The 288,358-nt window shown below is 40.1% G+C and overlaps 2 protein-coding genes and 1 pseudogene across 3 annotated transcripts; 2 read left to right on the top strand and 1 right to left on the bottom strand.

Moving 5' to 3' along the window:
• The first annotated feature begins 4,876 nt into the window (after window positions 1-4,876).
• On the top strand, window positions 4,877-13,180 carry LOC118782892 (transmembrane protein 178A). Its single transcript, XM_036536516.1, has 4 exons — window positions 4,877-5,811; window positions 7,979-8,092; window positions 11,470-11,607; window positions 11,798-13,180. Exons 1-4 carry the CDS (start codon window positions 5,400-5,402, stop codon window positions 12,037-12,039), a joined length of 906 nt encoding a protein of 301 aa, XP_036392409.1. The 5' UTR covers window positions 4,877-5,399; the 3' UTR covers window positions 12,040-13,180.
• A 52,604-nt stretch (window positions 13,181-65,784) lies between these two features.
• LOC118780218 (sodium/calcium exchanger 1-like) lies at window positions 65,785-208,529 on the bottom strand. Of its 2 annotated transcripts, XM_036532635.1 has the most exons (10): window positions 206,687-208,529; window positions 101,403-101,509; window positions 98,213-98,233; window positions 97,586-97,593; window positions 95,772-95,868; window positions 95,135-95,149; window positions 90,889-91,004; window positions 89,195-89,294; window positions 73,607-73,882; window positions 65,785-66,623 (listed from the first exon to the last, which is right to left on the bottom strand). In XM_036532635.1, the coding sequence occupies exons 1-10, from the start codon at window positions 208,501-208,503 to the stop codon at window positions 66,247-66,249; spliced, it is 2,934 nt and encodes a 977-aa protein (XP_036388528.1). In that variant the 5' UTR covers window positions 208,504-208,529; the 3' UTR covers window positions 65,785-66,246. The 2 variants fall into 2 exon arrangements, with proteins under 2 accessions (XP_036388528.1, XP_036388521.1); XM_036532628.1 differs by lacking the exons at window positions 95,135-95,149; window positions 95,772-95,868; window positions 97,586-97,593; window positions 98,213-98,233 and having other exon boundaries at window positions 90,889-91,010.
• Window positions 208,530-282,493: 73,964 nt separating this feature from the next.
• The window catches only part of LOC118794917, a 17,672-nt pseudogene continuing 11,807 nt past the window's right edge, over window positions 282,494-288,358 (top strand).

Here is a 288,358-nt window from a genome sequence, read left to right on the forward strand (position 1 = left end):
GTATGATTGTGGAAACAGAAGTTGGGAGGTCTCGTCGATGCTACATTTGTCAAGTTTCATCACTTCTTCTGTATTAGGTTAAATTTGCTATAGCCTGAAATATATACGCTTTGCATTAGCTCCCTCATAGTATTTGCCGTCTAAAAATCTTACTGCCACAAGACATAACCTCTTAAAAGCAATGATGTTCTCCCACCAACTGCTGAAAACAACGTAACATCTTCCCAAAAAAATTACTGACAACCGAGTAGAAGAGCACAAAATAGTTGTTTCCGATTGGCTCTAACTGTAAACCGCTATAGATACAGCGATGACTGTTTTGATTGGATACTAACCAAGGTCCTCCTTCTTACCAACGCTAAAGCATGTTTACTATCTGAGGATGTCTAACCGGAAGGATGAGTAACAGCATACTCCAGCCCAGCCCTTTCGCTGAGGATCATTCAGTTCTTTGATTAGCGGTAAGGAACAACAGCCGCCCAAATCCTATTAAGTGTGCAATGATACTGTGTCACTGGGTCGGCCAGACATGGCGGGGTCATCTGGTTGCATGGGGCCAATCCTTGGTCCCCTGCGGAGGAAAATCCTTTTAAAACTACACATACTGTGTGTACTGCTGTCCCTTGCAAAGATGTAGCTAAGAGAAAATATGTGGGCCTGGCCAGTGCACCCTTTATTTAATTAAGTGCAAGCTCTACTTTCATACCTGTATTGGTGTTGCTCACCTGTTAGGTAACTAGACAGCTGCTTTTAATACATTAGAGTACTCACATTTGTACATATACATGCATATAGATTTAAAATACATTCATATATGTTAAAAATTTTAGTGTCACGTGAAACGTAGATGCTAATTCTGGAATAACATTAAGGGGCAGAATGTATCAACGCAATACTCTTCTAAGCCGTGTGAATGTGGCACCAGTTTACACAAAACAACGCCTACTTGTGCCGTAAAACGAGGGCAATATTTATGACGAACCTCAAGGATTACATCACGCATCTCAAGCCTGTATTTCAAGACTGGCAGAGTGCCATGCCATGTCTCAACATTATCTGCATGCCTTTCGTATGAAGAAAGAGAATTTAAAGATTTAACTTTGTTGCTATCACTTTAGTGTGCACAATAAAAAGACTAATCCCAGACTTATATACATGCAAATATAAACATGATATGTGGTACCTTTGATTGCTTTTTTAAACTGCAACCAGACTGCTTTAAAAACACCCTCAAAACCATATGGTTTGGAGATGCCCCTCACTGGCCTGCAGTGTATTCATTGTCTTTCAATCTGGTATGAGCAATCCCAATGTGGCTAATTGGTTTAGGAAGTGAGACAGTTCACTAATAAATCTGGCATGGTTAAGGTGTTGAATAGGGTTAATTGAACCACGCAACTGACTCACACAAAACAGTGTTTGTGTTATCCCTTTGAAATTCAAAAAAATCATTTTCCTGCACGCAGTCAACATAAAGGACCATGATTTCCAAAACCTATCAGTACTATACCTTACAGTTACCAAAGTTTGAAAGTCCTCCTGTCGGTGTATTAAGTGTGGAGTACTGCTCAAAACATCAGGTTGAATAGTATTTGTAACTTCAATGAGTGAGAGTCCGTGTTGTAAAACAGGGAATGATCTAACAATTCCCTCATGATTGGTGGTGAACCTGCAATGCCGTATTTCAAACAATTGGACAGAGGTCCAAAGTGAGACTCTACATGGCTGTCAAGGGAGCTTGCTGCCAAGATACATTCCATAATTGCTTCACAGTTTCAAATTAAAATCCTTTATTATGTATTAATTCAAATTCATAAGTAATTAGAAGTGTGAGTATATGTAAGGGCTACCCCACTGAATGAAAACACCATTTAATTTATGCCACCATCTTATATTTTATTTACATTTTTCATTTGGCAGACGCTTTTGTCCAAAGCAACTTACGTAGGTTACAGTTCTTTACAATGTTATCAATTTATACAGCTGGATATTTACTGAGGCAGTTGTGGGTTAAGTACCATGCCCAAGGGTACAGCAGCAGTGTCCCAGCGGGGATCGAACCGGCAACCTTTCGGTTACAAGTCCTGCTCCTTAACCAGTATGCTACCCTGTATCTTTTATATGTTGGGCATGCATCCAGGATTCAGTTTAAATGAATTATTATATTATTATTAGAGTAGACACCTATACAGATTGACAAGCCTCCATCACCATCCACCAAAAAAATGTCCTAGCACAGCTCATTATCTAGTGACATGTCTAGAGCAGCATGCATTATACTATATTATTTGTTTGCTTAGCCAATGCCCTTATTCATCACTTATAATTCTTATGTTTATACATCATAGACATTCAACACCGTATTTATTCGAATTTATTTCTACTTGGGAAATTATTAAATTAAATTAAAGTTCTTAGCTCAAGAGTGAAATAAGTCCAGTCAGAGTCCAGTGTGTTAGCAATTGACATTTCTGCTGAAATATCCTGAAAAAAAAAACACAATGGTACATTAACTGTGTCATACAGGCAGAGCAATCTTCATGCACATCAAATACTAAATACTATAGTGTCCCTCAAAGAATGTAAACTGAAAGAATGCCAACTGTCCTTGAGTGGTGGAAAGAGGAAAGATTGACTATAAAGACTTATAGCCTTGCTCAGAGCACTCTGTGATTCAGCACTGCATCATGCTGTACACAAAGCCTCTGTCTAACGATTAAACTGAGCTGCATTACCTGCTGTGAGAGAGACAGAAAGTGAAGGAGATCCCTCCTATTGTGGCTTTGTGTGTCGTAATGCACAGACTTAGTCTTAACCTGTGTGATCACAGACCAGATCTTCTCATGCTTCAAAAGGAAATAGTGTAAGGTGGTGATTATTAGCACCTACAGAGGGTCCACTAAATTAGCTCCATTACCCTTGGCGTGTCTGTTGTATCACTGATGTTAGTATTGGTAGCACATAAGGCAGCCTGTGACCCCAGGAACCCCTCTGCTGACCACATTCATCAAACACAATGGTTGTCAGATCCATCGGAAGATGTTGTTCATCACCCCACTGTCAGAGGGATCCCCAATAAGGAATGCCCAACAGCAAGCACAGGAGGGTGCATTGACTAGGCAGAAATGGGCTGTCACCTTGCCTCTGCCTGAATTAGGAAGAGAAGCAAAATTCAAAGGATCTTATCTAGACTTTGATATATACTTTGAGAGGTAACAACAAACAAAAAATCTTATGTTCAGTTTCGCTGGGTCACATTATGAATTAGTGCCTAGAATCTGACATAGGAGGACTAAGAAGGACTCACCACCTTCTTAAAGATACATTACCCTTTAAGGGTTTTTTTTTATAACTCTTCAGACTGTTCAGACAAAACCAGGTGGTAATTTCCCCTCTCAAACACCGAACCTTGGAGCTTGAGAATGTGGGGCTTCCTTGTACCATCGGCATTGGGCCATCTTTAGGGAGACTCTGCACTAGTAGGAACTTAAGTCTCCAGTGTGAAATGAGGGGAGGACTGTAGCTGCATGGGGACACCCCGTCTGTGCGGCTACATCACTGCAGACGGTCTGTGCAGAAGGTGCAGACATTAATTGCTCTTTATGTGTTTGTGTTGCCTTATCCGGTGCTACCCACAACGCAACTGGACCGTGATTCACAATGATCCTGATCCTGTGCACCTGCTACACAGCACACCTATCCATAAAACACTGGTTTTATCATGCGAAGATGGCAGTTAATCAAACACTGATTTGGGCTGTACATCTATTGGCAGCTAGATGCTCTAAATGTTTTGTTAAATTAAAGTGTGAATGGAAGCATGTTTATATACATAAAAGATAAAAGTGTTGGCCCCCCCATTAACCTTAACCGGTTCTTCAGTTACTGTGCCAAGCAAAATGTTATTCATGGATTAAAATTCTAATCTGAATTACCAATTTATTGAAGATGCAAAAATAAGATGAAAAATACCTTTATTCATCTTTAAATGTACATCATACCATTTATTAATAAATAATGTACACCAAATAACTGTGTCAGGTGTCAAATCCGGATCAGTATTCAATTCAACAGTTTGATAAAACCTAATTATCTGAGTTTTGTTGAAGTGAAAAGCATGCAGTGGGTCCACTAGATCAGAATAAGTAATTGCTAAATTGGAAGGTACAGATTTAGAGTACAAACAGAAGATGAGCAAGTGTTGTGCAAGTACTGGCATAACATGCAATTTACTCCCAATGGACTGCCAAGCTGTCAATGCAGATTTAAACAAAAATTCCTATGAGCAGCAAATCCACCATGAGCCATGACCTCCTGCTGCCGACTCTCCTTTTTCCGTATGGAACATTAATACAGCAGTCAAAGTGTGCTTCAAAGGTTCAGTCTCAGAATAACATATGCGCATATTGTGTGTGTGTGTGTGTGTGTGTGTTCTATAACAACCAAATTACCATTTTAAAAAGGTTGGAGGTTATTTGCTACTGTTATACAGTGAATGTTACTAATAAAAATGATAATAGAAGCAGCACCATTTCATTTTGGGATTGTGCGGACATTCTTGCGTTTGTGCATCTTGTTGCCTTGTTTGTATGTTTTATATATGTATTCTGTCTGAAAGGAGAACCATAACAGAACTAAATTGTTGTTCTACATTAAACGTGAAACCAGTACTCGAGTTCATTCTAATATATATTGCGAAAATAATCTTTATTATTAATTATTTATCTTTATTATTAATCTTTATTATCTTTATTTATCTAATTTTAGTTTGTGAATGGGAGATATTTGTCCCACCAAAGTCACATACGCATTAAAGAATTTAATCAAGGGTATACATTTTAATGCTTCAGTAACGTTCAGTTTACCCACGCAGGAAAGTATTGTCGCGCCTCTGTCCACGACACACCCATCGCTATTGTTGATGCTGACTGAGTCTGACAGCCTCAACCTTCCTTAGCGTGCGCTGAGAGCCGCTCGCGGTACAATATTTATCACGGAGCGACTGAAGAAGCAGGCTGCTGTTTCCACGGACACAGGCGGACTGGACAGCAACGGATACAGTTTTTTTTTTACATAGAAAGCAAAAGTAACCACGGAATCAAGACGATGGAGAGAGCAGGTTAACCCATGTTAACGTTTACCAGGTCAGAGTTCCATGCGGAAAGCAATCCACATGGAAGCATAGTTCCGTCCACAAATGATATCCACCTGCGCTGTCTCCGGCTTCTGCACCACATAGGTCAGCTTTGGGCAAATGACAGAGGCGGTCGCGTCGTTGGAGTGTTTTCTTCGGAGCATCGCTGTCAATGAGCAGGAATGGTTAGTTACCGGAGAAACCGATGTTGAAAAGACGTTCTGTTCCCCCGACTGTGCGCAAATACAGCTCGAATGATTGAAACATGGAGAAACAGGCTCTTGTAACAGCGGTCAGCCTGTCCATGAGCCTTTTGTCGTTAATGCTTCTCATTACAGCGATCTTCACTGACCATTGGTACGAGACCGACACCAGGAGGCACAAGGAGAACTGCGACCTGTATGGGACGGATTCCAATGGTCAGAAAAACAGGGAGATGCCGATTTATCACCTGCCTCTCGTGGACAACAACAATCCACGACGGAGCCTTGCTCTGATGAAGCCAATACACGTCGGGAGTAGGGAAGAGGAACTCCTGGAGAACTGGAGGTCAATTTTAGGGATGGGAATTTTGGAGACGGAATGTGGGCGTCCACTTTTCTCCACCTATTCAGGACTCTGGAGAAAATGCTATTTCCTCGGCATGGATGAGGATATTGATAAACTCATTTTGAAGGGTAAGATTTCTGAGCCCAACGAATGAGACACCTCTGAGTCTGTTCCCTCGAAACAGTCAGCCGCATCTTTGACAAGTCAGGAACACTGTCCCAAGGAAATACTGCTTTCCGCGAAATCATGTTCGTCTCAATGTCTGCACAGCTACATCTATGTAACACAGAATCACAGAAGTGATTTCTTTTGCTCGGATATATGTAATTTATGGGTAAACCCACCTTTTTATGCTGCAATGAAGAGCAAGGGATGTATTATTATACAAGGCATGCACTATTATTTCCAGGAAAACGATATTGATCTGTCGCGCTATTTTTAAACCTTTCCGACCTTACTGAATGTAACTCCAGTGGTAATCGTATGCATGCTAGAGGGGCTGAAGAAGCTATAGACACTAAGACGATTTTATGAACTTGTCGATAGCAACAATTAAATTTTATCTGGCTGGTTTATAGCTAAATGTTACGTGCCAAAACGCACGGAGTTCTATTACCTTCCCTCATTCGATATCTAAACACAGAATTTGCAATTTGGGGAAAAAATGGCACCCCCGGTTACGGTAGTCATTTCTGGCCAAAGTGTAATTTCCTTCTTCAGCAGATCGTTTTATTACGTCTCGTCTAAATTCATCCCTAGCTTTACAGACACGGGTGCGAGCACATAACCTCCGCTCCACCTACTGGTGGTTAAGGCACCAAATAATCATTCACGATTGAATCAAATTATGTTGTTGTTGTCATTGAAAGCCTATTCCAGACAAAGTTCTACCAAGTAGATAAACGTTTCACCTGGGGAAGGACAATGCCTTGTGGGTGCGAGCCAAATATACAAAAATGAAGTCAGGGTCAAATATTGAAAGCCACCAATTCTCACATGTCAAGTGACGCTGTCTGACCTTCAGCACTTCCCGTTTAGTTGCCTCGTAAATTAAACAAGATATATAAATCAGTACTGTTAGGGATGTTTGATTTATGTCACACTTGGTGGAAACGGAGCAATCGTGTGAGGTAGCACGCCTTCGCCCGAGACTCCTCTTTTTGATTTGGCTGCACACTGAAGCATTCACCGAAAGTTAAAATAAATTTGGAATAGTTCATGGCTCGAAACATTGAACCCTGTATACGCGTGAGAAATAACTTTTTAATGGCAATAATGACGCGCATGTCAGTGCATTTAAAATACTACTTTATTAAACACTAAGATTTCAAAAGACATGTCAAAATATGAAAATAGGCCTACATGGCTGCTACATTAGTGATGATGATGTATCAGATTCGGGTTGGACAAATGCAGTATGCAAAACTGAGATGTTAAGCGTTTATTCTTCACAGTAAGAAACGCTCATGCATTTAGAATTCCTTTGTGCAAAGGCAGCAAGTTATCTAGAACACTGATTCTAGTCGACGATTCAATGAAAACGTTACGTTTTCGCTTGATACCCATCGTTAATGTGTCTAATCTCAAAATTAAAAATCTAAATAAAATTTAAATTATATGACATATAAGTTATGAAAAGATAATCTGCTTTGAATTCATTACTGGCGGTCAGGGCCAATTTATTGGACTTTGATCAACCCCCCCAAATATGTTTATTTTTAAACAGCGTTTAAAAATAAACAGTAGACCTACATTGATTGTTAAATTTATTGCGCATTTGGATTATAACGGGGGTGTTATCCAGAACTACTTAACCAATGTAAGGAATAGGACTGTAAGGGCTATGCCCCCATAAATTTGTAGACAATCGGACATTCCTGGCAGATGTTCCATTTAATACATTACTTTATTAGAACCACAAATCATTTAGCCACGGAACACAAGCGATTTTACGCCATCCCTGACAGGGTCACAATTTGCAATTGGAGTTCAACAAAATGTTTACTGAGCGCCATCTTGTGGCGAATGTCGTCCTGAAAACAGTGCTCGTTGTCGCTGCGTTCAATTAGGAATCGGAAAACGCACTCACTCAGAAAGAACATAACGTAGGCTAATAATATAAATTAGACTTATGTTTTAACATTTGTTACTTAGATTTTCGCAGATTTAAATTTTATTGCTTTAGGGTTTTTTTTTTTTTGGTATTTTATTTGTCAATTAATACTGTTTTGGTGACCCGAGATGATGATGATGATGATGATGATGATGATGATGACGATAATGATATCCACACAGGTATTGCGCAGAGATGCACTACTGTGAAGTATCATTTCTCCCAGCCTATTCGGCTCAGGAACATCCCACTCAACCTGACCAGGACAATTCAGCAGGATGAATGGCACCTTTTGCGTGAGTACAACTAGTTCTGGTGTTTTTCTCTCATTCATATCTACTGCAATACATCTTCCACAGCATTAATCAGGGGTTAAGGCGCCTAGTAAAGATATCTGTCCAGCCCATTCCAGTTCACTCCAATTGAAAAGCACCCTCTCAGCATTCATTTGTTGTGTTACAATTAACATGTTGATTTTTTTTTGCCTTATACTTTGGCTGGTATTCCCAGATATGACCATGTTCATGTCTATGCGTACCTGGCCTTGAATGGAAAGTATTTTGTATGATACCCTGTCTATATGACTGACAGTGCGTTAGGGCCAGGGGAACAGCTGTTGCCAGTCAGTAGAGGTAGGGCTATGTAGGAAAGAGATGTAGGTGCTTTGATTTTTTTTTCTCCCCATAATGATCTATTAAGTGGTGTAAGGCCTTGAAAGTAAGACTTTGAAAATGTCCCTGCATGTGAAAACAGATCAGGCTAATGATCTAAGAGCATCTGACATTGATTAATGGAGCCGCAAGGGTAGCAGACCATATCTCAGCCAGCGGTCTCTGCAGGTGCTCTTGCTCTGTCCAGCTCTAACATTCAATTTACAAGTTGGGCCGCACTTTGAAAAACTCGCTAATCATAAGTTACTGAACACACTTTTCACAAAATTCAATGCAGCAGACACATCTGCTGAGAATAACAGAGCTAGGCATATGGGAGCTAGCTGCAATAACCCTAAAAGACCTAGCAGAGTCACAGAAAGCATGCATTATATGTGATGCTAATGCTAAGCATTTAAGAGAGGCTTTGAAGTGAAGATGTCAACAATTATCCAATCGACCACTGAGATTACACAAGATAAAATCTGAATGTTTCGAAAGCTGCTGATCAGTGACACTGAAGACTATTCCAGATTTTCCCTTGCTGAATCTGCTCCACACCACAACCATGCATGTTTGTTTTTTAGAGATAAATACTGCAGCTGATTGCTGTTGTAGGTTAGCCAGTACTGAAAATGACACATGTGATTTTGATTGGGTGAGCGAAATCCAAATAATACGTTGGTGTTGTGCTCTAGTTAGACACAATCAAGTCACAAACTGATTTATACTGAAGATACAATGACATCTGAGAGATGATGCTGTTTTTCCTATCATGATACACAACAGTGTGGTGTGGAGCTAGGCTTGTAACTCAAAGGTTGCCCATTAGATTCCCAGGTGGTTCACTTCTGATGTACTCTTGGATAAGGTACTTAGCCCCAGTTGCTTCAATGAATGTCTGGCTGGATAAATGGATAACATTTATTTATAAAGAATCATAAGAGTGTCGGCTAAGCAAACACAATGTAATAATGTACAACCCCTTTGTATATTTCTGTTCTGCTTCAAGCTGGAAAAATACTGGTAACTATGCTATGTATGTGATTATATAGCGGCTCACCCTTATTGAGAAATTAGTGTAATCACAACAACAGAATACCACAGAGATGTTTCAGAGAACTGTTTTGATGGATATGTGACTAGTTTCACTGTCAGAGGTCAATAGATCATGCAGGTCAAGCACAGACATGTTTTTAAGGTGGTACAGGAAATAAGTATATCTCTAAGACCATGGTCAGTACATGGCTGTGATTAATTGGCTGGATAATGACAACTGAAAAGGGTTTACCAGTTATATTTTCAAATGTTATTTACATCTCATCATTTACATATAGATAGCTGCATTCTTTTCCCACAACTAGATGAAACAACCTTACATTAGAATGATGTTATTCTATTTTCAGGGGAATGAATGTTGGTCAATTAACACGAGCCAACACCTGCTGGTGTCAGAGGATTTATCAGTGTGTTAAACGGGCCGCTGTTTCTCCGACTAACACCCACAAGACTAATGTTAATGAGAACATGAGAGGATGACATCATACACATCCAGCCTGTGTTTCCAAGCTGACAGAATGCGAAGCCTTCTGCTGCGTTGAATACTGAGAGATGAATAACTACATACATCATTTTGGTCCAGTTCCAATAACAATACTTCATGATGAGAAACATATCATTGCACTAGGTCTGTAACCAGCCCCAAGGACTATGGTTAATAACATTTACCTTGATGCTATAATTAGGCCCACATGTAATGTGGAATGTAACCCCAACCACAAACAATGGACACAGCTCCTCTCCTCCAGCCCGGGAGAATGGGTACAGTATTAGCACAATGATTGTGATGGTGATCCACATATGCCACATAAGGAGAAAACAAACCGGACAGTTTCATGTCACAGCTATATTGTTTTGAGAGGGGCATACAATTGCTTTGTATGCCCCTCTGCATCTTACAGTTTTTTTTCAAAGAAAAATCATCATGAAAATATAGATGTCAAAATATAAGATCCAAAATCTAAAGATATATTTTGATATGTATTAAAATGTAGTACATACATAAGAAAAATAGATGTAAATGTAATTTTCTGCATGTATTTTATATTTTTCATTCTACATTTTTACCACACAGTGACATAATGCTGTTTATTTTTACAGGGAAAATTACTATTATATTATTCTGGGAAGGGAATATTGATGTCCTAGTAAATTTTATACAGTGTTATTTCTGTTTCAAAGACAAGTCCTATGCACGTACATTTCAAATGTGTGTTCATCTTCTTTTCTTATTTAAAATGATCTGAAAATAATGGGGTCCAAATATATCTATGTACCAATTTGCTGTGAGATATTGAAGTCACACTTATTTGTACCTTTATCGAGGTGTATTTTAAATGTATTATTAGTTAGAGTTACAGTATATGCTGTGATTAGAACACCAGTTGTGTAGTGTTTGCAACACCAGACTCTGGAGCTTAGGAGTGTGGGCTGAAATGGAGGTCTGAACAAACTCGTGGGTTAAGGTTTTACAAAATACCAGCCCAGGTTATTTTTTATATGAAAAATGTACCATAGACATTTAAATTACAATGTAAAAACAAAACAGGGCCACAGGAACGAGTCCTCTGAATCTATTATTACACGACACCCTACCCTAGGGGAAGATGGGCCACAGAAAATAAATGTTCTACTAGTGTGCCTTTGGCCTTTGAGAGTACAGATGCTTATTTTTAGTCATGTTGTGTAGAAATGGGCAACTCTAGTACCTTTGAATGCAGGGTCTTCCTGTCTGTGCTCTTTGTCATCATCTCTTTACTGTTCAATTTATTGTTAAGACAGTGGGATGACACCTCCCCTGGTGTGAATCTTCTACTAAATGAATACCTGCAAGGCTGAACTCCTATAGGACTTTAACTGTTAGAGTGACTAAACTTACTAATGACAAGAGAGAACTTCCAATTCTTTACCATTGACTGCGTGAGCGTGGTCGTTGGTGTCAAGTGCTGGTCTGGTCCCCTCAGATCTGCGCAGAATCACAGCTGGGTTCCTGGGAATGGCAGCCGCGGTCCTGTTGTGCGGTTCCATCGTGGCCACTGTCAGCTTCTTTTGGGAGGAGAACCTGACCCAGCATGTGTCTGGCCTGCTCTTTCTCATGGCAGGTATGTGGACGGCCCCCACCCACAACAAACTCCTCTCTCTTTCATACACACAAAAACACCCCCCGCCCCACACACACACACACACACACACACACACACACATAACAAAACAATCCCTGACAATACAACTTTCCCTGGCTCACACAGAGAACTCACTCACTCACCCTTGCCCCCTCCAATATTTTCACAGGGATCTTTTGCACCATCTCCCTGTGTACCTATGCGGCCAGCGTTTCCTATGACCTGTCCAGGAACCCACCCTTCATCTACGGGCTGCCCAGTGACGTGGAGCATGGATATAGCTGGTCCATGTTCTGCGCCTGGGTGAGCCTGGGGCTGACGGTGGCGTCTGGCTGCCTGTGCACCACCTACCCCTTCATCAGCCGGGCCAAAGCCCTGCAGTCCAAGACGGCCCCCGACTCCTCGGTGTGAGCAGGAGCCCCTGGACTGGACCCCCTCCTCGGGGGCTGACGCGGGCGACTGGCTGGCAGGCACGAGAGTGCCAGAAGCTCAGTTCATCCGTAGTGTTCGTTTTCTCTTTTGGTTTTTCAATCCGGTTGGATTTGTGGTGCTTCACTGAGAAGCTGGACGCCACGCTCTGAGTCGTCACCCTGCAGGTATTTGTAGCCTCTCATCTGTGTTGCGGCGTCGTGCAACGTGCCGGTGTGACTATGTACAGTTCGTTCTTTATGCATTTAGTGTATATACACACAGGCACATATATACATATATATAGCATCTGCATAATATGACCGTTTATATAAAAAAAACAAAACAAAACAGAGATCAAAACGGTGTATGTGAATATTTGTGACTGTTACCTCTTTTTATCCCCATGTGCATCCTCTGGGCCGTGACGATGCTCTGAGGAGAAGCGATCTTTTAAATTTCTTTCTTTATCATCGAACACACGTTTAAACCTGGCATGACCATGAACACCCCTGGTGGAATCATAGCTGTTGTGCGAGAGAGTGATCTCTTCTTTAAGTGCATCAAGCAAATGGTGTGGAATGAAGTGGTAGTTGCTGTTTGAGATTCTCAATTCTCTCTCCTCACTCTGTTCTAAAGGGCTCGGTTAGTCATTGCTAGGGCACATGGTGAAGGCAGGGCTGAGACTGGAGACAGCCTTCCTGAAATGGAAATTATAGCCATGCCCTGTATCTGCTGAAATGACAGCCACCAGTTGTATTCATAAACGGAGCCCTAATGGCATATCGTGCCACCTGTTTTGAATGGGCAAGAAGCAGAACACAGAGGAGACGGGGATACTGCGAGTTCGAGATGCAGAAGTGAATGAATGTCATGAATGCCCTCAAGTATAAGTGATGCTTGGTGTGTGGAGCACATTAGTGGCAATGGTGGGAAATACCAGGATGTCAGGCATTGCTCAACACGCCTGCATCAGTGATGTCCACTCTGAGGAGCAGTGTGTATGTACACACTGGTCTCAGCTGATCCCCTGTAGCTGCAACTTTTGCTGAGGCTGTGCTCTTGGGTGGATCACTCCCAGTGGCGCTACGGTGACAAGGACACAAGGATATGGGAGAGGTGCAGTTTCTTCTCTTCGCTGACCTGATGAAGCAACATTTCTGAGCCAGTACTGTGAGCCTTACCGTGCCTGTGTTCTGGTCCTAAAATGTATGTGAAAATAAAATGATAAACAACATGTGCTCTGATGGGCTTCACTGTTCTTTATTTATATTTTTAACAGCAGGGATTGTTATGGATCAATGTAGAGTTTGGTGGCCGGGCTTATCTTGTTCTATAGGTGATCACTCTCAGCTTTTATTTACCGAGCTGAAAGTACAGTGCTATTCAAACTGCACAGTACATCCCCACACACACATGGATGGGGACGGTGAAGAATGCAGAGGGGTCATTGTGGCCAGTGAATTCTGTGAATGGGTTTGCAATAATACACAAAAATAGTGTCAAAGGATGTAACACGACTCGTATCGAAATGTATGTGTGTTTTCATAAGTAGAATGCCCTTGTGGAGTAGCAAACTGCCGTTTTAAAAGGGGTGGGCAGTTTTTAAGTGCTGCTAACAAAGGAACATGTCAATGGTTTCAGCAACCAAAGACAACACAGAAACCTTGAGATTCAAAGCGACTGCAAAAGTTAGGCTGTTTTGCGCCATCTACTGTTAAACATTTTATTGACAATGGGAAAGGCATCTCATAACACAGGGAAAAGATAGCGATTGAGACAGCCTGAAATAGAGTGATGATCTATGAATTTTGGAGCACAAAGCCTGCAATGTTTGGCTCTGGTAAAAAATCTTAAACTGACACAAAGGGCAGAAGTTTAGACAATTTAATAAATACTCTAATGATTAGCTGGAACTCATGCCCTTAATATGTACTCATGTACTGCCGCTGTGCAAAAGTGAATTCTATCAATATATGTTACAAAATAATATATTATATTAATAATGTATACAGCATAATAAATGTTATTACCAGGTCCGTTCTCACTTCAGTAGATTGCATCTTTTCTGTGGAGAGCACTACCAGTTCTTTCATTTCAATAGTAGCCAGCTGACAAGTACAATAAATGATGCATCTCCCCCATCCAGCCAAAGAGTGAGATATATGATAAAATAAATATAATAACATAAACAAACAATCAAACAAGCACAAAATTATTTGGCAAATTTACAAGTAAGTTGCAATGTGAAGTTGCATCTGTCATTGTCATCTTGTCATTTTGTTGAATGGTAGTTGCAGAAAGGACCCATTATGAAACAACCAGAAAGACAACATATGGTCATGTTTGGAAAATTGTGTATATCTAAGACATATTAAGTACATACATGTCAAAATATATGGACATATATACATCAGTTATTGACACTTTCATATGAATTCAGTTGCATGCATATGCACTTACACTACACAGTATACATACAGTGGCTTCGGAAAGTATTCAGACCTATTCAGGTTTTGCACACGTTGTTGTGTTATAGACGAAATCTGAAATGGATTAAATGTATTCTTTTGGCTGTCAATCTACACACAATTACCCATAATGACAAAGGAAAAACATTTTTTTAGAAATCTTTGCAAATTTAATAAAAAATAAAAAACTGAAATTTCTCATTTACATATGTATTCAAACTCTTTGCTATGACATTCCAAATTGATTTTGTTTTGCTTTGATTATCCTTGAGATATCTCTAGAACTCGATTGGAGGCCACCTGTGACAAACTGAATTGACTGGACATGAATTAGAAAGGTACACGCCTATGTATATAAGATCTCACAATTCGCAGTGCATATCAGACCAAAAACAAAGCCATGAAGTCCAGGGACCTCTCTGTAGACCTCTGCAGTCAAATTATGTCGAGGCATAGATCTGGGCAAAGGTGTAAAACCATTTCTGAAGCTCTGAATGTTCCCAGGAGCACAGTGGGCTCCATCATTGTGTAACACAAGAAGTTTGGAACCACCAGGACTTTTCCTAGAGCTGGCCATCTGGCCAAACTCAGTAACCAGGCAAGAAAGGCCTTGGTCCAGGAGGTGACCAAGAACCCAGTGGCCACTATAACAGAGCTTCAGAAGTCCTCTGCGAAGATGGGAGAAGCTGCCGGAAGGACAATCACCTCAGGCGCACTCCATTAATCAGGTCTTTATGGTAGAATGGCTAAACAGAAGCCACTGCAATGCATATGACAGCCTGCCTGGAGTTTGCACTTAAAGGACTCTGAGGGCATGAGGTGAAAGATTATCTGGTCTGATGAGACAAAAATTGAACTCTTTGGGCTGAACTCAAAACACTATGTCTGGCAAAAACCAGGCACTCTCATCACCTGGCCAATACCATCCCTAAGGTGAAGCACAGTGGTGGCAGCCTCATGCCATGGGGGTGCTTCTTGGCAGCAGAGATTGGGAGACTGGTCAGAATTGATGGAAGCATGAATTCAGCCAAAAACACAGATGTGTTTTAAGAAAACCTGCTCCAGAGTGCACACATTCTTAGACTGGGGAGAAGGTTCACCTTTCACCTTTCAGCAAGACAACGACCCAATGCATACAGCCAAGACAAAGCCAGAACGGCCTTGGGAGAAGTGAATGTCCTTGAGCTTCCCAGGCAATGTATGAACTTTAACCCCATGGAACATCTGTGGAGAGACCTGAAGGCGGCAGTTCACAGATGCTCTCCATCCAATCTGACTGAGCCTGAGAGGATCTGCCCAAATCAAGGTGCATAAAGCTTGTAGAAACTTACCCAAGAAGGCTCGAAGCTGTGATTGCTGCCAAAGGTGCTTCTACAAAGTACTGAATAAAGGGTCTGAATACTTATGTAAACGAGATATTTCAGTTTTAGATTTTTCATAAATTTGCAAAAATCTCAAAAGAATGTTTTTGCTTTGTCATTGGGAGTAATTGTGTATAGAATAATGGCCAAAAGAGTACCTTTAATCCATTTTTGATTAAGTCTATGACAAATTGTGCAAAACGTGAAGGGGTCTAAATACTTTCCAAAGCCACTGTATAATTGTATTGAGCTGAAGCTTTCAGATGAATGAATTTACCAAGTTGCCCACAATATCAATGCTAACCATAATTTGCATTGTGGACACTGTGAGCAGTGGCTCTCTAATTATGCATGAGATCAGCATGCCATAATCTGAAAGATGTGAGTGTTAGGACTGTTCTTTGTATTCAAAGCTTTTGTAGAAACTAGAATTAGAACGCCTTGTTTTTTTTTGTCATTTATGACTGAAAATGCATGTCACGAGACCCAATGTAAGCTTTGGTGACAGAAGTGAAATGGAGACGTTGAAACTTAATTTCAGCTTTGGAAAGATGTCAGCAGTCAAAGATTTCAGCAGAGAGTTGTATTTCAGAAGATTGAGAGGTAGATTATTTAAGGTAGATTATGTAAGGCACGACCGCTGACAGGCCCTGAGAAGCTATTCAAAAATAGAATGACAAAAACACGGGCACTTCAACCGCCCACAGAGCTTGTAATGAACATCACTTCTTCGCTCAGCTCCAGGCAAGCAGGCAGCCCTGAAAAGCTTTGTTTTCTCAAATGCAAGGAAACTAATTGAACTAGGTTTTCCAAAACAACAAGTCTACAGAAAGCTACAAGGCACCAGAGAAATGCCATATACGCAGACCTTATATGAGTAGAGATGGCATGTTACAGAGAACAACTCATGAGTTTGTGTCTTTATAGATAGCAAATACAGACGGGTGACAAATTAAAGGAAAACCCTGAAATAAATGAGTGGAGAAACATAACGAATGTAGATGCTTCCAGACAGGTGTACTATATGGTACGATTACGCAATTAACATCCAATCATGCTCCGTGGCATGTATAAAAATGCTGAACAGGCCCAGTTGATATCGGTTTTGGATCAAGATGGCAAGAAGAAAAGATCTGACTTTGAAAGAGGGTTCATTGTTGGGGCACGGATGGCAAGAGCTTCAGTCACAAAGACTGCTCAACTGGCTAGCGTTTCAATAGGAACATTGACTAAAGTGACATCTGCATTTAGATCTATGGGAAAGACATCAGTAAATAGGGTCGGAAATTGTGGTCGAATCGTGGTGGCCCAACACCTCACTAAGACACTTTATGTTGGTCTTTCCTTTAATTTGTCACCCGTCCGTATATCCACCTGCCTTAAAACTGTTCCATCAAGAACAGTGTTTTAAAAATTGCAGAAAACAACTGATACCAGGCAGGGTCTAGCAACGTTAGACCAGTAACAGTAACAAGAACAGTCCAGTAAACAGTAAACATTAACAATGAGTCACTAAAGACTGCAGCGCACAAGGCTTTGGTTTTCATTTGCCTGCCTTAAAATAATGAGTCAGCTATGAAATGCGTGACTTCATATTAATCTGTGACAAATTTCGCTCATACAATCTTTTGTTTATAAAGGAAGGTGTGGGGCATGTGACTGAGGGCACGCTCAGTGTAAGGGTCTGGTCTCACACTCTTTCACATCGTAGAATGTAATGTGCTATTAGATGGTCCCCACTTCCAAGCTGTTTGGTGAGGGAGTCAAAGGCTAGAGATTGTATCCACCTGCAATCAGTCATCTGTTACAACAGGTTATGTCTACATTTTGGGTAGCATTTTTTAAGTGAGGAAGCTCAGTCTTTAACAGTCTGCAATAATAACAGTAATTTTGTCGCACCTCTCAGAGATTATAACAGATCAGTGGATATAAGCGACATTCACCATATAACATTAGACCCCAGGACGTTGCTCTTTCCTATCCACCATTCCTACACATTTCTGTTCTGTATGATTCCTATGGGTTTCTGCATAAATATAGCTGAATCCTAGAATTCTGATACAACAAAAAGTTACATGTGTTTCAGCCAAAGTGTCATAATGCATGCGCATATCGTTTATCACCATTACTATAGTACAAATGCACCCGGAGAGCCTGTGTCATTTAAGCAATAAAAAGATTTCATTTGAAATTATTTTGACGCTTTGTTACCAACTCTATGGTAATCAAAGTTTGATTTGAAAAAAACAAGGAATTTCTTATTCAAACAAAGAAAAGAGGGTAAAACTACCATATGATACCGAAAGGTTGCCGGTTCGATCCCCGCTGGGACACTGCTGTTGTACCCTTGGGCAAGGTACTTAACCCACAATTGCCTCAGTAAATATCCAGCTGTATAAATGGATAACATTGTACAGAACTGTAACCTATGTAAGTCGCTTTGGATAAAAGCGTCTGCTAAATGAATAAATGTAAATGTAATGCCTGCTAGGCAGTGAAGGTCCATAGCAGAAATGATGAAGGGATCACAGTCTTGTTTCAACTGAAATATTGACATCCCAAAAAAATGTAAAAGGAGTAATTGGTCCAAGATAACCTCCTAACCTCCCTCAAAATTGACTTGTTGCAGGAAGTCAGAAATCAAATATTTACTTGCTACTCACTTCCTCCTGTGAGGAAATGTCACATGCTGAGTATTCATGTTTGAAATTTGTCTGGCTGACATTTATATAGCATACAGGTTGAAATGAATTAATTTGGTCTGTCATAGTCAAACAGGTCACAATAATAATAATGCAGTCATTTCACTGTAAATGTCCATATGCCAATGTCCACAGTCATGAATTCAGAGTAACTATGAGTGTCATGACTTTAGAAGTATATCTTTTCAAAATATTTAAGTAATTTCAAAAAAAGCATCATCTTTAAGATGTCATTGAATGTTCAGTATAAATCATTTTGTGACTTGATGATGTCTGACTAGAGCCTTATCACAACACCAAAGTGCTATTTGGATGTCAGTCTGTCAGTCCTTCCACGTGATGTCCTGCTTGTGTCATTTTTTTGTCTTCCGGTCTGTCAGTGTGGGTGTGTCATTTGTTTTGTTTTTCTTGTGTGCATGTGCTTTTGTTTTTGTTTTCAGCCATCGCCCCACCTCCTGTCCCGCCTATCTGCCCTGCTGCCACACCCACCACCTGAAGCCCATCCTGCACACCTGGTCCCTGTTGTCTCATCATCAGTCTGTGTATTTATAGCCCTCTATCTGCTCTGGTTCTTTGCCAGTTCGTCACAGTGTTTCAGTCTGTTTTGTGCCTGCCTGCCTGCCTGCCTGCCTGCCTGCCTGCCTGCCTGCCTGCCTGCCTGCCTGCCTGCCTGCCTGTTTGTTGTTTGCTTGCTCTGGGGATTTTTTTTTTTTTCTTTTAATTTATTTATTTTTTTGACTCTCTGCCTGTTTCGTTGGATTGTGTCCCTTACCTAGTGGTTTTGGATTTTCTGCTTGTGGATTCTCTGGTTTCGACTCGGACTGTTCTGTTACTACGATTTTGGATATCCTTCAATAAACACCCGGTTTGTCATCCTGGTCTGTGCCCGGGTCCTTCTACCTGAAAGCCTGACACAATCACCCAATCAAAACAGCACGTGTCATTTTCAGTGCTGGGTAACCTAAAACAGTACTCAGCTGCACTATTTATCTCTACATCCAGCAAATGTAATTACCTGACTATTTATCTCTACATCCAGCAAATGTAATTACCTGACTTTTGATTATTTGAACTTCTGGACTTCACAACTGACACACAAGGGTGAACGGCTTTGTTGTGGATGTTTAAGAACAGAGAACACATAGGGCAGTATGCATTAACAATGGATTACCTAAATAAATACGCCGCATCACTCACCTAAAACAAAATGCCAAAAAGCACCATTTTTCTGCAGAGGTGAATTTAGATACAGTAGCAGTCCTCCTGATGTGCTTTGAATGCACATTTTCAGCAAACTTTGACAAACTATACTCCACACATTTTGGGGTTCGTTTCAACATGCACTACATTTCCGTAACAGAGTCCCGCGTGAAAGCATTGCACTGCGCACCGTACATTCTCACACATAGCCTGACACCATTTTCAGACAGTCAGAATTCCACTAGAGGGAGATGATGTCACACTAAAACCATGTTCTCCATGAATGTCTATCAGGAAGATGGCAGGCTGTTGTGAGCTGCTGAGGCATCTGGAGGGGTGAGGGGTGAGGGGTGGGGGGGGGGGGGAGGGGGGGCATCCAAAAAAGGCACAATAAAGAATATCTCCAGGAATCAGTGTTGCATGCAGTGTCTCACAGTAGGCGAGGCCTTATGGAATGTCAGCTTGCTGCTCAGGGCAACCTCCAGACATGCAGGACCGGAGACGGGCTGCTATTAGTGTCTTGGATCACCCTTCTGCGACACTCTGTCCCTGCATTTCCCCATGAGCTGACCTCCCATTGCACCCTGGTTACTCCTGCCTGCTCATGACTCAGCCCCCATCGCCTGCATTATGAATAATCTCTGAGACTAATTTGATTTCTTTCTGTGTTTTGGCATCCCACAGACAGCCTGTTCAAAAAATGAAACGATGAAGCAATATCTAATAGGTGAAAAACACCAACAAAATCTTTGGTAAAGAGTAATAAATTATTAGCTGGGCCTGACATGATTTACAGTGCACTTTCTGAATGAAACCTGTGTCAAGTGAATTTTACTTTACACTTGTGCTAGCTTTTTCAGTTCAGTTGCACTGTCATCAGCACATCTATGGCCTGTGATTAATGTAATAAATGATGCTAAGGAAAATGTATACAAAGAAGAATAAGTAATGGTGTATATCAGTATGTCATTCATTGTATCTCATGAACCAATGTATCTCCTGGAAATCAACTGTCGGTCATTTTAGTCCTTAAAATATTTCCGACAAACCACTGTACCATTTCCATGAAAAGTCTCGGTTGGCACTGGGTGACACAGGAGTGGTAAGAAGGTTTAGTATTGCAGAGAGTCAATACAATGTTTTGAAATGAATGAAACAATGTTTTTTTTTTTTTTTACATGGACCATAATGGCAGGCAGATGTGAACATTTTTGAAACACCTTTGCTAACACTGGTGCTAAGATTGACCATGGTTTCTGTTCCTGAATGGTTTCAGCTGAATGGTTTGAGACGAACTGGCTCTGTGGGGGCAACAGAAAGTAAAAATGCAGTGGACATCAGGTCAAAGAAGACCTTAAGAGGCTCATATAACAGAGACCCTTAGACTGAGACAATGACATTTACAAGCTAACTTATGAATGTGTCACTTAAATGGAAACGTGTCTTCTCTGGAAGTGTTTGTACTTGTTTAACACACACATATGTGAGCACAGATATAATTAGAAATGTAATATTAATTGACATAATTAAAATGTTGTGAAAAGACAAGCATGGGCCAGTTAAACCCAGCCAAGGTGCCTGGCTTTATTTTCTCACAGAGTGACCCTGTGCTGAGAGTATCTTCAGAGCTAAGAATCACTCCACCCCCATATAATTCTTCAGGAGCTATGGGAAGCTCTCAGAGCAATTACACCCTTATGGTTTAACAACTTGGAACATCTACAATCTCCATCCCACTCAAACTGGTTCACCACTGTGAAATAAATATTTTGCAAAAAGCCCTGAATTCTATTTCACGACTGTAATCGTAAAAGTAAAGCAGTAACGGCAACAAATGCTCAAAGCCCAACAGGTCCATCAATGCCATCGCGAACGCACACAGCAGACATCTACTTTTCTTGCAAAATCTCAGTTGTAATTACAGTCTAACATTTATTCGGCATTGATGATTGTGTGAAGCGCTTGGCATCATTGCATGCACCGACAGTCTAATTTCTTCAATCAGTGCCCGCGTTTCATGCAAAGTCCTTCTGAAGGAGGAAACGCGCGGTGGTAGGTTGGGCATAACAACCGTTCCATTACGGCCGAGTCTTTCGTTGGACAGACGGGTGCAGTAATTTGGTGTCTACAACTATAACTCTGGTGTCTACAGTCTGGGCAGGGTGCTGATTGAAGCACACACGCCAGCTCTGCTGAGGGTGAGACATCTTGGGAGAAGGGTGCTCTTAATGGGCGACAGAGCGGAGACGTGGTAAGGAAACTGGACGTCAAACTGGGAATCTGAAGTTGTACCCTTCAACAAGTACTTAACTTGAATTGCTTCAATAAATACCCTACTGTACAACAAAATATTTAAAATGAAAGCTGTTTACGTTACTCTGCATAACGGGATTGACGGTAGATATAAATCATGTAATTTACTCACCCATTATATGGTCAGTTGTACAGACAAGTTCCGAAAAGGCACGACGATTTTGTACGTTACTCACTGCAAACAGAGCAGACATGATAATGGGGTAAGTAAAAGAGACAGGGACACCATAGACACTGTACAGTATGTCACAGACACAGCCGTTATAGGGTTTCCTGAGCAACACATAGAAAGAAAACCTGCACAAACCAAATGCCAGGAACGTATAAAATATTTGTAGTCAGCAATCAAGTGTAGTCTAATTTAAATAAATAACCCCCCTTACTGGCATCTAACTGGTATTATCAATTTTGGAACTCATTATGAATATTTCACTTCTTATTTTGCCACCTTAACTGATGTTTCATTTATTCTTCTCTGGCATGTGTATTTGGAAATGAAAATCTATTCTCTTCAGACTCTTGCATGTGAGAGTTTTTTTTCTGTTTTCACTTCCAAACACATTGTAAGCAGAAAACAATTGTTGCCTTTGCCCTTGTTTCTAGCATTTAGAATTCCAGTTCACATAATAAAAGGCCAGCTGTCTAACAATGTATCTATTTGTTAACCACTTACCCTAGCAACATTTATCGAGCAAGTCACAAACCTTAGAACGCCAGTGAGATTTATCTAGCTTTTCACATCGCCATTTGCCATCTGAATCCAAAGGGATCAACAAGCTAAAATACTAATTCTAGCACTTACTATACTCTAAGCTAATTAGGGATGGGACAATAAATCGAAATTCGCTATATCCTGATCCAAAAATATTACGATCCATTTTGTAAATCAGAAAATGATATCGCGATATTTGCTACTTCGTATTGTACCCTAATCTTGCCCAATGATGCGCTAGTAACGAGTTAGTGCAAGAACTTTACCTGCATATGTCAAGTTCACTTGTGTCTCGTTGCCCATTCACAAAGAAGTATCTTTTCATTGTTGCTTCTGCTCCGAGCTTACTTTAGCCAAGATAGTCTTTGCGTTACCTATTATACTGGACCGTATCTCCATCACGCCCTTGGCAACGTATTTACGAGTAGCAAATGAAGTTGTGTAGAAGACACTCATTGTACATGTACCTACAACGCCTCGACTAGTAGGCCTAGGTAGCTTGTTTATTTCTAGCGCCGATTTGCCGATCGCAAAGATATTGTATGTCCTTCTAGCCATAAATGAACTTTAGGTTGACGCTTGATTGAATTAAACAAAACTAATTTATTCCCGTTAATGTAAAAACAAATAGAGTACGTAGTAGAAATAGATATAATACATTTATACTTTGTTACTTTTTTCTTCCTTAAACTTGTAATTCGACAGGGGTAAGAAAACCGTGCAGCTCCACTGTAAACAAAGCAGAAAATACTGGCAAATTTGCTACATTGCATTACCACGTCAACCAACATCCACATCTTTCTCTTTAAGTGACATGCGCCAATCATGTAAACATATAAGGATATTGCAAAAAGCACTGTTACTTCGGAAAACTATATTCAAATTACATGTAAGTACTTATTTTAATAAATGTGTCTATTCTGATATCAAACAACATGAATTTGGCGCTTGCAGAGACTGATCGCAAGGGTGCAAGTGGATCAATATTTAATTTCGCACGAAATAATTTTTAATCGCAAATGCGAGCAAAACTGTCGCACTGTACAGCCCTGATATGCATGCACATACAGTGTGTGAGTGTGAGCTTCCAATTGAACATACAAAATTCAGGCTCTGTGGGACTGCTGGACCCCTGGTGTGAATTCTAACCTTAGGCTTCTTCTGCTCTTGCATCTCCTCTCCTGTCTGTTGCCTTTTCTGTGCTGTTTTCTGTATTTTGTCACGTTTCCATATTGTTTACACATTATGTAACAACCAAAGCTGCCAAGTGTGTTATAGCAGAGGTCTCTGCAAGTTTATATTTTTGAGGACAATTTTATCTTTGTGGATAGTTGAGAGATACTGGTTTCCATCCACTGGATCAGCCTAAATGTAGACAACTATTATTGAATGTTTATTTTACTTGTAATTTTTTTGTTGTATAAATTCATTTATTTGTTGTATTTATGACACTTCTGTTGTATTTCTGATCTTTATTTCTGTTGTTACTTTGATCTCTTTATGCGTTGTCTAGTAGAGAACTTTATTCAAATGAAAATTTGTTTGTTTATTTATTACTGTGATCAATTTAAATCCAAATTGTCAATAGTTTTGATATAACAGCCAAAAGCTGAGAAATCCACCTTAGTTACTAACAAACTGATCACTACACAGAGTGTTCACAAAACAACTTCTCTCTTCTTTTCACTGGGAGGGGCTTTTTTTATCACTGTCACCCAATGGTGTGAAGGGAACTGCTGTGTAGGCTGTGCATTTGGTGAAAAATTTGAGAGGTACATTTTAATATACATGTCGACTTGCAGACATGTAGATATGGACTGTGTGACTCTTCTCTCATCTGGGAATCAATGACTGCATGCAGCATATCTGTGCTTAGTATGTGCTGATTCTCTTCTCCATTTTTTAGAGTCTCCACCAGGTTGTGTAGGCCTACTGTGCCATCAGCCTGAGGACAATTTCCCTTCTGAGGATATCAATCAAAATTCAGTCTGGTCTCCAGTTGGATGCACATGACTGGATCACATATTGCTAGGGAGCACTAAACGTTTTCATTCGTGTCTATACTACTGGAAAGATTGAACTTTCTGCTGAAGATCTCATGCTAAATGTGACCAGTCCGTCAGTCTGTTTATGCTGCATCATATTGATCGTATTCAGAGGAGAATTCTCTGTGCAATCCCCTCCAAATGTTATGCACTATCACAGCCACTTCACAGACTTGTTCTATAAGTACTTCCCTGAATTGCTTATCAATCAATTAAATTACACGTAGCACATTTAAATATCGCGGCTCCGTCAGCAGTGATGGCGATGGGAAATAACTCAAGCCAGCGGCGATCGCCTCGTTCCTACTTTAGGACTCGAAAAGACGGCGTAATTTTTCTGTTTGTACACTTATACCTGACAGGCGAATAAAGTTTTCTTTAACTTTGTTGTGTCTCTGTGCCTTCAAAATAAATACGGCGGCTCCGTCAGCAGAGACGGCGATGGGAAATAAAATGAAGCCTGTGATCACCAAGCTTGTGCTTTGGGACTCAGAGGGCCTAACGGTTTCGATGGACACCTAGCTAAGTTTCTCAACCTGGCAGCATGCTGGCTGTGTGATGCTAAGCTTTTGTCTGCTTCCTGAACGATGTGAGGCCATTTTTAAATACCACGGCTCCGTCAGCAGTGAGGGCGATGGGAACAAAAAGTAGCCAGGGTGATCGCCTAGTTTCTAATTTGGGACTGAACAGATGGCGTAAATTTTCTGTTTTTACACTTACACAAGGGTAGACCTACCTGACAGCGAAAAAAGTTTTCTTCAACTTTATTGTGTCTCTGTGCATTCAAAATAAATATGGCGGCTCCGTTAGCAGAGACGGCGATGGGAAATAAAATGAAGCCTGCGATCGCCAAGCTCGTTTTTTGGGACTCAAACAGAGGGCCTAATGGTTTTGATGGACACCTAGCTAAGTTTCTCACCCTGGGAGCATGATAGCTTCAGCGATGCCATGCTTTTCGCCTGCTTTCTGAGTGGTGTGTGGCCATTTTTAACAAAGGCTTCGTAGAATGCAGCACAACGAAGCCAAGGAAAATAGCACAGCATAGAATAGAAAAAATTAGACAGCGATACAGTGACAAAAGGAGAGGGTTTACAGTAAAATGCAACATGGTTTGACAACACCCGTCTTCATCCAGGAAGCAGCTAGAAAGCCATTGAATTTGTGCTGTCATCCTTGTTAGAGTGCTGTTTGGGCAATGTGTTCTTGACCTTGCACCTTGATACGTCAATAAACTCCAAGTCTGCTTTGTTAAAAGAAAAGACTGCTCTCTTTTTCTGACTGTTGTATATCTGGCCTTTTTCAGCAGCCCACACTTTCAACTCTGTGTATTTTCATTAAAAGTACTCCTGCTCTGTATTAATGTAATATGTATCACACAATGTATTGAGCATTTATGTTGAGTTGCATGGTAAGCCTTAATGATTTAGTCGTGAACAATATTGGTTCAGGTCATATTGAATGGTTACATGGTGACCTTAAACAAATTAGGACTTATGATACTGCAGGACAGTTCATCTTAGCAAAGCCTAAATTGATGCTGCAATGTCACTCAGAAGGAGTGAGTAAGAATTGTGTAGATGCCAGGGGCAGGGGAGGAGTATGTCATTGAAGTAATCTAATATCATAGGTCCAGGCAGAGTATGCTAATGTGTGTGATGACCAATCATAAAAATGAAATTTAATATATATATACATGTAATACCAGAGCAACACCATTTCAGTTTTTCCATGAAACGTCCTTGCCAAAGCTGCAGGGCAATGTACTCCCTTGCCCCAGCCCCTGACAGCCCACACTTTGTCAACCATGACCATGAGAGACAAAGGCTGGACCAATAAAATGAGGTTAATACCCTTTGTGCTCCGGTACTTGGCTTATGTAACAATTAATGACTTACCATGTGGCATGGGCTGGGTAATTTAGCAGCTATTAGCATGCAATTAAATGGTAATTTAATACAGATTAATACATATTAGAGGTCTGCTGCACAGAATTGAGTAACAATTTAAGAAATAAAAACATTATCAGTAATGATGACCTTGGAAACATAATGATAAGGTGCTTTGTAATAAAAAAAGAAAAAACATGTTTTTAAGTCAGATAAATCTTCTAATATCTCTATGCTAAAACAAAAAAAAAACTTTGTCAAATCTGATTCAAGAGGCCACTTACTCTGGGAAATCCTTTTCATTCAACCTGTTGTGGAGATTTCTACATTATGCAAATAGCATTTGTGCTCTGTAACCAATCAATTGATCAATCAGTCTGACCAAAAAAAAAGACATCCAGGTCATTTTATTGATATTTATTTTGATTAAACATTTTCATGTTGACTTTAAAAAGTTATAAAAGCTGGATGTTACTCCTTAAAAATACACTGGTGGAAATTGACAAGACAGTTATTAGAAAGTCAGATGGACTGATTCATGATGACTACTGTACAAAGGAGAGTCTGAGTATCTCCCTAATAATGCCTGGAGAACAGAAATTTGCATTAGCAGACAAATAGCGTAATTAAATGACAATAAAAAACTAAAAGCTATCTGACCTCAAGGGAAATACAGTTGTGAGGTTCTTCTAACAGTTATCAGAATTTCTTCAAATTCTGTGAATGCGTATAGTTGGGGGGGAGGCATGGACCATCACCGCAAAAGGTTTCTAGAGGATGATGATTGTTTTATTGAATTGATTGTTTCAGCATTCCTTAACAGGAAATGACATACAGTGCCTTGAAAAAGTATTCAGTCACAATCCTTTTTTTCACACAAATGATTTCCACAACCTGAGAGTTTGACTAATTAGACTGAGATTTTTTTATTTGTGAATCACTCAACTCTGACAGTGCAGCCCAAAAAATAAAATTATAAACCATTAAAGAATAAACAGTCAAGAACTGAAACATCAACAATTAATAAGTATTCACCCCCCTTCTTTAGTATGTGGATGAACCACCTTTCCCAGCTATTATAGCCATCAGTCTTTTGGATAAGTTTCTATTAATTTTGCACAATGTGATGGAGCAATATTAGTCCATTCCTCCTTGAAAAATTGTGCAAGCTGTACCAGGTTAGTTGGGGAGCGGTGGTGGACAGCAATTTTGAGGTCTTTCCACAGATGTTCAATGGGGTTAAGGTCAGGACTCTGAGTGGGCCACTCAAGAACGTCAATTTTCTTCATTCTAAGACAATCCAGTGTTGCTCTGGCAGTGTGCTTAGGGTCATTGTCCTGCTGAAACACAAACTTCCTCCCTAGTTTACACTTTCTGGCAGAGAGGAGTAGGTTTTTATCTCCATGCATTGTGCAGCATTCATCTTCCCATCAATCTTGTCCAGATTGCCAGTCCCTGCTGCTGAAAAGCACCCCCATAACATGATGCTGCCACCAGCGCATTTCACTGTGGGGGTGGTGTTTCCTGGTTGATGTGCCGTGTTAGATTTACACCACACATACTGCTTACTGTTTGTGCCAAAAAGTTCCACTTCAGTCTCATCAGACCACAAGACCTTCTGCCATATCTTTGTATTACCTTCCAGGTAGCATCTTGCAAAGTCTTTACAGGCAAGCATGTCCATTGTTTTTTCAGCAAGGGCTTCTTACTTGCCACTCTTCCATAAAAGCCCTTTTTGTTCAATAGCGTGGAGATTGTTAATCCATGGACATTATTGTCAGTTGCAGCCACTGACTTCTGTAGCTCAGTTAGAGTGACAGTTGGCATCACAGTAGCCTCTCTGACAAGTATCATTCTTGCTTGGCAACAAGATTTTGGGGGGGTGGCCTGACCTAGGCAGTAGTTCCATGTTTCTTCCACTTCTGTATGATGGACTGCACTGAGCTCCAAGCAGGCCTGGCGCTATGGAGGTGCTTAGGGGTGCATTGTTGGTACCCTCAGCAGACCTCAGCACATCCCCAGTTGTCTCCTTATATCCTGATATCCACATACCATTTGTAATGGCTCAGGCAAGGACTCAGTCGCAGACCAAGAGAGCTTCAGATTCCAGGCGGGTTTATTAATACCGACAGGCAAGTTGCAAAACAAAAAGCAGGCAGGGTCGAAAACCGGAAGGCAGTCCGTGGGCAAAAACAGGGTCGGGAACCGGAGCAGGCAGGGTCAGGAACCGGGCAGGCAAATGATCAGGCAACGGGACAAGACGGCAGGCAGAAAACGAAGACGAAGGGCAGGCAGAGTCAAACACGGCGAAATCAGAAATCAAGAAAAACTGTAGGAACAAAACAGGTACAAAAAACGCTGAGATGAACCGGCAAACAAGACAGGAACAAGCAGGGTAGAAATAGGGCTGGGCTGATGAGGAGATGGGATGCAGGTGGGCAGGCAGGCAGGAGAAGGTAATGGGGCAATCAGGTGGGCGGGGACCAGGCGGGGAGCGGGGCGGGGCTGGAACACAAGGAAAACAAAAAGCACATGGACAGGGAAAAAACAAAAACACCACAGCTAGGGGGGCGGAGCCCTGACAGCATTAATGACTTTTTGTCCCTGTGGATTGCAATTTCACCCCTCTGTGTTTTCTACTGGTGCCGAGCCTGGCTCCAAAATGTGCTTGGTACCTTTGAAACTTTCTTGTATCTTTCCCCAGATTTGTGCTTCTCCACAATTATATCCCTCACTTGTTTTGAATGCTCTTTTCTGTTCATTTTGGTTTGTTCAATGGAAAATCCAACCATACTGTTTGACCTTATAGAGAGGGAAGGTATTTATGCTTATGAAGTAATTCAAAACAGGTAATCTAATAATTTCCTACACAGGTGGAGACCCTCAACAATTTGGATGAGTTTATAAGATAATATCTTGCACCTGAGCAAGTTTGGCATTATAATTACGAGGGGTATACTTTTTTGTCTAAACTTCTGAAAGGTTTTGGACATTTCTTTTGATTTGTCATTGATTTAGAATAGAATACTGAGGAATACTGTAGAATACTGTGTAAACCAGCTGTATGTGTTCACTGTGTAACACATGTATAACATGTTGAATGCCATTAATGTTACTGAGCACTACTCATATTGTATATTAAAAATTTCCACACCCTGGTCAATGCGTAAACATCCATAATGGAGGCTGTGTGCCTGGATTAACATTAGAGGCCATTAGTGAGTACATTCTATTTCTAGAATGTACTCACTAATGCCATGGTGTTCCAATGCAATGGCATGCCCCTCACTGTTGTAGGGGTTTTAGACATTCTCAGAGAGGGCACCAGTAATGTAGGGAACATGCCTATGCTCAGACAGGGCTCCAGTTATGTGGGGAATATCGCTATCCCTATAGAGGCGCCAGTCGTTTGGCAAGGGTAGCTAACATTCTTCAGCGGATACAAAAATGAATAACATGAGGTCTTTTAAGCCCGGTTTGTCAATACAAAACACAGACAAAGCCACAATGTAATTAGTAAAACAATTGTATTATCACAATGCAAACAAACACTGATGAAATGAAATGAAATAAACTAGAATATCTAAACAAACAGATAACAATGATGAACAAGAGTTGAGTTAATTAATAAATGATGGAAAAGGTTATTGCCGGACAAACAACTGCAAAAAGGGGAATGTAAATGTAACGCTGAGTGTGAGCGTTGGATTGGGCTTTCAGCAGCTGAGTAAGAGACCATGAAGTGATAACCGTAGATTGATGCGCGCTGACAAAACATACAAGTTATCTTATTTTGACATAAGCTTAACTAAACTATCTGTAAGTAATCTACTCAGTCTCATAAGGTTATTGCAACAGGGAAAAAAAATATTGTTGTACGAATCACAGATGTGTCTAAACACATCTTATTCGAGATCAAATCAGCTGAGCTACTCACAATGCTAGTATTAAACAATAACAGTCATCGAGTTATTGAGGAGATCCAGTCCACTAGATTTGAGGGGATGGCAGCTCATTTGAAGTAGGCCTACTGGAAAGACCACAGTTCATTTTCCACCAGAGGCTTCTGGGCTTGTCGCAGGAGACAGGTAGATGTGCAGGGGGAGATCCGTTGCCTGGCTTCCTTGCTAGGCACACAACATCATTGTCGGGTGACACAGGAATGATGAAGAGACATGGTTGTCTTTGCATTCAAAGACAGAGCTGTTTTTACTGACAGCCTCCAACTTCACGGGGGCATTTCGGTCTCCAAGTACACATTGTTTATTGTCAAGGGTCATATGTCCAGAGTGGGTTGTGAGTGTATTGGAAAGAGCTTGGCTGTGCAGAGCTGGAGATGAGTTCAGGTGGTCAGGGGGTCTTCCCCTTCCAGAGCTAGCTGAGTAAAAAAAAATATGTGCATCTGTTTTGGGGTGAAAGAGCAGGGAAGGGTACCTTAAGAGGGCTAGCTGAGGTGCAATGCCAATCAAAGAGCGGCAGAGAGGAAGAGAGGAATCATGGATATTGTTCTTGCTGCTCTTATATAGGGCCACTTCAAAAGGTTCCTCCACATGCTTGCAAAGTTCGGTTACTGGTAGAAAACTTGTGCGTCCAACTGCCACGCGATCTGATTTGGACGATGGGAGCCCATGCAGATGCTGCATGATTAAGACCAAAGAATGTCCGGTAGACTCTGAGTGACCCCTATTGGAGCTCACCTTGAAGTGCCAAGTACCTCAGAGGAGTTACCCACCACATACGCAGGGCTGCACCAGGATGTTTGTGTTTGTCTTAAATCAAGAGAAGTTTCACAAAGTCCATTAACAAATGGGACAGTGTGGTTAAGGCCTGAAAAGGGTGAGCAGGCATGCAGAGGATAATCCTCTCCTTACCAGAAGGCCATATATCAGACATATTGAGAATGCCAAAAGAAAGCATTATAATAAACTTGGTTACAGTTGCAAATTTGTGTCCATATCCCCTACACTGTACATCTGCAACTTTATCAAAAATCCTTTGTAAATCTTTCACTTTGAAAGCCCTTTCTGTTAATGACTGCCCATGGGGCTTTAAGGGGGTTCCAGAGTTCCAGTTTTACTGACTTGTAAGACTGGCAGGCATGTTGAATGCATCCTCTGGTAAAGGCCTTTTCTACCGACCAATAGCAATATGAGAGGAAAAAAAAACTGGATAGGACCATAGATAAGCCAGATGGAACCAATGTCTACTGGCAGCCAGACATCTTTGTTCCTGTCCTTGGGCACCAAAGCGACCTTAATCTCTGGTTGAGGGAGAGATAGCCTAAGGTATGGAGGATGAGCATCAGGGCTGGGATGGTGGGCCAGGCCCCGTGGCCACTGTGCAGAAAGGAGAGTGGCACCAGTGAAGTGATCTGCCTTCCTCTGCTCTCAGCCAGAAGAGGTGGCACTCTGCCTCCAGTAAAGCCTATCCTCCTGGAACAAAAATAAAACGACAATAATGAAAAACAACAACAACTCAGTGCTCATTGAAATGGCTCCATTTCTGAAATGCCATGGCAACTGTAATGTACCAATTGTCAGACAAAAGTCAGCAGAACTTTCACAGTATTTCTGAACATTACCATTACAGTTATTCTAACCCTCACTTTTGGTCAATTAGTGATATATGTTCACAGGTTCATTGTGGTAGGAGAAAATGGAACTTAGGCCAGATGACAACTGATTGTACTTGTTTATTAGCTGCCAAGCACCGAAGGTGCAAGGCACCTGTTGTAATTGTTAAAATCTTTCACTGTTGTTATTATACTTTCTCCCATGTGAGTCTATGGCAGCCCATAGAACCCCTTGGTGGATTTTGATGAAATCTGGCACATTGATAGAGGGCAGTCCAAAGTATCCAGGCATCAAATTTCAATCCATCCATCTCTGTAGTCCCACCAACAGGCTAAATTTCAGAGTACATTTTTGCTTATAACTTGAACTGTTTGTCCTAGAGTTGTGATCCTTACTTCCCCTGAATCCCTGGGTCACAATGTATCGAATAGACTCATCCGCTGTACTGGATTTTCAAAAAAAAATCATATTTTGAATTTTTAGAAAAACTTTTGCAACTTTTGCAAACTAGTCCTAGACCGTATAACCATTAGATTTGGCAAGAATCATCAAGAGAGGGTTCTGACCAAAAGTTGTCAAAAGAATTGTGATGGGTCAACTGATATAGCCACAGTCATCAAATGAAATTTGATGGTAAAACAGGAAGTGAGTCATATCTCAGCAGTGCTTTGTTGGAGTGAGGCCAAACTTGGTACACTGTGTTGGTATTAGGAATACTGGATATGCACCAAGTTTCATGAAATTAACTCTGGCATGAAAGCAGATATTTCAACTAAATTTCTTGTGCTTCATCAAAGTTAAGGATCCTAACTGGGAATTTATGAAACCTCCACGTCAGCCATTTTGTGTTTCATCCATCTTTGATTTTGTCAAAAACACATTTAACCATCTCCTCCTGGAGTTATGGCACAATGAGCTTTTGTGTATTACCTGTGTATTGCCAGGTTGAACAATATGGCCGCGGTGTACCCACAAATTTGCCCGTGAAGGCGCCATAAAGGAAGAGTTGCCATATCTCTGCAATGCCTTTGTTCATTGGCATAAAATTCGGTACACATGCTTACCATGAGGCCTGGGTGGCACACACTAAGTTGTGAAATTTGGCCACTTTGGGGTGCTATACTGAAAAACAGGTTTAAACACCCATGTGTCCATGTACTTAGATGTTAATGACATTTTGTTCCAATGGACATCACAAGGCACAGACCACACAAAGAAAAGCAGATATTGAAACCAATTTTTTATAGATCATTACATCATTACATGTCAGGTACTAACTGGGAAATGAACACATAGTTCAATGTCCAAATGGAATGGCTGCTAAGATACAATCAGTTTGTAGCTCTTAAAATAGGCACATCTCCTGCTCCTTTTGATCTACTGGCACAACGAACACACTAAACAGTGTTGAAGAAAGAACAACTTACCGTATTGGCCTGAATATAAGACAGCATTTTTTTTTCAGAAATTGCATCTGAAAAGTGGGGTTGTCTTACATGGGAGGGCTAGATTTTTAAATGTCATTATACATTAACAACAACACATGGCGCCATTTATCTGTAAAATGGTTGCTTTTCACAAGGAGATGGTTCAATTAGGGATGCACGATATTCGACATGCCGATATTTTCAAACTCATTTTGGCCGGTTGCTGATGCCAATGCCAATATATACACATCTTTTTTTTAATTTCATTGAATAGAACATCAAGTCTCTCCTGTACTAGAATTAACGTATTACTCTTACTGTGATGGCCTTCTTGTTGTAGATACAGACATAAAACATTTCCTTTGATTCTACCCTAAATGTATCCTTTTACAAATGCAGACATTCACTCGTGAAAAATAAGGAAATCATTTCAACTTGGACTAGATGTAAAATATGCCACATTTATTTTTAAGTAATATTTTCAAATAAAAGTATAAATTTCATCCTACTTGAACAGGCTTGTATGGTGCTTCCCTGAGACAATCCTGACAAAGTAGTTGACATAGTACAGAAAAACACAAGAAAAACTCAAGTGCACAAAATAAAAGCAGCTGTGGTCCCGTAGACCTAAAATGTCAGTCCTTAGGACCCTCTTTAAAGTATAATGAACGAGGCTGAAAAAAAAAAACTTCAGCTGACTAGTAGGCCTATTGGTTCTACTTAAAACTGTAAAAAAAAGCTCCATATGCCTTTTTCTGTGAGCCACAAATAACACTGTAACAACCCGGTGACAGACAAACAGTGAGCTCTCTTGTGCACAAAATAAAAGATTTAATCCTTAACTTGAATTTTAGTCCTTGCCATCCTTTTGAGTCCAATTAACAAGGTTGACAAAAAAACTTCAGCTGACTGGTAGGCTGGTCTATGGCTATTTTTTAAATAGCAGAGGTAGGTTTTTCTGAACAAAAACGAGCATCTCTGCTTTTTTAAAATCTATTTGATTTCTCTTTTCGTCCATCACGTGAGAGGCAACGCTAAACAACCGTCAACACTTGTGCTGGGCGCACACAGGTATTTGCGTGCCGCATGAGCAAGTGCAGGGAAACGGGCCTAGTTGCATTTCCAGTATTCCAACGGACTGTTTTTCCTGGGAATTGTGGCGTCAGCCAGGTATGTGTGTACCTTCAAAGTAACAGAAATAACAGTTACTTCGAGTTTTTTAAGCAATGACAGTGCAATAACAATTTTTTTCGAAATCAATATATGCGCAAAATAAATCATGAGAAACACTATAGGCTACGCCCCAAACACCTCATTGCGAAAGAAGACAACAGCTCCTTCTGTACACCTTGTAGGAGGCTGCATGCAAGTTGCGAGTGCTTGAAATGCCCCACTATTCTCCTTCCCACGGCCACAACATCTGCGATGCTGCGCTGAGACAGGACACCTTCATGCACAACCAAGTGCAGCGTGCGTGCCTTGCATGGTAGACTTGGCACACTGAACTCCATTATTGCTTTTGCCATGTTGTGCACATTGTCACGTAGCACTACATGCACAAAAATGCTATTTTACATTTCCCAAACATGCTGTCAAAAGTGGATGCAATTGCAGCTGCTGTGTGAGAACGTGAGCACTCTTGAGAGTGTAGGACAGCCTTTTTAAGGATGAATTCCTTGTCAATCCACTGGGCAGTGAGGTTCAACATGCTGACAGATGTCTGTGGTAAAGTTGATATGAATGGCATCAGTGAGGAGCTTCTCTATGTGATTGGAGACAACGCTTTGCAGTTCAGGTAAGGCCACATCTGAAAAGTAACGACGGCTAGGCATAGTGTACCGTGGCTCTAAGTACATCATCAGCCTGCAGAAGCCCACATCTTCCACCATGTTGAAAGGCTGGTTATCAAGAGCAATGAATTCAATGATTTTGTTGCTAAGGGCTTTCACCTTTGGGTGGTCGCTACTATATTTCTTAGCTTTGTCAAAAGACTGAAGTAGAGGCTGCTGACAGGTTTTCGCTGGTGCTGTTTTTTCTTGCCTACTTTTCAGAAACTCTTCGTGGTGTTCAGGATGATGGCTTTTAAGATGCGTAATTAAATTGGTAGTGTTAAATTTCTAAAAAAATTAAAGTTAAGAATTAAAAATTTGATTTTCAAAAAGTCTTTTACCAAAAAGGTGTTGAAAAATGGGGGGTCCTTTTCTAATCAGGAACATGTTATTATATTCAGCTAATATGGAATGTTCTCTGCCATTTTTCCCACGATTTTGGATTTTTTCAAATACCCAAAAATTGCACTCCTCCAACAGCGCTGGAACTTCTTATTACAATATCCCAAGAAGGCGCACTGCATTTTATGGAACTGCTTGTGTTTAAGCTTGACATATATGTAGTGGGCGGCAGTACGGTGGTGCAAATGGGTAGCACTACTGCCTAACAATATAGAGGTTTCAAGGTCGGGGTGCATCTGTGTTCAGTTTGTACCTTGTCCCTGTGTTCATGTGGGTTTCCTCTGGGTATTCTGGTTTTCTACCACCGTCCAAACATGTTCAGGTCATGTCATTTGGACATGCTATATTGCCGATAGGTGTGAGTGTAAGAGTAGGTGTCAATGTGTCTGTTCACCCTGTGATGGACTGGTGTCTTGTTCAAGGATTGTTCTGATTAGCTGTCTACCTGGTGGCCCTGTGGTGCTTGGCCCCTTCATTGCTGCTTGCAGATATATTTGAGCAAACTGCTGAGCAAAACAGGAGGTGCTGCAGACTACATTCAGCGAGTCAATCTGGGTGCTCTGCTCTCAGAGAATTGGGTTCAGGAGACATATCACAATTACCAACCAGAATCTGGTGCTTATGGGTTTTGGGTCATTTAAAATTTCCGTGTGGAGGTTTAATGAGATAAAGTAGAGATTGAATAAGCCCAATAGGCCTGTGGCATTTACATGATGTAATTACACTGTTATGCAGCGCACGGTATCCTCAGAGGAGTCCCAAACAGAACCATACCCTCCCTCCGTTTTTGCATCAGCTGGAGGAGTGGTAGCAACAAGGATGGTATCTGTCTCACATAACCTACAGCACCTTGGAGAGCCCAAACCCTTGTAGCATGTACCTTGACAATAGTGTATTGTAAGGAAGACCAGAGAGAAGGGGCCAGGGTGTCTGAAGGATCCATTCATTTCCAATTCACTGGAGACAGGAAATATGATAACGTCAGAGTGAGTAAAACTTGAGAAATGAAAGAGAGAATTACACGAGATGGATTTACACATTCACCTAGATACCCTCTACATTGGAAGGTAATGAACAACATAAAACTGCATTTGTCTTCCAGTTTAGTGGTACTTTCAAACCACCGTACAACTTGTCCATGCTCTCAAAAAGATTTAAATTCATTTCAGTCTTTGATTAGATATACCGGCCCTATGTCAGATAATAGCCCCAAGAGCCCCTTAAAGAGAACTAAATTATATGATAGTGTATACACTAAGATGCATTGCTACAAACAGGAGACAGAAAGCTCAGAATTTTAAAACTGAATTTACCGTTCAACTCTGAATAGGAAAATAGGTGAAATTGCAAACAGCTCAAGTCAAGGTAAGGTGAGAGTGTGAATGTTGTGCAGCAATGTAGTCATATAGTCCGTGTCATGGACTGTGCCTACAGGGCCATTATTTAGTAATCATGCAAGTGTAAGTGTCACCTGAGGATTTAAATGTGCTAGACATGTCTCTTGCACTGTTGCTCACATAAACAAAAATAGGAAATCAACTCTGTCGCACACTGTAGGATTATGGGTAAGCGTTTAATGTGCAGTGGCGCATTACACTTCAGCTGGAAGTAGCATATGGTGAGAAATTCTGTAGGGCATCTCGTTTTCTAAGCTGATAACTTTTCAAAACCAAGCACAGCCAATTTTTATGTCTGATAGTAATGGATTTTGTGCAGTAATTTGTGCAGATCAACTGAATCTTCAAGTTAGTCAATGCCAAGCATGTTGCAGCTGACTCTCATCTGTTCATGAGCAAACCAATTCCTCCAGTTCCTTGCATGAAACTTGTTCTTTGATCATCGCAATCATTTGTTGGGTGAGGCTGGGGGTGGATCTGTACAGTTTCCACAAGAAACAAGGACGTGCTGTCAAAAAGACGAATGGTTGGATGGGGATTTAAGCCAACGCAACACAATAGGGTAATGTTTTCAGCTGATGAAAAGATTACAGCATTGCATCAATGTCATCACAGCAAAGAAGAAGAAAAAAGACAGATTAGCGCAGTTTCATGGTAACTAAAATAAAACCAGAATATTCGGAGTAAATTGTTCAGCCTCTGGTCCAGGTCTCTGCGTTCAACTCTCTCAAATCTCCCACTTCTTCTGCCAAGGCATTCCTTCGTCCTTTCTCTCCCTGCCATGCCTCTTTCAAATGCCAAGAACCAAGACATGAGGAGGAACATAGCCCATTCAAGGAAGCAGTGCAGACTAGCAGCCAGGAGTCCTGATTCATGTTGATGCACTGTGCTTCACCCCCTTGCAAGTAAACATAGATGCTACTCAAGTAATATACAGCACATTATCTGTCTTTATATTCTACAGTCAGTGTTTGTATATTATATTAATGGTAGAGAGGTAAACTGAATAAACTAAATACTCTGCAAAGGACTGATGTCTGTTTTGATGAAACTTGCATGCTTTCAAAATATGTGGTATTAAACATTATTATGATGACGCCTGCCTCATGATGTCAATATTCTCTTTACCCTTACGGCTATATCATTGTACTAGGGTTACATGAAAGAAATTTCCATGGGTTCTACGATTTACAGTATCCCTATCCCCAGCCTTAGCTATTGCGCTACCAATTGCCTAGTGATTTTAGCACCTTTTGCCACAGATCAGTACTGTCATCCATCAAGAACAGACAAAACAGCTCCCTTAGTAGCACGATAATGCCAAGAGAATAACGGGGGCATTGCAAAGAATTCCATAGCAGAATCGTAGAATATACCTTGTTATACAAAATGCCTTCTAAGTTAATCAAACTGGTTGCCAGCTTGATAGAGCTAGTCTCATTGAGTATGTTCCCCCTCTTCAGGGATCACATGTCTGGCCTCTCCTGCTACATGCAGGAGGATGGGGATGCCATTCATCATCACTATCTTTTCATTTCCCTGCAACAAAACAGAGGAACAGTATCAAGTTGAGAGGTCCCTGGGAGGGCGAATCTGTAGTGAAGGTATGAATTTGTTTCAGCAGCTGAGATGATTGGCGATTACTCAAGGGCTGAACGGCTTTGAATACCAAGAAGGCAACATTCCTTGTCTTTTATGTGCTTTTCTGGCACTGGAGGATTGGCCATCTGGGTAATTGCTGATCAATGAAATATGAGCAGACTATCAGCATCAAGGAAGATATGCAGGGCCAATTTAAAAAAAAAAACCCTCAAAGTGTAGCTGCGTTAATCATTGATCAATGGTCAAAACACCTGCACTGACATGTATTTTTCTATTTTCCTTTTTTCTTGATGGTAAATTATTGTAGCTCTAACTTTTTTAGTAATGGGTATTTTCTTGCATAGCCAGTATTGGTGAATGGGGTTGTTGGAGATGAGACTGATCAAGCTGGCATGAATCTGTGTCACTGAGTAGTCAGCTCTGTTCTTGGGTTGACAGACAAGATAGCCGTGCTTTTGCTGGTGATGACTAAAGATTATGTAATGTGAATGGCTCAGGGTTTTGACAGCTTCATTACACAGCATTAAACCTTGCCGGTCCCCAGTGACCTCATACAAGCGGGAAGGCAACCAACTGAGCAGCGAGTGACTGGCGTGTATCATTGCCGCCAGGTGACTTCTTCCGCTTCCAATAATTTCTAGCTAATCATCTTCATACCATCCAGTGACTACGTGTGGCATCCTGTTTAATATTACCCAAATAGTTCTGAAATGTACTGATTCTGGCTTGTGTATTGTCAACACCCCCCAGTTGTCCTCCCTGCTCTCCATCTGATTTTTAGTACGTGAGAAGGGGAGTGGCAGCTACTTCAACTCCTGTGCCTAGTAGGCTGCCATTCCGGCATGCTGGTTATGTGTGTATTTACTCCTGGGTAAGGATCATCCTGAAGGGTGGATTCCCAGTCAATCAAATCAACCATTGCAAACGCATATTTACTAGTGCAGCAAATGGTTCTTTCAGTAGTCTCAAATGGCATTACATCATTAAAGACGAGGGCATCCTACCCACAGCAAGGATGTTTTCAAATCTGATCCGCAGCTGCTGCGAAGCAAAGATGAAGTGGATGGAACTGCTCCGTTTTCCATCACGTCTTAAATCACTGCTACAGCGTTAGCACCATGTCCCTGCTTCACTTCTACAGGTCTGCAATATAGTGTGCTTCCCATAATGCTGCCCCAAGCCCATCCTTCCTGTGAGTCAGGGAATGAAGATGTTGTGGAAGGAATCTTAGTGAGTCTGGGCAGGCTAGGGACCATGGCTGGCCTGCTTTCCTCATGGAGGGTGGGCTTGTGAGGTAGGACCATTCCATATTGGCTTCTTGTCAGCCTTTCCAGGGAGGGGATGCCTTACGTGGAGGGCATGCCCCTTCTCAACCAGCTACTGTCTTTGACCTCAGGACACACTCAGACACACCCTCCCCTTGGGTGAGGAGGTGCATATGTAAGTGCTAATGAAGAATCACGGCCACAGCAACGGCGATATAGCTTATACATCCGTATCAGCACGCATCCTGTCACATTGTGTGTAAAAAGCAGGAAAGATGGTCAATTCTCCAGAGCTTCTAATGTCACATAATGGGATCATAAGAAACTGCACCGCTCCATACCATGAATTGCCACAATATTAGATAGAACTGGTACATCCAAAACAACATTTTTTTGTGGTCAACCTTTACAGGAATTTAAATATCATAGAAATAAAATCACCAACAGAGTTGGGAATAACACTTAATATGTCATTAGTTCCTATTTTTTATCTTGTATCACTTCCGTGCCCTGACATGTTTTTCATATTAAGCAAAACAATCAGTGGGAGAATGAGATGTAAATGAGTAACATTCCTTCCCCCCCTTCGTTGCTTTCACTATGAACTATTTGTACCATGCAACTCTATAAACTTAGCCATTTTCAAGCTTTAATGATCTTCAATTAGTAAATAGTCAAGCACATGTGCAGCTAGATCATAAACATCTTCATCACCTCACCACTAGAGCACACACCACTATAAAAAGTGTTCAATAATTCATAAACATTAAACAACATTCATTATATTGCAGTCCAAGTCTGAAACAGATGTGCAGCTTATAAAATACAGTATGTAATGTGGAATAGGCTAATGATTGTGCAAGTAATGACAATAATGACACTCTTAAAAAGCAACAAGATTCTATGAAGCAAATAAGGAAAGTGCTTCATCATAATCATTTATAAATCTTCCAACAACTTACTGTGTTCTTGGAACACAGAATGTTGTTATCAACCTTGTCCAGAAAAATGGAAATTAACCCCAGTTAGCCAGATGTAAAAATGAAGTTACAACCTTATGCTAACCAGGTGACAAATGACCCAGGCATCTCTAAATTCATTGTTGAATTTTGCCATTGACATGCCACGCACTCTGAATTCCCTTGGAGGAGTAGCTACTGCTTATTCGTTCAAGGTCGTGTCAGTCCTCGATTCACAGGAACCACGGCAGCTGCAGAAGGCTCGCAGCTGTCAAAGGGGATGTGCAGCTGCTGTGGGGAAATCTTAATCAGACTGGAATGCGCTTCATTTCCCAGGTAGTGCAACAATTAGAATGGGGCTGTCTGTCGCGGGACGCGTCATGCGCAAACCAGAGGTAGCGACTGGACAGCTGTTTATAGATGACACCGGAAATGAGCCTGAAATCGCTTTAGTTATACATGGAAATGAAGGATGTGATATCCATGTCTGAAGTATTGTTTCAGGTTAAACAGTCTTGCTAAACATTGTAAATGTGACCTTGTTGATCCCAAGTCACTGTAGGGGGTTTTTGATTAGAGGCAAAAAATTTTGTACATTCACATAATACTTTTCCATACAGTCGGACATCGAGTTCAGTTGTTCTGACCCTTTCCCCAGCATGACAACATTCCTACAATAAATGTTTTGATGTGAACAAGATATGCTTGATTACCATACCAAGTGGGGTGGTCTTTACTGAATTTGGTGACTAAGTGGATCGAAAATCACAAGATTTATGTCATGCATTGTGAGCCTTTGTCTGTCCTCTTACGCTGTCAGCAAAATGTTCTGTAATAAAAATGGCATAAGTTAATTATATTGCTTGCCACCAATATCTAGAGCCATCATAGTTTTCAGACATACACAGCTAGTTTCAAAAGTTTCAAGGTGCCAAGGTAATTTGTGCATACCACATAGTGTGCTTTAGAAAGTAATACAGATCACCAGATTTTGGAACAAAAATTGTACTGTGCTGTAATTACAGGATGACATCATGACAGAATGTTCTGCAATCAGAGGCATGTCTGGTGCCGTTTTCTTTGTAAAAATGCTAGAAGGATTTAAAGAGCAGAATAACTAACTCTTAAATTCATGAGGCCTTTCTTTAAATGTTACTTTGAGTGCTGAACACCATAATACCACCTCCACTTTGATTTGAATACCATATCATGGTGTCTAGAATTAATTGCTAGACTTCTGTGATGAAAACAAAGAGACCGCTATGCAATATTTACTCAGGTTATAACTACATGCACAAGGCCTGAATTTAGGCAAACCTATATTTTTAAACCCTTAAAAAATACGACTTAATCAAAGTCTGCCTATACAACCAACAATGCCAACATTAATTATAGGAAACAACTTTGTTTTGCTAAACCTCTGGGATCAGGCAGATTAGATTGAAAATATTAAAGTCGAAGATACAGTACAAAACTGCATGTAACGCAGCTGACAAGTTTGGATGTGATATCAAGAGAAAGATCAACAACCACTTATCATACACTAAACAAACCCACCAGCTGCAGAATAGGTTTGGTTTTGAGGCCAAGGTGCATAAGTCAGTCATAATGACAATTATTTGTTTCCTGCTGCCAAGACTATACAATTAGTGTCCAGCAGTCAAGTGTTTATTCTTTCTGGGCAACATCACTGAAAAAAGTTACATAACCTGGAGGACGTTCTGCTTGACCTTGTAATCTACCTGAAATTCCTAATGTTTCACGAGTGTGTTCTCCTTGGGGGAGATGAGCTAACAGCCAGCGAACTGTATGGAGGAATGTGCAGTAAAGGCATATTTTTGGATTCTGTTGCTTCACAGACTGCTATGATCAAAGGGAACTTTTATGAGAAAGCATACATGTTCCCCACAAAAATCACTTCTCTGACTAGAATCACTTCGATTCGTTGATATACGTATGACCAAACAGAGCCTCTGTTTCTTTGGGCTTTGTGAAGTAACAGAGGCTCTTTTGCATTTGCCAACCCATCTTGACTTGCATCCTTTGTATGACACTTTCGGTATTGCTTGGTAATAACCGGGAAAAATAGCGAGCCCAGCACCTCAGGTGGGAAAGAAAAAGTGCATAGCATAAAGAGCACAGTGATGCCAAACACGGTTGCACTGACCTCATGAAGATTCCTGTCGCCAGCACCTTTGTTGAAAAAGCATCAATGACATTTGGACAGACTGGCCACCAGATGTGGCGCAGTGTGGGTGACATCGGCAGTAAATGAATCATGAGTAAAAACTGTTTAAATCTTACTCATGTCATGTCAAAAGAGTCACCAAGTCAAAGTGTGCTACTCTGAAAAAGTGAAACTAAAATGTGTGACTGGCCCTTTTGGAGAATGGAAGAGTATTTGTATGTCATTACATGTCTGCTCTTTACTGGTTCTTGTGCATTAATGTTTAAAGTTTATTTCATGTGAATGTCCCATGAAAAACAAAAATACACAACATTATTACTTTTTACTAGTTGTTATAATGTTTAATCTAATGTGTTTGCTTTGTTGTAGCCATGGGTGTACAGTTACTGAAATACTGAAAAATGGCAATATCTGGAGGAACTTATGAAAATGCACACCAGCCATTATTCCCCTTTAATTGAAATCAACAAGCAAGAAAAAGGAAAGAGGTGTGTCATTTTCAACATCAGTTTGTATGTCTTGTTAGTATACTGTAGGTATACTGTAGGTATACTAGCTAGCTAATTAGGCACTAATTGGGTAACAGCACTGAACAGGAACTGTACTTCTCACAGTTAAATATGTTGTCACAAGTAGCTGTAATTTTCTATGAGGGAAATCTGACCCAGAATAGGAGGCAGAATTTACTAACACCAATGTCAAAGGGCCACGATAAAATTTTTATTTTTTACACCTGATTAATTCATTGTATTACAAACTGTCCAATCAATCCATTTGTTTGTGAAAGTTGTCATATTTTAGAAATGAATGTACATACACATTGTTGCATTTCTCCCAACTTTTAGCCCACAATTTTGCCATACCCATCATTTCATACCGTCTGCTGCCCCTTTGGTAATGGAAGTACAGATCAGGAGATGGGACAATGATCAGTAGATCTTGACTGGGACTTGGCTTCACACCACCGACATCACCCAAGCACACTAACACTATCAGCAATTTCTTGGAAAGAGCATGCATGAAGAGCTCTGCAAGATGGTCAATGGACTGCATGCAAAGCACTGAATCAGTTGTGCACAAAATATTTCTATGCCCATGTTGAAGTCAGTATCCTCTGAGCCAAAGCTGCTGTGATGTTTGTTTTTTCCTTTTCACCTGACTTGGTCGTGTGGTACTTATGGTGAACTTATTGAACCTTGAGGTGTTCAACCTTGAACCTTGTTCAACCAATTTTTGGCCTACAATCTCAGAAAATGGCTTAAAACAATTTGTTCAACATCACTTCTTGCAAAACTGACCTTGAAGTCGCAGCGAGACATCATTCAGGGCTAAACCCTGGCATTGGCATGTTATCTGGGTGGGCTTCTCAAAGCAGGAAATTACTTAGGAAAAGTTAATGTCTGAAGGCACAGCATCCAATATGATATGAATGCATATGCCAGCTGGTCATCAGTGTGTGTCAAGCATATAAAGCTTAGAAGGAGCTGGTAAAAAAAATGAATAATGAAATCTAAAACTTGAACAACACAAACAGGAACAATAGCATCTGTATTGAAATGTGATTATTTAAGGCATAATGAATTATGGATGACTTTTTCAATTTTATTTTAAATGGATGATACCTCAGCAGGGCTGCTGTGTGTCTACATAACATCACTTCAGTAGGTTTCTATATGGTATCAGCCCAGTCTGTTCTGCAAATAATTGCATTCTGTGGCATACTTATTGATATGATCATGAATAATTCATCTGCTGCTGCCAAGGAAAATCACAAATCTTTTTTTCCCCCCACACCTCTCATTCATGACAATCCAACAAAAAAATAAAATCTCCTTTGGTGTTTGACATACAAATGACCCTAAATCAATTTCAGAGAAACACTGTATAGAAACAGACCATGTCATGTGTGTGTTTAGGTCTGTTAGTATGCAATACATGACTAAAGTGAGAAGACAGCCTTATATATAAAGCATAGCACCAGGTGACAGTGGGGGGTCACTTCTGTGGTGCTATTCTGACAGTTTCCACTCTGTCAGAGGTGGGAATCAACCACAGCTGGAGCAAACCTGAGCACCAGAGCTATGCAGCAGGACCACTTCAAAATAGCTGTTTATCACTAGTAGAGTGTTAGTGCAACCTATGGGAGCTGACTGACAAGTTGTGATTGACAAGGCCTTCACAGGTATTGCTATGTGATTTTGGCAGGTGTTTGTTTGACTGAATTGCTTCCCTATGAAAGTGTAACTAAAGTATGTGATTTCTTGATTTGCATCCAGAAAATCATTTGTTTTACAGAAGGGACGTCTCCGGGATTGCCTAGCTGAAAGCACACTTGCCTCTGCAGTGTGTCTCTAATCAGTCTTAGCGGGGGAGATCATACTCTCTCACACTGAGTGCAGAATAACACAGATGAAAGAAAACTTCACAAAGAAAACAGCTGATTTAAGTCACTTCCAAAATATAAATGAATAACACATACATATTGTGTTGCTGCAGGGAGAGCTCACAATATTCTGCTGGAGGGAACAGGTAATAAAAGTTGTGCGCCTCCTTTCAAACACAAGATCACATTAAGGTAAAAAGAATGACAAAAGATTGATGGAACAATCATTTTAAATCAAAAAATAAAATAAGTGTAGTAATATATCAGAGGGAGGCAGTACGATTAAACAGTATCATAACTTCACAAAGAAGGCAAAATATATGCCTCTTGGCCCAGGTTTCCACACTGACAGACATGGTAGGCCCTGCGTCATTACCCGAATATCGTGCAGAATATCGTGTAACCTGTCTCTGCGTTGTGTTGACTGAAGACCACAGGAGTAAAGGATGCCTGTTATGTTTTTATTCTGTATGTAACATAGAAAAGATGTTGTATAAGAGTGCAAACAGCCATGCTGGGTGTGATTATAAGCTGCTACATTACTACATTGAAAAATGAAAAATAAACATGCAATAGAAAAATTAATGCACCTGGAAGAAACACCGGAAAGATACTGCATGAAGGTGAATGAAACAAAAGAAGCCACACTTAACTAGCTATAATGCAAGGCAACACTTAACACTTAGCTGGCTCATGCAAGCTAGCCTGCGATGTTACAACACATCTGTGGCTATATTAGCCAACTAGCAATATATGCATGCTGTCAATGAATATTTTGAAATATGCTAAACTAAATATTTTTTTCTAATGCAAAATCAGACCAATACATTACATGATAATAAGCTTAGATAGGTGGGACAGTGATTTGCAACTTTGACTCGCCGCTAAAGGGATGCTCACAGACTGTGAATGGTTCTAACTTACACACTTGCACCCTATCTGTGAGATGCCCATGGCAGCATATAATCTATAGTGACATGTAGAGCATGACAATAAATGAAACAATAAAGGATCCATTATGTATTTTTTACATTGCAGGTTGAAAATTTAAAATGACCTCTGTTACAGCTGCAGGGGAACAAACAGAATGTGTGATGAAAACTTGGCCTCTTACTGTTCCAGGTTTTGCATGGTATTCTGGGAAACTGGATGATGATTTCCTGGATCCTGAAGAAATCAGATATCCGTGTTACCATCACCTCACTTCAGGAACACCTTCCAGACCTGTTTGATGTCATCAACTATTCTGTGGAGGTGGACTTCAGCTGGACTCAGCTTGCCTTTGTGAGATCCCTGAGATATATCTGATGTAGTCTTCATTGAAGCTAATTACAAATATGAGTCAAATGGCTGTAAATGGACTTACCGGATTAGAGATGTAATACAATATGTATCATTATTTGGAGCAAGCACTTGAATTCCAGAGAATAGCAAATTATAGAGAAAAAGCATTTTTTAGGGAGCAACGAAGTAAATATTTCAGAAACAAATTTACCATGCCAGCGATCACATGGCAGTGGATAGGATGGCAGTAGTATAGTGATTAAGGAACAGGACTTGTGACCAAAAGGTTGCTGGCTTGATTCCCCACTGCTGTTGTACCCTTGGGCAAGGTACTTAACCCCCAATTGCCTCAGTAAACATCCAGCTGTATAAATAGAAAAGATTGTAACTGATATAAATTGCTCTGGGTAAGAGCATCTGCTAAATGCCAATAATGTAATGGATAGGATAGGTTGTGTAGGAAACACTCCCATTTGGATGTAATAGCCCAATATCAATTTACAAATCAACCAGGTTGTATTGGCAACCATGTCTAACAACTCCTTTCCTGATGAATCAGCACTTTTTGCAGCAATTGTGTCGAGTAAATAATTTGTTCTTTAAAGCACTGTGATTATTATCTTTCAGCAATATGCCTCTCCACAAAAGAACCATTGGAGGTACATTGAAACAAGGCCACATGCTCTCATTCTTTTGGATGACACTGCCACAATCCAGGATGGTTATTAATGAACTGATGCACCATTGCCATTTTAAAGTACATTTACATGAGTACCTTGTGTAAGGGCTCAGGCACAGACTCAGACGCAGACCACACGTACTCAGGTTCCAAGCAGTTTATTGGAATCACAGGGCGAGAGCGAAATAGCAGAACAAGCAGGAACAAAACCAGGCAGGCAGGGAAAAAAACAAAAACAGAAACAGGCGGGGTCAAACCAGGTAGGCAGGCTGATCAGGCAATCAAGGCAGGGATGAGGTCAGAGGTCAGAGGTTGGTACCAAAAGCCACAACAAATATTCAGGCAGGCACAAAACAGACAAAAACCAAGACAAACTGGCAACAAGACAGAGACGAGCAGGGAATATAAAGGGCTGGGGCTGACGAGGAGATAGGATGCAGGTGGGCAGGCAGGCAGGTGGAGGTGATCCGGTAATCAGGTGGGTGGAGACAGAGCAGAGAGCGGGGCAGGGCTGGAACACATGGGATCGGTAAACAAAAGCACATGGACGACACTGACAGACAGGGGGAAACACCAAAACAACAGCTAGGGGGCCAAAGTACTGACAACCTTGATTACTCAAAAAATGAAATTGCCTAAGCAGCTTAGGCATGTGTGGAGTAAATCTGGAGTAAATGTGAATTCTCCATGTGGTAACAGGAAGGAAAAGGATCCCTGTTTTTTTTTTTATTGTGTCTGCACAAACACATGTGCTGAAGGCCATGCAAAGGATAACTTTTCATGGTCATGTGGCCCTCAAGCCAAATGCTGCATTACATCCTTGGGGCTTGTGTGTGATACTCAAATTTTTGATGAAGCCATTCTCATTAATTTAATTGATTCTAATTCGGGCTATTGTTGCAGGAGAATTTATGACCCAGGGCTGGAAAAAGACCAGAAAGCAACAGTCATCAGAAACAAGAAGACAAGCAAAGAGAAGCCCTCTTCTCTGTTCCTTCTGCCTCAACATTTTCCCTTGAGTGAGAGGAGGAATTTGCAAGGTGGATTAAAATTGGATTCATATGGGAGTCGGGGGGGGGGGGGGGGTACAAACTATGTACTACACCACAAGGCTTGTAGCTGCTATGTCTCTGTATGGACTCGAGAGAGATGCCACATTATGGATCTCACGTTGCACTATAAATACTATTGTTCTATAACAGTAGAACTCATTGAATTGTATTTGTTGGAATAGTAGTCTTTGAATGATGGCCACTAAAACTGTGGCAGACTGTTTCTTGTGACAGAAACAATTCATGTTTCGTCTGTTAGTAGATTGGTTAGTTAGTAGAACAGATTAATGTCGAAACTCATAACCACCCCCCCACCTGCCCAATACAGCCACACACACACGCACTGACGCACACACACATACACACACACACAAACCACTGCCTGCAGGTTGAAATGACCTACACTTAGTTCACTATTTTGAGTAACAGAATGAATCAAGAACAATGTAACATTCTTTCATAAGTAAATATTTTGATACTAAATACCTGACACCATTGTCTGGAGCTCCCCATTCTTACATATGTTACTTACTAAATTCTTACTTATGTTACAACACATTCCATTATATTTTTTATGTGTAAGACAAGGAGCACTGAGGTTACACTGGATGAATGCCAGACCTAATAGACATCTCATTATTAATACCTCTTCAGAAAAGTCATGGCTACAAAATTAATGTGGCCTAACAGTGTTCTTCAAAAAAAATGGAATCACTACGCGATGCAAATGACCTGTGCAGTGACTGATTATGGCCTTGTTCTGCAAGTAGTGTGTGGAGGTAAACTGTAAATCATCTGGTCTCATTACATTAACATCAACTCTCTTGGCAATTTGTAAAGGAAATTGAAAAGAGAGACAGGCTGTGTCCTTCACAGAACCCATACTATAAGTCGTTCGGGAGCCTCCCTTTGAAATAGCACACTTTAAATCTTCCTTGTTCTAATTGCATGTTTATGATAGAATACCTTTGCCAGGTTCAAAGGCTTTGACATCCTTTTCTCTCATTAAATACAGCATATTTTGACCTAAGCATATTGTGGATGATTTGCCCACAAACTACCGTATTGGCTCTAATGCAGGGAATATAGTGCTTTTTTCACAGACTTGGGCACCATTGGCACCGGTGGAAAGAGCAGTTTCAGGGTTAAGCTAGTACAGAGGTAGGAAAATGGCCTCTGCAGTGACCATGTTAAAAAGTGGATCAAGAGGTGGGGAAGTAGCCAAGAGACTGATAAAAAGTTAGAATTCTAATTAAGTATTCAGTTGCAATTTTATAAATGTACATGTTGTTCCTTGCCTTCATTATTGGAGGTATTCACAGATAAGAGCTGTTACAAAGTGATAAAGCCAGCTAATCTGAATTTCTTTCATGGTTCTACAGCAATGAAAATTTCACAAAAATCTGAGAATGCAGTTTGCCATCTCCCCTGATCTTGCTGTGCATGTTGGAAACTGGAGGCAGACAGATACACTATTAAAGATTCTGATCGGTCATGGGAATGGGAATAACACATCAAACTCTTCTGCTGCAAAAAAATGTCAGTAAAAATAATGTAAAAGGATGGCACGATGTGTAAGAGGCTTCACAGCCCACAGCAGGTTCCGTAGCGCCTTTTTAATCAATAAGGTAAATTACATTTAAGGAGTTTCTGGTGGCATATTGGATTTCAAACCTGGATTACAAACCTAAAATCTACCAGATTGCTGATCACTCCTACAACAAAACAACCATTTTTTTTACCCTCAATGATTGCCAAATTATATACAACTGTACAACTGTATGATTGCATAATGGTTTTTTGTTTGATAAAGCACATATTTTTTTGCTCTTTCCTTTTTTATTATCAGGACCGCCAACGTGGTATGACGACATGACAATGTCCTTATCAGTACACCTTCAGAGTCCTGCAATATGTCAAGCAACTGAGCAAACATTTTGTTTTCCTAACACATTTTATTAATCAGGTACAGAGGAGAGAGACATGCTCCAATGGATAATGACCACACCTTTTCTGCAGTTGTTGCCAGCCATTTCCCTGGTGTGCTCGTCATCGACCTGCAGCACATCAGTAAATTGCTGCTCTGAAAAATAAGAGCCACAATTTCACACTAGACCACCACTGCACTCCGCACAGAGATGCTTAATTAAAAAGTTGAAATGAGGGAGAGTTTTCATAATCTGATGCCTTAATTGAATCAAGTGTCATGCTGTTGGTGCAATCCGTTTATGTACCATGACTCTTTGTCCAATGATCCATAGAATGAGAGGTTCTTACCTGCTTCAAATATGTTTTTGTTCAATATTTATTAAATAACTGATTATACTTGATGCTAAAAAAGTGTTAAGTGGTCAACTGAAAATATTTGCCAAGCTTTCACTGCTTTTGTTGAGCTTGTGGAGACTGAGGGGATTGGTAACAAACAAGAAGAATTTACACACATTCAAACTGATGATTTAACCAATGTAGGCCCAAGACTTTTCAATCACTGTCACTCAAAGCCTATTCACAGTCTATAATTTAGCTACTGAATCCAATGATAAAGTAGGTGACTAGCTCACATGTAAGTCATGTCACAGTCTGAACATAATCAGTGCTTTTATAGAGTCTAAGTCTTAGTCTAACTTTGGAAGATTCAATTTGAAGTTTCAATCAGCTGTGACTGTTCAAAGCTTTACTGAGAGCTGCCAGCTACCGAGTCCAATTCCAAAATGTCAAATGAGGTTTTAATATTTTGCTGAATGTAAGCATCATGAAACTGTATGTAAAATGCTTATTCCTAAATGCAAAAAAATATCAAATTGAAAAGTATTACATGTCTAAGTGCCAGAAATAATTAAACAAAGGAAACTGCTAATAAAAGAAAAAACTGTTAAAACAAAATTTCTGCAGTCAGGTGTTGTAATCTCACCAGTATATTTCCTCCCAAAAAACAGTTTCCCACACAAAATCCAATTGTACTGAAGTTGTACTTCAATAGTTTTTCAGCATCACGAAACCTTCTTTTGTAAGGTTGGTTTTGATTTCATTTTAATAATGCAATATGTAATAAGAAAGGGATTAATTCAATTATTTTTCTTGACACTTTCAGTCAGTGTAGGTGTCCTTTAAAAATTATGTTCAATACAAAGGCACTGGTACTGGGTTGCAAAGAGCGGGAGAGTAAAGTGCACCGGAGAGAAGACTCAGCAGAATGCACAGTGGGCCTGAAGACCCAAACTTTAAGGACAAAAAAACATGAGAATACTGGTGTAACAGTAGTCGACACACAAGAACAGGAAGTACAACTGAATCAATGTTATCTTTCTCCTTTTTGGACTTGGAAGATTTATGCACTTCATGAACTGGAAACTGAGCAATTGAATCCAGTTGTCAGATAAAGTGGAACCTACCGTGATCCGTATCTTGAGGGCCAAATGATCTGGGCATATTACGGGTGTCTCTGAGGCCTGACAGATGAAGCGGCAAAGCATTGCCTGTGTCTTATCGACTAAGCACAGGCAACCTCGAGCCACAGACCTCCAATATATGCCTGTATCTTCTATGCTTATGGATTACAAAGTGGCTGGTAGAAAAAAAAATGACAACCTGTTTAAGGACACCCTGAGCGTTACGAGCCGCCATTACAAGTTCACATTTTTGTACAAAAAAACTCACCATGTTAACTGGCAACCATTTTTATCAAAGTAAAATTAGATATTGTTGCCTTTTCTGATATTTGAAGTACAGTATATGTGCTCTTACTTTCTGCCATTAACAAATGACCTAGGTGATAACCTTAACTACAATGACCTATCAGCTATGTAAAAAAAATACCATGAGCCAGCTGTGTACCAAATGTAATTTTAGCTCCCCTGAGTCCCACAGTACAATCTAGCATTACATCATTCATCTTTAATGGGCTAAAAGTGGCTCAAGGCTCCCCTTCCATCACTAAAAAGTACAGTCATCTACATGAATGTAATACCACTGAATGTCATTATCACTTGAGCTAGCCGGCCACAGTAATGTGGGCAGAAATTTTTTAAAGTAATGGGAAAACAGTGATGTGACAGCCGATCTGTTTCAGAGATAGAGAGGGAAAGAGAGAGAGAGATAGAGACGATTAACCATGGCATTTAAACGGAAGTAGACTGGGGGCAGCAGGTAGGCCTTGAAGCTTGTATGAGGCCCTAAAAAACCTAAAGGTGACCTGGATGTATGATACTTTTCACCCAACTTTCTCAATTTTATTGGGGAAATTACTTTTGCATATGTGTGGCCCAGTGGTGGCTGACAGGCTGTAAACATGAGAATGTTGGGTGGGGTGGGGGGTGCATGGGGGGCTCATTGCTTGCAATTCAAATAAAATTGAATTAATTTACATAAACATTTTGCTAAACATTGTGAAATGCTTAACATCAATGCAAGCAAGACCTGTTTAACAGTGGAAAGGAAAAACACCCTTAGATAACACCCTTAGATATATAAAAAATGTAGGAAAAGGGAGATCTGGGTATGTCAGGCAAAGTCAGGAACACAAAAGGAGCTGAGATAACATTTGTGTCTCTAGCACTGCAGCAAAATGGATGCGAGAGATCATATTGCATTGTTTTTTGACATACCGGAAAACACAGATGCAGATTCAAAATGCCCAGCCAGAATTTCATCATTACTTCAACTTCAACTGAATTGGACTGTAGTTCCCCTGATTGTCAGAATGTTTGCCTAGTAGGCTTAATCAAGTGCTTCCACAGAAGTGCTCTTTCACATTCTAATGCCTTTTGCGATCTCTGTCAAAATTACAGAGGCTATCAAATCCTGTTCTTGGCCTGTCATCAGACTGGGGAAGCAGTGCATTAGTTCAGAGATCATGCTACCAGTAATCCACTCTACCTTCCTATGCCAGTAGGACTGAAAAGATCATTTTCTATATCTTGACATTTGAACCACATAAGAATGAAGATGACTTTTTCTTTACAGACATGTGAGCAACTTCCTGTGCTCTCATGTGTTAACAAATGCACTGCAGGACAACTCTGTACAAGTACATGTTCCAGCTAATGCTTACTTTCTATTCAAAATGGTGAAATCCATTTTTTTTTTTTTTTATAGATCCATTTTCCCTTTCCCGAAGGCAAGCCTTCACGCAATGCTGCTTTATATTTATGCACTTTTCATAATGTAGCAAGAAGAAGCTGGAATATTTAAAAATAGTTTGGATTCAGTCTAGAGGAGGCTTAGCTCTTCCTGCCTCCTCGGAACAGTCACCACAGTTACAGCTTAATTTTAAATTCAAGTTTTAATGCTGCCAGTAAAAATCTGCCCTATGATGCCATTCATAATCATTTTAGTGCTAAAAATTTAATTCCTTCTTCGCTTACTTTCAAATTCTAGCTTACTGTTAGCTAAACACTGCAACTGCAATTGCAAATTCTCCTATGGCCTCTCATAATAAGAATTAATGTATGCTCACATCTGCAGTCTGTATTTGCCACTGGTCTGAACATTTGTCCCTACATGGACCAAACGTGCAATGCTGGGGAATTGTGAAGATGCAGCAAAAATAACACTGCACTGGTAAGTAGTCAGAGCAAACCCAGTTACAGTGTTGAAATAAATACATTTCAATGTTCTTCAAGAAACATTTGAAGACACAGCTCTGATGCGCCCACCTGATCACCTGAAACACTACCACCTAATGCAATTTCTTATGCCTTAAACTTTGTTTTCCTTTACTAAAAAAATCCCAATCTAATGGTTTAATGTACTTGTATCTGTAGCAGCTGACTTGTACCTTTTCTGGCCAACTATTGAAACCTGGTCATGCAGCGCTTCTAATATTGTTAACTCCTTATATGGCTTTTTGCTTGTGTTGTTCTCTGCCTCTGGATAAAAGTGTCTGTCAAATGAATAAATGTAAATGTAACGTAAATGTTAATGTTTTTATTTCAAACAAAAAAAAAAAAATCATCTATCAGCGTAATACTATGAGTGCATTGTTTTTAAATTGCATTTTGAACAGTTAAAACCACCAAAAGTTCCAGGCCAAAATGTCATGCTGTAAAATACCAGCATTGTGAAATACATTCACCGCTTGCTCACCACCTAAGTCATTATTGCCTGAAGTTTGCTAACGCCATAAAAATGTTACTGTATCTCTCTTATATGCTGATAAAGGTGCGCTGGTAACGCTTCCCTTTGATTCAAAGCTTTTGCCCACTTCAATTCATACAAGTTACAACTGCTGTTCTTTTATCTGACTTAATAAATAATATACCTTGTACATATTTCCCAGCACAAAATAATTTCTTAGCAATAGACTGTAAGACTTCACTGATGTTCTTCAGCTTTCATCATGCCTTTGAAAGGTATCTGGAAAATTTTGCTCAGGCAGACATGAGTAAATAATCAATTTGTCTCCTAACTTTGAACCAGGGGAGATCTATGAGTAAGCCTATGCCTACAGGCCTAAAAACGGCTTGAAAGTGGAGTGTGGGTTGGGTGATTGGCTCAACATCCTGACTCACTGCCTTGAGCAAACACCTTCAAAAGGTGGGAAACAGTAGCATTAAGTAGCATTATTAAGAAGGATTTGCACAGCTTACATTTTACATATAATGCATTTACGCAACTGCATATTTGCTGACATAACTATCATAAGTATCATGGTCAATGGTACAGACAGCAGAGACCCGAGCTTGCAACAATCTGGTTACAAGCCCAGTTCCACAACCGCTGTGCCGTACTGTCGTCACACGTCCTTGTGTTCTTTGTGTGAACAATTGTGTTATGATGTTTATATCTACACTTGGAATACTGAATAAGATATTGAATAAGATTCTGTCTGCTACCTGCTTGGTCTTGGAGCGAGAGCAGAAACAAACAGAGAAAGAGGCACTGAAACACAGGGCAAGTTTCCAAAAAAAAATTGAAAAGCCATGGCTGAGCTATGTCACGATCGACTGTCACCCAAATCTAGCCATTTTCCTTTTAAACGCTCATTTTTATTTTGAAAGACTTTATTCTACCAAGCGCCATCAAAGTCTGTCTTTTTGGTTCATAAATGTCTTGGTTGCTTTTGAAGCATCTCAACAGTGGTCTGTCACATCTGACAGCCAAACAAGCTGCTTGCTAACTTCTGCTGAGAGAAAGATGAAGTACAGACAAAAGAACAAAGGAGCAAATCACCATCAAAGACTGAATACTAATTTTTGTCTTTTCAGGCCAGTAATCTGAAATTTGGCTGATGCATCTCATGTTTCCATAAAATTTATGAAATCAATTTTTCATTTCTGTTGCAAAGAGAATGGCTTCAAAAGCTTCAACATAACATTAAGCCTTTAAAAATGTGCATTATTTTTTATTTACAATGTAACTATACATGTAATCACTATGCACTTTATACAGTGTTACAAGCTCATTTTGGCTTTTAAGTGTTTGTTTTCAAAGTCTATACCACATGATTGGAAAATCTGCATTTCCACCAACATTTCTTATGCTTCAGCAAAATTACTATGCAGTAAAATGTACAAATTTCCATTATCTTTCCCAAAACCACAAGTATTTGTTACCAAGTTTCCCTGAAAATAAAATCCTTGCTGACAAAAATGGCTGAACACAGACAACAATTAAGTTCAGGTGCAAAAGGTATTAACCTTGCAAGTCTAGGGTGTTAATATAATGCTTGACAATATAAACAAATTTGTCATCTTGTCAGCAATATTATGTTTTTCTGGGCTGTCTACAAATCAAATCTATCACAGATGTTTGTGCAAATTTCTGGGGTTGCTTTGATTCATCATCTGTTCATCCAAGGCAGTTTTTATTTAAGTTGAGGATGTCATATTAACATGACATGTATGGTTGCCAATGGGGAGGAAGTGCAAAGGAAAGGGCTCACATGCGAATCAAAATGATAAAAACCGAATCATGATTAACCTTTGTTTCAAAGACACGCAGGATGTCTATATTGTGCTTCATTAAAACTTCAAGTATCAATAACACAGGATTCTGCCTTTCAGCTATTTATGTTAATGGCTACTGTATGAGTATGTGCATAACAGCAACTCAATGTTATGTGAAGCTGGAGTGGGAAGATTTCTACATGAAAAATACAGTGTGCAGTTTATCTTAGAGTGTGTAAGACTTATTATTTTCTGACTGACATATAATTTACTACTCCCAACATAGGTACAGATAAAGTGGTCAGTCATATCCAACATCAGAAGTTGTATCAGAAAGTATAACTATTTCTTATATGCCATTCAGTGTTTCATAGCTCATCAGTTGCCTAAATCTAGATTAAGGGTGTCAAACCCATTTACTATTGGACTGAATGAAGGTTACTTTCCCACTTTTTCTATATACTCAATGCTAGGACTGTATTTTTGGGGAATATTTGAAAATAATTGGAAATTAACAGAACCTGCACATGACCCTCAAAGAATAAGTTTGATGCCTCTTTTGTATTAATGGATCCCAGAGTTGCCGACTCTGTTAAAAATACAAGAAGGTTACTTCAATGTAACTCCATGTGAGAAGTACTTTTGAGCGAAATTATATGGCAGTTATCTCCTCCTGTTCACATAACCTTATGTGGAATTGCCTCTGCTATATTAAACCCCCCTCCAAATATTAAATACTTCAGTCAAATCCCACCTCAGCCTCCTATATATGTTAGCTTATGGAACTAACATTTCTGAAAGTGTTGAAGGCAGTGTTACACTTAACATATTGTGGAAGAATAAGCCGTGTCAGCTGCATGAGTAAAAGTGCCCCTGAGGAAAGGTGGGAGGGGAGTGGGGTTCTCCTCACTACAGCCACCGCCTACCTTATCTATCAGTCTGTGACTCCCAATTTCACAGCTGGGTTGGCTAACAACCTTGGCATTGTGTCTCTCCTGATTCCCCCCTCATTAAAAGGGAGGGGGAGCCAAAATAAATGACCACACCATGCACCAGCAAGTGCCTTTGATACCGTTCGCCCAGTCTGGTCAATATTTTAATAAGAAATTATAGTGCATGCAGGCAGCTTTGAAAATGGATGAGGACAGCTGCATCTCCCTGAAACTCAAATCTGAGTTCCCTCTTCAGCTGTAATGTCTAATTACTGTTTCAGTTGAAAGGCTGTGTCTGATGACAATCACAATAGTACATATAATATAAATTATTGAGGTTCCTGTAAAATAAATATATAGTAGATGACATAAACCCAAAGGAGAGAAATACTAAAAGAAAATTTCCAATAGATTAAATTATTTTTGAAATGGCTAAAGAAGACAATACCAAAAGAACTGTCTGAAAAAAGATATCCATTTTTAATTGTTAGGCAACATTTCCTGAAAGATGATTCAAAGTTGTGTAGTCTCTTTTCTTCTGTCAGAGATTGCAGCATGCAATACGGAAAGACGTTAATATAGGGGGTGGCTGTGAAGTATGTTTTCATGTAGGTCAGACATTATTTAAAAAAAAACCTGAAGTATTTTACAAACTGAGGTATTAAAGTCAGACTCAGGCCTCTTGTCAGTACTGCGACCCCCTAGCTGTTGTTTTTGTGTTTCTCCCTGTCTGTCAGTGTCGTCCATGTGCTTTTGTTTACAGATCCCATGTGTTCTTGCCCTGTCCCGCTCTCTGCCCTGTCCCCGCCCACCTGATTTCCTGATCGCCTCTACCTGCCTGCCTGCCCACCTGCACTCCATCTCCTCGTTAGCCCAGCCTTTATATACCCTGCTTGTCTCTGTCTTGTTGCCAGTTTGTCTCAGATATGTCTGTTGTGTACCTGCCTGATTACTTGTTCTGTTGATCCTGTGCTGATTTCTACTTGACATCCGACCTCGTCCCTGCGCGCCACCCTGCCTTGGTTGCCTGTTCTGCCTGTCTGCCCGGTTTGACTTGGCCTGCTCCTGTTTTCGTTCCCTGCTCCTTATTTATTCTGCCTCGGACTGCCTTTCTGGTTTTTTATCCTGCCTGCTCTGCCACTACAACCCTGCCCTGCAATTTCAATAAAGCCTGGTCTGTGTTTGTGTCTGTGCCTGTGCCCTGATACCTCTGTGCATTTTTTTTTTTTTTTTTGTCTTGAGTTAACATTCTAATGGTTATAAGAAGCCCTAGAGACCCACCTCTGCTCACTCACTGCTGTTTTCTGGGTAAGTACTGACCTCAGGTTTTTGAACAGCCAAGCTGAAATGGTACCACCCCATTCCCTTTTTTATTCCATGCTATACTTCACTAGCCATCAGGTCTTCCTCTCTCCCTTCATATTACTGTTTGTTGTATGACTATATTTTGTAGAAATTGTACTCTTTGTCAATATTCAATAATGTTCATATCTGAAGTTAAAAAGTAATGGGTTAAGTAAGAAATTAAAAAAGTAACTAGTCTTAAAGCTAAAGAACTTGAAGCACTAGGAGCTCTACAATATCAATGTATGGAAGGCTTAACACAAAAAATCAGCATGTGTATGACTCACACTACTTTACCATCAAATGTGTTTTAGAACAAAATATATATATGAGGATTCTTCAACAGGTGTGTGTTGTGAGTAATTTATCAAGGAATTGAGAACAATTTGTACAATTTTAGTAATATTACTGGTTGCAACAGTTAAATTCTTGCTTAGAATGTGGTATTGAATGTTGTGTGAAATGTGAAGTTGTTGTACTCTTTGAAATCCAATCCAGTTTGTACAATATCCATTTTATTGCATTTGAAAATATGGGTCTGTTCGATAATAGACCACCAACAATTCCTGTCTAAATACTTTTTGTATTTTTCAACAACACAAGCCAAATATTTGTAAACATAAATGTGAGGGATTATTTTCATATCACATTTACTTTCCAGTCATCAGACCCTGAACTTTTTAAATGTCATTCTTTTTCCTAGTTCATGCGGTATACATTTCAATATGTTCCATCATAAATACAGTTCCAAGGAAATTAGGCACAAGCTACAGGTGCATATGTAGTACTTGGAACTGTAAAATAAAACTTAAGGCTAAAGACGGTGTGGCCAGAATGCTGTGCATAAAATTCAGCCTTGACTGATGCTCAGCCTTGTTTCACTTCATCAATGAGTCTCCCCTGTACAAGGCTTTTTGTGTGATGAAGTCACAGCATTTAACATCTAAGAGCTCAGTTAATCATCGTACTAACATCTCTGCATATGCCTCCCATTGCAAACACAGCAAAAATGTATTTTAAAGCTTTATCCCAGGGTGAAAGTAAGACTGTAAACAATCATAAATGAGGCACAGGTGCATAGATAGGTCCGCACCACAAGACTGGGTCAGGGAATGACATTCCCTGTCAACATGGAGGCAGCTGTAGCCTTCTGAGTCTGTGACCTCCAGATAAAGATGTCACTGGAACAGTAATAATCAACACAGAGTGCCTTGAGCCGGACCACAGGGATGGTTGCTAGGAAAACCACTGCAAGCCCTCCTCCCTATCGGAGGGAATTTCTTTGCACTGTGCCATCTTTGTCAGCAACTCTCTTTGAAGAGCACTTGGGGTTGTTCTCTGAAAAGTGAATGGCTGTTTACCTAACAGGTATCATGTAGCATCCTCATATAATTGAGCCTTAACTTTGACTATACAGTATGTTGTTGGGGAAAATGCACTTAGGAAAATAAGCCCTAATCAGACATCTAACTGAAAACATTCCCTTGGGTTTATTCTCTCATAGAACAATAAATTTTACACAGATTTAAAAAAAAAAAAACTTTTGGTAAATGAATCCATTTTAGTTGTCTAACCACGGCTTAGTTTTGGGAAGTCTTGGAGGATCTACAGGAGCTTCGCAGCACTGGCTTAATTTGACTCTTTTCACTGCTGAGCACTTTCTCCATGTACAGCTAGAAACCCTGAAACCCCCCAAAACATTATTTTCCCACAAAGGGTTTACCGGAACTCCTATAATATAGATTTTTTAATTTATTCTGTATTAGAACAGTTAGAAACCCAGAAATATGTCTGATGTCATAGAGCAGTAGATCTGGAACTTGCTACACAGCAGAAGGGAACAGTTAATTATTCCTCCTGGTGTTACAGTGAGATATAGAAAGAATGGGATATTAAGCAGTCTGCTGATTTATATTTTTCAATAACCTTTATAGGGCCCCTACAGATAGAGACAGTGAAGTTTAATGCATTACTGCTATATATGGTTACATATATATATATATATATATATTATGGTGGTTGCTTTTTACATATTTATGGCAATAGCATTATCATTTTCACTTTCACGCTAAAAGACTCCTCAGGCTCAAAATCATAGCAATTAATTATTTGCAAACAGGCATAGGAAACTGAATAGGCTTTCAGTATTTTGTTCTTTTCATCTAAACCAGAGCAGAAATAATGTCTCAAATTCTTCTCTCAGCAATATCACTGTAGTGCCTGCATTTGTTTTCAACTTAAATTTATTTAAGGACATTGTGGGTAACACTTTAGCTTACATATCATAAAAATGTTACAAAATATCTATAAACGTTTCTACATTACAGATCTGATTTCTAAGTCATGTCACACATTACATTCATAGCATGTTACAGAAGAAAAAGTGCATAATTCATTTCCACTTTGTTCTTGATAAATGTTACTAATGTTTACTTCATACAGTGTTCCCCATTATCATTATTTTCATTGATTTGTTTTCTCCAGGATTCTGCATATTCTTGATATAGACTTAATTTACATGATATACAAATATTTCTGCAAGTATTTTTTTTTAACAATACCATGGAGTAGAGTGTTGTCAAAATATTCCAAATATATTAGTGAGTATGGTACAGTATGGCAATTGAATGCATTAATGAAGATGTTAGCAAGGATACTGTGCTATACATGTACATGATATGATGGTCATTCTGATGTGAGCTCACAAAAAAAGCTGTAGTTAAGGCAGAGAAACCTTAGCCTTCTGCATGATTTTTAGAGGTATGAAACTAAGGTCTTATGATTTTATGATCTATATTCAACTGATTTCCATTATATTCCTGACATATATATTAAACATATCAATTCAAACACTGTGTATTAACTTACTAGTTTTAGCATCAGTGATTATACACTGACACAAAGACCTGTGGGAAAGCATTATAAGGTATTTGTTTATGATGGTGCCATGTGCTGATAAACCATTTGTCGTATTAACCAATTATTATATATTATGTTCATTTTTGATACTTGTGTTCTATTCTTGTGTTCTACATCACATGCTGTGAGTCACTGTCAGTGCCTGTCTACTATTAATGTAAATGATGATGGCAATGATGACAATAATATGAATTACAAAAACAAGAAGAAGAAAACTAATCTTGAATGGGATATTTAAATTATGTTTTTTTTTTGTTCCCACAGCACTTCTCAGATGGATATTTATTATTGTTTATTTATCAAACATAAACAGGGAAAGCATGTGAAAAGAGCATGCAAAAATTCCAGTTTTATGTTCACAGCTAGATTTAGGAAACCAGATTTAAAAATATAGCTTTGGATTTGTGGATAAGTATGTGACAGTACACTTCTGACAGAAGATTTTCTGGATCTTCAATACAAAGCCATATGCCTGTTCTTTTGGTCAACCCTACTGCATACAATCACATTCTCCTTTTTGCTGTTGCCATTCTGAGGTACTCATTAAAACATCTCAGTCTTCACATAAGCATTATTCTGCTCATTTGTCTTTGAAACAGGATGTCACAAACGTTATTTTTTGTATCCCAAACTTTATTTTCTGTGAAGTGTACCATGTATAGCAATCACAGTTTGTGTACTTCCATCATATTTTTGTGTGAAACACAAAGAAAAAAAAAATGATATTCAAACATTTTAAAACAAACAGGACAAAGAATCCCAAACAAACCCTGTAAAAAAACAAAAGCCAAGACAAAATTTTAAGCCTGAAAAACAAAAGTCTTCCTGAGCAGTGGGAAGCTGAGCTAACCTAAAAAAGGATTTGTCAACTGTTATGTTACTGATTAATAGTCATCAAAAACAGGAAATATGGGCAGATTCAGGAGCTTGGCATGCTGGGAATGTCCTGATCACTAACAGGGTACAATATAAGTAGGTATCACTCGTGTAACTTCAGTCAAAGAAATAGTGTCATAAATAAAGCTTCAGCAGGCTTCAAATACACTTGTGTTATTACTTAGTATACTAAGTGTACTAAGTGTTTGGCCCCTGAAATCTATTCAAAACAGCACAGACCTCAGCTGGGTCCTGTATTATCAAGCAGTCTGCTTTCCTATGGTCCTGATGTCTCCTGGTGTACAGGTCATATTGTATTTTAAAACACAAACCCTCCTGTACTGACAAAAGAACAAGAAATGTAAATAAGAAATGTACACTGCTCAGCACACAGAGACCAAAGAGATAAACAAGCTGTGAGCAACAGCTCCTCTAAAAGGCAATATTTGGTAATCTTGTGCCACCAAGGGTTTCAAAATAAATATGTTGAATTCTCCATTTGTAATATTGAGGCCTGTGACCTCAGTGTGGCAACACTGTACACTATATACAAATGAACACTTCAAAGGACAAAATATCCACTTGATGTACACTATTTTCCTCAAACTATCAAGTACATGTAAGTTCTCGAGCAAAGCGGTATGTTTTTTTTGTACAAATACCCATGCACCCCCACCCCCACCCCCCACACACAATCTCTTTTCATTGACCCTCTTATACAAGAGCATCAGATATTGCCTTTTTAGAAGCATCAAATGTGCAAGTAACCAAAGAAAATGGACCTCTTTCAAAAAACACTGGTGCAAAAAAAAACAAAACAAAACAAAACGAACAACAAAAAAAAAAAAATCCAAAAGCAACCAAAATCCACATCTATACAACATTCAAACCTCCCTCCACATTTATCAGTGGGATACTGCTTACTATTTACAGATGTATTCATCCATGCACAGTGTTTACAAGTACCACAGTAACATTCTCAAATATGGACGTGGTGGACGAGCGGAGAGGGGGAACACGAAGAGACGCTGCACCAACGCTGTGCAGGCACACCACAGCAACACAAGGCTGAGCAGAGCAAGTCCTCTTAACACCTTCACTGTGACAGGAACACAGAATGTATGGCTGTACTTCACACATTAGTTTTTTGTTTTGTTTTTCTTCTCTTTTACACGTCATGGTTAATTGGATACAAGGGTGGAGGGTAAGTCGATTTGCTTTTTATTGAGTCTTTCATTGTCCAATATTAACAGTCAGAGGATCCTCGAGATTACCACACTGCAGTGAGTCTTCCCTCACGGAACAGGTGAAAACACGATTGGTTTTCCTCGAGCGGTCACGAGTGCAATGTTTTTCCCTCGTTCTGGGCCAAAAAAAAAGCTGGCTCAGATATTGACTTCGGAAACCGTAAGCCTGACCAGAGAGAGGCCTAGACCTGCCCTGACAGAAAAAAAAAACAAATAAACAAAGTTCTGATGGCAAAGCTAGAAATCTTGTTTTCCCCATCCCACTCAAGCTACAACACTACTATAAACCCCCAGACCCAATTACTAACAATAAAATATCCTATGATAGCTGTTAAATTCAGAAAAAGTGTAAAATTCAAACAGAGAAAGAAAAAATTATGCCTGAACCCCTCTCAGGAAGGTTTGCAGATATCATACAAATGTTCTTAAGAAAGTTTCCACTTAAAATAGGACTTAGCAAGGCTTTTCACACAACAGACAGACTTGTCATTTTTTTGGTGTTATTAAAAATCTTCAATTTTCGGTAAAAACCAACTTTATATCCTGGGCTGTTGTTACTGGGTTGTCTATTATAAATATATCACTTTGGCAAAATGCAGCAAATTGCATTAAGGTGAAAAACTTCAGGACATTATTTTATTTTTAATGCAATTCTTTTACAACAAGAAGGTCAGTCTAATAATTATAGCTGCAAGGACGACATGGAATAAAAGACGTCTGCATTCCAAAACTGATCTGCTAGCAGATACAACCACTCTCTGAATCTGATTTACAACATTGTGTTTTAGAATATAACAAAATCACAACAAAATCACTAATGCACATCTTCTCAGTGCTCAAAGAAAGGTTCAACCAACATCAACATGTAAATACGCAGTAACAATCCAGACTGCTTGTTCTACAGCAAAATTGCCCCAGCATCTTGATAATTACTTTGCTACAACACACAATAGTGGTTTAAATGAATCAGAGTGACTTAAATGTAATGTAAAACAGGAGGAAAAATAATATTTAATCCCAATCCAGATATAACTTCATCACAAACACAAATAAACATTAATTTTGACCTCAAAGGGTGAGAGTTCTTACAATGATATTTTGAGGACTTCCACATTGGATTTATTAAACAGGCCACATAAAGGAACCATTTCACTATTCAAGAAAGCATTTAGTGTGGGTTGTGGTAATTACATAAAACAATGATAATAAAGTTTCAATTTCAAATAGCTATCATTAGGAACCTTTTCACTATCATTTCTCCCTTTTCCATAATGCTTAAAAGCTAAAACATGGATTTCATACAATGAATTGAGTCAAGAGACTTCAAGGTGTCTATAGGCTGCAAATACAAATGAAAATATGATGTGGAATGGTGACATATTTAAGGACAACAACTACCCCTTACAAAAATCATTGAATTTCACTGTGAACCTGGTCAAATTTCTCAAGAAAGAAGTGACAAAATTCATTTTAGAGCTTCATAAGCATTTTCTATGCCATTCCCACTGACAGAATCTTTTTAGTTACAACCTTGAGTAGTTTATGCCTTACAGATCTACTGTGATGCAAGGTCTTTATAAGAGCTATGATACACTTGTACATGATTCACCTTGTAATGTTTTGAATCACAGACCCAGGGATTATTAGCAGCAAGTGCAGTCCCAAATACTGTCTTTGTCCCATCTAAGCACAAACATTAAGCAACAAACATCACTGAAGATTCTTGCAGTGACAAATCTCTTGTAGACTTTAAATCTTTAACAATTATATGTTTGTATATTTTATATATACACACACACACAATTGTTCTGGCCTAATTTATTTTCTTTACAAAATGGTATGCCTATATAAGGTGATATGCTTAATAATTACCTTTTGTGAACTAAATATTACTCAAAAAATATTGACAACTGACAACACAAGAACTCTGTAAAATGCTCCTTTGAGGCTTAGTGCTCAGACTCCGCCCCCCTTTGTAAAGAAACTACATTACATGTAATTTAATACACTGTCAAAGCTGACAGAGTACTCCCCTTTAATTACAAATTTACATCCCTACCTCAGGTAATCAGGTGGTGGGACAAGGGCGTAAGGGTGGAGATGGGGCAGAGGGGAAGAAATTTCAACCAACAAACGAAAAAATACCGAAAGATGTCTAATTGCTGTGGCTTCCTTTTTCTCTTTGACTATTATTATTAACATTATTAGTTATTATTATTCTTATTATTATTGTTATGATAAATTTGCTGCTTGTTCCAGCTCCCCCTTGTGTTCACTTAGAAGCCTTTGACGTGGCAGTAGGCCTCCAGGGACGAGAAGAGAATGTACATGAGCCACAGGCTGAAGAATAGCACGGAGGTCAGGATCTTAGGAGTCCTGGGCCCTCCCAGCTCGCCGCCGATCTCGGGCCGCCGCCGGTACATCAGCACCCCCACGGCGATGAACGCGAAGATGGTGAAGAGGGTGACGGAAAAGGCCAGGGTGCCCGGGTCCACCTCGAACTTCTTGCCGTGGATGTGATGGTAGATGGCGGCGATGGACCAGGCCACCCCGATGCCCAGGAATACGTTGACAGCATTGCTGCCCGTCACGTTCCCAATAGAGGCGTCGGCGTACTGGTCCTGAGTGGCTGCCACCTTGCTGGCAAAGGTATCTTCAGGAGGAGAAGACAGATATGATGGTCAACTCAAACATTAAGGCTTATTAAAACTCTGTTCATATGGATTGAAGTGTTCCTGTGGTGAGGTTTATCTATGACACTGTGCACAAATACAGCTCCTTTGGCAGTATGCCCAGTATGCCCTCATCAGCAGAAAGCTTTCAGTCTCTCTGACTGGGCTGGTTCAAGTGCAGGTGATTCAAAGCAGGGCTGTCTATTTAGGACATAATCCTATACGGCACAAACTCCAGACCACCTTAGTTAACTACTCAGCCAATTAGGTAGTTCACTTTTATTTGCCTCTAGTGATGTTCCGACCTTATCAATGACACACTGACAAAGGCACACTAACTTCATTTTATGTTTCATTTCAAAAATAATGACAAATAATGATAAATCTCTCTTCCATATTTACTCTAGGCTAATTCATCCCTTCTTGTATTTTTCAGAAGATCCATTTTTTGTCATATAATGACAGCTTGGAATGTAGAGGTGTTTCATCACTGCTTTGAAAACATCCTATGAAAGTGTTCCTTAAATATTTGTGATGTTGTTACAGTGTAAGAGTGTTCCTAGTGTTCCTAGTTTATTCTGACATATTTTATTCATGAATTTAATTGTTTATTTTAATCAGCAGATGAAGTAAAATGATTACAACGGGCAGTGAAGATTTAAGACCACCAGAGGGAGCAGTCTGTAACACCAGGACACGCCATTAACAGCGTAGGGCTCTGACTCCTGCTTGTTTTAATTCTGGACATGTAGGCCTTTGGCATGCCAGCTGGAGGGGAGCCCGGGGAAACATTGTCCTCTCTCCCCCTGGTCCCGGGTGAGACACATGGGGGTAAACACTGGAGCCTTTTGTGTAGGCCTACCCAGTGACATGTCTCTGTTCTGGCCAAATGGGCAATAGGGAGGGAGGATGAGAGTGTTAGGTTTCAGTGAGCTGGCGCTGAGTGTTTGCCAGTTTGGGAAGGAAAACTATTGTCTCTGAGTGGGGTCGTCACAACTGCCAAACTGGACTGACAAACCAAGTGAGGAAGTTCCTTGTTTTAAATATGTGAGCAAAATATAGCACCTTTTATTACAATAGGAAAGGTTAAGTGAGCCAGGGAAAACTGAAATGATTGTCCTTGATTCAATTTGTGTGACTTGACTGTAAATAGCACTTTTTCGATAGTACATGGGCAAAGCCTTCGAGTTGAAAAACATAGAGCAATGCGTTTTGTAAGAATCAATATTGCTCTTTGCACATTATAGGTTAATTGTCCCTTTTAATGGCAATAATTGGCTAACAGTCACAACTAATGCCTTTCTGAAAAAGCTTTGTATCCAGCACAAATTTGCTAGGCTGAGGTAGATAAAATCAAGTTTCTCTGCATGAAAACTGGAAAGATGGTGATGCGAGCAATTTTATTCCCCATCATGGTTTACTAAGTATTGTTTGTATCCTTGTACTGTATATTTTGTAAGATGTGTTTAAAACAGAACAGAGCCATCAGTATTTTTGTCTGCGAGGGCTTAATAGTAGCTTTTTAAAAACCAATTTCCACAGTGAAATTGAAGAAGTCCTCTCTTCCTCCCAACCAATTCATTTAATCCAGAGCAGATGAGCCACTGGGGGCTTTTTTGGAGAAGCACAACTAAATGTAGTGTGGTGACTTCTTACAACTGAATCAGCTTAGTGTACAAGGCAAATCAGCATGCCTAGCATAGCCATCTATGTCACACGCTGGTAAAAATCCAAACCAACGTGTTGGGAGGTGGCAAATTAACTACTTTTAGCTACTCGGTAAAGCTACTATTAAACATTTGATGTGAACAAATGTACATGAGAAATGTGACAGTCTTAGATTTGTCTGTGTTATTAACATGTAAAATCAGAAATTACACTAAGAGCAACCTTGCTGTAACCCACACAAGGGTCCATTTTAACAAACAAAATGAGTGGGTTAATTTATTTCTCGTTATACTATTAGGCAATTATGCTTGCCATCCATCACCGTTAACCACACGGCAGTAATTTATATTAGGCAATCTCTGATTCATTTCCCATAACAAACAACACATTTCATCACAAAGGTGAGAACATAACGGTGTCATTGAAGTCAAATGGGAAAATACACATTTTTTTGCTTATGTCTCAATTTATTTGTCCTGCCTGTCCTACACTGATTTACGACACCGACTGAAAAGCCATGCTTGATAGGATAACATACATGTCAGGTAATGTCATAAACCATTAATATGGATAAAATAATAGATGCTGTCACCATTTTAGTTTTGACATTTGAAAACCCCTTGTTCTGAAACAGTTCTAAGAAATTCTGGTACAGTAATGACAGAGAATACCAGTGTGACACTACATATTTGTTAGTACCTAGTGCCATTCAGTCCTTCCATTCCTATTTAAAAGAAATGAGACAGAAAACGAGGATAATCATGTTTCGCTGTTGCAGGCTGTAGGTCATTGTTGGCCAATGACAAAACAAAGACTCAAACTTGTGGCATCTTAGAATTAGTGCCTCGACTGATTAAGCCATTCTTTAGCTCAAAGTAACAATTTTTGAAAAAGTTCCAATTTTTAAATCATCAAAAAGACACAGAATGCAACTCCTTGTCCATTTTTTGTATTTGTATATCTGCCCATTTTGGCTTCCTTTGTGAGACTTGGCCAGTGCTCTTTTCATATAAAATATTTAACTCACCAAGACAATGGCATATGGACAAAAGCAAGTATTTATTATAGTCTGAGGATAAGAACAAGCAGATAAAAAAACAGCAATACAAGAGGCTACAACCTTTGTACTAAAAAAAGAGCCCAATCAGTTTAACAAAAATCCAACACATTAGTGTTATTGTTGTCTTTTCTCCTTGCTTGCTTCTAGTACTCACACACCTGCCAATAATCTGACTAATTATTAAGCCTTAATTGTTACAGATGTACAGCATTCATCATTTATCAGATCAGAGGGAATCTTGCCTGATACATTTGTCACACACTTAAAAACACATTCAACTGTTGAGGTTTGTAAATGACATCATCTCACAACAGCCTGACTTTGAGTTGATCAAAATACATCCTCATATTCACTTTTGAACTCCCTAGCAAAATTTAATATATAATACAATAATATATAATATAATATAATAATATTTTCCATTATTATATTATATATTAAAATTCACTAGGAGTTCAAAAATGAATATGAGGATGCATCTTGATCAATCAAATCTACTCAAGGGCTACTCCTTCACTGGTGATAATATCATTATCAAGATGACTATTATGTTTATGATGTAGAAAGCAAGATGAACAATTACACTATATGCAGGATGATATCAAAATGAAGGGTCGTCTATCTATACATCATTTATCAGGGAAGCTTTTACACACTCATGTTGAAATAAATCAGTCTTGAAGCCCTGTGCTGTTTACGTTCTTCTCTGATATCTGCAACAGTGCATTCTGTATTGGTCCTTTATTCGTACACCTCCTTCATCCAGACTCTGGACAAATCCCTGAGCAAGAGGAGGAGTACACATGTATGGGCTACTTCAGGCTACCCTTTCAAATGTTTTGAACATTGCGTATTACACACAGGCCATGGCCTTGGCTCTACACTCCCCCCATGAAGCTGGATCCACTGAATGAGAGGCAGAGGAGCAAAGCTGCCCTGCTGTTGAGCAAATGCTATCCTGCTCTTGTGTTCTAGCTGGCAGTAGTAACAGCTTATTATACCTACATGAATAACTACATGGGAAACTACACTCAGCTACATATCAATGGCAGACAGTGACATCCTAGCAAATCTCTGAAATGACCATGCATATTTAGGGCTCATTTTCAAAAGGGTGGGATTAAAAATCCCCTATCAGAAGTCTGGGTCAACATATTTGCACATGTAGTGGTCCCAGCAGTTTATGAACACCGGAGCACCAGAGGCTGCAGTGCCTTGAGTTGCCAAATACTAATGGGAAAAAGAAAAAAATAAAAAGTATTCCAGCTTCAGAATGTGGCCCAGTTAACAGTTATAAAGCTGTAAACACTGTGATCTTTCTGTGCAGGTAATACCCTATGCCTGAACTTAGTGCATAGGTGCATAGTGTTGTAATCCTCAGAATTTACAATTATAATATGTATATTTGGTGTGTGGAAGAAGAAAATATATGATTTTACATCCACAACCTTGTCAACAGGTAGGTACACAAACGTGGCAATATGGCAGGGACCATGCCCAGTGGGTACAGAGGAGGTCTGTTAAATCAAAGGCTTCCTTCTTCTTGTCCTCCATTCTCTGTCGCAAACTATTTCAGAAATGCATTGATTAACAGCAGGCACCTTCTAAGAACACCTCTCCTACCTGCCTGTGTAGAGAAAAATTCCCTACCTTTCCTGAACATGTGACCACCCTCGGCAGCAGAGTGACAGTGCCTGGGCTGCATGCCATGTCAACATGGTGTGCTGTGAGCCTCTTCTCTCACAACTATCCTTTCTAGGATCCCTCCTGGCAGGGCTTTACCACACTCCTTTTTCTCCATGTACTCTGTACACTTGGAAGCCCATTTTCATAACAGTCTCGCTGTGCTTGGCTAATGAAAATAAGCAGCTGGAACTATGCAAAGGCAATATCTGCCACACCACTTCCCTTCCCTTCTGGTGAACCTGTAATTTCCCTTCCCTTCTTGTGAATAAGTAACTCCCCTGTAACTTTTGCAATTTATTTGTCTTTTGGTTGGTCACATCATCTTCACAGGAATCAGCGATAAATTAATTGGTATAAAAAAATTCATTGCAATGTCATTTAAGTCTCATCACCAGTTTTCCCTGGCTGTGGCCATACACAGCCCTTTCAACAGCTAAGGCAGCAGCTGCCGTTGTACAAGGCAGCTCATCTGGCAAGGGCTTCTTCTCAGTGTGATAGAAATCAGGCTGCTGCAGAAGAAAAGCGCGGGCCTGTGTTTAGACAAGCAGAATAACCGCTGGTCTTATTGTTTCGAAACACCCGCGCCTGCCGACCCCCTCTGCCAGCACGCGGCCGCCATGCCGGCTCTGGTCGTAATCCGTTCGGTCGTCACGTGCATTGGCCCATTTTGACCGCATTGCTGGTCTGGAAACAAGTCGAGGGTTGACAGCTTGCTGATGAGAACAAGGCGCCGCCTCCCTGCTCGTCCACTGTGCCGGAGCCACAGGGAAGCCCCGGCCATAATGACCCCTCTCCTCCAGGGGCACCCTCGTCGGTGAGGGCTGTTTACATTACGCCTGCTATGTCATTTAAACCGCGGCCATTTGTGGTGGAGAACTCAGCAGGCTCAGTTAAATAAAGCGATGAGAGCCAGCGATAATGTGTGGTTATATACAGCTGCATTCGCAAATGCTCCACTAACTATTCTCAGGAGTCATAAAAGGACGATTACGGAGCCACATTAGTGTAGACATTGGAGGGCAATATCCGCTAAATCGTCAACCAGCTTAATTAACACGATAATGACCAAAAATATAATCCCTGATGGGGAATGTCTTGGCCAACAAATGGGCCACCTGCCATTAAATTAGCTAATACCTATTAAAAGCATGGTACAATTTGACAGTGTGAAATAAAAAAAAAAAAATAGACACCCCTCGATTACACAACTTGAAGCCACTGTTACGCAAAGCAAAAATAGCAGAAATAAAAATCCACTTAGGTTGAAAAAGGTGATGAGGCATTAGCACATCTGGAAAGTGTTAATTGGACAGTGTGGAGGAGGTGACATAGTGCAGTCTTACATTTGGCCAGTCTATGCAAGACAAGGAAAAAATGTAGTCCCTTTCCTTCTATCACCTATTTATTTTCATCACAAACAGGAAAAGGCAACCTGACAATTTTCTAAGCATAACAGCAGCACTTACACATGTGTCTATGTGTGTGTGTGTCTGTGTGTAAACATACTCACTGAGCAGTGTTAACTACTGATTTGTAAAATGAAGCCTTACAACAGAAAGTGTTGTTTATGCTTTTTCATTACTTAACTAAAAATAAGAGGGCCCATTTTACCCACAGAAAATATTTGTTTTAGCCTTGTGCCTACAGTTCCACAGAACTGATTTTGTTACTCTAATGCTACGCAACAGGAGACCATCAAATAACATCAGCAAGGAACAAATGACAAAATTACAATATTGATTGCATGGCCAGAATTGTTATTTGGGGGTATTTTATGTTGTGAATGGCTTGCACACCACAACAAATGTGCCTAATTTGAGTTTTGGCAATGTAGAGGAGATGGTCTCATTTGCTCTTATTACTCTCACAGGAGGTGCGAGACAGAATTAAATCCAGATTGTGTAAGTTTTCTTTCTCTGGTCGGGAAAAAACAATGTCACAACTTTCAGCCTAGCTACACAGACATACAGTAAACCTCTAATCACACACTGTGAAGTAAAAATTAAATTACACCTCAACTGGATATGCAAGTTGATATTTGTGGTATTGGATGGACAGCTTCAAAACCATTGAACAGTGTTGAACTTACAGGGATACATCTTAAAAGTCCACAAAAACAAGATACAAGTATGACATGAGCCTTCATTCAGCTTGTGGCATATTGGTTCAAACCTACTCAGTATATATGGCCCTAAACTTCAGTCTTCCTACTTATGTTTTTTTTTCCCCATAACAGGTTTTTTTTTTCCCCATTCTTTTTCTCAGCTGAAAAACCTGCCTCCAGAAAAGAACTACAGGAAAACAGGAGTGTACTGGTCAAAAATGCAATTAGCAACCATACAAGAAAGCATGCAAAACAATAATAATCTAACTATTATGCCATTTTTATGTGCATTTAGTGAAACTGCCTGCGTGTATGACATGTCTTAACTCCATATTATGTGAAGCCCAATATAAATGAAATGTATGTCCCTACGAATATTGTACACTACAATAAAACAGCTGACAGCAGACAGTGACACTCGGAGAGGAGATCCACGGGAGCTTTACCTGGCACTGAGGTGCCGAGGGCTACGAAGACCACAGCGGTGACAGAGTCCTTCAGGCCAATGGTACAGCCGAAGTGGGACGCCAGGTCGCCGATGAAGGCGGTCAGCAGGCCGATCATGCAGATGGACACCACGAAGCAGGCCCAGCCGTTCCAGTAGTCCGTGGGTGGAACAAACGCAAACAGAACCTTCCAGAACACGGTCAGAAAGTGCATCACGTAGTCGAAGCACGAGGGCAGCTTCTCTTCGCCGCACTCATCATCATCATCATCCTCGCCTGTGGGCCAGAGACAAGCGCAAAGTATTAATGGTGCGTTCAACAGTGCGGAGTTAAAAGGAGCTGGTGATTTTGCAGTGTGAGCCAGTTTAATTATAATTTAGGATGCATTTGCCGCATGTTTTCTTCTCAGAACTGTTCCTCTTTGGTCTGTCAGTTAGGTGGCCTTATGGGTGTTGTCACCACTGACCTACACATATTTGAAATGCCACCTGCCTGTGCAGTTTTGTGAGCAACATTCACAGGATATTAAGGTAGAGAATATAGCATAAAGATTATCCCTGTAGTTGCAAAAGGCAGTTGGAGTTGTAAGCTAAACATAAAAGAATACAGCAGTTATGCATATGAAGTCCTTCCCATCTTTCTGATTCTATTGTATCTTCCTAGTATCCCTTTTCATCAAATGGATATCAAACTTGAAATCTGCATCCAATCACTGCTAACAATGAGACCCTCTTAAATAATCTAAAAACATGTTACTGTTTGTCCCTCAGGCCTATTTGACTCTCATTATTACAGCAGAACGTGCTGTGATGAGACGAGATTGCTTGGATGAGACAGCATGCATGTTTGAGACACTTGATGCAAATTCTCATATGCCTTCTAATCAATCCTGAAGTTCAGTGGCTCACAAACCTGTGGATTTGCAAAACCGTAACATTTAACTAATGTAGCAGGACATTAGTTAGGTGAACTGCAGCTTGTGCATACTGTATCTTCACATCAGTGCTGTAACTGTTTTGTGCACATTGTGTTCCAGGATCGACTACGCAGTTCAAAGGGCTGCACTGAAATGCCATCAGGAACGTAAATACTGGCTTAGGTAAAGCAAACCAACCTGGCACCTGATGAATAAGAAATAAGCAATCTTCACTTCCTTTTTAAATATCAGAAAATAAACGTACTCCAACCTGCTACATTGATTTACGGATATTTCCTTGAAATGTTTAGCTCCAACTCCAAAAGCTCTCCACAAACACGGCAATACCACTACTGCTGCTGCTAGAGATCATTATTAGTTTGTGTGTACACATTGGTATGATGGAGGTACATTGCTCTTAAGGATAAATGTATATATTTGAGAACCACCTATCTTGACACTCAGTCTCTCTGGACAGGGTTTGCCAAATAATCAAATCTGTGCACCACACTGAGTCCCTTTCAATGTAGTCCAAACTACTGCACATACACGCGCAGAAATGTTCAGGACTTTTGATAGGATAAAACCGGGCAGCGCCAGCATACCACTGCAGAGAGTGCAGGAGAGAAAGGCTCGTCTTAGGGGAGACAGGCCTGGTGATCTTTTCTTGATAGAATCCACTGGAATATGGGTTGCAGTTGTAAACTGAAATTGTCATTTCATTCATCTCATCAGCAGGGGCATGAAGACCACACGTAGTTCTTTTACTTTTCCAGTGTAACAATGATGCTGCCAACACCACTAGTGTATTCTACCTTTTCTAGAGTTGTAAGAAGGTTAAAAATATTCTTCTAAAATATATGTCATCTTTTTTACACATTTTTATCAAATCAAGCAATTTTTATATGGGTAATTTGTGCTTGGTAGTTTGACTAGCATACTGATATAATGTGACGGTGAACTTTCTAGAGTGCTTTCTCACTAAGTGTTACAACTGGAAATACATGCATTCTGTGAAATTTTGGCTTTGTTTGTATGACAAAAAATTTTCATTCAAATTCATTCAGACTTTAACAGGCAATTTGTAAAATCTGCCAATTTCTCAGACGCCATATTTGAGCAATACATTCCATAACACTCATTTAGGGAACTTACATTTTACAACGGATTTTCAGATTTTAATGAAAGAGAACCAGATCCACTTCAGTGGAAACAGAGCCATGACAGAAGTGCTTGGATTAGTGTATTAGACAAATGTGTAGAAGTCTGCACCCCAGCAGCTTACGTGAATAAGCTACTCTGTAAATCAAATACAACTGTTGACAGAATTGTACAGGAATGTTGTTCCTAGTAAGATGTTCAACTCTTAAGTGACTGAAACAAAATGTACAATTAACAGACACCAGAGGTTCCTTGTAATGCTTCATTGGCAGGGTGCTGGAAAACAGAGTCAATTATTCCATTCAAAATAAACGGTTTCCCTAAAGGCTGCACACTGCATTGAGTGTAATATCCATGCTATACAAAGTGAAACTGTCTCTGCCATTAGTGCTAGGGGCAACACTGAACAACTAATCCTTTGAAGAACTATTTCTCAATTTGAGACAACATGGAGGTAGGGACAGATTTATTGGATAAGAGGGAAGGGTCTTGTGGTGGTGACAGTTTGCCAGCCTTCGGGGCCATGAGGTTCAATTATGTTGACTGCGTTCAGGAAGTAAAGCCATTCGCTTCTAGTGAGAGGAATAGCTTGCCATGCTGGGTTAGTCTGACTCACCTGAAGCTTAATGGAATGGTGGCCTGGTCTAAACTGGACCTAACTTGTATATGTACCTGGAATCCAACCCTAGACATTGGCCTTACAGCAGTTTAATCTTACAGTGCACCAGTTCCAACATACCAGTAAAGTCTGCACCTTTACCCCCACAGAACATTCATCTGACATGAACCTTGCACAAAAAGACTCGCAGGTGTTTTCACTTCAGGGAATCTCATTTAAGATTCAGTGATGCTGTCTAAATGGACTGTAATCAATTGTCCCAATGGACAATAGTGCGAAATTGGAAAATATTGTCATTCATGATAGTCACTTCTTATCTCCCTTTCCAACTAAAGAAAAAATAAGCTTAGAAATACTGTTTTGTATGTAGGTTTTGATCAGCTAATTGTAATCTTGGTTAATTATTCTTCCCATAAATTGTTATTAAAGGCACATTATTTAGGACAGACATAACTGTGACATTGATATTCTGATATTAATAACAAATGAAGGTTTCTGTTCTCAGACATTCATATTTAATTTCACCAGATTTACTTCTGCCTCCATGGCCCCCAAAGTCCTGACAGATTCAGGCCTTTTGAAAATTCCACCATCCTTCAACGCTGCCTCCAGGTGTGACAGCTCCCTGCTGACACCTGACATTCAACTGAAGCTCTCCAGTTCAGCCGGAACTAGTGCAGTGCTTTGTGTTCTCATGACCATGACAAGACCTGTGTTCAAAGTTCTGACAGAACTCCAATACCATTGACTTTACACGTGCTTTAGAATGTCCTCCCTTAATCTATGCCTTATTGAGAAACTTCACCTTGCACCTGTGAACAAATGTTAACAATTCCCAATTTGTCTGACAACTGTGGAGCCAGCTGAGAAGGGCGGGAGAATCTGGGACAACTTAGCACAGCTTTATGTTAATGCTGTGGTAACAAAGCTTGCAACTGCAGTCTCTGTGAACACACAGCTGACACATTCGTACAGGCCCCACTGGTCAAGGCCTGTGGTTTATAGAAGCAGGCCAACATACGCTTAACACTGGGGGAGGGATTCCAAAGCACACGGAAACCACCTCAGCATCATCATTTTGTTCTCTGAGTTATTAAGAGAGATAAGATAAGATCTCTTAAGATACTTATTCACTTTAGTATTGGCAAGATGAGACTCAATTTGATTTGATTGACATATTTTTATTTTTTTAAAAGGATTAATAAAGGCCCCTATTAACAGGGTGTATTTCAAGATTAGTTCTGCCATTCCCACAGAGAGGCATGAATTGGCTTTACCATCAGGTAGAAGAGGTAGAAGAGACTCTCAAACATTTGACACAGTGGCAGTTACAGTGTTAGGCTATAGGCATTATAACAAATCTAGGTGGGCTGAATGGGTTGTTCTCACCATTAAACTTTGTTGGTTATTATTGCTCCTGCAAGGTCCATGTCCTTTGTTCAAGCCTCTAGATGTGTATTTACAACTGATTAGATTACTGGCTGGCTAGGCTGGTTACTCCAACAATGACCTGGATTTGTACTTCAAACTGACCCTGGGTCTGGTGAATCAGACCAGTTGTTAAAACCACACTTTGAAACACTTTAAACCCAAAAAGCCTGCTCTTAGTAAAGCCCTGAAGATTTCACATTTAATCACAAAAGTAATGTTGGTACCCGAAGTGAACAGTAGTCGTCTTTTATTTATATTTTTTATCCTCACCATATTTACTGCACTCATGGCAAACAGGGAAGAAATCATTTTATTAATCACATTATTTGCACTTGTAACAATAGGTTTTGATCTTTAAATTTTTCACCCCCTTCTCCAGGGCACATGCATCTATCACAGGGTTTCTTCCAAGGGCACAGATGTTTTAGCGCTGCACATTACTCCAATACAAACACACTCCTGAGTAAAAAACTCTTTGTGTTAACTATATAAAAATGTCACCAACTCATTCACCTCAGCTTGAAATTCACCCCTGTTTGTTCACTTAAAACAGAAAACATTTTCAAGACCCAGGTGTAAGCTTCAGTCCAAGAGTTTTCATAATCTTGTTTTCATAGATTTGCCCACTCCTTCGTTCTGCTTTTTTGAGTTTTTTTTTTTGAGCATATTTTTTCATTTCTTATGTGATGTAACAGCAGCACGGGGAAGTAGCACCTACTCTCTATAAACTAAGTATTTGGTGATTGGAGCTTTCTGCAAACATTTTTTTTTTGCCAGCTGTACTAGAACAAGAATTAACTTCACTAGGGCTCTTCTTCCTATCAGCATCTTCTTTCATACGCTGCAGGGCAGAGCGCTGTTGGCGCACGAGAAGCTTATGAAACGCAGTCTGGGTCAACACTAAAAATAAAAACAGTGACCTCTCAGGTCACATGGTTGGACAGATCCTGAATATTTTATGATGAAATATTAAAAATCTGTATTATTACACTGAAGAAGAGTCATGACTGTGTGTATATATATATATATATATATATATATACACACACACATCTAATACTGTATATATATGCACACATCTAATACACTCCGAGTGGCTTGTCATTGCCTGGTACATGACTGATATTGGTTATTTTACCACCGATATTGCTAATCTTTGAGTTGAGCTGAGACTCACTATTGAACTCCCCTGAAAAGGTCAACCTCAATTAAAAATATTTAGTCAAGGTGCAAATGTTAGAAAGTGGGGTCAGTGATATAGCATTTTAAGGAGGAAAAAATGAAAAAAAATATTAAAACAGAAATGCACTATTTTAAATATTTTAAACAGCAATCTTTTAAAAAAATTTATATATCATTAATTGGACAGTACAACTGAATCCATTATTATCATAAGTCAAAGAGATAAAGCATTTTAGTTACAAGAGAATGCATAAAGGACACACTGATGCTGTTTCATGTTCTTTTTATAACAAGACATAAAACACCATGCAAAAACTTTATATAAAATTATGCAAAGTATGTGCTTAGCAGGTAGTGATAATATCTATCGCCATGTATTGGACAGTTTTATACATCATTAAAATGAGCTCTAATATGCATAAAAAACAAATGATACATAATTACAGTATAATTACAATGCGGGAACAGACTCATTAGAGGCAACATGTATAGTCTTTTAACAACTTTATTACTTCTCAGAAGACATTTCTATATACGGGAGGCCCATTATGGTGACAGTTTAATAATGAATTATTCATTTTAAAGCCCTGAGATACCTAATCCTTCAATCATAACGCCAAACTGAAATACAGAAATAATGAACACACCGATCTGAAACACAGAAATAGTGAAATACAAATTCTGTTTCCCTGGCTGCCAGACTCCAGCAGCGATGAAGGAAAGAACAGTAACAGGAGCATCACCCTGATATTGAAAATTAAGTACATGCCACAATCATATCAGATTTGACTGACCTGACTATAACCATAAAGTCTGTGCCCCTTGTTCTTTGCTTTCAGCAACAAAATTTATGCAAGCTGCACTCATCTCTTTATTTTCTTGCACACCGTTTCTAGTTTACTCTAGTGACCAAATTGCTCAATGTGTACAGCCAACTACACACATTTTGACCCCCGCCCTCTTTGCTGTTGTGTGTTTGCCGCGATTTTTGGTGTAAATTTGATCTGTGCAGGCTGAAATGATACCTTGACTCAACGTGGAATTTACTGAGCCGCAGTGAAAGCTAAACGGTTCTTGTAGAGCCACCTACAATGACAAATGACAGGGGCAAGCGGAAAAAAACAGCCAGGCTGCCTGATAGAAGCAGTTGGTGACCTTGTGTGATGTTATGGTGCATGCTTTATAACCATGTTTTATAGAGCAGCATAGGTGACCGGTGGGTGGCAAGAGAAGACTTGAAAGAGAAATTGCGCTGGTTATATAAAACAGCATTCCCTGACTGACAGACTCACTTGGTGGGACAGCCCTGACTCTCTTTCCTGCAAGGTTAACTCACATTGCGCTCACTTCCCACACAACTGTAATACTGTGGTAGGTTTTAGGAGTGAAAAAAGTAGCACTTAAATCCTTTCTAAGGGCAAAGCACGTTGGGGTTAGATTTGAGAATTGAGGCCTAAAATCTGGGCCACAATGTGACTCAGCAAGATGCAGCTATCTTATTTGGAGGGAGGCTGCCTGATGAGACCTGCTCTTCAACCCCACTGCTTATGGGAGCTGAAACCTGAAATGTCTTTGGATTGCATGATGTCCTAGTTCTTAAAGGATAAAGCTTTTCTTAAAAGCTCTGAGGACAAATAATATACTATACAGAAGTAACATCTATTTATATGTACGACCTTAGAAAGATGAAAGGGTTATGACTACTGATTACATTTTTGGTGCTGATTTGCCAAGACTGATTGTTATGTGCTTCAGTGACTTCGACTATTGCATAGTGATACATCACCTCAAAAATCAGAGAAGTGATCAGCACAGCTAACCTGTTAAGCTTCAGAAAAATTGAAAGCATGCCCTATTTGTTAAGGAACAACACCTTTACGGCACTGATGTGATGGAAGCTGGACTAGGTTAGCTCTCTGTCACTTGAATTCACAAACAGGAATTTCAAACCTAGCAAGACATTACACGTCACCTCACCTCAACATTAAAGCAACAAAATGGTGCATAGCAATTACTGGAATGTGACGTGGAGAGAGCAGTTTTTTACTTTGAAAACTGAGGTGGCAAGCCTCTGTAGCTTAAGTTTCAGTCCTGGCATTTACTGGCAGTGTTGTTATCTGACATGCACACCAACACCGTGAAATGGACAGGTGGGAATTTGTCCATGCAAAATGCTCTTGGTTTAAAGGGAGCACTACTGTGAGCTGAGGACTTGAATTAGAAGATATGGGTGGAAACCCACCTTAGGTAAAAGTCAGTGAGCAGAAGACCTTGTTCCTCACCCCTGGAGTTTATTAAACACATTTCAAGCTCAGAATCCTTGTTTTTCCAACCAAGCAGACAGTGGTAGTACGACTCATCTGAGCACTGCCAGAAACTTCAGTGGTAATGTTTGGATGCAGTTGAAAAAACTCTCACCGCAAGACGGTTCACGGTTTGTGTGATTTCTAGACCCCTGCCCTACCTTTTCAAACCTGCTTGACAAACCATCAGCATCCCGCCTGCAAACCCTGTGTTCCATAATTGGCTCCTTCATGAAAGCGTTCAGAAGGACTTACTGCAGGGCTTTTTAAAAAGCCCTCAAGAGCGGTTCATACAACATAAAAGAAAAACCTGGGGAGCATCTGGTTGGTTGTAACAAGCAAGGAGAAAATAAGTAAGAGGAAATTTCTTGTTCTGTGGATGACACATTCAACACAAAACCCTCACAGTGTTTTTTTTTTTCAAGGAAACCAGTGCATTTTACTTTTCCATTTAGGTTCAAATCTACTCATATTTCTGAGAGTAGTCCTCAGTATCCACTAAGATAATGCTCTCTGACTGCCATAACAATCTTCTCTCCCACACATGAGTTGACTGAAATAAGAGAGATGGACCCTGTGTCCACTAGGACTCTGATGAGGTTATCACCAGTCCTCACGAGTCACTACGACAGGAAAGAGAGGGAGGATCCCTCTTTGTTCACACACTCATGTTACGTCCTGCCGACCTGGGCAACTTCTAGCTTTGAAATTAAGTTCCGCACTGAATAAAAAAACAACAAAGCAAAAAGGCCACTTATCATCATCAAGTCACGGCAGAGAGTGATGCCGCTGTTAATTGATGCCATTGTAAAGTTCATTAGGGGTCCTGATGCTATGGCTTAAAATAGCTAATCCATAAATCTGTTTTCATCTGAGTGATTCATTTGCACAGAGGCCGCTGGTGTCTGATTCACTTGGGAGCCTCCCTCACTACGAATCACAGAGGAAACAAACAACACACAGGTGCTATTTACAGAGATTGGTATGGTAACTGAGTGCGCTGTGTGTGTGTAGGGGGGGATCAATACGTAGAGCTTGGTCACGCTCCAAAGGTTATAATACAAATATAATACAAAATACAAATACAAATCCCATTTGTTTAAATGGGCAGGGCAGGGGGAAAAACTGCGGGCAGTCAGTTGCAAGGGCCTTGGTGATTTCTGACAATGCAGCACGTCACTGCGGGGGGCCGCGACAACAGGGAGTGCCGACTACAAGCCGCAAATTCATTTGATGGGCTCCAACTGCCTTATTATTAGCGTCGTGGAGCCGCCTCTACGGTTTAAATAACCCATTCGGTGGTTCTTCATGTGCTAACAGGAACTGTCAGCTTGCATCACATCAGTCAAGTCTCTGAGCCTGACTGTGCATGAACACAGGCAGGGCAGAAAGTTAAGAACTGCTCTTTGACCACTCTCTCAGTTTATGGACATATCACTAGAGACAAAGCAAATGCACCATTGTTTGCTTGCAGGGCTGGTTATTTAGCTGGCTGTACACCATGATCTCTTTCCAAAACTTGGACCGTAATCCTCTGATGCATATGTGCCATATCACAAATTGACCGATCGAAAAGGAGTTGACGGGACAGTCAACATTTCTGCTCTTAGCTTTTCCTTGAAGGTATGCACTTGAAGTTGGCTCGTTGAATTGGCCATTGAATTGTGAATGCATCCACAATGTTTGCGAGTGCAGAGAGGGTAATGATTTGATTCTCAAGTAAATTCAAACGTGATTCTTTTGTAGCAGCTGGGTTTGAGAGTGAGTTGGATGGTGAGAGTGAAGTTTTCCGTGTAAATGACAATACTAAACAGTAAACATTAAAACACAGAATTCTAAACATTCATAAGGGTGTCAATCACACACACACACACACACACACACACACACACACACACACACACACACACACACACACACACACACGTATTGATCAGTCCTCATGCAGGATCACAGCAAACCACAGAAAAACTGAGGGAATAAAGTACAAACAGAAGTAACATCGACAAGCACAATATTCTTTTGAGAAATGAGGCATTGTGATTTTTCAGTGCAATTACTCAACTGAGCAATTACTGTTTCTTTTCAGTCCTGGCATTATGAACATGACAGTTAAATGTCTAAAAGAGAGATGGCTACAAAGAAAAAAACTTATACAGGCTGCACATGTTTATTCTTAATGGTTCAAATCATGTAATGTCAGGGAGATATAAATGGCAAAGAAAGGAATCTAATGAAGGTTATAATTAATTTTTAGACATTTACTTCTATGACTAATGAAAGAGAACAGCCAATAGTTTATTTGGAACATCATAAAATAAAAGGCAACATTTGTTACAATCTGATCAGCTACCTGACTCTAAAAATTACATTTAGATATTATGTACAGTGCTTCTCTTGAATTAAGGGACCTTGATATTTTAGGCTGAGGTTCTGAAAGTGTGATATCTATTCAGCTTATTCCCTGGCCTTCCCTTAAGGGCTCAACAAGAACAAGAAGAATAGAGGCACTCTCATTCAATGACAGACACCCGTGAGAAAACTGACTCTAAACAGCACGGGGAGCTTGTGATGGAAAACTTGTACTGTCGTTGCTGCGAATGTTGGCTGCAATCGGAACAAACTCCCCATGGCGTCACTTTGTCATAGGGTGAGTATACAAGCCCCCCCCCCCTTCCCAACCACTCTCAGCCAGGGACCATTCTCACAGGAGCAGTAATGTATGAACCTCCATTAAAAGTGAAATGGTTGACACACGCCAGAGACTCAAAGTAAACCCTAACATGCCTCTTGGCAAAACCTGGTGGGTCTGTAACCTAAGGAGAAGGAACCAGCAGTGAAAAAAGTAGTTCATGTCAATATATTGTGAAATATGAAGTCTAAAGTACCAGTAACATTTTAATATATTTTAAAATATCGTATTTTATTCGGTAATGCCGTATTTTGTAATGATGCATTTATGTCATGCATTGATTATTGCTGCTTCAAATCATGCATTTTATGCATATTTCACAGGGTACATTTTAAAATATATGAAATAGTTTGTAAAATGTATGCAGAAAATGTCACAAGAACGTGACAATGATGGGTACACTGTCTAACGTGATCACTCACGTGATCAGGTTTTGATTTTTGAACGTTTTTAATGTGGGGCCTGTGACAGTGTTCTGCCCGGGGAAGCCAGCTTGTACAACAAGCTGCTTCACACTTCACAAATCAGGCTCAGCCCTCACCCCCTTGACCCATATAGGCTCTGCCACACCTTCTGCCCTGCATGCAGACCTCTGACAGCCTGCCTCCATGCGGTTGCATTGCCCATTATCAGATGCTTCGATAAACACTTTCAATGCAACCTGCACTCATGATATACAATAATAATTTACAAAAATATTATAATACATGTTTTAATATAGTGTGAAGAATTGAGGGATGTCAAATCATTAAAGTCTGTAGTTGGAGCTGCAGACACCATTTTTCCTTTGATGTCTTCATACCCCCTTCCTGCCCATCCTCACTGAGCCACTATGCCTCAACAGACAGAAAGGGAAATGATCTGAAGAATTCTGTCCACAATACACAAGTACATTATAAAAATGAACCTCAAATAAGAACTGCAAGGGGCCTGAGAGAGAGCCCTGTAAAGTGAAAAGAGCATAAAACATGAATTACAGCCTTTGGGTGCCTTGTTTTATGACAGCCAAGAGTTTTATTCGTTCTTAAATCCCAACCCCGATATTCAGTATTTAACAACCTAACAAGGATTACAAGGTGATATAAGCACTGATGCGGCAACGGTATAATGACAACCCAGGCCTTAATTCCTCATTCATGTTGCTGATCCGAGCCGTTGTCAATCACAGTTACATTTGCCTCATTTGTAATCTGCTGCTATGCCTATGTGATCAACCTTTTGACCGCAATTATGGCATTTAGATGTAAATATTGATCAATAATTGTTCCATTACATCAAGGTTACAACGTAAGACATAAAAGAAAGAACTGGAGCGACCAATACCTTATGGTGCCTCAGCTACAAATGTTATCTAGGTGAAGAGACATGGGCTGGAATGAAGGCAAGCATGACTGGTGACATTTAATTCACTTTCTCCTACTAGGTCTGTGCTTCACGTAAAATATACTGCAACAACCAATAAACTCCCATTACTTTTCTTTAAGTTACACGTTGTCATAACACTTTCATATGCTGTGACAATGAACAGTCTTATTATCTACAGATATTTGCTAAGAAAATGGCTTCGAAACTAACCAATTGTCCCATCAAAGTAATTATTTTAATGATGCACAGTACAGAGGGTGTCAGCATTACTATTCAACAAGGTTTTGGGGTTATTTAACTCTGAGTTCAAGTCTATTTCTGTGGTACCTCCTTGCAGCTACAATGAGTTCAGTGCTTGGGTCGATCACCTGTATTATCTCACTAATTCCTGTCTCTCTCTTTTCCAGAGAAGATGTCTCCCGGAAAACCAGAAAGCTTTGATACAAGTCTTTGATGAAGACCACCACACCAAATCCTTGGAGGATGAGTCGATTGTGAGGATTATCGCATTGAAAGTGCATATTTTAAATGAGGTCCCAGATTTATTTTCAATCCCTGACTTAAACCCAGAGGTGGGCTGCTAACACTGCTGATCTGCATGGGAAAAGATTGTTCTCCAAAATTCTCAGCGACCCCCAGACCTCAGAAGGTACAGATGCAGCCACCAAAGAGGCCTGTAGGGAACCAGGCCATCTGAGACCAGGCCCTTAATTACTGGCATGATTCTCTACACTAGATTCCTGTCACTGCTAAGGCCTTCCAGTCAATACTAAAAGGGCTCTCCTGATTGTGGCTCTCAATGAAAATTAATGGAAAGACAGAACATATTTTGGTGCTCCATTACTGGCTGTTTCTTGACCGATTCCACATACCCATTGCGATTAGAGGCAGAACCAAGCAAGTGAGAGTGTTTCTACAAGAATTCAATGGCTTTCACCTTAACAACAGAGCTCCCGACATCTGCTAAGTACTGATTCAGTATTTATAAAGCTGTGTTTACCCGGACTGTGTCTGGATACAAGCCTGAAAGGTTGCATTTAGTGCAAATAATGTAATCCAAAAACACCTTAGCAGACAATAATACACAGAGATAATGAACACCTTACATTAGGGAAGAGAACTACTGGGAGTCACTAAGTGGCACTATAAACCTGAACTGGTATAGCTCTGTCATTCTGCTTGGACAAGCACAGCCTGTTTTCCAGAAGAACAAGACTCTCAGGTTAGTCAGTGCTGTCTACTAAATGAATGCCGTAAATGCAATACCAATGAGTGTTGAAAAGTATATTGCCAAAAATTCCACACTGAGTCACAAATTCTAAATTAATCAAGGCCTCTTGAAAAGATGCAGTGCTGTTTTTGCTCAAACTGTATTTCAGCCCTCATGCACGTCATGAATAAGAGTGAACTTGTCATGGGAATGCTGCAATCAGATGGAAAGCGGGGTAATGTCTCACTCAATCCCTTTTCACAAATAAAGGAAAATTATCTGCCTTCGATGGTGAGTTCCCTCTGCTCCGTTCTCATCACTGCCTGATGAATTCATGCCTGAGGGGACATGCCGACACCTTGACTTGATAAATAATCAACTCTCCATTTCAAGAGAGTCACAGCTATCTTTGATTTCTCCACACCCCAGTCAACAGTGTGTGCCCAAGTTTGTTGGTTTGTTAGTAATAACTGTCCTCAAACAGACAGTATGACTTGGAGTGAAACAGCACAGGGGATCCAAAAGTTTGACCTCTTTGTTCAAACGCTGTTCTTCATTTCTTAATCAGAGCCATCAACTGTATACTGTATCCATCCCCTTCTGTTCCCTCCTATCTAAATCCCTCCGGGCCACCAATGTCCTCCGGACACACCGGAGCACATCATTTGAATTGTCCAACCTTTCCATTAAGTCTGCCTCTTAGTGCTGATGGCGACCCCAAAAGAGACATGTTTTAACAGTCTGTTCACAGGTGTTCTCGCTCTAAACATCATGAGGCAGTGCACAGAATGACAAGATAATCACTATAACCGGTACACTGGGGCTTTAATCTGTGGACTGAAAGATTCTCATACAAAATTGTATTTTTAACTGAGAATATGCCATTTATCATGGGACAGCACCTGGAAAAAATGATGAACTCTCAATGGAAAGCACAGCTGTAGGTGTAGTCAGTGAAGAAAATGGTCTCAACCCATTCAGCACAATCACGCAGTAGCAACTAAATGAGACTACTACTATAGGTCACTTCACATGTTTGATTGATTCTGTGAATTTATTCTAAGTTTCACACACCTGTCCCCTTACACGACACCAAAAGTTAAATGTTTTAAGATATTTAAGATATTTAATGAGATATTTAACACATTTAACATATTTTGCCCTATGGAGAAAATAAGTCACCCAGATGTATAATATATTTCAGTCATTTATCCAGAAGAAAGTTTTATCCAAAGTGACTTTAAGTTGTCCAAACTTAAAGCTGGGTATTGACTGAGGCGATTGAGGTCAGGTGCCTTGCTCAGATGCATAGTAGTGGTTTGGTCCACCTGAGGCTTGAGACAGCAGCCTTCTGGTTGCTGTCCTTCACCAAAGTTATTGGACTATGCTCTCATCCACCTCCTTATTTTCCCAAAGCAACTTCAGCACAGCTCTGTGGAGCTCTGTATTAACAGGAGTGTGGAAGAACAGGCTGATCCAGGAAGCGAGCCCTTTATTAATCAGCTGTAATGATGTCAAAAGCCTTGCTGCAATCAGCAGTGATGGAAGAACACTAGCTCTTTCCACTGAGGCTGAAACTCAAAAGTCCTGCATCAAAGTGGAAGCGGGCAGCCTCTTTTGATTCAAAAGCAGTGTACGGCACTCCTACCGCAGACCCGTTAGCTGCATTTCATTACCATCACAACAGCTTCTGGATAAAGGGGACAGGCTGGACTTCAGGTTTATGAAACAGCGCCCCCCCCCCCCCCCCCCCCCCCACCACTTTTATTTGGCCTGAAGACTGATGAATGAACCTGAGACAGGAGTTGCAGTGAAGAAGCATGTCGTGAGTGTCGGCATCAGTGTATTCTCTTAAGGCGAGTTCCCTCATCTCGCGCGTAATGGCCATTTACTATAAGAAACAAGCCGGCCCATAGATCACAGCCTATTGATCCCCACTGCACATTTCCTGTACTAAGGCGTTTCAGCAGCATGGGTAAATTACGGTTCCATGCCACCCTTAACGTCTGGCTTCTACTCCGGTGAAACACGATCATTTGCACTATGCTTTTATAGGGCTGCCGAACCTGTGTACTGTTATAAAAATTACATTGCCAATCAGACCGGAGATGAAGACTTATCAAATGTTTATAACACTAGGTGATTTGGTGCCTGTGGGGCAAATTACTTAAGCACCTGTGTTTCTTTTGTCAGATCAAGTGCCTTTCTTGTGGTGTGCCTACACTTGATTTCAAAAGCTTTTTATGGATCAATGAAGTACGGCAGAGGTGTTCTTCTCTGTGTTCTTTGTATTGTATTGGGCAGCTTTGGGGACAATTGCCACATTACAGAATTTGTGAACGGAATGCGATTTTATGCATCTGGTTGTAATGCATGATAAAACCACAAGAGGGAGTTGCGTATGCGACTTGAGTATGCGTTGAATACACTACTATGGTAGTATGGTGGTGAATTCTCCATGAGAATAAAACATACGAGAGCTCTTAGTGAGGATGCTTAAGGTCAATGAGAAAAATCCATGCAGGCTAACTGCCAGCTCATGTACTCACGAAATTTAGGAGCACAATGATTCTGATGCAGTCTTATCAAACCTGGATTTGCCAATGTGCAACAGAAGATAAATAGTTCCCCCCAAGCACAGGCCCTGGATCAGACTTCTATCTACATAAATGAAGACACCAGACAGTCTCTCTAGCTGGCAGTACTTACCAGCGCTGACAGTGATGGCTTCAATAAACTGATCCCTCCAGCTGTTTGTTCCAACCAACAGGGCAAGGTTTGTTTTCTTAATCAGTTTATCCACTGTGTTCTGTGGAGAGAAAAACCAGCACCACTTCAGCGCAGTATGTTAAACCCCATCTTCACACTGAATTTAACAAAGTGAAAGAACACAATCAGCATGGCCGTTCTTTTTTTTTTTTTTTTTTTGCAAAAACCATAGAAATGATATAGCAATTATGTGTACAACATGTTACAAGAATCATGAAGTATGTGTATTGGCTCATTTCAAACAAATTGTTGGAACAGCAAAACCATCTGTAGACCTGAGGAGCCGTCTGCATTTTACATCTAAAATGATTGCAGGTCTGAGATATTCACGACCCATTTCTTCAGAATTGTTGTGAAAAATGCAATCAATCTAGACACTGCACTCAGCCAGCGACAGTACAGCCCCAAGTAAGTGGGAACCAAAGTTCAGGTTTTTATTGAAGAAATCTCAAACGATAAATTGCATGCTACGAGACAGATAGCCGCATGCAGGAAATGGGCATTGCAGAGAGATTAATGACGACGTCGTAGAGCAAACGAAAAAAAAAATCCATGTCGTGAATTTGTCCATCTCCTGACATGGAAACTGGAGTCTTCTCCAGTGATCCTGACATACCTCAAATGATGGAGGCACTGCTCCTTGACCACAGGGGCAAGAGAGTAGCCAAAACATCAAAAATAACAAAAAAAAATCTGCAGTTATGACTTAGATGTTGTGCATATGGAGGTTAAGTCATGGAAACTTTTGAGCCCAGTACTCATGGTGCACTAAATAGGCCCTGGAGCCTCATGTTTTTTTTAAGTGAGCTTGGTAAGACTGGGCATTGAGATCAGCTCCTTAAACATCAGCTGTTCAGTGACCTTCACTAAATGAGGCACCAACATGACGCTTCAATAACTCAAGTGATACGTACATATGTATATATAACCTTGATCAATCTATTAATCTGTGGGGGTAAAGTACACACAAATACAGTATTGCCGATGGCATCGCTCCCCTTTGTTTTGGCCTGCCCTGGAAACTGGAAGAGACAAAAGAAACAGGCACCAACACGCGAAGTTCTGCTTGCTCGCTAGCAACGTTACAGTGTAGGTTCAAATTCACAACAAAGTTAAATATATGCACGGCTAGATTTAACAGCCTAGAGCTACCCTGCACCATTTTTGGCCACCCTAATGGTGATGTTTCTCTGCTAATACATTTTTAAAAACTTTGCGCGTCAGCCTGCAGATTCAGTGTATACAGTACCATTACCAGAAAAAAACATGTAACATCTCACGTATGCGTCCATGTACAATAATAACGTTAAACCGTTGTTTCCGTGTGCTATTCCAATAGAATTTGTTACTTATATTCACAATTCGTATCGGACAGGTAGTTTCATATTTGCCTGTGAGGCACCTGTGAGGCTGAGCCATTGGAAGCTGGGCCTTCTGACTTTCAGACAGAGATGGACGGACCAAACACATTTTCACTTGAAAACCTCTCCTGGCATGTTTGCTTGCCAAGCACCCAGATATGGTCTCTCACCCACAGCTTTGTCCTAATGAGCTGTGGGTTGATACAGTACATCTGGGCAACAACACAGATGAGGAAGGAGAGTGAATGAAAAAGGCAGGGGATGCTGGGATACCTTAAACTCGTAGGACTCCTCGATGACCACTTCGAGCTTTGTGTGCTCTCCCAGCATGGGTCGCCCCATCTCAGCTATACGCCGCTCCTCCTCTTCCTTCATAGAGAGAGGCTCCTCTCCCTCTGCAACACAGAACAGTGCACGAGATCAGCAGCGGCAGCATTAAATTAACCTGCTTTACCTAGTCCCCTGAACCATACACAAGCCATCCGTTTATATTAAGTCACTTAGCAGATGCTGTTGTCCACAGGCAGTCACAAAGCAAAGGTACAGCAGTGCATGTATTTAAACCACATTTGTATCAGGCAAGCACAAAGCAGTGCTAGCAAGTAGGACAGCACATTGATACAGGACACCCACAAAGGGTGAAATCTTTTCAGTCCATAGTTAAAATACCACTTAGGTGTCAGAGAAAATAATCAGACACAACGGAATTCATTAAGCCGTATCTGTTATTACAGGGAGAAACAACTTCTCTAAATAAGTACAATGAAATGAAGCACTAATATGCCCAATTAGTCTGTAGTCTAATATGCCCAATTAGTCTTTTAAAAAGAAATGAAGAAATGCTTCTGTTCTTGCAGACCAAGGGGGGGGGGGGGCAGTAATAAAACCGGGATGGACTTCACAGCACCGTTACCACAAATGGCTCATCTGGAAGGGGCGGGTGGAACTACAAACAACTGTGGAAATCTTTACATTCTAAATGTGTGATTTGTGTGATTTCCTGAAGAAGCCAAGAACAGCAGTTCACCACCAGGTCACGGCAAATGGGGAAGCAGTTAGACAGTCAGCCTGAGAGCTATTTCTTTGTAATGGTCAGACCAACATGGTGTAGGTGGCTACAATGAAGCCGAGTGTGCAGACGCAACGTTGTTCAGTGTTTGTGACGGGGGGGGATTGATGTAGTGCAAATAGTACACCACCTGACCAGTTTAGAAGAAATCCTGTTGCATCACTGACTGGACTCTCAATTACTCCCCTTGTCTCAGCGAGAACTGACTCAGAGTGCATCAGACAGGTCGACACATACTTATGCGACTGATGAACTCACAGAGGGTGAAACAGACAGGCTAGGAGTAGATTCCCAGCAGATGTTGGAGCACAGTCTGAGCGTAGTCCAACTCAGAACACCAAATCTTGCACTTCTTAATGGATTTGAATCTCTACCCTGCACGAGGTCCCTTTCTTTAGCACATTCAAACACATTTATTACCAAGAAGACTCAAATTCAGTGTATGCCTTTTCTCCCACTGGACTGGATTATGTGCAAACTTCATTTATTGGGTGTACCTGTTTTGTATGAAACTTATTCAAGTGTAGTTAAAACCCTAGAAACCATTTAACTGAATGTCAGAGATCATTTAAAATGGAATCAAATACAAGCAAGCCTCAATAAATACAAAACAAAATGTATTGGGGTCTACAAAATATGAAATAATATGTCCAAATCGATGGATGAACTACATACCCAACTTCAAATGAAGTAAAAATAACCGTAATTTCCTTTTTAGGGCACCTTAGATGCCATCTTCTAGGGCAAGAAATTCCTAGCAAATTGGATGCTACATGTAGGAATTTGAAAGACTGCAATATTTTTAAGCACCAGGCACAGCACATGTGATACTCAACGGAGTCATGCATAGTCACTTCTGTCTATGCATACCACATTAATGGCAGGAGGGAGAGAGAAACCACAGCTTGTTGTTCAATGTGTGATGTGACTGGCCAGCTGAATTAACCTATGTTCTCAGGTCTAACGATATCACTCACACCTTACAGTTTGGTATTGCAATGGACCACAGTCGCGGGGAAGCATTTTAGGAAAAGGGGGAAAACATCCAAAAAGGGTCATTAAAAATATGAAATAGAGCTCCTTGTGTTGATCCCTTTTATCAGTAGATATATTCATAATTACTTACAGTAACTTTTATTTTGAGTTGGACTAGCAATAGCCTAGCCTAATGAAATTCATCAGTGGTGCTGTCAAAGCTGAATTAACAACCATTGGTGCAGCCAGCCAAACACTTTCTCCAAGTTTTCTTCTCTCACAGAACCACCTGTGAGAGAAAATTTTGAAAATTTTAGAAAATATTTTTATTTAGATAATTTTCAGACAGTCCAGGCTGGGAGCAGCGGGCTTATGTGAGCCCAATATTGAGATGCTAGAGTGATCTGTCACCATGGAGATCTTTCTGTTCAAGTAATCTTAATTACATGCATTTTTTGAGCACTTAAAATCTGTGAGATGGACCGGTTGCAAACTCCTGTGCATTCCAGCAAGTGGTGCACAAAATGTTATGCAATCGTCCACCTCAGTCCAATTAGTTCCCCTGACCCACTCTATTCTGGACAGGTGCATGGAAAATACCTCAGCACGGAAACATGGATACTCATACCATTTTTAAAATTCTTTTTGCCCCCTTATACAACCCTATTTGGAATGGCCAGTTGTGCATTAGCTTTGACTGACAGCAACAACAACGTCTGCACTCATGCAGGAATGCGGTATTGAGGCAAATACAACCCTCAGGTACACTCGCATGTAGCCAATTTGTTCTGCTACTGTTGGGTCCTGGACATAACTGGCAGATAATGCCACAAGTTTCAAAGACAGGCCGTAGGACTAAACCTGTGCACAAGATGAGCACCTTGCCACTCTGCCACTCAGAAGCTCCAGCTGTTGCATTTTAACAGGCTTGCCACCTGTTAAAATCACCTCCTTGAATTTTAAAGTACAGAATTATAATCGTAACAAGGAGACTGGATTACCATTAAACCAGCTGTTTTTGTTATGACTTAAAAGGAATCAGACACTTCAGGCACAGGACTTGTTTGGACTGGCTTGCTTCTTAATCATGCAAGACAAAGACAAACAGGTCCAGGATAATTATCAAATTAAGGTAACTTCTCTGCCTTCCTTATTTGCGGCTCGCCAGCCACCACTGTGTAAAAACAAGCCAAATTCTCCACCGATCAAATTAAATTTTTTCAAGGTTAAGTCAAGTGTAATGAGCACCAGTGAGTCCAACTTTCATTCAAGGACTGGTGGGTCTTTTGTTGCCTTCAAAAGAGCAGTCTTCTGCATTCCATGGGACATCTTCCTTGTTTCAAAAGGACCGCGTTCAAAGCAGTGCCACTCCCCTGTGCTTTCATGTTGTTGCTCTCAGAATGCCCTGGTTATAGCATCTGTGAACATATACAGTACCTAACACCTGAGGAATGCTCTAGAGAGGAAATTCTGTTCTGGTGTCTTGCAATGACCCAACAGACTTGCTGGTTTTGGATGTATTTGCAAGCCTGTTCTCTCTGATGTGCAAATGTCAATGCTCTGTGCTGAAATGCTCCTTTCTCTCTTCCCTGGGAAGCATTCCTGGCAGGACGCCAGGTTTGGTTGGTATTTAAGGAGAAAGGACTTTGCTTAATGAGTTCAAAAGTATTCAGTTTTTTTTTTTTTTTTTTTTGGGAGAGTAGGGTGCAATTGTGTCCTTTGTTACTTTCCCCCTTTCTTCTCTAACATTGTCTCATAAGTCAAGTGGCCTGTGGTTTTGAAATCCAACCCAGAATTTAACAGTATACGGTTTGTAATGAATTGGTCAGTGGATGTTGAAGCATGTCAGATTTGAAAATGATAGGTTCTTCTAGAAAAGTTTAACTATAAGAAATGTTGTATTACCCTCCCCTCACAATGTATGCATTCAGGTGATAGTGTCATGATGAATGGTTTAAACAAATACCCAAATGGCATTGTTTGTGTTGCACCTACGCAACAGCTGACCAATTCAAGTCAATTTTGGCTTTCAGAACACAGCGGTATACTTTTCATACAACCAAGCATATTACACTTGTCTGTCCAGTCAGAAAACCACTGCTTACATACAAAATCATTATATGCTTTCATGTAATCATGAAGTCTTAAGTGTTTCTACTAATCATATATTTTTGTTCTGGGAATTCTTGTATTATTACAGTCCTTTTAAGGGCACATAAGCCTCACCTCTCTGAATTTATGTTGTAATTTACTTTTCTGAATACATTTTTAATAACTGAACTCCAGGGGAAGTGTCTGGTTGAATGTACCAAGCACTAACCCATTCGCTGGCCCAGTGCTAATTTATAAATGATTGCTATGTCTCTTTCCCAACAACGTTTTTTTTTCACAGCTGTGTCTATAACATCCTGCATAGTTCATATTCATTAACAAAATCTATGAAAGAAGAACCAGACTGAGGCATAGATCAAACACTGCTGGTATACTCTTCTTGTGCACCATAACTGAAAATACAGCCACTCGCTAACGACTTGCTAACACTCAAACATGGAAGGTAAGTCATTTTTACCTGCATCTAGCAATGTTGTGGAATTGAGTCACCTTTAAAAACATGACAGCTGTCAGGACAGAGCCCCCAGGGGCATGCCAGTTTGGGGGGGGGGGGGGGGGGGGGCAGAGGCATGGACACCACATGTGCAACAGCACAGGCTTCAATATCACAAACATTTGAGGGTGCAGAGTGCAAGCTTAAAGCACACAGAGCAGATGATGTGGTCTACAGGTCTACAGACCTCCTCATACTCAAAGCACAAAGATTCTGCCAGAGCGGTCACCAAAAGCAAAGGAGGGAAGATGTGTGGAGTGGTGGGTTTAATTTGGGGCCAGCTCATTCAAAACACACACGGGGGAAGGGGGGGGGGGGGTGGCTGGGGTTCTCATTACATTTGGTAGGAAGATATTCCATTCCAGTCACCCGTGAGCAAATAGCATTGCTAATAGCATTATGCCTCACAGTACCAAAACCGTGGGCACACACAACAGTGCACCTATTATATATTGCTGGCCTTTAATGAAAGTGCAGTGACGGGTGGGATATAAGAGAAAATTGTACCTGCAATGCGGACTACGGTGGAGGGGATGGGATTGTCTCGACCTTGCACTTTCCTGTAGACATCGTGGCCTAATAGGGCAAGAGTTGTTAAGAAAAGCTATCCCATGGTTTCCAGTTGATGGGAGACGGAGGGTGGGAAAGGCTGATTATTTTTGTGCATTAGCTCCGGTGTGCTAACTGTGGGACGTGTTGGTGTCTGCGTGTCTCACAGTGCTCTCCTTAAGCTATGCAGTAACCAGGCAGGAAGGGCAGACCCTGCCTGATTTCTGCGTCGCTCTCTTTCAGGTGAATGTGCCGCACACAAATGTTAATCGTTGGGGAACTGAACACACCGAAAGGATGTCATGACAAGCCTGGAGTAACGGGCCACAGGGACTAAATTTAGGCTTTCAGCTGGAGCAAACACTATTATATGCAGTATATTTTTTTTAAGTAATACATTGTAAATCTTGTTGAAAAATTATGTGGCCAGAAGATCTTAGAATGGCAGTTGTGAGTACAACACTGAGTTGTTATTCTCCAGACATGTCCAAAAATAACTGAATGAAATCTTCCTCTTGAAAGATATACTCTTGATAATTGTCAAATTGGTAATAGAAAAGGAAGAAAATCACGTCTGTGTCCTTGGGTGCTTATTCTTTTCTATTAAATAACATTTTTTCCCTCAAAAATGTAAAAATTGGCTGGTATGCCACACATTTTAAAAATACCTGAGGATTATGACTAAAGGCACTGAGGGGCATCAACTGGTGACATTAATGTATTCAACACATTCATTTTCTACTAAGTCGGACCCTGGCCGTTTCAAATTTGACATCACAAGAACAAGGAACATTTATAAAACTGAAACAAAAAAGTCATAGGACTGTGGTCCTGGGAAAGCAAGAGTGTGTTAATGAAGTGAAAACAGAACCAAAGTCATTTTGGCCTCCTCTGAGAAAAAAAGAAAAAAGAAAAATCAACTCGCACAACTGCAAAACAATATGTTTTCATGGGAAGGAATCGAAGATGATTTTATCTTGAAAGTAGGGCATTAATTAAGCAGACCCATCAATGGAATATGTTGCTTATGGAGTGGATCATGAAAACTATTTTGGAAAGCAATCTGTTCATAACCACATTGTCCTTTCAAAGAATATACCATTAGTGAACCCCAGAGCTGGAGGTACAGTATAGCCAGCCGTGGATTCCTCTCACATATTTTTTCCTGAACCTCTCTGTACCGCTGAACTGAACAGCAAATTCTAAAACGCCTTTATTAAATAAAACCTCTGTTTTTCCACTCCCAACCATTTGCTCCCCTCACTTTTCTGATGTCTACCATCTGTGGTATAAATCGAAACTTCCTACAATGCGTGCTCCATTTGCCACAATCATATTTTGACTTGTAATGCAGTTTAGTTCATGTTTAATCACCCAACAAAATACATTTAGAAATAGTCTCAGAGGGTATTTCTTCAAAATTTGAGAGGTCAAAATAACTTTGGTGATTAGCAGTGCATTTACAAAAAAAACTGTAATATCTGCAGCATTGCATGTTGCTGAAAAGCAACTGCAAATTACTCACTTAAATAACACAGTGCTCATGTGTTACAGTCACTTACTCTACAGTTGATGTGCCTTAAAGTTTAGTGCTCTTTGTGAAAGATTCCAAAACAGAATTATTATCCCTTACCATGAAGTTGTTGTCCTATTAGAAATTAACCAAAGGATGTTAATACGTACATGACATACAAAATTAGGTATTTTTAACTAAGAACATTTCAAAGGGAATGGAGCCATTTTTGTGAATGGACTGTCGTACCTGTCTTCACGAATCCACCTAAAACCACAACACATAAAAGGACACATTGAAAACACTCCCTTTTAGAGTCCCAGTGCAGGAGAAAGGATAAAAGCTCATTGTAATAGCATTGGCCATTAGCATAATGATCTTTTAACTGCATATGTCTGAAACTGTCACACAGCTACGGACATCAGTTTGAATTGGTTCTTTGCCTTTTACAGCAAATAATCAAGCTTTACAAATAGCCTGAAACAAAGAATGCAACACTTCACAAAATATTCAAGAAACAAAAGCATATATTTTCAGGTATAGGATGGCGATACATTGACATCCAATCAAAGTAATTTTGAAATAATGATAACTGGAAATATACGTTCAATCAAATTAGTTTCATGAATTGATATGTTCAGTTACCATCTCTTCCCATTCTATGCCACATGACGTTCCTTCACTTTAAGTTAGAGAAAGAAATACAGTAAAGTATTAATACAATCCAGTTTGAATGGAGGTCGATGTATCTCTTGCAAATGTTTTACTGAATTCCAAATGCCAGCAACATTTCAAGAGCCCAGCAACAGAGAGACCAGGATGAAAAACATCTAGGCATTTCACGCACACAAAAAAGACAAATCAAAAAGAAAGGAAAAAGGCTTACCACATTCATGTAGCAACATGGCTGACAAGCAAACAAACAAAACACAGAGACAATAAACACAGGGAGTACAGGAAATGCAAGGAAGAGAAAGAAAGTCAGAATACACAACAAAGAAAGCACTGTCAGACAAACATCAATCATACAGCAAAGGCAAACGTGCAAAGAAATCAGACAGGAGTACAGTGCTGTCCGGAGGGATGGGTGGTTTCCGGCCTGTTTGTCCTACACATACTGTGTACTCGACAAGTATTGTGTTTAAATATCAAGGCCTGCCACTGGAGCTTTAGGACAAACGTGCTTGCAAGTAATGCCTAATTCTACAAGGGACAAAATAGAATTTAAGGGATGTTATTTTAGGGCGCGTTCCTTGCAAACAGCTGAGGACACGCATTGATTATGACCAACGACTGGATGTTATCACAGCCATCCTAAATGAAATGCTTCTGCCGGTCCACCAGAGCAATGCTAGATTAAGAGAATTGCTCTGTTTTTCCCACTGTTTAATCACAAATTGAAATACGAACATTGAGAAAGAATTTTGAATGATTAGCACAATAAATTCCATATACACAAACATTAAAAGAATGTAAATAAATATTGCGCGTGAATTTATTTTGGTCATGTTTGATGCAAACTAAGATGGTGTTGCCTTAATTAGCAGAAAATGCTTATCAGGGGAAACATGCTACGAGGGATTACACTTGTTTACTGCTTTTCACTCTCAAGCAGACTCAGAAAGTAAAAAAAAAAAATCCACTGCATCTCTGAGCCTCAAAACAAGTGGAAATGAGCAGCGAGTTTAGAGTATAGTTCAAAAGAGAAAATAAGAACGTTTTAATTGGTGCTTGCTCATGCTACTCGGTCATTCACTGAGGATTCTTTGTGATTGTTTCCTCCCGAGGCTTGAAGTAATTTGCTGAGTACATCTGTGGCTTCGCCAGCAGAGACTTCACATTCAAAACGGCGGGCAGCCGAGGGTGCAATAGTGGTTTATGTTCCCTCCTTTTTTCTTCTTTAAAACCTAATTCAGACTTGCTGACTGTAAAATTAGGAATTGATCCAGTGCCTTTCTGCGGTTAAATGCAGTTCAGATGGCTCCATCCATAACCATGCTTGTAAAAGATAATGCAATAATGCAATAATTAGCCCATCAAATGTGAGGCAGTTGTTGTCAACTACCAGGCAGGCCTTTTCTCCCTTATGTAAATCTATTTACTGTTTTAGGGAACACACTAAAGGAAAATGTTTAGTGAAACATTATTTGTGTACTGAGTAATTCTGGATTTCAGTCACGGTAGGGGTGTTAACACATCAGATTTAGAGACAGAAACTGGCATACTGTACAAAGAGCATTACAAAACGTGGTGAAGTTTAAAACCTAGCTGTCTCACTTTATCAATAAAATAGGCAGGGGTTTAAAACAGATGCAGATGCAGTTAAAATCTCTCTTGATAGACATTAACTGCATCTGCATCTAATGTCTAGAAAGACCTGCACAGATCAAGGTTGTGAATACTGCCGTGGGCAGAAAACTAACAGATTTCAATTATTTGGCTACAATGGCAATGCCTGCAATTGGAATGATTTGTTCAGCATTTGTCTTCCTGTAGAACATGTCCTTTGAAGATTGTTCTCCAGGGACAGCGATAAACTAACTTTGTTTCTTCAAAGAAAAAATCTATTTTTCTTCTCTAAATTGTGCCTCAATCAACTATAATGATGTATAATGCGGTACAAAATATCAACAATGCCCTAAATACAAACGCTTACTTTGACTGATTAGGGATTTTGACTTCACAACGTGTATTTTAAGAGTACTGTTCCCCAGTTACATGCAGTGAACTTATTTTGCTGAATAAGTCTTTGGAGCAAAGTTTGTTTGCCTTCTCAACACAGTGTGGAAGTGAATGTCAGCTAGGTTTACACAAAAAAAACATTAGTTTCAAAGGAAGCTGTAAAAAAGGGAACTGTTAGAAAGGGGAGAACTATGGTAGTATGTTATGGGGCTCATAGCATTATATTCACAGGACTGAAGACTGCCAGGGGTGGTGCCCTGTATTGGGCAGCCCATATCTGTCAGTCACCTGTCTGTATACAGGTGAATTTATGACAGCCACACTGACGCCTTCGTAGCTATACCAAGAAACAGCGAGAGTCAGAGGTTGAGAGTCCTCGACTGGGTCGACATGGCAGCTGAAGCACTGACATTTAATACAGGCCGTGTCATTGTCTTGCTTACATGACAGAGCAAGTTCGTCATGTGGAGTATGGGAAGGATTCTCTACCCTTTCCTTCTGAGTGTATTTCCAGCCATGGTAAGTGGCCACAGGAAAACGGGGACATTTGGCAGAGCTGGACGCAGCGTGCAGGAGGGAAGAAGGCAGAGTAGAGTGTGAGAGTAAAGAGAGAGAGCGAGAGAGACAGCGGAGGAGGAACGGAGGGTGAGAGCCCAGGCCGTTGGGGGAAAAAAAAGGCTGATCAGTCTGCTCTTGTGTACTGTACTCTCACACCTGTCCACGGCCTTTTCCATTCGGGCTCCTGCAGCTCTACGTAGAAGTAGGAGTGCTTGTCGTACTCCTCACGGTCAAGTATTCTAATGGATATGGTCTTCCTGCAGGGACACAAGACAGATTCAGACAATGGGGGGGTTTGAATCATGCAGGCTGAGGACACACGCGCATGCGCCGTCGGCCCACCCAGGCAGGGACGCGTGCACTGGAGACGCGGCCCGCAAGGCCACCCGCGCGGCGTTCACACCAGCTCTGAGCTCTTACAAGGAGGGAGCAGGGACCCTGTGCTCACATGAGACTGCACTGTTATGTCTTCAGTGCAGTTACCAAAGAACAAACTGTCTTGAAATTCTGAGATGCGCTGCATTGGCCAGCTATTTGAACTCTGAGCCTATTGTTTGTACTATACGTAATATCATGTCTCACCTGGCGACCATCTAATGCCTGTTGGTGACGCCGTGTGAGTCCCAACAGATAGACTGATGACGTGTGTCTAGAGGTCATTTTGGAGCAGGAAAATGAGCTGGCCCTCCTTGTATATTGCCCCCCAGTGGTGTGAAAGCACACAGAGCTGCTACGCGGAGGTCCCATCAGTGGACACTACTGGAGGAGGGGGGTGAGGGACAGGGGTGGTTAGGGAGTTAAGGCGGATGGCAGGGATCGGGCCTCAGATCGCCCACCTTTCCTCTCACTCATCTCCACCAGGCGAGGCTCCCCAATCTCAACGAAGAAGGTCTTGTTTTTCTCATACTCCTCGTCATCAATTACTTTGATCTTTATAGTTTTGCTGAAACAGAAAGAGAGAATACAGGTTGCAGAAGAAAGTGTGAGGAAACGACAGCCATGAAGAAGAAGAAGAAGAAGAAGAAGAAGAAGAAGAAGAGGCATGCAAGTAGCCATGCTCACACAAATCACAGTAACAGGAGTAGAGACAGTGAGAGATGGCACCTGCAGGGTCTTGCTGAAATGAAAATCACCGCAAATGGTTAGGCTTTTCCTATAACCTTCCACCTGACAAAACAAACCAAGCAGTTCCCCCTTTTCTGATGTATTAACCATGAAGCAACATCATTATAGTCACAGGGAGGAAGGTCAAAGGAGGGTCTTCTGGATTCTTACAATGGGATTCATTACTTTGAATAACAATGCTCATGTATAACACTTTTTCTACCTGACTTGAGTTATATATGAAAAAGTACATACTTTTGTCACACATCTTATATGATATTTTATACTTTATACCCCCTTTAATAATCTACTTTACAAATTGTATGTGCATAAAATTAGGTACATGAAAATGGCAATGGCTGTAAGCAGTAAATTTTGAAATATAATAAGTTATTATTTCAATATGCTTATCATTCACAGGGTTAATGTTCAGGTCTAACAAGCAAATCTTCAATAACTGGCAATCCACTATAATTAAAAAACCTTGAGGAATCAATGCCTTCATGTGCATGCCAATTAGAATAGCCCTTTGCCTGACATCCACAGCAACAAGGACTTGTTGGATGCCTTCACTTCCTGGGGGGCAGAAAGAATGCATTATATTTAAATGAATCATTAACTTTACATCTCTTTTTTCCTAGTGTAATGTAATTGCAGTGAGGAAGTGAAAGAAATCATTACATGAAAAGGAAGTGTACTTGTTAATTAAAAGCCCTGACTCTCTCTCCACTCTTTTACTCTGGAGGAACGGAAGCAGGGGCCTGTTTCTGACAGTACTGACGGATAACCACTGGATCATTCGTTGTTCCTGGGCACAGATGCCCTGTATATGAGAGACCTGTTCTTCTCTCACTGCTCTATTCTGCTCTACCTCTGCTGAACATTGATTTCTAGAATAGACTAACATAAAGTTTTAAAAAGAATAGTAAGAATCCAATAATTGATTTTTGCCTTTACAGGCAAGAATATACTAAGCAGTCTAAAAATATAGACCAGATCCTGTTATTTGACTACTGACTACTGGCACACATAAAGGAGTAAAAAAGGTTGCATTGACAACCTGTGGTCACAGGTTAGTCTGTCTTGTCTGTTCGTCTGTCTGTCTGCAGGCCACAAACCCGGAGAGCAGAGGGAGTGCAGTAGTGATTTTCTTTCCGACATACAGAAGCCAGACAGCCCAGATAGATTATCCATGTGGTGACCCAAGACTCCCGCTGGATCCTTGAGCCCTTACCCCAAGCCCTCTTCCTACTGGTGATAACCCATCAGCACCCACTGCAAACTGCTGAGACTGTCTATTTTACCAACTCAAATTCCAACCACTTAATGATTTAACATTTCCAGTAGGATCTGATTTAATTACAGGATGAAACATGCTGTAATTAAATTGTGCTACAGCGAAACTCGTTCCAAGAATTCAAGAATTAAAAAAGATATACAATGCATGAAAAAAATGGGATGTAACTGATTGTCAGGCCCTGCACAGGTTTTTTTTTACTATTACCATGTTTTACTGTTTGAAGCCTGTTTTGTTTGCAGAGGGAAAATACATTTTTTATAACTGCTTTTTCTGCCATTTAAACTCTCACCCCTCAGATCTACAGACATTGCTCAATGTCCAACATCCTGGTGAAAGAATATTTAACCTAAAATAATTCAGGTTAAAAAAAATAAATTGATAAAATCACTTATTGCTTACACAAGAATTTCAGCAATGTGATTGTGTGTGAGCCATAGGATTTACGTGGTTTGCAGACAATTCCTAATTGCATTGCATTCCCGTCAATCCCCCTCTGCTCTCTGTCTCTCCCTGAACCCGCCAGGCACGCTCACTCATTTTGATGAAGTGCACCAGGGCTCTCATACATGCAGAACTCACTGCACCCCCTCCCCAGCCTCCTGAGAAGGGCAAAGCAGCAGTCTCACAACCGAGACTGTCTCTTTTCACTGCTTTTCCTTTCCAAGCCCACCCTTTATTATAAGGGCATATCAACACCCTGCTTCTTTGGGCCCCGGCTGTCTCTTGAGATGGAGCGCAGGAAATGACATTGCCCGCACCTCCGCAGCGGCATAAATTAGTCACCCGCTTCTGGCCCCATGGCCTTGTTATTTCCTTTCCTCCGCCTGCTTTAACCTCCTGTTCCCCATGGCTGAGTGAACCAAAAGGTTGCCTACCTAGGTGAGAGATTAGAGCATCGGATTAGGCATTTGTGATGGAGGGAACTGCGGAGCGCTGAAGAGGGACGGCTGCTGGGAGCAGATAGGTACATCTGTCCGGGTCCCAGATGGGCATGAGGACCCTTGAAATGGTGAGAACAACACATCATCATCCGTGCATAGTGTTGTCTCAGCCATCCTGACCTTCAGACCGTAAAGATCAGACTTCCGCCACTGCACGGCTTATGCCTTGAGGCAGAGGATAGGTGTCCTCTCCTAAGACAGTCCAGACGGCAGTTCATGTGTAAACAGAAAATGCTTTCTTTGCGAGCCACTAACCGTTGCAAAATGCCTGGTAAGACTACTGAGAATCCCATAACAAACTGGCAAAATTTTATAGCAAATAAAAGACTACAGTTGCCGCATGAACAAATGACCGCAGTGGGAAATATCTTCAGTGTTTGATGGCACACTATTATCTGTGGGTTGTACTCCCTAAATAACCAAGTCTAAATTAGGGTGAATGTCATGTGCTCTTCTGCTATGAATACATCCAGGCTCTGCCATAATTTCTAACCTGCTCTATGCATCACACGTTAGCCAACAAAAACCTTGTAAAAGAACTGAAATGCTAACAGCTGCTTAATGTCCACCAGGTTAAAAGTAACAATCCTCTCTCTCTGGAGTGTCCTGACCAGTTCCGGAGCACACGTATCTGTGAAAGCATCGCTATTTGTTCTTTGTATTTTGTTGACAATGACTTCCAGCTACACCAAAACCAATTCCTGACCAAAGCAAAACATTTCGCCAGACTGTGCGTGCCTACACCACTGGCACTGGCACAGGGATCGAGACAATAATTCACGCCCCTGCTCTGGAACACAGCTTAAAGAACACCCTGATACCACCCAACATGCTTGAATATCCAACACTGTCCAGACAGAGCTCTCAATGCAGCGCACAATGACATCATCATGGGCCTCTGACTATATTACGGAACTTTCCAAAGAATGCCCAGTGGAAAATCTGCTTCTTGGGGGGGGGGGGGGGGGGGGGGGTGAAAAAGTTGAACCCCTTGGTTGTAGACAAAAATGGATACTCACCAGTCACCATAGAGCTCTGGGACTCATATTTGACAGCTCTGCCTGGAGTCAACAGCACTGTCAGCAGGTTGTTAACGCTGACTAAAACTGAGCACCTCTGTGTGATGCTCCACTTTCCTAATTAATTTATTATAATATTTATTAATTTATTAATTAATTTATTTATTATATTATAATAATAATAATAATAATAATTTTCAGAATACTACTCTTACTAGTAAATATGGCTGATTGTCACAGATGACTCACTTATGTAAGATAAGTTGTTGGAATGATTTTCTGTTATGAGCGCTTTTGTATTGATGCTTCTGATTCTGCTGCTGTCTCTCTTGTTGCGACTGTTGTGTGTGACCCCAGCTGTTCCAAGAGACTTAATCACACTACTGACAACAATCCTCCACTGCTTAAAGATTTTTAAAGATTGCAAAGACCGATCTGGCTGTAGATTCAGCAAATTTCCTAAATTAACCCTTTACAAGCACACCATTAAATTTATTTAAGGTCTCCTGTGGAAAAATGACCTGTAGTTCTAACTGGCGCTACTTTAACTAATCTCTGAAGAAAGCCAATGAGTACTCAATGATGGCCAGTATGGACACAGTTGGTAATAGAATACACTAAATAATTAACCCTTAAAAGAAAGATAATAATAAAGATAAATAATAAAGAAAGGTAATAGTCTGCACATTTCAAACATCTTCCATGAGTTTCAGCCTCTCATTGTACAGCCTGGAGTTGTGGGCATTGCTCTGTTGTTTCTCTGTCCTTTGCGAGACCCACTATAGTGTCTCTTGCACATGCTATCCCTCAACTGCTTATGGTAATTCACACTGCTGTTATTCGGAGCATGACTTTGCCGCTGCAAAAGGCTGGAATGCAGCCAGGGCCAACGCATTCATTTTCTGCACTCGCCTCAGCCAGAACTGCACCTCAAGTGACCCTGACCAACATTCAAGGCTTAACGTTTCAATGGAAAGGAAAAATCATCTTACATCAATCTGGCCTTTTCAGGTCAATTTGCCTTACTATAAAACAAGCCCATAAAATGTGAAAATGAACTTAAATCCAGGAGCTTGGAAGTCAATACATATGGAGTCAAATACATAAGTGAGATGACAGCATTTGGTGGTTTCCTCTGCACTGTGGATATGCAATTAAAACCTCATGGTACAAAGTAATGATTGAATTTCAGCAATCTAATACAACCATTTTGTTAAATATTTAAGAGTCTGAATGTGATTACAAACCAAGGATATGAAAGTGCTAAAAGTTTCTGCATTTTTGATGTTGCCTGAGGAGAGCAAAATATTTCACAGGCATTGTATTTAAATTTCAGGTGACAGAGACTGAAGACATGCTTGAGATGAATAAACAAGTGAAGCATTTTTTTTTTCATTTCAGTCACCAAATAATGTACTGTGTTGCCATGGAAACAAACAGACAAACAAACACACACACACACACACACACACACACACACACACACACACACACACGTGGGTGCAGACACACAGATTGGCTGTCCTCGGCTGCTAAAAGATGAGTCAAGATGGTCCTCGACTGCTAAAATTTTCATAAACTGAGCACACCTTAAGGAGATGTTGCAGAAATATTCATATTGAATGTTTCTGTCGGCTCTTTTCAATGTTACGGTTTGAAAGTGGCAAAGGTTACCTGAGAAAGTGCTAGAAATGAAATTGGAGACTCAAGCTGGTGACCCTTGACGTACACTGATCCAGGGTAATGCTGCCACACTTCTTGTCTCATTAGGCATAGTAAAATCCTACAGGGCCTGCTTTGAATAATTGAAACTCGTTTACAAGAGAGGAAAAACATTGGAGGAGAGGGATTTCAGAAGCCAGAAGGCCCTTTGTGTGAATGTGGACGGATTACGCTCTTGCCTTTTGTTGGGCTAGAAAACTTATGGCTGCATAACTTGAAAACAGAAAGGAAAATGCTGGCCACTGAGAGGGCTTGTGCTGTCACATTACTGTTATGCAGAGCTGACAGACACTTACCGAATTCTGGTCATTATGACACATTGTGTACTCGTGAAAATGACAGTGCCTTTAGATCACAGATTTATTCAAGTCAAATATCAAAGAGCAAACTGCTGATGCGCACTGAAGTAATTTGCAGTACACATAAAAGGAGTGTGCTATTCTCTTTCAGATGCCAGCAGATGAACATTACAGACATAACTATAATTCATTGTGATAATTTTTGGCTTTCATATACATGACATTAGGATGACTGTGCCAGAATGACAGCATAAACACAGGAAATCCTCAGTACTAAAAAGAAAAATAAACAGAAAACATGTTTAAGTTTTATTGCTACGTTGTTGTTTTATTTTAAAGCTATGGATATGGAACAGCATTTGTCCTTGTCAGCATTTTAGTGTGACAACCTTGCCTGTGTGCTTGGGACTGCATACAGTGCTTGTGGTGTCCCATTTGGAAGTCACCCTAATGCCACAGCACCCCATGCTGGTCTTATTAACAGGCTGAATGACAGACAGAGAGCGAGAGAGAGCCAGAGTCATTATCACTGGTTACCAAACACGTTCACCCTCACTCGGCCCCATGACCACGTTGGGCTAGTTCTCAGTCACTATGGCTACCAACCCAGGGGAACATTGGTCGACACCATTGAGCTACACTGTTGTGTGGCAAAAGTGGTACTGGAGCTCGGAGAGACCAGTTTAAAGGTGGGGACTGTGAGAACTTAGCTGCTCTGTCTCATACTTACCTTGTCCTTATAATGATTGAATACGTTTCCATTTGTGGAAGGACTGTAGTGGCAAAGTTATTTACAGGAAGCTGGTAAATGGGGTGTTTTTGGATTTATCTTAGAGTTCCTCTTTGTCATTAATGCAGCGTTCTTGTTGTGGTCAGCACTTAAAGAGAAGAATAGTTGTGCTTTGATATTGTTCATATTTACAAATGAATTAGAAAGTCTTAATATTGTTTGGAAAGATGTCCTCTAAATGGCTGAATGACTATTAACTCAAGGTCTACTAGGAGACATTTTTTGCCTTCGGACTGCTCCTCCAACTCGTGGGTTCTACTGTGGCCTCTTCAATTCACCAATATTTTGACACTCCATCCTCTAGTCAAATTTGTCCTCCTACCCCTGCTGCTCTTTCAGAAACTGCCATACTTTCATCCCTCCTAACATTCATGGACCATCCACTCCACAGCTTGCTTTGGTGCTTGTTGTACTCTGTCATCTGTCGGTCTCTCTGTTGTTCTCCACCTGTCCCACAATCACTTGGCCTGGCCTTGGGACTTAAGCATGCATCATGCAAATTAATGTTGACAAGAACAACAAAAAAAAAAAGAACAAAAATAAGCCTCTGCTTTGGTGAGGAGGAATCTTCCCTGCCAGGGTTTCAGCATTTTTCTCTTGGTTTATCAATTCCTACAGATCATTAAAAGCCATATTCACTGATGATTCATGAAAACATGCCACTTGTTATTTCTGAGAATGACTGGAAACATAATGCAAGCCCACAAGATACACAAGATGTAAGCAGGCTCCTCCCAGCACTGTAGCATCATTATCACCAGTTACGTTACATATCTCATTGCTACCTTTTACACAGTGAACGTCTGTCTCTTGGACATACCAGGCCCCATATGCACCTTTTTTGTACAAGCCGTTCCTTAAGTGTACTTTCCCACTGGGCAACAAAGAAAAATCACAGGATTTGTTCAAGCAGGCCATTCCATATTTATGTGGAAAGGACTGGAAAATATACTGATTGCGATAGTGTGCGGGTTTCAATGGACTTGTGCAAGGCTGCAAGCTCTGCTCTGGAGAGACTTTGAGGGTGACATTGAGGCATAGTTGCCTGGGAGGTCAAGCCCAGAGAAGTTCTGGAGGGGACCATGTGCAAACCAGGCAGTCTGGAGAAGCATGGACCACACAGACAGTACTCCTGTAGTCCTGTCCCTTGGGGGAATGAAAACATGGACACACACCAGCCCCGTGGCAGCTCCGCTTTACAACCCCTTCCTTAGCTGACACACCCTCTCTCCTCTAAAAAACTAAAAAATAAGGTTGTCTGTAATAGGTCATGCAGTCACACTCATAGGCACCATTCAAATTTTACCAGTGTGGTCTGGCAGGGCTCATACCCCAAAGGTTGCAGGTGCAGCATGCAAAAAAATTGCAAGCTTCTGGTATTTGACACACATGCAACGAGAACTGTGTCTCCACCAGTAGGAGTGTATTCTTAGAAGTGGTGCAGCACATAACACTAAGACATAAGTTGAAGATGGCGTTCAGTCTGTTAGCAATAAATAATAATGATTAACATTAATTTCAACTAAAACTGCATTACGTCTGAAAGAACAGTTATAAAAAGAACAGTTATTATTGTAGGGAAAGGTGTTCTCTAGCACATATGTGCTGTCAAATATTTGTATTCGAACAGGTTGTGTGTAGGTGGACTTCAGACACAGGCAAAACAAAGAAATGTGTATACGTGTGAAAGCGGGGGTGTGTGGGAGCATGTGTGTTCTAGCATGTTACTGTAGCTTCATAAGTAATGAAATCATAATTTCAACAACACACACACATAAAAACAAGAGGTAGCAGTTAAGTCGTTGCTCACTGAACAATGCAACCTACTCCAGTCAGTGGTCACAATTACCAAGGACAGGATAACATTTCTCTGTGCAAACTGCTTCCTGTTTTTCTGTTTCCCAAAGTTTGCAGGCAACATGTTCTCCTAAAGTGATGTGACTGAAGCAGATGGCACAGCTGTATGCTTGAAATACTCTGGGAGCTGTAGCCTCTCTGCAGTCTCAACAGACACATGTGGAAGGCCCTGGCTGTCAGCGCTGGAGAGGACCCTCTCTCCCAGCTGCCCTGAGAAATCGGTCTGAAGTGTATCAGTACCGCCTTCTGCCCCCAGGCACAAAACGCCAGGGTCCCCCTTATCAGAGCACTCTGTCGACAACTTCTGTTACCCAAAGGTGCCTCACAGATCAGAATATAAATAGGTGTTGGTGGCTCTTGCCTTTATATATAGAGTATATACATATATATTGGATATTGGAGTATATATACAGTGAAATTAATCTCTTTGAAGCCCCTAACTCATTCAAGGCCCAAGACTAATGACCTTCCATTTATAAATCCCGCCCACGGTTTGTCGGTTTCTGTCAGGGCCTTTAGTAGCTTTCTTGAGTCTCCTGGAGTCCCTGTGCTCCATCAACCACTGTCTTGCACTCTCTGTCAAGGAGATGGGGAGTCAGGTGGCTCAGACTCTCATGAAAGTTTAAGAGCTGCTATCTATAGCATGGGTGGATGACATGATTAATTGCCGGTAAATGGTAGGTATGGACCTCATTCCCTCCACTATTAATCTCTCTATTATGAAATAATGGTAGTCATGAATACTGAGTGGTGGCTCAGGAAACCAAATGGATGGCTCTCCCCACAGTCTGTTTGAGCTGGAAGGGTTTGGGTGAGTAAGTGTGTGCTGCACAAGCTGCTTTTTGTCCCTCTCCGTTTGGAATGACGGCCTGTCTCAAGAAGTGTGTGACGGGCTCGCCTCTCTCATACACCAGTATGTGTGGCTTCCTTGTCTGCCATTTTCTCCCTGTGGCTAACCTTGTGAGTATCACCTCACTTTTCGAGATAGCTTCAGTCATTTCTTTCCCATCTTCCATGACAACATTTGCCCAAATATGGAGGTTTATCTAGTACTGAAGCTCATAGACTACCAGTGCCCCAAAAGACTCCTTTCTGCAGACTATTTACATCAACGTGACAAATACAAATGGTAGGCTGAGGAACTCACTGACCTGAACGCTGATCTTCCATACAAAATGTAAATATTTAACGATGTCTATTTCAGCAAGATTAAACACACTTTATTAAGATAATATATTAATCTGAATCTGAATTAATTTGTTACATAACCATCACCTCTCCCTGTTTTCAACTAACAACAAAGAAAAGCATCATCCTCGACAAAGGTATATACTTGATACATCTAAGCGTCTCCAAGTTTTCTGCCACTCAAATGACTTTGTCACCTACATGTGCTTTCTCCTGCTCTACTCTTCAATGAAATGACTCAGTCAGCAAATCCTCTCAGCACACAAACCCCCTGTCTCTATTAGGAGTTACACGTTCATAATCCCCTTTGTGAACTTTTCAATCTATTTATCAGTATGGAGACAAAGGACTTTATTTGTTTAAACAGCCCAGCAGACAAAGTGATTCCATTTTTGAGACACAACACAGCGTTATCGGAAATAACATTCTCGGAAACACAAATCGAAAGCCTGGGGAAGATTAAACACCAAAGGGCGTTCTGCAGATGTAAAGCGGATATTGCCTCCTTGTTAAAGATCCACCATGACAGTGTGGCCTTCATGGGATTAAAACCAAATGAAATAGCAACAATGTGAATATAAACTTCATATTTATACTGATGATCGTGATACCAAGTCTGACATTTCTGACCACTCATAATCCATGCACTTCAATCCTTTTTACGTTTTCCATTTTGGTGAAGTGGCTTAAGACATTACAGTGCCACTCAAAAAGTGTAATCTGTTATCTATGAATTTAGAATCAAGAACCTTTAAATGAATAACCTAAATGACAACTGACATAACTGCAAAATAAGGTAGTTGTGCATTAAATGCATTATTCAGAACAATTAGGCGTGTATCGACTGTCACACTTGGTACGTTTCAAATAACAAAGCTCTTATCAAAATTCAAATTTCTCAGCCCTATGAAAATCGTACATATGGCAGCCATATGGCATTTCAATGTTTATTTGAAATTGCCAAACTGATTTGTTCATCATATCTGTGCTTGTATTAAGGTCCCTGGATATGTATCGCATGCTTTACGCTATCTCTTTAGCTATTTTAAGCATATAACTGCTATGGAATGTGAAAACAAAAACACCATGGAATCTTGCCTCTTGACTTTGTACCGATTCCCTGCACTCTTGTGACTTGAAATGGCAAACATGGATTTGTGACATGACCATAAGGGGAGCAAAAAAGCAAGAATACTGAATGGCAGCATTTGTGAGACACTTTACTAAAAGTTTGATTAAAATTCAAGTCAAAGATGCATCTTTGTGCTGAGCTGAGCAGGGAGCAAAGAAGCCTTTACAGATGTCTGGCTACATCAATAGCAGCCTGCACTCACACATAAGCAAAGGACACCAGCTTCTTGGTAAAATTGTGGGAGAAAAATAGGGGAGGGCTTTGACAGGAAGATTCTTCCTTACCTGTGGTGGATACTTTCAGCCTGAGCGAATGTCTCCTAAAAGCATTTCCAAAGGGGGTGATGTTCCTGCCACTCCACTGCCATTCATTTACTGCACGCACGCAAGCGTGCGTTTCTGGGTCGACAAATGTGATTCCAAGTACTTTTACACAGCCTAGCATTTGCCGGAAATCAAAATGAAGACCAAAACAACGTAGACGGAAAACTTCCAAACGTCATTGAGCTGCGCAGATTCTTAGTTTACTGTGAAGTTGAAGAACTGGAATGTAATCGTCAATTTTCTGTGACTACTTTGGTACATTCCCTTATTGCTGCCTGATTGCCATCTAGTAGTAAACCTGAGATTCTGTCACTGCCTTGGTGGAGCAGCTCACTCGTTCTGACTCAGTAAGTCAGTAAATAAGGGTCACAACTGTTTCTATGGCTACTAAGTCACCAAAAATAAACACCATTGAGGTGGGGTTTATTCCTTGACAAATGTGTGTAACAGCAAACCACTTAAACATCTTATAGCCATTTACTCTTAAACAGAGTAACAATTTCATCAGTCTTTGCTGCTGTCATAAAATACAGTAATACAGCCAAGTCCTGTAAATTATTTACGTGGTATCGAAAGTGTTCAACATGGTCTAAGGCTTGATCGAAATGTTTAGTGACATGAGATGTCTGCGCAGAGGTAGGATCGAATACAATGTGCGATTACTGTGTAATAAAATAAAATACAGTAAAACAGTCTAGTCCTGTAAATTATTTAAGTGGTATCGAAAGTGTTCAACACGGTCTAAGGCTTGATTGAAATGTTTAGTGACATGAGATGTCTGCGCAGAGGTAGGATCGAATACAACGTGCGATTACTGTGTGAAATTGCAAGTGGGGTAGAAAAACAATCAAGCAGTGAAAAATCACTGCCTCCTAACATGTATGTGGGGAATGAATACATTCAAAGGGAAACTGGATGTATTCTGGTGAGCTACCCCTTTAACTGAAGACTGTTTTTACTTCTGTTCAGTGTTGTTTCTGCTTTCCTAATCCAATATCATTCAGTCTACTGCGTCCTCTGTAAATGCTTAACTTAATCGACTGGCAGAAGCTCAGGCTGGACATACAATGTTTCATGAGAACCAATAACTGCATCCTTAATCTAAGAAGAGCCGGAATGGCATAGTACCGGAAAAAAAAACAAAAAAAAAAAAACAAAGTAGTACAAATCAATTGCAATCTTCCTACAAGAAATGTGAAGCACTGCAATGCAATCTTATTACAGGTATTGATTTTGATCTCTTCAAACGAAATTAGAATTTTTATCAAAGAAAAACCTCCTTACAGAAGCAATGTTGTGAATAATTGAGAGAGCAACTGCCGAAAAGTGGAGAGAGCAGATGGCCTTTTCCGTTGGTTTGAGGGGAGGGGGAAAAAATCTAATGACAGGGCGAGAGCATAATTTGCAGGGAACAGGAAAGCATGGCTCTTTGTCTGTGTACAAGCATGTCACTTCAACAACTCTGGCTTTCTGTGTCGCCGTTTCACCGAGGATATAATTACTTACCCTTCTGCATTTTACCACAAAGCAATATTTTGTAGTATTTCATAGTTTTTTGAGGTATTTTGAGTAAACAATTTATTATAATGAGGCCTTGACTACATGTGCCATTTTTTCTGCGGCTAGGTGAGTTTGTTATTGCTGATTGTTTCTGTCCCTTTTCCACAGTGCTTAATCCTGACTCTTCTCTTTGGTAGTGAGAGACCCTCTCAAGTTGTCTCTTCTTTTTTCCCAGGATTTTATATTCATATTATGGAAAGCATAATGGGAAAGCATAAAGCATAATATGCATTTTTCCCCAAACTCAACTACTTGATCCCTCTTTCTGCTTCACCCTCACAGAAGTTTTGAAGCATCACAGATGACACACAGATGCGCGCGCACACACACACACACACACACAAAGTGTCTTTCAAGGTGTGTGTTGGGCAGATTCATTTTTCCTACAAACAGAGAAGATATGGAGATGCATCACACAGTGTGTACAGCACTGATGTCTGCTCACCAGGTGTGTGCGCAGCGGCACAGGCCAATGCTGTCTGATGAACACAGATACGTCAAGACTGTGTGTCTCTGTGCAATCGCTGGCAGGAATCTGGGTCTGAATCAATTCCATTACATGAGGGGCAACATTTACTTTGTTTTCTCTGTTGTGTTCCCTTCTAGTCTATTACCAACTGAATGACTTTGCCAATTCATGAGGGTTGACCACATAGGTTTTTTTTTACCATTTTATGTTTTAGGTGGAATGAAATTTTCAGATTTTCAGCATGAAACTAGTCACGTCACAGCACAGCAATGCACTGCTCCTTTGCAATCTCATTTCCTCGAGCTGTATCTGCATTTGTAGGTTGCAGGTGACAATTCTGAGAGAGAGTGTGTCATCCATTTGAAACTTTGTACATCCTCAGTGACTGAAGAACAAGGATCCATCTGAAACACGCGTTTCCCCAGCGGAGCTCTTCCCTCCTATCGCTTTTGCAAGAGTAGAATAATTAAGGCAGCGATGTCTGTCGGCGCTCCTTGCAGTATTGCGACCATCTGTTCCTCCTCCCAAAAAGAAAAAAAAAACTGCACTCGACAAACGGACGTGTTGTTTCTGATATCTGTGGGCCCAAGTTAAAGCCTGTTCAGGGGTGATCAAAAGGAAGGAGATAATTTGTGTTACTGCACCACGGGGAATGGGAGATGCGACTACAGGCTTTCTATAATATGACCTTCCTTCGGAAATTGTTTCATGCTGCAAACTGACAGAAAGAGCCCCAAGAACAGGACCTGGTGTTCTGTATGCAGGTCAAAGCAGTCAGGATAGTGGGTAAGGCCATGCAACTTTAGAAACCCATAGCCTTGTTCAAAAACCGAACCATTAGGATTAATTATTCAAATTAATCCGACACACTGACACTACCATAGTGCTAACATGCCGAGTGGTTGGGGGAAGGCCCTTTGTTTCATTGTTAAACAAGGTCAATATCGTGTGATAATGTTGTGATATTGCTCTTCACTGACTGTACCCCACGTAAGATGGAAAAAAGCCAAAAGGCTAACAACAATTTTCTGTGAAGTGGTGATACTAGTCTGGAAACAAATGGTGTTTAGTGTCGACCATTCAGAAAAAAGCAAGAAACTGTCCCTGGGGAATATGAAGCAAACCTCAATATCAAAATATTAAATGCTAAAAAAACACAAAGAAAAGTTAAGCATTTACAGCGCACAAGATATGAAGCGATACTGCTGGCATTGAAATTCTGTTCCTCCAATAATTCAGGATTTTTGCGATATTTCTGCACAATGCTGTCAGTCCTGTCAGAGCCCTGTCAAAACTGAAATGGAAAGGGGAGCCATTTCCATTTTGATATTCAGCACTTTTCTATCAGTTTCATGTCACCATAGGAACAGCCCATGAATTATTGACAACTGCTTCAAGATCACATCACAATGATGAACTTTCAACAGAGCCCTCACAAAGCTAACATGAGGTCAACACTGCTAATCCTTTATTATTTTATTCTCACCATCTACTCGGCTCTAAAGCAACACTGAATCATTTAAACCTCTGAAACAAATGGGATTGCAGTTGCTGGAGTCCCGTGAACATAAAAACAGCATGCAGCCCTACAAAACAGCAGCTTTATTAAGTCTCCCTTCAACACGGAAACAGAATTGGAACGCACAAAATCAAGCCACGGGAATTTGAGCATTTCACCACACAGCGGGGTACTTTCTCCTGTGAGGTGTCAGAGGAGGCTCGTGTTTTTTGTCGGTGAAGGTGAGCTGAAAGCAGCCATGTTCGCTCTTCCGTTCAGCTGGGTCCTTCCCCGCAAATGAGCACAAACAAGCGGCGTGGCAGCTGCAACCTCCAACCTGCGCCACTTAAATGCCCGTCCCTGAGGGAGAGCCACGTGATGGGCGTTGCTCCCAGGTCTCTGAGGCGAACACAGGTGCATGCAGACACATCTGTGTGTGTATGTTTTTGTGCATGCCATCCATGCCAGCCTCTACACCTTTCCTCCTGTACCTCAGCTGTACCACCACTGACCGCTTTGAGCTTAGATGTTAATCCACGGTCATTGTGGAAACAGATGTGGAAGCTGCTACTCAATGGTACAAACAAAAAAAACACTATTCATCATACGTAATTCCATACACATATATACATAAGTGCATTATAATGCTATCGTATAATGCTATCATAAACGTCAACAATAAGCTGTGAATAAACTGGAACAGCTTTGAGCCAATTGCAAAACATTCCACCACTACAGCAACAAACAAAACAAACTTGTAATGTTCAGCAGCATTTTTGGGTGAAACAAAATGGGAATTGAACACTCAAGTCCAAAATGCACTGTTCTGCTCAGGGGCCGAGGGCTCTCCTAGCTGAACTAGAAATTAGCACACAAATCCCATACTGGATTAAACCAATTCCAGACAAACCCGTGCTTATAAATAATGTTAATGCCAACATAACAGATTCATTGCAGAGTTCTCATGTGGTTATCTGCAACTAGAAATCCATGCCAATTACAGCAGCAGGATAGGGGAGCAGCCAATTAAAAATAGTTCTGATTTCACTGGTTTGTTTCTCAGTCTCCCATTACATTTTGTTAATCTAGGAGAGCAGGGGCCTTTGAGAGGTGTACCTTAAATAATTGACTTCAAGAAAATACTCCAAACTAGTTCTTGCTCCCCCAGGTCTTTTTGAAAAAAAAAAAAAAAATGCAAGGCCCTTTAAAACTAAAATATGATAACAGCTATCACAGTTTGTCTTGATTATTTTCAATTATTTAGTGCCCTGTACTGCCATGGCTGCTGGTTTTTCTCCAGGAGAAAGGATGAATTTAAAAAACAAAGAACTACAGAGTTCTATGAATTAAACACATCAGGAATAAGGGAGCAGATTTAATATAGGCTATCACATGAAGCTTCATCAAATGTTATAACAAATGTTATATGTTATGCTGGTTTCACTCACATTTCCAGGTGTACTTAAATATGGCAACACTAGAAATTATGTTTCCATTTCTCTCTACCTGAAAACCAAGTACTCAATATAACCAGGGCATGGTTTCATTTGAAAAAGCAGGCATGTTTATGGAAATAGAATAGGAAATAGTCTGTCCAAGGAAACTGTGCAATCTCCTGTAAATAGAACTAACTTTAAGCAATAAACATGTGCATCCAGATGAAGATATTATTTTATGTGTGGGAAAATGAGTGAGAACTTTCAATTTCATTTTAGTCACATTGGAAACTTATCAGCACATACATGTCAGCCAGCTAGCCATGTGAATGACAATAGCAAAATGAAGGAAAAGATAAAAATTATTCTCTAATGTTACATATAAGACGACTAAAATCTGTAATGTCTGACCATTTTCCACCTAGCTAGAGAGGTGCTAATAAGTAACCACGTGTTAATATTAGTTTACTAGTAAGTGGTTGCACTACTTGCTAGTTGTTTAGCACTGTGAGAGAGGTGGGGTGGAGAAGGAGAAGGCATCCGATTCATGCTGTTCCTCCTAAAGCCAACATGGATTTATCCTGTTCAGTGGTATCTGCTGGACTAGTGGCTTATTATAGGGATGCACGCATGGGTGACCAGGCGCCATGGCTAACAGACTTGCAATCTGAAGATTGTAGGTTTGAATCTGGTGAAACATGTCTGTGCTGCCAGGCCAGTTGTACTATTTAAATTCATTACATGTAAATGTTGTGATGTAAAACACCCAAGATACCTGCTTGAGAAGCCCAATTAAGGCTGAGCCCAGACTACTAAGCCTTTTCAAAACACTGTTGCAACGCGAAGCCAATGACACATTGTGCCAGACCTGCTCCCTAACAAGGCACTGTTACTCTAGCATGCACTGGGATCTCTGAAACTGGACTGGACTTCTCTCTGCTCTTCTTTGGGCAAGAGGATGGCTCTTTTAACCCAGTGAGTAACAGTATGTATGCCAAACTGATAAAATGGCTTCTTGTGCCTTTGGAATGCTGCATAAAAAGGTGGCATTGAACAGGACAATGCCTTCAAAACTTGAAGCCCTTGCCACAGAAATCCAAGCCTCCGAAAGTAATTTCAAGAGAGGATGCTCCTTTTTACGGGGAACTGGCTGTCTAACCATGATGAGCTGCCGTCTTACAAACAATGCTGCTTTCAACTATCAGACGTCGGCAAAAGTCCACAATCTTCAAGGACTTATCCATTTAAGTTGCTACTCAATACTTTCAAAGCCATGTACGTGGCTCCCTCCCTAAGCAAACACAGCATGAGTAAAGTCCATCCAGCTGAACTTGAAATTTGTATCTTTTTCATTATTCAAACAATGACAAATGAACAAACTGCCTCTATTATATTTTGAATATATTTTATTCCTTCAATGGAATAGTGATCTCAGCAGGAAACACACCAGCTTCCTCATCTGAAACATACAATAAACAGCAATGCATGAGTGCACTGTAGGCCAAGAACATGCAAAACAAGGATGCGAACAACAGAAAAAAGGATGCTTGTTGTCAATAGCAACACAGTTCCACACATTATTTACACATTCTCACAGTGCACAGATACAGATGCAGATGGAGGCTGACTAGCAGTATGTTCCAGCTGACATAAAACTCCATACCACATTGTGGCAATCAGAAATCATTGCTCTATTTTTTCACAACAATGACATCCTACACTTAACTGCCCTGAATTTGGACAGCTACTCTGTCCCGTTCAGTCGGCTTTTCCCTGTCACTCCACTTACAAATCAAACACTGTAGATCGCATACAACAGTGTGGGTTAGCAACTTGGGAGCTGGACTTGTAACCAGGTTCAAATTCTGAATGATACTTTGTAGTTTTATCCTTGAGCACGATACTGAAACTGATTTGCTTCAGAATATCTAACCGTAAATGGGCAGTTAATCATACAAATAAATCAACAGTTTCAGCAGGACTAGTTTCAGCATTACCAGTGAACACAACTCTTCTCAGAGGAACAGTAGTGAGTCGAGTGAGGAGAGAAAGGACACTTCGTTGGTTGTAATCTGAGCCCATCTGGCTACGTTTATCGACTATTAGAGGTCATACCCATGCACCTGTTTTCAATTTAATCAAGCTGGTGGCATCTGACAGGGGATTACCGGGGGTACCTTGACCTCGAGTGGACATGGTCATTCCATCCTCCCCAGCAGAGCTCTTCACATGCAGTTGGCATGACTGTGTGGCAGTGACAGGGCAGTTTCCTAGGCAGGCCAAGTCAACTTTAAACCGCTAAGGTGATGGGGTCAGTTGTTAAGCCCTGTAACTAAACACTGCTTGGTGCATAAGCCTTTTAGGATGTGGTCGCATATTTGAATGGGACTTTCAAGAGAGCTTACCCTCCAGTTTCCAAATTCTGCTGTATACAGTACTTTATGTTAACATCGAATTGAGGTTTCATACCAATGGAAAAGCGCACAGCACAGTGTCTTCCACTTGGATTCCAGACAAGAGGTGCTCTCCTTATTTTTCAAAACATAAGAGCAATAGACCTGTAAATGGACTCTCTGAGTGAGGTCTGGGAGCTGCCCAGAGTTTGTTCAAATGTTAGTATTTTCACCATTATGAGACAAATCAAAGCAAAGAACTGGCATCACAAGGATTTGTGAAATGATCAGTGAGTTTCTTTGGGAGTAGGTCCTTGTAGTCAACATATCTATCCAAAGGAGTTGTTGGGTTTTTATGGGCACCGATAAACTCCACCGTACTAAGAAAACATTATGTACGTTGTAATACAGAACTCTGTACTGCAGAAAGGAATCTTTGTAATCTTTAAAACTGCAAACTAAATACAACAAAAAACAAGGGTGTAACAACACTGAGGCATATGCATATATTCTATGCCGGCCTTCTCTACTTCTAGGCACAGACTACAGGACGCACAAGTACGAAAACTAGAATAATGTGCCTCCAATAATATCGTACGGCATTAAAATGCTCCTCAATGTGACCTGAAAATGAAATGAAAACACCTGACATGACAAAGGAGACAGCCTTGAGCTAAGGAGAAGATGACCCACTAAACAAAAAAAGGTCTTTCTATTCTACTCTCTGGACAAGCTGTCTTATGTTCTGGACTGTGCATGCAGGTAGTACCGGGGTGGTCTTTGCTAAGACATACAGATGGCAAACAGTGCCATCTTTATTTAGGGCGGCTGTGTGGCATAGTGGTTAAGGAGCAGGACTCTCCTTGCCTCAGTAAATATCTGGCTGTATAAATGGATAACGTTGTAAAGAACTGTAACCTATCTAAGTTGCTTTGGATAAAAGCGTCTGCCAAATGAATAAATGTAAATCTTTAGCCAGGAAAATATTTTTATATTCACCGTTCTACAAGCTACCAAATTACCTCCTTGGAGTGATACTGGAGTATTCCTGTTAAGGACGAGACCAAAGATTCGATTGTTAACCTGTTTGACAAACGTGCCAAGATCTTTGTTATATGTCAAGGTTATTTACGGTTTCATTAAGTGTCTTATTTAAAAAAAAAATCATCCTAAAGCTGCAAAGGTCTAGTTATATTGCTATATTAATTTAAGTCCTTAGGATTTTTCTTTGTGATTTACAGAACTTTACATTTTTTTTAATTTCTTTATTTTCCCCAGTTGTCAACATAAGTGGAACTTTGGAAACCATTCACTCCCTCAGCATCCTAAGAACTACTGCTTTTGCAAAAGGCTGTCAGCTGTAACAGCTGTCTACCAGCGAACTATAAAGTGGTGGCAACTCGTCACTTCAATATACTGCTAACAATCACCACAACACTTAAAGCATATAGAGGAACCACAGAGATTTTTTAAATGAAAAACATTACAGTATATGTGTTGCTTCCTTAGCTGGCTTTTACCACTTTGGCTACCCACAAACTAGATAGCAAACAGCATTGCATTGCTGGTCATAAATAGCTAGCTTGCTTGTAATTTGACTAGTTAAATAGCCAAAACTAGGTTCTTAGTGTCAATATTCTGCATGATATGCACACGATAATTTCTTGAAATTTCTTCCGAATTTTTCCCTCCATTTGATTATTAAGATCATTGACATTACCATTCAATTACCTTGATCAGTATGCACAGTTGATAATTGACAAAAAGTGAGGAATAATGCAGTTTTGTCCCATTTCATCAATATTCATGAATGAAAGCCTGTGAACTGTGCACAAAACAAAATGAATGAGAGAGAATAATCTGACATAATCAAAGTCAATGGCAGTATTAAATTTGAAAGTCATTGAGAATACAGTGAGTGGAGAAAAACGTGAAGTTTGGCTATTTAATTATTTGATCTTGGGAGCAACAGAATATTTTAGCATCATATTCAATTAAGTGCACAACTCAGAAAAGCACACTGGGTAACAAAGCAAACCCAGTGTAAGTGTTTTGTTAAATCAAGATTTCATAAATTAACCTCATAAGAACCCTTTTGGCCTTGAGCTGGTGCACACTCTGTATGTCTAACTTAACTATTCCCTGGGGTTGAATTTCAAATATTTATTTACTTCTTTCAATAAACGCAAAGTCATTCTCAAGCTCCAGCTCAGTATACACAATTGGTGCGGTAGACACAATGAGTGTAAAATAAGCTACTAGTCATTTTTATTGAGAGCAGGCCTAGGTGCAGAAAACAGGCCATAATGTATCCTAATAAATCTTGTGGTGCTTCTCACATGTTTGATAGGAGAAACAGAGGACACTACAGAGCCAAGCACACTGAGCCTTCACCCTCCCTGAGCTGCACAATGAACAGCATGACCTATTTTAAGTCCAAGGGAAGCTGGTGCTGGCCCGCAGGGCAGCAAATGGAAAATGATGAATCTCTAAAAGACTGTTAGGGTGCCCTGCAAGGAGACGATAACTGCCCCCAATCCTGAGTACATAAACATCCAGAAGCTGCATGAAGACATTACATGTCTCCTTGTCTCTCTGGATCTACTGGACTCAGAACCTCGGAACCTTGGATGGTCAAGGCCTGATGTGTGCGTTGCATCGTGCGGCCCCCTTCACACATAGGGCGCTGACTTTTAGAAACAAAACCATCGGCCTAATTGCAAAGAAAATACAGAGCCATTCAGAAAAACAGAGGAAGAAAAACAGGTATTATTTCGAATAGCAGCGAGAGTGATCAGTATGCTACGTTTTTGTTTCTAATGACAACAGCTGCCTTTTTGGCAGGTCCAGCAGTCTGGCCTTTGCTGAACCCCTCCATGGAAGTGAGAAGGATAGAAACAGGCGGAGGCGAGTGTGAGAGAGAGAGAGAGAGAGAGAGAGAGAGAGAGAGAGAGAGAGAGAGAAAGTGCACCTTTAAAAACAGACAGCCATGGGCGGGAGTGATGGAGGATCGTTAACTTTCCTAATGAGACAGAGGAGGGACATTTATTCTCATTACGCTCTTTTTCCATTTCCCATTGTTCTCTGCCGCGTTCCTAATGATCCTTCCAACCTGGCCTGGAGATTTGCAGAGTCGAGCAGATATCCGACAAATGATTCATTCCAATTCCTTCAGCAAGGGAGCAGGGTCCAGCAATAGTGAGCATGAATGGAAATGGGAAAAACCTCCACATTCCAGGCAAGTCCACAAAGGACAAAAGATCGCTTGAGTTCAGCTTCACTTCAACCCTATGTTCCTAAACAAGGACACTGACTGCATACCTTTTCATACAAAAAATTAAATGAATAAAATAAGGCCATCAGATTCGCTGCTGTATCAGGTTTTATCAATGAAGCCTCTCGCAATCTGTGCCCATTGATATTTTGTGTTTGAGCAGAGGCCAATGCTTACAAATCCTGCATGAAAATGTCTTCTGCTGATCAGAGAACATAAAGAGCCACACTTAGTGGATTGCCTTGCTTGTACCTGCTTGCTTTTCTTGTCACAAAAGATATGTTTCTGCATGTCTCCCTCTGACACCCCCACAAGAAAGAAAAAAAAAAAACTGCTGCTTGGGCCATAAATACATAGACTAAAATAAGGCATTCAAGAAAACCTCTGTCATTCACCTGTCAACAGAAACTCCCTCACTACCTGACCCACCAACTCAGCATGTCACTTTTAAAAACAGTGTCCTGGCAGCTTCCAGACAGTTTTGTGCCACAGAAACAGTAGGCACATTACTCAAACCCTACAACAAACATGTACCAGTACAAAACAGATTTATGGAGCAAATATAAGAACATGGTCAGATGAAGCACAATTCTGAATTTTACGCGCTCAACTCCCTTGGCATTAACAACACAATCCGACTTATATAATTTGATAAATTTAAATAATTTTCCATGTAACTGAACATGTCTTATGCTTTGGAAAAGGAGTTTAAGAATTTGATTAGAGACCACAATTCAGTATGACAAAAGCAGTGCTTTTACTTTGTAGATCAGTGATTACACTGTCAAACTACATATGCACAAGAAGTCGATTCATACAGCTTGGTTAGATTTTTTCATTACAGAAGAAGGGATGGCAAACTGTTCCAACTCACAATATGAAGCTTGGTACATTTAGTACAGTATATACTTTTTGTAGTAAGTTGGGTTTCAGCTCTCGTGTCCTGTCACAATGATCAAGTATGCCAGTGTTTCCAAAAATGGCTTTCACGGAGCGGCTTTTTTCCTTTCTTATTTTTTTCTTATTTGCTGATCTTTGCCTTGATGCTGCTCAGTGAAAAGGGGAGAGGTATGATTTATGAGTTGGAATTATTATCACTTAAACCAGCTTGCTTCCTGCTCAGTTCTGACAGTGAATTATATTGCTCCAAAAAAGAATTATTGTTAATTTTAGCTCTATTCATTCAGCTCCCTTACAGTTTCACCTCACACACATTTAAACAAGCCTTGACTCAGCCCCACAAATCTGGTGCAGACTAAATACCAAGCTACAATCTGCAGAATAATGTAAACTTAAGTTCATGGATGTAAAAGAGACATGCAAAATGACATTTCCATCCCTCAGATGGCAAAACTCCACTGTCGTCATTTCCAGTTGGAACAGGCACTTCAGTGGATGAAAACCGACAGGCCCATTAGACCTAGTTGCCTTCATCTTCCATGTCTTTCCAAAGCTAGTGTTATCTTAAAGCACGGCCCATTGCTTAAAAGAAAGCAGTTATATGCTGTCCACAGTGAAAATGTCAATTCTTAACTTCAGTGTTTTACCTCTGAATCTGTTTCCTGTATTTCCTGCTTTTGAATAGTGCCACTCAAGACACCGTTCAACAGGTGGAAACAGAGGCACTGCATGTGGGTGTCAGTGCTCCCGCCCCCTAGCTATTGTGTTTTGTTTTTTCCCCTGTCCATGTGCTTTTGTTTTCCTTGTGTTCTAGCCCTGCCCCACTCTCCGCCCTTTCTCCGCCCACCCGATCATCCCCTCCTGCCTGCTTACACACCTGCTTCCCATCTCCTCATCAGCCCAGCCCTATATCTACCCTGCTTGTCTCTGTCTTGTTGCCAGTTCGTTGCAGTGTGTTTTTGCCTGTCTCGTTCCTGCCGTGTTTTCTGCCTGATCGCTGTTCCCTGAATCGACCCTGCCTGCTCTTCGACCTTGCTCCTGCCTTCTGTCCTGCCTTGTTCACCTGATCTTCCTTGACTACCTGGTTTGACCCTGCCTGTCCCCGGCTTTGATTCCTGACTGTGTTTGGACTGCCTTCCCGGTATTTTGACCCTGCCTGTTTTGGACTGCCTGCCTGTTCTACGACTCTGTTAATAAACGCCTGGATTCTGGAGTTCTCGTGGTCCGCGCCTGAGTCCTTGCCTGTGCCCTGTCAGTGGGACTAGGACTCCATCAGACTTTGGATGCCCTCATCTTCCAAACACCGACAGTGTGCACAGGGGTAATATGGTGGCAGTGTAGCATAGTGGTTAAGGAGCAGGACTTGTAACCGAAAGGTTGCCGGTCCCGCTGGGCCACTGCTGCTGTACCCTTGGGCAAGGTTCTTAACCCACATTTGCCTCAGTAAATATCCAGCTGTATAAATGGATAACATTGTAAAAAACTGTAACCTATGTAAGTTGCTTTAGATAAAAGCGTCTGCCAAATGAATAAATGTAATATCCACAGTTTTGTCTGATGTTTAACATTAAAAGAAGTTGCTATCATGACATAACTTTGACATAACTCTTTCTACCCAAACATCTGAAAGATGGGCATATTGACTGCAAACACAAAAAAAGAACATAAAGAAAACATTATTATTTTATTATTATATCAACATTTCACAGTTGTCTCTAAAGGTGATTCTCAGGTGCAATCACTGTGTCAATGTGTGTTGCCGAGAGCAATGTGCAAGACACCTGTGGCTTTGATGATTTGTTAGTGTGAACACCTGTTTCCCCTCCTGTGCTTTGTGAACATTAAACTATTACAATGAGGAAGGCCTTTAGCCAAAACATTTGCTAAGGGAGATGTACTTGAAAACATCCAAAAGGGTTTGTCGAGCATGGGCCTTGTATGGTTTTTGACCAAGATATTGTATCATTGAGCTCTTTAGACAGTCAGAAAGCAGTTAGGTGGACCTTAGTAGTAAGGTTAAGGTGGACTGAGTAAAAAGCTCAGTGAACCATGCAGTGGGCCTGTCCTTTGGACTAGGCCACATTTTAATACGTTATTCCTGTAGTGCTGTCAAGCTCAATTATGCACTGGCTTCATCAATGATTAATTACCGCACTCCCTCAAGGACAGAGATTTTCAGGTGTTCCACAGTTTTGAAAACAAAACAAGTGGAATGGTACCCTCTGCCAGATCCTGACAGCTGGTGATCAGCATTCAATAAAGTTAACTCCTAAAGATCCTAGCTGTTAGGTCACTTTTGGGCATGTGAAGGAGAGCCTTCACCACCTCTCCCTAAAACCTAATTGTCAACTGTGTAACAATCATTTGTTAATTGGGTGCACATGTTGGCAATTTGTAAGGGAACCAGCTTATTGGCTAACGAGCCACAACTGAGTAATTGAAGTGGACTAAATACAGGTGTGGCAGGGGGAAGGCTCACTTTGCTACTGCTGTTGCTGTATCTTTAGTTGTTTGGATTTTAAGAAAAAATTATTGCCTTTTGATGTTTTGTTCTTTTTTTTTTTTTTTTACTCGTTTATGAGCGAAATATTGGCCAGCTTCTCTACTGGGAAAAAAAAGTAAAGTGGCAAAAGACACAACCCAAATAGCCACAATCCCCTGGCATCAAGCTTGCCAGTTGTAATTCCAGAAATCTCACCAAGATGTGCTTATGCAAGAAATGATTTAAAATCATTGAACAATGTAAGGCACTTAAAGTTTAGTATTTACCATGACAGGATGTCCGGAGATGGCTGAGAGCCAGAGTCACTATTTAGAGAGAGGCTTTTTCTTTTGTTGATTCAAACAGGAGATTGTGTTGAGCTTATAGAAGGCATACTGTTGTAAAACAAATATTTTGAACAATTCCCTTTGATTTTCCTCTTCCTCAATGGAATGGCCATTGACATTTGGACACAACATCCAAATGTGAGACCACAAATGCTGGTGCCATTTCACATTAATAAGCCGCAAACTCCATTCTAATAATATAGTCAAGGTTAAGATTACATGGTGAACAATACAAACAAAAGCAAACATGCTGGCTCAAGATCTTCATACTTGTTTTTTGCAGTGGAGAAATAAGCTGTAAATAGCAGAGAACCTGACATATTGAACACAGGCCATTCCCATCACATAATCAACCCGCACGCAGAATAACTCAATCATACCTCTAAATAAAGGACCCCTGAAGGGACGAGATTCTATTTTGCAAGACTAAATGTGGTGGTTAGTTATTGCTCTTTTTTGAAGTGCTCTTACACTTAGAGGTCTCACTGCCAAAACAACCTATGGAGCATGTTTAATCAATGCCTGGAACGGAGTCACCCGCAACCACACAGGTGCTGAGAGCACAGCCCCGTTGCAGCACTACCGCTTTCTGGTCTCCCCCACAAACGAGCATTCGCCTGCTGTCCGCTGAAGCTGGCGCCGCCCCCACTCATTCTCCCCGACTCCATTTCCAACAGCCATATAAGGGCAGTATCTTTATAACATAACCCGGTGACCCACCTTCCACTGAAGACATAGTATAAATCTGGAGGAGTTGACATGGCAACGGTAGCCCAGCAGACACAACAATGTGGCTCTTTGGAGGCCGAAGCCATTTCCTCCACACAAAGGCCCACAAATAACAGCCATTGCCAGGGACGGGAAAAAGCCCAGGTTGTAAATTCAGATGATTTCATTTCGGCTGAAAGGGAATAGCCAATTGCCACAGAAGGGTGCAGACAAAACATCATTAATAATGTGAGTCAAAGGCTCATGGGTGACATGGTGCATAGGAAAGGGCAATCACTGATTTGCCTAAAAAAACAATAATCAAGTTTTTATGGCAGGGTTTTCAAAGGAAATCTGGCACAGTTGCACCCACAGTTCTGCACTCAGCACAGCGAGTGTGCTCATGTCCAGCAGTAGTGTCTGAAAGGTGTACTGTTCCTGGTTCAGGCTAGTGCAGAAATAACCTATTATAGTGTAACTCTGTAAAATGTGTACAATGCATTAATGAATAAGGCGCTGACACAATAAGGTACAATCCATCCATTTCACTTCAAGAGGCTTGGCACACATACTTTTGCACTATTTCATGCAGTATAGTACAAATGTCCTTTGGAGTAAATGAGATGAGCTTTGTGAAGTGCTATCGCTAAGCATGCACACACACACACACACACACACACACACACACACACACACACACACACACACGCACACACACAAACACACGCAGACACACACACACACACACACACACACACACACACACAGAGCGCACAATCACTCCCATGACTTCATTTACATAGTAATTACCAGCAAACACATATTGTAGGACTGTTCTGCAAATCCCCATTCATGATCACCTTTGCTCCATTGAATCTTCTAGACCTCAGTGAAGAGGGAATTTTATGTCCATGAAATGAGAATGTGTTCACTCTGAATGTACCCCCCTGTACTACAGATTGAATGGATGAACACATAACAAGAAGTATGAAACACAGTGCATGCAGGGACTAACCGAGGGAATCTGAATACTGCCACATTTCAAAAGGACTGAAAATAAGGGGATTTTTCCAATGCAAGAAGTCCGGATGGAAAAATACAAGTGAAAAGCACCGAGCTTTATGTTGGTCAAAATAAAGATGAAGATGAAGTGAATACTCAGATATGGTGTATTAAAGGCTCCTTTCATTATACATACTGCGCAAACGCAAACCTCTGGTAGGCTATTTTTGCAGACACAGAAGGACTTCCCTGTCTGCAGGTCTAACTGTAGAGGCATCGAATCTAAAATGTTCTGCCGTTCGAAGCACAGCTTGTTCATCCAGCCAGTATTGTGTCCTTCTTGTCCCACGGCCTTATGTGAAGGTTACCCTCCCTTTCAACCAGTGGCCCACATTACAGGCGACAAAACTGGGGCTGACTCTTTATCCTCTACTTCTAATTTCCAGTCATTGAAATGTATGTGGGCACATATTCCATGCTATTAAACCTTTCTGTAAAAACCTTGCTCCCCACTCACTCCAGACACATATGGTATACTGCAGAAGCCAATTATTACTGTGTTAGTAAGGAGGGGAGGAGCACGGTGCAGCAGTCCCAAATTTGCTCATGTTTTCCAAACTCCACATGGACATGGTTGTTTCAGTCTGGGGCTTTCCCCAAGGCACTTCAAAATCTGCACTGGCAAGGCATCTGATGGAGGAATTTGGTCAACATGCCTTGTTCACTTCTGCACAAGATCATGTCTTGTTGATATCCTACCTCTTTCCAAGAGGTGACTCCTGTACTGAAATTGGAAACTCACCCAGGATTTCCAAACCTTCCTGTAAACGCATGAGCAAACAGCATCTTAAGGGAAGCTGTGGATGTTGCCCAGCTTTCCAAACAAAACAGGCATTAACTCATACTGCACCATTTATTAAATTCTATTTAAGCAATCAGATAGGGACAATGTTTTGAGTCCAACAACAGCTTGCCTTGAGCTCCCCTGATTAGGACACTGGGTGTCTGCATTTCTGGAAAGAATCCAGAGCTCGAAAGAGAGGACCTATTTATTTCAATGCATCACAAATATGGATGTCTTGGTAAAAACAGTCACAAAACAGTGAACCAAGCAATTCCGACAACAAGCTATTAATCCCTTTCTGTATTCCTGTTCCTTCCTGTTCTTAGTGTAGTTATTAAATGAACAGAAATGCATTTGTAGTAGGCAGCTTTGATCTCCTCATGTTTGGCATTCCATTTTCAAAGCATCTGCTTTTTTTCCCTTACATCAACTTCAGCTATACCGGGTTCTGAAAATAACACTATTGAAACATTTTTTTTGCAGTCCTAGGTTAAAAAAAGGCACACATTACCACGTACAGTAAACAAATAACAGCTTATACACTTCAAGAGACCAACCACACCTGGTAAAAGGTCAGATATCTGGAATGTAAGGGGTTATAGCACTATCTGTGAGACCTGCTCTTTGTTGGCTTGTTCTTATAATGGCACAACGTAATGGGGTTAGGCCACAACAGGCTGCAAGGACAGAGGCTCCAAGGAGGAGAAGAAAATCCATGGCACCAGCCAGTGGAACACACACTCTGGGAAGCCCTGGCACCATCTTCAAGACAGGCTGTAACAAATGAGTGTGCGGCTGCTGGCTGTCCTCGTTTCCAGAACTGCTGCAGCAAGGAGATATAGCAGGAGCGGCTGAGGTGAATGGGATCCATGAGGAGGCTGGGACGGTCAGTCACAGTGGGCACGCCGAGGCCGCCAGGGAAAAGCCTGGACAAGATCCTCGCTACTCCGACCTTGTCCGGACAGCAACCTGCTGCTGCCCACTTTGGCCCTGTGTCCAATGCATGAGTGCTCGGCTTGTGGCACGCAGTCTGCAGACTGAGATGAACCCTCACATACTGGTCACTGGGCCAGCTGTGCTGTTACCACTCCCCCCCCCCCGATGTACTCGACAGGAGTTAATTGAGTTTCAGCTGTGTAAGTATTTGAGTGTATAAAGGAAGAGCCCTGTTCAACTTGTGCTCACGCTTTTGTCGTCACAGTGTGTCATATTGCTTAAGAACATGGAATTGTAATCATGAAGCTGCAGGAAAGAATCCCAGGTAAGACACTGCTGTTGTACCCTTGGACAAAATGCTTGACCCTTCTTCAATAAATATCCAGCTCTACAAATATACAAACATAAACTTTTGTGCTGCCCCACATAAAGGTGTCTGGTACATAAATACAGGTTTGTTACAATATCAGCATCACTTTAAATTGTCAGCAGAGATATGGATTCTCTAAATCCAGCAATTCAAATACCACCAAACCCCCATCACACATAAATTTATAAAACAGTAGTGACTATTCCTCATGAGGGTGTGAAGAGTATAAGATGAGGAAGAGGGGAGAGAACAGCATGGCTAATGTGCAATATTCACGCAACTCACACATGTTTAATAGCGTACTGGGCCTTTGTGTAAATAAAAAGAAAAAGCCAGAATTGGCTATTTTTCATCTGCAAACAGACAAAGCAGTCAAAATCGGCTGTCCCAGTACTTTACCAAAGATCCTAATAGGATATTTCTTACTTGCCTTCTCTGTCTGCATGACAATATATACAGGCGTATATATTTATAGCTCTATGTAGTCCTGTGCAATCTCATTAAAAACATTCAATTCTCAGAGCAGTGGCTGGATGATATGCCATGATACGACACCTCTGCTCTGGGCATGCAGGCTCCATCTAATCTGCTTGGATGGAACTGTGTGTCAGCGACTCTTCTACATTCACAGCAGGCTCAGAGATAAAGTGTCATTTGGCACAGCATCATACAAAAGATAAGAGAAATGAACAAAGACACAGGTTATTGAAAGTTGCCAAAATCCTCCCTAGGTATCTGCAGTGTTTATTAATGGCCGAGGGCTAAGTAATTAAGGTATTGGAATAATTGAAGTTGTGATTAAATGGGGATTTGCAGCACAAGGCACTTAAATTATTACCTAGGGCCGTCTTGTTAAATCAAATCATCTGTTGTTTATCTTAGAATTACCATTTACCATGTACAGTATACGTAACTGGAAATTACTTTGATTTTTTGGGAGAAGCTGGTACGTATTTGAAGATAAATTGAAAAATTGATGATGGTTAGATGTACTGAACATGGACAGAACCAATGGCCCCTGTACTGTACGGCTGATTTACAGATTCTTGGTACATCCACCCAAGCACTTTCTCTGGGATTTATTTTGCTACAGAGCAACCTGAGGAGCTTTAAAAAGGGAGCCAGACGACAAAACAAGAATGTAAACCTCAGAGCATGAACCGTACCACATCGCGACCCACACCAGAAACTCAGTGCTTGTGTTGGTGTACATTCTGTATGAGAGGGAAGCGTCAGGAGGCAGGAGAAGAGAAAGCACTCTCAGACAATCAGTACTGCCACTACAGATATTCTCCCTGGCCTCGATGAAAGGCTGTCAAGTTGTCCACTGATGTTTGCAAACCTAAAATGCCCGCTCCTCACCTCCCACGCGCTTGTTACCGCGGTGCACTACATGATTAGGGGTCTACACTCAAACGCTCTCTGGAGAGCCTCAACATGCGACTGATGGAGGAATATGTGGTCCAGCCCCCATGCCGTCGGACTGTTCTGCATTGTGCAAAACGCGTTCTTTTGCCCATCTTTGTTGCTATAGTAACAGAAAAAGCGAGAAAGAAATGAAAACAGTCAGAGATTGGATGGAAGGGGGGGGGGGAGGGGGGGGGGATGGTGTCAAGATGAGCGCTTTTCAAATGACCTGCCTCATCCTCTGTGGTTCTTGGCTGAATGGCCCAGCCTTGTTGATAGCTGTGAAATATCCAGAGTGGCTGGAGGCGCACCTCTTGCGCTGGACCCCGGCTGGGTGACAGAGGGGAAACGCAGCGAGTCCAGACCAGTTTCACACTCAGGTTTCTGAACCGGTCTGGCTCTGGCTCTTATTAATGGTAGTTTCCCTGCTGCATTCTCTGCACAGTTGCCATTGTAGGGAAAACAACAGTTCTTCCTTGAAACACACTTAGACCATCTTGTAGAAGCCAGCCCCAAAGGAGAAGTTCATCACTGAACTGCTAAACAGAGGGTGAACTCTGAAGGTGATGCATATTTTTACTTTAAAACTATACTGTTTTGATGGGTCCCTTTTTCGAAATCACCGGAGTGGCACAATAATAGAAAAGTCATTATTGTCTATGGTCAACTTTCCATATTCCACATTAAGAAATAACCAATGTTGGTCTATACTGTGTATTTAATAATAAGACAAGCTGAAGGGTGGCTTTGGTAGCCCTAATGCTTGAATGCATGTAGCAAGCTTTTCCTCAGCAGCAGCAGCAAAGGGAGAGGTACTATGGGAGAGAACTCTTGAAAAACCTTAAAAACAATTGGCCTCTCAGAACGAAACTGTGGACAGCCGTTACTCCTGCTCAAATCAATTCTTCACAATTCCCCTGCTGCATCTCTTTTCTTTTACCAACACAACGAACGGCGTTTTTTTTTTTATCGATTCTTGTAGCAGCCAAATGGAGAGCGAACATTATTTTAAATTAACTTTCACGTGGCGCAGCAATAGAGGAGAAAAGGTATTTCCATTAGGAGGAATCACTATCATTACAGAAAAGAAATGTCCTCTCTAGACATACAGAGTCGTCCATTTTGGTTATGAAATCCCGCTGGAAAAGAAATCTGGGCTCAAACTGAAAGGAATAAATATGTGACTGATGTAGACTGTCATTTCATTCCCCCTATGGAGGGAAAGTCAAGACTGAAATTCTTTTTGTTTGACTGTTCCTTTATCACAATTGACTCATCCAGTAGTGAACACTGAACTCATGTGAACCTGGACAGCAGCTAAGAACACTGTTGTGAAATGCTGTAATACACTCAATAAAGGTGAGCTCTTGTTTTTGAATTCAAACTTTATTTTTCATTCATGTCTCCATCATTATGTCACCCTTCATGCATGTTTACCCACTTGCAAATAAAACTTGAATGCTACTTCACTTTGACACATAACCTGTCATGACTATAAACTGCATTCAGCCTCATCACAATGTTCTTTATCCTAAAGTTCAAAAAAAAAAAAAAATGAAGTTCAGTAGCAATCTCACAGCTGCTAATCAGAGTTGCATACTATATGTAATTTTCATAAGATCTTCAGTGGAAAAATTAGCTATGTACCAGGGGAATAACAGGGTGAAAAAGCATATGAAAAAACAGGGTGTCAATTAAAAAAAAAAAAAAAAAAACTACAACTTTACTGTGTATGACACAAATCTATAAAATGTATCACGACATTTAAAGCTTTAACCAACCATTACCAATACCAAAACCAATACCATTATCCACTGTAGCAAAAGAAGTCTTATGTAAAGATTGCACAAGTTGGAATTGAAGCAGGTGGTTGTGGCTTATCAACAATTCATGTGTGATGCTCTGCACTATATGTATTCACTCTAAACAGGATGAAGACCTGGCAGCAAATGTGTAACCAGCAACATCTGGAAAAACAAGCCGGAATGCAATGTAATACAAAGTAGGAAACTGACGTGCAAAATATGCTTGTTTTAACAAAGTTGCCCTCCTGTTTACCAATTCCCTTGACATTATGAAAGGTCATGCATATGATCACCAAGCCCAAGCTGTGAGTCTCTTTTATATAGACCACTAGAACATTCACAATGCGATTATTCAGGAATTAATTATGCCTATTTCCTAGGTCAAAGGTGTTGTTACGACATATAATTGAAGGGATGGAAGACAAGGCTTGTACACCAGGATATTGGACAACTCATCAAAGATGCCTGTCAACAGTTATGTTTTCAAAAATCCAGCATTCAACAAAGAAGACAGCCCATTCTTATCTATAGCGTTTTTGGCAATTTATGACACTAAAAAATTCAAATTCTAGGTGGATGTAATCCTGAGAAAAAACCTGAATAGAATAACAAGTGGTGCATTACAGGAGCCTGGTGAGTGCTGATTAGGACATGGTCTTAAGATCAAACGGTGTTTAGTAAATATGAGTGAGAAATCCAATGTCACGATAGTAATTCTGCAGTTTGACTAAATTAATATATTATGGCTTCAAAGTGAAAGGTTTGTGTGTGACATAATATTCAGATTATGTCTTGTGTGACAAGATCTTCAGATTTCATGTTAATCCATTCACAATGGCTGTGCAGATGTGGCAACACAGGCAACCAGAAATAAGATGGCTAATGCGTGTAACTGCCATGCTATAGGGTCGATCAGATTGAATATAACATTCATGTTCATAGAGATCCTATTATTGAATGTTTCCCCTTGGTTGTGTACTCTTCTCATTTTTATCTTTTCACAACCCATAAATATTCTGCAACATTATTAAGACTGAACATCATCCCCTTCACAAACTGAATAGGATGGTGTGATTCTCATCAGACAGCCAAACACAATCGCTCACTGTAATGCTATTGACTGTAGCAGCACATTGATTTGAACTAAATCTGAGACATAGGACAACTAGGGTTGCCACCTTTTATTTGTGAAAAACTGGGACACTTGGATCATTTTTTTTGGGGGGGGGATTAAACCATATTTGGTTTTTGGTATATCAAATATACTATGTTAACAGTTGTAGTCTGCAGCTGTCCCTTTCTACATTAAATAGATTTTTTACTTTAACATGCAAATATATACTGTCTAATCTACTATAAAATATAATCATATGTCCCAAGGTATACTCCTTTTAGGAATGAAAACATGATTAGATGTGTTATAATAGATTATAAACAACTATTTAACTTAATGAATTTGGGCAAATTAACACTGACATTTCTCACCTCTTTTTCACACTTACTTTATTGGCACAATCCGTAGATAAGTAGCTGTGGCCGTGAAGCATTCCGTGGTATACACCGCTAAGCTTCGCTATTGCTATCCTGTCTTCCTCTGGTGAACCTTTTTTGTCATAAAAGTTAAAATGACTACATTTTTTTGCATTTGCTTAATAAAAAACTCTGGTGCTTCTTTGTTATTGCATGATTTACAGCGCTGTTTTTCCTTCATATTTAACTGAAATTTTGGCTGGACACAAAACACAGGTGGCAGAGAACGGGTCTCCTTGGGCGGACCTTACCCATTCAGAAAAGTTTTCCTTTTCGCCCCGTCTGAGTTGTACCTTGTAAATCGTTTTTTCTTTGACGCTGGTGGCTCGTCCGATTTTTTGTCGTCCTCCTCGTCTGTCTCTCCCCCCATTTCACAAAACCGACAAAATAAATAGAAAGTTAAAAAAAATAATAATAACGTTACCCAATAACGTTAGCTAGCAACTGAACTCATGGTGGGAACGTGGATGTGTATGCGCGCAGCAAACCAACAGCCCGGGCGGTTGCTAGGCAATAAGGTGAGCTTTCGTATTTCCCCTACCAATCAAATAAAAGTATAGACATGGCCAATCGTCGCTGTGTTTTACCCGTTTTACCCGTTTACAGGCACAGGTTTGGATGTATAAACATAACCAGGAAGAAAACAGAATAGCAGTAGAAGGAAACCAAATGAGGTGAATAGCAGTAGAAGGAAACCAAATGAGGTTTTATTTGAAACTATGAAATTCTAAATTAGAAGAACATTTTTGCAAAAAACCGGGACAATTTGTGTCCCGGGAAAGATTATTAATTTTCCGGGACAGTCACTCAAAACAAAGGACAATCCCGGCAAAACTGGGACAGGTGGCAACCCTAAGGACAACAGCTTAAGCTACACTGTCACTGTATCAATACTCTGAATGCCTTGTTTTAGGAGGACAAAGCTAAGAAGTTACGGATTTGCCCTTTAAGTCATTTGACCAATCTCACTGAAAAACTTTGGAAACTTTTACCAAGGTACTGCATAGGCCCCTTGAGAACATACAAGACATTTGGACTACCCTGGGTTGTGCTATCGCAGAGACACCTCCAGACATTGTTCAACAGCATGTCAAGGGTGAATGAGGCCATCATTTAAGACAATGGAGAATTGACAGCTAATGGTCTCCTGCAGGTATGGTATCATGTATGACATCATTACCAAGCTCTCTATCATCGCTGATCTATCTATCTATGCACTGCTGTATTCTTTTACATACTCTTGTATTGCTAAAGTGAAAAAAGGAAATTAGGATACAGATGTGCACAACACAGACAAAAATCATGGAAAATAATTGAGGATTGACAACAAAGAAATCAGGGTTCTCAGCAACAAGACCTACCCACTGCACCTTCCAAAGAGCACACATCTAAGCCTTTAGATTTGAGCAATTTCAAATCTGCAAACAAATAAGCAAGTATAAATTTTACATTTCAAATTCAAAAGGCAAGACAAAACTGAACAAGAAGTTTGCCGTGATCCCCATCATTTGTTTCCATTTATCCATTGAAACAAACACAAAGTCCCTTGAGGACAAGGTGTTTCTTTGAGGAAACAGATGAGGTTACACAGAAAACCACCCAACACATACTAGTGTTGCAATGCAGGATTCTATGTCCAAATTTGTAGCATGCACATTTAAAAAAATGACAGCATCTGTTCAATGTGGCTACGTCATTGCCAATGAAACATCACACGCATTCCAAACAAAGCAAGACCCAAACAAATGGATGAATAAGTTTGCCAGTGAGTAAATGATGTGGGAAAACCTCTTGAGTGGACTCTTCCCATCACAGAGTGATGAACATGGCAGAGGCTGTAATATAAAGACGTAGCATGTGACCAGTCTGAGCTGGTAGATCTTCAGACACACCACGTGGGCTTGTACGATTGCTCATGTAGGCAACACTAATACCTTGATTCTCTGACATTTCACTGTCAAACCACTACTTTATCATGTTGTAGGTCACTGTAATCAAATCATGACTGGGCTATGTTCTGGGTAGGGATTAATGGATTGGTTTAAACCTTTCCTGCTCTCATTAGCCACCATTAGTCTATGTGGATTAGTCACAGCCATGGCAATATTGACATCTTGTGGGATTACAGTACTGATCAAATGATATCATAGCATTTACCCTTAGGGATAATGTAAATACTCTGTATATGCAATTCTGGTTAGGGGCTTATATTCTTGGACAGCATTACCATCCCCTCAGTGCAGGAAGCTCTCATTAAATGCCTACATTTACTTTAATATCTTTCACAACTGGGTACAGGATTTCCCTATGGTGTGGTGTCAAAAGTGCTCTAATGTGTCTTGCTTGTGATGGTTCTCTGTATAGGAGCACAAAAGTGCCTTTGAAAATTGTGTCCAAACACATTTTAATTAAAGTGAATTAAATTAAACTTTTACTAAAAAATTAATTTGTAATGGCATAACCTCAAAAGATGTGGCTCTTCCCATCCTGGGCAAAACAGACTTCCTACATATATAATACTCACGCAGGACAATACACAGGCATTAACTTTTTATAGGCAACGGTCCTTAACACTACCTATCAACTTGCCATACAGATTCAGATACTGGACATATTGCTTTCCCCCATGATCAAAGCCTCTGTCCATATCTGGATATAAAAGGGGTGATGCTGATGAGATAATACCTTATTTAAATTATTTTGATGAACTCTTCTTATTAACAGCACTGTCTCCATGATTAAAGTATACCACATCATTCACCACAGTAAATTCACAGTTTGTTGATTTACAATGTTAGGCAGCATTTGGAAAATGTTTCAGTTTCGGACATGCTACAACATGATCGCTTCACCACTGTTTGGATATTAAGCCACCCATACAGCAGTATATTCCATAATGTATATAACATCCTTCATAGGCCGCTGTGGAACTTTCACAATGGCTGCAAAGAGAAACTGCCTTTTTTTTGTTCACAGTCCAAATCTTCTGTATATTACCTTTTTTTGCATTTTGCATTTTTTGCATCTCCACCGCTTCAAGAGCCAAATGTGGACTGTAGGCTTCCTGAGTCTGACTCAGAGCCTAAAACCTACAAATCTGAGATGGCAGTGCACGTCAAAGGTAGTCATTGCATTCTGTACTTTTTGCATTTTCCCCATGCAGGTCGCATGCAGCAGAAGGGAAGCCCTTAGGTGCTCCTTCACTGTGCTCTGCCTTATTAGGAAATCATATAAGTATATAAGTATAAGGGTATATCAGTATAAGGGATCCTTGCAGCGATCTGAGAAGGCAATCTGAAAGTACTGAAATATAATGTATGCAAACTATGAAGTGAGGCAACTGTACATCCAGGAGTGGAAAAAACACACAAATGACCAGGGCCCATGAGGGAAGGGGGCAATGTGGAAGCAACTAAACCCCCTGAGGAAGAATCACAAAACAGCCACTGTTTATTTATTTCCCAGGAACCTCCATAAACTTCTTTTTTGAACTTGTGAGAAAGTGTAGCTGGGCGCATTGCCCAGGGCTTGGTGATTCCAATATGGAGAAGCTCTAGCCTGGGGCTTGGGGCGGGATTTTCCTTCCCATGGCTACCTCCAAGTAGCCCCAAGCAGGACCCGCGTTTCGATACCTGCCACCGGCCAGCATGCACTGTGTGAGTCTACATAGAGCATGTGCCCTCGGTCAAAGATCCCCCTTACAGGACATGGTAGTAGGACCAGAATGGGCCTGGACAGACTCCCATATTTCCAAGCCGAGCTCAGCTGTCTCCACTCTCCATGAGCACAGGCTTTAGTGTTTTCCCTCCATGAGCAGGAAAACCCTTACTACCCCCTTCATTGGAAGCAAAAGGGCCTGCTTTACAAACAAAAGCATCCCATTCAGTCTTTTCCAAGAGCATTTTGTGGGCAGGACTGGAAGCCAAGAGTTTGTGTACATGCCAGCTGTGCCTTTTTATGTGCCACGTTATTTACACAAAGAATCTACTACTATGTTTAATGCTGCATGAACTGGTAAAATTTGCTAAATACAAAACCCACAACAAAACTAAAACCAAAATCTGAAGCCATCTGTAAACAATGGCACTGCACCACATTATTTTGCTTTCTACTGATTCATGTGAAATGTTACAAGTTTTGCTGATTGCATTAGTCAGAAGTTACATAACAGTATGAAATGTTTTTTTTTTCCCTACATACACCCCTGGATGTCCCTGGAGCTTTTGACAAAAACCTTCAACAAGAAAATGCAGATAACATAAGAGAACATAAGATCTTTCTCCTTTGATTGTAAGCTTCATTTTAATCCATTAAGAAATGGAGCTACAATGAAGATCTTAAAAATAATTGTTCCGTTAATTCTAATCTAATATAAATCTGCTGTGCTTTTCCACTCAAAGTCTCTGAAATCAGAGAGTAAAAGGAAAAATAGATGCAGAGAGAGAACGCTTAAAACACTTTAGGAAGGATATTCGTCACAACTATGAAATGTATAATGTTCAAACACAATGCACAAACAAGTAGTGGCCTGTGCCAAAATGTTATTGTCACGAATGGAAAATGAAAGAATTTATGTATGGAACAGCACTTAATTTAACCACCTTCACAATCCTGGGGGAACATTTCACTAATCCCATCCTCTGCTGTCAGTCCTGCCATTAATTACATTTCAGGTATCAGAGAAATAGCCAAGAGGAGTCGCATTAAACAGTATGCACAATAGTGGACAAAAATTTGTCAGTCTATACCCCTCTAACAAAAAGGGTATACTGTTTACCAGTGATTCAAAATAAAAGATATTCTAATATGTTGCAGTGTGTAGTATTTCTTTCCAAATATATCAAATATAGCCATTTTAAGTGTACACATTCTAGCATACACCTCCCGGTGTATTTAATTTTACAATAATAGAAACAGAAAATGATATGCATAAAAGAGACAGTACCTGACACTGAATTAAAAAAATTACACATTAAATGTAAACTTTATTAATTATTATATATTAATTTAATAATTTTAAAATATTCTTGTTTATATTACTTTTTGTATGGGGGGAAAGATCCCATCTGCTTCAGGCAGAGGATTTTCAGGCAGAGGTTTTGGTAAGTCTCTCAACTGTTTATACTGTCCTGTCAAATGATTCCCTAGCTGGCATTTTCAGGTACTTATAAATATGTATGGAACTTTAACAATGATAAGATTCAAGCCTTTTTACATTTTTATTCTATGGCAGTGTTGCAGGTGCCATCAGCAAATGTTACAAAGTGAGTACAAAAGTGCAGTTCTGATCTCTAGACCACTGCGCCTTGCGTGTTTTGATAGATGCACTGGAAAGGTGCCTTGACACGACGTCAGAATGCAATTTTTCCTGTCGCCCACAATAACCGACGACTGGAGATCCAAGATTGCGCAGCACAGGGCCACCTTTTCTTTCGATTTGCTCAGCCTCTCTTTCTTGGGCACCGGTGACAGGAACAAAAGAACAAAGGCAGGCTAAAACAGCAGAGGAGGTTGCATTGCCCTTGCTACAAACCTCCTGCTGCTACGCCAACATTTGCATTCAATTGATGTGGTGCAAAGAAGCTCAGGCACTGGGGTCAAGCACCTGCTTTTATCTGAGGATGGTGAAAGTAAAAATCCCTCCAGACCTCGGAATACCACCACATGTGTGAAGTTTTTCTAGCCTCACCTTTCAAAGCGTCATCGTGGACTAACCCAAATCTAAACCTAAGCACAAATCCCACCCCCTTTTAAGGAATTCCAGGAAAAGGAAATCTGGATGTTTTACATTCAGTACATCTGCGTTAATTTAATTTAAATTTACTTCAGGAAAGCCGACTGATCTTAATGTCAGAAGTCTATGCAGAGCATAATTTTCTGACAAATGTAAATGTATTTTATTGAGACAAGACTGGATGCATTACAGGATGAAGGTGTTATATAGACAAAGAATCAAGGTTTTAATTTAATGCACATTTTTATGCAGTTTCACTTTCTGTAAACAGCTGTCTGAGACAGAAGAAAAAAACAGACCTATGAAGTACTGTAAAGCTCCATCTCACACTTAAAACAATCATCCATTAAATGTCAATTCCATTTCTGCCACCTTAAAAGCTTCGATTGATGTGACCAAAGGAAAAAAGTCTGAATCAAATCTCACCCTTTTAAAGACGTAATTTAAAATGGTTTGACAATTTCTGCTGTAGCCTTTCAAAGAAAATTAAACTGTGTCCTCAACCCCAGTGGGCTAAATTGTAGATTCCTAGCAATTGTCCCAGTGCTAGTCCATTAAGCTCTGAATGACAGACAGGCAAAATCATAAGAGCATACTAAAAGGAAATCTGATATTTTGCAAAAGAAAATGCTGTTACAATGTAACCACTTAAGGATTTCAGTTTGAAGGCAGTAAGTACCACAGGCACATATCCCGTAACTATTAGAATTTACTGTATACCTAGGACACATTTTCATGTGTTTCTAGAGCAACAGACTGCATATTCTACGCAATATAATTTCTAGAAGCAAAGGTCATCTTGGGCTAGGCAAACACACAGGGAAATATGACCTGGCCTAATCATGTGATCATGTGAATGTAATTGGTCACCAGATGGCCTACAGTATTATGATCGTAATTGTAATCAGTTTTGTCTTTTGTAAACAAGCAAGTCAATGACTAAATCTAAGCATGGCAGAAGGCTTGATATCATTAACCACAACCACACATTAACTACACTCAAATTTTGAATGTTAGGGTAAAATGGAGGGACCTTTACTCTGTCATCACAGGTGCCCTGTGCCAGAGACTCCAAAGACTCTCATATGAACAAAGTGGCAATTCCTATTTGACCTTTTCCCTTATTCCTTAAAGAGTTCAAGTGCAAACCTTCAGCATCATGAAATGTGTGTCATTTAAAGATAAGCCCTACTCCTCCCACTGCTGTCCCAGGTTAGTTGAATCTTGAAAGCATGCATCAATGTGGTGCAGTTTGATGTAATTTGTTGCAGCGATGTAAAATGCAGAAGCTACTGTGAGAGTCAAACACAGCTGTGGCAATATCTCTTGATGATGTGTGGTCTGAGGTCCTGATATGCGCATTTTCTATGTTATGACTGGAGAAGAAGGTTGCTTTTACTAAGTCGTTTCAGCTTTTGAACACATTTTTTCCTAATCAGTTGAAAGAATTTATTGAAATGTCTCTAATCGTTACAAACACATTTTTGGAGAGCCTCACTTCATTGTGAGTCTCTTGAATCAGCATATTAATCGAAACAAGCCAAATGCCAGTCTGGCAAGCACGAGAAACAGCTAGGAGCAGGTCCTTCTTCTCTTTGTCATTTGACGTATTATATGAAGGATCTTATCATGGCATTTATCAAGAAATAAGGGGAAAAATTTGCATGCTGACAATGAGTAATGTTTCCATTGGATGTTCTGTTTTCTGTACATCAGCAACATGTGGTAGGGGAAAATGGAACAATCAGCTACACCCTCTAAAATATGGGATACGTGTACTGAATTTTGCCTCCCCCGTTGACATGCTTGCATCTGTGAATAAAGGCTCGGATAGCATGAGCCAACTCTGGCGAACTAAGCACGCAATTAGGTACAATAACAGAATTTGGAAAAGGCCACTGGCCTGTTATTTGTATAATTGGTTGTGGCTTTACCCTTAGCAGCTTTGTGTAATATTATAATGTGTGTACAAAGATACACATGTGCATATGCATGCACACAAACAGTTAATTACGGCTACAATATGTAGCATCATGGTGACAGGAGAAGCCTGTTTCACAAGACAGCCAACGTGAGATTTCTCTATGCTACAACACTACAGACTACCCCAGAAATATGCAGCTTTTCAGAAGATGTTACAATCATTGACAATTCCACTATTATATTCTGATAAGGGAATGAAACAGATTTTGCAACTACAAGGCTGTAGGACTTATTTCTTGACAAAAATACTTAAATCTATGAAGAGAAGGTACGGTATTTAAAAATGTAAGTTCTCATGAATAAGAGCATTTTCTAAGCAAATTCAAAATGTAATATCCTCAAAATGTCCCTCGAACACTTGTATTCGGTCAATCCTGATTTTTCTGACATTAATTACCAACAGATACTTAAATCAACCTTCCCCATGACTCCTGACAACTCCAGATGCACAAGGCAAACATTATCAATACAAATACATATCCCATGTTCTCTTTTTTCCACTGTACTCTGTGTATTTAAGGAACATGGGTACTTGCTGTTTGTGAGGTGCAACCATCTCTGAGGTGGCTGACCACTTTAGGGGAGCAGCAGGAGGTAATTTCCAGGCAATTGAAAAAAAAAATGTACAAGCATACAATTAAGCCTTTATTTAATTCAGTGACATTTATGCAGTCACTCTCTCGTCAGTGCAAACATCCCTACAGTACCAACAGAATGTCACTCTCTTCAGCTCAATTGGATCCTTGTGGTGTGGTGTTATAGAGCCTATTAGAAATTCAAAAGCTGCATTGCGGGTGGAAAACCTACTCAAGAAAATTAGAAAAACACATGCTCAAGTCTTTATTTAATAAGGCTCTGGCAAACAGAAAATTCAAATCCATGCATTCGAAATTGAGTGGCTCAGAATGTGCATTCAGTAGTATTTAAACTTGTTTCTAGTTTGTCCTCCCCCTCAGTGGTTTCACCGGAGCCACTGATTGGATGGAAACTTAAGTAACCTGTTACTCCAGGTGTCAGTCAGTTTTATGATTTTGAGGGGCCTCTGAACCCAAGGTCACTTTCTAGTTTCTAGCATCTGTGCATCATATTTGCAGATACAGTAATCTGTCAATCATCTGGACAGTTTATTCCTTTACAGACCAGTGGAGTGGGTCAGATGTGACACAGATCATATGTACATGAATGTGACCCAAGATCAGGAGTGGACACATCTTATTTAAACAACTGTCATTTCCACCCACCTCAGAGAGACATCTCAGATGTCTTGGTGTGAGGATTTTTATTGTACATCACCAGGCCATTTGTCACCCACCCAAGGTTTTCTCTGCAAAAGGCAGATGCGCACAGAAAATAAATTGGCGTGCTAGGTTGGTCATTACCATTTTCCACACTTTCCTCTCCAGGAGGATGGTCTGTACCGTCAGAATGGATGTTCGGTTGAGCAAGAAATCTCCACTGTGAGCATGGTTGGCCAAGACAACAGTGGGCGACCAGACACAGGATGCAAAATTAGGAGTGCCAAGCGAAAAAGGGATTAGCCACAGAGGGTGTTACTCTCACAAACAAATTGGTTGCAAAGGCTATTGCTGACCTGGTCTCCCTTCCGGCCTGGTAAAACTGTGTTCTTCTAAGTGGGCTGTGGCATGCCTGTTACCTGGGAAGACAGCAACAGAAGCACTATTCCTGTGTCGGGAGACAGAGGATGACAGACGGGCCAAGGCTGAAACCCTCGTGTTTCAAATTAGAATTGGCTGGGACAATCATATCATCAACCGCAGAGGCAGTTTGTGATTAGTATTGCTCTTTGTCCATTATAATCCACTTATCACACACCATTCCTCTGATCTTTGTTCAATGTGCAAGGCTTTCAACTTCATAATCTCCCCCCCATTATTCCTAATTATATGGAAAAACAGAGGTACGGACCACCCGACTCCTGTCAAAACAGGGGAATCTGCACAAAAACAGAAACCAACATCGACGTAATGGAGGGAAAGAGACAAGCATGCTGTGTTCCTTATCAATAGGAAAATCACTTTTGGAGCCACTGATTAACCCAGCTCTGTCCTTTTTTTGGCATAATGTCTTCCTCTGCAGCGTCTGAGGATTTTGTTATCGACGGATCTTCAGCCCTTCATTTCGCGCCATTGTTGGGTCCTCGAGCTGTTTGTTGTTCCAAACAAATAAATACAAACAACAAAGGACTACAATAACAAAAGGTGCAATTTATGGGCACTGCATTCTCGTCTCCCAAAAGGGAAATATCTCTTCAGATCGTCTCAGTTCAGCTCACACAAACCTGCAAAAACACACACTCTCCCTTACACGCACACGCTCGTGTCCAGATGCACACTAATTGCATTTGACATTAGGCTGAATAAAAACAATGCATATGGCTGTACGTTGAAGTTACTCACACCTGACAGAAAGGGTGAAGACAATAATTTCACTCCAAATACTATTTCTCTAAAGCACAGTAAACTGACTAACAGTTAAATCAAAGAATCCACTGGGAACAGTATGTCTACACTAAGGTACATTAAATAAATCCTCAAGGGTGCAATCCCACACCAGTGACAGACAGTGTACAGTAATTATCCTGAGAAGCCAAACTGGTTATAGGTCTCAATGTACGTGGAAGTAAATCTCTGCCTGTTTAAACAAACATAAATAAACTATTTAATGAATTATTTAATTCGGTGAGCAGCATAACTAAACAGTGTTATAATGTTAATGACTGGTGCATAACACCTGACATTATTAACATACATACAAAAATAATATCAATATCGTTGTGCATATGTACAGAGTCAGGATGTTTCTGTTGTATTAAATGTTCTAAGGTTATCTCCTCTGTCTTTATTTAGAGCATCCTGGTGTCCCATCCAAATATTACTGTATGTAAGTGTCAGCCCTTAAGTCAGTTCAAATTCACATATGAAGCTGTAGGAGTGTTAGGTAACCAAAAATGCTCCTCCACTTTCAGCATAAAAGGAATTGTATTATGTACTCTTTTTACTGTATGACGCAAATAATATATTTATGCTTCACCTAGATTAATGTCTGCTGAATGGTAAATGAGGATTTCACCTTGCCTTGGACTGTGTTACTGAAGTGCAATTCTAAATTTTGAACCAAAGTCAGCTAATAACGATGACGACCTTGTACCAATTTGATGCCCTAAATTGGTGTGTGTCGAAGAGCCCAAGGCCTGCAGTCCTGAATCCAACTAGGGGAAGGGAGGGGGCGGCAGTTTGGCTCCAAAGGATAGGATCCTCACAAGGAGGGGGGGGGGGGGGGGATGGGGCTCTGGGGATGTCTGGGATCAATCAGCCCAGGAGCATTTCAGTGCGGAAAACCTTTTCCTCCAACCCTGACCACTATTGTGCCTTGGCTTAGGTTCTGAGACAAGCCCGGTCAGTTAGGGAAGTAAGTCCCGGACCTGGTCATCCATCTTCCCTTCTGGGTGGCCTGAGGGCTCCCCTGACAGGCCAGGTCTGTTCTCCAGCGGAGAGGGGAAACAGGTAGAGGGCAGGAAGGAACGGACTGGCTCTCTCATTCACTGACTTATTCACTCGCTCTCTGGAAGGTGCTCAGCAGTGGAATATAAGATCAGGTTGAAGGAAAGCACTTGGCTGGATGTGAAACATTTATAAATAGGCTGTGGAAGGACCATTAGTCAGTGTTTGCTTAGTATATCCATGTAACACTTCTACTGGGGTGAATTTTCAAACACTTGAATTCATCCAGAAAACTGACATTTTAATCTCAGACTCTGACTGGATGTATAGATTAAAATGTAACTGACGGGTAAACAACTGACCATTTCTCAGATATCAGTCAACAGTGTCTTTTTAGGCATGGACACACAAGGTAATTCAGTGGTGTAAAGTAGCTCACACTAAATAGTGATACTTGTTTTTTGTTCTAACCCCTTTTCAAAGGCTGAGGCAGGTGTTTTCTGAGTAATGCCACCGTGTAAATATTATGGGAAAACATGGCTTGTGGACTAGTGTACAGCTCATTACAGGGCCAGAATAGTCAGTGCACAACTCTATCAACTCATTTCTGACAAGAGACCTAAAGTATCATACAGTATCACACATCATTCCAGAGTGCACACATCAACAGTATCATATATGATTAAGGCTGTGAAACATACTAGCAGAAAGTATAGTTTATGATACAATGTTGGGGGTTTGTTAAAGAATGCTTTCAATCACAGACCGGATGTCACATTCACACAATCTTAGCTTTCCTTATACAGACTTTGCTTCTTTTAATGAGAGAAAACATTCAACTAAGGTGTAGGCAACCACATCAGCACCATCCTTAAAATAGCTTCATATTCTCAGGCACCAAAACCCTTGCTTTTTAATCAGTTGCCTGCCATTTACTGACTAACATTCATACGCACCTCACTGTGTTTTGCAAATGGAAAAGGAACAGATTCCAGATGCCTCTTGCATTGTTCTCAGCCTATCAGCTGTATTTCCAACAAAGAGAATGGCATTCCTTTTCTGCTTCTTTTATGGTGTGACTACACGCTATAAATAAACATACACACACACATATGGTAATCGTCGATATGTGTGTATAGCGATCATGCCTCCATTCACATTACACTACACTTTCTGCTCGCACCGATGTGTAAACCAATTCCGCATTCACGCCTTCTGACTAAACTGCGGGCTTCTGAAAAGCTTGAAGGGACTCAAGTTGAAATGAGGACATCTAGGACGACCCCTGCCAGAGACAAAGCTGAAGCGCAGCAGAAGCCCTAAAAAAGCTAAACGTGAATTCATCCTACAGGGAACGGTGGTTAAAATTAGACCACGGCAGATCCTCAAGCAGAGGGGTCTATTTTCATTCCGGTAATGCCGATGTGTATCCAACACTTCCTGTGGTCTTTTATATTGAGCCCAGCAGAAGTGACTCCTGCACTAGCAGTAGCTGCTGTTATGGAAAATATAAGTACTGTGCACGTGCCAATATAAAACTATATATAATACGTCAACAATATTTTACTTTCTTAAATGCAGTTCTATGCATGTACCGTTATACAGATTAATGTGTACAAGTTTACAACATACTTTACAATGCATGCTTATTTTGAAAGTGGCAAGGGGTACAATGCCTAATGTATGCAGTGTATGTTGACATGTTATTTCATTTTTATTTTTCCCTCACCTCCATCTTTTATGTTTGTGATGCTGTACTCGATAACAGCACTCGTGTTTAAAGCAGCATGTCGCTATTGAGCAGACCTCTGGAAACAGCCCTGCTCCTTTTTTTCAGTGCTTTTGTTTTTTTCTTTTTGTAAAAGGGACTGAAGGAGAGATATTGATGTGCTTGACTGCTCAAGTTTGCCATTTTGTTTCAGCTGTTTTTTTTTTTTTTTTGGGCAGTATGCTCCGTCCTTCAGTGAGAGAGGTAGCTGCTGTCAGCGTTAACCCACTATGACTGAACTGCCAAGTCCGCTCCACAATGATAAAATAAGCATGTGCATCTACCAGCTCCACTGATTTGACTGACCATTTCTGTTGATTTACTGTCTTTATCTGATGCCCTCATCTAAGGTGCCCTACAATGTTAATAGCATTATACCTAGCAAATTATGTAACCCAGTTAGTTTCTATTGTTTATTGTTTTTTATTGTTTGCAGCAGATGTAAACGTACTTGAAGAGCATGCTCCCCAATGTGTTCTGTCGTTTTCTCCCAAAATGGTGGGGTCAGCATCAACCTCCCATTTCCTTTACTGGGATGGGCTTGCTGACTAGCATACTCCCAATGCAAAAGCCTCAGTGCCCTTATTACAGTGCAAATGCAAGTGAACAGAAGACAGTGACTGGCCAAAGATCTCAAAGTGAAGCAGCCATCAGTCAAAAGATTAAATGCACCGACCCAGATGGGTACCAGAGATTACACAGTTTGCTGAGTATATCTAAACTATAGACCTCTCCGGAGCCCAATACAAATAAATGCTATACATGTAAAACAGAAAATATCAGGCCATTACCCAAATAAATAGCACAAATTAACAACACATAAAAGTGGTTCCTTAAAATCATTGGAGAGAATATACATTTAATAAACATCTAATTATATATTTTAAAAATTGAACTGACAACAAAGCAAAATAATAAAAAACAGCAATTTCCCAAACATATCATTATCATTTTACATTAGATTAAATATGCAGAATAAAGATAGGATTCATAAACAGGGCATATTGAAATGTGGTGGTTTCCCTGCATCTCTGCAGAATAAAGAAGCCATTACTTAACCACCAAAGCACTCTGACAAACCTCATGAAAGAGATACCTAACACCACCTTCAATGTCAGATTGTGACCGATTTACCTTCAATCAATCTTAAAGCCTACCATTATACCTTTCAGACAGGTATATGAAAGAAAATATAAGGAGTATGACATTATAAATAATCTGAGAGAACTCTCTTCAACATTTACACAAATGCTACAGACAGTGTGTTAAAAAGCCTAGACAGATGGCTACCAAAGGGAAAATGTCTGCTGCAAAAATTGAAAAGTGAAAAGGAGCAAATGACATTTGGAGAATGTGACTCTGCAAATATTCCCTCTGAAACTTTCGGCCAACAATTAACCTTTTTAAAAAACATTTAACAGGGAACCGCAGACCAAAGAAAATGATTTTGTTCCTAACAGAACCACTTGTCAGGAATTTTTCACAAGCCTCCCGGCACTGACCTTTTGGAGATTTCATTACCCCCTCGATCTAGTTACATAAAAAGTGGATTATATTTCTCTGTGTGATCAGACCCTCTTCCATCTGGTAGACTACTCAGGGTGCACCAGTGAACTCAAACGGGATTCTTAGCAATCACAACGTACCATTTAACCTCCTGGTTAACAACGTGGTCAATGATGCATGCGCAGTCTGTGGCCAGATTGTCACCTTAAAGTTCAACGCCTAATGTCGCTCAGTGCACCACGGTAAGTCAAAGCTTTCGAGACGGATCCAGCCCTGGATATTAACTCAAGGTTTGTCAGACGACATTAAAATGACTGAGGAAAGAGTGACTCATTGGTAGATCACTGCATGCGTCAGTCTCTGGCCAGCTACACAGCGCTCACTCAGTAGCAAATAGGAACCCAGCGTAAGTCAGATCAGCAGTCCTTTCACCAAATCCCACTGTTTCACTGTCCTGTTGAAATGACACATTAGTGTCCAAGTAAGTGACACAAGCAAGTGCAAAGGTTGTCTAAGCATTGTGTTTTGTGGGATGGCACAGGTGTGACTGTACCATCCAGATGCTCATCCCTGTACAGTGCCATTATCCTGGTGTACCACGTGAGGAACAGCCAGATGGCTTTGTCTTAAAACCAGGTTACTTTTATAATCCCCTTTTATGTGTGATTTTGAAGGACATTCCTATATGCGTCTTGAGCAGCTTAGGGATGACTAACACAATTGGCTGCTAAAATGTGGCAGTGGAAGAAAACCGAGCCCACTGTTTCATTGGTCTTAGTTCAATTTTTAGAGGACAGAGAAAAGCCTGGCACAGAAGATAAAAGGAATTCATTATGACTGGTGAAATACAGCGGTAAGGGTCCTCCAGGATTCTGGCATTGTTTGCTACAGTTACAGCCCTCAAAGATATTTTTTTTGCTGTATTCTGAGAAAACAAATAAGAAAAGCGCACCACAGTCGCAGTGATAGGGATGAAGTACCTCTTTCTGCTGCACCGTGTAACTCAAAGCCCTTGCTTACCCCACATTCAGAGTGGGTTAAGGACAATGAACCTGGACTGAACACTGGTGTCTGAAATGAAGATTGACCATAAACATTTACACAGCTTGTTTTATAAGCAGCCTTTACATTCCATCCTTTCATGCCAAAAGGCTTCCCTTTTCTTTAGATCAGTGCCAATGTTGCAATCAATACTTTCCGCTGCAATAAAAGGCATTCTGTCAGGTGATTTTTTTTTTTTTTACAGGTACAACAGGTTTTCTTGTTTTCGTGCTTTACTCTTCAAAAACAGCTCAGCGGTCCTATGAGAATATTGAGCTCAGGGGAAATGTTACCTTGGGTGTACAAAATGTTCTCTTTGCAGTAGGAGATTTTGTCCACTGTGTAATTTGTGCATCTGATTAAGCACATTTACTGGGGGATAAACTCATACAGATGCTCAAATGCAATTCCAGACTCCAATCAGGCATACGTGTAAAATTGTACATGGGAGGTAAATGGTCATTTTTAGCTGACCAACCAAGAAGCCCTCTAAGGTCAACACTATGTGGGGGTGTGCTTAAAACATGAAAGGAGCGTTAAACTTGGCATTCCCTCACAAGGGAGGGCCTGCAAGAAGGTGTGATTACACAGTCAAATCTGTCCACACCGCTGGCATTACACTGGAATCCAGCTCTCCCTGCAGCTCAGTTCTGTACATCTCAGCCGAATGACTTGTCATCATTCCAGCGCCAGTTAATAATTAAGCAAGAAAGGACCACAGGGAATAAGCATCTGTTGCCCACATTTTCAATTGCGGTGTGATCATTTTCCAACTACAGACAACCTCTTTTCCTTTTTTTTTGCTGGTCCTAAACTGTCTTGTACATAAAATCAAACAATTTAGTACATGGGAGCTCTTGCATTCATTTTTATTTGACATTTCTAACTGGAGTAAAATTAAGTGTACTGTGGGAATGTCATACAATATGATTGGTTGCCTTTAATCTGTGAAGTTTATAGAATTCAGAGCCCAATCCAAGGAAATATTTTCAAATAATAATAATAGCAATTAAAAGGTCACTGAGGGTTGGTCTTTCAGAATGTGACATCTAGTGAAAAAAGTGGCTGGACAACCTGTACCAAACCAAATTCTATCCCTGGGTTTGTCTTCCAACAGAACAATGCCAGGCACCTTTTAAGGCAATAGACGTAAGAGCTCCACCATCCATCCACATGATGTGAAATGTTAACTCCCAAATGAACGCACTGCATTAACCAAGTCCTTGAAGACCTCCTAACATCCCTGCTGCATACATCATACTTACGTTGCCACTGGATTCTGTCATAAGCAATTTTCTCTCTGTGCCAATAGGCAGAGCAGCCCTGCAGTCAGCTCCTATTCAGAATTCATGAGGGTGATTATGTTTCCCAGGTTATTTTTCCATTTCCTGCCTCGGCGTAAATGCATTATTCCAATGTTCTCAAAAATCCCAGGCAGACTTGTGTGTACAACTAACAGAGGTGTAGTATAAAAATGTGAAGCCAAGCAAGTCAGCCAAATCAACTGATCTTTGATTACATTTCCTTTATGCTACAAATTCATTTCATTCAGTCTGTCTGTTGAGAAATATAGTTTTATAACAAATTCTCAATAAGGAATGAAGGTTGAATGACTGAAAAGATAAATAACATTTTGTGTGTGCAGTATATTTCCACAACGTAATGCTATTCAGTTTACTCATAATGAGTACATTACAGAATACAGCAGTACAGTTGAGCTCGGAATGATGAAACTGAAGCTTGAATTCAACAAGGTGATTCTTTAGCAGTGTCCCATTCCCCCAACCTTTGCCAGGGTGACTGGTTCCTGAGACAGCTGTCAATCCCAGAAAGAAGTTGTTTATGAAATTGCTATGGTGATACAGTACTGTATGGTGATGCCTGCTAACTTGCATATGGCAAATTGTTGAACAACTCAGATTCCTGATAGAATTAATTTTGAGTAGTATATTTTTCATGCTGTGCTGATCACACCAGAAATCTGGTGGCTGAAAAAAGCTCAACCTTCTTAAATTTATGATTTACCTCTGTACAGCAAAATTGAAAAAAAAAAAGTTTCTTCTTCTACCATCCTGTACTTTTCACCTGCATGTAGCACAGGGATGGGAAAAGGGAATGATTCAGATCTGTACCAGTATTTAAATGTTGTCGAGAGAGACAATTTTCCTTTAGTGCTCAGTAAATATTTCCATTTCTTGAGACAACACTGCTGTCCCTATCCCTGTACAGTAAGTACGCTGCCTAGCTTAACAATGGAGTCGCCTCTATAGAGCAACCTTTAGAGTGACACCCCAAGTAGGTTAATGCTACAGCCTGTTCAGAAGGAGAGTGGGCTGGGCCTTACACACCCACAGACAAACAAACACGTCACATATTAAATACAGACCTAGAAACAAAAAATAAATAAATAAAATAATAAAAGAGGGCATAACTTAAAAAAGGGATCAAAAAGTTAAAGAGACAGAATCATCATACTCAGCAGGCCGGGATAACACACTTTTCAAAGAATGATGCCATTTCCACAGTTACCGAGAGAAAATTTACGGCGACGGATCCGCACTCTGTGATGCCCCACAGGGAGGAGATATCTCCGTCTCTGCACGCAACAATAAACATTTGCCTTAACTGTGAAATGTGTTATTGGCCTCCTTATTTCATAATGCTGAGTTTGGAAAAAAAAAAAGTTTGGAGTGAATAAATAAGATGAAAGGCTGTGGACGACCTCACCTGAAATCATATTTACAGAGGAGGCAGTCATGTTCATTCCAGCACCACCTGGGTTTGGTCAATCCATTTGGCCAACATGTTGCGTTATCAGCAATGATCTCCTCTTTATATTTCATGTCTGCATTCCATACATGTCTGTTTGCCAGTTTTTAATTACACGAAAAGAATATCTTGCCAACTTAGGGTTAGGGTTATGAAAGCACAAAGTAACTACTTTTCAAAATAAGGGTTTCCTGTTGTAGGAATTGTGAGCACAATCTAATGAAGGTGCCCTGTTATGGGTCTCCTGCAGCTGGTGAGTAACCTGAGAGGTAATATACTACAATAATATGGCCAATCCAAGCAGCACTCTTTATAGGCTCTAAGATTGTAATTTCATTTGCCAAGCAACAGCCATAAAATGTCAATAGTCATTAATGAATGCTGATTCAATTAAAGACACAAAGTGGAAAATCTCAGGAGGATGGGAATAGATGCTCCTCTGTTGCAATACAGCCTTGCAGTTATTTTTTGTTGCTGTAACATAATTAAAAAGTAAATATTTGCCATGTATTCATGGGTGGTGGTTAACGCCCGTGCGGCAACAGGGTGATAAAAGCCTCACACACATTCCAACAGCATATTCCCATTTTAGTGGCTAAGGCATGGAGACCCTTACAGTTGCAAACCTAGTCATCTCCACCACAAATAACCAGAGTCTGTACAATTTCAAGCTTCTACTCCAAATGCATACCTTACCTATTACCCACAATAGCTGAAAATATTCAAGTGGTACAGGGCATGACATCATTCAGAAGGAATTTCTTCCCTGGAACAGACCTGCCTCGTTTTCTTTTGTTTGTTCATCAGTTCACTAAACTCGCATGCGCCAATAAAAAGGTTTCAGAGGAACACAACCCCCATTTAATCTGTTTGTTTCTGATGAATTAGATAATACTCGGGCAATTGCATGAGCTATTAAAAGCAGACAGCACAATTTCCGTGCCTTGAGGGGGACTCTGAGGTAAATAAGAGCATCAGTTGCTGTTTACTGTTACTGTCAACTGCGTCATCCGCCGTTCTCTCGTTTCAAGGTACTTATATGCTTGTGTGTTTTATGTTTCAGAAGCTACAACAAGAAAGGGGCTGCAATCTTCCACTGTGAGAATAGCCCAGACTAAAGGATATCACTGTCATTTCTGGCATAAAATAACTTGTGGGACATTCGGAAAACAGCTTCCCTCAATGTCTTAAATTAACACAATCCCCTTAAGTGCCATTATTATTTGCAGGAAAAAAAAAAACAGTTTCCAGAAATAGATAATAGGAATGTAGATGGTGTACCATTTTCTCCCGCAGTGGAAACTGTGTTAGATACATAAACACTGAGACACCTCCCACTTACCCCTCATTAGTCCACAGTCATTATAATGATTGTATCAGATTCACAGTGCTAAAGTACACCAAGCGGTACAGCTGATACAGAATGTTATGCATGTTCAACATCACAATTGAAGTGCTATGCTTTGGGGCATCTTCAGATTTTGATGTATAAAAGTATTCTATCATGTATTCTACATAAACATGGAGAACAATTTTCTACATTTCACTGAAATATCTATGCTACAAAATTTAATGATGTACATATCTGCAATGGCTCTAAAAGCCTAATTTGTTTCAACACCAAAATGGTTGTCAAGTGCACCCAGAGACGGTTATGCAATAACATTGAGAAGTGTTGGGTTTGGTGAGTAACAATGGCAACACAGTACAGACATGTAAGATAAGGTAAGAGATAAGATAAAACTTTATTGATCCCGAAGGAAATTATTGTGCCGGAAATCACTCACTTACAGTATCAGAAACAATGCAGCATTCTCAGGAACTTGTCCCTATCAGTGTGAGAAATCTGGCTTTCACTGGACTTTCTCACTACTGCGGTGCTACTGGTGACTAGGGTGACCATGTTTGCTGTGCCAGACAAAGAAATCTCAGTACCACTTTACCCCCACCCCCCATACATACATACATACATACATACATACATACACATACACATATACATATATACATAATCTCTCTCTCTCTCTCTCTCTCTCACACACACACACACACACACACACACACACACACACAAAACAGCCAGCACAAACACTTGAGTGCTTGTGCTGTCACGGTCATGATGAATCAAAACTTGTCCCCGAGGGACAGCTGATGGATTTGGTCTCCAGGCCTCAGAAGTGCTTGGAACTTGCAACTGCCAGTTGGCAGTAGTTCCTTCTCCATTATAAGCGTTCTCATGGTGCATCTTTGGTGCATCCAATGATGCATCTACAGCCTGCTCTTGGACATGCATGGTCCTCAGGGGTTTAAAGCTGTCCGTCAAACCAGCAGCTCACTTACAGTAGTAGACTCACATTCCGATTCAATTGACAGCTCAAATTAATTACAACTTGAGATGGTATAAGGACAACAAACAATTTGACTTGCAGGATACCTCTAAAGGATATTAGCCAAGCGGCCACTTCCAGTCCACATTCCTGTTTCATTCTGAAATCCCGATTTCAATTACCAGATGGTCTTATTTCATCACGACACATTCCTGGAGTTGATTGCTGTCATTCTTTCAGTCCTGTAGAAGGACACAATGCTTGCCCATTACCCAATCACCAAAGGTGAGAGAGAGGGGACACAGTGCCCACCCTCCAAGTGTACTTGGCTATCCTGCCCTGGGGCAGCACTTCTCCCTCTCTGCTCTCTGACTGAAATTTGGGTAATGTGGTAAACGGTAACTTGGGGATTACCCGTTGTCTTGTAGATTGGGTAGTCTCAAAGAACAGTTGGAGGTAGGGGAAGATAGAGTGTCAGGGGCTTGATCACAATTCTCAGAGGTCTTGGAAAATGCCGGTCACCTTGGGTTAACCTCTATGCATTTTTTTTCCATTTTGCAACCATGCATGCAAGCTCTTTCCTGGGTATTATTAATATGACCTGATATCATAAGGCAGACAGACAAAGTCAACCATTCTTCCATCCATTTTCGTATTATGCAAAATCTAGGAGCACCTATGTTTCAAATAGTGGATGGAGCACAGCTGGGCCTTCATTTCCTCTCACACCATTTGCCCTTCTGTTGCGCAAAATGACAAAAATATTACATCCCCATGAAAGCCTGCCAATCAGGCACTTGGCTGAGCAAACACAGAAGAAAGCACACTGCAAGTGTGATGCGGGGCTTTGGCAACCATGACAATTCTCCCTCCTTTGCTGCATTTTAGTGTGACTGTGTGTGTGTGTGTGTGTGTGTGTGTGTGTGTGTGTGTGTGTGTGTGTGTGTGTGTGCCACTCAGTCCGTTTCCCCCCTGCCTGCCCTGCTTGACTATTCTCATCACTCCAATGAACCCTCTAAATTATACATCTCCTCGGTGAAGCTGAAGACTCTGGCACATCTCCCGCTCCTGTTTTTTTTTTTTTTTTTCTTTCCTCACTTTCTCCCTCTTCGAAACTGCAGGGATGCTCTGCATTCTCAGATGAATCACAAGTTATTGTTACAAGTTACTGTTGGAGGAACTGTTTTTTATTATGTCAGAGAGGGGTTTCTAAATATGATGCTCCATTCTTCCCCACTGGATTCCTGTCCTTCCTCTCCCGAGTCCACTCCAGATATTTGTTAAGGGGCAGTTCTGTCGCCCATGGCTAAAAACGGCGAAGCCTGCACAGCCTGCCAAACTGGAAGTAAAAGGATTCTGGGAATGTGGGACTGTGAGATGAGGCCGATGATGCAGCATTCAGTCAGCGCTTGGATTTCAACCAAGATTTCCACTCAAAAGAGAACAAACATGAGGGAAATTAATCAAAAAGAAAATCTACTGGGTGAGCGAATTGGTACAGATTTTTAAAACATACAAAAAGACAAAAGAATATTTGGTTCTGTTGCACTGTAGGACAATGGGCTTGTAGCTCGACACAGTGAAGCTTTACTTGTGTTGGCTGATGGTTGTTTTGAGTATATTGATTATGTTGGGGCCAGAGGCTGATAATAGGAAGACAGATTTCATCATACTCAGAGTAAAGATCACTGGTGTGGCATATGCACACTTATAGGAGTCAGCCCACATAAACCCTTTGGCTGCTATCTGTTTCCCCCTGGTGAATTACATTAATTGTGTATGACTTTAGGAAGATAAGAGGGGGTTGCCCAGGAGGGACTTTATTTTGTGTGTGTGTGTGTGTGTGTGTGAGAGAGAGAGAGACAGAGAGCATTTCTTAATAAAATGCCAAATAAAATTCAGACTGCAAAATACTAAATACTGCAGAATTTCAATTTCAGTTCTACAGTTACAATGAATATTACAAAAAGCCCACCTTTTTAGTTTTTGAGAAGACCATAAACAAAATTACAGACATACATAAACTAATAAAATACAAAACAGGTCACAAGTCTGAAAATAAATTAGTGGATGCTCATCACTTCAATAAGGCCCTTTCACTTCAAAAATGACAGACAGCTCTGAACTAACAAACAGAAATTTGTATTAACTTTAATTTTTCAGTTTACCTTTATATTACTTATATTTACATTTACATTACATTTTACAAGGCCTATAGTTTTGTTGCTCATCACACCCCTGGGTGTGGAGTTATTCAGTATTCAGTGTGTAAACCATGTCATGCCCTACTGCTTACACACCGCTTCAAAAAGGTTTTGTCGGTGACCGCTCACAGCTCTCGTTTTCTCTCTCTGTTAACCAGAGGATGTTCTCTATCCTGCTGCTTGAGTAGGAACTCAGTAAGAAAAGCTGTGTGCTGGTTTCTTAAAGGCTTAAGTAATGGAAAATATGTTGGAGTTTATGCTGCTTTTCAAAACAAGGAACAGAGCCAAAGAAACAGGCAGAAAGAGAGAGAGAGAGAGAGAGAGAGAGACAGAGAGGAAGTAAGTTAGTGATAGAACAAGAGAGTAAAGAAAAAGAGAGAGAGGGAGAGGGTGGGAGACTGAGGGTGGGAGAGTGGGGGAAGAATAAATGGAAAATTTAGGCTGTGATACCGCCCCCCCATCCCCCCTGCACACACACACCCTCCCCCCTTGGACATGGCAATTTCCAAAGCTTGAAAACAAAGGAGAGAAAACAGATGAGGTTTACCTTAGTCACTAAGCATCATGCTGTTGATGTTGTACAGATCTACATCAATTAAAATTAGTTGCAAATCTGAGGCAAATTTCAGTTTTCAGTTCCTATTCTGCAACAAGCCCCGGTAAAATTGACCATAGCTCTTCTGACTGAGGCTTACTGTTGATCGGCTTATACCAGTTAATCAGCAGAAGAGATCAGGCTTCTAATCACTAAGGATCACAGCAATCTGCCTTTTTCCTAAACTGTCCCCTATACTGTATGTGCAGTGTGTGGAGAATTTGCAACATACAGTATTGCAAGCAACTGCATACTGCATGTTGATAAGACCGTTATTTCAACGGATTCTCAGCAGACTAAAAACACACACACATAGAACTGATATAAATGCACATAAAAATAGAACTGAGCTCTTTATATTTTGAAATGCTTTCCTAAAGCTGATCTTCACGTGAACGCTTCAGAGAGGACTTGCTGTTCCCACTTCAGAAAGTTTGATGCCTTCTGTTTTTTCCACTACCAAACACACTGAACGACTGGAGGGTAGCTGTAAAAAGAATGAAAAAATGCACTTTTTTGTTCGAGACCTTCAGGGCCATGGGTTTGACTTCACCTCCTTAAAATAAGTTGGTACGTTTATGATTCCCAAGCACATGATGAAGATGGGGAAATGTTTTAGCGTACACCGGGGAATCCCAAACTATTCAGGCCATCCATGCGAGAAACGGGCCAAGAAAACTTCAAAGGAAACACTGCCAGCAACTAAACCGAGCAATAGCACAAATTAATTAAAATCCTGCACTAGCAGAGTGCGAGAATAAGGGCTTTGAAGAGCACATACAACTGACAATTACAATATTACATGACTATGGGGATTTTGTTAGCAAATACATCTCAGACGTTCATTCTGCTGACCTTGTAAACTTCATCAAAAACACAAAGAGTTTGCTCTGTTGCCCAATCCGAACACTGTGCCTCGCTTGTACTGAGCATGCATCAATTGCAACAAATATGACAACGTGTGGACAATTTGTTGCAATTGAACTCGTTTCCTAAATGCTAATAGGCATTTTAATGTTAAAGATGAATCATGGCGATTTGCCTCTTTGCTCCTTTTTTTACGCAGTACAAAAGAGCTGCAGTGTCGCCGACGCAGCCAATGCGAGATTATAACATGTGAGCATCTGACAAATACAAATGCCTGGCTGGCCAGAAAATGAGTCAACAAAGATCAGTCATAAATGTCCATCATAAATAACCGCTTGTGACTTGAAGGCGGCGGTCTTGCTGATTGATGCAGCCCTCAGAGCCAAAAGCCAGGCCTCCCCAGCACTCCCTAGAGTGTACTGTCTCCACAGGAGAACGTATATTTCTTTCAGATCACCTGCACTATATAACATGATTTAGGTAAGACTAATTGACAGGTTTGACATGCTGAAGTTTTCTGTACAACTTAAATCCACTTAAATTTTTGTTTCATCGTTTCAAGGTAGAAAAACGTCAACCACAGATTTTGCAGATTCAGAGACGACTAAATTCTTTCTTTTTATTGTAATGAGATACTAAACAAATTTGGTTTCACTGTTCAGTGTATCAGTTGGAACTTCCTGGATATTAGGTGTCATATTTGATTTTTTTTAGAGGTTTTAGATGTCACATTCACATTCTGTTGCCAATGTTGCAAAGAAAATTTTCTGTAACAAGTGAACAAGCCATTTTACTGAGACAATATTGAGAACCCTGCAGACAAAGTGTCACTTCTGATGTAAGTGCACTGATTTAAAACAGTGCTCTTCGAACAGTGAATATATCAAACAATCAAAGGGACAGCAGCTGTTGTACATAAACAGATATTGATTTCTCTTTGTGAAACCTACTTTGGTCTCTCTTTGTATTGTGTAGGAAGAGTGGTGAAGTGGTTATGGAACCAGAGGCTGACAGGATCAAATCTCAGGTAACATAGCGGTAACCATGAGGCATTTATAGAACACTGCTTAAGGGAATTTCCAGCTGTGCAAGTGGGCAACATGCAAAATGTAGGTAATATAGGTCACCCTTTATTAAGATATTTGTGATGACATTACACAAAAGACAGGGCAGGTCATTTTCATTGTTTAGCAGTTATTAGTGCATCTGTGGAGAGCAATGATGTCCTAGATAATATTTCACTGGAACATACATTCTGCTATTGAAGCTGATTATGTGGTAGGGTGTAAAATCTGTAAAAACCCAAAGTGTCTTATGGCAGGTATTCAAAGAAATAGAATGTAGAGTTTGCCACAAATATGTCCTTGATAAGTTCAAATTCAGGCCCATTACCATTTACTTTGGTAACTATCAAAGAGTACTTATTCCCATTCACCGAAACAACATGTTGTAATGTGTCAATACCGTAAAACTCACTTTATCCTTAACATGTTCCCAAAAATGTGGTGTTGTGCGCCATTCGCATTTTGGCAGCTTTCAAACATCTGATTATGCATTACCAAAGACTTATAGAAATCTTTGAAGTTGGACCCAATGATTTAATTTGTGTGTGAATGTGAATCAAATATTGTCGCTCAGGTGTAACATTTCTGTCTGAATAAAGCTGCTTAAAATCACTGAAATGCTGCTCAGTAAACACCTTCAGTTTTGATATAGTTTGAGAGAAATGTGTGTTTGGTAGTGGAAAGAGAAATTACTGGAGCAAGAAGTCCATCTGCCCTGAGATACTGAAATGTTTCAGCACATATTTTATTTCCATGGGGGCAATACCTTAAAGAACAATATTCTTAATATCTTGAGGTGTTTGTTCTATAAGATTGAAAGCTGGCAATATCTGTGGTGTGTCACCAAATCCCCCATCTGCTCCTCCTGCACTTCCCTGCCTGGTGGAACAATATCACAGCTGATGGGTGGTCGTTGGTGGTTCGGATGTAGTGCAACCAGAAAAAATGGGTGTGTCGAAATGTCAATGTCAAACATCAGACACATCTCTCCTGTGTGCCTTAAATGACCCACCCTTCCACCCAGTCAGACTTCTTGGTGGACATCCTGTTGACAAAAACCAACTCAGCGTTAGTTTAATATGATAGCAAAATCAGTTGAAAATTTGGTATTCTTCTGGGTAGCCAAAAATTCCACAAATAGTGCGGAAACCAGGGCTTTGACAATCAGCTCTATTTATGTGAGGCAAAAGAGATTTTAAAGTCAGAGCTACAATTACAAAACACATCGCACATCGCAAATTCATTACAAGTGTCCAGTGAGTTGGCTTTTAGAACAAAAAATAATCATCAGTACACTCTGGTACAGTGAACAGCAACCACAGTAAAATTTTAGTCCATCTGTTGTGTGCTATATTTCAAAAAGGACAACATCTCATTCCCACTCTGGTGCTGTTTTCTTTCGGTTATACCACAATCCAAAATATTGTTCTCTATTGTTATTTATTGGTGATATATTTATTAATCACTGTACAACTGCACAGTTGCACCCCCCGAGCAGGTCTCTACACTTTCAGTCTGGACTCAAGAGAGGAAATTGAGGTGAAATTGTGTAGTGAAGCGATATGGTTGAAGTTGGATAGTTCACTGAAGCGCTTATGAAAGTTATTATTTTGTCTCTAGTTTTGTATTCATTTACATTTACATTTATTTATTTAGCAGACGGTTTTATCCGAGGCGATGTACAAAAGTGCATAGAGTAAGTATAACGATATTTGAGGACGCAGTACTAGCTAATTTATACAGCTACAGGGTATAGGACAACTAACAAGATCCAATTTCAAACAGTGCAATGAGTGCCAGAGTACAGGTAGTTTGTTTAACTATTAGATGAAATTCTGTCAAAAAATAACTCTTACTCACGTCAGCTAGCTACAGCCAGCAACCAGGTGTAATCTTATTTGGCTAATCTCTGGAAGTTTAGTAACTAGCAAGGTTCTCATCAAATAGTCTAATATAGCTTCAGCTAATAAGATAGATGGTTATCTTCAGCTTGCATGATGTGGGACTCTTTGATCAAGAGTAAAATTATCAACAATTAACTAACATATTTGATACTCACAAGTTTAGGCTGCTACTTGGATTTGTAGAAAGCTAATGGTACATAGCTACCTAAATCAACTTGTCAGGTAGCTGTCTGTCACATGCTTTCACCATTAGCTAACTATCAGGTTTTCTGTTTGAGATTCCTGTTTTGACTAGCTAACTAATGTTAGCTACCTAGATCAACTAATTTGCTAGTGAGCTTGACTGTAGCTAGCTACACTATATGGACAAAAGTATCTGGCCACACCTGTTTTTCAGGGAAAGATTTTACCTGACATGTCAGCAATATAGCATTGGCTGGTGAAGGAGAGACTAATGAATTAGCCAACCTATCATTTTACCATATGATTCAATCACAACTGTAAAGATGTGCCCATAAGGATTTCCTTCCTTCTGAGACATACTGTGTAGACTAATGTCATCACGGTAGTCCTTTACGCAACCTAGCAAGCTGAATGAGCAACCAGGTGCATGGTATCACTTAGCAAAAAGGGGGTACAGCTTTGCTCCAGACGGGAAGAAAATGAGGACCTTCAAGCTGACAGCAACGATAAACACAATCTGCATGATGGGCATGGCGAAAGTGATTGTTCACCTTTTCGTCTGTTCTGGCAACTGTTATCCCTGATCCTCCGCCCCACAGCCAAGCCTGGACAGAATACTAATGCTTCTGCACCCCGTCTGAAGAGCAGCCACTGCTGGGTGAATGCAAAAAACGACAGACTCCCAGGGAAGAAAGTGGGAGAAATCTGTCAGATGGGGTGAGAGGCTAATGATAAATCCAATGCACACTGCATGAATAAACACAAATTGACTATTCAGGAATCTGTCACAGAGAAAATCTTACAACATTCAGTGCATATCCATGTTTAGATGTGTTCAGTCCACAGGTTACCTGAACTATTTGCTGGAATTCATAACAAGCTTATGCTGACAAAAGTGCCATATGACATGATCTAAAGTCAATACCAAAATTTAATTAAGTTCAAAACTGATTTTCAAATATGGAAAAAGCAGAAACTCAGCCACTGGTATGGAGAACACTAATATCCTGTTCAAAATAGATAAGAACCTCTTGCATCACAGTTACTATACGGGACTATGCTAGGCTTACTCAAAACAGGCAAACTGTGAGGTAAGTTCTTTTGTGTCCAAAAGAAAAGAACTCGTGGTTTGTGACAGATCTTACATCCCTTTTATGGTGGACGTGACTACTCAGAAAAACAATACACAACATTCATATTCAAGAGGCATCTTTAATTTACTTGTGAATTGTAAACAGAATTTCATATTCCGATTAATATGGTAATCAGTTCCACTCAGGGTTGTCCTTAATAATTCTTTCCCAGACAGAAAAAATATGACCACTGCTAGACATGCTGGTAGCGTCATTAATACTATCCTTGATGTGAAGTCCACAAAGCTATTTTATGTCAATCTAAAAGTGAAATATACCCAGGTCTCTCTATAGTAATATAAAGTGTCAAAACTACTTCAGGGCTTTATATCCATTGTGGTTACATTTGTGAACAAGAATTTGCACTTTTCTAAAACCTGAATAATCAGATAATGAGCACCATCATTTGTCAGCTTTCACGGCTGACAAATAAATCATGCTCCATCATCAATGCATTCAATCTATTATATCAAATGTTATATCAACGATTTGAAGGTTTCATTTGTGTCATGTTAACACAATTTACATTTTGACTGGTAGATTTTGTATTTTGTTTGCTACCCAGTAAACTTGAATTGGAGTGCTTGGGGAGCTAAGGAAAAAACGCAAACAGACAGCAGTTACACGTGCCAGATCTGAACTCTGCAACTAAAACTGAGCTTGTTCAATTGACTTTAAGAACATGGCTCCTCCATGAATAATGATCAGTATTCTACCTCACCTCGTGTTTTTAGTTGTACATATCAAGCACAAAGAAGTTGATTTATCAAGACTTGTTACATAAAAAGCGAATACTTTCCTTGGAGGTTTTCCTGCTTCATAGAATCACTCTAGGTGCCGTGGGCGCAAGTTGGAACAAAGTGAATAGGGAATACAAAATGAACAGAGTTGTTTCTGTATTGCTTGAAGGATATGTTGGTCCAAAAATAAGAGTGACAGATTTTACAGCCACAGGGTGACATCTGCAACAAAAGGTAGTAACAATTTGACCAGTGACCATTTCTGGAGCATTCTGATGTACCATTAAAATAAAGTCCTACATTTTATTGTCTTATTGTGCCTGGACTGACCTATAAGATGAAAAAAGCCAGTTATGACCAATCACTTTAAAGGTGGTCCCAGGAGGGGGTAGGACTGTTGTTTTTGATTATGTGGTAACCTTGAAAAAGTTATGTGTATACGTATGCCAGCAGCCAAAAATGTGTCAATCAGCCATTGTTTCCCTGACATTAATACCAGACACATGTCCAATATGTTAACCATAGGTCACCTGCAGCCAAGGTTTGTTTCCAGAGGAATCACTTGACACACAAAGTTTTTTGTCAGAAAAAACATAAAAACTGAAAGCAGATGTTACCTACTCTGATTACTTGCCAATAAAAGATGCCACAGCAACATCTGCCCACCAAAGCTATAATTTCTGATCATTCTGAGATGACATTATGAACAAAGGTGATTGTTTTAGTGATGAAAGCGCAGTCATCAGCATAAACATTTAAAAAATGTGAAAGGTTCCCAAGACACATGCACTGCAACCGTCATTATTTAAAATTCAAAATAAAATTTCAAAAGTATTGAAGCCGAGAGCGGCCGTGCTTGCAATTATTTTTTTTAATGCCGTTATCTCGAGATCATGAGTTAATTATTTCATTATGTCGAGATAACAACGCTCATTTTCTCGAGATAACAAGATAATTTCTCACAAGTAGACAACTTTTGTTTTCTCGCGATCACGGGATAATTATGGAGAACTCGAAAATGAGTGTCTGGTTCATTTGATCAGGGTTTCCCAAACCTCTCCCGGAGGACCCCTTGTCCTACATGATTTAGAACTCTCCCTGCTCCAACACAACGCTGATTTAAATGATCAGTTATTAAGCAGTTTCAGGAGTTCATAACAAGTTGATCATTTGAATCAGCTGTGTTGGAGCAGGGAGAGATCTAAATCATGCAGGACAAGGGTTTCTCCAGGAGAGGTTTGGGAAATGCTGCATTTGATTACACCTGATTTCAGCCTTCAAGATTTCTGTCATGACTGTCGGGGAGGATCTGAATGTTATCTCTAACAGAAAGACACAATGCAATTTCTGCCCGTGTAAGACCTTGACTGAAGTACAGTCTGATGCGTTGATCAATAATGGGTGCTCCTTACATTTTCCGCTTAAATCAGTTGCTAGAGTTGTCAAGATGCCATCTATGCATGCTGGCATGGCACTCCTGATCTCTGATAAACATTTTAAGTAATAAGAGGAAACAATCTTTTGTTTTCTTGTGATAACGAAATAATTAACTCGTTATCATGAGAAAACGAGCTCTGTTATCTCAACATAACGGAATAATTAACTCGTGATCTTGAGATAATTGCATTAAAAAATAATAATTTCAAGCATGGCCGTTCTCGGCTTCCGTACAAAAGCAACAAGGGTAAGAACCACATTTTTAGATGCCCCAGCTGGCAGAAAAAAACAAGATACGAGTACAAAATATGTGTCTTACCTTACTTGTCTCTTTCACTTAATTTCTTGATAGACAAAATGCAGTGGACCTCTTTTAGTACACCGGTAAAGCACTCCATCACCAAGTGACTGCAGGTATGTGGTTTTATGCAACCTTTTAGTGTCTGCCAGCAGTATCATCAGTCAGATGATATGTATGATAGACAACAGTTCTGATGCAGGTCGCTTGACCAAAACATTTGCTAATTTGCACTTGAGCATTTCACCTGCATTTACCTTATTTCTTTTGGTGAGATTTTCAGTCCCAGGTAATAACGGCATGCATGTTTGTTTCCCTAAACTGATGCATCTGTAGTAAGTGGTGAGCTCAGCGTTGGCTTATAGGCAAAGAATAAAACTTTCAGCACATCACCTCTATTACCTTGAATACAGACAGTTTCGCAGTTATAATTTGACAGGTTAGTTAATTGCAGGTTAATTGCAAACTGAATTGCTTTTTAAGTATTTCCCCTGCAAATGGTCATTTAGTTCACAAATAAATTTGACATCTATTCTTGCTCAAATTTTTGTGCCTGTGTATGTGGTACGTGTGGTGTGGAACAGATACGTCATTTGTTCGTACGCAGGAACTAATTTCAGGTAAGAAGACATAGATGAATTCCAAAATGTTTATCATTTTGATTGTACTCACAGTATACGCACAAAAATGTATGTGAATGAACAGTGAATCTGGCCCAGTGAGAGGAGGGGACATCCATACACTCAGCAGAATTCCATTAAGCCGAGATGCTCTTCCCTACTGAGGTGAGCACTCCCACTGTCCAGCCACTCCGAATGATGCACAGCCCGTCTAGTCATCTAATCCATCCTCAAAGATGATCGGCTCATCTGAGTTGTTCCAAAGAGGGGCAGGCACGGACCATAGCTTTTAAAAAGCAAACTTGAAAAGTGCAGGAGGAAGAATTGTAAGAAGATGAATGAGTCACTTGTAGTACCAATCATATCAAATAAGACATTTCACTTGCTTCACCAGTTTACAGAAGCAGGGGCACTGGAATTAAGGTGGTTGGAGTGTGGTCTCTCAACAGTAACAATTCTGTCAGAAAACATGTCTTATGGATACATATAAGCCTCTGAGCTACAGTAGTGCAACCTGGAGTGTAGACCGCACTGCAGTGGGTAGTTTATTTTCGCAGTTACACAACACATGGAAATCAGGTTGCAGTGTGTACGCCTCTTTCCATGGGTCTCCACAGAGAGAGTCAGCCTCCCTTCCAAGCATCCCCAACAGAAGCCCCACCCACAATTATACTGGCCTTCCAGTCAGGACTCATTCAGGATTTATGTGATCCCATAGATTTATATCTGTCATTCCACACCAGATCCTCCCACACCTGATACCACCTTCTGGAACTTCCTGAAGGACTTCCACAAATTCCCGTATCATTTCCCCCACAGGAAAAGACACAGAAGATAGCAATGCCACAACAAGAGTAATGAAGACAAAAAAGGAAAAAAACCTTCATCAAAACGGTAATGGTGAACTGGGAGGCCGCCAGGCAGTGTGATTGATTATGCTGAAATAGCAGAAAATGGATTCAGGATGGAAATCCATCTCAGCATTCATCAAAAAGAGTCAAGAGGTGTAATGTTAAAGGACAAAAGTGAACACAATGAGCTGCAGGCAGGGTGTATGAGGTGGAATGTCTCACTGCAGACCTGTAGAAAACCTGAAAAGGTATATGATACTAGTAGCTAGCAAGTGTAAGTGTATGGGACTGTTGGAGTACTCCGGCCTTACCGCTACATTGAACCTGCACTTTTCACTTCACTGACAGCTATTCAATGATTAAGAACAGTCAGAACTCTGAGGAAAACTCTGCTTAGTGGAACCAGACTACTGTCATATGGACAAGCAATACAGCCAGTTATACAGCCTTTTGTTAATAGCTACAGAATGCATTACATCTGGTTGCATATGATCCCATAACTGATTGATTTGATTGTTAAATCTGATAAATTTCTATTCAAAAACTAGTTCCCAACCTAAGCTTTGGTTTGGTTTTTTCCTAATTTATCCACTGATCACCACAGCACTATATGTATATATTTCTTTTAGCCCTAACATTTTACATATTTGTCTCTATCCAAAGTTTATAAAATACTTTCACCAGACCAATTTAGGTTATAGTCTAAACAAAAAAGTAATTAATGTGGCACTGCATCATTTGCCATATCTGCTCCTTAACTGAAGGTGAGCAGAAATGTAATATTCAACCAGATGGAGCTAAAAAAAAAGTCCTATTCCAAAAGTGAACACCGAGAACACCTCTCTGTATAATGTGTCTAATGCATGATGACCCAAACCCTCTTTGGGAAATATTCATTTGGAAGATAAATCATGCTTTTAAGAGGTCCTCCTGGTTGAAAATACCTCAAGGGGTACAATGGCGGTTAAAGTCAAAAGGCTTTTAACTTTCCTGAGAGGCTGTACATCAATGGACAAAAAATTCCATTCGCCTGCTGTAGGCTAGGAATGCCTCTTCTGATAGATTACTTCCTGCACCTCAGAAGTTTTATTTCATTGTATTCCCTCAAACCGCAGCTGCATGTTTCATCCACGCTGGCCGTAATTCACTGGTTTATACCAGTGTTCAGTTAATGGTAATGTTGAAGGTGAAGGTTCAGCCATTAACAGAAGTAAGGAACTAAAGAATCACGCAGCAAACAGGATCACTGTTCTTCCTTGTAATCCATGAAAAAGCAGTTCAACAGAACAATGTAACTGGAAATCAAAAAGCATATTATAGCAATCAACGCTCCACTTTCACACTTTTTCAGGGAGTTATATTCTTTGATGATCCCTAGTGTGTGGAAGGAATCTGTGAAGTCCATAAAAGTCATAAAAAAAGTCAACTGCTCATGTTGAATTGCTAAAAAGCAGCGGACCTGACATGAAAGCTCATCTTTACTCTAAACCCAACTTGTGTAATTTGGTATTTTAGGGAAGGTATGGGGATGCAGTTCAGGTGTGGTGGGGTAAGGTCATTATATTTTCATTTGCTTGATAGCTGCACTGATTTAAGTACAGCTCAGTGTGAAGTACTGCACTGGTATAAAATGCAGGTCAAGTTTAAACCAAAATCAATACCTCAGCCCTATGCCTGAGAGGGAATTCATAGACGTTCTAACACAAACGCAGAAACAGAGTGAATAAAACGCAAGAAACCATTTAAGATTTTAGGAAATTTAGCATTACATGTGCAAAATGCTACCTTGAATTTACTGGTAAATCAAACTGGGTAAAAAAATGGATCGGAGAAAATAATCTTCTCCCTCACATCTGTTCTTAATGTCTCTCCCCTTGTGACTGCAACATTATTTTGCCCTATGTACCGACAAAGGAGAATAAGCTTTTATGTATTACGTAGGAGGCACACAGGCTCTTTCTTCTGAGGCCATATTAGAATGGCACAAGCAGGAGTGCATTTCTGAAGGGTCAGCTGCGCACCCCAGAGTTCAGGTCAGCAACCTAACACCGCCTCTCCTGAGGCAGACCCCCACACATACAAAAAAGCATGAAACAATTCTCAGACTGTAGTAGTACCCGCAGGGAATAAAAAAGGTAAGGAAAGATGCCTGTGTTGTGCTCTCCAGATTTTGCTTGATCGGGAACTTGAATGAAACCTGTCCAGGGCAGCATGAGATAGCTGTGGCTGTAGCCAACATCTATATGAAAACGGCCGCATGGGATGCTGGGACATGTCTTCCACCTCCTACCTGAGCCAATCACAGCACAGCACAGCACAGCACAGACCCAAAACCCAGTGCATTAACAATGCATAGTGCTTATGTGTCAGTTCAGACAATCTTTTGTCAACCAGTACTTCTGCATTTTTCATCTGGTACTGTATGTATCTGTTGTACATATAAACATATAAAAATCCATGAATGCAGCCAACCTGTGTCACTTTTGTCACAATACAACAGCATTCAGAATGAGAAGGGGAAAATATGCCACTGGAGAGATTTATGGTGATACACTTATTATTTTGACATTTTAATGCTCACTTCCCTGAGCCCCAAAGGTCAATTTCAGAGATCAGTTTTCTGCTATAACATGTTTACAGTGAATAGAGAAAAAATGTCTTTCTGAACTCCCTGCTCTCCCCATGGGCATAAAAAATACAGTAATTTAATACACTTGGTCATGACAATTTAAGACATGTCCAACATTATTGGAAAGTAATATCTGTAAATGTATGACAAAATACGGGGTTGAAATATGAGGAATATACTTGTATTCTATGAAAAATATGTGACAAGTGTTCCAACATCAAAAAACTGTTGACTCTTTCATTCATGCAATAACTTCCATGTATCATTTAATGCCATTTATGTACTTTTGCTATATACAACATGCACAATTCTTTATATATGAAAGTGACAATACTTGATATAAATTCTAAATATTCAGTACATAGTCCTATGAAATATGAAAACATATTAAAACAATTTAACAGACTTTTAACATAAACTACCATATTGTAATTTGGAAACAAAACTGAAGCGTGCCCACCGGAACATTTTGACCGTTACCCTCTTTGTTTGAACATCTGTCACAGCATCCCTGGCAGCCAGGACATGATGTGTCACAATCACAAGCACAGGAAATCAAAGAAGCACAGAGCTCCATGTAGCAGTACTCCCGCAAGTGGGTTGGCAGGAGCAGGACAGAAATACAGAAATAATGGAACTGTGGGGAGAGGGGGCTTTGAGGGAATGCTATTGCAGCAGGGGGCACTGTCAGTTCCTACACGGCCACAGCGGGCCAAATGAGAGAGAAGCTCCAGGCCCTGTCAGGTGCTGCTCTTTGTGACGCCAGCAGCAGTCAACACAGGGCTGATGTCCCTTATACCACCGCATATTAAACAGCCGCCTGGGTTTCCCTGCTTCTGACAGAAATGGGGGAAGGGTGTGGACTAAGCACATGAAAAACACACATAAGCTTGAGACCCAGGGAAGAGACCTGGTGTATTAGATTCTGCCTTTACAAATACGCCTGGCAAAGGCCATCTACATCATCCAGGTCAAATCTGTCCCAACATTCAGACCGGCTAACTCCCTTTGCCAGAAGTGCTCCGCCCACCGCCCATGTTGAGTAATTCTTTTTCACTATTTGCCTGGAACTTGGGGACAATGAATTAGCTATAGGAGGACACCAAAGACAGAGGGCACAGTTCCCTTTGCCTGATGTCATGTTTATAAAATAAGATGTGAACCGCATATCACCAGTGAAGAAATTCAGTAACTGTGCCCTGCAATATGCTGCAGACAGTATATCAGTGCAATAACACAGCCTGCTTATAGAAGCCATTAGGACATATGTAATATTAGAACTAATAGTCGACCATATGGATTACATGCTTTTCAGATAAAAGCCTTTTCATATGCACAAATTGCCACGTGTAAGCTCTCCTCTCCCTGTATAAAGTAAAATATCACATGGGCAAAGTAAACAAATAAATACCAATGCGGGGAGAGATCAAGTGATGTGGGGACTGATCTTCAGAGCTGCACAAGCAACTGTCTGTTTACACTGGTACTGCTGGTTCCTTATATGGTAATTTTACTCCTTTGGTGGTAATGTATTTAGTGCTATCTGAAATGCTCGTCAGATGCTGCACCTACACTAGAGAGGCAGACTCAGTTTTGGAAATCCCCCCGGGTGCTGTTAAATGGAAATAGCTGCTTTCTGAAAGCCCTGGAGGAAAAGTGGGCGATTTCTAAAGACAACAGGGGCAAGGAGGCAGGAGACTGAGCGAGAGGCAGATTGAAACTATGGTCAACATGCTGGCTGGGGAGAGGGAAGAAGAGATTGACCTTCATTTCATCTACTTCATCCAAGAAAGACCTTGGAAAAGGGTACTATCTGCATATTGCATCCTTACATATTTTTATAAGTAGGAAAAGTATATTAAGAAAAAAACAAAAACAACTATGAGAGATGAAAAGAGAGATAGTGAGAGAGTTTAACTGCCATTCTCTATCCTCTTAACAAAAACACAAGACAGAGTTGTTCGCAAACTAATCTCACAGTCACTCCTTAGTCAGGAATACACAGAATTACAAACAAATTAAAGTACAAATACGAACGAAATATAAGATGCAGGCAACAAGACTGAGGATTAAACGAACCGCTTCTTACAAATGTCAGAGATATAAATTGAGTTCTTTGCTATGTGTAGTTTCCCACAGGACCCCTCTCACGCCTCACATGGCAGTTATCGCAACTACACTGATCATCAACTGGTAGTACGCAAACTCAATTTCAGTATTGCACCTACCACTCCCTTCAACATTCTTTCTGAATCCACTGATCCTTGTCCTAAGATTTTTTTTTTCAGGTTTTTCAAATAGCCAGTTTGGCTTCACCAGATTCGCGCATTTGATTAAACCAACCCTCTCATGTTAAAACCACATACTTTAGCCAAAACAGAGAGGAAGTGAAGCTAAAAGACAGTGACAGAGAAAGGCAGATGGAAAGTACAGTCAACATGCTGGCTGGTGAAAGAGAGAAAGAGAGAGCCAGAGAGTGAGAGAGAGAGCAGAAGGAGAAGGAGAGACTCAGACTTAAAATGGGTGCATGTGTGTGTACATGCATGCGCGTGTGTGTGTTTGTGTGTGTGTGTTTCAGCTGATGGCATCCTGTTAACTGTTTATCTGAGATTCTGCTTCCATGACACTGTGGGGCTCCACTACAAAACTAAATCTATATATTTGTAAAATTCATCAAAAAATGTAGAAAACAAAAAAGACATCGCAGAAGGGGTTAAGGACCTTTCTCTGATCACGGTATGTAGTTTTAGTAGAGGCTATGCCCAAAATAACAGGGCCCTGAGCTTTGTCCCAAGGTCTCCCAGACGACTCATTCCCCCTAGACTGCCATCTGGGAACTCTCAAATGAAATGTGACAGAAAGCACATACTGTTCATTGATCAGATCCCAGCTCCCGCCCCCCCCCTTCTCCACCTGCCCCATCAGCCCCCCCCACAACAGAACAAGAGTAGAAGGCAATCCTCAACCATTCATTTTGCCATTTTGCTTTTTGCTTTCAGTAACTATTAGAAGTCTAGATAAATGAGCAGGTTCAGGTTATTCAATCAGAGACAGCTTACTGATGCCTTGCCTGATTCAGGACATTCTTTTGCTCCTCTCTGGCCACCTGCATGGCAGATTTGGTACTGTACCTTTTTTTAACAGTGTGCAGTTCAGTACATACAGCATTTACACACCAGGGCCACCTGTGTTTGTGCACTACCGACAACTGTATTTAATTAAAACAAGCAGAATGGCTATTTACTATGCTTCTTTTATTGTTTTTAATAATTTGCTGGATGCTCTTAGTCCAGGGTGTTAAAACACTAGCATAAAACACTAACTGGTGCATATATGTATGCACAATGCCTGCTATTACAGTTTCAGACTTGCATAGACCCAACAGATGGAAGGGAGGGTCAGAGGCGAATGGTAAGGACTTAGAAGGAGTAGTAAGAGACTGAAACAAGACCACATCTACAAAAAAGCCGTCTCATTTGCGTCAGAATGGGGAGCTTCTTCAAATCTAAGCTGACTTCACGTAGCTTACCACCGAGGCCTCCTAATTAATCAGTTACATGGCATTGAACCAGCAGGAAAGACGAGGTCAGAAAGAAAGCACTGTCAAAAAAAAAAAAGCAAATGAGCAAAGCCTTTTCTGAGAACTGAGCTTGCATGCGCAATGCCGGGATGAGCAGCTACGATCACAATAATGAGCTGAGAGTGAGGTCCTTAATCAGATGTGTATCACTACCCAGAAGGGATTAGTGATTAAGCGCTTGCTATTTGTTGGCCGCCTTTTCCACACCACAAGAAATCCACACAAGAGTAATCCCTGTAACCAAATCCATTTCCTACTGGCAAATGACTCTGGTGGCAGAAGGCCTTCATTTTTTTTTTTTTTGCAACAAGCAGAGGATCTAGTGCAAGTAGGGCAAAAAGGAGCCTAAAGCATTCAGTCTTAAATCTAGAGCATGTGCCTGTATGAACCCAAACAGGAGGCTGTAAGGAAACATGCTGAGTGATTAGACAGACAGAAGTGCTCAAATCTTCTTTGATTTAACTATTTTTCCCCACCGCCTAAAATCTTCCTCGGCTCCTACCTCAACGCTCAGATGCAGCAGAGATGGCGGCTCCCGTAACACACAACCCTGGGGAGTGCATCCTCCATAAAAGCCTTGTGATCTCCACACAGTGGCACCACTGGTCACAGGCACACCCGGATATGGCTTTCATGGTTTCCTCATGTTGCATGATTATGTGGCAAAGTTGCTCCATGACAACACCATCTTGGCTCAAGCTGAAAACCATGTCATGGGAAGTGACATTATGGCACACCTACCTCTAAACCTGGACAAAGGCTTTTATACAGCCCTCTGCCATGCCTGGCACATGAAGCGGCTAGGACTTAAATTAAATTAAATTAGTTTTCCCTGGAAAATGATCAGTAGTTTACTAAGAAAGTATAGTTCAAAGCATTTCTCAAACTGCAGTATGAAATTACCTCCAAGACTTTGTATGACTCAATATGTACTTGAAATGAAACTGTTTCTGTGGACATAGCAAGCACACTCAAACTCAATGGCCCTCCAACTGAAATGCTGCTAATTATACATCATTAGTAGTTTGTCCAATCAACCTTGCATGTAGAACAGAAAGAATTTTTTTCTATTGTGAATATATGTTTCACAAGTGATTTATTTCATATTCCTAGGATATGAATCCTGAGGAAATGCAAACAGATTCTTTCTCTTGCACCAAGTGGAGGAGAGTCTATGGAAACTGTGTGCCCTTCACGTCCAGCCATGTCTCCTTGTGTACGCAAGTGCATTTCAGTCCCTCAGGGCCAAGATAAACATGCACTCTCCACATCCAGTTATTTATGGGTCTGTAGGATTTTTTGAACTGAGAGAGTGGATACCAGTTCCCTCACACGCCCTATTCTGGAGATAAACCACAGCAAACACTTGGGAATTCAGCCGGCCATCACAGGCTCCCAAGTAAAAGACCACATTAATGTAAGGGTTTTACATGTTGGCCTGCCAATACAGAGAGTGTTTCACAGGGCACACGCTAACCCTTTATGGCGTTGTTTTTTGCTGTTGCTTAACTGCATAGATGATCGGAGTCACAGAATGTTGGTCCATTGATTTTTCTCATAGGAAAATCACTTAAGTTCCCAAGCACTAAATCCGAGTCTTATATTAGCCTTTGGTTAGCAAGGCAGTTTTACTCCCCAACTGTTCACTGACCTAAGGAGAATTATCTTCTGAATACATTAGCAATACTACTATATCTCCATCAAATGTAATTATAATAGACTGTAACCTGACAGAAGATAGAGTCTGATATTCCTCTTAAATGAGCTGTCTTCCAACACGTCCTGTGCCTCACACACAGAATGAACACTCTCAACTTTGTGAGAGGACTGTAATTAAATCAGCATATTACAGATGACAAATGGGGAGAAAATTCACTTTCTGGCTGTGCCATAAAACATGACAGAAGAGAGTCATATATTTTCCAGGGAAATGCTAACACTGCAGGCAAGGTAAAGTGTTAGATCTGCTTTAGAGCCAAATAATTAGTAATTAATTAATCAATTCTTGACTTCTATTGACATCTCTTATGACAAATTTCATCAGCAGAGGTGACTGGGCACATACTGCTTAATCTATTTTCCATGAGTCATTTCAATAGCTCAGTACTTCATTATGGGCTCATTTCACCCGACCTTTTGAGGACCACATACATTACCTTATATTCGTTTAAGGTGAACCCAGTTTACGCCTTCCCTCCTGCAGTGGTTCTCTGAAAGGTACTCTCCTGAAGACTGGGTAGTGTTGGGGTGGGGGAATGAGGGGATTCTGAGGAATGCATACCCAAAACAATTCCCCCTGTTCTAGACAGACCTCATTGGATCTACTTCATCAAATTCTGACCTGGCTATAGTCACTTCTGCCATACTGTACACCAAGCAGACCTCTCAGGAATCACCTCCTCAGACTGAGAATAATAGTGTTGCTGTTGTTGAATATCCGGTCCTATGTTGCTTTGGCAAATTTAATGCCCCCAACAACCAATCAAATGTGTTGCAATAACATCCAATAGATGTGATCCTAGCACAGATCTTTATTGGCAAAAACACAACTGATGCCCATTTTCAGATAAACTCAAAATTTCATACACAAAGTAGGGTAATGTTGTTTGTAAGCAATGAAAAGAAACTTCTTTAATAATAATAATAATAATAATAATAATATACTTCATAAAAAGCACATTGCTATGGAGCTATTGCATCCACAACTGACTATTCCATCCCGATGTGGTGGCTCCTCTCAGACACAATTCCTGTCTGTACTCGTCCGTCAGTGATGGAATGAACTTCCCATGGGGGTCTGGACTGCAGAATAACTGGCCATTTTCCGATGCAGACCGAAGACCCACCTGCATCCGACTGCATCTTGGTTCCACCTCAATTTCCACCCTCTAACACCTGCCATTTGTATTACTTGCTGTTTATTTTATGTGTAGTATGTGTTTTGGATTCTGTGATCTAGGGACTGTGATGTATGGTAGTACAGTTGGTTCCCTTGTCAAATCAGGCTTCACAAGTTTTGGTAGGGCTTGAATAGTGTTATGCTAACAATCACTGATTTGGGACTGTTGTTAGCCTGGTCTGACACTCAACTGCTCATTCAACCTGAGTGGATACACTTCTTTTGCTCTGGATAAGAGCATATGCTAAATGAATGTAATGTAATGAATATCCCATTTTTAAAATGTTCATCCGATGTTAAAAGTACTTATTAAGATTCAATAATCAACAAAAATGGATGTTGAAATACACAACCAAAACAATCAGAAGAATGTGGATGTGTGTGTGTGTGTGTGTGTGTGTGTGCGTGCACATGTGTGTGAAAATATACCATTCATATAAGAAAAGATATCAGATATATACTGGAAGCCATGATGGGGCCTGGATTGCTTAAAGGGCTGGAGGTTACTCCTTATTTCTGTGACGTAAAGGAGGCTGATGTACAAGTACACCCTCACAACAAGACTATTACAGTGTCATTACCCCAGTCCATCTTTATTAATGCTGAGGGACAAGTATCCTTGTGTGCCACTCTTTAGTATGACTCCAGTCAGTTTAGACCCTAGCCATCTTGGCCACTGTAACAAAATTGTATAAAGTATGCATACTGTATGTTGTAGAATACCACTAAATGACAAATACTTTAAAATATATTGTACAATGTATTAATTTGTATACACATATAAAACAATATATAATCAGTAATTTAGGCCTAATATTATTATATACTACAATATTCTTAAAATTTCAGATTGCTGATTCTCCAGATGTTGGCTGTTCCAAAATGAAATATCTCACTGAATCACGCAAAAGGTCACTATGGCTAGAACATCTATCACTGCTGTTTTAATGAGAAGTCGTATGTGTTCAATTTAGAACTAGTCCGCTTATTTATGGCTAAGCAAAACATCTTGTAGTGGAATGGGCAGCTACTGGAGGGATCTCCAGGCAGATGCTGGATAAACATCTCACTCAAGTAGGTAGAATCAGTTCTATTAGACATCTGCATGGGCTAGAGTTGCACTGTCCCCCAGGAACACACCTATAGCAAGTCAATTTCACTCTAAAATGGCACACCTCATCCAGACCTAGTTAACAGTTTCAGAAATATGCATAACATTGCATTAACCACAAGGGGACAGGTGGCTACACCATGTATTTGAACTGCCCCAATCAATGGATTTCAGCAGAGTGCCTAGCTTTGCAACAATCCATCACTGATCTCACTGTCAGCATATAAACCCCCTTGACAGATCCACAGCATGCGGTGTTTACATCTCAACAGGATCCTGTTGTAGCTCGGACCCTGCCTTCACAGGTGGGAACAGTGGAAGAGGAGCCTGTCACAGCCTAGGGACAGACATTCAAATCATGGGGCAATCGCTGAAAAAAACTTTGCTCTAACAAAGCTCCATACCATCCTCCTTGTGCCTCTAATACTCAGCTGAGATGCAGATTCAATATCAAAAAGGCTCATTTGCTCTGCTCTCTTGCTATGACCTGTAGCAATTCTTCACCTGCAGTGAGGTACTCAGCTTCTGCACATATGTCTAAGCAATAGCATCAGGCTTGCTGCGGCAGCCTGCCAGAGAGTGCAGGAAAAAAAGTTGGAGGGCCAGCGCAACTGGTGTGTTACTTTCAGTAGAACAGCTTACTTTAAGCCATCCATCACTTTCTACCTGAGGGGTAAACATATTTCCTGTGAAATGGGTGCCAAAGTCTTAATGGCAAAATGGGGCAAAATAACTTTTTGGTACACAGCATGGCTGAAATCTGCTCATTAGCATACATGAGGCGGAAAATGCTTAAAAGGCTACTCAATGGTCTGTGCAGTAGGACTGTACAGTCCTGCTGTGTGTTCAAGAATATGGAATTTCAGAAACGTTTGAAGGGCACCGGCCTCAGGGACTCACTGGGTGTTTGAATGTGTGAGAGCAGGACATGGCAGGACCGTCTGTCTCAGGTACGAGAAGCCTGACACTAGCAGGAGCTCCAGATGGAGGTGACAAGCAGGGAGGACGTGGGGGCACATTCTGGCATCCCGGGCACTCTGCCGCAGGTGGGGTGGGGGCGCATTGGGGAATATAACAGGCGCGCGTCCCCTGACCACTGAAGCAGCCTGCGGGGGCCCTGGGTATCAGAGACACCAGGGCCGACAGAATCAAAGGTCAAAGGAAAGCCTGAAGGCCCAATCAGAGTGCGTGGGGGCCTGATGCGGGAGAAACATTCGCAGAACTGTGGTATTAACTGGATTAATGACTATGGGGAACATCAACACATGTAAATACAACTGAAACTGCACCAACCTGGAAAGATGTGATAGTCCAAGGCAGCCCTTTAGTGACAGGCCGCAATGTGGGAGATTATGAGCCATGACATCTCACCAAGATCGGGACCTCTTCATTCTCTTTCTTTGTGGTCATTTTTGCACTGCCAGTTTCACTGCATCAGAAATGGCAGGTCACAACAACTAACACGTCAGCAGTTCAGCTGTGAGTATCAGCAGCACCTCAAGTAAACTCTTCAGGTATGAAGCCAAGTCCTCCTTTGCAAAGAATGAGGTTCTGTGTACTGCAGATACTAGGCTAACGGTTGTGCTCATGTAACCAAATAACAGAGGTCTAACTGTGATGGCATGAACTTGTGTAATGGTGTGAAGGAGTGACATGTATGTGATTGATTTTGTAGTCATTGATGGCAACCTAGCTGTATGGGGGTCCATCAGTGAAGCCCTAGGGCCTTGCATTCTGGCTCATTCCAGCAAGTAAATGGTCCTCATCCTACCTGTATGTACAAGAACAGTTAGCTTTTTATATGGTGTTACAATGCTGGCCACTGCACTAAACATACTACTAGACTCTCCCCAGTTATCCAGCCACACACCTATATTTAATCAGAGGTTGATTAAAAAGGTGTTGCTTGTTAGCCAGTGGCTGCCCTCATAATGGGATGCATTCCCACAGGCCGACAGTTAGCCAGATTGAAATGCAACTGATCAAACAGATCTGTTACTTGTTAATACAGCGAACTAGAATTACTGAAGATCCTCAAAAGAACTTTTGCAAACATTTAGGGGCATATTCACAAACATCATTAAAAATAAATTCAAACTACTGACATCTCAAATGTTTTTTAAGTCATTAGTTTCTCGTGTGAGGTGAAGGCTAATACTTCACAGATGGGTATGTGACAATGTGCCGATAACCCACATGCCAGACAGAGCTTCAGTGAACATTTGCGGGTTGAGCTGAGACAAGGCATGACAGTTTATGATTCAGGGACCAATGAAAATGTTCATACTTGTTCAGGCTTTACAAGAAGGAGTGGAACAGAATCGCATGAAACAGCATCTGAAACCTGGTGCATAGCATACCTCACGGATGTGCTGATATTTCCAGTGTGGCCTCACACTCAAACAGGTTTTTCAGTAGACAAATGCTAACCACCCTACTGAAGTTTCGTACCCTTCAATAAAGTTTTAGTGCTCCGGCAACAAGAGAAGTTTCGTGATTTTCATTACCAGCTTCATACAACTACTTGTAATTCATGTTCATAGACTGCCCTTTAGCTACTCTGACCACAACCTTATGCATGACATAAAAAAGAAATATTCCCTCTCTTTCGTAAAAGGTAAAGAGACCATACACATCATAAGCTCAGGAAAACAGCCCTATCCTACCAGACTCCTATTCTTCCATTACAGCTGATTCTTTCACCTGCTGCACACACTCTGTTGTGTATATAGCCTATCAAACTTCTGTTTAAACCAGACCAGAAACCATAAATCTATATGCAAAGCTTAGCTCTGTGTGCTGAGGCAGAAGCCCTGTCCAGGAGAGCAGATTACAGACTCTGTGATGGTACAGACATACATAAATATTGATGTCTGTATAAACACACATACACACACGCGCGCACACACACACACACACACACACACACACGCACACACACACACACACACACGCACACATCCGGGTGATATAAAAGAGAATCCTATTTGTGTTCCATAGAGGAGAGAAAGACGAAACACATGAGACTGACAAGCAGCGAGCCCACACCGGGGAGCTCCTGGCCAGTTCATTACCTTCCCACTGAGAGGATATTAGCACAGTGGGCCTCTGTGTGGGCCAGGCTGTCTGTGGCAGCTGCTCTTAACTAATTTCAGAGATCGTTCACAACATGTAAGGGAAGGCAACAAAAACCTTGCATCATAGTCCGGCTGTCAAACGTGAGCCATGGGCATGGCCAGGCTTGACAACCATTTGTGCTGAGCACACAACACAAGCATTTGTACTGTTGCGAGAGCTGTATGATGTTTTAACTGTAGTCTTTTAACTGCACTCATGTAAGGTCAATTTGGGCACCTTCTAGAGGCATACTATTCCATTGACCTCTGCAGCCATACAAAAATCCCATCTGACCTGACAGCACCCCTACACCACTTCAAAATCACAGGTTGTCTAAATTGCCTTCCCATTCCCCTACACTGTAGTCCATGCAGGCCAGAAAGCCCCCTAATGGCAGAAGCCTATGCCCTGTCTATATATGGCATTCCAGCTCCCAGCACAGCTAGATGAAACCAATTTACACTACACACTTCAAAGCACCCTGTTGGTCGCGGTGAAATTTGTGGATGCAGTGTCATTAATCAGCTTTAACAACCATGTGCCGCATTTTCCATTTCAAGACGTCTGAGATCCCCCAGGACCCGTGGTGTTTATCTTCTGAAGAGTGAAACTGTTATCGTTATATCCCCATCCGAAGGGCCCGGGCCCCTTTCCGCAGCAGAAGCTTAAAATGCAGTTACACTAGTAACTGGTTAGGGGAGGTCCCACCTGAGGAAGGCGGAAAAAAAGCTGGGTCACTGTTGGTTTTCTGCCTAATTTATTGTCAGAGGCCTCCTCAAATTTGCCCACATACGATAGGAGACAGACCGGGTGGATGTGTCACTGCTCACTGTAGGTAATCCCTGTTGTGTTGCCCAAGGATTGGCAGAACGGGTCCTCATTATGCCCCGATGACTACCGTGAATACACAATCAGTCTCTAAAACACCCAGAATCCTCAATATGAATCAACAGTGTATCAAGTGACAAAGTTTAAGTCTGAGGGGGAAGCAAAATAACCCACAGTTTTTTGGAGCAGGTAAGTGGAAGACTAGGACTCCAACTTTCTGAACAGAATATACAATTTCGACCACACTGCTGCGTGGAGCCGGAATTTCTCTACCAGCACAACCTGAGAAATGGAACGAGGGTCTGGCTGAGGATAACTTACTGTTTATGGCTCTATATTCATATATTCACTTTGAGGTTAGCTTACCGGTTTGAAATACAGCGAATGTATACTATATGGACAAGAGTATTCAGACGCCTGACCATTACACCAACAGGGACATTGTATTCAAATACATATACTTTAATATGGAGTTGGTCCCCCTTTTGCAGCTACAACAGCTTCCACTCTTCTTGGAAGGCTTTCCACAAGATTTTGGAGTGTTTCTGTGGGAATTTGTGCCCATTCATTCTGTAGAGCATTTATGAGGTCAGGCACTGATGTTGGATGAGAAGGCCTGGCTCATAATCTCTGTTCCAGTTCATCCCAGAGGTGCTCGATGGGGTTGAGGTCAGGGCTCTGTGCGGGCCAGTCAAGTTCTTCCACACCGAACTCATCACACCATGGCTTTATAGTCCTTGCTTTGTGCACTCGGGCACAGTCATGTTGGAATAGAAAAGGGCCTTCCTCAAACTGTTGCCACAAAGTTGGAAGGATAGCATTGTCCAAAATGTCTTGGTATGCTGAAGTATTAAGAATTGCCCTTCACTGGAGATAAGGGGCCTAGCCCAAACCCTGAAAAAATACTTTTGTCCATATAGTGTATGAATATAATGTAGCACGTGCACTCTAAGAGGAGCAACCTGCAATGTACTTTTATAATGTAGTACATGCATTCAAAGATGAGGAACCTACCATGTTACTTTAAAAATCTTTATGGGGTGCTTATGTTTTCCACTACAAAAAACATTGCACCTTTATTGCTCTAAGTGCTCTTCCATTTTACTTTCTCCGCTCTTCTTCAAGACAGGGGAATCTCCTTCAAGGATCCCTGCACCACTCATTGTCCTGCTTCACCCAATCTGGATCTCTCCTTAACACCCACTGCTTTAAACCACAAAGTGCGCCACCAACCAAACCTTCTGCCCAGTCAAGCTTGAATTTGTCTTTTGAGCAGAGGTTACCAAGTTACCATTTTTTAAGCTGGCACAGTTAGTCTCTGCAGTGTCCTGGCAAAGCACATCCACCACAGGGAAAGCAAAAGGAACATCCGATCATACAATGCCCAAAAATTCTCAAAGAATGGTCAAGTGCTGTCTGTTGGCAAAATCACCAGATTCAGCGGAATGGAATCATACTGTGAAGGCCTTCCCCTGCCATCATTTTGCGGAGGGCAATCATTCACCATAAAATCACAAAACCATGCCCTGCATCATTTTCACCATAGTAACTGACTGCCTTTCAGCATTGCTTTTAGGCAACACGTGAGCAAACTACCTTGAAAATGAGTCATATTCTCTTTTTTTGCCAAGCCTAACAAAAGGTAATTGCTATGAACAGTCTGAAATAGTCTTGTGTTGTCTGTCTCTTTTGCCCACTTGGGTTTTCCTTTGTCCTTCTGTAACAATGCTCTTCTGTGACTAAGTCCTCAAGCTTCTGCAATGTTTTTATAGTGTATTCTTTTGTCTGTCAAGTCATTTTATTGAAACATGCTTTTAAAAGATTGTAAATCGATCTGTGCTGTTGTTTTTCATGCCATCCAGTAGTTTTCCCTTGTAGATGTGGCTCATCAAAAGTTTTAATATTAACTGGATATGAATTGTTGGATTTTCATTTTATTTTTATTTCACCATCAAATCAGACATTCCATCAACATCAGGTTGTAATTACACTTTCACAGGTCAAATCTCCAATAGCAATAGCATTAGCAAACCTGTGCAGACCTGCGGCTCAGACCCCAGGCATCTTTTCAGGCCCAGCAGAATCTGGAAAAACAGGCAGGAAGCACAGGGACCACAAGATTTCAAAGATAGAATGACAGAAAAATAAACTAATTTCAATCAATGATTTATCACAGTCAGGAGAGGGAGTGGGTTATTTGATTCCTACACAATATTGGACCAGTAAAGGCACTGCCTGTATGGGGTGATTGCCTTTTCACTGGGCATACATAAAACCTTGCGGTCCATCAAGGAAGCAATTTGGGTCTTATCTTATTTTGTTCCTGCTCTTATTCTCTCAGGGCTTGGAGTTGTCAACGGAAATGCTTCCTAGCAATTCGCAGTAGAAATTTGCTCTAATGCAGGGAATACAGAGGCACCATGATTCAGGCCCAGAACAACAGAACATTTCATAACAGGACTGTTCACTGATAATACAGGGCTAATCTTTATATGTTAACTCAGGTTCTTCAGGAGTACCACAGTAGACCTTCAATCACTGGTGCTTTTTGCTAATATTGCTAATATCAAGTAAAACCTGGATGTAAAAATGGGTTTTGATGAGCAGTAGCATTAAGAGTAATTACAGAGTAAACATGTCATGCTAAGAAATTTACAGCTCTGCATCACCATAAATGTTTTTTTTTTTTTTTTAGAAAAAGTAAAAAGCTGTTTAAAATCTTTTAATGAGTGATTAAACTGTAATTTTACAAATGCATGTGTTACTCCACTCCCATTTCTTTAGTGGGAATCTACTCCAAAGACAAAGGCAATGGAAACAACAAAAATTAAATAAATAAATGCAACCTGAATTAACAAAATCCAAACTCTACTACTATATAATTGCGAAATTCCCATTTTATATAAATGTGGTTCAAATCGATTGGACAACTCTTATATTGCATAAATGGGTCTTAAACTAAATACCCAACAGTCATCTAATTTAATGTATAATGTGCAGTAACAAGGACCCAATGCCTCCAGTAACTATTTGTTTCACTGAATGCGTTTCATTCAGTGACATGCTCCTCCACCTAATGACTCACAGCCCCAGTCTATCCTTGAAACAATTTCCACTGTAGCGCGAATGCGAACTGTCCTCCTTGGGATTCTACCTTGCCAGCATGTGAGATTTCCCAGCAGTCCTAGAAGCCCAGGGAGGAGCTGTCAGTTAGAGAGAGTGCTCCACAGGGAGAGTGCAGCTTAACGTCGAAAGCACACTTCCTGTCTTCTTCACATTGTCAGCGTGCTTCAAGCACTCCGCCCCACAGCTCTCTGGGGCCTCTTACCCACAATGCTTTTGACAAGGTGCACCTCTGAAGGCTCAGGCTCTTTTAAAGAAATGTTTAAGCTCTTCAAATGGGAGCCCGCAATTAAACGGAGTGCATGGCATCCGCATATGAAAGTGATTGCGTAAAAGCCAGTTAATCTCCTGTTTACTTGGTTGTCTAAGTATGTAAACGTTGATCCTATTTATATCCAATTGTCTTCTTTTTCCATTTATTTTATTTCTCTTTTCTTATTTTATTGTTGCATTTTCTCATTCTGAGTGATGTATGTTTGTTCTATTACTGCTCTGTAATGTATTCTGTATAAAGCTCTTTTTGGTGATTATTTTGTTAAGGGTGGTACATTACAGTAAAGACAACTGAACTAATTAACTGAATGACTGATCTGCTTTCAGGATTACACATGTATGGGACCTCAATATCCATGAAAACACTGTCAATTGTATGTGTAGTTATACCGTATGGTTGGTTCACATTTATTTTACTTTTTGACAGCACACAGAAATAATGGCCAGTATTACTGTTTGGCATGCACTAAGCTTCCTCTTCTGTCAGGTTTCTGAGCATACGGGGCCATCATATCAAATGTGATAAAATACACTAGTGGGTCTGATTGCATTGGCCTTGCAAAGCTTGCCCAGGGCAAAAAAAAGATTGCAGTGCCAATGAATTGTGGTTAAAGCTGCTAAAAACCACCCTCCCTGAGTTTCTGACAAGAGTCCCCTCACATTAGAAGCCACTAGTTTCAAATGAACGCAGTGAGAAAATGCAGGTTCCTCCATTCAATTCTCACTTTGCCGTGTGCACAGCCTGTAAGCCTGGGCTTTTCCAAACCCACAGCACAGTGAGAAATAAGTGACGGAAGGATGCCTTACCAAAATCGGCCAGCGAAGAGCAAAACAGAGTCCAGCAGTCTCCAAGCACTCTGCATCCCTCTCTATGTGGGCTACACTGGCAGATCTCAGACTTAATGACATCTAATGGTCCCTGACCCTGCTACAGAGTGAAACTAGCCACCCAGTCCCCTGACACCTGCACTCTGGCTCTCAAAACCTAAATCAGGAGAAGTGCCTTCTTTTATCTGTACTTGTCTGTTTGGAGGAGAATGAAATGGGATGGATGCGCTTTACAGCCAGCTGGTCATTAGAGGAGAAAGTCAAAGAGGGAGGCAGGTTGGTGTAGGTTGTGCTGGGAATGTGACAGACTTTCTCTCTAGCTGCACCTGCTGTGTGGGTGGACTGCTTGGTCTGAATAAAGCCTTCTTGCTCTTAACCATTTCGGGTGAGACAGAAAGCCAGTTCTGCAAGGCTTTCAGGGGGCCTCCCTGTAGTGTAGCGGTTAGAGCAAAGGAATCTGGACTGGAGAGTTATGGGTGCAAAACCATATGAGACACTGTTTTGGTGAAACAATCTGGTTCCTAAATCAGCACTCACTGCACAGAGAAGCGGTGAACAATTCACACATTACAGCTAATTAATTTGTACTTCCTCCAAATTGTACATACATGGGAATAAATATTTCACTATTTAAAATAACTGAACAATTCTTCCTATTTAACTTTTATTCCAGCAGTTGCAGTGCAGGCTTCTGAAATGCAAAAATACATTGCTAATCGGGGTCCTACACATGCTGACACTGTTCATCTTTTACAAATGAAGACAGTGGAGGTAGTTGCACCATATGCAAGGAAACATGAGCAACCACTCAAGGTTTACAGTGTGCCCTGAACTGAACCCCAGAAATACACTTCATTTAGGGTATCAAGAAAGTTTCTTTTTTCTTATCCATTGGTTATCAAAATCAAAAGTCACTCTTTAAAAAGAAGTCCTATAGGACAAGCCAATATATTACAGGTTTGTGAACATTTCTACAGGACTTTTGCTGCTTTCATTACAGGTGAATATTCAACCATCTAAATATTCCACCATTACTTGGATTCAAATGTTTGCTTGTGAACAAGAAACAAAAACTCCTATGTTTTATTCTTTCTCACCAACATACAGTAAGTGCGAAGGGAAAGCTCATTCATTCATCTCAATAATCAAAATTCAATTCTGATGGGCCGATTTTTTTGTCCAGACGCTGACACTTCAAGCCATAAGGCAGTTCTTAGAGTACAAACATGAAAGACTAGGATTCTTCCCTGTGGTGCTGGGACAGACACAGCATAATAAGCAGGACCTCAAAAAATTCAGAGGTACATAATTAGACCAAACTCCTTGAGAGGGCACCATCAGCCCTGTATGTTTATGTGCCTGTGCCACTAATCTCAGGCATGCCTTCTCCAACGACCCTCTCATTCATCCAATCAGTAAATAAGCCAAAATAAACACCAGGGAGCATTTATGCTTAGGGCTTAAATGCTGTTCACTGAACCATCCAAGTGTCTTTCATCAATCAAAAAAAGCCAGCTTGTCATGCTCAAACAGATTTTGCAAGGTATCTCTTACTTCATGTAGATTTCAACACCGTAAAGAGCTGGGGGGGGGGGTTGGAGATCTGTTACATAGACAGAAAAACATTGAGACACCAATGTTATGAGTGCTTGTTTGCTCTCAGGACTGAGGTTAATTGTGCGAAATACAACCCTTTCAGACAGAGTCTGAAAGTCTTCATTATTGAGTCTTCAATAAAAATGAACCAGGTAGAGCCAGCATGCTATCATCTTGTATTTCTTTTCAGTTCTCCTAAGGAAAAAATGAGACCCATTTCTGAGGGATTACGCATCTGTGTCTCGCGGACAGATCCTAGCCAGTGTGTCCTCGTTCCTTCAGTCCTCAGTAATGCAATGTAATGTAACGCAAAGTGATGGGGGGACTGGTGTTCCCTCAGCAATGCAAACTAAACAAATGGAGAATCCCATGCTATGTTTGTTTAAGTCAGTTTTGCTTGATTAGAATTTGTTAACGATGATGGGGTCTCTGATTTACCCCATATTTTTTCTGTCTACTTACAACCTCTGTATGAAAACCATGGGCTGATTCTACTAACACGAAAAGGAATTAATGACGCAGTAATTTCTTCTTCCATTAGAATTTGGAGGACATTTAATTAACAAATGAATTTCACTGTCAAGGGAATGTATTTAAGTGGAAAGTTGGCTTTTGGCTCTTGGCCATAGAATGCATTTCTTGCTAAATTCTCTTGCACAGTAGATGGGGCACCTACAACAGAACAGAAATGCTTACATTTAGAGGGTATCAGCCAGCGCTGATTATTTCCCATCTTGTGTTCCCACAACTGTGCAAATACACAAGGGCTATAACGTTAACCTGCTTTCCATCCCCCAACCCCCATTTACTTTGGCAGCTATTTTCTTTTCACATTCCCTTAATATCACCATGGAGATACAATCTGATTTGTATCAGGACCTACCTGGTTAAGGACCCTGTGGAATTCATGTTGTTGAGGAAATTGACAGAGTGAGAGATCACGAGCTCAAAATAGGAGCCCTTTAACCTGATCATTGCTCTCAAATGGTTTACCTTTGTTTAGCAGGCTTGATGATCAAACAATCCCTTCCATTTGGAAGTATATTCACTTTCTTGCATTTATCTTTCAGTAGTGTTATTTTTCTCTACTTGATAAACCAGTCCAGCATTTGCACAAGTCTACATATTTTTGACCATGTGCACCAATGTACTCCTTCCCAGTGCCCATGACTATGGCATGCCAACAATTTAAAGATCAATTGATCCAGGCAGTTTCAAAATCTGCAAATTACATTTCCTGAATGGATTAGTTCATCAGACTTTGTTGTGCTTTATTCTAAAAGCGTTTAAAATGTGCAGATGCATAGGAAATATATTAAATATATATGAACTATTATTATTAGCCTCCTCAAGTTGACAGTATAGTTGTTTATATTACTATTTTATTACTGAACTGAACTCCATCTTACCGTTTAAATTTTATAACATGACAAAAAAACAAACAAACAAAAAACCCCTCCCACATGAGATACAAATTCAGTAAAAGGAATTCACTGCCAGTAGGTACAGAATATTTAGGTAACTGGCACACTTGTTCTTTCAGCAAAACAAATGAAACCAGTGACAGCACTGATCCGTTTAAAAGCAAGCTTTCTGCCCCCTGTACTTCAAACTCATAAGCTGCCACTGTGGATGGAGTCACAGAATGCAAGCAAAAAATGCATTTCTCATCAATACTGTATAATCAGTTTAAATGTTCACTGCTAGTATTAGCTAACAAAATCAGCAAATGAGGAGCTGGCATTTTTAAAACACCCACAAAGCATTCTGGTATGCCAAATTATTGTGGAAACCCTACATTGGCAAAGAAACTGGAATATTAAACTGACAAAAACCAATGTCATTAAAGTAGATCAACTGAAACATTTCCACAGAAATGTGCACACTGAGTGTTTACATAATACGTTTACATACGTAGGCGGCAGTGTAGCATAGTGGTTAAGGAGCAGGACTCGTAACCGAAGGGTTGCCGCTTCGATCCCCGCTAGGACACTGCTGCTGTACCCTTAGGCAAGGTACTTAACCCACAATTGCCTCAGTAAATATCCAGCTGTATAAATGGATAACATTGTAAAGAACTGTAACCTATGCAAGTTGCTTTGGATAAAAGCATCTGCTAAATGAATAACTGTAAATAATATATATTTTTTTGTATCTGGGCCCTTTGAACATTTCATTACAATGTATGATTAAAGCAACAGTTGTTTAACTACATGAATGACAGCATTGTCTCCATGAGTCCAGGAGTGAGCTGGGAACAGGAACTCATATACATATAAGATTCGACCCGATGACCACACTGATTCAGTCATTCCAGTAATTTAATGCACGTTGAAACCCTGAGAAGAAAATGTGAAAAGTGAATTCCAGCTAGCTAGTTAGTTCGACATCTTCTGTCCACAATGTACGTTCACGACCAGTTTAACTCTCGAGAGCAGAGTAATTAAACAAAATGTGTAAAATGTGTATTATGCGAATTATGCATAAAGGAACATTGCCAGTAACTCTGCCAATAAGAAAAGGCAGGAAAACAGATTATATGCATCTTTTGATTGATCTTGAGGTGGCAGTGTAGCACAGGAAGAAGCTAGGAAGGTTAGAATCTGGAGGTTTGCTTATTAAAATTAATTTTACCAGCACTCTCTTGATTAGACACAAAATTATAAGTGTAAAAAAATCAAGAGAAAATGAATACAACTGTTCTGGCAATGGTGTCAGATTGCCTGAAATCATCACATGCCAGATGGGAGTTTGCTGCAGATGATTTTCCATCTGCATAAATGCTTTACATGTTGTAATAGCTAGTGCACTAACTAGTAAAATATTCATGTAGGGATACAGATTACTCAAATATTGAAAAGTAAACTTGACCCTTGTAAGGTAAATGTATATATATAAATGTAAATGTAAGGTAAAGTCAATGTATATTATACAGCAGTGTTTCTCAAACCTGTCCTGGAGGACCACTTGTCCTGCATGTTTTAGATCTCTCCCTGCTCCAACACAGCTGACTCAAATGATCAACTCGTTATGAGCTCCTGAAGCTGCTTAATAACAAACTGATCATTTAAATCAGCAGGTTTGAGAAATGCTGTAATACAGTATATTTAATGTATATTGTATGCTGAATCACTGCATTAGGCAAATAATCTGAAGGCAAAACCTTTTAATGGTAAAATAATAGATTAAGATTACATTTATTTCCTTTATGTATGAGTTTATGTTGCAATGTTCAATTGTATTTTTGTTTATATTTGAAATATTTATTCTGAATGCACTGATTTAAAAGAGTCAAAGTGTTGGCCTTGTCAGATTTGCTCTACATTTTTGGTTTGCTATTTCTGTCAATAAATATGGGTAGTCTAATAAATAATAAATGGAAACAAAGCTGGAAATACTGACAAAAACAGTGGAATCCAAATTCTGAAAATTTTCAAGTGAAAAATATTAGGATCTTTGGTGTTGAGTTTGGGGGTTCAGATGTCCAAGCATTTTTCCAGCCATTGAAAACAACTCTCTCACTTCAAACACGTTTGAATATAAAATATAAATATAAAATTGTAAATTATTATTTTTTTTAATATCCTGCATTGGTTTTCATGAAATATCAGTTTTTGGAAAACTTGCGTAGAGAGACCTCTGTATTTACATGACAACTGCTGTGTTGTGATGACAACATGGAAACAGGAGTAAGTGTCATGCACTCTCCCTCCACAGAAACACATAATTAATTTCTTATTACGTCAGCGTATCAGGAAAAATGCATTGTTATCTGATGTGCCAAGTTCAACACCACAAATTAGAGGAACTTATTTTTTAAATACATGGTCTCATTTTTATTTACTCAGAGGCTGTCAGTCCACAATGTGCAAAAATGGATAACAGTGAGTCTTCTGCAAACTCTTCCACCTCACCCGTATTACCTTCTGAGATTTCAATTTATTCATGTACCTGCTGTCTCAGGGACACGAATGCAAACTCGATTTACAATCCAGCAACAAGTCTCCAGGAAAAATAGGCTCTGTGGAGTAGGGGGAACCTTGCATTAACACAAACCCAGAGGTATAATCACATATGTGTTGATGGGGAGCATGGGAGGAAGGCTTGCTGATGGGCAGAAACTGTGGTCACGCACTCATCCTGTCTACGTGCTGTTTGCTTTCTACAGACCGGCGAAAGCTTCTGCGGTAACGTTTGCCATCACACTTTTCACCAGAGCATTTTTTGCAGTATCACGTGTAAGCTGATGAAATAAAATATTTGCGTTGCAGTGCTCGAGCGGCATTTTTGTTTCCCATTTGCTAAAGCGGTGCATCAAGCACATTCTCAAGCCACAGAATCAATCCAAGCAAAAAGAACACTTGTGCCTTAAAATTAGAAAACGACCTCTTTTTCAATCAAGGCTTTCTCTTGTTTCACACGTGGCCCCTCTCTACTCTCAATTCAAATCACAGGTGCGATTCAATCAGTTGATTTGATCAAGCTGCTGTAATCATCACCAGATCTGTAATCAGAGTAATTGGGTGAAATAAAAAAAAAAATGACTTCACTGGTCAAAATTGACACTGGGAATATTGTCAACTGCACAGGAACTGAACTGTCACTGTGCTGGAAATTAATTCATAAGAAGGACCCCTGCCATACTGCATACTGCTAACTTTACTGAGAGGGAGAAAAGGGCACCAACTACTCTTGCTTCTAGACTATATGCAGAAACAGAAAAAATGAAGATCAGTGAGCAGTGAACTCTGAAAGACATTAAATCATGAAAAACTACAGAACAGAATCCCTTTGATGGCACAACCAGAACATTATTGTACATTAGTAAATAATATGTTCACAATAATTTGATTTAGATGTAAGTTTTACAATAGCATTCGGATTAGTCGTTATATGCAGCAATGAACACATTTTTTATTAGGCACATTTTGCATTATTCATTTTCCAATTAACCAAAACTTTAAACATTTACCTTAAAGTGCTATAAAGTGTGAAGTGCTATTTTGGAAGAAACAAATGACATTAAGGAAACATTCAAAAGTTTGAAAATCTATATCAAAAATATATATATCATATTTCAACTGAAGACACAATGAATTTTGAGGAAAAAAAAGGTTGTGGGAGGCAGATTATTGAAGCCACACTGAGATTCATTTTCTGAAGATATTCATCCAAATAAATACTGTCAATCTGATAGGCTGGTAAACCTCTTTAATCTTGTGTTTGGGGGTATTTATCAAAAGAGAGGCTCACTTCATTGCTGGCAAAATGTATTCTTTCCCCTGAGCAGATTCATGAAAAAGCTTCTTTGTGCTGTCAGGACATGTTTGTCCATGTCCATGTTTGTCCATTTGTCCAAGTTTGGTCTCAAATACAATAATTGTTTAGATGAATGAAATACAGCACCTCTGATCTACATGACCAACATTAGGAAGTTGGTTAGCAGACTACAGAGTGGGAGGAGCTAAGCCCTGTTGGTTGGTTGGGGTTTCTATTCTGTTAACACAGTTCTAAGACTGAAGCCATATTTCCTGCTGCTGTAAAATTCCTTTTGGAACCCTCCTATTTGGAGGAAATCCATCTTCAATCAACAACACTCAGGTTTTTGGTTTTACAAGCTCATACTTCCTGAACTCACATTTGCATTGTGCTGCTTTGTGTCAGGTCAAGTAGAACTCTTCATTCCTGTGAGTCCTTCCCTCCCTTCTCCTTTTTACTCTGCTCTCCTTTCCGGATAGTTCCTGTTTATAGCGTGTCCTCGCAAAACGTAAACGGTTCACGCAAACAGTTGCTGTAAGATGACTAATGAGGTTACCTAAGCCTTCACCCCATGTAAAAACTTCAAGAGCTGTGAATCTTCGGTGTCGGCTCCAGCGGAGTGTGTATGGAAAAGTGGCAGGTTGTTTTAGGGTCATATGACAGTTGCGGGAACAGCAGAGGATGAGAGGGGGAGGTTGTTTAGATACAGGATTATCACCTATCATCTTGGAACCCTATAAAGCCTCCAGCACGAACACCGCTGATTTCCTGAAAACAATATTGGCTGCTAGTATGTGGACACAAATTTGTGGAAGCTGCATAAAATAACAGTGGGGGAAATCGCAGTTACTGTCTACTTCCTCCAAGTGTGATCTGAAAGCAAACTGTTCCTCTTTTATGACACTTCAGCTTTCTGCCTGTCTTAACCTTTATATCAGGCCAACAGACATCAGAAGGTGCTAAAGACACTGAGTGTGACTTGAATGTTTAGTGGCGATATCTACAGTAGATATATGAACGTGAAACCTGTCAAGACTACTGATTAGACAATTGATCCCACCCCAGCACAAGACATCTGCCTCAGGAACTGTGGGTGCACAATTACCAGAAATAGCAGCATACCATTTTAGTGTGACAGGAGTTCAGAGGGCTCTGGAAGACTAAATACGATTTTTTTATACTGATGTGTGGACCTTTGGTATTTTCTTTGCCTTCCAGACTAAAATATTGGAATGAACTGGTTTTGAATAGTAATACATATAGTATTCTGTGGATCTCATAGTTCTATGATACATATCAAGCTTTCTTTTTAAAAGACAATGGTCATCACCGAGCAACACTTTTTACCAGATTGTGTGGATTACATGTTTTGGAGTATGTGAGCACATGTCCTCATATGGAGCTGCTGAATACAGCCAGGGGCTGCATGCTGTTTCTCTCTTACAGCTGCACAAACACTTATGGCATTCCTCATGGCACTGGAACACAGCAGCCCAAGCATTCTGACAAGTGTTTCAACCATCACACACCACCTTTAGACTTAGAGAAGAAAAAAAAAAACACGCTCATGCTTTATTCAAATAAACCCTGCCCATATAAAAACAAAGAAAACAGATCATCTTCCCTCAGGCCCCCACCAGGGATGTGAACTGTGAACTGCTTGTGGGAAAAATATATTTATGCAAGTATGTGCAAAAATTGGCATGAATTGTCCTTGGCAATGAATGATTGAACTATGTATGTAGAATTCAGTGGCGGCTCCTGCCAAATCTCTCAGGGGGGGCAATTGTTGCGATGATGGCTAAGGTGACCCGTTCAATGGGTAAATTAACAGCTAGCTAACTAGACATTGTCACATTGCATTGTGCAAATTAGTCAGCTAGCTAACTTACTGTCACATTGCAAACAAAGCGTTAGCCACTTTGCAGCCTGGTAGCCACGTTTTCCACTCATACCAGCTCCACGAAAATCCCCAGTTATACGATTTCCCCCCCTTTGTAGATACTTGCTTGATTATTTAAATTGATTGCTTGATTGTTTAAATTTGGTCTGGGTGGTCCTAATTCTTTAGCTGCCAATTTATCCTGATTACTACGACGACTGACAGGACTGAGTTGCTCTGAGTTGTGGTAACATTAGCCATGCTGACCTTGAATGTGACAAGATCGCTGGCTGCCCCAGCGATCCCTACACCAGGTTACGTATGACGAAAGCACATTAGTGCAAGCCCACCCGGAACCCATACAGATTGCACTGCAGTGCCTGCAGTTTGAAAAAAATTCTATCAGAGTCTCTCAGAGCGATCTGGGAGATTTTCAACCAGACTGAAATCGCCCGAAAAGGCAGTACTCCACGGAAGACGACTTGACGCTGATTGGACTGTGATATTCAGAGGCAGGACAAACTGTCTAGAACAGTCACAGCTAACGTAACACTGTGGTAGAATGTGATAATAAAATTCCCTCCCTTTCCCCCTTTGGTGGTGCGTCGCCCGACCGCCCTAAGGAACAAACCGCCCCTGGTACAATATTTTGGCAAAACAAAAACAATACAATTTTCGACAAGGAGAGATAGTAGAACGCAGTTATACTAGCGAAATAACCATGTAATATCCTGGTACGTTTCATTACAGTCCCACAACGTATCGAGACATTTTTTTATCGCGATATCGCGATATCGCGAAATTCGTTATATAGTTACATCCCTAATACCTACTCTGAGTAAAATTCACTATTCTCTCCTTTTCAAAGGTAGGACTCTTTCATAAAGGAAACTGAAAAACAGCTGAGTCTCTGTATGGAAGAAGAGAAGGTGTAAAAGGTAATGCCAACCTTCAATTCTTTCTTTCTTTATTTTTTTATCTTTTTATTTTTATGTTTTATCCAAAGATGACATTGTACAGACTTGCTAAATAAACCAGAATGACAGATGCATACATAAATGAATCCATGAACTGATGCAACATAATTAGTCATTTAGACAGTATATGTGGAATTAACTGTAAAACTGCATAAGAGATGTTTCAAACCACCATCTAATGAGTAACTTCACTAGCAACAAACTAGTGGTAGCGATTGTTTATCTATTGCTGCGCATTAATGTGGTAAACATGTTGTTAGTCTGTTCAGCTGTTCACATGTCCCTTATCTGCTTCAGAGCTGATGTCTAAACATGTGTGATTTAGCTGTAACCCCATGCAATTTTCATTGTGTAACAAATTTCAACAGACCTCTCAGATCAAAGGCTTCATTAGAAACATCTGCCTATGGGCGGGTTCTAGTGAGTTGAGAACCCCCAACGCGCACACACACACACACACACACACACACACACACACATACTTGCAAGCAACCTCTGCTTCAGCAGAGTTCTAAAGATCCAAGGACAGCTGGTTCTACTCCCAAACTATCAATGCTCTCTTGCCATCTCTGTGTCCAGCTGTCTTCTTTAAGAACAGCTCAGGTTCAAAACTAGACCACCAATCAGAGGTGATTCAGGTTCCTATCCAGTCGGTGGCCCATATTAAATAAAGGGGCCCGGAGATGGAAGGACAACTAATAACCCATGGGTCTCTGTTAGACACCACTGGCGTAAATCACTAAGTCATGCTGCTTGGAGGGAGGAACAATTGGCAGCACCGGTCTCTCAGAATGTAAGCTGTTGTGGGAGTGTTTCATAAAGGCTATGAAACACTGACTTCTGAGGAACTTCCTGGAGGAGCAATCATAGCTGACATAATCTGTATTGAAGCAAGGCAGGAGGAGTATGAACACAGATACAGACTGATCTGAAACAATACATACAACCCCCAGCTATGAATTTAGCCAGTACATTTGCATTCAGAAGCACTGCATTTCTAGATCCAAATGATACCTTTCCTAATGATTGGATTAAACACTGTAATTAGCCTGATTAATGAACAAAACCTCTACAATGCGGTTGGCAAACTGTCTTAGTCTTGTGGATTCGGTGAAGATTTGAGAGAGCAGTCCCACTTGCAGTGGATGCCACTCTGGGTAAAACCAAACAGGTGAGCGCTAGGGTATAGGAGGGAACTGCAATGTGCACTAAAGCATCAACGCCATCCATTATTAGTAGGCTAAATGTAGCAGACTAGCATTAGTAACCGCTGGAAGGTAAGAAAACATACTTTCATGACGTCGTGAAGCAAAGACAGTCAACTGATAGCGATAAATTATACTGGCACTCAGCAACTCCATGCTTTTCACATCTGTACTAGCATCACTCTGTGTATTAAAATAATCCCAAAATAAACTGCAATTGAGAGAGAGGGAACTCCACCAAAAAAGGAAAAGCATATTTTTTACGTCACGTCTTTTGTAAAACATCAATGTAAACATGCTGTAAAACAATCAAGTTTTCTCCTGTTCTACATGAGGACACCAGGTGCATGTAGCACAGGGCAGGCACACTGCATGTAGCTACATTGTTCAAGCCAATCTGCATTCTTTTGTCCTTGAGGAAGAAAACAATGTTTTAGGTAAGCATTCACAAGCTATTCTAGATATTCATAAAACATATGAATATACCCAGTGACCAATGATACAAAACAGGCTCTGAGGAGAAATCTAAAAAGCTAGAGGTATTATCTTCTCTGTGTACTGGGAACCAAAGCAAATAGGGAACGGCTCCAAAAAAGCTTCAGGTTTAAATGTTAACCAGCTGTTGGACAGTACCAGCTTCTTCAACTTGCATCTGAGGAACGTGCCTGAAGGTGTATGAGGGAATAAGCCCTACAATAAATAAAACAAATGGCTGGTGTAATGTCAACACACAGTGCCCCTCTTGCATTGTAAATGGAATGTTTCAAGTCCTTTTTTGGAATGTTCTCCACCGAAAGACTCAAGTGTTCCAGGTATAGCACATACGTAAATAGGCACTCAATTTGTAATATGGGGACAGGCTGGGAGAATACCAATCTTCAGAGCTTTACAGCCGCACCATATTTGAAGGGACCTTGTCCACATTTAAAATGCAATACCTACTCTAACCATTGATCTAATGATCAAAATAATCTTCTTTATGAATAGCGAATAAATTAATAAAGAATGCGGGGAAATGCTTCACATTTGATATGGAGGCATAACACACTTTATGTCATACCAGTTTTTGCACATCATATGCCTGCATTTCTGGAAAACTAAAAAGCATGACCCACTCCCCAAACAAAACCTGAACATCGGAACACGGTTTTGATTGGGGAATGGGTCAGGGTGAAAATTTTGACAGTGTACAACACACACAATAATACCTGATGGTGGCTGGATTAAGCTCTGCTTATGTTTTACTCATTCTCAGCCCTGTGAGATTAAATTTGTGCTCTTGGCTGCCAGAGCTGCTCCACACAGCATCCCCACTGAGGTACTTGTACTCTGTGTGACAGGGCCATGCCCTGTAGCCTCTCTGTCTATCTACAGGATTAAGGAGCACTGCTGTCCCACTGCTCAGGAATTAGCGTACTGCTCTGTGCAGTCTTACTGAGGAAAAAGGCGAACACACTTGAATGATCCAGGATAAAGAACGAGAAGAGAGGAAGACACAAAATAAGCTTATTAGAGGTCGCTTCAAATGCCATCAAAACAGTAGACAAAAGACAGGCAAGGGAAGAACAAGAAAGTCACACATTTGCAGACTGTGTGTAATCTCTTCAGAAGTGCTCCAAGAAGAAAGAAGGCCTCATGTCTACCGTCGAGCCTTACTAGCAACTTTAGTTGCGATAAAGTACAGTCACGTCAGGGATGCTCCTGCAACAACACTGTACCTCCTGCAGGAGACAGCAGAAGGTGCGGGCGGAAATCCCCCAGAGGCCGAACCTCCGTTTGTTCAGTCAGCACTTTGGAGTCTTTGAAGCAGCTGAAACCTCCATTTCAACAAGCCCAGAGCCAGATCAAAAATAATCCAGAGCACCGGTCATTTGTTTTGGGGATCACACTTCTCTCCCTGCTTTCCCTTTCCTCTGCTGTGTCCCATTTATTTCTAATACCATGACTGTGCAGAAGAGAAGTTTGTAGTTGCCCTATTTACTCTCCGGTTTCACCGCTCTGTTTCCATCACATCTGGTGCTCAGCTCCGGCCGTTCCTTGTGGAAACAGCTGTTTCTGTTCAATCTTTAATTTTGCCGACCTTGTTCGTCCCCTCCTCCAGGTTGACCCACACTGTTTAGTATCTCCAAATTCCAGGCAACCAAAAGATGAAAGGACTGTAGAAATGGTTTCCAAATCTCTTTAAAGTCTGACATTATGCATGGTCATTTGGTTTTCAAAAAATTTTTTGCTCATTTGCAGGGCTGGGGAGTAACGGAAGAGACGTAACAGTGTGATGCATTCTGAATGTCAAAAGCATTCTGCTATAGCTCCACATATAACATGGGTATGCAGAATACAGATACTTTCATAATATCATCAGCAGAATATTATGATGATTACTTCATGATCATTTCGGAAAACATCCAAATATTCAGCGAGAAGAAATGAAAATCTCACGTTATTTCCTTTTCTGTGTTACTGCTAATTCAAATACCCCACAGACTAGGCTTTGCAATTTGCAATGAGTGCTTCTTTTTTCACACCACCTGCAGCTGATAGCAAACAGTTTCATAAATGAGTATTATGGCTATTGCAAGGTCAGCTTTGAGTCTGAGGAAACAGCAGGCATGCTGCACTATGAAAGAATAAAGGCAGTAGTCATGTAGTCAAATTGAACATCTGGACAATTAAGAGCTGAGGATACCTGAATATAAACATGTATACAGTAGAACTTAATTATATTTCTTACCAGATCTTGCAAGAATAAAAACAACATTAAGGAAAATAACATTTCCAATGGATAACGGATAAAAATCTAAACTAAAGTTAAACTATACTAGATGCATTGTGTAAGCACCCCTGACCTTAGAGATAATTTATTATAATTGGCAAAGATAAATTTTTTGTTTTTCTGCACAGCAAGAGTATTAATATAAGACTATGTGACGAGTAAGAGCATCTTGCGTTTGAGCTGTGAATGCCACTTTGAATTTGCTATGCTATGAATGCCACTTTGCTATGATAAGATGGCTATCTTGCTGGCCTGATTTCCACAGATAAGTAGGAAAAGTCTTGATGGCATATTGTGTATTAAGTAGGAAATCTTTAGCCCTGGTATACTGACACTCATAAATTAAATGACATTTTTGGTCCACTCTGTAGTGAGGGCCTGGAGACTTGCAGTCAATTTTTGTAGGGTTTCCAGCAGCACTTTATTATTCTGTGTAAGGTGAGAGTGTATTATTAGCTTCCATAATTTGTACAACATATACAGACAGAAGAGAGGTACATTTCCCCACATATTTATTTGCATATTCCATACCCAGAGCAGAGTTGCACTGAGCCAATACTAACATCAAAGATTTCTGTCTTCATTCATCCCTACTCCTGGAAGAACAGTTGAATTAAGAGCTTCATTAATTTCTCCCCAAACATTGTTTTACTGTGTGCAACCCCAACACTACTGTTATTACTCTTGTCTACTGACCTTCAACAAAATGCTTCTTCAGTAGTGAGACACATGTACTGCACTACCTGGATGATAACAATGGCTTTGTCTAGGTCAAAAGGTAACAGCATAAAGAGGTGACATATGAAAGCAACATTGTTGCTGTATTCAAAGAAACTGCTCATTAAGTCTTGAGTTGCAGAACACATTTAACTTTTGATTCCATCTTTGAAATGTGCTAAAATAGTGTACCATTATCAGGTTTGCATTATAGAAATACAAGTACAATTAACTATTGATTGTTTGCAGTAATGAAGGGGTGGAGTGCTGTGGGTGACCTGAAATCATGGATAATGCAAACCACAATCTGCTGATTTTAACATGTACAATGTTTGCATATAGAACTGGTATTCCTCCATCTGGAAAACACTTTAGTAAAGGAGGAACTAAAAAAGAATAATGATGCCTATAGCTAGCTATACATACATAACCTAGCTCCATCTAATGTGCACTGATCGGTACTTTAAATGGCAAACACATGTTTAAGAGACTTGTGCTCCTGGGCTACTATTTGCTAATAACTATCAAAAAACTACTTTTGCCTACTTTTACTTTTACTTCATCACCAAGCAACAATGTTGCACTGAATGAGTATTAATATTCTACAATAAGGTTCAACAGTCAAGCTAGCTGCAGTAGCTACCTTGCTCACAGACAGCAACTGGTTTGACTGGCAGACCACTCTGGTCACTTCTAGTCACTCTCCTCAAAAGGGCCCATCTTCTCTGCCATGTCTATTCTCTACTCTCGGCCCCCACAGCAGTCATTACTGCCAAATCACTGACCATCTTATGTCGCAGACCCATCAAACCCATCTGTTCAAACTGCATCTTGGTTCAGCTAACACCAAAATCTAAACATTTAATAACTTGCTCTTTGAAGTCATCTTTAAAGTGACTAAATGCAAATGTAAATCTAATTCATGGATGTGTTGCCCTGTGTCATGCTCAAGGAAATTATGTGGACCAACTGCAATCAAATTAGCAGGGGTTTAAACCCCCACCTTTAGACAATTAGGCCACTGAACTCTGTGAGGCCTGGAATGGCTGTTCTTATTCTCATTCATTAAAAACACTTGTTCCAATTTTCACAGACTGCAGGGGCCTTGTAGTTTAAACCTGAGGTTTAAACAACTGCGAAGGTTATTGCAATTGGCCCATTATACTGGTTTTACCCATTAAATCACAGTAAGGGTTGTCTGATCAAACCAGCACTATTGTCATCATGTGAGCATATCATGCCTGGCTCTTTACATCTATTATAGCTGCTGAGTGAAACAGACTTGCTTATTAAGGTGCTGAATCTCAAACTGTGTGTAATACTTATTTCCAGTTTCTATAGACAGAACTTTGTTTAATTAAACATTCAAGGTAAGGTCAGAACAAGGCTACCACATAAAGTAAATTTAAATACTGTAACCTTGGTAATAATGGTAATTAATAATATTTAATAACAACAGCACTGCATTAGCAGATCTGACCTACTTAGAAAAGAGGAATGAGGTATAGTCAAGATGCTGCACTAACATGGGCCCACACTCCACTACTCCGCCGCCTATTAGCTGACATACACCGTCAGGCAGGCCTCCACTGCCACAATGTCAATGGTGGCAGGGAGAAAGAACACAATGAGGCAAACTCCTATCTACAGTCATTACCAGTATCAAAACAGAAACCTTCCATTCTTAAAATCTTGAGGGGTGCATCCAACAGCAGACAAAAGAAACAAAGGGACGTCTGTGGGCCGTGGCGCGCAAAGTGTAGGCAAAGCAAAGGCAAACTATTCCCAAACAAGTGAAGAGCATAAAATCTCTGGTTACACAGTGCATGGTTATAGCACTGTCTTCTTGGCAAGAATGTTTAGCACTCACTAAGGATCAAGAAAAAAGACACCCGCCATCTTCAGATGGCAAAAAATGTAGCTACAACTGCAGTCACTGAAAGAGAGAAGAGAATGCTCCTTCGCAAATGTTTTCAAATGTTTAAAATATTCTAAAATGCTACTATTTTTAAATATTTAAAACATGTCTAAGGACAATCTAAGGAATATATTCTAAAATTTAGTTCAAGGATGGAACAACTCTCTAGTCTTAGGGAAACCTAACTTGCTTGTAACTTGCTTGCTACCACACAGCTGAGTTAACTAGCTGTTCAATAGGACAGAAGTACCAGAGCATAGGCATTTTCATTTACAACCACCTTCTACTTTATTTTTCCAAATCAAAATGGAATCTCCTCCTTCATGTACTTTTCAAGGGCCATATGCTTCTTTGTTCTTTCATTGCCGCTAATTCAGTCAGACTAATTTCCTGCTTTGTGTCTGCTACTGAAAGAAACAGCTATTGCCATAAACTAATAATTGCCATAATACTAGATTATACATATATCACGATATAGGTCATTTCATATCCCGATAACAATACATATCACGATATAGCACATTTTCTGTAAATTCAATGAATACATAGTTTATATAAAATGACCACATGGAAAGGCCTATTTCTTATTACATTTTGAATTATATACTTGACAAATAAAAGGTACTTACTCACATTTGATTATTTTTCTCCTTTTATTTAGAACCTTTGTGCAAATTTTCAATTAACGCTTCATTTCCATATAGCTATGTGTACATATGCGCGTCAACCAGAAGTCCATTCATTCCTATGGGAATCTCTGATGTGTTTGTGAAACTCCTCCTTCCTTTTTTTTGATCTGGAATTTGTCTTCGAGGACGTTGAAAAAATTGAACTTTTGCGGTGGATTTCGGAGAGACCTTATGCACTGTGTGCCAGGAAGTTAATGGCATTGGAAAAACAAATTACCTAATGGGCTATTTCCTTCAATTCAGTTGCTTGACTATGTTGATAGTCAAATTGTGTAATTGTATAATTAAAAAGAAACTAGTTAAGCTAGTTGAATGGCTAGTGAATCTGAGTAATGTTATTCTGCCAAGAAATATTACCTAGATCGAACTTAAATAAAAGTGAGAGTTCATGAAACATATTCTTAGCATCAACATAAACACTGTGCTTTAACCAGTAATCTTAAGAAATACATGTTTGTTTGTGTTGCCTTCATGCAAATTTCCTGACTGCATCAGTGCCTTATGGAAGAAAGCAAAGCGTCGTCCAAATGACCAAAAATATTAAAGCATTTTTATATTTGGAACCATTATTCACAGCAGTCATATATTGTTTGGTGCTACTGTAATTCCAGTTAGTTGATGCAACAATAGAAACAAAAAAAACAGTATAAACGCAGATACAAAAGAGTATTAAAATATTTGAAAAGTAACTTTAAATTATAAATATATTTAAGTACTGTATTTCAAAACTTAATATGACCTATAATCTGTCTGTTCTGTGATGATCCTTCCCACGCCAGTAAGCAGGACAAATGTGAGATTGAATACTTACACCAATTAAAGAATAAGAAATATTTTATTAATCCCAAAGGAAATAATTTGCATTATTTTTGTTGCCATGCCTGGACCCACATAACACACCCAGCCACCTCAAAAGCAAGACTTTTTCACATTCCACTACCTGTGTCATGGATTTCACATTTTATTTTGGAGTTATTACTGTCAGGTATTTCCAAAAGGAAACAAAATTCCATTCCTCTATTTGTCTATAGTCACACAGATGCACTCTGAATGAAGGTAATCCACTCCTTCTTCTGGGGGTCATCAGCCCAAAGGTTTAAGACATGCCTTGTGACCAGCAGCTACCTGACACCTGGAATAACGGCAGAATCAAGTTACTTTCCAATCAATTGTTCCACTTAAGAAACTGAAGCCTAAACTCAAGTCCAAAACCCGTATTTCTCCAGTGCTTACCGTGCTGTATTTGTCAAAATGACCACATGCTACATGTGTTCATGGCTTACTTTAATGGGCCACAAAGTTATGACATTCAGGAAGTTATGACACTCGGGGAACGACATCGCCCACCCGTGTGTTCACATTTTCTCAGTCTGTCATCGCTGTTGACACAGTTGTACAGGGCAAATTGTGTAGATTAGCAGTGTATGAAGTAATGGAATCAACTGAGTGAATCAGCTTTTGTCTCCCTGCAATATTTCCTTTGGCTACTGCACACTGCATGAAACTGCATTTTTCTTGTACTGTAAACGGGGAAAAACAACATCTTGGTAAGCTTTCATTTCCCATCTTTTCCTTTCCTCAGACACAACAAACATCTACCACAATCACTCTGCTGCAGTATTTCTCAAACAGCAGCTGCTCATGAATTAATTCTGTAGTCAGAGAAATCCTCTGTCCAAGGGAAAAACATGTCTCTGTTCTTTAAAGGAGACAAATACAACGTAACTTTCTATCACACAGCTGAGTTAACCGGCTTGAAATTAGAATAAAAAATGGAAAATTGATAAAAATGGAGGTCTGCAAGGAAATACATTGTAATTTAGAACATTTATGTGAAATACAGTCTCCTCCTTTATGTATTTTTAATGTCAACATTTTTTTCCATTTTCAATTTAGGGTTCCAAACTATTATCTCCAGTGACCAGTGAAGACACTCAACCATTGTCCTCAATTCTATTGAGACAAGAGATGGTTACTGTTTGGTGCCATTAATTACTGTGATCATGTGTTGTGTTATAGAAGTTCATTAAAAATTGTTGTTTATCAAAATCATCATTGCCTGAAATAATTCCTACTCAAGGAGGATTTTAATAGGCTGACGTACCAACAGGCTGACTAATCAGTTATGTTAGCCCTTTAGTTATGCATCCTACCCAAGAGGAAGTATGAGGCCCTTGCATATATATGTATCATCATTTACAATGTAGGGTAATCAAATGACAATTGTATGAGGAGAAAAATGTCCAAAATTGTAAGATCCTGTCAATGGATGTTTTTCTGGATACATCCGTGTGGGTGAGCATTCTTACTGTTGCAGAACCATGCATCCTTTGTGCACGCCTGCAGGTGGAAGAGCTTAAACCTGAGCCTCACTCTGCGGCTGCACTCCATCCCTTAATTCAGACAGCCGTTAAGTCTGCTTTGCTATATATCGCTTCTTTAACTACACTGCAGTTCTACTTCCTTCAACTAAATCAATAACGTGAGATCAATAATAAGGACTTACATGACAATATTATACTGTAAATAGCGAAGCAGGCGTTAATGCATCCCTACACATCACCGTCAACATTGTAACTTCCATCATAAGGCTTGTATAGAAAACCACACTTAACTATACAAAAATAACTGCACCTACAATTAATATGAATGATATAAAATCTAGATGCATTTCACTACAACATTTAGTTTTGGGGGAAAATGTACCATATGGGTTTTATAGCTTTGTATCTAGTATGCCCAATTTACTATTACTTACTAATTACTTATTTAGCCTCATACATTTGCATTTGTGCATTCCTAAAATACACTTCAGTAAACCATTTCCTACTGATACATTACATGTTGAGATGCATAATCTCAACATGTAACGTAACATATTAAAAAATCATGTGACTCAAAAGAGACTGAGTAATGATTGGGCTAATTACTTGTGCGTAATTGAGAGCAGAGGTTGGCACAAAAACCAGCATATGCACAGTCCTCTGGGAACTGAGTTTGACATCCATATTCTGAACTCTAATCACAAAATAAGAACCTTTTGCACATCTGGCAAATCAGTTAGAGCCTAAATTAATTTTCATAGCTGCACCACAGTGTTCTGACTAATTAAGCAACATGACACACGGTCAGGGTCAGTATATGAGATGGGGTTGGACCTTTTTGACGAAAAAGTAATGGCTGACAATTCTACAGTTAAAAACAAAGTCTGAAGTGAAAGCAGAAAGGAATGAGACAGGAAGCAGAGAGAAGATCAGAGAAACAAAGGGACTTGATAAATGAGTCCTCCATATGGCACAAAAGCGCTTCAGTCCACTGTAAAATGGAAATAACATAAAATCAAGCATTCAAGTCTCAAACAAGATGGGAACTGACAGCACACTGCATAATTCACAGGTTTCTACTGGTATCACCAATATTTTGTGATTGAAAATGCACAACTTCAGAATCAGATATCAGATTCAACTTTTCTTAGGCTCTAATGAAAAACATTCACATGCAGCTGTAAAGAACTTTGCAATGTGCAGTCAGTAGGCAAATTGTCTTGCAATGATCGGAACCAATGATAAAGATAAACAGGCAAACAAGAACTTACAAGATTTCATCATTCTGGAACTCCAGAACGCCATGGGTATCTTCAAAGTCCTCTCCTCCCCCTTTTGCTGAACCCTCAATGGTCTTGTAAGGGACAACGACCACCCCACGAGCTCCAGAAGTGCGAAGTACCTTCACTTCCATTGTGCCAACACTCTCGCTCACATGTGTGACCGGCTCTTCGAACGTAAAGATGCCAGCGTGGTCGTCATCAAAGATGGTCACTGTGGCAGTTGAGGGCATGCCCAGGGTTGCAAGACTTTCAACATGATTTGCCTCTGGGTTTTGTTCCCCTGTGCCATCTGAGATCACCTTTACATTGCTGAGGTGAATCAGGAAGTTCTCATCTTCCTCAAAGATGTCATCATCAATGATGCCCACCCGGATCTCCTTCTGTGTCTCCCCAGGCTTGAAGACCACAACACCCTCGGTGAACTCGTAGTCAGAGCCTGCGTTGGCTGTGCCATCTTCTGTACGGAACTCCACAGACACAGTGGTTGTCAGGTCACCACCACGACGCACAATATTCACTGCCACGGTACCGCAGTTCTCAAGACACTGATACGAGCCAGGGTCAAAGAAGATCTTGGACACGGGGTTGCTTTCGGCACCTTCAGTGCGTACCTCGTGCATACTGACAGCTTTACGAGCTTGATCCGCAGCGTGCTTTTTCAGAATGTTTCCTGCCCCTGTCATCAGTCTGGTAGCCTGACAACGGTAAAAGGCACGGCTTTTCTGCTGCTGGCTCAGGACCTGGTAGTTGGCTAGCTCAATCAGTTGCTCCATTTCCTTGTCAGGATGCTTCTGCTTTAGTTCCTTCAGGATTTTGGCCATTTCTCTCCTGGCTTCCTCCTCATCCAGGTCTTTATCCTCCAAATCAAGGGTGCCATCCAAAAAGTCCACTGCATGGGAGTTTAGCATCTTGCCATCCATCTCTATATCAACCTTTGATGGAAGTGGTCTGTCACCTTCCATTTCAATGATCATGCCCCGTTGTTTCCCGGCCCTGTAGCGCTTGTATACGTACTTGTAGAACAAAAGCCTTCTATCAGCAACCCATGCGAAAACTACACAGAGGGGGAAGAAAAACAGCGTAAGCAGGCCCTCCCACACTTCAACAACCCCTGGGGTGAAGACAGCTAAGATCAGGTAAAGCCAGGTGTATGCAAATATGCTCCAAGTGGCGGTCACAAAGAACACCCTCAAATGCTTGACTTTCCTGTGCTCTCCATCAGGGACAACATAGACGCAAAGACCAATGATGACAAACATGTTGAATGCAGCGCTGCCCACAATAGTGTTTGGGCCAAGATCACCAGCATGAAATTTGTGGCCACACACTTCAACGACAGACAGCAGGATTTCAGGGGCAGAGGAGCCCAGGGCCATCAGGGTCAGGTTGGACACAGTCTCGTTCCATATTCGTACTGTGGTTGTGGTGGTTTCACCATTGGGCTTCTTGATGGTTATCTCTTTCTCTTGTGAAGTAATGACTTCAATGGAGGCCATGAAGCGATCTGCAATGATGGAAACCCCCAGGAACATGTAAAACAAGGCTACAAAGTAGACTGTAGCTCTTGCCACTTTGTCTCCAAAGGATGGGTTTTGGGGTTTCCACACTGGCAGAATCACACCTACCTTACATTCATAACTTCCAGTGCATGTTTTAGTTTGGTTGTCACGTGAGGGAGTGTCCTGCTTAGGGTTTTGCTCTGGGCTCTCAGCAGCTGCATGCTGAATTTTGAAGAATAATACTGCCAATATAATGCCAAGCCGAATACAGAAAGAGAAAAATGACAAAATCCTTGATTCTCCCATGATGCCAAGATGTTAGTTCCAGCTCCAAGCCTGTGTGAAGACAAGGAAAAGGGTATTACAAAAACATATGCATTTTTAAAAAGCTCTGCTGACACATTTTCACTGTTAGATAAAGTAATTACTAAATTAATCAAATGTGTTTTGTTTTAGAAAGTTTGTTGCATTAGCATATCTCCTTGTGTGTTTGGATGCTCTAAACACCGTAGTATTTGTTTCAAAAAGGAGGCACTGAAGCAGCCCACACATATCAACCACCCAATGATTTCATTATTCAAAGCATAATGCAATAAAAATACTGTCTTTTTCTTCTTGTTTCAAAATTCATTAACTTGTTTCTGACAGCTCACCCTCCCTTTATTTTTCTTGTTGCTGTCCTCTTTCCCCATGATTTGTATTTTCTGAGTTGTTTGTGGGACGTTTCTAACCTCTCTCTCAACCTATCAGGCTCAAAAATTCATCACAAACATTACAGTAGTATTTAATAACAGTGTAAAATTTCAGATATGCTAGTGAGCAGAATCTGCTAAATTACAAAAAAACAACTCTGATACCTTTCATCAAAGGTACAAAAAGGTAGCTAATTAGTAAGATCGTTAGTTCTGTGTTTTACTTTCAATTTTGCAATCAGGTTAAGCAAGGACAGAACTTGCTTTTTACAATGTACTTCAGTTATTTTTTAATGATGACTTTTATTAAACCATGTGGATAAAACTGACATGGTAACATGACAGACATGGTTACAAAGAATTAATGTGATGTTAGAATATGATAGCATAGTAAAAGAAACTGGGGAAAACACAAAAACAATTACCACAAATGAGGGAGCCTGAAACACCCACCCACCCACCCCATCCCCACATATGAATGACTTCCAAAATCTCTTTAGAAATATTGTCAGATAGTATGGTCCTATCCTCTGATAGCACTGAAGGAAAAACATTATCTAAGATATTCTGACCAATGCTGGTAGCTGAAGAGCTATACAGCTATGATGTTGAAGAGCTATACATAGCTGAAGAGCTATACAGTAATGATCTCCCTTTATGTTGTGTATATTTTCAGCAAAATGTGTATTGCTGGATACATCCTGGACAGAATGGCACATCTAGTCTTCATCAGTCATGCTTTCCTGGCATACTCTCTGATTCATACAGCTTAACATGTCTACCATACAAAATAGCAGCTTGTATTAGTGTAAATACAGATATAATTGCTAGTATTAGTGTAAGTACAGATAGAATTGCTTTAATGACGTTTAGTAGAGATGTCTTTGAATCTAGATTCAAGATCGGATCAGATCACTTCCTGCTAAATCTAGTTTCATCTGTATAATTTCTCTTCTTTAGCCATAGAATAGCATATTATAGATCACCTGCAGAAAACCTTCCCAGTAAATAATCAATCCAGGAGAATTACGTATGTAAAGTACAAAAAGGTAAAACCCTTTCCTTCCAGATTGACCATTACCTACAAGTAGTAAATGTATTGTTGAGAGCTCTTGCAATTTTTGACACAATTTCATTGTGATGATGTTTTTCATCCGTTTCAAGGTTTAAAATGTAATTATAATCTCCACCTAGAACTGTAAAATGTACAGAATTACTGATACAAAAACCGACTGCATGTAGTAATTAAAAACACTTGGACACTATTATTATTAATCTTATTTAAATATTCTGTAAGAAGTCCACTTATAAGAATCATTCTAGGCTCATTCACAATATGTAATATAATAGTTAGTCCTGTGGAATGACACAGAAGCAAAAATCCATTTAGGATTTGAATAAAGTGAATCTATTTTCTTGTATTAATTGCCATGGCACCTTGAACATGAAATATATTGAGGAAAAAAGTTCTTCAGTTTGCAGTGAAGTGAAGTTTATCAAAGTGGATGAAAGAAGAAAACGCTTTATGCTAATGAAAACCCCCACTTTCCTGTGTCTTATAATAGACTTCTAACATCCAACCACTGCCACCACTGGACTGACACAGGTCAGTTATAACGGTCCATCACATACACTCCCCTGAATAAAACTGGCTCCACTCAATTTATATGGGTCTCTCTTCCCCACCCCACTGTCTTTTGAAGAGCAATATCCCAAAGTATCCAAAGAACAACATGCTTTCCTAGGGTTCTGCGCAGTATCTGTAGAACCCTCTCATTTACCAGCTCCTACTAAACCCTGCTCTAATCCAGGCCCTCAATACTGTCCCATCTGGATCATTGTAAATCTCTACTACTTAGTGACATTGCATGTGCTACCAGGCCTCTCCATCTCATCCAGAAGTCCATGACTCCTCTGTAACATATTCATGTTTCACCAGTTTTTCACTCCCTCAGTCAGCTACCAGTAATGATTAGAATCAATCATTAGAATCAATCTAGCAGGCAACAATGAGTTTGATTCCCACATATTTCCAGGCCATCATTAAACCATATGCCTATCTAGATCTCTCCACTCTGCAATGTCTGGTCCCTTAACAGTCCTTCCCCTGTGGAAACGCACACTCTGGTCACCACTCAAAGCAATTCTTGTCCCCTTACTGCTACAAAGATCTACCTGTAACATTCAGAACAGCTGACGCGCTAGCCATCTTCCAGAGCAGACTAAATACCCACCTCTTCAGACTGCATCTTGGCTCCTTAACCTTAAAAGTAACGTCCTTATTGCCCCACTTAATGGTGGATTCCGACTGCTATTACAGCACTTTTATATTTGGTTCATGGGACGTTGTCCCCTTTATTACAGCACATAGATGTATCCGTGTGCTTGTCGGTCTCGCTCCGCAACACTGTTAGTAGTATTAAGGATAGTTTTAGTGTATTGCAGCTGTTCACATACCTTATTAAGTGAGGTAACCTGTAAGGTGCTCTGGATAAGAGTATATGCTAAATGACTACATGTCTACAATGTAATGAAATAATGTAATATAATATACATGTCAATGTAAAGCATATGCATTGTGGTACAACAATATGCACATTTCTGCGGGGAGAGCCTATACCTATATCTTTTGTCGCTAGAGTTAGATCTAGAGCTAGATTAGTTAGAGCTAGATTACGCATGGACAGCGCAAGAATATAATCCAGACAACCTGACTGCAAACCACCTAGCTTTACTTACTATTTATCTTACAAAGTTTATAAAGGTAAATGTTCCTATTTGAAAACACCTTTCGCTAAACACTTAACGTCTGTATCTGGTACTAAATTGCAAGACAGCTAGATTAGACATGGATAGTTTAAGAATGCAGTCTGAAGGCCAGGTCTCTACACATGTAGCTCACTTTCTTGGCAACTTTCTGTATGTTCTTTAGTGTAGTATACAGACAGTCTTAAATAGCCACATTGAATTACATTTCAACATCGCATGGATACAAACCATGTACTAAACCTGATCACTGCACAAAGCAGCTTTACCAATGTTGCTGAACATGAAAATTAATGTAAAATGACCGTTACACAACGCCTACATGGGGTGACCATACTAAGGCTAAACTAAGATGTGACAAAACTATCGTTTATTAATTAAGATCGAACTCAAACAAGAAACGCTGTGATTGAAAAGTTGTCAACTAAAGCTTCAGTTCAATAATAATTAATATATTCATTGCTATAGCCCCTACGTGTGTGTGTGTGCAATGGTATTAGTACAGTACGTGAAGAGAAGGCAACAAAAGAAACACAAAATTAGAAAACTGCCCTTATTAGTTAACGATTTAACGTTACAGCATGACAAAAGAGCGAAGCCCGAACTACTGAGTGTAACTGTGTACAGTACATGCAAGCACGCGTGCTAATGCGTCTACATGCATATAGGTATCTGCATTCTTTTAGCATTTTAGCTACAAACCTTCTATGCCCAGGTCAATATGTCAACACAATTTGCATTTAATCATGTACATCCAATCTGTTGAATTGATTCTATTGTCTATACGCACGATGCAAGAATCCAACGGTACTTCTACCCGTACCAGAGGATTAGAGTACCAGTCTACCCTTGCTCCATACTGAGCAATAAACCACAGCTTCCGAATATAAGCAGTAATTTCATGCTATGCTTATTCTACAGACTGCATGGGTAAAATGCAAGGTGCAACAGCGGTTTGATACAATTAATTAATGCGAATCGAAGAGCATATTATACAATGTTACAGTTAGCAACTGGAGAAATGTATTGCGTCAAGGAGTAGTTGTAACAGGAGTACTGTTATTAATTAATTGTCTTCACACGCCACTGTAACTGTTCTCATGGGTTATGTCTTTATTAATAGTCTGCTGCTACACTGGTTACCCAATTCTGTGGTTCATACTGTCACGCGTACTGTGAATAACGATTTGCTTACTACCCTGCTTTGAAATTAACAAAACGAAACCATGTTGTGCTTTAGCTATAAAGAGATTCCATTTCATTAAATTTAAATGAAAATCCATGTATTTCACTCAGAAAACTAACCACAAATATTTGCAGTCGGATTTGTGTACGATGTACAATTTTAGAAGCCTAATACGGGAATCATGTTCAATGATTAGGATATAATCTCCTGACTGTACAGTTTTAGGTTCTGTGTTTCTCCATCTATGTCAGTAGCCAACGCGGTTGTTGTTTTTTTTTGTTTGTTTTTTTTTTCCAAACACGCCTAGCTTTCACCCATCTAGCTATCGCTCTGAAGTGCTGTATTCTTGCTATTTGTCTGAATATCGCATTGTATGGCATATTCATGAGCTAATCTAAAGAAAGACATCTGACTTTGTTGCTCGGCAAATGGTAGGGTATGTATGCTAGTCTAACATAAACTACGCATATTAACGTTACCTTTTCCTCGATACTGAGCAATTAGAAAAATTCTGCACGTGTTGATAAATTTGATGTAGAAATTAGTTTTTTTTTCTATTACTAGCTAATTAACGACACTCCGACAAAGTTGCCTTCTGAACGCGCTTTTACTAGACTCTTGCTTTAACGACTGGATGTGACAAATGAAACTTCTTTTAATAAATCAAAACTGCAGAGCTCATACTGAATACAAGAACCGCCCTGAACAATACCAAGCGAGAACCGTACCTTTTATCCCAGTATCTTGATTTTTAGGCAGAGATCAGACGGGTTGCAATTGCCGTTGTAGTAGTCCAAGTAGACGTAATCGAGTTGCAGCAGTAAAACCACCACGCGACTATGTCGATTTAATACGAGATCAGAAAGCTATCCCTTGCGAAGTGGAAAGCCCACACGATTTCCATTGAAACGCACTTTTACCACTACGAGTTTGAAATAATCAGTTAACAGATGCAATTTGTGAATCTTCAGTTTTTCAGTCAATACGGCATTCCTCCTCCGCTTTTCATTTTTTTCTTAGATAAACTGCTGATTGTAGGGGAGTGCTGTGCCACTCGGATTTGAGCGCGGTGCACAGCGCTAGACGGAGTTGAAACCAGCTCCCTTTCTCTCCCAACTGTCTGGTGAAGGAATATTTTCCGATTTCCGATGGGTTCGCAGGCTCGCACAGAGTGGGAAGAGGGACTAGACTTGCTATGTACTGTGGTTTCTTGCCAACCCCCTTATCGGCATCCAGACCCTCCCACATACTGTAATTGATGTCAGTCCAAGGTTTAACTTCTCCTTCTGAACGATTGCTTATTGTGTTTGGGTTTCTTGCTAATATGTTTGCGTAACTTGGTAATATATTGATGTGCAAAAGTGTGACTGTATGACACGATAACGTAACTCCTTTATAATTGCTTATATTTAGTGAAGCTAGAGTGAATATAAGGTGCTAGAGAACCGTATATTTCATTGCAGATTGAAGGTAAGGATGCAGCCATAAAATAACTGAATTGAACTGAATCACATCGAATTTCACGATTGAGGGTTATATTAAAATTTAAGACATCATTTCCACCACGGCAACTGTAAAATATACTAACTGGTCTAAATACATCAGTTTTTGAAGAAGATGTATCATTTATTAGATTCTATTCCACAAAACACATCAAATGTACTCAACAAAACACGTAAACGAGTGAAGGTGCAGACTTACACACAACTGCTAAAGAAAGGAAGTTTGATGTTTCATGTTAAAGTATCATCCATTCTCAGTTTTGGCGCTGAGGTGAAAATATTACCATCAGTGCAAATAGATAGCCATTGCACACTCACCTCTCTAGCTGATGTCTATATAAGGATAGTCTCATAAATAGTTTATAATAATAATAATAATAATTATTATTATTATTATTATTACTCCTACTACTACTACATTAGTGCACAATTACATAATATATAAAATTTTTGAATACCATAAATTCATAGTTATTGTGTATTTTTGTAGATTTTAAGTATTATGACTAAACAGTTCTATGAAGTTGTGCTATATATGTTAAAAGATTTCATCATAAAACACACAGAACATATCATTAAGAATCTACTATGATAGTCAGTGTCAAAATTAATATCCTTCTGCATCCTTCTTTCAAGCATGAAAAGTTATTTCAGTCTAAGTTTGATGTAGACCAAGAATATTACAGTGTTTAAAACATTACAATGCCTTTCAACAATATTGAGTACCCTGAACAGTTGTTCCAAGTGTTTATGGCAGCTTACATGGGGAACTGTCTTTTTGAAAAGCCTCCTGAAGTTACAGCACATCAATATGCATTGATTTCAATAAGCTGGTTCAGACTAAATATGTACTTCAACAAGAGGAAGAGTTTCTTTTCTGATGACCCAAAGTAGCTAATATATCAGTGGGACAGATTATGCACGGAGAGGCTCCTCTAATAATGCTTAACGGGAAGGCTAGTAAAGGTAAACAGTTTAAAATGCTATATGTTTAACAAGATGTTTGGGTTGTGGAAAAAAATGAAAGCAAAATGGTCTATAGGGAGGAATTGGGATGTGAGAAATATTTGACACAATATTGATAAATTGTTTGTGTGTATTTAAGACAAATGCAAAGCTTCAATACAGTGTAATTTTAGGACATCCCCAGTTATTGGCAAGTCCTGCTCTAGTTCTTACCCTCTATTCCTCACCCCACTGGTACCCCCCCCCCCCCCCCCCCCCCAAAGAAAACAACTCTTGCAATGCAATGCATAACTTACTGGTGGAATCAGTGGATTATGCATCAGCAATCATAACATGCAGCTGTGGTTAATATCCTTTTGATATGACACAAAATGATCATAACTTACAATGAAATGTTTGATCTGGTTTGATATTAAGCATAGATCTGCATGAAGATCCTGTGTTCTTGCAATATAACTGTATGTGCTCCAGTTTACATACTGTTTTACATACACAATAAGATTACACAAGGAGAGCCGACACAGATTTCAGAACATGGTAACCTGAACATGTGCCCTGAGGTGAATTGTGGGTTGAAATTCAAAGCTTTAGCCAGGGCCTCTGCTGTATGTAATGCTTTTACTTTGACAGCAGGGGAGCTGCTGGTTACCATCTCCACCATCCCGTATTCCAAGAACAGACAGTAAGACATCAGTAATAAAAGAGACTGAAAATATATGGGGGCAGGCTGGCCACATCATCATACAGTTCAAGGTCTAAGAGTTAAAATCCACCTACTGGACATGTGATGAATTGCAAGCAGAAAAGATGTGCCACAGCTTGCTTCTTTTCTTAACAGCAAGGTCAGCTGCATCACACTCCTGTTCACACTCCTGTTGTTTGTACAATTACTATCCCTTTTTGTTTCCCTGAACTTTTTAAGAAGACCTTTATGTTATCATGACTCTGGTAAGCATTTTTATGGTGTATTGGATGTGTGTTATGGTGTATGGATAGTATTCTGAGAAACTTCTGAGAAAACTGGGATGTACAAAATATCTTTAAAGCCGCCTTGAGCAGGTCATTGACTTTGTGTGTGCTTTGTAGTTTCAACCAAACACTACCTAGTGAACATTATCAGAAGACATTAAATTACCTTCAAGCAAAAATTGGTTATACTTGCCAAATGATAAGTTTAAAATAAAGCCTCAATCATTCTACAGAGAAAACGTTGACTAACACCACCATATCTGGGAGCAGAGTGGTGTTTCTTTATGTTCTATTCTATATATGTTCTCAGTTGATGTTTTGAAGTATTGGCTTTTAAGCTGACTCTCTGGTCTCTTTAGCTGTAAATTAGTGGAGAGGGAGATGTATATTTTAGATTTTGAAGATGAAGACTCACGCTAAGCAAATACTGAGAAACTGTGAACATACAAATAAAGTATCTCACATTGATCAGGTATAGGAGCAATTCTTGTAACTGTAGGTACAAGAGCACGATTTACAACTGTAATACTTTCATTGTTATGAAATATTACTATTAAAATAAGAAATGATCTGTTAAATGGTGTTAAATGGTGCTCAGCTTTGGTGAGTTGGACATGAATGGCAGTAACTATCACTGCCATATTTTGCAGAAATGTCACTATCATATACATCTTGCGGGAGTGTTGGGATGCGCCCACAGTAAAGGCACTGAGAGATTTAGTCCACATTGTAAACATGGAATAATGCAGCAAATGCGTTGATTGACACCATTAAGCTGCTTTGAGTGGAGTTCTGTAGGCATCAGACACTCCTGCACAGACCATCCCGCTAGGACCTCCTCATCCATTGGTTGGCTGTCTATAACAACTGACATATTGCACCATATTGTATTTTCTGACGCACATCAGAACAATCTATACAAAACTTTGACTTATTGCTAAAGAGGACTGCTGGCACCTCATTGTCTTGTTGCATTGGTGCAACTCTGTGTGGTTGTCTGGTCTGCAAAAAATAACTATTTTTGGAGCATGTGGATGTTTTCATCTCATTTTGACTTGAGCTGCTGATCTCAGGTATTGGTCTCTCAGATCGTAGTCTGTCATTGAGAGACTGTTTGGTGGTAAGGTTTTGCCAGATGAGGACTTTCTGGCTCTAAGCTTTCCCTTATGTCACGGCTTATGTCATCAGACGATGCATTCATTAGTTCTACCCCCTGTACAACAGCAGAACAAAAACATTGATCAGCTGGGATTATTTATTCCTTTCACTTGGTTTTTCCGTCTTACTTTTCACCAGGTTAAACAATCAAAAGATTAAACTGCCTCATCACTTCTCCACCATAGCCCCCCATTAGCTTTCTGCTAATGATGTCAGTGCTCCGCCTCCTTAGCTGTTGTGTTTTTGTTTTTTCCTTTGCCCATGTGCTTTTGTTTTCCTTGTGTTTTAGTCCTGCCCCGCTCTCCGCCTGGTCTCCACCCGCCTGATTGCCTGCACACCTGCTTCCCATTCCCTCGTCTGCCCTGCCCTATATCTTCCCTGCTTTTCCCTGTCCTGTTGCTAGTTCGTCACAGTGTTTTTCGCCTGTTTCGTCCCCGCGTTTGCATTTTGCTTCTGTCTGCCGGTTTCTCGCTTTTTGACCCTGCTTTTTCCCCAGACCTCGTTTTTGCCTGCCTCCTTGTCTCGTTCGCCTGATTGCCTGCCTGTCCGGTTCCCGACCTTGCCTGCTCCCGTTTCCCGATCCTCGCTCTGTCCACGGACTGCCTTCCGGTTTTCGACCCTGCCCGTTTTCTGATTAACGATTCTGCCTCACGATTCTGTCAAAGACGCTTGGAACCCGAAGCTCTCGTGGTCCGCGCCTGAGTCCCTGCCTGAGCCCTGACAAATGATTCAGTTTAATGCTAATGCAACAGTCAATGATGAACCAGTGAATGATAAATCTAGCCACAGGTAATCAAAACAGGTTCTAGCCAAATCTAAATCTAGCCAAACAGGTAAATCAATATCCAAAATGTGTACACTCCATTTTCTTAAAAATAAATATGTATGCTGACACTAAGACCGGACACTTCCTTTTGATGCTCAGGTGTGACACTTAATAGCAAACTGTCCTTCTCTTCTCAGGTTGCAGCAGTGAGCTGGGTGTGCAAATTATTTTTGTACAATATCTGGAGGTTCCACCCCAACCTCACTACATTTTCAACGCAGCTCCTAGTTCAGGCCCTTGTCCTCTCACACCTGGACTACTGTAACTCTTTATTTGCCTTCCTGCCTGTGCAGTCAAACACCTACAACTAAGCCAGAACGCAGCTGCATGGCTTGTCTACAGTCTCTAAACGCAGTCAAGTTACTCCCTTCCCCACTTCACTTCATTGGCTTCCTGTAATCACTAGCATCAAGTTCAAAACCTTGGTTCTGGCATACAGGACAGTGAATGAAACACCCCCCTTATACCTATGATCGGTCTTCAAACCCTATGTTCTGTCAAGATTGCTTTGCTCTGCAGCTACGGGGCAACTGACTGTCTCATCCCAGTGGGGTCATACCTCTCAGATACGATCCCTGTCTGTACTGGTCCCTCAGGGGTGGAATAAACTCCCCACAAAGGTTAGGACAATAGAATCAAAGGCCATCTTCAATCGTAGACTGAAGACCTATCTCTTCAGACTGCATCTTGGTTCCACTCCAATCCCCGCCCCCTAACACCTGCTGCCTCTAGGATTTGATGTTTATTTTATGTGTAGTGCTGCAACATATTTTGGAGTCTGTGATCGTATCGTAGTGTGCTTGGCTTCCGTTGCCTCGTCAGGTTGCTCACGTTAACTTGTGGTAGGGTTTGAATGGTGTTATGCTCACACTCACTGTTCTAAATGCATGTAATGTAATGTTATGTAATGTAATGATGCTAAGTGTATTTGAATTGTTTTTGTTTTTCCTCAATAGAGCCTCTTCTCTGATCTATTTTTAAAGTTTAAAGCAGTTAATCATCGTATATTGGTTATCCTAATCTAATTATACACCTCCACTTTGGCATTACATTACCAGCATGTATGTTAATTTACTTGTACCAGGTATTGTACAGTAAATAAATATTCCTGTGCTCCTTTAAACACATGCTGCATGCTTAGCTTGCCTTTGTTTTGTGGAATCTGCAAGCTTGCGGTTTGTTGTGGAAAACATGCAATGAATCCCCCAGCAGGGTCTTACTTTCATTCAAGACTTGTAGCATCTAGTCTCAAGACAAAAGACATGACCAGTAGTGTAGCTGCTATGGATGATGCTCAAATGTAGCACTGACATCTAAGAAAGTCAGCCCCATTGCATACATGCCTATACTGGATCATCAGCTGGCTATTTATCCTTCAGGTGATACATTCGGTACTGGTTACTAAGCTTTTCAGAAGACTGAAAATAACGATCCACCAGTACCAAAGTTCAGTTTATTTTAGTCTTGACCAACATCATTGCTATGTCAGGTCAGGTTCTCTTGCAGCAAGAACCGCGGCGTTCAGTCTCCCCTCATTTTTCCTGTATATCTCAAGGCTCCTTCCCGTAGCAGCCAGCTAAACAGCCTACAGGTCTGAATCATGTGTCAAAAAGCTCAAACACATTCCTTCCATTATGCCCACTGTAACAACTCCATGTTTGAATCTGCGTGGCTGACATTTAGATGTGCAGTGACTGAGCAAGTCACCCATTTGCAGAAGGTTGGGAGATTGGGCATAACACACTGAGAAAAGAGTCTGCTGATGTCCTCGCCAGGGTTGACAGGCTACACTTTTGTTTGTAGTGTGTTCATTTTCAAGGTAATGTTTGACATTGGGAAAAAAAAATGTCAGTGCAACCTGACAAAATCCCCTAGAATGGTGACCAGAGACCCAGAAGTGGAGCATCTTCCTGCCGGATGCCCGCAAAATGTGTTGAGTCATTGGCGTTCAGCACTGTGGTTTTAATTCACCTCAGATAACTTCACAGCATGTAAAAGGGGGAGGGCGGTCAATGGCATTGCCACAAATGAGCTCATCCCTGAGTAACTACCGCATTTAATACCAATTATCTTGAGACTGTGTGCGACTTCTGGACCTGCCTTGCGCTGCCCTCTCCATCCATGATTGACTAGACGCGACAGCCTTAGCGCAAGCTTAGCTGCACGTTCCATGGTGGGTGGCTAGTCAGATGTGACATTAATGGGAAAAGCATTAGCAGGGCCAACCCCTCATCAGAACCTGCAACGAGTGGTTTTTACATTGTTAAAGCACAGCTTATAGAAAAGGTATGCATGCACTGCAATGGGATGCTCTGCATACACAGAAAGTAGTACAGGTTATTTCTTGCACTATGATGTATCTACTTCAGTTTCCTTTACCTTTTGAGGGGTCATATGCCCATTGTGACATTTTACGCCTTATAAACAGCAGTTGCACAAGATTTGTTGTCAGCTACTAGCTGTAAGAGAATGCTTAAGCTCAGTCTGGATAAAAATGTCTTAGAAGGATGTATTTCTATGTCTTTATGGATAAAATCAGCATTGCAGCATTATCACTATTTGTCATTGATTCTCAAACAGGCTCTTGGGAACCCACCATATGAACTGGCTTTGTTCCAGCTATACTCTCACTTAATTAAGTTATTTGAGTCATTAACTGAAGGCTGATCGATTTGTAATGTAAAGTGCTCAAATGAATAGAAACAATTGGCAGAAAAGCATTTACTTGGATCCTTCAATTGAAAAAAAAAAAAAAACGTTTCCAACAAAATGCATCTGCAATGTAGAACTAACAGCAGATCCTTGTTAAAACTTATCAAATCCAGATTTAATTATTGAGAACTCAGCAGGAATGAAGACCAGCCTACTCAGAGCCTGGTTTGAGAGTGACCATTGTAGTTGAACATCAGTTACCAAGGGAACGTCTGCTATACAGCTGTGTTTCAAAAATCTATTTTGTTTAGGCACAGTGGGTTAGACTACTAAAAACAGACAAGGAAGTCCTTGCAAAGATATAATATAGGAAGATGAAAAATGAAGCAAACAGTATTAGAAACATCTTAACAGTGCAAGCTAAATTCACGCTTTCCAGATCTACCCTTTCATTCATCTGTAACACTGGGAACTGTTGACTACTTTGAAGCACACTTCAGAAAATCTTGGGTTTGGATTTTATTAATGTGACGTTCTGAATTGTTGAATAAACTAGTTTCAAAACAATGACTATGTTTACTATGTTAACCATATACTTATTATATATGCAATCTAACCCATGTCAGAGAGGACATGTGACATCAATTCCAAACACTGAAACTTCATATCTATTTGAAAATTTACTGGGCATTTGAGGCCAGTCTAGGTTAATATTTTAAGTCTTGCTCTTGCTTAGAGCCCTCACATAACTGCTTGTCATAAAGAAGAGTATTATGAATGTGCCTGTGGTACAACAGATTAAGTAGGACTTTAATTAAAGATATACAAATGGAAGCATGCCCTAGGCCTGAACAACATATTAATGTAAGATGCTTTGAACTGTCTATCGAGGGATAAAACTTGAGGAGGAAGAGTCAAATAGACATCCCCAGTTGGTGAATTTACTGTGCCATGTATTAAACAGTCCAAAAGCAGATGAAAATCTAGCAGTCCAAATATATTTGAAAATCTAGTGATCTGTTGGACTATAATAACCTCATGTGCATTTAATAAAATGCAGAACTCCTCCATCTGAACTCAGCTCATTCTAGGTGCCACAGGAATTGCATCAAGTATCAGAAAACTGAGGAGAAACAGAACATGAAACTAAGCCAGTGACATGCTTGCATTTGTGTGGCCTTTTCTGCATGAATTATTATTTTCAGGGGACAGATCTTTATATAGTCTGCTAATCATATCTGCTGACAGTGGCAAACACTTCTTTGCTCTAGAATAATTTTCACATGCTAAGGTTGCCTTGTTTTTTTTTTAATGAGTAGACCTCTGCTGTCAATCATTGTGTGCCTGTGAAGGGTGTTGAAAGATGTGAAATCCAATTGTTGTTACAGGAAGAGCAGAGACTCTTGGGGGGGTGGGGGTTGGGGGGGGTTGCAGGATGGTGGCAGGGTTTCACCGCTTCTCAAGCAGCAGGGGGAGTATGCTTCTGGGTTTTTAAACTCTTGTCAATGACCTTGACAGCACACGATGACCTTCAGGTTCCAGAGACGGGCTTCTCCACCACAGATACCATGTCTGTAATCCACATCTTGACAGAGCCAAGAGGACCCGATTCTCCCCTCCCTCACCCTTCTGTTTCCCCCTCCGTCTCACTGATTTGTGTAATTCCACACACGCTATACTGGGTGACAAGTGTTAGAGACAGTGAGTCTGTGCATATTTATTCATCACTTTCCATTATACCCTTCTCTTACTACGTTTTGAACGCTGAGCCCCTGAGGATTCTGCCTGACAGTATTTGTTCAGTTCACTGACATTTAAATGACATACATGAGACGCAGCGAGAGAACAAATGTAAGGACGGTGTGGAAAATGCATTGTCTGCCTGTCGTTGGTCGAGAAGTATTTAGGGAACCGCTTTTTGAAGCCAGCATCTTTATCTGTGGTATTCATCATATTTCTTTGATGCCACACATTATGGTAGATCAGAACACTAATAAAGGGGAAAAATTTAAGTCACGTTTTATAGGAAAGTGATTCAGACTACAATAAAAAAAAAATGCTTGGAGTACTAAGAAATACATGTCAAATTTATGAACATGATGACATTGTTCTTTTTGTCTTTGAGCAAACAGCATTCATCGCTCAGTTCACAAAGAAGAACGTCCGTGGATGACATTACTATACTACATATAAATATTCTCCATTTTGATGGGCTATGCCTGTTTTAAACTTAAATCGTTTCCACGTGAAAGTGGTGTAATTAAATCAATCACTTACCACGATACACACATAGCCAGTCACTTTCCCTTTCTCTGTCCCTTCTGTTTACACAATGGCAAGACAAAGAAGATCAAATAGTGTCGAGGCAATACTGATTTAGTAAATTCCAACTTACCAGAAAGCAATACTGCTGAATTAATTTCTATATACCACCTAGTTCAAATTCTACCTGTTACAACGAAGTTTATTTTCATACCGTCAATGCGCATTTTTCACATAAATCAGGTTTACTTTTTGACCTATGATTATGTAGCATCTTTCAATATTTAATACCAGGGTCAACTGCTTTCTCAGTCTTGAAGATATTACCCTTATGCAAATACAGAACTACAGAACATCAACAAACATGTATAGCATGTATTCTCTTAAATTCCACCAAATTCACGTTTTCTAGGGGAGATTAGCCGTTGAGTTAACTTGATTTCACAGTAGTTTGTACAGTTTTCTCCATACAATCCAATTTTACTCATAAATTAGAGTTGTTGTCTATATATGTTGTTGTCGCCAGCCTTTTCCCACTTTGGTCCATGGCTAAGATGTCCCTAAGATCTACGGAAAATGGTTTGTCATTAGAAGAAAAGCATTGAGTAATTTACTTGGATTTTTTAGCCCTGACCCTAATAAAAACATTGCAAAAATGTAGACTATATGCATTTTATGTCCATTTGCTAATATAACAAAAATATTATAATTCTGAAGGACCCACATACCATTCATTGATGTGTTGTTGGCACACCAAATGCATGTAAGCTTCCTCTGTGTTCACAAATGGGGGATGTACCAACTCACAGAGAAACCAAAGACAACTGAGCATACAGACCAGTCATCCAAATCTGTATGAGTTGACTCATTGCCATAGTAGCCTAAACAAAAAACCTGAGATTTAACGTTATGATTCCAAGCAGCCAAAGCTTTTAGCATCTTCAGGCAAATGTTTGCTTGTGTTCTCACATTTTCAGTGGTGAATGCAAGTTTGTGGAATAAACGTGAGGTAAAAAACAAGCCCATACTCACCTCCGAGGTCCCTGCTGAGATCTGCGAAACTGCTTAGGGAAAAGACCAGCATGTGGTAACTTCTCTAAATTTAACAGAAAGGCACGTTTTGAGGTGCTTGTCCTGTAAGTGTCTCTAAACATGGTTCGCATAGCTGTCCACCGCTTATCTCCCGTTACACGGTCTGCTTCCATACATGGACCTGTTCCCAACAGTTACTCTGAGCCATGGAAAGGTTGCTATCTGGCAGTTTCCCGTCGCCACCAGCCCAAGGAAGATAAAAGCTCTGCTGGCGGGTACCTTTTCGTCGACATGAGCTGTGCCATGCCTGTGTCCCGAAGGAATGTGTGACAAATGCTACAGTGATTTTCCATTGTTCCTGTCTCTCCAGTGGCCTCTTCAAATTGAGCCCCCCTTGGCCCTTTATATGCAGTATTTAAATGGAATGAAGACCAAGAGCAGTCAATGAAGGTGTGTTTTATTCAAGATCTATTCTTACATGTGGGCCCGCTTCAGTGATCGGTGAGGAATTTCAGAACCTAACCAAGGGCAAAATGACATAGACACCATTTTCTCTACAGCGTCTGTGACTGTTCAGAGCAAGGTGCGCCTCTTACTTGTTGGTGTCTTAATGGATCAGGCATTTTAATGCTACCTGTAACACATATTCGGACCATGTGGCATGTGGGTGGTTTGAGTGGGCGAACCCCAACCTCATCTTGCATTTCTATTTTTTTTTTTTCTTTTCTTGAATCAATGATGCACAGATGCTGCATAAATTCAATGATCTTCAAATCATCCAGATGACTCACCCTATTCACTGAGCCCACAATATCAGCCAATCCACATCCTATAAAATCAGAGAATCTGCACAGTAACAACAAGCCATCTGTTTCCAGTTTCCCAGAATGTCGTACCTGTATTATCACCGCACAAAATAATGTGTGGAACAGCTAGGATTTGGAAGACCGCTGACAGTACCTGTGCTGCATTTTTAATTTACCCAGCTCTACAGCTCATTCATTATACACCCAAGGCAAGTTATAGGTAATCTGATGTGGTAGATCAGATGAGATCGAATTTCATTCAAATGTAATTGTCATGTGAACCATATCTGGTAAGTTAAAACATGTCTTACATTTAATGGGAACAGTGAATTCAATTCAATTCAATTCAATTCATTTTTATTTGTATAGCGCTTTTTACAACACAAGTTGTCACAAAGCAGCTTTACATTGTTCTCAGGCCTGAGACCCCCTGAGAGCAAGCCTAAGGCAACAGTGGCAAGGAAAAACTCCCTATCAGGAAGAAACCTTGAGCAGAACCGGGCTCATGGGGGGGCCCATCTGCTTCTGGCCGGCACTGGGCAGATAGAGTTAGAGACAAATTATGCAATGTACTTTAAGACATTTACGATTGACAGACAATAGTAGTTAACAGTAGAGTGATTATAAGAATGTCTCCTAGGATGCCCGGTTCTTGGAACGCAGTTCATTTTGAATAAGTATTTTAAAATGAAGTGAATGGTAAGGTGTTAAGATGCACAAATATTTGCATACACAAATATTACATTTCCCTAGCAGATTCTCTTATTCACACCAACTCAAATAGCTTGCAAATTTTTTTACATGTAAATAATTCATACAGAAGAATATTTACTAAGGCAATTCAGCTGTGGTATCTTGCCCAAGGCTACAACAACAGCGGCCCAGCTAGAACTGAGCTATCAACCCAGTTACAAGTGCTGCTGTGCTATTTCTGCCCAAGAATTTTTGGGGGGCTCACTGTTCAACCAGTATCAGCATAACCAAATTAATTCTATACCCTTGATTCAAACAGTTGGAAAAAATTTAAACTGAGCTAATACAAAGGGACCTCATTTCCAAACCACACAAACAGCTTTTGGAAAAATTGACCAAAAACTTTGAGATTAATGTCACAATGTTGGGTAATGGACATTTCTGCTATATTCATGCAGAAATAATTAGTGTAATATATGATATACAGGAACTTTTGAAGAAATGAAATAAAAACAGTTTTCTCCTGTGTGAAAAATAACATGAAATATATTTTATGCAATGCTATTTCTAAAGTAAACCTCATAAAAAGTAAACAGTATTTATCGTGTATTTACAACCCACAGTTGTAGCTCGTTATAATCAGCAGATAAATACATTCTTAAATGCAAGATCAAGCAGTCACTAAATGTGACCAGTAATGCTGTGTCATCAGCCCCTCTAGCATATAGATGCTGAAAATAATCCTGAATAATCAGTTTTTTGCTCGAAGGAAGACATAAAATTCATTCAAACATAAAATTCTTAGTCACAAGAGGCTCATCACATCAGTTCTGCATTTATTTCCTCTTCTTTTCATTTTTAAAAACGTGTTTGCAAAAAGGGCTGAAAATGCGGTCATAATGTAACGACTGATGCTATGTGCACCCTAACCAATGAATGTGAAGTGAAGGTCAAGAGCCCATCGACCGTCTCGATATTGAAGTGCTTGTGAACCTGACAACTTTGCAGGGAAAGAAGAATTGATTTCAGCAGCACTGGAATGCGTGCTTCTGACTGCCTCAACTTAATGTGGAATTCAACAGCGAGAACGAGGGTCAGAGTCACTTAAACCCGAGCCGAGGCTGCCACATCATTTTACGATGAGAGGAGTGTGCCTCACCAGGAAAGAGGTGCAGAAGTCCTTGTATCAGCAGAGTGTCCGGGCCTGTGTGAGCGCAGTCAATGACAGGGGCCGAGGACGTGATGGCCAAGAAAGGCCTGTCACACGAGACAATGCTGTAGAGGACATCCCTGGTCTCCAGGGGGCTCAGTCTTCACTGTGCAGGTCAATCCTCAGTGCAGATGCTCATACCTGTATGGTCATGCGCTGTATTATGTGCATTACTTGCTTTATTTTCACAATAGTGAAGAAAACAAGATGACCTTTTGCTGTTATGCTGTATTGTGCCTGGAATATTGCTTTTCATTCACTGGAACAATATGATTCCAAATTGGCTGTGCTTATGCAAGTTTTGGATCAAAAAATAAAAGCTATTTGAGTAAGGAAAAACATTTCCTTAAAAGGTAATGACTTCTGTCAACAGGTTGGCCATTGTTTATTGTGAAATGTTCAAGCCATTAAATGAATATCCTCAGTAGGGCTACTGACACACAAAAACATGAAGCCCGATGTTCAGGATGTAAAGTTATGTTTAACCAGACCTGGCTTTTGGGTTTATGTGCAATTAATTAACAGATTCATGCTGACCAAATGCAGATGATAGGGCTTGGTTACAAAGCATGTTAGAATAACCCTATATAAAATACAGTCAAACGAGTTTTAATTACACCACAGCTAAATTACAAATAAGATTTAAAATACCTGAAAATTTGACTTTATTGTAAAAGAAAGGCAACATAAAAAACCAGACACTGAACAAATGAATAAATGTACCATCAGGCATAAAGCCATTCACCCCTGGGTCAGACACATTTTTACCATGTCTGACACACTTGGTTAAATTATAATCGTGCTGATTATAATCTGGTCAGTTTCAGATGGGCACACTCCAATCAATTAATACATTAAATCAGTCAATTTGGGAGTCACTTGAGGTGATAAAAACTCACCTGTACTATGAAGACAAATTAAACTGCTCACTTAGAAGATGGTGACAACTTATGCAACTGATTTTAAAATATTACAAGCTGTATGACTTTGTAAATGATTAGTGATAAGATTGCATGATAAACATCTATTAATCAGTGAATCACTCAGGAATGCAATTCCAATTTCTAAGAGCAGGTGGCTTGTGTGAGAAAAGAATGGGAGTGAAAATGGTATTTAAATTATTTAAATTATTATAAGACCCTGGGCTCAGCTTCTGATGGGTTCACTTGCACAATTTGCTGTTTACACAATTTAAATTTCATGTCCTTCCTGCACTACAGTGCAAAAGAAATGGCCACACTGTTGAACATGGATGGAATTAGGGATTTGCAGAATTTTGGGAACAGTGAAAAGGTAAATTTCTCTGTGTTATAGTTACCTAGGAATTCAAATAGCAGTGCTTGTTCTGGTGATGTACATAAGACCTAAATGAAAGCAGCTTTCATTTTGTGACAACCTATTAGTTCAGTCAATGAGTCACCAAATAGCTATGGTGCTAATCTTCCTACTCAAAATCAGACCACCAGCCCTGGTGAATGGATAAGGACTTTATGAGACAATGAAATTAATCTCCTGTCTTGTGGTGACTCTGGATTTCGAAAATTCCTTTTGAAAGCCAGAGTTTATTTACAAGTGTTAATGCACAAGTGTAATGAACAAGTGTTAGTGCAATGGAAATCATACCTACTGTGTGTGGAAAGAAATGTACATGTTTAAACTCACCACCTAAACAATTGTTGGCTCCTTTCATGAATTCTGACGCAAGACAAGCAGTATACCTACCTGATCAAAATTGGAAAAAAAAGCATTTTTTATATCTTCATGGACATGCTGAATAAGAGGGCAGAATTACCTTTGAGGAAATCATGATGCAACATTTGCTGGATGCATGAAGCCTTAATAACATACCCATCCAACCTTGTGAGAGTTAGGAGTACCTCTTAACATTTCTGTGTACTGAACACATCAGTGCTATATATTACACTGAAAGATTTTTGGCAGAAATGACACCATTAGCACAGTACACTCAGTATTGTACACCCTGTCTACATTCAAATGAACAAATTGTAAACTGACAATGTGTGGCAGGACAAATGGCCTGCTGGCTGATAAGTGCTTGTTTAATAGAATGGTCTTCCAAGGGGACTATGCTGCAGATTAGCTGATCCTCTGAACCCCTTTTCTCTGTATATTCACTGCACAGAAACGGCAAATGTTTACACATCTCTTGTCCTGTCATCATGGGCAAAATCTACAAAATTGAGGTGAACTCCTGATGTCATTTAAACTTGGTTCATTTTGGTGTATGTCCGATTTCCACAGGGCCGTGCCCTGGTCCTGTGATGTAAGTAAACCTCTCTGATGATGGAAACTGTGGATGGCCTGTAGGTTCCAGTGGTATGTACACAAGACAGGCCTTTTATTTATACAGACTCCTTGCACACATTGACATTTCTCCAGAGCTTCAAACAAGAATGGTGCTTGGTGGAGGTGCCAGGGATGACAATAAGAAGCATCTAGATCTGAGTAGTTATTGTGGAATAATCACTCATATTTAATTTTTTTTTTGTCCGCAATGTCTGTTAACATTTCAGGTTTTTCTTGTCATTTGGGAAACATTGATTGAATGGGAATTTGAGTTCTGTGTTTTTCCACCTGTAAACCTGCTGCTACGGTAGTCGAAAGGCATCTTTATAGACTGCAGCACAATTAACCTCCAGGACCAGGACTGGATATCCTTGATATGCATTTTCATACAACTAAATGACTTTGGAAACAAAAAGGCTTGCAAAGCTTTCAATTAAATCAATTATGCTGGAATTAAGAAAGGCCTGAAAGCCATAAATCTCTGGTGGACACCACTGGCCTAAAGAAAGAAAACTAGGCACAACTGTTTCAGTGCTTACTTTGGAGTGCAATGTTGCATTCTTTTTAGCATGGAAACCGATTTGCTGCTTAATACACCATGTTTTGGCTCTTATTGCTCTACACTATTGCACAGAATCTGATGTACCACGTTAAGCGTTTGCAAAAAGTCAAAGAAAAGTTCATCCTCAGCTTGTCCCTCATGGTTTTGGACAGTTAATTTATTGCAGGATGTTTGTATTACTACTTTCACAGTCATCTGTATGTATCAACAAATTAGGATCTCCACCATTTTAGTTCATGGTAAATTCTCTTAGAAGCATTCTTGTCTTATAACCACACTTCTCTCCCCAATGGTGTTTTGGGCAAACACAATTTTAATTTCTTTGATTGTTTTCACTTGCAGATAATGCCCAGGGAAGCTGGCAAAACTCATTTTGTCTGGTAATGAATAAGTAAAAGTTGCAGAGCTACCCTCCTTGTATATATAATAAAGCATAAAAGTCTGCCCATGCGCTTCAAAAACCAGCAGATAAGCATGTGTCCTTCAGTATTCTTGAAGACTAACAACAGCTTATCTTCATTTCCTTTTTATGTGCTTTTTTCTCCTGATGAAAGGAGAAAAACAATCATACCATCTGAGACATGAATGAACTTATGTCTCTCCATTTCCCACGGAGAACCATCAAAAAGTATCACTGATGATCAATAGTTTGACACCATAAATTATGTGGAAAATGATGAGGGCCACAGCAAAATGAACTGCATTAATGAAGCAACATGCTTTTAAAATGCTCAACTTAATCTTGAGCATTTGGCTGAAAGTCCACAATGACCAGAAACTGGCAGGTTTTTTAACACAAAAGAAATGATGAGAGAATTGTTCACTTTAATCTCTAACAGGCACTCCATTGTGTTTATGTCACTCAAAACTGGAATTTTCCAGCTTTAATGAGCAGGTGTGACAGTTTTAAGCAGTTACATAAATTTCACTGCGGTGAAATGGACAGCGGTAAGAAAGAATTAAACCTCAGCCCTAGTGACACCAGGGAATATCTTAGAACAGGAGAGAACATGAAGGTTAGGACAGGTATGCAAATGGCTTACTGCTAGGTAAGTAGTAATTATGGCTTTGAGAAAGATAAATACAGCAGTAGTTCTCAGCTGTGGTTTACCATCATTCAGTTCAGCTTCCATTCTGCTTACCTTTAACAGTGGTTCGTTATCAAGCTGAGAAGACATAAAAAAAGTTTTACAAGTAACAATCTTTCACCAAAGAACAAAGAGCACTATCCAATTAATCCCAAATCTGCTGCTGCCGCCATATCTCATGATGAACACCCCAACGAGTTCATTTCCACCATTTGTAACCTTTTGTTTGTTCTTAATGAGGTCCTGTTTAATGTCATGCTGTGTCTAAATGTCAAAGAAACTGTCAAATAAAAGACCATAGGGGCTCCTGAGTGGCTCAGTTGGTAAAAGCACTTGTTCTGAGTATAGACTGAACGCTACTGCTGATTCACACTCATTGTGGACATTTGCCTCCACTCCAATGGATCTTGGGTTTTCAGCTAATATACCTTTTTTTTTATCATGTTTTAAAATATAAAATATACTTGTTCTGCCATTTAACTTCTCTTCTTTTAATTGTAGAAATTATTAGCATAAACAAAAAACATCATTAAAACCCAGTTTGTTCCGTGTGTTATTTGTCAATATTGTTTATAAAACGTACCTGTAAAACCACATTTGAAAAGAACATTTTATTCTTTAGTAAGGCGATATACACATTAGAGTATATTTATATGTAGACTGCATAAATACGTAAATGCACAAATGGAACATTTTCGTTTGTATATGTGTTTTTTTCATGGTGGGAGGACTGATTGCTTTTTAATCAATGTCCCTGAGATTTTCATCACCAGCCCTCAGTATGTGCCAGCCCTGTGTGCGTCTGTGGATTTCTCCTCTCGTTAACGAGTGGTGACATCCCCTGTGCAGCACCATCCATGCCTCTCCCAGAGGAGCAGTTTATTTCAGCTGTCCAACCACACCACGGGCCTGCTCAATGCATAAAAGCACTTAAGTTTATTTCACATTTGTTGAAGGTTCTAAACATGAATAAAACATGCCCAACGTGTACTCGTTCAGTTTGAAGCACAATGTTCTCTTTAAATGGAATATCAGAAAAAGGGAAACTCAACAACAACAAAACCGAGGCTAGTCACACCCCTTAGAGTTTACACCTGAGCGAGGCCTCTGTGGGATTTCGTCCAGGAATGCCACAAAGGCAACAGTATCGCTACATTCAGACTACAGGCTTTAATGCTCAATTCTGAATTGTTGCTCTGATCTGATTGTCTTCATTCTTGAAAGTGGCCCATACCTGATGTCAGTGTGAATGGTCCTCCGTCCTGAGATGTCTCGTAGGTGCATATGAACAACAACAATAGACACATCTGCCTTGTCACATAGAATTGTAATGATGAGGCTCACCTGTTGCGCGCAGAGTGACGTGAAAATCACTTTGGCCGTGTTAAATTGGCTTAATTTCAAGTTTTGCATCCACCACACAAGTTAAATGCGAGTTGTATGGTTAGATTTATTTCCAGATGTTCATTCAGCCCAAACTGGAACTGAAAAGATGCGACTTCATGTATTTTATTTTTGTTGTTGTTGTTCTGCACTGGGTCACATGTGAGGGAAAAATTGGAATTGGGCCACTTTTTAGACGCAGTTTGAACGTAGCCTAAGGCTACACAATGAAGATGCCTGAGCTTGATGCTGATGCTGAATCATTGGTGTATGCTTACGTGTAATACTTGTGCACAAAAAAAAAAAAACATTCCAACACAAACTGGCCACATTCAAATTGGCACAAATTTCTGTGGCAGGATGATATTAGTTAGAGAGTGCACTGCTGACAGAGAGAGGTACCATACAACACTACCTGGCACCAGTGGACTTGTTCGGGCGTAGATTACAGCTGTTATTTATTGATTGCATCTTGACTGTTTACTTGTACACACAAAATATTCTCCTTCCACACAAATGTAAAGCTATACAATATTCAGATGTACAACTATAGATGCTCAATTACCATCTGAAAAAAAAATCATCTTTAAATCTGTAGTGCTTATTCTATATTCTATTCACACACAGTAATACATACAACATGGCAGAAAATGTTCTGCTGTGAATACAATTTGATTCTACTTACAGTGAAATTGGGTTTTTGAAAATCAGCAGGAAATTAAATGCTCAGGACTATACAGATTTATTCACATACGGACGGCAAACAAAAAGGGCAGCAGAATCAGCTGTTCTCCATCTTTCACAACAGATTCTAGAGGATGTGCTGTTTGTAGTAGCTTTTTAAACATGTAACAACTGGACGCAGTTATCTTTGTATTAATGTAACTACGATTTATGATTGCTTACTGGATGTTGATGTGGACTGTACCAGTGGAAAAAAAAAATGAATCCAAATAATTACAGTGAGCCAATCACTGAGGCTGATCTCTTTTCTGTCTCCTTAAATTCTTTACCTGATGATGAATAGAGGAAAATCACAAATAAACTGGAGACAGGTGATTAGTGGCCAAGAACCCAAATTGTGAACTAAGCTTGAAAAACATGAATCACATTGACTTCCTGATGCTAATCAATCAAGGTAGCAATGCTGGTTTGATTCTGGCAATTAGCATCCTTTCTTTTGCTAGTTGCCACCCTTTTGATTGGAGGTGTCAATCCTACCACTTCCCTTCAACGATAAGAGCATGTCAGAAAACAAGGGACTGGTTGCATAAACATTCAAAGGATAAAAGTGACATCAAAGCAGACTAAGTCAAGCAATAGATCTGAGACACTGCTCTTTGAGTTCTGTCCTTATGATCATAGCAGGTGAGAGTCAACAGAATTGATTTGACTACATCTGACAGAGAGCAAAAGGCATGAGTCTGCTCATAGACGTATGACATTCGTTCAGAGGGAATTTCGATGTATTAATGCTTAAATTCAAATTAAAGAATCAAGATCAGAATGAATTTGATTGCATTAAGTAGGAAGAGTGAATAGTGCTGGAGAATGGACAGTTGAAGGGGAGACTTCTGCTACTGTGGTCAGCATTTCTTGTTTGATCAGTATCTCTTCACAACGGAGTTGACACAGCACAAAAACACCAAACACACTGTCTGTTGTGTCCACATTCGTTCTCCCTCTGTCCTGTGAATGTCATTATCCTATCTGCCAAAAATGGGCCTTGCTGAAGGCTTTGTAAGACCCATTTTCTATATTTGCTGAAACGGTTGGTGGCCTGGACAGTGTTGTTGATTCGTTAACGTAATGCCACTTGACAGACAACTCCTCTGGGCCTTTGCAGCGCATTACATGTTCTTTCAGGAGAAAGCATTTCTCCATTCCCGACTATATCAGCATACCACGACAAGAGCAACCAGATCACAGATCCTCAGGATATCCACACAGACCCTCAGCTACAGTCCAAAAAGAATGGATGTAATTTCACATATGGGTTTGTCTGGGACAGGGGTTTCCAACTGACTTTTTACCTTTACACTGGCAATCATTCACACTGCAGACATTGGTCAGCTCAGCCATTTTGTGAGAGGGAGTTAGACACCAACCACTTTCATTTAAAGTAACTATAGTATGTTGGTTAATGAAGTCTCAACTTTATGTTCTCATAGAAATAGTATAATTTATTCATAGATAGTGAAAGGGAGTCCAATTACTGTTTGCCTAGGATAGTATATTTCACCCACAATATCATAAAATAGTGAATGTATATGGAACTTCAACATTGAGTATGACATGTCACATACACAGTCAGGTCCAGAATTATTGGCACCGTTGATAAATGTGAACAAAATGTATGACCAATTCTCAGCCTCCTAGCAGAGACAACCAGATATAATGCCAAAATTTCCTGGTACTTTATTATGCCATTTATCTTAACTAGTGCCCCTGGACCACTGGCAGCAAGACATCCCCAAAACATTAATGACTCACCTCCATATTTGACACTAGGTACGAGGTGCTTCTCTTTCCTCTTTTGCCGCCAAATAGGTTGATCATATGTATGGCCAAAAAGTCCAACTTTGGGCTCATCTGATCATAGCACTCTCTTCCAATCATAATACTGATGATGTTTGGCAAACTCCTGACGCTTGGTTTTGTTTCTTGGGCTCAGTAAGGGCTTTTTTGTGCAACCCATCCAAAGAGCTTGTTGGTATGGAGGTGGTGTCCTATGGTTGTTTTTGAGACATGGTGACCCTAAGTCACTGCAATTCTTGAAACATGATCTTTTGGTTCTTTATTGCCTCCCTCACCATCTTCCTCACTGACCATTCCATACATTGTACATTTTTTGATTATTGTCCTTACAGTGCTGAGTGGTATGACTAACTGTTTATGTATTTTTTGTACCCATTACCAGACTTATGAACGTCAATTACCTATTGAACTGACAGTTCTTCGGTTCAATAAAAATAAAAAAAACAGTGAAACATAAACGTATTTAAATAAAAGTATATAGTTTTCACATATGTTTGAACATAACATATGGGTCCTTATCTGTGTTGTTTATTATAAGCAGCCTGTTTTCTTCATTTTTATCAAGGGAGCCAATACTTCTGGACATGATGATACTTTGAATACCACGCGTACTTCCAGTAACCCCTAGTTTTGTTCACAGTAAAAATCCTCTCTAGTATTGTTTTTCGTCATGACAACATATTGAGGTTATTCTTATATAACAGGTTCAGTGTGAGGTAAAACACTGCTGTGCTCCTTTATCTTCTGGTAATTGGACCCATGTGAACATCTACTGTAGATGTGGCCTAGAGGCAAACACACATTGACAAATCATTTTACAGAGCATTGCATTTTAACTTCGCTTTCACACCGGCTTTATATTCTAAACCTCATAAATTCTCCACATAAGCATATTGAAAAGATATGACAACCATACACATAATAAGTATTTCCCATCATGAATTCAGGAATGGAAAGACACAAAGAGGTGAAAAGGATGACGTAAGGAGTAAACAATTCCATCTAAAAAATGCCTAAACAGAGCATTGCATGGATTAAAGGTCTAAACTAAACACTGGCTTGTAATCTGTCGAAAACGGCCCTCTAGGTTTTTAATTTCCTTCACAGCAGAATCCACCTAAATATTACAAATATATTTTCCAATCTCAATTTTTTCTGCCTTTTGGCATTTGATATTTTTACTTTAAAAGGGCAGAGGCAGTTCAGGATTTGTTTTTTTTTTTTTTTTTTTCTAAATGAAAGATGCAAATGTAACGTGATGGGAACTTGCTGCCAGGAAAAGAAAGCAACTTGCAATGGGCTGATTACAAATGAGATCTAACAAGAATTGTGGGAGGAAAACCTATGACATCAATTACTAAACCTTTAATTACTGAAGCAACACATTCATCCTGCTGGATTTCCATGTTGATAACTAATTTGTAAATAGCTTGAACATCACACAGATAACGACCATTAATTATACAAGATGAGACCGTTGTTGACCAAAGTCAAGGTCAGTGCATTCTGGAGAGGAGATCTTGGAAATAGATGTGATAATGGAAACTGACATAAATTCATAAGTAATGATTTAGGGTTTTCAGATATTCAGTGTTTTTCAGTGTCATTTGCTCAAAAGTTTTTTTTTTTCTTTTTGTGAACAATAACAAAATCAGTCAATCTTGTTCCCTCCTGAACCACTGTTGTCCAAATGAACAATGTATGAAGAAACAACTGTCAAAACTTAATGGAACCACTCATACATGTTAAATGGTCACAGGTGATCAGCTACTCAAACTTAATCATCATTCTGTTTGATCATTTATTCAATATTGTAGCGCATTAACCTTTTTTTTTTGCGTAAACCAAACATGTACACATGCTGCATAAAAATATGGAGATGTTGATAATATTTTATGAACTGCAATGAATGAGGAATGAAAGCCCAAATGGAGACAGCATTTTAAGAGTCTTTGAGGCTGACGTTTAGGACTTATGTATGATACCTGAGAATGTCCTTAACAGCTCTCTCCACTTGTGACCCACTCTGGTGACTTAGATGATTAGCAGCTGGACAACAAGTTGAAAGTTACTTAAACTACGATTCTGGCATCAAAGATCAAAATTCACTCTTCACAGCAAGTTAAAATGCTTACAGCACAGAATTTTATGGCTTCGCCCTGGAAAAACACGTATAAATAAATGCCATTTTCCTAAGTCTCAAGTTTGTGTTCCCAATTCATGTAATTTGGTCTATAAGTTAATGTTCATCCTAGTGGTCATCACTCTTGAGATGATGCTGGTAATAACTGCTTGGCTAAATTCCACTGTGCATTTATTTTTCTTTACAATAATATCAATCAGGCCTTTACATTCCGATGTGCCAAGCTCCCAGTGTAAAATGTTGATGTTGCAACCTTTTCTCTGCTCATGTTTTAAATAACGCTGGAGATAATAGCTTGATTTCAAGCACTGCTCATGGTTAGTTTTATACATCGAGTGACCTTGGCAACTTCTTTCTTCAAGCCAGTTTCCCCAGGCTCTGTTGGAAGATCTATGCCAGGCCCTGAAGGCCTGCCTTCATTTACCCCTGGTCCCATCCTCAGTATTTACAGCTTCTGTTGCCATGGTGCCATCAGTGAGTAATTCTAATTGTGTTCTCTGCTGCCTCCGGCCTAAAAGAGTGCAACAAACAAAAGTGAAACAACAGCCTTTCCACTTGCACAGAGAGCTGCTATGTGTGTCTCTGCCATCCTTGTTCACTTGAGGATGACAATACAAGCACTGTAAATATTTTGTCACACACAGTGCAGATTTCTCTTTCCCTCCTCTCCGATTGTCATCATCCTGAGTTACAGTGAAAACCATTTAGCCTACCTACTGACCTACCATGATGTGTTCCCTACCTATTTTGTGCATTATTTCAGCAGACCAGTTCAATTCTATTTATTATTCTAAAGTGGCTGTAAGTCTCTCCACCATGAAAATCCATTTGAATTGCAGTACTAGGACCAGGAACAGACATTTATGTTTTTCAAAGCTGCACAATGTCACATGCATAATTAAACAATTTCATGTATTTCAGGTGTACATTTCTTCTGCTGTATTGGCAGTAAAATGTAATTATCATATAAGCCATACCTTTGAAACATACTTCCATTTTGCTGCCAGAACAGGATGTTACAAAGCTAGGGCTCAGGGTGGGGAATGTTCTGCCAGTTTCTTTTTAAGGCACACATGCATGATTGATCATTATTCAGCCTTTGAGATACCTGACTCCCCCCCATCCCCCCCCCCCCCAAAAAAAAAACAGCAGGAATATTCAAGCAGTTCAAGAAGGGGGAAAATGATGAAAATGATGAATTACCGGGCCTACAAAGGCTCCTTTGGGTTCTGTGAGTAGGACTATCTCAAAAAAAGGTAAAACCACACAGTGTAAAGCTTTGCCTTGACAGAGGTGTATTGGACCACATATAGACAAGACAAAGGTCATATTTGTAATGATAAATGAAATAAGTCATACCCTTATATACATTGTGACAGTGCACAAACAGTAAACACATTCTCAGTGCTTGCTAGGCGTGCCAGTGCTAGTGGTAATGGAAAGCCACGCAGAGGGAGGGGCAATAGTTCACCAAAGTGAGGTCAAATTCAAAGTCAAAGTTCAAAGGTTAGATACTCTTTCAACTCCATGAGCTTACCTTATTGTTAAGAGAATTATATTTTACCAGCATTTTACCAATGTAACATATGCATTGCAAAAAATAAAATGCAAACTGTTGTCCTTGCTCAATGAATGTAATTGGCTCTAGTTTATTTACACACATCAACACATAGAGCAAAAAACACCCTGAGGGCTGGCAAACATCCTGAAGATCACCAAGCTTTGAACATGAGCTTCTCCAGAACTTTACATAACTGAGTGACACTGCCTGGAAACCTTCTCTGCAGAGGCATTTTGTTGGTTTGAAAGAAGAGAGTAGATCAAATATACAGTACCTCACACATGAATACACAATGTGCTTTGAAGAATGGCTGTAATACAGGGTCTGCTGTGAGGCTTGTGGTTTAATTGGGTTTACTGGAATGTGGAGGCACCGGAGACCCAGAGCACAAACAGTCACCGAAAGGCGATTTGTGCACTGGATTATGTAAACGGCATGTCCTTTTCCCTTGGGTAACGGATGCCTTGTCACTGATGAAAAAGATGAACTTATCGTACGTCTTTTGCTGTAAGCATCCCTGCTGGCCAGTGATGAGATGAGGAGACAAGTGTACCAGAAGCAAGCTTCCCCCTGGCTGGCAATTCCTGACCTCCACATAAAGTCGTTTGTTGTAAAATTAAATTAAATTAAAATGAGAAAAGTCTGAATGCACAAAACAGAGGGAGAAAAAAGGGGAGATTTTGTCATTTTCTGTCCATGGTTTATATCTTCAGAGTTTTTTTGTATGGATGACTTTTGATTGCTTGATTGGTACTGTTCTCTTAGAAAGGTGTGTTTAATGATACACCCTCACGTCTGCCATTTACTACATTATAGAAATGGATTTATTCATGAATTATGATTGATCACTGTTACATTATGTGAATGGTACTTTGAGGCATATTAAAACAGGATCAAAATATTGCATTGTAGATTCTACATTTTTTAACATTGTGAAAATGTTACAAAACTACAGAACTACAGAAAATAATGTAAAGATTCAGTAATGACCTACAATCAGATTTATCAAGAGCTTTTTATAAAAATTTTTGGATGTTTATTTTCCTGAAAACAATGTACAGTAAACTTGAGAAATATGAGATTCTGGGTTCAAACACATCATTAGTTAGTGTATCTAGTTATTGTGTGCAACTAGAGTCTGTGTCAAGGCAGTGGGTCTTTCACAGAAAGAAAATCCATTTTTATTTGTTACAAGATTCTGAACCTCAAGAATTCTGACACTCTACAGCTAGTGAACTAGGAACTTGGATAGAAGAACTGCATTACTTTCCACTTGTTCATTTCCTGCCACTTTGACGCATTCTCCCACTCAGGAGAAAAAAACTTTCACTCTACCAGGCACTCACATTATATTCTTTCATATTCCACAAGAGCTCAAATCATGGCAAGTGCCTAAGTTCCATGTGGTCATTTGCATTATTGATACAGGTTAAGTAGGCAGTGCATCTGATGCCATTCAAGCGGTGCAAAGCTGCATTAGGGCTGGAACCTTCAATGGGCTATTTGTTTCCTCTGGTCCCCCAAAGAAGCGGGGGGTCACACGAAAAATTTGAATTAATATAGGGGCGCAAAAGCCAAGGGAAGAGCATTTCTGGATCAAATAATGTATTAAGTAGCCATATTCGCTATGGCTATGTGTTGGTACACTCTTGCATGTATTGGTACTATCAAACCCATTGCCTGTGTTTAGTGAAACATTATTTGCCATCACGAGAGACGTAAAATTGCAAAGCTCAACACAGATTCAAAGCTTCCAGACAAAAACATGTGGGTGTGTATATTACAGTTTACATTTTGTCGATAAATATCTGCGCTTTATAATGTTGTAACCATACACCACTTTTTTTCCACAGTTGACTTGTGTTCACCCTGAGCTGTGCCAGATTCATTTTGACCTATACATCACAGGACAAAAAACACAAACAAAATAAATCTTATCAACAGCCATATTTGTAATGGCAGAGAACTGATAGTTTTCCCCAAATCCACACTATACATTTATTCATTTAGCAGACGCTTTTATCCAAAGCAACTTACATAGGTTACAGTTCTTTACAATGCTATCCATTTATACAGCTGGATATTTACCGAGGCAACTGTGGGTTAAGTACCTTGCCCAAGGGTACAGCAGCAGCGTCCCAGCGGGGATTGAACCGGCAACCTTTCGGTTACGAGTCCTGCTCCTTAACCACTATGCTACACTATACCACCCTCGACTCCTCAGTTACAGGTTTGCATTTTCTGTGGGGGAATATGCAGTATCCTGAAAGCTGCAGAGTTCACATACTCTGGAGAAGCAGATACAATAGAAGCAGTAACAAAGTAAAAGAAGCAAATAAAGAGACAACAGTTTATTTAGGTTCAACTGTAGTACCACAACACAGCAGAGGTAGTCACACACTGACGCTTAATAATAATAATAATAATAATAATAATAATAATAATAATAGTAACCACACAAGAACACACGTGCACAAGAGTAAGATACGAAGTGGAACACCAACGAAGTGGAACAGGGTCAACAATTACCAGGTCGATACATCTACACAAACGCTGCCATAGCGAATTCTGTGCTGTATAGACTTGCAATTTACTGTCAATATTCATTAAAAACACAAACAGTTAAAGTACATTATCAGCCTATACGGGATAAGTTGGGGGAAGCAGTGCAGCCAGTTATATACCAACTCAGAACAGCTACTTTCAAACAAGCAACGCATTGCTTAGTGACTAAAGGAAATCAACCTAGTTTCAAATGAACAGATCTTAGCAGCTTCTCCCATCTCACAGGCTCTCTACAAATTTAGCTGGCCAGCCAACCACACCAAACATTTTCGCGCATCCATTTTAAAAGATATGACTCAGTCCTATCGCCGTCAGATCGGCTGAACTGTCACATGCACGCTCCTGTCGCCCTGAGGACATAAATTACTCCACTCCCGGTCAATTAGCGTCGCTGATACTTGCGAGAAAGTGAGAGAGCACAAACAAGAGAAAGCATTGTACACACCACACACAAAAAAACCCCACAAGTTACTACCCCTAAAAATATTTGATACTCACTTTGAGCAGCAGTAACTTCAGCTGATGTGGATGTCGAAGTACATGTGTACAACACCTTATTAAGGAGCAACGGGGTGTGAAAAAAGCACTGTTTGATCCACCAAAAATGCAAGTGCAAATGAAGCCTTTCAGACACTGGCGTAAATATTGACCGTGCAAACCGGTGTAGTGCACCGAGGACCAGAAGTTGTCAGGGGCCCATGTAGGAAGGCGATTTTTTGCTGCTTTATTTGCACCGGGGTCAATTACAATTATGTTACGCTACAGCTTTCAGACCTCATAGGAGTGGCCAGAGTCAGCACATTCTCTTTTCTAATCCCTTGTCACGTAATGCTCATGGAAATTAATAAAGCAAAAGTGGGAAGAAAAACCCCAGAGAATGCTTCCGACAGTTTATATACACTAGTCCCTACACACTCTTTTAGAGCACTCGGTGGAACAGTAATCATAGGTAAACAACACAATTGAAATCATTACACTTCCTAATTGTACAGTAAAAATAAAGGCACTTCTCAGGGGCAGAGCCGATGGCTCATTGCAGAGGGGGCAAGGACCTGTAGTGGGCCCTTTTACAGCCTATTATAGGCTGTATGGAGATGCAAGACAGATCCAAGGGGAAACTTAGGCTACGGAGACAGAAGGGCGGAACGCAGAGAAATGTGGATTACAATGAGGTGTGCTATTGCTGGACAGCAAATAAAGTTTTCTGTAACTCTGTTGTGTCTCTGCTCATTCAAAATAAATATTGCTGCGAGAAACTTAGCTAGGGCTCGATCAAAACCATTATGCCCTGTGTGACTTTTTATTTTTTTGCCGCAATCAAGACACACAAACAAACTTTATTCAAAATATTCAACTAAATAACAAAAATGCATGTTCAGCCGGATGGGCCCCTTTGGATCTGGAAGAACCGTGGGCCCGGTGGACCCTCTGCCCTCCGCTCACTCCGCTACAGGCATTTCTGTATTGCAGCTCATGAAATATAGTCTAGATTATAAATTACATTGGAGTCCTCCACTCAGGCATTGTTTTCACCCAAAGGCAGGGGAAAGTGATGGGCACATGTTCTCAATACATAAAGTCCTCACACCTCTCTCCATCCTAAGTTAGATACTCCCAGCACAAAAAGCAAATGATTAACTTAACCTTCGGGTGAAAATAGATAAAATGAGTATGTGGACCTATTTGTGATGAAAAATGGTAAAGTATACTCAAATGCTCTCCATGATTCCATCTGATTTACTTTTGAGATCAGTGAAATTGACAAGATTGGGTGCAACACATATCAGTTTGTGCAAGAATATTGCATCTTGTCTTACTTTCTCAATAGTTATGTAAATGTGACATGATATTTCACATATTTTACAGTTGCTTTCTGAACACACTACGGTAGGTTTGTCAACAAAAATCTACACATACGCTTAGTTGTCAAACAGCTTGTTTGTTTTCTCACTGTAATTTACTGAGCATTGTAACAAGTACAGTCAGATCTAGGATCTGTTTTCAGCAACACTGAGGTCAAGATTTATCCATATCGATTGCTGTCTAGCCCACTCTTTTGTTTATGCAACTTAGGAGAAAAGCAGCACCTACAGTAAAGCTCTCCCCAGGATAGTATAACTCCCTCAGTCTTGCATTTTGCAAAGGGAAGCCATGTGCCCTGATAGCGAGTGGGTCATGGCCTTAAATCATGCTGTTGAAACTTTTCAGCTGTGATTACCTGGAGAGTTTCTAAACAATTGGACATGGCCCTCAGATATTGTAACTGCAAGTCCAAATTGAAGGTCAGCAGCCTGGTGTAACTGATTTGCTGTAAGAGAGTTTAAGGCTTAGCAGGAATGACATACTTATGAAAATTGCCTTCAGCCTCAGAATCATGAATGCCATGGTCACCATGATAGTGATGATACACACAGATCATATACTGCACTGTATAGTTTATAGTGTATTTATGTCATCCTGTCTTTTTGGTACAGAGTGTTATGACGCTCTGCAGGGTAAATGAGTGTAGACTGTTATGTGGCAATAAATTAAGTCAGAGAGGACACCCTTGAGGGGTTGTGACTGTCTCCTCTTCTGCCTTATTCCGGTATGACTCAGATGAAGTCCCTTGCGTACTTACACTGAGGTTTAACAAAGAACCAGGGCTGGCTGTATGACAAAATAAAACTCAGAAATGTGTTTGGATGGGCCTACCACACATTTATAAATACATCTCACAAAGACCACTGACTTGGAAAATCCAGTTGTACACTTACCTTGGGATTTGCTGTCAAACTTGCTGTCGACTTGTGCAATTAGACATAAACGATCATTGCAGAGTAATCACTGACAATTCAGTTCAAGGTAGCTTTAGACTCGTACATTCTGACTGTATAGGCAACAAATGAATTTTTCCTTTTCACATCAATTTCGCATGCTGTGATATTCAACAGTTTTCAGTGGAACACTGTTACCTTTAGTAAATAGATCTGTAATATGTAAACCAACAAGGGTATGTTTCAAACAACATATCTATTGTGAAGAACTGAAGAATTTTCCACTCTCAGGGCTCTGCACATTAAAGCAAAATGTTGCTGCCGTATAACCACCATTTAATCATGAGAAAGGTACAATTATGTGTCACATCGTATAACTCACAATTGGGTTGAAAGGTGTGCATATGAAAAATTAAATCAATGCAAGTGCTACCGTGACTCATGTCTGTATCTACAAAGCTGTTTCTTTCATCATCTTCAGCTTAATTTCCAGAGCTGTAGTGTTTTCTGAAGCAACTAAGGCAACAGAAGATAGGGGCTCACAAACATGTTAACTTCAGATTTCATCTACTTCTTAACATTGTCTCTTTGAAGATGAGGAGCTATAGCTATTAGTAAACCAATAGTAAAAACAACTTACGTAAATGTTATGACAAAATGAAATTAGAATAAGCTTTAATTTCAGTTTCACAGTTGCATTAATTAGTTTCATATATATTGTACTTTGAACATTTTAAGTCTGTGTAGGCCTTGGTGAACTGGTCTCAGTAGTGCAGAATATAGTTGGACTATGGTAGTAGCACTGATGTGATGCAGGTAACACAGTAATAGTTAGTCTGTACAAACAGGAGGGAGTGCAGAATGATTTTTTTTATCTAAAAATGGTGAAATGACTGATTAGAATTCAACCACCTGGTTTCTATATGTCTATATTAGTATGTCTGGTTATAAATCAAGCTTTAAATAAGACAGATGAGTTTATGAGGTGATTGGTTTAGAATGTAAAATTTCACCACAGACTGTTTTATGATATAAGACTGAATATTCTTCCAATCAAAACATCCTCATAAATAAATGAGAGGAGCTTTCTCTGTGACAAATATGGCAAATCCAAACATTGCAAATTAAATTGCTTTTGTGGCATTTATTTGTTGCCTTGATGCATTGGCTCTACAGGCTTGTTGTTAATTTCATGAAATATTGAAATATTGCCTCCAGTTTTCAGTTATTCATTTCTTGCTAATGGTGCTTTCTTCTGTGTGACAGGGTAGACATTTTTGTACTTCATCACCATTTACCTGGAACCAATTTAATGCTACTTTCATTACTGGGGGATTAATAAATATGTTCTGCATTCTGTGTTACACTCTTTTGAGTTCTGTGTAGTATGGTGTTCATATGTCCATGTCTTCCATACAGAAATGTTTGGATATTGCATCTATACTTTTCACACTAAATGTGACACCATTTGTGGCACCATTTAGATCCATTCAGCAATGAACAGATTACTCACTACTTACCCATAATGTACAGTATTGTATACGCTGTTGTGATTGAATTTTACACTACCTATTTTGTCCATGCATTTTTTATTGCTACAGACAAGATCTTAAGGGGAAAACCTGACACTGCATAATCACACTGAATTAGATTGAACTATTGGATTTGATTGATTTTTTCTAAGTGGTGTTCAGAGGTCTTACTTTGCCCAGTGTCAGGGATTTGAGTACTGCCTCAGGGAGCCAAGTGAAACTGAAATGGCTCTGTAAAGCTGTTCTGCTCCATATATTGATCACAGTTACTTTGAGATAAACCCCAGGAAAAGCTGTGCAACTACTTATTTCAATTTTTCTTCCCTTTCAACAGACATTGTGGACTGTAAAGACTGAGGAAAGTCTCTGCTAGACATGTCAGTGCGAAATGACAGACATATCAGGCTGTCTGACTTTAATTAAAAGTGAAGCCAATCCTTGCTCTTGAACACACATGAAATGATCAGCACATTTTGCACTGTAGGCAAGGATCTCAGTATCATCATAGATCTTTGAAAGGAACAGAATTTGATCTCCCTTTACAATTTTAACTCTTCATTTGGTCACCATTGGGAGAAGAAATAGTTGGCTTCACTTCACTATGATTTAGAGGATATCATTCATCAAAAAATTTGTTTTGATAACTACAGGACGAAAGTGAACAAAAGACTGTTTCACCTAGGAGGGCACCCTTGATGAAAACCCAGTATATCTACAACTCTACAACTCCACCAGAGGCTACAAAAGACAATTTGATTTCTTTCAAATTTGTTGTACTCAGTAGTTCTAAGCAACTCAGAAGTTGCTTAGAAAAAGAGCTACACTGACTATGTTAACCTGACTCTGCCACTGTAACAGTTAACAAATGCTCAAGGGAAGTGTGATAGCTCAGATTTATCATAGTCAGCATATACATTGTGTAGGTGTTGGTACACCTTTATCTTTGACTATCGCTCTGTAGAAGTGGAGATGAAATTGCAGATTTTGATCATTAACTCTGTGTCAGTGCCAGTTAACTACAGCATGATTGGATACAACATTTTGTGTATATTAATCTTAAATATTAAATGGAATTCCCTTTTTCATCTCATTTTTCGGGTTGGTCAACAAACTGTTGAGGGATCTCTCAGAATCAATTGCTATGAAAAACCGGGAACTGTGGATCCTTTATGGATCAGCACCCTGGTATATGATTCAATTGCCTTTCAAAAAGCATGCCCTGGAACAACAGCCTCACAACATATTGCAGAGTGCTTTAGCCTGCACTAACACTTTCATGATATGAATGTGTTTCAGAGAGACCATGACCAATTCAAAATAGGATAAAAACTATACCAACTTTATCAATGACAACAACAGATTGAATAGATTTTGGCAGAGAAGTCCTTTTACTTTATCTGTATTATACAAGTATGTACAAGTTTATATGATCACCTGTTTTAGGGGGTCAATATGCCTAAGTAGACTACATAGCACTAAATATTTGTCCAAAGTTTACAAATATGGAGCTGGACTAAAACTTCTTGAATTGCATGCTTATGTGAAACATTGTAAGGTAATGTGCTGTAAAGTGCAGTAAATATTACTATTTGGCATATTCTGTCTCCCCTCACGGACTGTTGACTGGGGGAAAATATAATCCAATTCTGGTGGCAGTACGTGTGAAAATTCCTCCAGCACCGCTGTGATCTTTGGGGAATATTAGATTACCCATATCTGTCTGCTAGTGCCTGACATGATGGGATATGCTGACATTCTGGCAGGCCAGATGACTCCAGCATTCATGCTCTGAATCATAGATCAGTCAAGGTATGACACATTCACAATAAAAGAATGTGCAATGTAGAACAGATAAGACGGCTTGAGGTTTTACACTGGTGTCCATAAAGGTGTCCATAAGCCATCATTTTCATTCTCGGTCTTCTGTGGACACGGCCAATGGGTTATGGTGTATACATTGACAAATATTCCTCAGGTGAAGTCTTTTTAGACTCAAACCTGAAGTCAAAATGCTGTTGTTCCAGAGATTATTAATGTTGAGGTTAAAGTTCAGACTCCTTTAGACAATACAATATTTACAATAAAAATAGTATTAATTTGCCTGACATTAACGTGCTTTGGATTAAATTGCTTGTAAAGTAATTGTAATTTACTTGTCTTCTGCAGTGTCAACTTTTCAACAATTTATTCATTTTAATGGTTCGTTCTACATATTTACACATTTGCTATTGTTCTCATTTCATGCATTGTACGTTACCCAACATAAAAGCATATTCTACATGACATAATTATAATAAAATATGGGTACCAGTACTGGTGTGCAGTTAACAGAGTTGCATTGCCTTGGGCTGAATTATTTTATGCATTCAGTCATGCCATATGTCCTTAGAAGTGAATACATCTTGGATTTTACACATAAAAGTGCCAACAAATATTCCTATGGCAACTTAATAATATTTTATCCACCTTTTTTTACATTTTGAATAGTAGAACTTAAAACAGAACTGAGTTCTTATTAGAGCTAGAAACAGTAAAAGAAATTGCACATGTCAACAGCACTGTTTGCATTACAATTAGCTTGACAGATAATAGTGCATTAACATATTATTTATATATTTTACATGGTCGTAACTGGTTAGTTGCTGTAATTGTTGCATGCTAATTATGTTGTTGTTGTTTTTTTTTTCTCACTACACAGTAGCCACCCATAAATAATCAGCTACTTTACATTTAAGATGGCCAGGATTCAAAAATTTTCATTTTCATTATTTCATTATTTTCATTATTTTAATTCATATATAATGATTAATGTTTACCAATGTCTATTTTGTCAGACTGAAGTCACACAACACTTTTAAAGAAATATGTTTTCTTTGTGCAAATAGGAAATCTAGATCACAGAATAAATCATTTTACATTACAAGAGCACACAATCATTTTAATAAAATATGTCTGTGTGAATCCCACTGTGGTCAATTAATAACAGAAAAGTTCAAACGCTGTAACATAATACAGCCTACATCAATTGATGTATTGACTTGCACTAAATGACCCAATAAGATTTAACTAAATGACTTTCATTCATAAAATAAGATGTCAACACAGTGGAATTAAGCCCCTATTTTCTTGTTAGCAAAAATTACAGAAACAAGATATTATATGAGCCATCCCTTCTATCATTTCATTTCTGGATTTACATTCATATGAGTGATTGCATCAGTCTATTGAATATATGAAAATGATATACATATCCTTCATGAATAACCTCTAATGAATAACTCTTCATAATTTCTCATGAATACATGCTTAGAGAAGTTGCCAACCATGTGTACATTTTCAGTAACAGTACCTGAATTTATTACATAATCCATTTCATTTCCCATCTGTATTTTTTTTCTTTTGGTCCATGTGGTGTTCATGTGTGTAAAACTGAACGATCGTCTTGCCTTTGCAGACTCTTTCTTCTGGGTGTGTCATGTTATATTTGTGTGGGCTAAATGTCTGCATGAAATTTTCTACCTGTTTCGCCTGTTTCAAGTCTAAACACATGTTTTAAGCGGCAGCAATGTAGCATAATGGTTAAGGAGCAGGACTTGTAAGCGAAAGTGTGAAGGAGAGCTTTCACCACCTCTCCCTAAGGACTAAGTGCTAATTGTAAATTGAGCCACTCATTGTCAATTGTGTATCAATAATTGGTTAATTATGTGCACCTGTTGGCAATTTGTAAAGGAACCAGCCGATTGGATAACGAGCCACACCTGACTGGGGCCTGACCAAATACAAGTGTGGCTGGGGAGCAGGGAAGGCTCACTTTGTCGCTGCTGCTGTTTGTGCATGGGCTGGTTTCCTTGTTTGGTTTTTAAATAAATTACTGTTTTGGTAAGATTTACTCCTGTTAATTTATGTGTACAGCATAGGCCAGCTCACAGACAGGTTGTCGGTTTGATTCCATACTGGGGCACTGCTGCTGTACCCTTGGGCTAGGTACTTAACCCAAACTGCCCCAATAAATATCCAGCTGTATAAATAGATAACATACAAAACTGTAACCTATGTAAGTCACACTGGATAAGAACATCTGCTAAATGCCAATAATTAAGCATAATTTTATAATGGTGACTTTCGATTGAATATAAATTTTTCATGCAATCCACGACCAGTGTGATGTATTTGCTACGGGGGTGTATAAAGCTCAGTGACCTCGCAGCATGTTTTGTTTAATCATGATGTTTCACTGTATTTGAAATAAACTATTGAACAATTGCAAGCTAGTCCTGAGATGAGATATTAATGATTTCTCCTAGCTGTCTATGGAACTCTGTGAAACAGGCAATAGCTCTGAGATCAGTCAAACTCCATATTCATATTACTATACTTTTAAAACAATATTGCCCTGACAGGACAGGAGAAGGACATAAATGGCAAGACACACTGCAGTGCTGAAAATGCCCATGAATAACTAGGACTCATGAATAACGTCCCCTTCAGAGAATCCCCCTTGTGTCACCAAGTTAGCTCTCCTGGCGTGTGACCTTTAATTCCAGCTGGCTAAAAGACTAGAAAGAACACAATACCTAGAATTTCTTTCCATGGTATGAAATGATACAAAGCATCGTCATTAGAACATGACTTATTCATTTAGAGCTACAAAGAGTTCAGCCCTACACTAAATCAAGCACAACTATCCTGAAAATATTGTTTATATTAATTCACATCAATATTAATTTGCATTGCATTTATTAATTGTAACAATGCAGACCATGTTGGTGACTGAATTTGAAGGTGGTCACTGTTGAAAAAAGGAATGCCCTTAAAGAATGACTTATAGCAAAAGTATAGTCGGACAAATTTTAGAAAACTTCTAATCACATCAGTCTTATTGAGGAGCTCTTAGGACGGGTGAAAGTTACCTCGGAAATCATAACTTTGTTTCAAAGTCTTTGCTATATCATTTTGGTTTATTCCACCGTTGATTCAGCCTTTCTGCAGTAGTTTCTCAGTCCAACAAAACTTTTGTGTTGTAACACAGATGCCTTGTACAGTATGTATGATATTATGCCCAAATGGCGAGTGCTTTGGATGTGCTCACCATTCCATGGCTCATCTACTAATGATTGCCTTAGTTTTATATGGCTTTTATTCTCACTTTTAATACAGGGACTTGTTAAAATAAATTGCACTTTTAGTGAATGAGGTGACTATCAGAGCTATTGATCTTGCCTAGTTTTTTACAATTACAGGAATATGCCTACAATCCTTTGTGAATGCAGATAAGGTTGAGTGTTTGCTGCCCAGAACCCACATGAAAAATGACCTATGAACTGAAACAGCTCCCTGCAGGCCCCACCACCCCTTCTTTGAACGATGCTTCGCCATACTGTGTGTTTGAAGACACCAGTCCTTTTGAATTCTAGGTGCATGGGTGACCCTGGGCAAAACGGACTGCTTGGAATTATTCTTAGCTGAGAAAGCCACAGGTGCAGCAAAGGCGGTTCATATTTCAAGTCTTCACAATACTTCATCTTTGATAATGCCTCTAATGCCTCATTTGGAATTTTGAAAGCTTTGTGCATGGCACAATGGAGAAGCTGGTGTGTGTGTGTGTGTGTGTGTGTGTGTGTGTGTGTGTGTGTGTGTGTGTGTGTGTGTGTGTGTGTGTGTGTGGACAATGTATGGCTATATTTCAGAGTGTTGCAGGTTGTAGATTTAAATCCCAGTTGGTGATTATGCTGCAGCCATGAGCAAGGTGCTTACCTTCAGCAAGTTACGGGTGTATCATTGGATAATATGTAAAATGCAAGTTATGTAAGTTGCTCTGGACACAACCATCTTCTAAGCTAAGACATTTTATTATTGCCACCACTGACATTAGCTCAGTCAGTATTTTTAAAAGGTGTAAATTATGGCTGTTTTGATATACTGTAATATATTTCTTTTTTTTTTTTTTACTAGATTTTCGATATATTCATGGTCTGAACAGCGTATTTCCCAATATACTACAATATATAAGGGCAATAACATGGGGGAATGATGGTCTATTCTGCAGTTCAAAGCTGTACCAGTAATATCTAAAGATTTGATAGGGGTGTTTGAAAATAAAAACAACATCATTTACAATGACTTATAATGTATGCAAGGATATGAGCTTTTAATTCTACAAAAGTGAGCAGGAGGTGTGGATTTTCAAAATGTGAAATTTACATAGCACGTTGTCTTGCCACCACATTGCTACATTGCTATTGTGTGTTTTCAAAAGTTGAGTGTGTTTTCAAAAGCTGTTGAACATTTGTTTACATGCTACTTACAACACACCTTGACTGACTGTAATGGGCTAAGAGATACAAACGGTAGCTAGCAACAGCATCTTCCTTCATTTTAGATTATATGTATGTTGTTATATTTGAACACTCTTGCTAGCAAACTCAAAAACATCCCAAGGTTGACCATATCTGTTATACTCACAAATGAACATATATTGCAATTTTTAAGATGCATAAAGAAGTTTTCCCTTCTCTCTTCTTGAAACTGCCAGAGAAGCATATGACTGCAGACTGGGTGCAGCTGAATTGTAAATATTCAGACTTGTAATAGTAAAATATACAAAAAAGCAAAACTAAGTTTGCAAGACACTTAAATACTCATTACAATACAACATTGCTTAGCAACTAATAATTCTCAGCACTGTTGATTCACCTGTGTGTGGAGGCATAACATTCAGAACCTTTCAAAGCAAGTCATTGTATCCATTGTACTCCAAGAAAAAAACATTTGTAATGTGCCCATACTTATCCCCATTGCTATCTTTAAGAAAGGGATACTGAAAAATTGCCGATCATCAAATCCATGTATCCAGCCAAGTATTCTACTTAGGGATTAGGTTAAGATAGAAACCTATGGATTTTTAGCAGACACTACAAATTTAATTTTAGTGCACACGTTTTATTGCTTGTATTATTTTCAAAGTTTTAAAATCAAAATATTGCTCCCTGTTACAGAAATCCAAAGCACAACACCGTGATGAAAGAGATGCCGTCAAGAGTGCATGCACTGCAAAGCAGGAATCATTAGGCTACTAATTAGATTGAAAATTCACCTATTCATTTGAACAACAGTTCAACAAATTGAATTTCCAAACAAGCTTTTCAGGGACAACCGCAATTCACTGGGCCAGAGCATACATTATTCAAATCCACACCCTCTGTAACCTTTTTTTTCTGCTTATTCCACATTTGTTTATTCATGATTTCCTTATTCTTGTGCAGAACATTACAGTCGGTGTCATGTATTTTCAGCAGAACTCGGCTGCCTGCACATTTAAAAGGCCTCGCATGTAAAATTGTCCTCAGGATCATCAATTTTGCGCACACAAACAACACACAGCTGGGAGCTCTTGGCGGTAAACAAATACCAGGTTGACAGTGATATATCACACATAGTGCAAAGTGCAGGTAATGGGCCTTTATACTTTTTTTGGCCACGGCTCTTATCTTTTAATAGCATCACGCTGTTGGAAGCTTGTGCCATATCTGAAGTGGTGGAGATATGGAATAAAGCACAGTGATTATAGATTAACTCCTGTATGAGGTGTCTCTCTAACAGTTCCAGCCCACACAGGTCCATCACCCTTCTTGACTGGACTGATTGACTGGACACACTGGCCCAGAAATGGCACTTGGAAACTTGGGCTCATGACAGACTGAAGCATTTTGCCACACCCCAGGCAGTTTCAGTGTATTTCACTGTATAATTTTTCACTCTTTTACCTACGTCCATTCAGCATGTGCAGCCAAAAATGCTCTAATTTTGCCATTTTTTTTGATGAAAGCTGCACATAACTCACATTTGCATATTATACACACATGTAAAAGAGCAGTGCCACAGAACAATTGAATGAATGAAATGTCTCTTTCAAAGCTTCAAACACGTCAACACGTCAGGGGTCCCAAGTAGCTCAGTAGTTTAAGCGATCACCTTGAGCGCAGCTTGAGCTCCAGCCGTGTCATCAGCTGACAAGGAGCCCATAGTGGTGAAAAAAAATGTGACTTTGTAGGAGTGGGTATGTTGGCAGGGGCTGCTGATGATGACAGAGTGGACAGACTTGGCTTCATGCAATCTGAAAAGCACTAGCAGAGCAGGCTGTTGTGCTAACTACTCTTTCTAGTCTACTAACTACATTGCTTCTGCTCCGCATGGCAAGACCCCGAGCCTTCACAGAAACTACCCTGCGATGTCAGGCCACATATGCAGATCAGCAGCTGAGCCTCGGACAGCACTGCCACCCGTCGGGATGTCAGACAACACCACAAGCTGCATCTGAGGGCTGCTAACAACCACTCCTGGACTCCAAAATCTGACCCAGCGATGGCACTGCCGTGCCTCAGCAGCTGCCTTTTGTCGAAAAAGCCCCGCTGCTGGTCTGCTGCCTGGAGTGCATTATGATAGCTGATTAAGGGTCATTGCTGGCTGTTGCTCACCTTCCTGCTGCTTGACACGTGCTACATCTCCGCAGTGCTCCGACAGCAGGGGGATATTGATAGTCCCCCGCATACGAGACAGAGCCTCCTGTCGCGTACCTCCTGAATCATGTAGCCCTGAGCGTGGCAGATTTACCCATGGGCTCATACCCGACGGGTCGGGCCCACTGATTACCCCCTACAAAAGGTGATTGTTTCCCATCAAGTTGTTGGTCGTTTCAGGGTCATTATTTCAGAGTCAGAGTCAGAGAGATTTTATTGTCAGCCCATCTATATGCAGTATACAGTAGGGTTGAAATAACGTTTCCCTGGGACCCATGGTGCTACATCCAATACAACTGAATAAATACACAAGACAGTAAATAGACAATAGCAAGACAATAAATAGACAAGATAAAAAGACATTAAATAAATATACAAAAGTGACATGACATCCGATTTTTTAAGTGATAGGCAGAGTGCAAGTAAATGTGTAAACAGAATACACTTTTTAAAGTGGATATGTGCTCAGTCCAGGGGAGTGGGCAGGGACATGCTGTGCTCCGGGGGTGTGGGTGTTTGTCTCAGAGCAATTGCATTTAGGCCCTGTGGTCCTGTGTACATATTTCATTTTGCTGATGCCGTCTACCACCCCATAAGCCAGGCCCTGTTCAGTCAGGCAGCAGACTCCAATACCCCCAGCCCTTACAAAGGCTGTCGAGGTACTGGGGGTGAAGAGATAGTCTGTGGTGATCCTCTATATACAGGGAATGGGAACATAGAGGTAGGAAATGGTGGAGAGAATAGCCTAGCTGCAAATTTAAATGACGGGCTGATTATGGGTTGTGGTTGAAGCAGCCTTATAATTGCTACTCCATTTGGATCAAATTTATTGGGTATGCAACTCAGTGTGTCCTTGGGTTAATTATTTTGCTGTTCAAGTTAATTTGTTGATTCTCTGAATTATTGTCATGAATTAAAGTGAATCCTCTGCCAGCGCTGCCACTCATGCAAGTAATATTGTTCTTATCAAAGCTGTTAACCATGGATGTTGACTTTTACACTATTTTATGTTTCTAAAGACCAAGGGAAATGCGAAAGAAATCACACCTTATATTAACTAGCCCAGCTGAAAGCAGCATTACAGCCAGAAGTTTGCCTTTTGTCCACGTTTCCCAACTTGGTACCGATATTTATTTTAATGGCCAGTGTCTGCAGAGAGCACAGTCTCAGCTGTCAGCTACGTGTTTGTGTGTCAAGGAAATGAATTGATTACTGTGTTCAAACTCTAGGCATGCCAGCCTCCCTCTGAATGAATCTGCCTCTGCGATGTCACTCGAATAAAAGATGTAGATAATGTGTCTGTTCCAGTTCACATCATTTCTCAGTGTTGTCTCCTGTAAAAAGAGTCGGGCCTTTAAAGGGTGCCCCTGCATAATAGGGTGTAATTTGTCTATGCAACGAGAATTGTCTCCAGCATACACAGACACAGAAATGGCTCCTCTCTCCTGCTGTTTTCCTGATGGCCAAAGACACAGTCCCTGACTCTATAAGTATAGGCATCATGTAAATGTAGCACGGCACATGCACACACAAAAAACACCAAAACAAAACAAATGAACAGTGTACAAAATGTCTTTCCTGAAAAGGTCTCAAGCCCGAAAGCATAAATTTTTGGTGAGGAGTGAGAAAACAAATATGAATCCCTATTTGGAACACCAGCTTCTTGCCTGTAATCGATTCCCCAATACCTTAGTTCAGCATGCCATCAGTGTCAGGGCTCCGCCCCCTTAAGCCGCGGTGTTTTTGTTTTTCCCTGTCCTTGTGCTTTTGTTTTCCTTGTGTTCCAGCCTCGCCCCGCTCCCCGCCTGGTCCCCGCCCACCTGATTGCCCCATTACCTTCACCTGCCTGCCTGCCCACCTGCATCCCATCTCCTCGTCACCCCAGCCCTATATCTTCCCTGCGTGTCTCTGTCTTGTTGCTAGTTCATTGCAGTGTTTTTCCACCTGTCTTGTCCCTGCGTTTTGTTTTTCCTGAGTTATTGCAACATTGCCAATCCTGCCTGTTTCCTGACCACGTTTTCTGCCTGCCGTTTGGATCTGATCGCTTCCACTCACCTGCCTGGTTCCTGACCCTGTTCTACCGGACTCCCGATTTTGGATTTGCCCCCGGACTGCTTCTCTGTGTTTCAAACCCTGCCTGTCCCTTTCAATAAAGCGCCTGGAACCGGAACATCCTGTGGTCCGCGTTTGTGTCCCGATCACCGGCGCTAACAATCAGTGTACAGTCACCTGCAAAAAACAGATGCTTGCAGGTGTTTGATGAGACATACCCTGCAGGTGTGCCTTCTGGTAACATGCAAGAGTACTCAATAGGGGCCTGCTGCTGGAAGATCTAACTAGGTGATCAGAGCTATTGGGTTTTTTACAGGTAGCTCAACAAATGACAGCTGTTGATTTCAGCAAACATTTGTTGATTGTGTAGATCAAAACACCCTCCAGGCTTCATGTTCTCACTGGCATGGTTTGAGCAGCTTCTCAAATCTATGGCAAGGATATATATATATATATATATATATATATATATATACTAGCAAGACTGAAGGTTTCAGTTGAACCCACATAGCAGTGTAGACTAAAATCAACCAACAATGCCATGAACCAAGGAATAACCTCAAACATATTAGAGGAATCAAAAAAGTAAAAAGGCTTCACCCTTGATGGTAGCGTTGTTATGCCTTCAGCAATTATGGCTGATCCTCAAATGGTGTCAGGAAATGACTCCAGTACAGTATTTTTACACGTACGTAATTTGAATGACACATATAAAAGCTTTGGAAATAAATATACTTTCTTACATGTACAGGGTATATTGACATACTGACACATTCAAAATGTTTTCCTTTCGGATAACGGTCTTTAGAATTTATCAGGGGCGGCTTGACTTAAAATCTTTGTTACACCTCCCACAGTCAGAATATATTAACAGCTATATCTCTAAGGATGGCACAATACAAGTGTGCCATCCTTTGATATCCAAGCAATAATTTGTTGTTAATTTGTTGCAAAGCAAACAATGTTTCTTTCACAATCCCATATGTTTGTATATGTCCCATTCATTTTAATTTAAAGTTTGCTTTCTTGGTTTATGGAACCTCTCTTTGTTCATGCAAACACATACAGTATGAGTCACATACAGTAAACTATGAAGCAGTGTTCATTCAAATATGACACCTACTTAACAAGCTCAATGCTTCATGCTTTTAAGATAAGTGATCTTTGATCAGCTTTAAAATGAAACAATCACCTTTGGGAACTCCCTTTTCAACCTAATTTGCTTCTCGTAAGGATCACACCATGAAAAGTGGTCACAAAGAGAGAAATGCAACATAAAGTTATGCTAAATGATCATGAAACATGTTCCATGAGTAGATATTATCACCCATTTTTATTTTGTCAGAAAGGGCTGTTGGTTGCTATTATTTTGGTTTCTGTGAGTCATATTTGTTGCATAGGTATGTGTGGACAAGGAGAAAGAGTTTGCAGTCCGTGCCAAATGAATGAGCCAAATGTGAGAGAGACAAAGGAGAATTGTGAGACGTACATATTTATGGGCTACAGTATATTGAACCTACATCCATAAAAAAGTATCTTGCGCGTGTCTACAAACTCATCAGAAAATCATTGTCATCTTCAGCATTTTGAAAAAATAATGTTGAAGGATACAGCTTGTGCCTTTCTGCTGTTTGTATTCTCTTCAGATTGCTCGTCCTCCCTGTCTGTCTCTGTCCATGCAGAAAACAACACATGACGCACAATATGCGACACCATCCATACGTGCCATCAGCCAGTGAAACCAAATGCAATCAAGTGCAAAGTGCGTTAGTTGGCACCATTAATTATGGACTTAGACAGCCAACAAATTTTGCTAGGATACTGGCTATGAGTATTTCAAATGAAGAGAGCTCTGTAGGCGGTAATGCCAAGCACCCCGCCAAGTCCTGTAAGTGCTTCCAAGTGAGGCACCAAAACGCAGTGCCTTAATGACACAGTGAAAAAACATTTCAAGCATCATGCATTGTCATGGTAACCGCCACTGAAGTCAGGATTGAAGTCTTTGGCTATGGTGCTCCATTTAGTGAATGCCAGAAGTACAAATATTCGTTGGTTTTAGCACACACACGATTTATAAAACAAACCTGTATTTTATGTCTTTTTCATTGATTTTTAAAAATGGATTGATTTGTGTCTTTTCATTGATTTTTAAAAATCCAGTGAGGATTACAAAGGTTTTGTCCCCCACATTCTTACAAAATGTAATATTGTAAATCACCTACTTATGAATTCACTCAATTCCCTGGGTTCTGCTATTCACCCGAACTACCTCTATTGTGCACTAAACACAACACTGTAAGTTAATTTGTCTCTTCACCTTTCTTTGATGCACAGCCCCATGACACATCTAGGCAATCTCGCTCTCACAGTTATTTACATATTCATTTTATTTTCAGTCGCTAATTGCTTACACCTGATGTGAATTGATATAACAAGCAGATTGCCTTTGCAAGCTAGCATGATTGTTTTGGTAACTCAAGTATTACAAATGTGTACTGCACATTAAAAGTACAGCATGCTTTTAGAGAAGTTTTTGAAATTTGCCCTGATAAGAGCATTAAATCTGTAGAGCCCACTGGGAGCTCAAAAAAACACACTTGAGTAAGGCCTCTAATTAGCCCTAACTACTGAACCATTAAGTTTGGCTGTAAGAAAATGTAACAAGCTTAAATTTTGAAACAATGTGTCTATAACTGATAATGATGATTACAGATTTTAGAGAACTTTTATTTGTAGCGACAAAGCTTGAGGCCCTATATTTGTAATGAATTTTGTAATGATTTTTCAATATGGTGGAACATTATAGGAGTGTCATGTTTCATGTATAGTATATTAGATGTGGTGGTGGTGCCAAAAAACAAACAAACAATCAATTTGTATCAGACAGAACGTGATGAATGACCAATGAAGTGAAATATGTGGTAGGCCAGGGGTTTAAACAAAGTAGTTTTGTGTTGTGTCTGTCATAAATATGACGTGTTAAGATTTTCAAACAGTATGATATGCAAATGTGTGGGTAGTGGACAGATCATTTATATTCAATATATTGTATATTTACGGTCATAGTCATGTTAACTGCAAAATGCCATTTTAGATTTTATTATATGAGATCTTCTGTACCTGATAGTCTCCCAAACAATTCCCTCAATCATAAGTTTATCATACTGTAACCTAAATGCCTTGGGGGCTACGTATGTTCTGATTTCTCTTTGATCTTTGCTCACATAAAGTAATAAAGTATCATTCTGTCAGGGCTCTGCCCTCCTAGCTGTGGTGTTTTTGTTTTTCCCTGTGTTCCAGCCCCGCCCCGCTCCCCGCCTGGTCCCCTCCCACCTGATTGCCCCATTACCTTCACCTGCCTGCCTGCTCACCTGCATCCCATCTCCTCATCAGCCCAGCCCTATTTCTACCCTGCTTGTTCCTGTCTTGTTTGCCAGTTCGTCTCAGCGTTGTCGTACCTGTTTCGTTCCCGCAGTTTTTTGGATGTCTGATTTCTCCGTGTTTGACTCTGCCTGCCCTTCGTCTTCGTTTTCTGCCTGCCATTTTGTCCCGTTGCCTGATCGTTTGCCTGCCCGGTTCCTGACCCTGCCTGCTTCTGTTACCGACCCTGCTTTTGTCCACGGATTGCCTTCCGGTTTTCGACACTGCCTGCTTTTGCTTCGCAACTTGCCTGCCGTCATAAATAAACCCGCCTGGAACCTGAAGCTCTCTTGGTCTGCGACTGAGTCCTTGCCTGAGCCCTTACACATTCACTCATTATGATATTTTTTGCTATTTGATCATTATTAATTTCATCTGAATACTGTGCTAGAGGCTGTGGTCTTGAAATACTTATTTTTTCTGTATTTTGTGAAATGCATGGATATGAACAACAATAAATATGTCCATGATCCTCGAGGAACTGAGTTGGACTCTCTTGATTTATGACAGGCATCAACTGACAGTATGGTGTGACCAGTCAGAGGCTTAGTTCTGCTTTCTTTCATCACCAAAGGATGGAATACAGAGTGGCATTTGATTTAAAATGAGAAAAAAAATCCTGTTCCTGAAGGATTTCCAGAGTAGAAAGTTCACTATGCATTGCTGGATGAGTTCACATATTTAAAAAAAAAAAAAAAAAAAAAAAAGTGTACATTTGAAAGAAATCAATGTAAATGTGTGAATTATATTTAATTTCCATAAACCTCACACATTGACTAATTTAAGTCACTGAGCTTTTGAGCTTGATGTGCTAATTAACTGGGATAATTAATGTTTAATTTTAGATGTCAATTCAGAAATCGACAAAAGCATACTAACATCTTGTTCATGTGTCAAAAATATTCAGCTGGTGCTAAGTATGTGTTTCCAAAGGCTGCTGAATAGCTGTAGGACACAGCACACACCCACACACCCCCAAACACAAACACAAACACAACTACATTCGGCTAGCTATAGCAAATTGAAAAAAATACATTTAATTTTGAATGTGATTTGAAATGTTCTATTATTTTTATTGCATGGAATTACACCATTCTCCTTGATACATTACTATTCTTCTTGTAAATATCAAAATCCTAAATCTTAATGCATGTCTAACACATTTATTGTTTGGAACAGTTTTTCATTAATATCCATCTTAGCTTTGATAAATGCAGAACTAAAGCCAGAATTAAGCACTGATATGCTGTTAAATTCTAATTCTACCGAGCCCATGCATGGACATGGACTGGAAATATTGCATCTGGCGGGATGTGGGACTGATACAGTATGTCAAACTCTGGCTCTGTGTAGGAGAGTGGTATAAATCATGGCCAGCGGTGGGCAATGGAAACGTCATCCCCTTGCAATGCAAGGTAGTGAAGCAACACCCACGTGTCACAGTGGTATCCGCATCAGCACCAAAATAATGAGGAGAGTTCACACCCAGACGTCAGGGGAATTCTGAGGAGAGGCGTGTGAGATGAGATGCATGAAAAGTCAAATTTCATATGCTGTAATTTCATTAGGGTTGCTTGCCTTGCTGGTGTAAACATGGTGGTCTCCTGTGTAGTCCAAGATGCCCCGGTGCCTGAACATGGAGAGGATGGTTCATATAGGCTGAGATGTGCAGGCAGGTGGGGTGAAGAATCCAACTCTCTCTACTTTTAATGAAGCAGCCAGGTGTCAGAACAGCTGTGGACTGTGGAAAGAGTACTGTCCTCCAGGTCACCATAACTGCTGCAAGATATTAGCATATTTACAAACACAAACACACACACACACACACACACACACGCACACACACGCATGCATACACAAACCTTCAGAGAAAGAAATACAGAGAAAGAGAGAACAAGAGTGACAGTGCACGTTTTAGGAATGGTACTTTATGAATATATATACTAAAATGGTTTAATATAACTTACTGTTATGTTGAATGTTTGTAATATGCAATTGTTGCTTGAGTATTTACTTTACTTCCCAGATTTACTTCCCTTTTTTGCCTGTTTGTTCATCTAACATCACTGCACGCATATGTAAGATAATTGCATTTTATGTGGCACTAAACGGAATTTAATTAGCTGCAGTAGTTACATTTCACACTGTACCTGAATGTTTGGCTACACTGCTTTGGTTTGTCCTGCGAATAAATTTGAATTTGAGAGAGAATGCTAGGAGCTGTAAAGACAGGTGAAGAAAACTGGGCCAAAAATGCAGGCATGGCCATTTAAAATTTAGAGTAAAAATGAGAGATTGCTAGACCCACATGACATAAACATTGGTATCATTACTGCAATCATGTTACAGCACTTGCTTGTGTTGTACTCTGTCTCACTTGCAAGACCCTTTGGATAAAAGTGTCTGCCAAATGAATTAATATAAATGTAAATGCAGTTACCAGTAACAGGTAACAGGTCACAGTCTTACGAGGGATTTAGCAGGATGGCTCTCTGTATGCCCAATCAAACAAAGCAAGAAAAAAAACCAGATCAAATGCTGGGCTGGGCTCTGACAGCTCATATACAATATCTTGGGGTGACTCAGCAGGAGGTGGAGACGGGAGACAAGGGTGGCGAAAAAGTCAGCTGGGGAGCCAAGACACGGCCATCAATCCGGAGGTGATAAAGTGCAGGCAATCCCACTAAGTGCAGCTCGTAATTCCATTTCTGGAATGAAACAAAGCACTACAGATAGTCTAATCACAGTGACCCAGCCCATGTTACAGCGGCTCATCTCAAGTCTGCATGCTGTCTCCCTTGTAGCAACAAATCCCCCCACTCCCCATCCCAACCACCCCCACACGATCCTCATGGGACCTGGCTATTTTGATCTCCCTTATTTGCGCGTCTGTCACCAAGGTATAGTACACCAGTGTTAACTTAGTCTTTGTCTACTTAAAGTGGCATTGACATGCAGATCAGCTCCATGCTCCAGCTGATGCATTTAGTCTCTCATTCCTGTGGTCTGTGGGTGGCTCACTCCATTTAGTTGGTGCTTATCATAAGCCTCTATTCAGCTAAAACAGATGCAATGAAAGACCAGTGGTATGTGCCACAGTGACATGACAGTACATATTACTTAATCCAGATCATATTATGGTTGACAGTGTACACTATACCCCTATGAAAAAATACACATGTGTAATATATAGTCACATATATTCAGTGTTACAGTATGTTGTGTAAGTTACCATAACAGTTACAGCTCTATATTATTGTGACTTTCATAGATGCTATTCTATGCATATAGTGTAAAATATAATTCATAGTACTTCAACAACGGTACGCTATGTTCTACAATATATGTAGAATACAGAAGTAACAGTACCTGGCAGATTTTATAATTATGATCTATATTTTGGATCATATAGATTTATTAAAATGTATGATCCAATATATGCAAAATTTGCAGGGTCAGTGAAACTAAAATTGACTTCCTGCTGTTCATAATGCATCATTTATTATCTTCTTGAAGTCTTCTTACTGCAGCTTAATTGTAAGCTGATTATAATAAATGATTCATGGAGAATTTAGGCTTAGGCACGATTTAGGCTTATTCTTCAACAAAAATGAAAATCCTTCAGGTGTTCTTTTTTCATTAAATCATGCCTGTACTTAATTCGAGTGCATGCAAAAAACTTTAGAAATGCAAATTCCATCATTTCTTCTTTTTTCCTTGCACTATTGACTGGATTTCTGAAACAAAGAAATGGTCACTTACTGAAGCATTGCAATATTTGTAGAACATAGGATTACCAGAATGTGGATTTTTTTGTATACTGCTGAAAGATATCAGTAGATGCTTAAGGAAATAACAATGATATCCGTAGTGTTGGTGTCACTTTCAGATAGAGCTAGTGTTCAAACCATCTGATGCATTGTTCCAAAAGTACTGGAGAAGTACCCTTGCACCATTGCACTATGACATCTTTTTCATATTTTCTTTCAACATTTATCAATTGAATACCTCAAAGGAAGCATTAAAAGACACATTCTTTCACACGTCCCCATTTCTGTTTACTGGGAAACCCCTCTCTTACACTACACACATTAAACATCACACATAAGTATTACACATAAGACATAAAAGTACTGTAAACAATAACAAAACATGATGCTTAAAATACAACATATACAGGGCAAAAATAAGGTCAAGTAGTATTAGCTTTAAAAGCATTTGTTAATAAATACCATCAAGCTGACACCATTGCAGTAGCAGGGTAAAAAGATAGATATTGAAAGTGTCAACATTTAGTACCAAAAGTAATGGAGAAAAAACCCACAAAGTTTAGACACATATACAGAGTAAGATCTTATTTAACTATCCCATTTCCATTATCAGAACTAAAAATCTCCAGAACGAGTGCTAATGTTCCACCAGAATTTAAGCATGAAACATAAAAGACTCAATGCTTCTGTACTGTTTCCAGAGAAGTCTGGTCCCTTAAGTCACACTTGATCCCACAAAAGAAGATGGGAAATACATACTGAATGACAAATGGACAAAACTGAATAACACCCAACTTTTCTTGCTAGCTAGCTAATCTGTTTGATGACAGTTGGTTTTGAATTTTGGTTGCTTAGCAACATTCCAAATGTTCTTGCGTTAATGTGTGGAGTAGTATGAAGAGGCAGACAGCAACTCTTCTTTCACTTCTTTCACAAACTGCCCTCATTTCTGGGACTATAGACATAAATTGTACATCAAACGGGAGGACAGTTTATGTAGATTCTCACAATGTCTTCATCTAAGAGCTGTGATGTATGGTTTTTAATAGCTGTATCACTGTATATTGTTGCTCTACACATATAAATTACACCAAAACAGAGGGTAACTTCTGCAGATTCTAATCATGTCTTTGGTTTGATAATAACGGTTTTAAAAAATCACTAATTTTACCCCCATTCAAAACTATATGTGGCCTTGGGCTCTGAGTTGGTTATAAATGCAGTATTTTGACAGTCAGCAATTGTCTGACTACACCACCCATAACAACTTGTACCTTAGGAATCTGATACCACCAAACCAATAACAACCTTAAACATGCTCTCCAATCCACATGTAAGTTTTGTAATAAATGACAGAGACATGTATTTGTGTTGGATTGGCAGTTTTATTGATAAATATTGAAGTAAAGGCTAAAAAGTGGCTTAAGCAGTAAAAACAGTCACTTTATTTAAATAAGCAATCATTAAAAGCTACAATAAAAACAGGACTAAGAACTAGCGGAGTAGAAGGGGATAGGGTACTGGCTGTATGCATGCATTTGTAAACACCGCTTAAGTGCGTTCAAGAAAAGCTGCACACCTCTGTTACTACTAAGCTCATCTGGACATAGAAGATGCACATCTGGGGGAGAGTTTGCCCAACATGAAGGTATGTCACCCAACATTAGGATGTGTCTCATTAGGCCTATATATAAGAGAGTTATTTTCCTCATGGAAAATGACGTGCGGCGAGTAGGTCATAATACTTCCTACGTCCTGTGTCGTCCCAGTTAATCTGCTGTGTCAACGAGCGGGATCCCTGAGTTATCTTCGAAAATAAAAACCTGTTTATTGGGGTTTACTGTGCTTGCGGTCGTCGTTGAATGAATTTGATGAATTCAATGTATCCTGAAATCAAATTTTATTTAACATACAGTAGTTTCAACAGTACAGAAACTAGCTAGCCTAGGCTACGATCGCTATCGCCAAATGATTCAAAAGATGACTAACGTGAAACTGGTCGCTAAATAAATCCACACATGCCTATCACTATCATATACCACTCCAAAAACTTTTTTTTTTCTTTTCCCAGGGAGCCTGTACATGTTAGGTTCAAGTTGATTGTCCTTGCGTGTTTTTTTGATAATGATCCAGTGAGTACAAGTGGCGAGCTCACAAAATGTGATCAGGGAGGATGATATTCCGTTTCCAAATTAAACCTTTATTCTAAATTTGCCCGTTGTTTGACATGACTACAAATAAGGGGGGGGTGTATTGGGGGACCAAAAATAGCCCACACAAATATTGGGGGGGACGTCGACGCCCCGCCCCCCCGGGTTCCTATGCCCCTGCCGTCACCTACATAAGCTGTTTTTTAATCAATGGTGTTGTGTGAAATGTTAGCTAGCCTACTAATATGGAATAAAAGGAATAAAAACAAAATAAAAGCAAAATCAAACCAAATGATATATTTTAAAAAGTGAATACAATCACAGTTTACAAAAATACAACATGTAAAACAGAAATGCTGGAGGCATTCAAGCCAAAAGTGTGGGTGGATCAAAGTAAATGTAATCAACCTTTTGTTTGATTGCTTTTATGACTCCCCCATCTCTGAATATTCTTTGAATAAACATGTTGTCTTCAGCGTAGATAACGAAATCACACCACTCCATACCAGTGATGACATTAATGTGTGTGAGATGGTTTGAGCTGTAGCACTCCATTGGAGACACTAAGGTAGACACAGTCTACATAGCTTCTCACATTTGGGCACTTCACTTCTAGCAGTCCAAACACAGGTTCAGCTTTAGGGTCAGACACCAGCCCATGTGGTGATGAGCTGAGCCAAGGTACATTGGGGTGAATGATAAAACCACAAGGGTAGTGATTTACCTCCTTAACAAAGCAGTATTCTTCCACTGCTTCGGGCTCCATCTGAAGGCCCCTCTTCATTTCTGCACCCTGATAGCCTGGCTGCAAAATTCTCAGTGCCAGGCTCTCTGCTGAGGACTGTCCTCTCACATGGCAAACCTCCCTAGAAATACATTAATACATATACAAACAACTCAAGTATTTAAATGAACATGTGGCTTTCTTAATAGATGCCATTACTTCAGTGTGCTTTGCTGTCTTGTGCTTTTGTCAATTTGGAGCACCATGGCCTCTGATGTTGCTTCTTGATCTCTTGATCTTGATCTCTGTCCCATATGTCTACTACACACTAAACCTAGATAGTGTACTATGTTCTGCTGAGTAAAATCTTTGTTAGAAATATAGAGTGCAGTTGGTACACGGTTCTATTGGCCTGACAGCAACATAGGCTGTAGGTCCAAAATAGTATTACTGTCACTATCTATTCTTTAGCCTATATTATATTGGCAAATAACATTTTCATTTCCAGAAAGCAGACTTTTAACATTATTACATTGAACCTGCTCTCATTCCCCTACACTCAAGTTGTGTGGTCTCTTATTTTTCCTCATTGACCTGAAGCAGCTTGCCCACACAGACACCTCTCCAGCCTCATTCTTGTCAGAAACTGAGAAACTATTTCTGTATGAAGAGAGGACAACATCCATTCTGTGAGAACCGTCACCATCAGAACCATTGTTCTGAGGAAAGTCTCTTCTTCCAAGACGTGTGATCTGAATCAGAAACAGTCCATGCCAACATTCTCTAGAATTCTTAGACAGGCACTATACAGAATGTATAGATCAAATATGCAAAGGCTTTGCGCCAGCACCAGGGTCACAAGACAAGATGAAATCACTGACAGCCTTTGCCAGAGAAGCTTGTACATTTCATTGGAAGGCAGCATACTCCAAACATTATCCTTCAAAGTAATTAGATATGTGATGGGCCATAACAGGCATAAGGATTCATGATCTGTCAGACCAATGGCTATGGTGAGACCAAAGGCTCACATGCTTGGGCTGTCATTTTGACAGAAAAGATTATTTGTTACTAACCATGCTGTAGATTGCAAAAAATATATATTTCAGCAAAACAGTTTTATATTTAAGAATATGGAAGCTCCCTATACTGCCTGCCATGTGGTAGTTTAATGCGGCTGAGAGGCAGTAATCTGTTTTATCGGTTTGCCAAAAGGCGTAGTTAATAAAACTGAAGCTAACCTATATTTTCTTAGATTATCTTAATTAACTAAATGAGAAAATGATGTAAGTGACAAATGAAAACAAATTACTTTGATTAAAATGTGTGGTGGGAGGAGCTGCCTTTGGCATAGCTCTACCAATGTTTTTATGAGCGATAACTACATTTTAGATTCAAAATAAAGTAAAATTATTTTCCAGATCAAAACAGCTTGCAGAAATAACTTAACATATAATGATATTAACAACATTATATGACAATAGATATGTCTTCTGTCTTGACTTCACCAGTTAACTAACACAAGACTAGCCAATTCGTTTTAATTTATTCTTGTGTTTTCTCTCTCTCTCTCTGCTTGGTCCTTTTTTATACCACCTTTCTAAGATAACCGGCTTTCTAACACCCCTCCAGAGGACTCTGAAAGAAATGAAATAATGTAACATTAGTGAGATTTTGTTGGGTTAGTGGCTTCATTCTATCTTTATGTACATTTTCATCCATTATTCCACAATCCCAGACATGATTCAGGTGTAGTACAGAAGAGAAGAAGTACCTCAACATGACAGTTTCATCAGATTCAGAGATTTACCATGCCAATGCATGAATGCATTATGGAAACACAGACAGCTTTAATCTTGTTTCCATAAGGTTGTCCTTGAATTGCCATTGGGGAGAGCTGTAAGGTTGGTTTTGTAAACAGAGAGGTCTCTGTATCTCATCAAAGACTTACTAGCTCTATCAGGGCAAAAATCCCAGCGTGCCTTTCAACAGAAACGTGAATGTGGGTCCACAGCCACTGCCCTGTAGTAGGTTGCAGGTGCCATGCTAGCTTTAGGGTGAGAGTTATGAAAATACATCAGCACCGATTTAAGCCTTTGTGCTGAATTTAAAGCAATTTTAGTTTTGGAGATGACTGGAACAACCTTCCTGTTTTGTTTCAAGTTGAAAGGAAGAGTTTGACTTGGATTGAAATTTACCGCTGAGTCACCTTGCACATAGAGAAAATTTAAGAAATCATTTTCTTCCTTTTACCAGACTTTCAAGAAGGGAAGAACCTTTGATTTGTGTGCATGTTACATAATATTGTTGATGAATGTGGTAAATTGCAAAGAGGAGGTTCGCAGTCTGTTTCAGAAATGTTATATATCCACCATGAAAGGAAGAGTCAAAAATATCCAGATTAATGTCATCTTAATCACCTTTTTTCATAGCTGCAGTGAAGAACATTATTAATTATTCAAACTGAAAATGGCTCTGATTATGAATCCTGCAGGATCTGGCATCCCTAAATTTTCCATGGAATTTTTTAGACATTGGCATTGAAAAATTCGTTTACTCTCCATAATCCTGCTACAGTAGGAGTTCAGTTGGTCTTACTCAAGCAATAAGTCATTGACACATATCTATTAACAATGAACCTTGAGGGGTTTCACATAAGTGCAGAAAACAGGAAAGGATTTGACATGACTCACTGCACCTAGCTGGCTACTGTATAGTTCTGTCACCGCTGTTATGAAAAAATATTCTTCACATTGTAAGGGCTCAGGCAAGGACTCAGTTGCAGACCAAGAGAGCTTCAGGTTCCAGGCGGGTTTATTAATGACAGCAGGCAAGTTGCGCAACAAAAGCAGGCAGGGTCGAAAACCGGAAGGCAGTCCGTGGACAAAAGCAGGGTCGGTAACAGAAGCAGGCAGGGTCAGGAACCGGGCAGGCAAACGATCAGGCAACGGGACAAAACGGCAGGCAGAGTCAAGCACGGAGAAATCAGACATTCAAAAAACTGCGGGAACGAAACAGGTACGAAACACACTGCAACGAACTGGCAAACAAGACAGGAACAAGCAGGGTAGAAATAGGGCTGGGCTGATGAGGAGATGGGATGCAGGTGAGCAGGCGGGCAGGTGAAGGTAATGGGGCAATCAGGTGGGCGGGGACGGGGCGGGGCTGGAACACAAGAAAAAACAAAAAGCACATGGACAGGGAGAAACAAAAACACCACAGCTAGGGGGGCGGAGCCCTGACACACATATTCAGACAATATTCAATCATCAATGTTCACTAAATTTTTATTCAATATATTACTTTACATATTCCTATATTTCTTTGAAACCCAGATCCTGTGTTCTTCTATGCCAGTATGCCCTTAAACTGACATGTGATGGATATAATTGCCCCTGACTTTCCTCTAGACCAGGGACACATGGCACATATAAGACAGAGAGGAACAGCAGCGAAAAGGTCAGGATTGCAGTTGGTGTGGGAGTCAGTCTGAGGTACTCACCCCTATGGGAATGTGGAATGTGAGACAAACCTCTCACCAAAGCTGGCCTCAGAAAGCAAGATATGTTGAAGATGTATGAGTCCCCCCTCAGGGACACAGTCACTCCCCAGTGCGGTGACAGAGTGGATGGAGAGAGCAGGCTGGTTGAGGTGAAGAGCTTCCACGGGGCAGATATGACTGTCTGGGACTGAATGTCCTGTTATCAAGAAGGACCTGATGTCACCAGAATATTTTCAAGGCAATGGGCCACTTGAAATCTAACTGTCTATAAATCATGAACAGAAGTTTTTCCTCAAGGTACAGCACTAACAATAATGACAGTGGAGGTATGTATGTGTTTGCATTGACACTTCTGTGAGCTGCTACGTGTGTGTCATAGGTTTGAAACCCTGGGTGGTGCTTTGTTCACTTGAATAACATGCTTAACCTGAATTGCTTCAGTAAGTATCCTGCTGTGCAGATGGATTAGGTATAAAAGTAAAGCTAAGTTAGTCAGTCTGGATAAAAATGTTGGTTGGCAAGTATTAACCCTTTCATGCATGGTGTCCACATTTGTGGACAGTTAATTTAACTCAATTTAACTTCAATCAATCATGATGGAGTTCTCCAAACCACTTGGGGGGTAGTATCAGTAGATTCATAGCAATATTGTAACAGTAGTTACTATCTTGTATTCCAAAAAATTATTTGATTGCTGACACCCTCAATCCAATCCAAGGTGACGGCGGTAGCCATGCACAAAATGCTTCAGGCATGTCTGTGAAAAACTTCTATTCATAGAGGTCAACTCAGATAAAAAAAAATATTAGTATGCACAGGAAACTGTGATGAATATGTCTGTGTTTTGTAAACCTAAATTTAGAGTAAAATGTACTCTTTATACCTCAAAAACCAACTGTCCACATATGTGGACGTCATGCAACAGTGGACTGGAACTGGATTACATTAAGTCTTGTTTGTGTAACTTGCTATTATATCTATTGTATTTGTTCAAATATGATTTAAATTAGCTTATATTATAATTAACATAAATTTATGTTATTATAATATGCCTACAACTATAAAGGAATCAGTTTGAGTTATTTGTACTCTGTTGTTACATATTGGATTTTGATATTTTTTATAACTGAGACGATTCACCATGAACTGAAAATAAGCTTAAAAAGTGAGAAATTCGTTTTTTTTTTCCATCAGCAGTGGATGTATTCTCATATTTACTGCACTGTTGCAAGGTTTCCGCACACATTTAACCACAATGGTTAATATCACTTTTAATTTTTTACTTGTTTCTAAAATATATGTTGTGTTGTTTTTTAATAATTGAGTTTATATACATAACATAATATAACCTAAAAAAAAAAGTGATATTCCTTATTGTCAGCTGTGGCTTTATAGCCCTTTTTACTCCTTTGTTGCATGGTGTCCACATGCGTGGACAGTTAAATAACTTTTAAATAAAAGAGAATTTTATGAAAAATTAAAATGGATTTCAATTTTAGCACAATTTTGAATAATAAAAACGTAAAAAAAAATCTGGATCATTTTTTTCACAATTCATGCATAATTAAAAAATGCACTCAAGGACATTCTTCGTTTTTCCATAACATTCCAATATCTGATACTGGAACTGTGAGGGGGGAAGGCCTTCTCAAAAACTAGTAACACCCTTACCCATATGATGGAAATAAAACAACATCCAAGCACAAAAATGCAAATTACACCTGCATACCATGCTTTGGGAACGGTAAATGTATTTTCTGAAGTTGGATTGTTATGACCTGCTGATTTATACAAATGTATTACCAATGCAAATTAAGCCAATATTTCAACTGGTGTATTTGTTTCATACTCATATTTGTTATTTATATATTTAATACCAGTTTTGGGGTAAAGTTCAAATTCAGCCTCAAAATGATATACATTACAAAATACTTTTGTTTGTGCCTGGTGCTCTCCACATCTCCATATTACTACATACCTCATTGCCCTATATCTTTTGCTGGTCCTGTCAATAGGGCAATGTCATTTCACTTGAAATTCATATTTGCTCCTCTTCATTAACAAAAAATTAATGCTACCTCCTCCACATCAGGCACCACTGATGGGAATGCTATGCAACACTGGTACAAATTCAAATCCACCTTTACAGTAATAATAAATAAGATGGAAACCATGAGAGTGGAACACAGCTCAGATGTCTGTGGTATATGGTTTAAGGGGATATATATGCACCTGTGTCCATCAGATATTGTGTGGTGATGGGATCGTAAGAACCTGCAGAGGGGCGCTTCATAAGGTGGTCTTTAATTGAATTTGCTGTCTAATCTCTTGGCTTTTGCTCCACCCTACAGCCCCTGATATTTCCAGTCCATTTTAGGAAGAACTATATATTGTGCATATCATAAGAAATAAGTGAGGAAGTGGTTAGTTTGTACATACGTGAAGTCAAAGGCTTGGCAAGTTTGTGCACCACAGCAACAAAACAACTAAACAGGATGAAATGAGCTACTCCTCATGACAACATTGAAATGTAATAATAGTGCAATGTTAAAATCTGTTGTGTGTCAGCATTTAGTCTTAAAAAAATGACTGTCCTGGTCCTGGTTTGACCAGCTGTAATTTCAGTGTTTTCTTATTGATGGTCATATTGGTTCCTCATGTGTCCCTTTGAGCAACAAACTACCACTGACCAGAACATATTCAGTATCTTTATATACTTAAATACATGCATAAAGTGTGTATATATATATATATATATATATATATATATATATATATATATATATATATATATATATCTCAGACGTCTGAGAGGAGCTGCTCCTTTTATTTAAAGTAAAAGAACGCACTAGTTTTTTTTAGCACTCCCGTGACAATAGCATAGGTGTGGGTCGTTTTTCATTCTGATGAAAACCAATGGTTTTCTCTCTCCTGAGGCATGCCTGGAAAGCCATTGTCACAGCACACCTAACACGATCTGAGCCTGCATCCCCTGAAAAGTCTGCACAGTCCAGGCTATGATAAATTCGCTGTGTGTAAACAGTGACCTCCAAGCACCCCGCTGTCAGGCAACACGGCAGGACCAAATGAAAGGGGAGCTAGTGACAATTACAAATAATACAGGGAGCACAGCACAAGGAGAGATGTCTTTCTCAAGAAGACTAAAGCCTAAGATTTATGAAGCTCGCTGTAGGAGGCAGCCCCTTCTCTTATTATTTATTGATTGCTTCAAGTGACAGGAAGAGTTAAAAAGTTGAAAGGGACTCGATGGAATGAAGTCCTCTCTTTTTGATTTTCATGTTTCCAGGTTTAGTGTGTTGTTTATTTATATAATCAGAAAGCTTGGGCCTTTTTTATAGGATCAGAGAGTTTTTACAAAATTGAATTTACCAACTGCACCAAGATAGTTAACTTCTTTCCCTTTCTCTGCCATATTATAATGTAATCAGAGCCAAGTGCAAGCCTAATTGGCTGACAACTGAGTGTTTTTCAGCAACAGCAACTATGGATTACATGACAACCACAAATGTATCTGAATTATTTCAGGAAATATTCAACTTTGAAATTGAATACTATGAATATATGAATATGAATAATATGCAGTATTAGTATCATTTATCTATTTGGCAGTTGCTATTCAAAGTGACTTACAAGGATGAAAAGAACGTAGTTATATCACAGTTATTAAGTGTGACTGAACATCTGACTGAAAATCAGTGCTAAATTAGTATACAGGGATTTTTGTGGCATACACAGACACCAGAACAATTAGAACATATGTACACTACACTAATGTGTACATGGAGTCAAGTAAGCATCCAAAATGCTAACTTTACCATTGTAGTGTTCACGTCATGTCAAAAAGTTGTCATTTCAAAATTTTACTTTGCACAATACTACCATGCTCATAGTGCCTAACAATGACAACATCTTGCACAAACTATGATTCACATGACTTTTGTCAACTTTACACACCTTGACCAAGGGGCTCAATTAACTGTCACCAGGGCAGGCTGTCCCTGTCCCTTGCTGCACCAAAGAATGGCTTGCCTTGGCACTTCATGGCTGAGTGCTCAGTGATTTACAGACACAGTTAAATCTCAGCAAGCATGCTTCTTCACTTGAATAAGAAGCAAAGGACACAACCACAGCATAAGCAATTCAAAAATGAGAAAGCATTGTCTATTGCAGATTGTAGCTTCATAAAAACCAATGCTCTTTTTTCTTGTGCCTAGATACCATTCATCATATTGGCATTAGGTGACAGCTCACCAGGGAGAGTCTCCCTCAGCAGTGCTTGATTTGAAACCATCACCTTGAAGAAAGGGGCATTTTCTCTGGACCCCATACACACCTGAGCCCTGATTAAACACAGAGGTCTGACCTTGATGAGACATTACAAAAAGCTACACATCCATCGTCCACTGTACTGGATACACCAAATGATACACCACATCTGTGGTGTATCATTTTTAATTATTAACACACAGGCATAGGTTTTAATTTCTAGAGAACTAAAAGCATGGTATCAATAGCCATGTTCATCTGATGTATCTATATATGAGGTTCACCTCCCTCATTTTGTTAAGTTTACAACATAGATTTTATTTTCACGATACCTACCAGGATTATTGACACAGTTTATATTTTAAATACACTCTTACAGCTTAATATTTACATAACAATTCAAGTTGGGCTAAATCAGCAGTGCCCCACCAGAGATTTAAGCCCAGAGCCTTTTGGTTACAGGGCCAGTTCCCTAACCTCAACACTATGTTGTCTGGACATTGTCATCTGTATAAATTTAGAATACCGTGTTTATGCAGAGACTGTCTTTCAAGACTGTGCTAGAGATGAGCTACTGCTGCGGCCCCCCACAAATAACCTGGGGTGTCACCACTCAAGGTTCCTCTTCTGCCACCAAACTAAAATGAAATGAACTTTCCGTAATAAGAGAAATAAGTTTGTGAAGGTGAAATGCAGCCCCACGTAAACATGGCAGCCCAATGAGACAGGCCCACAAATCTCTGCGCACCTCCCGATGACCTATGGTGTAGCAGACACCAGCAAGCAAATAACTTTGCAGGTGTGCGGAGAATGTCTTGGGTACGAGCTGTCATCAACGTCCATGGTCATCCCGGGAGACAGTCAGGGACCTATTGATTCCCGTTGACTGGACCTTATATCATTGAGATCCATGTTCTGTCTGTGTTGTAGAATGTAGGACTTTGTTGAACAGAATTTAAGTTCATCCCATCAAGACGTATGTTCAATGTTGGTGATTCATCACTCTTTGGCATTTAGCTCTGACTCTCAAAATTAGACACTTGCTACTTTTTTCTACAACATATTATATTAGTTAATGTGACTGCTAGACTTATGTCATTGTGCGGGCTGTGAAGATGTAACACCTGCTTTATTTTTAACTTGGATTGACATCGCAGGTTCCCTTGATACAGTTTAAACCCAAGGTACTGTTTTCACTTGGACAGCAATGTAATTGCCTGCCGGGAATCTTCAGGTGCTGGGGGCTGTACTGGTACAGGAGTGGAACAGAAGCTCTCAGGGACTGCCTAAATCATCTGCTTAGTGATACTGATTGGCATGGCAGGAGGTGGCTACCAACAGCTGTCAACTAAAGGACTCCTGATACCTACAGCACCAACTCATCTAAACCTATGAACGGCAGTAAGTTCAGAGTCAGCCTGGCCCTAGTGTCAATGCATCTAATGCTCTGTAGTAATAAAAATGATTAGATTAATTTTGTTTGTTTCAGTGTGGCATGCATAAATTGAGCCAAACCATACGATGATTCCCAAAGATACACTCTAAAGTCCTGAATGTAATCAGATGTCTCCAGATTCACTGTGTAAAAATACTGTAGCAACCACTTCATTCATGTAACTTATTTTATTTATTATTTACTCTGATATTTATATTATACTCCCAGAGAGCACCCATACATAAAATGCTTTGTTAAAATAATTTAGCCCCAGAGGGGTTGAATGGTCATGTGTCTATGTTGTATGTGCATGTATAGATTACTTTTGGTCTGCTTATTCTGCTTATTTCAAAGGCCTTTTATCACAATCATGTTTTCCCTTCAGCCAGAGGCCTCCTGCACAAAGGCAAATGTTTCTACACTGCACTGTATTTATAAGACATGAATGAGATGCATGTCTGCTTAGTGATGTGATATAATATTAGTAGCCACCATAGCCTGGTCCGCCAATCTGCAGTACTGACATCCAAAAAATATGTTTGTTGCTGCATCAATAAAGGTCTGGCATTTTCCTCTGTGCAGTAGTTAATGTGTGGAATTTCAATGAATGAGCAGAGACACTCTGCAAAGAAAGGCATTTTGAGAAGTTTAGATCCCATCATGCATCTGTCAGAAGTTATCACAAAGTATATCAAATTGCATAGGTATCAAAGTCATAGGATTTTTGGAGATTAAATATCACATTGCAAATTCCTGGAGGTGTTTTGTTGGTTTCTGTGACATAATCTAGGGGAACCTTTTTTGATATTCCTACAGCTACAGCTTTCCTTTTTGAACTAAAGAATAGGGCTACATGATGAATTGGCATTCTAAACATGTTCTAAATGATGTCTATACCTGTCTGCGGATTTTCACACTTTGACACATTATACATGAGCTCAACGTCAAGACCACAATTCTTTCAAAAGGTAGAATGTGTGATTTATATTAGGTACTTGGTATTGTTATAGGTTCTCAACTCAACAGATCACTCCATTTCTAGAATAAACTTTCAATCTTACCATTCATACTCCATTTCTTACCTGAAAAGTTTGAATCTACCCCAGGAATACTGGTAAATCACATACTCATCTCAGACAAAGGTTACAGGTCTTCTAAACTCTCTCATTTAAACATTAGAAAACACAAGAAAAAGATTCATTTACCAACACAGACTCAAATGCAATTGTTAAATTAAACATCTGATCCACTATGTCAACTTCATGCCTTTTGACAATGTACTGTAATGTTTACTTAAAATTCACATTCTTTCATTTCCAAATGCAGCCATGAACCATTTCACAGAGAGAGGGAGACACTCCATAATTAAATCAATCCATAATTAAATCTTTAAATATTAAGAATATTTAGAAATGAACAGCTTTGTAGCATCATGTAAATTGACCACTGTTTGTATTTATATTTTCATTTATTTTTAAACTTGATGAATAGACAACACCCACTCCACTTCGGAAATATAATGTTTGGGCAGAAGAGGGGCATTTTCCACAAATCTACAGAAAAAACATTAAAAGTTAACGTTTAAATACATATTTCGAACTATTTGTTAACAGTGTTGCAGCAGTTACAACTTGAAAGTAAATATCCTGTATCATTGGTGCACTATAACAATGTAGTTACACTGTAACAGATTTGATAACAAGAGTATAACTGCTTAATAGTACACATTAGCTACACTGTTATTGCTATTTAAAGGGTTCAACCTCTTAATTACATAAAGCAAATAAGTATGTAATAAGAGTGTAACTAACCGCCATTACATAGTAACTGCACTGTAATTGTTGGTTACAATGTAAGGACACTAGTATAGTGTAACTTAATGTGGAAAAGGGTGACTGTCAAATGTTCATAGCTATAAAAATGTCTCTATTTCTAGATAATCATTTACCTTCATTCTCAGTGACCAGAATTCTTTTGTACAAATTAAACTGTACTTAATTCATCTGTTCTTCTTGTTCATCTGTGGGCCGCTGTGTGGTCACTTAAGATAAGATAAGATTAGATTAGATAATAGAGCTCTTTATTAATCCAGAAAGGAACTTGCTTTGCCAACAGTCAAGCATATGGGGAACAACAGTGCACAACATAAAACAATAGGACAATAAAACATGCAACTGCACCATTAAAATAACATGTTGCAAAATTTCAGTAAGTGAGCTTATTGCACTTAGATATTGCACGTAAGAGGTTTCACAGTTAATTGCACTTAAGATATTGCACTATGAAGGATTATGTGGTGATCTCCCCACGACAGAAGGCGGAGGAGTTAAGCAGTTTTATTGCTGTTGATAGAAAGGATCACCTATGATGCCCCATGGAGCACTTTGGAGGGATAAGTCTATTGCTGAAGGAGCTCCAGTGTGCCTTGGAGGGGGTGATCAAGATTGTCCATGATGCTCAGCAACTTGTGGAGCATCCTGTAGAGCAGTGTTTCTCAGGCCTACTTCTGGAGCCCCCTTGTCCTGCATATCTTCTATCTGTCTTTGCTCCAAACACACCTGATTGAAATGACTAACATGCTCTTGATTAAATCAGGTGTGCTCAGCTAATCAAAAGTGCCACTGATGAGTTCAGTCAGGTAGGTAGAGCAGGGAAAGATGGAAAACGTGCAGAGCAGGGGGGCCCTAGGAGCAGGATTGATAATCAGTGCTGTAGAGCATGGCCAATCCAGGTGAGCATAGGAGCAATGAAAGCAAGGCTTCATGAGGCTTTTTAATCACTTTAATCACAAAGCTCAAAATGTTCGACTGACGTTGAGATATTCAGATGCATAGATTATTGCAGCCTGGCAGCTTCTGATTCATTGGTTCTGAAAGCAAAAAAAAAAATAAACAATCAAAAGGGTGGAGCATGATGACGTCTCATGTCACGCCCTCCCTGAGCAGGGATATTGCAAGCCTATCAGCATTGGCGGTCTACCTACCTACAGATACGCCAGGCAATACCGTTGTCTTAAGGGGTTATTAAACTATCCCCGGAACCTCTCAGGGCGGCGTGCAGCTAGTACACATTCGGCTTGCTTAAATACAACAGAAAGAAATGAAAAATTGAAAAGAAATGAAAAATTTCGGGACACAGACGCCAAAGCTTCACACATTCCGTGGCCAGACCGCACCTGTCGCCCCGCGACGGACAGCCCGGCCTTGGCATAGCGAAGAGAGTAGCGTTCGCTAGCTTTCTTGCGTTTGCGTCGTTCAGTTTAGTTTCTAAAAGGTCCCCATTAGCTTCAGCTGCGCTATACTTGTTGGTGCTCTTCGGTTGGTTGCCTTCCCAGGACACAAAGAAAGGGAGACAGCGCAAAACAACGTCGCGGTAGAGTGGTCGGTCACAAACTGCAGTAGGGTACTCAGTTTTCCCGTGAGAGACCAGCTTCAGCAGTCCTCATGGATCCACAGTGGCCGCCACACGGGTGCATGTGCAACCCCACCGGATATAGCCTCATTCCACGTACCGCCCCGGGTCACAGGGTCAAACCACTCATTAATTAAACAATGCCAACCCTCATTTCATATTGTACCAAGCAAGCCGAAGTGTTTTAGGGACCCACTATTACTAAAAATGAAATTTACTTAAATAAATCAGACAAAACGTGTATCAATAATAACAGGCTCATCTGGGGACTAATAAGTGTTTAATAACTCCTGGCACTCTTAAGGGTCCTTTTAGATCTCAAAGGAAATGGCCTGTCCATAACACTCAATCTTGGTGAAGTGTTGTGATTTGTGGTCTCTCAAATCATGTCATATTATTGACAGACTGGGATTTACTGTAAAATCTTTCCAGACGAAAATGTGCTGACTGTGAACAGCCCAAATAACGAAAAGCAGTGCACACACTCAGTCCAGGCCTCCATTAATTCAATGGCAAGGGAGTCCCCCTTTCTTAAGAAACAGGACATACTGATTAATTTCTGTGTTAATCTGTCTTGGTTTTCCCCTGCCCTGACATTCAACAAATTAAATAAGATTGTGCCTAATAAACTTGTGCCTAATCATCTCTCTGACTAATGATGTAATCCCTTTGCAACAGCCAAAGTCAGTTGAACATGTTATGCATACAAACCCTTTCTCTGATTTATACACTCATCAACAATAGACTTAGTAGTATTGACAATAAATGTTGCATTCTTAATGTCCATAAAGGGATCAATTGTAGATTGGTTTAACAAGCTATCATTTTTGTTAGACATGCATACAAAAAGCAAGCGTACACTACTGGCCACGTGCATAACAGAGGGTGGTCAATTTAATTGCTGGAGGTTACTGTGTTTTCTGCTCTATTGCCCTACCCTGGAAACTGCATAATGCCCTGTTGGGCAGTTCACGCTGATGCATGAACATGCTTAGGGAAGGGAGGGGGAAAAAGGGAGGAAGCTACACATGGCCAACCAACCATTAACAGACCACGGGGAGATTTCAGCTTCAGCTGCGCTCACGCGTGATCTGAGATCTGGTGCCCCCCGACCAGCAGACCCTCAAGTGTGCCATCTGCCTTCCAGCATCTGTCCCACCCGTTAAGCATTATACAATGCCAGGCAACATCAACAAAATCTGCTTCCTGGATGCTTGGAGTTGTCCTGGTGATGAACCATATCATCAAACGTAGAAATGAGAAAACATGAGAGAAAAATAACACTGTGACCAAGATTATTTGCTGTGAAAAGAAGTCTACCTTCAAGTGAATCTGAAGGAAGTGGCCGATCAGTCCCTGAGAGTGACTTGGACATTAAAGCATGGTTTCGTTTCATCTTGCCCTGGGGGAGCACACTGTTCTATTTGTTGTGCTCCTTTTGTGCTCTATCAGCAGGATTCAGTCATGAAAGCCAAAAATCTGCTTTCCCCAGGACTGGAATCCACTCTCAACACAGCACTGTCCTATTAATCTCCTCCTCAGTATTGGGTTTCCTACACTGGTTTGTCTGGTTTGGTCTCTGCAAAAATGCAACGCAGCTGTTGGAGAAATGTGGCACATAAATAAATAATAAATACCAAGCACCTTTAACTTTTTTTCACTTGGTGAGAAATATGAAAGTAATCTTAAAACAGAAGTATTCAGACAGAATATTACTGCAGTGCAAAAAAGAAGCTATGAGGTGAGCTATGAAACAGCATGAAATTGGTTTTATTCCCCATTAGAAGAAATAAACACTTGAAATCACCGAGGAGTACACAAGCTCTCCATATTAAAGGAGTCATTACACGCCTACTAGGGAGGTTTAACAGAACCCATTTGGCAGTAACTGTACACAAGGCCATGAGGCTCTGGGTAATTTTAATATTTTCTGTTTTCTCCTTAACTTGGAGTTGAAATGTAAATGTAAAGTTATGCGTAAGTTTCCTTCAATTCTTAAACAGCATTAGAAATTTAACTGTTGCTAAACAATGAACAAAAAATGCATATTAAGAATCTAAAAAAGGGACACTTGCAAAACTTAAGTTGTCAGAATAGAAGGCCTAAAACATGGCTCTACTCTATCCTCTGTGCCAAGGTTTTCATGTTACTAATGACATTCTAGGCATTAATTCTGACCCCCACAAAAAGGGAGCAGACAAAAGCATTATGAAACAACATTATTTACCCATTCCAAGATTAAACTGCTTCAGCATAACTTGTTTTGGGAGTTGCCATGGAGGATTATCCTCCATTTGAAATGTAGATGTTACTTTGTGTGATGTCAATGGTTCACTGCAATATTCCTCCCCCATCAAAATGAAAATGTATGCAATGAAAAAGAATGAAAGTGAGAACGAAAACATTGAGAATGCAAAACTGCTTGTTTGCTTCAAATATTAACTATTATGTCTGATATAGATGCTATTTGCAATGGGAGATAAATGGCACTCAATTGGAATTGTTTCATGTGTGATTTCGATCAAGGAGAAAGTGGAGGAATACAGACCAGCACCATGTGCTGGTCGCCTCCTCTGGGTACAACCTCAGAACCTCAGAATGTTTCCTTCCCTAATTAAGAAACCTATGTACTATCAGCATGACTTCCAGAAGAATCAAATTCAATATCCTGGCCAATACACAAAGTCCAGTTTTAAACAGAAAATGTCAAAATAAGTGGTGCCATTACATTCACAAAAAGAATAGTCTCTTTTAGTGCCACCTATCCAAAAGGTACAGGTGGAGGGCCACCTGAAAAACAGCTTTGCGTTGCAAACCTGTATCACCAAGTATGCATATTACAAGTGGTAATATATTCTGCTGGTAATTTGAGGACAGCCCAAAGAACCATAAAGAAAAGCTCTTTTATTGCTTTAAACAATGTATGACATTACCTATGAGGCACCTGCATTATATGCCATTGTACCTTTTAGTTGCATTATGTTAATGCACAGAAGCCCCAGTGTAGTCCTATATATACAAAGGAAATTGTGGGAGACAGCCTATCTGACATAGTCAAGTCAGCAGAGCTATTTCCACAAAGGTACCCATGGAAAAAAAACATGTAATCAGGCAGAAAACAAACATAAAATGATGTTAAATTATTTACAGCAGGTGCAGTTTTAAATTTACAGAGAATTAAATAAACACAATTCTGGAGCAGCAACATTTTCCTATTTATGATTTATTGGGCTTCTTGTGGTGTTATGTTTATACCAAACAAATAAATTGCAATGAAAAATCCCCAAGGTCACAACTGCTTTTCAAAGGTCCTAAAAGGCTGACCAAACTATGAGGCTTGCACTTAATGTAGCCTTTCATGAATTTAATAGAAAACTCACTAAAGGTTATTTAACAAATCTGCCTCCCATTTTAATGTGTCCACTGTGGTAACACATAGATAAGTAATTGATCGTGTATGCTTCAGTTATGCTCTGTGACATCATCCCAGGAAAAACGTTATGTGTTGTGAAATACCAATTATGGCAGTTTAATTGGCAAGGGCATGGGCAGGGCAGGCATGGTAAAGCTTTAAAAAGTTGATAAAGGTTTAAAAAGTTTTCACGGGTGATATCATGTCATACCTTAACTCACATATGTCAATATCAAGGCCCATGAGCCAGACACAGGGCTTTTAATCAGGTCTGCCAATAAATTCTGACAATCAATTTGATGTGGCCCATGCTCTGGTGTTTAAATTTACGTCCGTGACAGTACAGCATTGAAATGCAGGAGGCGCTGCCGCGCTCCACTCTCACACTTTTATCAGAAAATTAGCCTACAGTACAAACAACGCAAATGCTATCTGCCTTTCCGAAGGTAGCTAGCATAAACAATGGCCAAAAAAAGAAAAGTGGACAATGAATATCGACAATTTCAAGAGAGATGGGAAACAGAATATTTATTTTGGGAATTCAAACAAAAGCCAATGTGTCTCGTAGGTCAAGAGTCATTGGCAGTTTTCAAAGGGTATAACCTTCAGAGGCATTTTGAAATGAAGCATGAGCATTATGGAAACATGGACATGGAACAGCGGCACAAAAACACAAGCTTCAACAACAGCAAAACATGTTTACTCGCATCAACAGTCAGAGGGAGCTGTGAAGGCAAACTTTATAATAGCGGAGGAAATAGCAAGAGCATACAAGCCGTTCACAGAGGGAGAGTTTATTAAAAATTGCATTTAAAAGGTACACTATATGGACAAAAGTATTCAGACGCCTGAACATTACATTGTAATGACATAAATACATATACTTTATATGGAGTCGGTCCCCCTTTTGCAGCTATAACAGCTTCCACTCTTCTTGGAAGGCTTTCCACAAGATTTTGGAGTGTTTCTGTGGGAATTTGTGCCCATTCATTCTGTAGAGCATTTATGGGGTCAGGCACTGATGTTGGACGAGAAGGCCTGGCTTGCAATCTCCGTTCCAGTTCATTCCAAAGGTGCTCAATGGGGTTGAGGTCAGGGCTCTGTGTGGGCCAGTCAAGTTCTTCCACACCGAACTCATCAAACCATGTCTTTATAGTCCTTGCTTTGTGCACTGGGGCATAGTCATGTTGGATTAGAAAAGGGCCTTCTCCAAACTCTTGCCACAAAGTTGGAAGCATAGCATTGTCCAAAATGTCTTGGTATGCTGAAGCATTAAGATTGCCCTTCACTGGAGATAAGGGGCCTAGCCCAAACCCTGGAAAACAGGTGTGGCCAAATACTTTTGTCCGTATAGTGTATGAGATGTTGTATGCCCCGACAAGGAGCAGGCATTTGCGAATATCAGCCTCTCCCGAAATACCGTGGCTAATCGGATGGATGAGCTGGCCTCAGGCTTACAGATCCAGCTTGTTGTGTATTCATTGGCTGCAGATGAGAGTATCGACAGGACGGACACTGCCCAGCTTTCCATATTCACCCAGGGGTTGGATGCTCGGTTTTCCGTCACTGAGGAACTTTTGGATTTAAAAGTGACTCACAGGACAACTACTGGACAGGACATTTTCACACAAGTGGACTGGTGCATCAACGATGCGGAATTGCAGTGGAATGAGCTTGTTGAGCTGAAAATGGATGGTACACCTGCGATGTGTGGGGAGGTCCTTGGTTTGGTCGGTTCGGTTCGAGAGAAGATGGGGCACATGGGAGAAAACTTGACAGCCTACCACTGCATCATCCACCAAGAAGCCCTCTGTGAAAAGGTGTTGGGCATGGGACATGGTAATGACAGTGGTAACCAAAACGTTCACATGGCTTGAATCACCAGCAATTCAGGGCACGTTTAGAGGAGGAACACGAGGATGTGCCATACCGCACGGAGGTATGCTGGTCGGGGGAAAGTGTTGTGAAGAATTTATGATACCCACGTTGAGATCACTCGTTTCATGGAAAGCAAACAAAAGGTCATCCCTGAGCTTGAGGATGAAAAGTGGCTGATCGACTTGGCGTTTATGTATGTGACGTAACGGAGTACCTCAATGCCCTGAATGTAAAACTCCAGAGTCGAAAGCAGCTGATCACTGAGATGCAAGGCTCAGTAAAGGCGTTTCAAATGAAACAGCACCTTATGAGAGGGCCAGATGCCCTATTTTTGCATTTTTGTCAGATTTGTCAGATTTCGCATCTAATGTAAGGAGGATAACACAGAAGTGCAAGTAACTCTGCACATCATGCAGTCAGTGCCCAGGCCTGTGACCACTCAGCATGGATGTTACTTACTTGAAACACTTTCTTTTGATTTAACTGATTGGCATTTGGTTTCCAGGATACCCCTCCTTAAGAGGTAACTTTTAGCTTTTTGATATATTTTTCCCGGGCATCGTAGGGGAGGAATTTATTATCAAGCAGGGATGTATTTTGATTGACAGTTTTAGAAAGCCAGATTTGCTGAGACATTCAGGAAATATGTAATTTTTGTTTTAAATGCTATAGGGGTAGCATCTCCTCCAGGATATTATCCCGTTCACTGCACAAGAGCACAGGCAACCTCCCCTGTTCTGTATCTGGTTCACAGGGGAACCTTCACTGTCCCAGCAGCATAACCTTTGGAAGTAACCAGGTACTCCCAAAAGTGTGGTTTCACTAATTAAAAGCAGATTGTGCTCTCAGCCACTGGAGTATTGTGCGTGATCTCATCAGGTAGTACTACCTAAACCTCTTTAAAACTGAGCTACACAACGCACAACATTGTTCACTTGATCGCATTTATGGGCGATGCCTTAAATCAGAGTGGACATCCCTGCTGTTGATGACCAGGCCAACTGGACTGACCTGTTGTCAGCCTTATTAAAGTCTTGCTTTCCAGATTTTTATGTTCAATTGTGACAAAAGAGTTGTTTCAATCTGTTGTGTTATGGCACAGTGTGAAAGCCAGATGCCAGTGTCCTTCCAGCTGGATTGATGTACAGTATATTCATTGGAGATGTTCTGAGTCAGCAAAATCTCTAATGCCTCAGTACACTTTGATAGCTTCCATGATCCCTAAGCATTTCTCCTACTTCTTTTAATACTATGAGCAAGCATGTTTCTTTTTTCTATAGATTTGTTAGATCAGAGAGACCTGTGACTTTGCGTATAACGGTGGATCACAGAGTTTAACCTGATCCACCGAAGCAGACCTCCCTGGTAAAGTGGAAAGCACTACAAAGGTCTCCCTACAAACTCCTTACACGTCTCATACATGTAAGTGATATGCAAGTGTCCACATCACACCAATTTGTGTTGAAGTATACATTTTTGAATGGTTGCCCTCTAATGACAAGATTTTGGATGATGATGAGCAGATTCTTAATTTTCTCTACCGTTGAATCTGTTCCGAAAGTTTTGCCTTTGCAGTTGCAGCATTTACATGCAATTATTTTCTGAGATTTACATAAGAAAATGACACTGCACAAAATGTCTCAGGGCACATTAAGGCATCCACTGAATGTTAATTATTAAATAGCTCAACGGTTCTGTGCTTGCAATGAGATCTTGCCAGCTTTGTTTGTAAACTGGTGACAGATGTTGAGAAGACTCTCGCAAGCACATGATTTGTAACATCATTTAGAACACATATGCTGTATGATAATCCTATCCCCATGCAAAAGGATGCAGTCTTAGTTCATCCTCCTCGCATTGTGGATTAGAGCTAAGAATTGTGTTTGCAGAAATGTCCATAGCACCACTTTGTATTAGAATTGATTTCTACCGCCTGTTGGATGTTCCATTGCACAGAGTGAGAAACATTGATCAGGTTCTTCCTGCCACCTGGACTGGACAGAACATGCACGTTTATTTACGCTGTCTTCTTAGGTGGGATATAAGTTATGCAAATATGTGTCTTGGCATATTGACATCAGCTTACACTGCAACACGAACAGGGCAGATCTGCGGGTACTGCTGGATATGGTATGCGTTTGATAGATCGAATGTATTTCTTTTATGTTCATAGAACTGTGTTCTATGAATTTTTACATTTTTTGTCCGGGTTATTATGTTTCACATATGTATCACACGTCCCTCAAACCACCAGCTGATACATTTGCTCAGTGCTGTTACTGGAAAACTGTTTGTGCTTGTGCAGATAGTAAATTTATCTAATGCGAATTTATATGCTAATTTACATGAATTTATAACAGAAACAGAAAGATGCTGAGATGCTACCAAAAAGAGGTGTGAGAGAGATGAGAAAGGAGAAGGCACATTTAATTCAGAACTTGTGAGTGCTGATTTACTTATTTGTTTTATTTAAATGACTTACAGTATATCGCCATTGTTTGGTTTCCACGTTCTTTATACTGACTCATTTGAATTCAGCATAGGCATGATGCATACATAACTTATCTGACAGGATTCTGTCCCCTTTCGTCGTTAACAGTTTCATTGTTCAGAACTGAAGTCATTTTGTGACTCAGTTATCAGTATGCTTTGAGGATAAACACCATCTGTATTGTGCGAATGTGCCCTGTTAGACTCTAATATAGGGTGACCATACGTCCGCTTTTTCCCAGACACATCGTCATTTAGAGACACATGTTTTAGGTCCCAAAACAAGGACATGTCTGGGAAAAAGAGGACGTATGGTCACCCTACTCTTGTTATGGAGTAATCCTTTAAATGACTGATCCCTTCTATGATGATATTGACTTCATTTTGTTTGACCTAATAGCATGTTAGCTACTGGCTGATTTCATTCTCAGCCTCCCGTGAAACACAAGGGTCTCCACTGTAGAATAAAGTCTGGGATAGTATCCATCCCTGGGAAGAAGAAACCAATAACATATTCTGAAAAGATGCAGCAGGACCCTTATGGTTTGTGAAAAGGAAATGGCTGTAGGAGCCGTTGCTAGGTTGCCAGACTGCATGGGAACAAGCCCTTTCAGGTTTGCACCAAGTGCACAATGGCTTTATTCAGTACATGTACTGCCTCTATTGAGGAGGAATAAATACACACACTGGTGGTGTCTATAAAGCTTTGGCACCTGTTCAAATGTTCAAATGTCTAATTTCTTTGTGTACTTGTGTGATTGTTTTTCTTTTTTCAAAATTTTGATTCTATTGTGGGCTGTTGGGACAATGAGGTGAAATAACTAAGAATGCAATAAGCCTGATTTGTCAAGGCACAATATTTTTAAAGGGGATATAGATTTAGCATACCTGCCAAGGTAATTTTTCGCAGTGAAAACAGAGAGTCCCAGAGTGCCTGGGAAAATGGATATAAATAGATTAAAACAGGGGTTTGGCTTGTACCTCCAATATGCCACTTCTCCCTTAGTAGTTGGAATAGGAGCAGCCACATTACACATATCTGAATGCAAATCTTCCAAGCTTTTCTCATGAGCATGATTTCACACACAACTAATTAAAAACAGAGGAAAAAACCTTCACACCCACAGGTATTGGCCATTGTGTACTGATAACAGGAATAATCAACACATTTACAACAACTACAATAGTCCAAATCAGGCAGCCCTCTTCTGTTGCTTATATAATTCCAGCTGTATACAGTAATATAATTCCCCAAAGAAAAGTGTGACTTTTTTCCCCAAGGCACTTCTTGCTCAATGATAAATGTCCACATAAAATCTGTATGGCATTACAGAAAGGTCACAAAGGATGTAAAGAGAGAACATCACTGAAGCAGCCTTGTTCTTCTGCTTCATCTCATTATTAATATTTGGAAATTCATGCATTTATTTTGTCCATCAATATTGCAAAATAATATATCAGTATTATAATTATTGTGTGAGCAGGGATCTGTCTTCAGAGGCCCACAAACATTTACAGTTGCTATGCTTATGATGCTTCTATGCTTCTATGGCCAGCAAAAGAATAGCATGGCTTCAGTCCTGTTGTGAGGCTTTTATGTTGTCTGACACAGAGATCAGTTCCTTTGTGCACTTAACTTTGGCTGAAAAGAATAATACGATGCCTCAGTAAATGTGAGCAAACAGAAAATTTAATGTGTAAAGTCTGATCAGTGTAAGAGAAAGTCAGTTCTATGAACTTACTTGGCCTTGTAAGCATTGCCAAATAGTTCTTCTAATGGAAAAGTTTGCAAATACAAAAGGATTAGTTTATACCCGCTGGCTTTCCTTGTAATTTAATTCTGAATTGGTTCCCCATTTTAGTGCAGTTGCTGTGAGTGATGTGCATTGTGGTGTGCATTTCCTTAACAGGAAAGCCTTCCTGTTGAAAAGCTACCATTTGAACTACTGACTTTTGCTG

Source organism: Megalops cyprinoides, chromosome 1 (genome assembly GCF_013368585.1).
Source record: "Megalops cyprinoides isolate fMegCyp1 chromosome 1, fMegCyp1.pri, whole genome shotgun sequence".
Classification (NCBI taxonomy): Eukaryota; Metazoa; Chordata; class Actinopteri; order Elopiformes; family Megalopidae; genus Megalops; species Megalops cyprinoides.

Excerpts from the sequence above, each read along its gene's own strand:
- LOC118782892 (XM_036536516.1), top strand. The coding sequence starts at position 5,400 with ATGGAGAAACAGGCTCTTGTAACAGCGGTCAGCCTGTCCATGAGCCTT. Across the intron at positions 5,812-7,978 it reads TGATAAACTCATTTTGAAGG|GTATTGCGCAGAGATGCACT; the intron begins GTAAGATTTCTG and ends ATATCCACACAG. Across the intron at positions 11,608-11,797 it reads CCTGCTCTTTCTCATGGCAG|GGATCTTTTGCACCATCTCC; the intron begins GTATGTGGACGG and ends ATATTTTCACAG.
- LOC118780218 (XM_036532635.1), bottom strand. The coding sequence starts at position 208,503 with ATGGGAGAATCAAGGATTTTGTCATTTTTCTCTTTCTGTATTCGGCTT. Across the intron at positions 101,510-206,686 it reads TTCCAGAATGATGAAATCTT|CAAAACTATAAAGATCAAAG; the intron begins GTAAGTTCTTGT and ends TTTCTGTTTCAG. Across the intron at positions 73,883-89,194 it reads AGCCATCACTGTCAGCGCTG|GCGAGGATGATGATGATGAT; the intron begins GTAAGTACTGCC and ends TCTGGCCCACAG.